This window comes from Leopardus geoffroyi, chromosome D3, assembly GCF_018350155.1.
Source record: "Leopardus geoffroyi isolate Oge1 chromosome D3, O.geoffroyi_Oge1_pat1.0, whole genome shotgun sequence".
Lineage (NCBI taxonomy): Eukaryota > Metazoa > Chordata > Mammalia > Carnivora > Felidae > Leopardus > Leopardus geoffroyi.
The window spans coordinates 17002816-17291173 of NC_059339.1; the positions used below are offsets into that span (position 1 = coordinate 17002816).

Genomic DNA, 288358 nt, shown 5'->3' on the forward strand with positions numbered 1-288358 from the left:
AAGACAGTTACTATGAGAGTTTCAAAGTGCAGTCTCTCTGGAGGTGGAAGAACCTCAGACCAGTGAGGAAGGAAGGGGGACTGTGCTAGAACTTTGTCAACATGCCTTGCCTAATGCAAACAAGACTTCTTAGAAAACACCAGAAGTCAGAGCATCTGAGAAAACAGAAAAAATAAGAGGAAGACAGAAATCTGTATGAGGCAGGGGAGGGGAGAAGATTGTAAGGAGAAATTGAAATAATGTGCTATAACTGTAGCTGCTCCCTGCCCCCCAAGAGTCCTGTTATTTCCAGAACCAGGGGAAATTCTAATGTGTCTTTTGTGGTTGATTTAAAACAAAGGGAATATTTGCAGTTCCTGTGCCAAAGTTTTAAGGGCTTTGAGGACTAGCAGCTGGAATCCAAATTACTTTCAGGAGACCCATGTGGGTACTTTTCCCCCTAAACCTGCACAGGAGCAAGGATGACAAAAAATTGTCCGGATTTCAGGTTTTTCATAAAAAGATAGTTAAATAAAGATAATCACTGCCAGGATACTACCTCTAACCATTACTGGCACTTAGTCACTTTGGAAGAGTTCCCCCACCCCCTGCCTTGTTTAATTAGCATCCTCGAGGGCTGAGGAAGGATACAGCTGATGAGCAGCGAGCACATGAGTGTACCTTTGGTATTCACCAAATCCAGAGGCTGTTATGAGTTCTGTGGGCAACGGAAGCTTCAATTCTTTGACATCTCTAGGACTGAACCAGAGCCACGGGTGACCTTGTCTGGAGACAGGGTCTTCCCATCAGTCTTCTGGAACAGGCACAGCAGGTAGGAGGTGACGGGAGCTCTGTGTGGTACCAACAACCAAAAGTGAAGATGAGGTGACAAAGGCTAGAAAGGAGTCATTTATTAAAAAAACAAAAACAAAAACAACAGAACACAAAAAACAAAACAGCCCTCAGCAGGATTTGAAGACACAACAGAAGAACGCACCATCCTGATCGCTTCCCGCCCTCACGCCCTGCGACGCGCACGGCCTACGAGCTCTGTCCACCATGGCTTCTGGCAACGGGAAGCCCAGCACACCAGTTCATCACACAGGTTGAGGCAGAGGCACGTCACCTGCCAAAGGGAGAAATCAGGACACGTGGGCCCTTCTCCGACCTCTGCTGTCAGGTAGCCAGGATTCTCTCTGCCTGTACCGTGGGCAATTTCTTACCAGGCTGGGGCTGCTGAGACAAAGGCAAGCTGACACGATCACACTTAAATTACTACCAGAATGCCAGCTCTCCAGCAAAGACCACAGCACATGGTCAGATTCTAAGGGGACAGAGCAGCTCGCTCCTTCCACAACTCCTAGAATGTAGGGCCCAGCTCAGAGGGGCATTTGACATTTGTCCCCAACACCCAGTTGCCACCACAGGTAAACCAAGACCATAATCACAACAGCAAGGACAGGATCGTGTTGCTTTTTTCCTTTTTTTTTCTTAAAGGAGTGAGGGCATGGAAAATACAGCACACCAATGAAACAAAATGCCAAAAAAAAAAAAATACAAAAAAAAATAGAAAATAGAAAAATGTATTTACAAGTAGTACATTACTATGATCAGAAAGCACAAAGACACCTGCTGCTATATTACATGCATTGGTTCAAGAAGAAACTACTAAAAACCCTGCAAGGGAGAAGCCTGTAAAAACAAACAAAAAAAGGGCCAAAAAGTTTTAACTTTTCATCCCTAATTTGCTACACTGATCAAAACCAAATGAGAGCCCCCTAAAGTCCATGAGTATATCAGTACAAATACTATACTGGTTTTTAACTGCACGTTCAGTTGTGGAGGGAAAGACAGCAGCTTATCCATATACAAGAAAGCCAGAGTAAACTGCTCTACATGCTAAAAATTACAGCAAGTCCCTGTCTGCTACACAGCATGATCTTAGCAGGTTTTAATTTTTGTTTATTCATATATACCTATGTGCGTGTGTGTGTATGTATAAAAACCGTGCCCTCGTTCACTGCCAACACAACATCTGGGTGGACATGAACTCATTACAACAAATTCTTATGTTTATGTTGTAAGAAGTCACTCAATGTCTGTGGATTTAATAAGTCATTTCACACCACAGAAAATATTTAATAAATCCAAAAAAAGGAAAGAATAGAATGACAGAAGAGCTTCTGTCTCAGTTCTCTGAAACTGAGTCCCCCATAGGAAACTGGTCCCAAAGTTCTTGAGGGTTCACTGAAGAAACTTCGGTTTGCTAATATTTTTCATCCTTTTAGTGTTCAAAAGGTACAGAACGACTCCTTGCCGTTGTCAGTTTTAAACAGTCACATCTCCATCCCCCACGGGTAACAGTCCGGTGCAGATTCATAAAAACGGGGGAGGAAGGAGCGCTGGGGAGGGCCTGTCACTTCAGGAGGGGCTCCGCCTCTACAACGGCAGGAAGAGAAAGAACCAAGCAGGGCTCCAGCACCTCGCTCCTGCAAACAAGCTCCCTGCAAACGCAAAATCCAGTCACACGTCAGTTCCTTAAACAGGTACATCTCTGAGTACCAGGCCAGCTCTAAGAGGAAACAAAACCACGCGTTGACAGAAAAGGACTAAGATGGCCATTCTGGTCACTCTCTGGGATCCATCATACTTCCAGGAATCGGGAGCTGCTGGACTTGGAGTGGAATGGCTCAGACCACATCCGCCGAAGGTCACCCTGGGAAAGAAGGAACTTTACTAAGTTACAGGTTTAAACGTGAGCCACACACATCTACAAGTCCTTCTTGATCTCAGACCACACTGCTTCTGCAGAGAATCAAAGAACATTTCAATTTCATGCACTGAAAGATAACCACCATTCTTTGAAGAACTCACTAGAAGAGCTCTTAGGCCCCTTACGCCAAGAAGGGTGTAAGTTCTCTCATTTCTCAGTGAGATGCTAAAGGCGAGTTAGTTTGCCTCTCTGCCTCCTCCTCTGTAAAATGGGGATAATGCAAATATTATAAGGTAATGCTCCAAGTCTAGCTGTAATCATACATTTCTTATTTCCAAACTTTAAGGCAGAGTACTAAAAAGCTGTTAAGTGACAATAGGGCACTGCTTTTAAGGGAAACAGGAAGTCTCTGCAGCTGAGCTCTAGGGATTTCAGTTAGTCCATCCATGACCAGGTGGCGTGAGTAATCTGACTCACTAGCATTTTCTGCCAATGGCTGCAATAGTCTGGAAGAGGTTGCTAATACCAGGTTAGCAAAAACCCATCAACCCACTGTCAAGACCAAGAGCTCTGGGGCTTAAGGAGAACCACCTCTGGCAAGGAGAATATATGCCAAGTTATTGCTTTCATAGGTTTTTAACTGCTTCTCTCACCTTTAAATAGGCCATCGTGAGGAGTGGCAATAAGGTAAATGGCACCAAATAGAGAAGGGCAGGCTGGGCTGCTCGGTGAATGCGAGATGCCACAGTAGCGGTGAGCAGACCTATAAGGAGAGAAAAACACTCGTGAATAATGCCAAGGGGCCAGCCCCGAGAGAAAAGAACCTGTAATATGGCTGCTGCTTGCCAGGGTCTTCAGACTGGACAGCTCTACTGTGACACATTCTGTCCAATAGGTAGGTTATGAAATGCCCAGCCCTAGCAGTTAAAGAAGCATGAACACTACAGCTTTAAAAATGCTAGCATTGCAAGGACGCGTGAGTGGCTCAAGCCCCTTTCTGTGCTCAGCTTCCTGGTTCAAGCCCTCACTTCCGCACTGAGCGTGCCTGGTCTTCCTCAGTCTTGTGTGGTATGTGATGCCAGACTCGGAGGCAAAAGACCTGGGTCCAAGTTCCAACTCTGCTACTTACAAAAGCTGTGTAACCCTGGCTACGGCACTTCACCTCTCTGAGCCTCAGCCTCCTCTACTGTTCAGTGGGGCTAACACCACTTGCCATACCTGTCTCTGAGTTTTTGTACTGAAATGAACCACTATGCTGTAGCCATTGTAGGTGCAGACAGGTTACCGCTATTCCTAGCCCAATCACACAGGTCTCTTACTGTTGGTCTGTAAGTGAGCTGCCTAGAGAAAAACTAGCCTAGTGAGAGTCTGAGATTAGAGGTGATAAACATATTAGAACAAATGAAGGGAAATACCTGTTTAAAAAAATGGGAAATTAAGCAAGACACGGATTAACTTCAAGCTGAAGATTTAATTAGGCACACAGACTGATCCATGATCACTGTGTGGTAGAACTGACCATACTCTTCTTCCAATGTTCTTCAGAGATTACTGCTGGATCGGGAACGGGCTGACCAGTAAGGACAGCACCTGTCATCTCACAGGCCACTGTTACTTGTCCTTCATGGTTGTCTGTAATAGCAACCACAGTTACTGCACTCCTTCCACCCAGCGTCTGCAGCTAGAAGACCTGATTTAACTCCATGGGTTGGAGGACAGTTAGGGGATCATGTGCCTCTCCCACTGTCTTACCTACAAAGTATCCAATGAGGGTGCAGTGAAAGTAGGAGACCTTCTGCATGCGTCCAGAGATATTGGCGGGTCCAGAGGCACCGCAGGAGTCACCGTTGGCTTGTTTTTTGTAGTTGTCGTAACGAAGGACAAAGCACAACAGAAGTCCAGGCATCACGATGTCCCCAATGCCCAACATAGAGAAGTGACTGCCGGTGGAGCTGGAATGCAGTGGCACAGGTCAGGGATGCCACCCTCAACAATCCCACTTCTCCTCCTGTGCAGAGTCATTTGTCAGCTTTTTTTAAGAAGTTGGACTTACCTGAATGGGAGGCAATCTCTAGCGGTGGAACAGCACTAGTTTGTAAGAGATTAGAGATTACAAGTCAGAAGAGTACTGACGATGAATGTCTTTAACCAGGCTCCCTCACTGCTTTAAGAGAGCACCTCTAAAGTGACTGCTAAAGTCGTCTGTTTAAGTACTGTCTCCTCTAGAAATGTCAAGCAATTCAGTATTTGTCACACATTCACTGCTGTGACTTCAAACAAGCACCTGACTACTACCAGACACGGATATTAAAGCAACACAATTTTTTCCAAGATTGTATTACCAGCCACTGTATAATTTTAGCATTAGGACATATTTTTACAAACATCTTAGAAGAAAAAAGGATCCAGATTCTCCTGTGAATTCCCTTCAGCCAAATCCAAAATATGGTAATAGTAGTAACATATGGTTATTTGAGAACATTAATCAATAATAAAAAGTAGCACCTGTATCATTTAGTGACAAATCTTTGCAAGTCAAATCAATATTCTCTTTCTCATTTGTATAATGGACAGATGACTCACAGCCCTTTTCCAGTCTAGGATAAGAATGCTGATGACAAAGACCAATCAAGGAGCACAGAGGCACAGGGAGAAGACAGTGTATTAACCATCACAAGACGAGGCCCAACATGCTAGTCCTACCTGGGAAAGACCAGTTTTCCAGGCAGAGACAGGCGAGGAACATCACGCCCAACATTGGGCCCCAGGTGGAGCTTCCGGGATAGAACGTCAAGGGGATTGTCAGCCGGTTGTGTGGCCACCTTCACCATGACATTGCTATTGAAGATGTAGGCGGAGAAAAACACCTGCCGAATGGAGAGACGTCTTCAACAGAGGGAGCTAGAAGCAACCTGATCTCAGCATCAGCCCTCCTCGTTCCTAAGAGCAAAGTCTCAGAATATTACATCATCAAGCTTTCTTGACTGCATGTTTTGGAGGTTGAAAGAAAATCTTTGCTCCCAGGGCACAGAACTTTGCCTGCCTGCTCTCCCCCCACCCCAAGAAACACACACGTACTCCAATTAAACACAAAAGTGGCTTCAGGGAAACAGACACTTACCCAAAAGACATCATAGATTAGAAGCCCTGAGAGAAGCAGGCAGGAGACCTTGAGGCTGGGCAGGCGGACAAAGGCGATCATGGCGACACAGAGACCCATGGCCAGGGCTGGGGAGGAGGCCACAGACATTGGTCAGTGTGGAGTAGACTCATCCTCTTTCCACAAGCTATTCTGCTTATAAACCTAACAGTCTCTAAGTCCCCTCAAAAGTCAAGCAGCCCAGTTTAAGCTCCAAGTTAAGACATTTACACCCTACTTGTGCAAAGTGCCCACTTTAGCCCATTCTGATGGGCTGGTTTTCGGGGACATCCCTTTTCTCATGCTCTTGGATAGTGCTCAACTGTGTAAGACCCAGGAGATTGTTTTGAATGATAAAGCTCTGGGGTGCCTGGATGGTTCAGTCAGTCAAGCTTCTAATTCTTTTTTAAAAATTTTTTTAAATGTTTACTTATTTTTGAGAGAGGGAGAGACAGAGCATGAGCAGGGGAGGGGCAGAGAGAAAGGGAGACACAGATCTGAAGCAGGCTCCAGGCTCTGAGCTGTCAGCACAGAGCCCGACGCAGGGCTCGAACTCACGGACCGCAAGATCATGACCTGAGCCGAAGTCGGCCGCTTAACCGACTGAGCCACCCAGGTACCCCAACATTTTATTTATTATTAAGAGACAGAGAGAGACAGAGCATGAGCATGGGAGACGCAGAGAGAGGAGGAGACACAGAACCCGAAGCAGGCTCTAGGCTCTGAGCTGTCAGCACAGAGCCTGACGCAGGGCTCGAACTCACGAACTGTGAGATCACGACCTGGGCCAAAGTCGGTCGCACAACCGACTAAGCCACCCAGGCACCCCGAGTGTCCAACTCTTAATTTCAGCTCAGGTCATGAGCCAAGGGTTGTAGGATATTGCCCCGTGTCGATCTCAGTGCTGACCATGGAGCCTGCTTAAGATTCCCTCCCTCTCTCTCTTCCCCTCCCTCCCTCTGCCACTCACCCATGTGCACGTGCTCTCTTAAAAAAAAATTTTTTTGAATGATAAAGCTCTAAGCCAGGCCCAGTTTAGGACTTCTTAGCTCTGTTTCCTGTCTCCCCCATCCCTGAGGATACTTCCTCCTTGCTCCTGACTTTAGCGTCTGCCCATACCCAAGATTAAGCCCCCTTTTATTTACTCAGCAATTCATTCTTCTATCCTGGCCTTTTTCTCTTGTACCTCTCAAAATCTGACATATGCCGTATGTGTGCGTGTGTATGTACGTATGTATACATACATACGCGCACACACACATATATATACGTACATTCATGTGTATATATATAATTTTTTCATTCTCTCTCAACTAAAATGTCAGGTCCTTGAGGGCATGTTCCCTGCTGTACCACGGGACTCCAGAACAGGTCTGGCAGATGAATGGTCTCTCCCTGTCTTCAGCTCTCCTCCTCCGTTCTTCTCAAACACAGGTCTGATTAGGTCCCGTAGCTGCTTACACAATTCCAGTGGGTCCTCACGGTAGTGGGATGAGAGTCGAACAACGTGGCCAGGCACTGACAGGGATGCACAGGAGGGTGCTTGCTCTCCACTGTGCGGCCCCCCGCCCTCAGTGTGCACCGATCACACCTCTCAACAGCACTGTGTTCCTTCCTGTTCTCCACAGAAGGCCCTGTCTCAAGCTCCTTTACCTAGAAAATCTACCCTCATTCTTTTAATTAAAAAAAAATTTTTTTTAACATTTTATTATTGAGAGACAGAGCATGAGCGGGGGAGGGGCAGAGAGAGGAGACACAGAATCTGAAACAGGCTCCGGGCTTCAAGCTATCAGCACAGAGCCCGACGCGGGGCTCAAACTCATGAACTATGAAATCATGACCTGGGGCGAAGTCAGTCGCCGAACCGACTAAGCCACCCAGGTGCCCCCATCCTCATTCTTAGGTCAGAAAACTCTTTTTCAGGGAGTCTTTCCTGATCTATCAGATTAAGTAGGGTTTTGTTTTTTTTTTTCTTTTTGACACCACAGAACTCTGAAATCTCTCTCAACTTGCTCACCCATTCTGTAACAGTGTGATTATTTATATACAAGCAAATTTATTGCTTAAATTTGATACTCCTGGTTGACCAAAACCATGGCTTATTCTTTCTGTGAAGCCCCAGCACTTACCAGAGTAGATGTTCAATAAATATTTTCAGAATGAATGAAAAATTATGTTCCATCTACTTTAAATTTAAAATTACTCCAAGGAAAGTTAGAAAAGTGAGGCCAGATTACAGATGTGTATCATTTTAATAGAATTGGTGGTAAACTGTCAGGACATGTAGCTAAGTGGGCAAATAGAGCAGTCTGGCAGACCCTGGACATGTCAAATCAACTCATGTTTGGGGAGTTCCTACCATGGGAATGGTGTTGCACAAACAAAAGAGGAGAAAAACCATTCCTAACCCTGGAAGACAGTGCTAACACTGGGAAAAAGAACAAACTATCTTGATTCTTCCTCTGTCATACCGTTATCAAGCACTCGGTGATCTCCACGCTGTGTACTGCAGTATGCATTTTGGAGAGATGTGGTCGAACATAATTTCTGATTTTACGATAATCTAGGATGTGCTTGTTTTACTAGAGTCTCCTTTATTTTTTTATAAATTTCTAAGAACAGAACCAAGGCCCATGATATAATCAACCCATATGCATTTTTTTTAAACAGGGTTTCCCATTATAATGATCTCCAGAAACAAATAGTTGGCTGTGCTGTGAATCGATAAACAGGGCACTGGCAGGGATAAGCTCAGCTGGCCTGAGCAACAACAGTGGTCAGTGGAGGGTGGGAAGCCCCTGGGGCAGAGGAAGGGGTGAGGGCAGTAGGTAGCAAGTGATCTGTTCAGGAACTTACAAGTGCAAACGTGGGGTGCAAAGTGCACCAAGGGAACAAAGGAAGAGATGAAAGCCTAATGGACAGACCAGGGACAAGTGTGTGGCAGTAAAGGTCAGAGGGCTGACTGATGATAACCAAAGGGGCAGGTTCCCAAGGTTAAATGTATATGCCTCTGTGACACATGCAGGTGACTGGTCTGTTCCAGAATTTTTCAATTTACCATACAGTCCCTTAACCCTAAACTGGGAGAAGCCTTTACAGGCCACAGGGTCTAAGCATCCACTCATTGCTTTGTCACTCCTCTTATGCTGATCCTACCCCACCTGAGTCACAACCAAACACGGACAAGACAGAACTGCTCAGGGACATTGTCATTCTATCTCTTTCTTCCATACAAGAAACTCTAGATTCGTTTTCAATTTATCAGTGTTTCATCACGTGCACTCCATCCACGGCCATTCTGTGTACCACACCCTTTGTTGTTACAGCACACCTCGGTCACACTTCCCTAGTTTGATGTGCGTCCTTCTTCACTTTCTCTCTTTCCCACTTACTCTTCACTGCCACTGTAAACAATTCACTTTGCATCATTTCCTGCCTTACAGTCACTAGGCTCCCTACTCTGATGGATCAAGTCTAATTATAAGTCCCACAGCATTGGGCACAACTCACGGGATGGCGTGTCCCCAGAGTCTGTCTTCCTTTGTTCCTATTCCTCTCCAGTTAAGCTGAGCAATACCCTCTTCCCAGTCATGCCAACCAAGCGTCGCCAGCTGTGCTGTGAGTTCCACATTTGAAGCAGAATGCATCCCTTCTGACTGTTTCAGATAACGAGTATCACTCCTACCCCCAAAAGAACACTGCCACATTCTGTCACATCACAGGAACATGCCCTCAAGTATTCTAGTTTGCCTCTCTTTTTCTCCATTCTTTCATTCAAGTAACTCTTCATAATCTTACCTCCTCCTTAGCACTTTTCCAAGCCAAAATTAAGAGAAGTGATAACTTTCCCTCATTCCATGCTGCTTGAGAGACTCAAGACTCTCCCAAATGGCTTTACCAACCATCTTCACTTTGGGTTAATTTACATTTAAAATGAACCAAAAACGTTAAGAGTAGTAAATTATTAATCTTAGCCACTTGTCTAGAATTACTTTCAACTTAGTATCGATATAATCTTTGCGTCGCTTTGTCTTCCACAACCAGTAGGGTCAGGGACAAAGACAATGACACCAAACCAAGCCAAAATGTTCTTGAAAAGCAACATGCAACCTGTAAATTCTTTTTTTTTTTTTTTTAATTTTTTTTTTTTCAACGTTTATTTATTTTTGGGACAGAGAGAGACAGAGCATGAACGGGGGAGGGGCAGAGAGAGAGGGAGACACAGAATTGGAAACAGGCTCCAGGCTCTGAGCCATCAGCCCAGAGCCCGACGCGGGGCTCAAACTCACGGACCGCGAGATCGTGACCTGGCTGAAGTCGGACGCTTAACCGACTGCGCCACCCAGGCGCCCCGCAACCTGTAAATTCTTAAGCAGTGCTCAGTTCTAAGATAAAGGATCTGTAGATAGCTAAGCCCTATGTGGACTAAGTACCAGCGTCTAGCATTTTATTTATTTATTTTTTTTTTTTTAATTTTTTTTTTTTCCAACGTTTATTTATTTTTGGGACAGAGAGAGACAGAGCATGAACAGGGGAGGGGCAGAGAGAGAGGGAGACACAGAATCGGAAACAGGCTCCAGGCTCTGAGCCATCAGCCCAGAGCCCGACGCGGGGCTCGAACTCACGGACCGCGAGATCGTGACCTGGCTGAAGTCGGACGCTTAACCGACTGCGCCACCCAGGCGCCCCGCGTCTAGCATTTTAAAACAAGAAAACAAATCAATTGCTAGATTTTTGGCACTGAACATTTTCTAATCACAGATTAGTAGCAAGTGTATTAGATGAGGGGGCTGAACTAGACATCTGTTCAAGACTCTTCTAGTCCCTGAGCTGGTCAGTGGATCCACACTGTGAACCTGGTTTAACGATCCCTGAACAGTAAATGTGTGTGCACAAGATTCATCAGCTTTTAGCTAATGCATGATACCACCTATTGGTCAAATTCTCTCAAGATTTCCCAAATTTAAAAGGTTAATTTGCCAGATGAAACTGAAAGTAGATAAAACTCTAGATTTAGTTCAAGAACACACTGAAACGTCTTCTTACTATTAACGCTTCTTAGTATATAAAATCCTGAAAACACACTTCATGCCAGGGCACCTGGGTGGCTCAGTCGGTTGAGCGTCTGACTGCGGCTCAGGTCATGATCTCACGGTTCATGGGTTCAAACCCCGCATCGGGCTCTGTGCTGACAGCTCAGAGCCTGGAGCCTGTTTCAGATTCTGTGTCTCCTTCTCTCTTTGCCCCTCCCCCAGCTCACACTCTTGTCTCTCTCTCAAAAATAAACAAAAAAAAAAAATTTTAAAAACCATACTTCATGCCTTGCCCTAAAACAACCACATTTATAATTGTCTTCACTTTAAATTAACTTCAAAGAACAGGCTTTAACTGAGAAACATTCATTCAAAAAAATTCTACTACCAAATTATCACTGCCTACAAGATGATTTCTGATTGTGCAGAGAAGTCTGTAAAGATAATTTCCACGTCAGAGAAGAACCTATTTCAAAACATTAAAGACCATGGCTAGAAAGCTACATTTTCTGTAACAGCAGAAAACAAACATCAAACACTAGAATCTGAGAAACAGTAATTGTAAGAAAAGCTCATCCAACTCTTGGTTTCAGTTCAGGTCATGATCTCACGGTTCGTGGGTTGGAGCCCTGTGGGCTTGGGATTCTCTCTCTCCCAGTCTCTCTGCTCTCACTCGCAGGGGTGAGCACGTGCACCTTCCCTCTCTCTCTCAAAAATATATAAACTGGGGGCGCCTGGGTGGCTCAGTTGGTTAGGCGGTTGATTCTTGATTTTGGCTCCGGTCATGATTTCATGGTTGGTGAGTTTTTTGTCCCTGTGTCGGGCTCTGCTATCAGTGCGGAGCCCACTTCATATCCTGTTTCTCTCTCTCTGCCCCACCCCCGCTCTCTAAAAAATAAATATTAAAAACTATCATCAAAATAAATTTTAAAAAAGCTCAAAAGTTCTTTTTTTGGGGGTGGGGAAAATTCTACTCTTGGTCACGGGAAGTTGAACCAGTGCAAACTGGCAGGGAAAAGAGACTCCTGGGTAAGTAAATATTGGGGAATATCAATCATGACAAAAGGTGATGGAAACGTCTACATGTTAGGGTTGATTAGGGTTTGGGGAACCTCACTGGACACTCAGAATTTTAGCTATCAGGTGAATTTCATGATGGAAATGTATTTCTGATGGGTCACTGGGAAAATAAAGGTGCCTCTTATGGGCAGCTTTCTATCGGCTCCACAGTCTAGAGGAAATGTTGCAGTGAAACGTACTCTGCAGCTATCTTACAGACAACTGCTTACCCCATTCTGCTGTCAGTGAGTCTAGTAAGCCTGGCCCCGGCCCCTGCCCCTGCCTGTAGAGGTACAATGAAGAAAATTCTGCTGACTTGTTCTCAAGTATGTGTTTCAGATGGCTGTGTAAATCAGTGTATCTTGAAAAGAATGTCACTTTCTATCATACCAACTTTTTCTTTTTTAGTGACATACTACTAGAAAATAGGTATTTTTCTCTTCTATGCAATGCCTGGGAAGAGAGTAGACAAGAGAGTATAAAGAACATTGCTTGCTGTTTTGAGAGGTATCCCTTTTTGGGTCAGCAGCTTGGTAAATTTAAAACCCTTAGCAAAACCTATAAATAGTATCATGTGTGTCTGGACACACGAATAAAGGGCTGCACGAAAGCAGAGTCACCAAAAGTTAGTGGGATTACAGAGAACCTCAGATCACAGAGGGGGCTGACAGACTTCAGGTAATTTTTTTTTAATGTTTATTTTTGAGAGAGAGAGAGCGAGCGCGAACGAGCATAAACAGGGGAGGGGCAGACAGAGAGGGAGACACAGAATCTGAAGCAGGCTCCAGGCTCTGTCAGCACAGAGCCCGACGTGGGGATCGAACCCATGGATTGGACCATGAGATCATGACCTGCTGAGATCATGACCTGCTGAAGTCTGACGCTTAACCGACGGAGTCACCCAGGTGCCCCAAGACTTCAAGGTAATTTACATACCATTTGCCATCAGAAGGACTTTGGGTTTGCCAGTGTTGAGATGAATCAATGTGGTGATGATTCAGGTGATGACTGCCCTATATTACTCTAGTTAAAGCAGTGGCACCTGAAGCTTTTATCATCTCATTTCACATAATATTTGTACAGGGAGAATCATTATGCTTGCAGTATTCTTATGGATTGGTGTTGACAGAAGTGGACTCTTTCATTTAAGGACATTAGCATAAAACAGTTTCTCTTCAGAATATATAGCTAAAAGTCATTTTATATGGACTGAAATAATCTGGTTTAGGTACTAACCAGCTAACGAGCATTTCTAAATAGTTTTTTGTTCAAAAGTAGTAGAGGAGAAATGTCTGTGCTGCCTGCTTTCTCATCAGGAAGCACTGGTTTAGGTGAGACTGAAGGATATAATCATAAAAGCAGCTATGGGATTGATGTGGACTAATACTTACTATCTCTACTCCAGTCATTATCATGATTAAGACTCCCTAATTTTCTGTAACAGATTTAAAAAAGAGATTAGGCTCTATGAAAGTCTTTCAAAATCACCTACATGCTTTTCAGGTTAACAAGTCATTCTTCTGCAGAAATCAAGACTTAATCTCAGGAAAAGTCAAACACACACACTTGCTACTTCATCAATACTCTTAATACCTAGTATATAAAAATAGGCATTTACTCTTCTACAATAAGCCGGGCAAGCAATTTATGTGATTTCAGATGTAACTTCTTTTTCTGAACTTATTCTTTATCAACCTCCACAAGCACTGAAGTATCAAACACCAATCCATAAGAATACTGCAAGCACTGATACTAGATTTGGGAAATTTAATAGTTCTGGTAACTACTTAAAAATCCTAAACACTGGGGCGCCTGGGTGGCTCAGTCGGCTAAGCGTCCAACTCTTGATTTTGGCTCAGATCATGATCTCACGGTCGGTCCTGAGATAGAACACACACATGGAACCTGTTTAAGATTCTCCCTCTCCTTCTCTCTCTCTCAAAAACAAACAAACAAACAACCTAAACACTGCACTTCAGGATGCTTATATACATTCCAAAGCAAATGATCACAGAAATGTTTTTTTATAAGGCAATTTAAGATGCTAAAATAAGAGACCAAACCGGTCAGAAATCAGCAAATATGAATTATCACATGGTCAGGCAGATTTTGACACTGTTTTCCATTCTGACTCATTAAAGGCCTCTAAATAAATCTAAGGGGTAGGGTAATGTGGTCTGCAACCTCATGGAACTTTTTTTTAAAGTTCATTTATTTATTTTGAGAGAGAGAGCATGTGCAAGCAGGAGTGGGGGCAGGAGGGGGAGAGGGGAGAGGGGAGTCAGTTTCAAGCAGGCTCTGCACTGTGAGCGCAGAGCCAGATGCAGGGCTCGTTCCACAAACCATGAGATCATGACCTGAACTGAAATCAAGAGTCAGGTGCTTGACCAACTGAGCCATCCAGGTGCTCCAGGAACTACTTTTGAGTCTCAAGAGCTCGGTATATGGTAGGCACTCAATAAAAGTGATGAACAACAACTATGACAACAATTATATACAAACAAATTATGTATTTATAAAGTTATACATATTTTATATAATATTTAAGTATTAAATATTTTATGAATATGTGTAACATTTGAAGATTAACGAACAGTAATATTGATAGTTTTTATTTAGAGATAATTCAGATAATTTCAGTGAATTTCAGTGTAGACTTATATAGCCACCACCACCCTCAGTGTGTAGAATACTTGTATCACCCCAATAAAATCCTTGCGCTATAGTCACACCCTCTCCCCCACACAACCACTTGTCTGTTCTCCATCACCATAATTTTGTCTTATTGTTTTTAAAAATATTTTTTGCTGAAGAAGTATACTGGATATATCATACACAGAGTATATATACAGAGTATCATATACAGAGTATATATCATACTCTGTATGATTTACAATTTAAAAAGCGCTTTCTCTATAATTATCACCTATGATTAAAATCACATGTGCCATTTACCTATAGCTTTACAGAGCTCTCAATCCACTCTATAGCTTGTTTCCTTACAATTCTCAGTTTCTTAGAGTTTTTCACTAGTTAACTTGGCACACATAAATTTCAAATTCTTGAACTGGTACAAGACAAAAAAACCCTTGAAACAAAAGAATAAGATTTTAGTTTTCCTCAAGGTTTAAAATTTCCTCCTTATCAAGATTATATTACTAATTCTGGATCACACGTGCACACAAAGTTTAAAATCCTTTTTGTCAAGTTCTATCTGATTTGACCGTGAGCAGAATATTGCGATACAAGTGTGAGCTACTCCTGAACTTGAGGCATAGACAGTGAGCATCACTCTCACTGGCTCTGTGCTTAGGCAACACTGAATGACAGTTCCACAGTTAAGCCATCCTCAGAGCTGCAGGGACCAGTGCCTTAGTGGAGAGGAGCCTCTCAGGCCTGGCAGTTGCTTCCAAAGAGCTCTGTTTCCAAGGTCTTGATTAGCCTTGTAGTTGCTTGGAATGGATAGTGGGAGTAAGTGCAATCCATACCCATAATCTCTGATTTTTAAATTCCTCCTTTAAAAATTCTTTAGGTAGTACTACAAACAGTATAAAACCATCTTTTGTATTTTAACTTCCTTCCCTTCTGAAACACCAGAGGAAAGGAGAAAGTGAACAGACTTTGTGGGGCAGAGCAATGGTTAAAGTTTCTTGAGATCAGGAAAATGAACTCTGAGAACAGGAGTCAGGACTGAATGAGCAAGGAGATGGAGGTGCTTACATGATCTTTAAGAAAAATGAAAAACGTCTTAGGGGAGAGAAAAGAGTAAGGGGGGATTTTTGGAAATGTCCTTCCAAGATATTTTGAGAAGTATCACGTATACACAGGAGTTCTGTGACTGGGTAAGTGACTTCTCTGAACTTCGTTTCCTTGTCTGTAAAATGGAACAATAACAGTACCTACTTCAAAGACTTTCCAGGATTAAATGAGATAATCCACGCAAGCACCCAGGAAAGCACCCAATGCGTAAGAAGCACTCAATAAATGTTAGCTGAATAATACTGCCATTATTATTTCATCATTATCATCACCAATGAAGGGAAATCCTCACATGCTATGGACAGGAGTATAAGCTGCCACAGCCTTTCTGAAAGGCAGTATAATAACAGATAAAAAAACTTTTTACTACAAAAACCCTTTAATCTAGGAATTTAATATCTAGGAACTCATCCATAGAAAAATAATCTTATTAAGTAATCTGACATGTGTACCATGAGGTGGAACAAGAGTGTTTACCTCAGGATTATTTATAAGAGAAGATTAAAATCAATCTAAGGGCCCAGCAATAAACAACATACAATGGAATACTCTGGAATTATTAAAAAGGATAGGATACATCTTTATGTAATGATACAGACATGTATTTGTATCATTACATAAAAGAGTCTATTGTATGTAATACATATATGACATATATTCCACATATGTATTTTATATTACAGTATTCCATTTATGTAAGAAAATATATAGTCTATAGACAAAAAATTACATATGAATGTTCATACTAGTATTACTCATAATAGCTAAAAAAAAATACTCATAATAGAAAATATATAGTCTATAGACAAAAAATTACATATGAATGTTCATACTAGTATTACTCATTTATGTAAGAAAATATATAGTCTATAGACAAAAAATTACATATGAATGTTCATACTAGTATTACTCATAATAGCTAAAAAAAAAAAGTGGAAACTGATGAATAGATAAATAAAATTGGCATATCTATATAACTGAACAGTGTTTGGCCATAAAAAGAAATGAAATACTGATTCAGGTTACAACATGAATAAGAACCTTGGAAACATCATGCTAAGTGAAAGAAGGCAGACACATAGGTCATATAATGTTATGATTTTACTCTCTGAATATACTAAAAGCCACTTCAAGTAGGTAAAAATGTGGACTATACCTCAAAAAGCTGTATTATTAAAAATATCTTGAGAATGTGGGTAAAAATAATAACTCAACAATATGTAACACCACCATCTTTGGACACCTAATACTCATAGTAATCAGAGGAAATATTACTAAAACACAAAAAGCAGAGGAAGGGAGGACAAATTTAACTATAAACTGTATTAACACTTCAACTTGTCACATGTTACTCACCATCCATGAGAAGCCAATGGCCAGTGAGAACCCAGATAAGGACGAGCATGACAGACAGAGAGAATGACAGTAATTCAGCAGCAGTAAAACGTCCACAGCAACCAAAGGAAATCCTGGAAAACACATGATATTTATTGGACTAACAGCTGATACATTATATTCAATAATCAAACTCTCCCTTGGTTCTTCACGATCAGAGTTCATCAGGGCCAGATTAGAACAGCAGGCAATACCTAGACTCCCAGAAATTGAAAATACCCAAACCTCTTTGGAGTAGGCTACAGGAAATGCAAAGGCATTAATGATCCTTCTGCAGCCCTCTGATATTGTAGTTTTTATCCCGAATTATCAACATGGATGTTTACAATTTAAAGTGACAATACCAATCTTAGGAGAATGAAGTACACTATAGGGTAATTCTGTTTTTATGAGGAAAGCAAAATGAAGAAGGTCAACAGTTCAATCCACTGGGTGATGATGAATACATATTTATAAAATGGTAACAACTCTATCTGGTTATCACGAATTCCTGGGAAAATCAGCTGCTCCTAGTGACTGGTTTCCTTATGTTCATATGGGATCTCTATTAACACAGCACTTGGTGTCCATGAAGCAATGGCTTTAGGAGTTGAGGTGTGAAAGGTGTGCACACTGGGTTTAAACCCAAGTGGTTAGTATATATTCTTGGTCACCAAAGACAAAAGGCAAAGAATGTCTGAGTTGATCACATCCCATTAACTCACTAGTCAAGAGACAAAAGCATTGCTTCAAAATGAAACTGCTCATCTTTCAATAATCTAAGCAGGAAGCATGTTTCAACGACTCCGACTTCCTAAGATTTGTGTATATTTCCTCTCCTATGAAAAGGCGCAAAAGGAAGTACTACCTTCCAGTCTTAAAGATCAAACGTCTCCCTTCCCAGTCTTCTAGCATTTGTGTGCTCTGGTCCATACCAGAAATTTAGACTCCTAACAATGTTATCAAGTGCGACATAAAAACATTTAAAATTTAGAGAAAAATCCCAAGTCCTTACTTGTTCTGAGGTGAACAGGGTCTTGTTAAATACTGGCACATCGGGAGAAGGAGGAAAGCAAAAGCTATTGTGGCAAGAACTAGAGAAAGAAAATACATGGTTAAGTTTTGTTGTTTATTTTCAACACCTATATGAAAAATGGCAGGACTTATGGAAACACTGACCAGAATACTCTTCTCAATAAGTAGATACAATTAATTAACTACAGAAGAAAAATATCTTCCTTTAGCACTGTACAAATAAAGTCTTGAAAAACAAAAAGTACCTGATTTGAAGGAATGGGAAGCATAGACATGTTTTCTCATTCTTTTCTATCTTAACACGGAAAGATAAATGGCGAGCCAGGGGATGATCTAACATGTCTGGCATTTTGTTGATGTTCTATACATTTCCATCATCTCTTGACTTGAAAACTGATCAGAGGGTTGACAGTCAAATTACTCTGATTAGTTACCAATGCGTCTGTCTACAGAAATATTGGTGGGGGTTGCCAATGACCGCTTTGCCACACTGGACCTTCTGGACACTTTGACTCCAGACAAGGAGTCAAAGTGGTCCTGTTCTGGTGTCATAAAGCTCACAAGTTTTCAAACCCCTGGCCTTTTGTTCAGACTGTGCTGACAGTCCTGAACTGATGATACGGGTATCCAATGGTTCAAGGAGAAGATGGGGAAGAAAAGCCAGACTTATGGAAAAAAACTTGCAAGGCAGGTTGTATAGGTCTTAAGTTTTGAATGATGATTAAAAAGAAGTACACAGAAGATCCTGGGTTCGAGTCTCAGTGGAACCTTGGTTCCAGGAAACTTACCTTGGTTTCCTTTCAAAAGAAAAAAAAGACGTGAGAGGTGCCTGGGTGGCTCAGTTGGTTAAATGTCCAACTTGGCTCAGGTCATGATCTCACAATTCTTGAGTTCAAGCCATGTGTTGGGCTCTGTGCTGACAGCTCAGAGCCTGGAGCCTGTTTCGGGTTCTGTGTCTCCCCCTCTCTTTGCCCCTCCCCCACTTGCACTCTGCCTCTTTCTCAAAAATAAATAAACTTAAAAAAAAAAAAAGTGAAAAAATTTCCTTTTAGGTTAATGTTTAAGAATAGAGAAACATGGGACACCCAGGTGGCTCAGCTGATTAAGCATATGACTCTTGATTTCAGCTCAGGTCATGATCTCACGGTTTGTGAGATTGAGCCCCAAGTTGTTGGGCTCTGCACTGATACGGTAGAAAACCTGCTTGGGATTCTCCTCTCCCTCTCTCTCACTGGTGTGTGCATGCTCTCTCTCTCAAAAATAAATAAACTTAAAAGAAAAAAGAACAGAGAAACTTATTTACCTGCTGTACATATTGTAAAAACTACTTGAACTGAGTCAAAGAAGAAGAACATTACTAGGAGAGAGACAGATGCTCCAATTGGAAGGAACAGGGCCTGGGTAGAGTCAATAGTTTGGATACCTGAAAGAGAATAAGGGACATATTAATGACTTATATGATAAGTACTGTGCCCATGTACTCCAGAGACATTAACCCATTAAAATGCAGACAGTCTATGGAGCACCAGAGTGGCTCAGTCGGTTAAGCTTCTGACTCTTGACTTCAGCTCAGGTCATGATCTCACAGTTGGTGAGATCGAGCCCAAGTGGGGCTCTGTGCTGACAGTGCCAAGTCTGCTTGGGATTCTCCCTCTCTCAAAATAAATAAATAAGCTAAAAAAAAAAAAAAAAAGTACAGACAGTTCTAGGAGTTGGTATATAAGATATAGATTATCTAGGACCTCTGATTCTTTCCTTCCCACTGAAATTATGAGGTCCTTGCTCTCCTCATGGTGCATTCGTTATAGCAGGTACTCAAATACGTGTTGAACTGAACTACTACCTCCTGGTGCTAACAATCTGGTTGACAGGCTGAAGGAAGGAAGAAATAGGAAGAAGAGGGGGAGGGAGATGGGGGGGTAGAAAGACGAAAGGAGGGAAAACAAAAACTAAGAACATCAACAGGTAGTAAAAAGATTAGTCAATCTGAGTACATCTGTAATCTCATGTACAGGTTTGGTAAAAGGTAGTTTAAAGCCACTAAAATCCTTTCTCATTATCTACAGATTTACTCATGTTCACTCTTCCCCACTGTTGCTGAGAACTGACTCTCAGTGGAGCAAAGGAGTGGAGGAAACAAGACATCTGAAAATCAAAAATCAGAAAGATTATTCTGTGGGAACATCGTAAGGACCAAACAGGAGATAAATGGGGGAAAACAATTATTGGGATATAGTAGGATTCTTGGTTAATCATTAGAATCATCTGGAGAGCTTTAAAAATTACATGCCCAGGCACAACCCCAGAACAATTAAACTGAAATTTCTGGGTGTTATTAGGCCCAGCTGAGAACTCTCCACAAAATTTTATTTTGCATATAGAGTTGAGGAACACTATTTGGTAGAGAAGAGAAACACAGCACAATCTGGTAACTACTGAATGAAAAGAAAAAAAATTACTAATCTTGTGTGCTACTTCCAAATTAACACTGCTGAGATACAAAATTCTTGAGTGGAGTAAAAAAAAAAAATGTTCATATGAGCTATTATAAAGAAATACTAGGGATGCCTAGGTGGCTCAGTTGGTTAAGTGTCCGACTTCTGCTCAGGTCATGATCTCATGGTTCGTGAGTCTGAGCCCCACGTCAGGCTCTGTGCTGACAGCTCAGTGCTCAGAGTCTGTTTCAGATTCTGTGTGCCCCTCCCCCCACCTCTCTCCGCCCCTTCCCAGATTGCGCGTCTGTCTCTCTCAAGAATAAACATTAAAAAAAAAAGTATTATAAGTAAACATCTCTCTCCATTAAATTAAGGCAATGAATAAAATATAATGTGACCAGGACGAACATAACTAGGCACAAAGGGTTGTAATTATCAACCAATATTTAAAAATGGCTCTTTGATATTTGAATTTACCTGTCCCAAGAAAGCTATTTAGGGATTTTAGTTAAATAAACTATTAAATATTTCTACAAAACACAATTGCTTCCTACTGGCTAGATACATGAGTCAAATAATTCACTTAGGAAAAGGGCATTTCAATTTAGGAGGAGTGGCTATGTGTCAAGACAAATAGAGATGCTCTTCAGAAGACAGCTGGCCAGAAGTGCAGTCAAACTTGTCTTCCTGGCCCCTTGATCGTGTGTGTGTGTGTGTGTGTGTGGGGGGGGGGGTATCTTACTTAAAGTGTCTTATGGACATTTACAAAGTAAAACTCTATGAAATCTCTAACTGAATTTCACCTAGTTTTTTATCTGAGTGCTCTACACTAGTTCAAAGAACTACTAGAGGAAACTACAGATTTCAGGTGCCTTTCACAACAGAAAATAATGGTTTCTCAATGGCTCTGCACTGACAGCATGCAGAAAAATTAAATGGCTGGCGAAAACAAAAACTGTTTAGTAAGTCAGGTATATGAGAAGTATGTGTTTATAATAAATCTAAATTTTATCAGTTTAGTCTGCAATTAAAATGCAAAGCTGAATACAAAGAGCCTTTCTAGAATATTAGATAAGAATGCATAGAATTTTGTTTTTTGAAAGCACAGATTTTAAAGCAAGAGGTATTAAGACACTGCTTCCATTAGTTCTATAGAAGAATGCCTAAGGGAGTATACCAAACAGCAATGTCACAGGTAAAGTGAAGTTCCTTTAGTTGCTGACAATATGCTTCCCAAAAAAATACAAAATTTCAATATTGTACTTCCTAAAGGTCTGGAGATAATGGTCCTGAGGGAGATGGAGCTAATTAATTAGAAATTTCAGTGACTTCAAAACAAAACAAAATTCTCCGTCAGTATTCTAGCTTTATATTAGATCCTTGGTATTTCCTCCCTCTTAGGTGGTGACTTTAATCTGTCCTGTCAGTCACTCCTCATAATTAAGAGGAGTTACTCAAATGCAGTGGGCATTACCTTTAAAGCCAAAATTATCATAAGAAATAGGCATGGTTTTCTCTTCAAGACGGACCCTAGAGATAAGACGCTTTAGGACAAAGGCAAGAAGCTGCTGGAGCACAAAGAGATAGAGGGCAGTCTCAAAACAAAAGAAATAGGCATGGTGACAGAAAAAAATATGTACAGAGAAATTATTTTTAACATTCAGTGAACAAGGCTACAGGCTAAATACATGGTCATGAAATAGATACTGAACAATACACCAATCAATGTATTATTGATAATCATTAAGAAAGCTAATGATTTAGCACCTCCATGAGAGAAGCAGGTTTTGGCTATTTACTGTATTACACAGTAGGTAACACGAGGGACTGAAAAACCTGCACAATCTTCAGATATATTACATGGATAGCCTGGTAAAGGCCTTTAAGATGTCAGATAATGGGGGTGAGGTTGGGAGTTTTCCTTTTCAACCCACCTAACACTGATTCAATGAAGGACTGGTGCGCCAGGGGAAAAAGTATCTACCTAGGTTTCTTGGAGCAGATGTAGGGATGAAACAGGATTTAGAACAAGGTTAGGGAAAATTAGAGAGGCCCTGGAGGGCACTCCCTCCTCCCCACTTTCTAACTCTTTTTATTGCAAAACATAACACACATACAGCAAAGTACATAAAACAAAAATGCAGAGTTCAGTCAATCATCAAATGGCTAATACCACCCAGGTCAAGCTTGCCAAGCCCAGAAGTCTTTCTTGTGCCTCCCAGTCACTACTCTTCCTCCCAGAGGGAACTACTACCCTGGTTTTTATACTTCCTTCTCTGCTCTATTTGATATGTTTTCCACCCAAGCATGCATCCTAAAATACTAATATTTATTTTGCTTGTTTTTGAGCTTATTACATGCCTTGAATTACTAGGATTTTTTTTTTTTTTTGCATCTGGCTTCTTTTGCCCAACATTGTGAGCAACATCCATGCTATTTATGTAGCTGTACATCACTCATTTTCCTGTCTTTTTCAAATTCCTTGATTCTTACTTATTTTGGGAGTAAGCAACCACAACATTTATTTATTTTTAATTCTGCAACCTTTAAAAACCACCTCATCTATCTACACTTTTTCCTTCAATCAGTTCAGAACACTTTTGCCAAAATCTGAACACTAAATTCATACCTTCCTTTCCTGAGAACTTCCCCTTAATTGTTATCATTCAGGACTTCAATCTCTTTGGTGCCTACACAATCTCTTGTATTTCTCTGTTCATCTTTCTGGCTGTTATTTCCTTGAGTTTGATAAATGTACCATGTTTTCCATGCCATCCCTTCAATCTGGAATGATGTCGTGCTCCATGATCAAGTGCTGGCCTTCCCTGCAGCAACAGCCATTTCTTTATGTTTTTTTCTGACTATGTGGAAGTGGAAGGCATTCTCTCCTCATCTATCCCTTTTTGGTATCCATGGCCCAGATGAGGCACTGAGGAAATACATCTGTGAGGATAATTTAGTGTAACACAGGAGACAGATTTAAGACAATGACTATTTAGCCATTTGGCTCCCTGAGCAGCGCCATGGTGGTAGGCAAGAACAAGCGCCTTAAGAAAGGTGGCAAAAAGGGAGCCGAGAGTGGCTGATCCATTTTCAAAGAAAGAGTGGTACGATGTAAAAGCACCAGCAATGTTTAACATAAGAAATATGAGAAAAACACTAGTCATGAGAACTCAAGGAACCAAAATCACATCTGATGGCCTCCAGGGTCCTGTGTCTGAAGTAAGCCTTGTTGATCAGCATGATGAAGTTGCATTTAAGAAATTCAAGCTAATTACTGAAGATGTTCAGGGCAAAAACTGCCTAATTTTCATGGCATGGATCTTACCCGGGACAAAATGTGCTCCATGGTCAAAAAATGGCAGACATGATTGAAGCTCACGTTGATGTCAAGACTACTGATGGGTATTTGCTTCGTCTTTTTTGTGTTGGTTTTACTAAAAAACGCAACGATCAGATTCAGAAGACCTCTTATACTCAGGACCAACAGGTCTGCCAAATTCGGAAAAAGATGATGGAAATCATGACCCTAGAGGTGCAGACAAATGACTTGAAAGAAGTGGGTCAATAAATTGATTCCAGACAGCATCGAAAAGATGTAGAGAAGGCTTGCCAGTCTTTATCCACTCCATGATGTCTTCGTTAGAAAATTAAAAATGCTGAAGAAGCCCAAGTTTGAATTGGGAAAGCTCACGGAGCTTCATGGTGAAGGTTGTAGTCCTGGAAAAGCTACTGGGGATGAGACCGGTGCTAAAGTTGAATGAACTGATGGATATGAGCCACCAGTCCGAGAATCTGTTTAAAATTCAGGCATTTAATGGTGATAAATAAAAAATCTTATTTGTGATGTTTAAAACAAAACAAAACAAAAATGATTATTTAAAGCATTTATTTAAAGCAGGTTATGATCTGACAGTTCATGGGTTCGAGCCCCATGTCGGGCTCTGTGCTGACGGCCCAGAGCCTGGAGCCTCCTTTGGATTCTGTGTCTCCCTCTCTCTCTGCCCCTCCCCTACTTGTGTTCTCTCTTTCTCTCTCAAAAGTAAATAAACATTAAAATACATATATATCTAATAGAATATCTAAAAAATACACATCTAATAAAGCGCATGATAGGAACCCAGCATCAAGCTCTTAACAAATCAAGTCTCTTTATTTATAATTCAGTTCAGATGCTGGTAATGAGAAATAGAAAACTGACATAACCAGATACCCTTTCACTGTATGGACTGAGGATTTATTTATTTGAGGATAAAATTATACTTAGACACACAGTATCAATTTCTCTTAGGTTTCTGTGCTGGAATGTACAATGGATTTATAATCTGATTTAAGTACATCATTTGCATATATGCTATGTAACACAGGATTTATAAAGGAGTTTCAATTGTATAAGGTGATTTGGCTTAAAATGTTGATAGAAGAGAAGTGCTCTGTAATAATTTAACCTGAAAATTAGATATTGACACTGGGTTTTACCTGATTCCTAGTAAGTTGGGGGTATGGTCTTTTACCTCATATAAGGATCTGTGTCCTAAGAAAAGCCTCATTATGTTTCAGTGATTCTACTTACTAGATTTATAATGCCTACTTTACACTGCTAGGGACAACAAACACATTTAACTGGGTGAAAACTGGGCAAGTGTGATTTGGCTGATGCGGTAGTAACTAGAGAAACTGAAAGTGATCTCTTAACAAGTTAACTTCTAAAATTCTCCATCAGCATTCTAGTTTTATATTAGATCCTTAGTATTTCCACCCCCTTAGGTGGTGACTTTAATCTGTCCTGTCAGTCATGCTCATTCTCTCCCCTATGCCTATTACATGCTCTTCCCACCCAGAATGCCTTCTTCTCCAGCAATCCAAGTTCACAGTTTCAAATTTCAAGTCACACTCACCTTGTCTGGGAGGAAGTCCCTTATTAAAAAATTGGCCCTCTGTGGCTCACCCTGACTTGCCTCTTTACTCTCTTTGTACATGGATGTCAAAATCACTTCATCTCTAGTGTGTATTCTGATCTACTGATAGTAGATGCTGATTCAGAAGTATTCTAAGGCTATGGTAAGGGTCTGCGAGAGGAAGTACCTGCTCTAGGGACAGGAAGTGGTATTTGCTATCTCTGTCTCAGTACTTTATTAACACTTGAGAAAGTACTTTGGCCACACTGCCTATGTGACAGCTTGGGTGCGATCTCTTGTACTTCTGCAGCTTTCAAAATATGTAACAGAATATCCAGGGGCACCTCGGTGGCTCAGTTGGTAAAGGATCCAACTTCAGCTCAGGTTATGATCTCACAGTTCATGGGTTCGAGCCCCGCGTCGGGCTCCGTGCTGACAGCCCAGAGCCTGGAGCCTCCTTTGGATTCTGTCTCCCTCTCGCTCTGCTCCTCCCCTACTTGTGTTCTTTCTTTCTCTCTCAAAAGTAAATAAACATTAAAAAGTGTGTGTGTGTGTGTGTGTGTGTGTGTGTATATATATATATATATATATATATATATATATATAAAATAGAATATCTAAAAAATACGCATCTAATAAAGTGCATGATAGGAACCCAGCATCAAGCTCTTAACAAATCAAGTCTCTTTATTTATAATTCAGTTCTCTTTATAATAAACGTCACCAATTTTATATAACTCTACTGAGGCACAACTTATATACATTCATCCATCTTCACTGTACAGTACTTGCCACATAACTACAAATCTACTTTCTGTCTCTCCATATTTGCCTTTTTGGAAATTTCATACACGTGGACTCACACAATACGCAGCCTTTCCTGTACGGCTTCTTTCATAATGTCTTGAAGTGCATCCATGTTGTGGCATCTACCAGCACCTCATTCTTGTTAACGCTCAACAGTATTCCTTCGTGTGGATACTACTTTATTGATCTTTGAGTTGTTTCTACTTTTTGGCCATAATAAACAATGCTGCTAAACATTTGCCATATAGCACACTTCTATTTTTTATAAAGCAGGCTTTATTATCAGGTTGCCACAATACTTAGCTTTACAAGTACTTCAGAAGTAACTATCTTCAAGAACCACTGAGTGAATTTATGATCAACACATACAAAACTATCAACCTCACCAAAGGATTTAAATGAAGTCTTAAGCAGGCGGATACCTATCTTCCTACTTATTTTTAAGAAAATAAATCATCTCAGCAGTAAGCTTTCAGGCATGAGTTAAAAGCAGTACACAAAGTACACAAGAAATCTGTAGTTCAGATTCAGAATGTAAGCATTTTTACAAATTCTACCATACAGATTAGATTTTATTATTACACCAAACAAATCCTTAACCCCAGTAAATTAACTTGGGTTATAGAAACAATCAAATTAAGCCCAGTGCATGTATGAAAGTTAATTGACATAAAAGGCCTTACTATTATTGGTGCTGTTGCCATTGAAAGACCCAGTAGAACTGCTATTGTCTTTCTCCTTATCTTGATTTTCAAAGTCCATATTAAGGGACCTGTGGAAAAATGTATAGGCAAGTTTTAATTTTGCTTAAGAAATGAGGTCAGAAAAGTCTGTTACGAGATAATATTTTAACATGGAAGGCATCAGGGAAGATAGGAAGGTCTCTTTTGAACAACTCTGCAAAACAGTTCTTGTTGGTACATTTTGGAAAAACCATCTACATCCCTTCCAATATGTCAGTTCAAGAGTTCTCCTGACTGAAGATTAAAAGCATTCCACTGTGGCTGATCTTCCAGACACATCTCCGTGCTACAAATAGAAATGTTGGGTCAAAGGGCAAGCACAATTTTGAGACTTTAACATACTACACAACTGCTTCCAACAAAGTTATACCAATTTGCTCTCTGTAGCAGTGTATGAAAGCATCTTCTCTATACCTTGTCACCTTTCATTTAACAACAGCATACACTTGAATTTCTGCTCTATATAGGACTGCTCTAGGCAGTGGAGGGTTGATAAATAGTGCATAAGACAAGTTTTCATGGATTGTACATTCACAGAGGGGGGATGCCAACAATAAACAAGAAAAGTAAGTTAAATGGATATTAACGGTAACAGCTAATGAGAAAATGCAGGAAATGAAAAGACTAGATTTGAAATTTTAAATAGGGTGGGCTGGGGAGTCAACACTGGCACGATTTCCATGTCAAGACATGAAGGAAGTGGTCATTGTCCAGCTGGGGAATGAACAATGCAATCTCTTAAGTTAGCGTTCTTTAACTACTAAACAATTTTGTGTATGTGAGCTCACTCATTTTTTCCTTTTTTGTAAACTATTTAAGTCCTTAGCTCATCTTCAACTACTATGTTACTCTAAGGTGATTGTGCCCTAAAGAACTTCCTGCAATGATGGAAATGTTCTGTATCTGAACTGGGTAGACATTAGCCACATGAGCACTGAATACGTGGGAGAGCAACAGGAACTGAATTCTACATTTAATTTTAAGTAATTTAAATTATTTGGGGGCTAAAACTATAAAATTCTTAGGTGAAACATAAGAATAAATCTTTGTAATCTTGGATTGGGAAGTAGATTCTTACACATGATGCCAAAGATACAAGCAAAAAATTGATAAATTGGACTTCATCAAAATTTAAAACTTGTGCTTCAAAGGACACTATCAAAAAAGTCTCTAACCCAAAGGATGGGAGAAAATATCTGCTCTTATATGTCTGTTAAGGGCCTTGTATTTAGAACATATAAAGAACTCCTACAATTCAATAATAAGAAGACAACCCAATTAAACAATAAACAAAGGATCTGAATAAATACTTCTCCAAAGAAGCTATGCAAATGGCCAATAAGCACATGAAAAGACTTTTCACATCATTAGTCATCAGGGAAATACAAATCAAAGCAAAATGAGATACCACTTCATACCCATGAGGATGGCTATAAGCAGAAAGTCAGATAATAACCAAGTGTCAGCAAAGACATCACTGGTGGGAATGGAAATTGGTGCAGATACTTTGGAAGCCAGTCTGACAATTTTCAATTTCTTTAATAAATATGAGGCTATTCAGGTTATCGATTTCTTCTTAAGTGAGCTTTAGCAGAGTGTGTCTTTCAAAGAATCGGTCCATTTCATTTGTCAGATTTACTGGCATTAAGTTGTTGATAGTAGGCCCTTATTATCTTTGCAATACCTGTAGGTTCTAGTAACATCACTTCTCTCGTTCCTGATACTGGTTTTAGGTTTTCTCTTTTTCCTGATTAGTCTGACTAGGGTTAAAAAAAAATTTTTTTTTTTTAAGTTTATTTATTTTGAGGGAGACAGAAACAGCATGAATAAGGGAGGGGTAGAGAGAGAGAGAGAGAGAGAGAGAGAGAGAGAGAGAGAGAATGCCAAGCAGGCTCCACACCATTAGTGCAGAGCCCAATGCGGGGCTTGAACTCATGAAACTGTGAGGTCATGACCTGAACCAAAACCAAGAGTTAGACGCTTAACCAACTGAGCCACTCAGGTGCCCCATAGCCTGGCTAGAGATTTACCAACTTCTATTGGTCTTTAAAAATTAGCTTTTGGTTTCACTGATTTTTCTCTACCCCTAGAGAAAATGATTCACTTATTTTGGCTTTGATCTTCATTCTTACCTTTTGTCCATTTACTAAATTGGTTTCAATTTGCACTCCCCTCACCCCACCTAGTTTATTAAGTTTAAAGTTTAGATCATTGACACCTTTTTCTTCTAATCCAGGCATTTAGAACTGTAATCCCTCCTCTGAGTACTGCTTTTGCAAAATTCCATAAATTTAGTGTTTTTCACTTTCTTTTCATGCACAATATTTTCCGTTTTTCTACATGACTTCTTTTTTGATGCATGGAAGTGTTATTTTTGTTTTAAAATATCTGGGAATTTTCTAGACATCTTTCTGCTATTGATTTCTAATCTGATTCAACTGTGATCTGTTAGGGAGTGAATGTGTCATTCTCTAACCCCCAAAAGTTCATTTGTTGAAGCCCTAACACCTAGTATGATGGTATTTGGCAACTGGGTCTTTGGGATGTAATTCTGTTGAGGTCATGAGGGTGGGGCCCTCATGACGGAATTAGTATCCTTCTTTGAAGAAATACCAGAGAGCCTGCTGAGTGGGCACACACTGAGGAAACACCATGTGACCACACAGCAAGAAGGGGTCTTTCTGCAAGCCAGGAAGAGTGCTCACCAAAACCCAATCCTGCTGGCACCCTGACCTTGGATTTCCAGCCTCCAGAACTGTAAAAAAAATAATTTTCTGTTGTTTAAGCTACCCAGCCTGTAGTATTTTGTTATGGCAGCCCCCCGCTAATTAACAGAGATCAGAGATCATACTTTGTATGCTTAGTATCCACTTACTGAGACTTACTTTATGTCCCCAGATATGTTCTAAACTGGTAAATGTTCCATGGGCACTTGAGAAGAATGCATATTTTCCGGTTGAAGGGAGTGTTCTATGAATGCCAATCAGGTGAAGTTGGTGGAGAATACTATTCAAGCCACTATATCCTTACTGATTTCCTGACAACTTGTTTTATCGAATACTGAGAGGTACTGAAATCTTCAGCTACACTTGTGGATTTCTTAACATTTATTTTGGGGACAGCACAAGTGGGGGAGGAGCAGACGATCCAAAGTGGGCTCTGCACTGACAGGCTGACAAAACGGCACCCAATGTGGGGGGCTGAATTCACAAACCGCGAGATCACAACCTAAGCCAAAGTCGGACACTCAACCGAGTGAGCCACCCAGGCACCCGTTTTATTTCTCCTTGAAGTTCTATCAATTTTTGCTTCATGTATTTTGAGGATCTTTTATGAGATGCATAAACATTTAGGATTATTACGTCTTGTTGTTTAATTGACCCCTTTATCATTATGAAATAGCCTTGTCTGTAAATATTCCTTGCTCTGAAAGCAGCTTTTGTCTGGTATTAATATAGTTATTCTAGCTTTCTTTTGATGATTATAAGGTATATCCTTCCCCAACCTTTTACTTTAAATCTTTTTCTGGCTTCATATCTGCTTCTTGTAAGCACCATGTAATTGGATCATGCATTTTAATTCAATCTGATAATTGTTGCCTTCTGATTGTAGTGTTTAGGCCAATTTCATTTTACGTGATTATTGTTATGATTAGATTTGAGACTATCATGTTGCTATTTGTATTTTTTGCTGTTCTCCTTTATCTAACTTCTTTTGGATTAATACAGTATTTTTAATGATTCTGTTTTATCGCTTTTGTTGTCTTATTATCTGTACTCGTTCTTTTATTTTAGTGGTTGCTATAACATTTATATTAAACATCTTTAACCAATACAGTGTACCTTCAAGTTATATTATGGTACTTCACGTACAGTATAAAAACCTGACAACAGTTCACATTTGTTACTCAATCTTTGTACTATTACCATGCATTTTACTTTTACATGTTATGCTACAAATTCCACAATATATTGTTAATTTTGTTTATATAGTCAATTATATTCTAAAAAGTTTTAAATAATAAGAAAAAATTATTTTATACTTATCAATGTTGTTACCACTTCTGGTGATCTTTATTCCTTTTGTGTAAATCCAGACTTTCAGCTGGTACAATTTTTAATGTGTTTGAAGTACTTCCTTTCACACTTCTTATAATGGAAAGTGGTTGGTGATAAATGTTTCAGGTTTTGGGTATCCGAAAACAGCTTTATTTTGCCTTAATTTTTGAAAGATACTTTTGCCAACAGAATTTGTCAACACAGAATTTTATGTTGATGGTTTTTCCTTTCTGTACTTTAAAGCTGTTGTTCCACTGTCTTCTCATTTATATTATTCTCAGTGAGAAATCCAGTGTTCACCCTTATTTTTGTTCCTCTCTGTGTAATGTGTTCTTCTTCCCACTCCCACCCCCCCACCCCCCATCCACCTCTGGCTCCTTTGGATTTTCTCTTTTATGACTCTTTTATGACTGGTTTTGAGTGATTTGATTTGAGTGACTGGTTTTGGAGTAGTTTTCTTCATGTTTCCTGTACTATGGGTTTATTAAGCTCCTTAGAGCAGTGGGTTATAGTTTATTTCAAGTTTGGAAAAATTTTGGCCACTAATTCTTCAAGTATTTTTTTTTATGTTTGTTTATTTAACATTTATTTATTTTTGAGACAGAGAGAGACAGAGCATGAATGGGGGAGGGACAGAGAGAGAGGGAGACACAGAATCGGAAGCAGGCTCCAGGCTCCAAGCCATCAGCCCAGAGCCGGACGCGGGGCTGGAACTCACGGACTGCGAGATCGTGACCTGAGCTGAGGTCGGACGCTCAACCGACTGAGCCACCCAGGCACCCCAATGTTTATTTATTTTTGAGAGAGAGAGAGGTAGAGTGTGAGCAGGTGAGGGGGACAGAATATCCGAAGCGGGCTGTGCTGATAGCAGAGAGCCCGATGCGGGGCTAGAACCCACCAACTGTGAGATCATGACCTGAGCCGAAGTCAGATGCTTAGCTGACTTAGTCACTCAGGTGCCCCTTCAAGTATTTTTCTTTCCTTCCCTTTCTTCTCTCTTGTAGAGACCCCAATTACCCATATATTAGCCCACTGGAGGTTCTTCTTTGATGTTCAATGATAGGTCAAAGACACTCTTTCCATTAAAAACAATTTCCCCCTCTTTTCTCTATTTCATTTTGGATATTTTCTGTCACTGTGACTTCAAGTTCATTAATCTTTTCTTCTGTAATGTCTAATTGCTGTTAATCTCATCCAGTGTATTTTTTTCAGGTTTTAAAACTTTTTATTTACACATTAAAAAAACTGTGCATTCTAGTAGTTAAAATAATTTGAACCAAAAAAATAATGCTCTGATGCAACTGCATTTTACAGCCTGTGGGACATCTTGGAAAGCTTGAATTTTACTCTAGATTTCACTGTTGTCCCAGCTAGCTTCTTCCTTCACCAACATGCAAGTTATTTTCCTTTCCTGCCAGCCAGAGAGGCAGATGAGAGGTGTGGCCTTTGTCGTCAGTAGTCCTAGATTCTTTTTTCTTTTTTCTTTTTAACATTTATTTATTATTGAGAGACAGAGAGAGACAGAGCTTGAGCAGGGGAGGAGCAGAGAGAGAGGGAGACAGAATCTGAAGCAGGTTCCAGGCTCTGAGCTGTCAGCACAGAGCCCGACGTGGGGCTCAAACTCACAAACCACAAGATTATGATCTGAGCCGAAGTTGGAGGCTTAACTGACTGAGCCACCCAGGCGCCCCTCTTTTTTTTTTTTTTTTTTAATGTTTACTTATTTTTTGAGACAGAGTGCAAGCAGGGGAGGGGCAGAGAAAGAGGGAGACACAGAATCGGAAGCAGGCTCCAAGCTCTGTGCTTACAGCACAGACACGGGGTTCAAACCTACAGACTGCGAGGTCATGACCCGAGCTGAAGTCAGACACTTAACTGACTGAGCTACCCAGGTGCCCCAGCCATCGATTCTTTGATGTGAAAAGGGGCAGCATTTAAACTTGATCCAAATTCTTTACAATTCACAAAGTTAAAGAGCTAGAAGCAGCAGAATAAGTAGGCAATGCTTGTGGAATGTACAGTGCATATTGTTAGTGCACACTTCACCACATTTTGCCTGCTTGCTTCTTCTGGTTAGCTGTTTCTTTTGAAGGAAGTAGATTTTGCGTTTCTATATTCTTCAGTTTGACTTCTTGAATTTCTCCCTATCAGCCATAGCGGGTTTGTCAGACATGGTTGCAGAGGAAGCAGAGTGAAGTACATGAGCATGCAGAGTCTGGTCTGAGCGGTGGCTGCCACTGAGTGCCCATTCGGTGTATTTTTGGTTTCAGACATCGTTGTTTTCCTCTCCAGAGGCTTGATTTGGGTATTTTAAAACATCTTCCATCTGTATCTATCTAACTTTTTGTACAGATGGAATATAACTTACAGTAACAGGTTTGATGTATTTCTCTGCTAATTCCAACATACATGTGTCAGTTCTGGATTGGTTTTGATTATTTCCATCATTGGTCATGTTCTCCTTTTTCTTTGTTGCCTGGTCATCTTTGTACTCCAGATATTGTGAGTTTTACCCTACCGAATGCCACGTGAGTCATACAGTTTTCCAATCTGGCTGACAGGAGCAGGTACTCTTTTAACCCCTTCACATTATTCCTTCCTTAGCCTTAGGTGATTTCCTCACACGCACGCACTGATTGATACTCTGATGAATGCTCAAGGACTGCACCTGCAGATCTCTGGGACTTTCTCTGTTTGTTGCTCTTGTCTTTCATACTCTGTCCTATTAACTCTGGCTGCCTCAGGCTTTCTAGACTCCCAGCTCTGTCTCCACCAGGCAGGGAATGTTTCTCCTACAAATTGTCTTTAATGTTTTCCCTTTTTCTTAAATTTGATTCTGATTAGTAAAAACTGTACTATTTACTGTACACAACATGATGTTTTGGTGTGTATATACACTATGAAACAATTACCACAATAAAACTCATTAATATACCCACTGCCTCCCATAATTACCTTTTTTTCATGGTCAGAATACCTGAGATCTACTCTCTAAGCAAACTTTAACTATATAAATACATTATTATTAACTATAGTCACCACAATGTACATTAGGTCTCTAGAACTTATTCATCCTATATCTTTCATCAGTCTCTCCTCTTTCCCCCATCTTCCAGCCTCTGGTACTACCACTCAACTCTGTTACTATCAATTCAACTTTTCTGGAGGTGAAGAGGACAGAGAGGACTATCTTAATACAGCTAGAAAAATAGTTTCTCATCTCTCAGGATTTGTCCTTTGTTGTCTGATGAACAGTATCTTAGAAATCATTATTTCAGGTGGGATAGTAAGTCCAGTTCCTGTTACTCCATCTTGGCTGGAAGCAGAAGTGCTTCTAGGTAGTTCTTTTAAATATTCAGGTTCCAAACTGAGCAGATTTTGAAGTGAAGGAGAGGTCCCCTTTTATTCTTATTCATGCTGTTTTTAAGTCCTTGAGGTACTAGAACATTGTTGAGGTACTGGAACCTTGTCTTTTTAGGAAGAATACAGGATGCTGTCTTGGAGAGGTCAGAATTCTTCCTGGAAGGGACTCTTAACCAAACCATGAGGCTCAGGTGGTACTCGAAATGTTCTTCACTTTATAGTTTCCTACGCTTACAACTCAAAATCTGCTAGATACAGGAAATCTGCCTCCTACTGTAATAGTTTGACTTTGCCATTTGGCTTCCTGTTCTATCAACCACTGTCTAAAACTCCCTTATCTGTTACTGGTGCTGAAGAAGCCTCAATTGGTTATGACTTCAGTTAGAATTGGTGACCTGCCTAGAAAAGCCTGTGGAGTATTGACTAGTTAGGTACCTTTCACCCTGGTCCTCTGTAAACTTGGCTAATTAGTTGCTTAGCAAACTGTCCCACTGGAAGGGCAGCCCTAATGGGTGACAAATTCTCCAATAAGACCAAAGGAGACTATATACGTATGTATATAGATGTGATAGACTCCCTAAAATATGGCTAACACTCCTCTTCTGAATACGGTCAGGACTCTGATGTGTTGGCCTTCCTGGGAGTTTTTAATTTAAAAAAAAAAAAAAAAAGGCCCTGTATTTTGGAACATTCATCTTTTCCTATCTAATACTGGGGGCTTCTATTTCTCTGGCAATCAGAGGAAGACACTTTAAGAGAGATTAGCAAGTATATGGGTTGTTCTCACCTCAGTCAGCCCTGGTCATTGCTACAGGACTGGCTCTGGGGACAAACTTTACCCTGTCAATTCTGTTTAGTTCCACAACAAACTGGACATAATGTTTTGCATATATTTCCCCTGCTAAGACACCTGCCCTAGTTTTCAGTATACGGTTTCATTTCTATGGTTTTTAAACTTTAATTCATGTTTCTCATGGAAGTGCTAACGATTTGTGGACAGTTAAACTCTAAGACTGGTGGTGCAAGTCATGAGGGCCTGTGTGGAGCCACGGGGATATGAAGACTGCTTCCTCCTTGTGGGCATGCTTTGGAAAAGACCTGTAATAATTTAAACTGCATTTTTCAGATTCACTTATGAATGGATTGACAACAACATTTACTATGCACAGTCTGGTTCTCAGAATCCTGGAGACAGCATAGTAAATTCACAGAAATTGTTAACCCCCATCTCTACCACTGGGACTGGCTAGCAGGCATAGTTAGCTTCTCCTATGCTTTCTGCTGGCATTATATATTGATGTCTGGACTGGAAAGTTGCCAGTCATCTCTGATTTGACCCTAGGCACAGCTGGTACAGAGCCTCTGTCTTAAGACTGGGTAAATGAAACAGGGTGCTGAGAGTACTGCCAGATAGGCTTAGGGGTAGTATCTAAGTCTAGTTCAATTTTTACTAACTGAGGACTATTTAAGACTCTATCCTGGCTTTTTTTTTTTTTTTTTAAGTGTTTATTTATTTATTTTTGAGAAAGATCGAGAGGGTAAGCACAAGTCGGGGAGAGGCAGAGAGAGAGAGGGAGACACAGAATCCGAAGCAGGCTCCAGGCTCCAGCTGTCAGCACAGAGTCAAGTGCAGGGCTCAAACCCACAAACTGCAAGAACATGACTTGAGCTGCAGTTGGATACTTAACTGACTGAGCCACCTAGGTGCCCCTATCCTGGCTGTTTTAAGACAAGGATTCCTCTTCTTTTCAAACACTGGTAGGCTGTGGTTACCTTAAAACCAGTTTTAACTGTTCCATTTTCGTAGAACCTAATTTAAGAACTGTTGCAAAGGACGTGAAAGCTTTAGACAGACTAATGAGGTACTGGGGTGGTGGTGTGGTGGGGTGCAGAGTCAGCAAGCATGTCATATAATCTGAAGCTTACTCTGAATTTCTTATTGCCTCAAATAAACTTAGCTAAAATCAAGCACTGCCTGATCCTTAGAGGCAGACCGTGGGTGACTACTACACAAAACAGAATGAAGTTGGTTAGATGAAGTGGTGGGGCCCCACACATTTGCTCAAACAGGAGGTTCATGTATTGTAGCTTTACAAAACAAGATCAATGAACCTGGGTTTAACAGATTCCAAGCCACTGTGACTGAAGTCCAATAAGAGTTACCCATACCGTATAGCTAACAACCAACTTAAGCAGTTTAAGTAAAGTCTTTGCTGAAGACTCTGCCTCCTGAGCTATCCAGGGACCATTCTGAATTATGGGCCTTTATCCTGCCTTACTTGGTAATCTCTATTAACTCTACAGACATGAAACTGCTTGGCTGGATCTAGAACAGTTTATTCCATCTTCATAAAAGACTACCCTTCACTCTTCTCCCCTCTCTCCCTACCATCCCAATTTTACTGTTATTACTACACAATAACATACATTAATTCATCATGATGTTATTACTAGATATTCCAGCCAAACTGTATCTGGGCTATTCATTTAACCTAAGTCTGGGTTACTGAAACCAATGTTTAAATACTCACTGAAAGACTAGAGCTATTGCTATTTCATCACAGACAACCATCTACCATCACAGAAAAAGCCATCTAAATTATAGCATATTATTTGCTATTGTTAGTTGCCTTGTCATCAACTACGACTGAACAGGAAATAGTTATGGGTCAAGCTTTAGGAGGCAGACAAATTTCCAGTTATTGATGCTTGCAAAGAAGCTACACCAAGAATCTACTACTAAGAATCCAGGTAGAAGAGATGGTCTTTTGCCTAGGAAACTGAAAACTTCCTGAAGGTTAAAATAATGATAATAGTTCACCTTTACTGAGCTTATACTGTCAGGCTAATTATGTAACTGCTTTATAGGCAAGATTTCTTTTGTTTCACAGAATAACTATAATTAGTAATGTTGACTGTATTTGGAGACAGAGCATTTAAAGAGGTAATTAAATTAAAATGGGGGTAGATAGGGTGGGTGCTAATCCAATATAATTGGTGTCTTTATAAGAGGAGGACATTAGGTGAGAGAGATCGACCAGACACATGCACACACAGAAGGCCAGGGGAAGAGCACCATCTACATATGAAGACAGTAATCTATAAGCTGTTTCAGAATGAAACCAACCCTGCCGACACCTTGATCTTGGACTTTTGGCCTCCAGGAATACATTTCTGTTTTTTAAGTCACCCAGTCCGTGTTACTTTGTTATGGCAGTTGTAGCAAACTAATACAAAGATGCTCTATTACTATCCCTACATGGTTAAGGAAACCAAGGTTCTCACTGTACACCTTGCCTTGGCTATATATTATCTTCCCTTCTAAAACAAATGAACATCTATTTTTTTGGGGTGGGGGGAGAATATATATGATTACCAAAAAGCCTCAAATGATAGAAAAAGGTACAAAATAATGGATTCCCATAATTTCTAGAAATAATCTCTAGAAATAAATGCACTTGGTATAAAATTGCCTTTTTTAAAAATGAGGATTAATATTATTTCACAAATTAAGCTTTCATTCAATAGTACGTCAAGAGCATCCTTTTACATCAATACATACTGCTTTTTCTCATTAAAAAAAAAAATAACTACACAGTATTTCTCCTTGAGTTAATGTGATCCAATATCATTTTTGGATGAACTGCATATATCCTGCCTTGTTACAGAGAAATATTAAGACAAGCAACCTTTTATAAGCAGATGATATGGTTTTATCTTGAATTGGGTGGGGTTCAACTGACAACTGAGCCTGCCAGTTAATTAGGTCAGAAGAACAACAGGGGCGCCTGGGTGGCTCAGCCAGTTGAGCATCCGACTTCGGCTCAGGTCATGATCTCATGGTTTGTGAGTTCGAGCCCCACGTCAGGCTCTGTGCTGACAGCTCAGAGCCTGGAGCCTGCTTCAGATTCTGTGTCTCCCTGTCTCTCTGTTCCTCCCCTGCTCACACTCTCTCTCTCTCAAAGATAAAGATAAAAAAAAGAAAGAAAGAAAGAAAGAAAGAAAGAAAGAAAGAAAGAAAGAAAGAAAGAAAGAAAAAGAAAGAAAGAAAGAAAGAAAGAAAGAAAGAAAGAAAGAAAGAAAGAAAGAAAGAAAGAAAGAAAGAAAGAAAAGAACGAACAACCACCGATCAAGGTTCTTCCAATTTAAATTAGTGTATAAGTATAAATCCTAAGTGTGCCTTTTTGGGGTCACTTTGATGTACAACACAATATATCACAGACACTACATCAGGAAGTGGTTTAATATTCCCTGAGAGCTTTAAAAGATTTTATTTTGGCTAAGGTGGAGATCTGGTCATCGTATTTGCTCTAAATTTTTTGGACTAAAGCTAACTCAGCTATAAGGAACAGAACTTTAGGAAATCAACTACTCATGTCTTTATGTACTGGACTGGATTATACAGGATTTTCTGAGCAAAGTCCTAGGCCTGTGGGAACTTCCCACTGCTTGCCCAGCATAAGGGGAAAGATGGGCTTGTCGTTAGGCCTTTTTAGGTTCCTTGGTTCTGATGAAGATACAAATGTGCTGTGAGCACTGTTACAACAAAGAGGTCTATATTCAGCTGGCAACAGACTACATGTCTAGACTGCTGCCAACACTTATCAAGAGATCAATACTCAGGAGTAATCAGTTGATGAACTAACAACCCATTCATTTCTCTAGATATTCTAAAACATAATATTAGACGAGCGTAAGCTAGCAATCTGGACCACCACTTTCTGCTGCTGGCTGTGTGTTTTTTTTTTTTTTTTTAATGTTTATTCATTTCTGAGACAGAGACAGAGCACGAGTGGGAGAAGGGCAGAGAGAGAGGGAGACACAGAATCAGAAGCAGGCTCCAGGTTCTGAGCTGTCAGCACAGAGCCCGATGTGGGGCTTGAACTCATAAACCAGGAGATCATGACCTGAGCTGGTCAGTCGCTCAACCGACTGAGCCACCCAGGCGCCCCTGTGTGCTTCTAATTTTGGCAAAATTACTGTTGCTGAAATGTATTTTCATGAAATGCCACTAGCTTATATTGAAGGGCACTATAATTCATTCAACAAACATTTGAGTGCTTACTGTGAAATGCTACAAAACTCAAAGCTGCATCCTCTTTTTGAGGACCTTCGGGATAAAGGTCTGTCTGATCTTAAGACCAAGAACAGATGCAACTCACCTGAACTGGGTTCTTTTTATCCAAAGGCACTGTGAAGTTTTTTTTTTTTCTTCTGAAAGTTGGCTGCTAGAAAGCTTACTGTGGTATTTGTGGACAACCAGTAGTAAAGGTGTTGGCCAATATGGTTTGCATTTTTAGAATTATTTCTGGCTGTTTCCACCCATACTTTTTCTTTTCTTTGGCCCCATTTTAATTGACCTTATCTCATCACAACTTGGAAAACAGCGAATGGTCTGAAATCCTTTTGAACAGGGCAGAGCAAAAACAGACAATCGCAGGAAGCAAAACGGAGCCGAGAATGTATTTACTGAGTTACATTTGTTCATTCATTTGAATTCTGATAACAGAGTACACTGTGAATACTGGAGAAGAAAATTGGAACTTTTTATCTTAATATTTTACTTTAAGAATACCACGTTTTTTGATCATCCTAATAGTAGAAGCAGGTGCAATGAAGGAGAGAATGCACTTGGTCAGGGTAAACACTATATGGTTGAACTGGATTTAAGCTAAGTGTGTGTTCCTAAAAAACTCAGTGGTTTTTAGAAATGGAAAAATATACCGCATCCTACCCTACATTTTATGATATTTTTTAAGAGTTGATGAAATTGTTAAATATATCAAGGAACTTGCCCATATACATTACAATGTACACATAACTGTTTCCTACATTACCTGATAAGTCAGATTTCTGTATATGACGTTTTCTTAAAGTAGGACAGGCTCTGAGAAGGCAACGAGCAGCTCAGAAGGTAAAACATCACACACCATTGTGTGATAAACACACATTCTGACACTGTCAAGCATGGTGGGACTTGTTTTTGTTAACCTGGTCTGATTTTACAATTATACAAGTTTAGTTTGAAGGGCAACACAATCATAGAAAGTACATTTCTTATTATCTCTGTAGTCTCATTAACCTGATGACATTGTCTTCCTAGACCAGGTTAGTGTATAAGCAAATAAACTGTTTTGTCATTAAAGAGAGCACAGGTATGGGGCGCCTGGGTGGTTTGGTCAGTTAAGCATCTGACTTCGGCTCAGGTCATGATCTCACAGTCTGTGAGTTCAAGCCCCTGTGCTGACAGCTCAGAGCCTGGAGTCTGCTTCAAGTTCTATTTCTCCCTCGCTCACGCTCTGTCTCTCTCTCTCTCAAAAATAAACATTAAAAAAAAAAAATTTTAAAGGAAGCACAGGTACTTTTTTTTTTTTTTTTTTTAACATTTATTTGTTTTTGAGAGACAGAGACAGGCAGAGCATGAGCAGGGGAGGGGAAGAGAGAGAGAGACACAGAATCTGAAGCAGGCTCCAGGCTTTGAGCTATTAGCACAGAGCCCGACGCGGGGCTCAAACTCACGAACTTCAAGACCATGCCCTGAGCTGAAGTCGGACGCTCAACTGAATGAGCCACTCGGGCGCCCCAAGGTCTTTAAAAGGTAGTAGTTACCCTGCAGTTATAGAAGTTTCATTATTCCTTCATATAGCCAACTTTAGAGATTATAGATAAATACATAATTATTTAGGGAGAGAGGAAATAAAGTATATCTCCCTTTTGATTTTTTAAGGTCTATCTCAAACCTGTTATTTTTCTATGATTCCTGACGGGACAGAAGTCAAGTGTCTTACCAGTAATGAGCTGCAGTTAGAAGTTCGTATTCTCTCTCTGTCTCTCTCCTTCTGTTAATGCTCTTCTATAGTTTGTCAAACTCTTCAGGGACATACTGATTAGATGAGTAATTATGCTATTTTTTTTCTGAGTAGCTGGAAAGACTAAGGAGAGACAGGTGTCAGTTGAAGTAATTTAGGAAATCCAGCAGAGCTCAGCCACGGGATGGCAAACATAAGGATTCCTAAACTGAGGATTTATTTTGGCTTTTAGAATCTGGTGTTTTGCGGTATAGTTTTCCTCTCTGTACTTAAAAATGTGAAAGCCTGATGGGAAGTAACCAGTACAACTGACAAATCTTTTATCCTAAATTTTATGATATTCACCATGTCTTCACAGCTTTTAATAAATAAAATGTGGGGACACCTGGGTGGCTCACTTGGTTGAGCACCCAACTCTTGATTTTGGCTCAGGTCATGATCCCGGGGTTGTGGGATTGAGCCCTGTGTCCATCTCTGCTTAAGATTCTCTCCCTCTCTCCCTCTGCCCTCCTCCTCTGCTCACACACATTCTCTAAAATACAATTTAAAAAATAATAAAATGTAATTTAACTGAGCAAATAACATATTTTTATGGTCTCAGGGGAGATATGAAAATATTTGGTTGAGTAGCTGGGGGCAATACAGACACAGTTCTATTCAAATTCAAGAAACATTTTTTGTGCTTGTCTATGGAGGGTAGCATAAAAGTGAATCATGGAAGCTAAGAGAGGAGAAAATTTCAAGAGTAGGTGGTGGCATACCATCAAGGACAGCTCAAAAATGAAGCCTGGAGGGGAATTTTTTTTTTTTTTTTTTTTTTTTTTTTTTTAGCAAAAGGGAAAAACTCTGAGACATCTGGAGAGTTTCAAATAGACCTGTAAAGGGTAAATAACATATTAATGAATGGACCCTGAAAATGCTATCAGCAATTAAGAACTAATGACTTAGAAAGTCAAGAAAGTTTCCAGAAAGTGTGTTGTGCAGGCCACTTGAATAGGCTTGGGTCCTGGGCCCCCAGGTGAAGCCCAGTGAAGCAATCTTCTCCAGGTGATTTTGATGCACAATAAAGCCTGAAGACCACTGCTAAAGAAGAAAAAAAAATTCACCAAAAAGGGATTTATAAGAAAGCTTCTCATTCCTTCGGGCTTTACTACGAGATCAATGTATTCGGTTCAGAAATGAAATTTTGTTATTGTTCTCAATGGCCAAAAGCAGTAAAGTACTTAAATCCCAGCTCCATCACTTACTACATTACTACTTAACATTTTTGGGACCAGTTTCCTCATTTGTAAAATGGGAATATCAATATCTATCTTGTGGCACCTGCGTGGCTCAGTCGGTTAAGATCCAACTCTTGATTTCAGCTCAGGTCATGATCTCGGGGTTTGTGAGTTCGAGCCCCATGTAGGGCTCTGTGCTGATGCCATGGAGCCTGTTTGGGGTTCTTTCTCTTTCTGCCTCTCTCCCTCTCAGGTGTCTGCTCTCTCTCAAAAATAAATAAACATTAAAAAGAAAAAACCAATATCTATCTTGTTGAATTAACATGAGGATTAAACAAGACTTTATGTAACACATTTAGCCCTGTACCTGTCACATAAATGCTTAGTAAAATATTAGCTATTTTCTTCATCTTCATCAGATTTCTTTAATATAGTCAATGTCAAAGTAAAAATTTATTAACAGCCAACAGAAACCACACATCTCTACCCAACCTGCTCACGCAAGCAAGAGACATCAACTCGCAATAATTAAAAAGCATCTAAGCTGTAGAAAACCCAAATGGTGGAAGTCAGACAGCAAGTGGGCTATGAAGCATCATGCAGAACCCACAGGGTACCCAACTGGCTACGCCTCAATGGAGAAGTCTCTGTAAATATTTTCATCAAGGAATCTATGTTGAAATAAGTCACAGGCCAGTTCTTCAACCAGCTATCCTGCGTTTATGTGAAAGCAAAAATCAAGGAAATTACTTTGCTACTGATTTTACCTCATATTTCAATTCTCACTTCTATTGTCACAAAGAGATGTGTTTGAGAAGAGGCAGAAACACCCTTACGTGACCCTAGGTCAATGAGTAAAAAGAATCTATCAGGTTGAACTACATGAAACTGCTAACATTTGACAAGTTTTGATCTACCAGAGCAATAATTACAGTATTGCTTGTTTATTAAATACTTAGAAACAAAGAGATGTGAAATTTTATTGTAAAAATACGTTTGGTTAAGCACTACTAAAATATACTTACAACTTCCTCTGGAAGCTTAAAGAGAGATAGCATTACAATCAGAGTATAGTTAATATGACACTATTATTGTTATAAGTTATAGTAATACTTGTAATTAATCAACTAACAATCTTCCAGATGGGGTCTGCAGAGGTTAAGTTTAATTTACCCCAAATTAAACAGTTTGGGAAGAGCCACACTAGAACGAACATCAGTCTCTTGACAAATTGTATCTGCTTTGTAGACCAAGTTTCCATGAAAAATCAGCTTCTTTTACAGAGCTTTCCATCTCAGAAACTGCATCATCGTTGGATCCAGTTGTTTAGGCCATACACCTTGGAGGCTTCCTTGCCTCCTCTCACACACATACTATCCATTCTATCAGCAATCATGTCCTAAACCCACTGACATTTCACTCTACCACTATTAACCTAGTTAAAGCCACCATCATTTCTTGGGGCTCGTGGGTGGCTCAGTCAGTTAAGCATCTGACTTCAGCTCAGTTCATGATCTCATGGTTTGTGAGTTTGAGCCCTGCATCGGGCTCTGTGCTGACCGCTCAGAGCTTAGAGCCTGCTTCAAATTCTGTGTCTCTCTTTCTCTCTGTCCCTCCCCCACTTGTTCTCCCTCTCTCTCTCTCAAAAACATTAAAAAACCCAAACAAACAAAACATTAAAGCCATCATCATTTCTTGTCTGTACTAGGGCACTGCTTCCTTTATGTCACTTTCTCCCCTTACCCAACAAGCTATTTCTCATAGAGAATCCAGAACAATCTTTCTAAAACACAAACCAGATTATGGCACTTCCTGCTCCCAACCCTCTGTTGAAGGCTGATTTTTAATTGCACATGGAACATTCTTCAGGACAGATCATATGCTAGGCCATAAAACAAGTCTCAATAAATTTAAACAGACTGAAATCATAAAAAGTATCTCTCTGACCACAATGGAATTGAATTAGGCTCTTAAAATTCCTTTCAAAGAGAGAATTTTGAGATATCCCCCAATAGTAGGAAAGTAACCAACATCCTTATAAAGAACCCCTGGGTCAAAGAAAAAATCACCAGGGAAATTACAAAGTATCTTTAATTGAATGATATGAAAATACAACATAATAAAATGTATGGGATGCAGTTAAAGCAATGCTTAGAGGGAAATTTGCAGCTTTAATTGCCTAACTTAAGAAGAAAGGTTTCAAATCACTAACTTCAGCTTTCACCTTAAGGAACTAGGAAAAGGAGCACAAACTAAACCCAAAGCAAGCAGAAGGAAGAAAATAATAAAAATTAGAGTAGAAATCAATGAAATTAGAAAATAGAAAAAAAAAAAAAAGAAAAATTAATGAAACCAAAAGTTGTTTCTTTGAAAAGATCAAAATTGAGAGCCTTCAGCTAGACTGACCAAGGGGGGGAAAAAAAACCAAGATACAAGTGACTACAATAAAAAAATGAAAGAGGGAACATTACTACCGACCAATAAAAATTAATCATACATGAGCAATGTGAACAAGCTAATGCCAATAAATGAGATCATTTAGAAAAGATGCACAAAACCTAGAAAGACACAAATTACCAAAACTGATTCAAGAAGAAACAGAAAATCCAAGTAGACGTATAAGAAGAAATAAAATTAGTAATTAAAAATCTTCCCACACACAACCATAAGAGAGCTGGAATGGTTATACTAACATCAGACAGTTTAAGACTTTTAAGACAAAAATTATTGCTAAAGAGTGATATTTTATCTCACTCTATCAGGAAAATATAAAAATTGTAAACATACAGAAAGTGAAAAGACAAACCCACAGGCCAAGAGAAACTCTTTGCAAGCATTTATCTGATAAAGGACTTGTACCCACAATATATAAAGAATTCTCAAATCAGTAATAAGAAGACAATGTAATTTTAAAATGGGCAAAAGATTTGAATAGACACTTCGCTACAGAGGACACACATATGGTAAATAAGCATGAAAGGATGTTCAACATCATGAGCCACTAAGGAAATGCAAATCAAAACCACAGCGAAATATACTTCATAGCCACCAAAACAGAATACAGTATCTATAATCAAAACAGATAATAACAGAAATTGGAGCCTTCATACATTGCTGGTAGGAATGTAAAATGATGCAGCTCCTCTGAAAAACAGTGGCAGTTTCTCCAAATGTTAAAAAAAAAAAATAGAATTGCCATATGACCCAGCAATTCCAGTCATAGGTATCTACTCAAGAGAAATGATGACGTATGTCCCCACACAAACTTGTACATGAATATTCATAGCAGCCCAATGTGGAAACATAAATGTCCATCAATTGATGCGTGGATTAGCAAAAGAGAGTATTATCGGGCAATAAAAAGGAATGAAGTACTGACACATGCTACAACGTGAATAAACTTTAAAACATTATGCTAAGTGAAAGAAGCCAGTCACAAAAGGTCACGTACTGCAAGATTCTACTTAAATTGAAATTTCCAGGATAGGCATATCTATATAAAAGACAGAAAACAGATTAGTAGTTGGCTAGAGCAAGAGAGAGAGCAAAGGGTAATGACTACTAATGGGTACAAGGTTTCCTTTGGTATAATAAAATTGCTCTAAAATTGGTGATAATTGCACAACTTTGTAGACATACTAAAACCACTGAATTGTACACTTTACATAGAAGAATTTTACACTATATATATATCTCAATAAAGCTGTTTAAAAAAACCCCACACCTTACCAATACTTAAAAAAGGGGGCGGGGGATGGGGAAGGAATAAACTAGTGAGCCAAGCAGGAAAAAAACAAAACCAAAAAAATTTTCCCACAAAGAAATGCCTAGCTTTAGACAGTTAAACTCTATCAAATACTTGAAGAAACAATACAGTTCTACACAATCTTTTCAAGGAATAGAAGAAGAAACACTTTCCAACTCATTCAATGAGGCCAATATTTTCCAAGTACCAAAGTTATAAGAAGACATAATAAGTACAGACCAATATCCCTCATGAATACAGACACAAATCATATATATAGATATATATCATTGTATATATGATATATGACACATATATCATATATATAATAAAAATATATGACCAGGGGCGCCTGGGTGGCTTAGTTGGTTAAGCCTCTGACTCCTGATTTGATTTTGACTCAGGTCATGATCTCACAGTCGTGAGAATGAGCCTCACATCAGGCTCAGTGCAGAGTGTGGAGCCTGCTTGGAATTCATTCTCTCCCTCTCCATCTGACCCTCCCCTGCTGGCCTGCGTGTGTGCCGTGGCATGTACATGTGCTCTCTCTCTCTCTCGCTCTCAAAAAAAAAAAAAAAAAAAAAAAAGCCATGTGTGTCTTCCAGCTACCTTGGTCCTCATGCTCTTGTGACAAGAATGATATACTAATTCATTCTGTATCTTCTTTAAATATATATACATACATCATATATATGTACATACACACATACACGATATATATATATACATACATATATATGATATATATATGACAAAATCCATTCATGATAAAAACTTTCCACAAACTAGAAACAGGAGGAAATTTCCTCAACCTGATAAAAAGCATTGATGAAAACCTACAGCAAACACTATACTTAATCGTGAACAATTAAATGCTCTCCCCTTAAGATCAGGAACAAGGTAAAGAAGGATGTGTGCTCTTGTCACTTTCTATTCAACACTGTACGGGAGGTTCTATCCTATACAAGAAGGGGGAAAAAAGGAGGAGGAGGAAAAATTAAAGGCATTCAGATATGAAAAGAAGCAAAACCGTCTTTATTTGCAGACCATCTTATCCTGTGTGTAGAAAACCCTAAGGAGTCTGTACACAAAAAAACTACTAGCAGCAACAAATGAGTTCATCAAAGCTACAGGATACCACATCAATATACAAAAAGTCAACTGCACTTCTACATGCTTAGCAATGAAAAATCCAAAAATGAATCCAAGAAGAAAGGAGTACTTAGGAACACTGGAAATATTCAGGAACATCAAAAGAATGAAATACTTAACAAAAGAAGTACAAGCATTGTACACTGAAAATTACAGAGCATTACTAAGTAAAACTAAAGATCTAAATAAATGGAGAGACATTTCAGGTCCTGAACTAGAAGATTCACTATTATGAAGACAGCCATTCTTCTTGGATTGATCTGTAGATCCACAATACCTGCAAACCTCCAGCAGAATGTTTTTTTGGTAGAAATTGACCAGTTAAATATAAATTTTTATGGAAATCCAAAAGACCTAGAGTATTTGGAATTTTGAAAAAGAACTAAGTTGTAAGACTTACACTACTGGAGTTCAACACTTACTATAAAAGCTACAGCAATCAAGACCTGTGGTACTGGCCTAAGAAAAGACCTCTAGACCAAAGCACAGAAATGGGAATCCAGCGATGAATCCTTCCATTTATGGTCAACTGTGTTTTCACAGTGGTGCCAAGGCAATTCGATGAGGTGAAGGACAGCCTTTTCAACAAATGGTGCTGGCACAACTGGACAGCCATGTTCATAAGATGAATTTAGATTTATTTGTACTTCATGCCACACAGAAAAATTAACTCACATGAATTATGGACTTAAATGTAAGCAGTAAAACTAGAAAACTTCTTAAAGAAAATACGAGAAACTCTTTGTGTCCGTGGATTAGGAAAAGACTTTTTTGCTACAATACCAAAAAACATGATCCATCAAACAAAAAACTGGTAGGGTTCACTTTATCAGAATCAAAGATGTTCACACTTTGATTTTTTAAATGTTTATTTTTGAGAGAGACAGCGCAAGTGAGGGAGAGGTAGAAAGAGAGGGAGACACCGAACCTGAAGCAGGTTCCAGGCTCTGAGTTATCAGCACTCACAGAGCCTGATGCGGGGCTCAAACCCATGAGCCATGAGATCGTGACCTGAGCCGAAGTCAGATGCTTAACCAACTGGGCCACCCAGGTGCCCCAAGACATTCATACTTTGAATTTTTTTTTTTTCAACATTTATTTATTTTTGGGACAGAGAGAGACAGAGCATGAATGGGGGAGGTGCAGAGAGAGAGGGAGACACAGAATCGGAAACAGGCTCCAGGCTCTGAGCCATCAGCCCAGAGCCTGACGCGGGGCTCGAACTCACGGACCGCAAGATCGTGACCTGGCTGAAGTCGGACGCCCAACCGACTGCGCCACCCAGGCGCCCCTAGACATTCATACTTTGAAAGACAGTATGAAGAAAATGAAAAGGCAAACCAGAGACCGGGAGGAAACATTTGCAAATCCTACGACTGACAGAGAACTTGTATCCAGAATATTTAAAGAATGTTACAATTCAGTATAACAAAAATAACCCAATTTAAAAATGGCCAAAGATCTGAATAGACATTTCACCAAAGAAGAAAAGTACGTGGCCAATAAGCACAAGAAAAGATGCCCAACATCTTTTCAACATTTTAATTGGAATTATTGGGGAAATGCAATCAAAGCCACAATGAGGTATTTCACACCCAAGTATTAAAACAGTCATAATAAAAGTAAAATAATGGACAGCTCCAGGTCATGATCTCACTGTTGGTGTGTTCGTGCCCTGCGCTGGGCTCTGTGCTAACAATTCAGAGCCTGGAGTCTGCTTCGGATTCTGTGTGTCTCTCTCTCTCAAAAAAAAATCAACATAAAAAAATAATAAAAAATAAAAGTACAATAATGGGTATTAAAAAACCCTCAAATCTGCTACTGAACTGTATACTTCAAAATGGTTAAGACAGTAAATTGTTATGTATATTTTATCACAATGAAAAAAATTTTTAAGCCTTTACCAATACTTAAAAAAAAAGTAGTGAACAAAGTAGGAAAAAAACAGAAAATCTTTTCCCACAAAGAAAAGCCCAACTTTAGATGGCTTTACTGGTGAGTTCTATCAAATACACAAAGAAGAAATAACAAAATTTTGCACAATCTTTTCCAGGAAACAGAAGAAAACACTTTCAAACTTATTCAGTGAGGTCAATTTATTTATTTTTATTTTTGAGGTCAATTTAAATGTGTAATTAAAGGCATCATGATTTACTTTTTGCAGAAATGCATTGAAGTACAAAAGACATAAGGTATTGGACCAGAAGCATCAGGAGCTGGGTTCCAATCCAGAGTCTGTTACCAACTAGTTGTGTAATCTTTGTCAAGTTACTTCATCTTGTTGGGCTTCAGTTTCCCTATTTGTAAAATACGAAGGTTGACTGGCGAAATCCTTTCCATCTATATGATCTAATTCCATGGTATACTTATTACATAGAATTTTGTTTAAAATTTGTCCAATTGTATAACTGCTATAACCTTTCTGGAAAACAATATGGCGATATGTATGTAGTAATAGCCAGCTCATACTCTCTGGCAAAGTATTTCAACTTTCAGATATCTGACTTAAGGATATAATTCAACCAGCCACAGAACACATAAAAATAAAAAGATGGTCACTTTAACCATCTACATGTCCAACAATAGTAGAATAAGAGTAGTAACACAAAGAAATATCAAATTACTAAAAATTAGTATGAAGAAGATCAAGGAAAATATTTTTTGTTATGTAAAAATAATCAGAATATAAATGAGTTAAATTACGAAAATGTACACCATATATAAATACACGCCAAACAAAAAGTCATTTCTACTGATGAAAGTAAGTATTTGAATTTTGAGTCTAAAAGATTTTGGTTTTAATCACAAAGTTTTCTGAAATATTGATACATGATATACTCAAAGAGAAAAAATCAGAAACTCATCCAAAGGACAGATAACAAAATATCAAGATTATGTTGATAAGGTTCTAAATTGCTCTGGCTTGATTAAGGCCTTCTCAGAGTGGTTATGAACCTAGGGCTCTCGGCAGAAATCTCAATGATTAAAACTTTCATCAGCTGATACTGGAATTATCAATGTATTTTACTTGTTCTACCCAGTATTGGGATAAAGCCTGGAGGTCTCATTTTACCAAGTACTCATTCAAATCCAGATATAATACTGGACAGCTCAAAATTCTTATGCCTGATTATTTATCAGTCACCCCCTTCCAAGTTCTCAATTTAAAAATTATCATACAGCCTCCATTTGTAAATATATAAGCCACAAGACATCTGTGTTATATAACCACTAAAGCTCCTCCCTCAAGTAAGGAGTGTGAAAAGAAGGGAGTATCTAGCTTCCTGACTTTCCTTTGTATTCCTATGGTTGCCTGCTTAGGACAGGAATTTCAAGAGGATCCAGTCTCAGCATTTCCAAGGTCAGTAGACAGAATACTTGGGGAATGATACTGGCCACGATCCTAACAATAGTAGGCTGAACCATATGAAATCATTGGCAGTTGCTCAATGTGGCTCAACCTAAGTCAATGCCTTTGTATTAAGAAAAACTTGCTGTTCCCTTTGAGACTGTAGAATTGTTGTCAAGGCTTCTCTCCTTGATCTTTTCAATGAGTACACTTATGGGAGTCATTACTTTCAGAACCAGAATTTAAGCAATTTTAAATTTTGATTTTCAAGCAATATTTACATGTTTGCATTAAAATGAAGTGTTTTACCGGCAGCCAACCAAAGAATAAATTTCAGAATTATCCCACTCTAACTCGATTCTTGTCAAAGTCATGTTTCCCTTCACACAGCAGCAAGTTTTCATACTTCCCGCACAATGCTGCTTCCACCTCCAACTGAAATTTGTCCCATCCTGAGAGCATCTTACCTGAAACTACCATAGACTATAAGTAGAATGGAAATCAGAAATGTAGACACTTGACTGGAATCCACCAGGGAATAGGCCCTAGAGAAATGAGAAAAAAAAAAAGTTAAATCACATGGCAGCAAGTCCTCATGGAGTTTACAGTATGGTGGAGTTCGATCTCACTAAGTTTCATTATTGTCTTTAAGTTAAAAAAAAAAAGGCGTAAATTAGCATTAACAAAATAACATAACTGAGACCTGCTAGTTTAACATAAAGAATACATGTGTAGGTTCACAGCTATTATTAGTTAACACTCATAGGATGTTAAATGACATCAATGTAAAAATCCCATCTCCGTATACCACATGATGCTTACAACATCCACTCCCAATTTAAGATATGCCAAGATATCTACCATTACCGTACCAAAGATAAAGTCTCAGTGATTATCATATGGTACCAAAATCAAAACTATATATACCAAAAGGTATACAACCAGGAAGTCTTACTCCCATCTAGTTCCCCCCAGGTCCTCTTTAGATAACCACTTTTACTGGTTTCTTGTATAGCGTTCTAGAACATATAGTATCAACACATATTATTTCTCACCATTTCTCACACAAAAGATTAACACTCTGTACTCCTCCCACCCTCCTTTTACAACATAACCTAGAGATCTTCCTATATCAGTATGTGCAGAGTTTCTCTTCTTTATTTTTATTTTCTTTAAACATCTACATAGATTTCTATTGTGTGGACACACTGAAAAACAGTTTTGTTTTTTAAAAAAATCCCTTTTAGATGGACACTGTGGTTGTTTCCAAAAATTCTGTTACCCACAATTGTGTAATAAAGAGCCTTGTAAATTATACCTGCAACGCACACATGAAATGACACGTCTGTGCAGAACAAAGGTCCTAAAAGTGAGACTGCTGGATCACAGAGGAAATGTACTTGCAATTTGGATAGATGTTGCCAAACTGCCCTCCAGAGAAGTTCTATCATTTTGCATTCTCACCAGTAACAGACTAGGGTTCCTCTTTTCCAAAGCCTTGTCAACAGTGAATGTTGTATAATTTTTGACTTTTTACCAATCTGAAACATGAAAATTGGTATCTCGATATGGTCTTCATTTGCATTAATTTTCTGACGTAATTAAAATTTTAAATTGATTAAAAGTGAGCTTAAGCAGCTTTTCACATGATTAAAGGCTAGTATAAGCATTTTTAAAAGAATTTAAACATTTTTCCAACTCCAGAGCTATAAAAAAACAAAGGGAGCTTTTTTTTTTTTTCCTTTTAAGAAACCTTTCTTTTGCTGGTGTATTACTTGGATGACTTGGCTTTTTCGTATCCTGTGTATTCTGAAGCACATTGTCATTACCTAAAGGTAGATTAGAGTCTAAACTTCCCAAACTCAGTGTCTTAAGATCTCATACTACTGTATATTCCTTTTGCTACATCTCTCACATCAATGGAGGCCCTCCAGAGACTCATCACTGAAGACTTCTAGAAGTCTGGGGTTCAACTGTTATTAAACCAGCTCTTGTCTTCCATACATCCTCTGGGCTGTGTTCTTGTCTGTGTGGCTGACCATCTTGTAGTCACTGACTTTCTTCAGTCTTTTTCAAGGCAAGGGTTTGACCATATGCAAAATACCTTCTGAAGAGGCTGAGCAGGTCGACCAGCCAATAAGCCTGCTACCCACCGTAGAACGAAACACGGCGTTTCAGGAAATGAACAGTTTTATTTTTCAAATCTATACAAGAAAATCTGGTAAAAGCTGACTCCAAATCTAGTCCACAATTTATAATAAAACTTTTTTTGTTTATTTTATTGGGGGGGGCAGGAGGGGCAGAGAGAGGGAGTGAGAGTCCCAAGCAGGTTTCACGTTGTCAGTGCGGAGCCCGATATGGGGCTCTACCCCACCAACCATGAGATCATGACCTGAGCCGAAATCAAGAATCAGACACTGAACCTACTGAGCCACCCAGGCACCCCTATAATAAAACTTTTTGAAATGTCACATATTTTCAACTCAAATTATCATTATGGAAGTTTTACAAAAAGCTTTTTTTTAAAAAAAAATTATTTATTTTTGAGAGAAAAAGAGTGTGCGTGCATGCAAGCAGGGTAGGGGCAGAGAGAAAGGGGTACACGGTATCTGAAGTGCGCTCTGTGCTATCAGTGGGGCTGACATGCGGGGCTCAAACTCACGACCGTAAGGTGATGCCCCGAGCTGAAGTCAACCCTTAACCGACTAAGCCCCTCAAGCGCCCTGGAAGTTTTACAAAAAGCTTTTTAACACAAAGAATTTATTATGCAGAATATGGTTTAAAATTAATTTTAGCCAATTTTAGCATTTTAAAAATAGTATCAATTTTATTTTTTAAAAATTACAAAAATAATTCATGTTCATTGTAAAAATCCAAATAACAGGTAAGAAGCAAAAGGACAAGTGCTTTGCCCCTCCCCCTTGTCCACATGTCCATTCCCTAGGAGCAGACGCTGTTTACAAGTTGGTATGTGTATCCTTCCACATAAAGTGTGCATGCAGAATGTATACACACCATAAAAACGGATACACACTTCGTGTCCTTCTGTAATTTGCTCTTTTTTCAAACTCAACTATGTAACAGGGGCTATTCTTTTCTACTGCCTTAATTTATTGGCCTTTTGCTATAAAATTAAGACATGGAAAACCTGATAATTTAAACTGTACTCTTTCTTTTTTTAAGAGAAATCACCTAGGTTCAATAAACACAACTTTTAACCATATACACATTGTCTAAAAATTCTCATTTCTGAGTTATTAACCACAGCATACCACACTTTTTCACCTCACTTGACCTCCTGAATTAGGAGGGTAGCTTGTTGTTTCTAACCTCAACAGAAACACATGGGGATGCCTCCGCCTATGCTGTTCTTTTTCGTCAATTTAAGATTTAGTGAAGACAGGAATGTTTCCATTGCCCTTTTTTCAAAGGCAACCATGGAATCCCACAGGTAAAGATAACATCCACATCATGATACTGAACAGTCAAATATCCTGTGAAAAATATTAGGAAGAGCTGCATCTTGTACTCTCGCCGATGCACCCTAACTCCTGTCTTGGGGCGCCTGGATGGCTCAGTCCGTTAAGCCTCTGACTTCAGCTCAGGTCATGATCTCGCAGTTCATGAGTTCGAGCCCCACGTCTGGCTCTGTGCTGATAGCGTAGAGCCTGGAGCCTGCTTCGGATTCTGTGTCTCCCCCTCTCTCTCTCTGCCCCTCCTCCCCGCACCCCCCCCCCCAACACTCTGTCGGTCTCTCTCGCAAAAATAAAACATTAAAAATTTAAAAACAATTCTTGTCTAGCCTAGAGCCTATCAAAAACATTGATATTATACATACTATTACATTTAAAATGTGTATGGAAATCATTTTTGCAAAATAACATCTGCTTAAGAAATGTGAACATGCTAGCACATTTTGTCACTAACAGTGAACATGTTAGAACATCCTGCTATCCTAAGACAACTTGACAATGAAGTTTTTCTTTTTCCACACTTACCAGAAAACCTTCTGCTACTTACAGTCTCTGAGTTTAGGGACTTCTTGGCATAGATACATTATGCGTTACGCATCATTTAAGTTTATTTCATTAGAGGTTGCCCGTGTCAAGATTACGTTGAAACATGTACATTTTACTATTAAGTCTTTAAAAAGCCCTGAAGACAGAAGCACCTATTTAGCTGATGATAAGCCCAGGATGGACATAGAAACATAAGTTCTCCCTCTCATACCAGCTGTGTTAGCCAATAAATAATCTGCTGGATCATGTAACTTAATCAATACAAAGAGATAATAAGATAATTACAAAAATAGCAAAGTAAAGAATAAACGGAACGGGAACTCAAATACAGAACTGCACTGTCCAATATAGCAGCCACTAGCACTAAAATGGCCACTTAGCCACCAGCCACACGTGGCAATTTAAATTTAAATGAAATTAAAAATTTGGTTCATTGGTTACACTAGTTGAATTTCAAGTATCCAATAGTTGATGACTACTCTACTGAATGGCCAGATAAAGAACATTTCCATCAATGTAGAAAGTTCTAATGACTGCACTGATGTATACTTGTATAGGAAGACGCCCCTGTTATAGTTCAAAATTGGGCTTCTGGGATTTTCTTGGTGGTAAGAGCAACATCTAACGTTTTACTGAGCGCTTAATTTTCACAACCATTCTATGACATTAAGTCCTACATGTATACAACCCCTTATTCAAAAAAATACCTTGAGGATAGATGTGTTGCAGAAAACCCCCTCACTGGGGTCTAGAGCAGCAAGTACCCTGTAATCAAATATTAATATTTCTGTAGTGAAACATGAATAACCACACTAAATAAGATAGATAAAGATTAGAAACTGCTTCATCAGCTTGGGTCAGGTTTTGCTTCCATGTGAATTACAGAAAAACTCTGGGTTTTCAGAATTTGAGGTTTGGAAACTGTGGACCTGTGTGACTGTCACCATTGAGCTGAGGAGCCGGGTGCAGTTCTGGACATAGGCAGACTTACTCCATCATCTCTCAAACTGACTTGATCATCTGATGACAAACTTGGGAGTCAGGAAGCTCCAGTTTCTATCTTTAATTATTCTATAACTAGCCATTTGATCTTCCGTAGGCAAGCTTTTTACATTTTCCTGGTCTCTATAAAATCCTCTTTTGGCCTAGACAAACTTGAAGGCCCAGCTAATTTTTATTTTCAAGACTCTAGGTTTTTATACTGTGTTTTTCCTCCAAAAATGATAAATATTACCATATAAATGTGTTTGGCCGATCACTGGCATGTTTATAGGCAAATGAGCTGACAAAGGCAGCACTGTTTCCAGACTACTGAAAACTGTTATTAAATTTTTTTACATTGGACTACAGTTGACACACAAGATTACGTTAGTTTCAGGTGTACCACATAGGGATTCCCCAAGTTTATACATTATGCTGTGTTCACCACAAGCGTAGCTACCATCTGTTACCATACAACTATTATAATATCCTTGATAATATTCCTTAAGCTGTGCCTTTTATTCCCGTGACTTAACTCATTCCATAACTGGTTGGTTTAATCAACCAAGGGAAAATTCTTCTCTTGAGTCATTTTTTTACAAAACCTGGCCAGCTCTAGGGTCTAACCCACAGCTCTTTTGTTTCATTATCAAACAGATTGTTTAATAAAGGTTTTAACTGCTGATAGCGATAGGGAGAAGAGGGCCTCATCCATACCTCTGTTATTCTCTTTGCCCGCAAAGAGAAGTAAAGAATCAGAAACACTTCACAAGTATGCGAAGACCCAAGAATTTTACTGCAGAGACTGGGGTCTGGGCTTCTGGGGTACGACCAGAGTAGGGCAGGCAGAGGGAAAGGTATTCCAGGGAAAAAGTGTAGGTAGTCTGGCCAATTCTAGGAAAGCAAAGCCCACAATCTTATTTCACAGCCTCTTCCTATCCCACACTTCAGGCTCTCCCACGGCCAAAAGCAGATGTGTATATCTCTCAGGACCTTCTCCTAGTGAGGTGTCTTTTCCCGAGACTCAATGCACATTAAAGACAGGAACTTACTCTACAGATTGAAACAAAGGAACTACTACTGAAATGCAAAAAGAAACTAAATACATGCCTTTCAGATAGGCCAAAATCAGGTTGGCCAAATGGACTGAAGAAAGACTCGGGAGACTTTGCCAAGTGATGTATTAGTACAGGTTGGCTGTTGAGATATTTTACATGGTCACTACAAAACCCCCTAATTCTTTTACCATATTCCCCCAAACCTTAATAGAGACAGAAAGCTACCAGAAAGTTCTCTCATATACAGTAAGATTATATTCTACACCCTAAGATTTTTAGAACCATGCTGGATTTTATTTAGTAATTGCTCTACAGTCAAACATCTATTTCTAGCTGCTTTACCAGCAAGTGCTTATAACACATATCCTGCTAAAAATCATGCCAAACTGAGACACAGAGAGTACTGTTCTATAATGTGTTCTATGTGTCAGCCTTCCAGCTATACAATGAAAGCATTCTTGTCCACCCAACAAACCAAGCAACTAATATTCCAACCTAGCACTGTCTGGTGCCCTAGACTGGCACTTTGCAAACTTTTTGGTCTTGAAACTATTTACACAAGGAAGACCCCTTAGAGCTTTTGTTCTTATGGGCAACAGCTGCTGGAAATTAAAACTGAGAAAAAATGAAAACGTTTACTAACTCATTTAAATGTAACAAAACCATTACACATGAGCATAATTTTTTTTTTAAAGGAAAAAGAACTATTTTCCAAAACAAAAAAGAATTCAGTGAGAGAAGGGGCATTCTCTTACATTTCTACACACCTCTTTAATGTCTGGCTTAAATGGAAGACAACCAGATTCTCATATCTGCTTCTGCATTCAGTCTGTTGCCATATGTTGCTTTAGTTGAACACTATGAAGGCTATGGAGAAGGAAATCTGGCCTGACGCATATGGGTAGCTGGAAAAGGGAGGGGTATTATAATAACATTTTTAGGCAATTGAGGAGACTCTTCTTTAATGCTACACTGCACTTCAACAAGTGGTAATTTCTTAAAGGTTATTTTCAATGTGATATCTGAAACCGTATCAGTAAAGTTTTTTAAAAAATATATTATGTTAAAATCCAAAGGATTATGCTATACTTTGAATGGATCCTTTACCCATGAATGATTCTGTAACAGCATACACTGGTCACCTGGAAAATATTGGTTCACTGAGTTATGCAGCTTTTCCAGATGTGGTCACATTTCATTACACGGTATCTGAAAAACCACATTTGTTAACATCATTCCTGAGACTAATGATAACAGATACAGTTTTCCAAAATTCTAATTTTCACTTAAAAGTTCAAATTGTATCACTGGTAAACAGTGTGGAGGTTCCTCAAAAAAATTAAAAATAGATCGACCCTATGACCCAGCAATAGCACAGCTAGGAATTTACCCAAGGGATACAGGAGTGCTGATGCATAGGGGCACTTGTACCCCAATGTTTATAGCAGCACTTTCAACAATAGCCAAATTATGGAAAGAGCCTAAATGTCCATCGACTGATAAATGGATAAAGAAATTGTGGTTTATATACACAATGGAGTACTACGTGGCAATGAGAAAGAATGAAATATGGCCTTTTGTAGCAACGTGGATGGAACTGGAGAGTGTTCTGCTAAGTGAAATAAGTCATAAAGACAGATACCATATGTTTTCACTCTTATGTGGATCCTGAGAAACTTAACAGAAGACCATGGGGGGGAAAGGGGGGGGGGAAGGGAAAAAAAAAAAAAGAGGTTAGAGAGGGAGGGAGCCAAAACATAAGAGACTCTTAAAAACTGAGAACTGAGGGTTGATGGTATTGAGGAGGGCACCTGTTGGGATGAGTACTGGGTGTTGTATGGAAACCAATTTGACAATAAATTTCATACTTAAAAAATAAATAAATAAATAAATAAACAATCTCTAATCACTGAGAACTAATACTCTAAAAACAAACAAACCAAAAAACCCAAATGGTATTACTGGCAAAACGACTGTTTATTTTTTTTTTTTAAAGTTTATTTATTTTTGGGACAGAGAGAGACAGAGCATGAACGGGGGAGGGGCAGAGAGAGAGGGAGACACAGAATCGGAAACAGGCTCCAGGCTCTGAGCCATCAGCCCAGAGCCTGACGCGGGGCTCGAACTCACGGACCGTGAGATCGTGACCTGGCTGAAGTCGGACGCTTAACCGACTGCGCCACCCAGGCGCCCCATATTTTTTTTAAATGACAGGCTCACTTCATTAATTTTTGAGAAATTGCCAAACATCAAAGCGTGAATAACTCTAGTTTGTCCACTAGTCATTCTTCAAGTAAAAACAGTGTTCCAAGAAAAAAGTAGCTAGTTCAGCTACCATCTCAAATGACTGCACAAGTATTTTTTCAAGAAAACCAATGGTACCTTAGTATACAGCATACATGCTTGAGAACTTTCTATTTTATTATTTAAAAATGTGTTCTTAAGGATTGAGATTTAATAAAAGTAATTTTCACTGCTTCACCCTAAGGGAAAGTTTTGTTTTTTTTTTTTTTTTTGTTTTTAAACAAACACAAAACAAAACAGTGTAGTGTGCGAGGGGCACGTGGGTGGCTCAGTCGGTTGAGCATCCAACTTCGGCTTGGGTCATGATCTCACAGCCTGTGAGTTCAAGCTCCACATTGAGCTGGCTGCTGTCAGTGCAAAGCCTGCTTCAGATCTTCTGTCCCCCTGTCTCTGTCCCTCCCCAACTTGCACTTTCTCAAAAATAAACATTTAAAAAATTATTTATTTATTTATTTAATTTATTTATTTATTTATTTATTTATTTATTTGTTTTGAGAGAGAGACAGAGTAAGAGCAGGGGAGGGGCAGAGAGAGAGAGGGAGAGAGAGCAGGCTCCACACCATCGGTATGGAGCCCCGATGCGGGGCTTGAACCCACAAACCACGAGATCATGACCTGAGCTGAAACCAAGAATCAGAGGTTTAACCGACTGAGTCACCCAGGTGTCCCCCAAAATGAAAATAAATAAATGAACGGTGTGTGCACAGTGGTGAAGAACATTATGATTACTAGTACAGTTTGGTGCCACTGCCTTGATTCATGTCGCACAGCAGAGTTTTTTGGTTTTTTTACCCACCACTGCTTTTCACCATAAAGAAAAAATGTCAAAATGAAAAAGACAAGGAAAAAATATCAAAGTGAAAAAGACAAATAACTTTAATGGTAGCCCCCCTAAAAGGGTCTGAGGAACCCTGAGGGATTCGTGGGCCACACTTTGAGAACAGCTGCCTTATACACTCACCCACAGGTCCTGGCTATACAAATTCCTAGCATTTTCTCATATGAACTTCTAAAATCACAAAACACCAAGAAGTAGTTAAAATTATTTTGCTATGCAAGATTTTTGGCTTTAAATAGGATATGCACAACATGACTTACATTCCAGGCCTCAGCAATACTAGCTTTCCCTTTAAGGTAGAGTATGTTCAAAGAGGATTTCATTTGTATTTTTATCTAAAATATCTAACATTATAGTATCCACAATTCCCTTCCACATTTTTCCATTATTTTAAGGGAAAAAACCAAATATGTATCCTACGTTTAATAATGGAATAGATAATCTTATTACATAAAATTTTAATAAGTTAAATTTAATCTTCATGTCCAAGACACAAAGTAAAACAGTCACTTAAGAAAGTGACGATCTAGTAAGAAAGACACATCATACAAGGTGACAGAACGTAATATTCTAATAGAGAAATAAAGTGCTATGGGAGGTGCTATGGGTTGCCACGTACTGGAGGGGGCAAACTATGGCCTACTGCTATTCCAGTAAACACAGCCAAGCTCATTCATTCAGGTATCGTTTATGGCTGCTCTGGTGCTTCACTGGCGGAGCAGTAGAGTTGTGACAGTCTCCACATGGCTCACATAAGCCCCAAATATTTACTAACTGGTCCTATATGGAAAAAGCTTGCTCATCCTTATTGTATATTGTTGTTACTGAATAAGGCCACCCAGCTAAGAGGGCCAACGAATGTTGAAATACATCCTACCCTTCCCTCCCGGAGGATGCAGCAGGACTTTGGGCACAAAGCTTGATGAGCAGAACCTGGAGTCCTACAGTATGGATGCAGCCACCTGGTGGGAGGGACACCTTTTCTTTTCACAAAGGTGACAATTTTTGAGCCAAGCCCATCTGGTCAGGGAGGCACTATTTCCTGTTTTCCACAAAGAGGGGTGTGCGTGTGTGTGTGTGTGTGTGTGTGTGTGTGTGTAGTCTAGCAAGAGTCACGAACATCTCTGAGTCATACCATGAATATGGGTGGATTTCCAATATCAAAATATTTTTGGATTAGAAATGAAGAATTTTCATTCTTCCTATCTCTTCATTAGCACCAAATACTTTATGGAAAAAAACATATATGAGATGCACCATATGTTACTATTTTATTTTATCCAGCTAGCACGGTGAAAAATTATTTCCATCAGAGATGCAAAATCTGAGGACTGAGCATATTCCTATGAAAGAAAGGTATTAGTCTCTAAGGCAGTAAAGATGATCTGTAGTCATTTTGTTTTCAGACACATTTTATTGCCTACAATAGGTAAGAGAGGGTTTACAGGGTTCCAGTGAAACAGAAAGAAGACCCCACGCTGAAGGATTCCATGGTAAGATGCTTCCATTCTTTCCTATGAATTACTCTTTTAGACAGATCCTCATATTACAATTTCAAAAGCATGTGCATTTTTGGTGATTTGAGCACACACCCAGCAACATAATTGTGACTCCTGTGTTAAAACACCAGCAGCCAGAAATAGCCCTGTACTGGCTGTAACATACATTTTTAAGGCAAGGGAAAAACCTAGGCAACTGGTTTTCTCAAAGTAGACAGAAACAAGCTGGAATAAAGTGGTTTATGCATTTTCATTTGACCAAGGGACTCATTTTCAAAAAAGAAAATTATAATGCAGCTTTTGAAGACATTTTTGTATCACTAGCCAAGCCAAGATTGCTTTAGAACTTGAACTAAATAAATTTCCTTAAAAACCTACAAAAATTTGTGTTAACATGCTGGTCAAGATTAGTATTTCATAAAGAAACTGCTCCTGAATGTCTAAATACTTTCTCAGGATATGTGTCCACAAAACTTAGTAAGGCCTATGTATATACCCCAAACAACTGAAAGCAGGGACTTGAGAGATACTTGTACACATGTTCACAGCAACACAATTCACAACAGCCTAAAGGTGGAAGCAACCAAAGTGTCCATCAATGAATGAATGGATACACAAAATGTGGTGTATGCATACAACTGAGTATTACTCAGCCTTAAAAAAGGAAGGAAATGCTGATATGTGCTACAACACAGATGAACTCTGGAAACATTACGTTAAGTGAAGTAAGTCCAACAGAAAAGGACAAATAGTGTTTGGTTCCACTCATATGAGGGCCCTAGAACAGGTAAATTCATAGAGAAAGTCAAATAGAGGTTACCAGGACTAGAAGGAGGTGAAATGGGGAATTCTTATTTAATGGGTACAGAATTCTGTTTGGGATGATGAAAAGGTCCAGAAACGGACAGAGGTGATGGTTGCCCAACCTATGTAAGTGGACTTAATGCCACTGAACTGTACTCTTACAAATGGTTAAACTGGGGGCACCTGGGTGGCTCCGTTGTTAAGTGTCTGACTCTTGATTTCATTCAGGTCATCTCATGGTTCTTGAGCCTGAACCCCATGTCGGGCTCTGCGCTGACAGCCTGGCATTCTTTCTCTCCCACTGTCTCTACCCCTCCCCTGCTCATGCTTGCTCTCTCAAAATAAATAAACTTTTAAAAAGTTAGCAGTTTAGCTTTTATGTTTACATTTATTTTACAGTAAAATTAAAAAAAAAAAAAGAAGGGGATTTTTTTTTAACACTGTTCTTAAAAACATTCAGCAAATTGATTTTCACTTCATGAGTCTCATTAAAAGATTATTCTTTGCCATTTAATGCTGACAATATAATAGCTTTATGTATAATTCTGTAAACAAAGTATTGAAAGCATTCACACAATTCCAAAATTTGGACTTTAAGAAGATTTTCCAATGACTTATAAAACTGGATGCTACAGGTTGACATTTAGTCATTTCCTGGTAGCTAACCTCTCCTCATGACAGATCTACTTCTGTGGACAAGCAAAAAGAAGCCTGACGACCTAAGTCACAGTGCCTCCTTTACTTCTATCAAGATAAACTAGAGAAGTTCAAAAGGAATGTCCCAGAACAAGGGGATTTCTAAGACAGACCGAATTTCAGTAAGAACTCTCCAATGCCCATGGGGGTACTTGCATCACCTCAAATTCAACACATCAAAAACCAAACAAATCTCCCCATTATCTTGCAAAATGTAACGTCTGTTACAGGCTCTAACGGTAATAACTGCTTCTGTCACTGCTCCATCCTATCTTACGCATCACTGCATGCAGGACTATTTAAATTAGTACTCTCATAAGTGCGGCACTCCGAGATAAAGACCCAGCCCCATATCACCCATTGAGAACTGTCTGATGAGGAACAGAAAAGTAAAAAGGTTATCAAATTAAGCCATACTATGGATCAGTGTAGAAGCTCAGCGTGGAGGCCTGTGTGAGAGTACGGTCTACTGAGAGATGACCAACAGTCCAGTAGCTCAGCTAGGCTAGAAAGAGAGGTGAGGGAGCACGCATGGGTGGGAGAGAGAGAGCAAGAGCTACAATGCACTCCCACAAGAGTATCTGCTGGGGTGGGGGGTGGTGTGGGGGGACTGGTACGAAGTAGTGAAAAGAAAAAAGACCAGAAAGGTGAAACAGGCCAGGTCAAACTTTCTAGGGACTCAGGGGTGGATTGCTGTCTCTGCTAGGGTTTTTGTTTTTTGTTTTTGTTTTTTTGGTTTATTTATGTAGAGAGAGAGAGAGAGAGAGCACGAGCAGGGGAGGGAGAGATAGGGAGAGAGAGAACGAGAAGAGGGGCAGAGAGAGAATCCCAGGCAGGCTCTGTGCTCAGAGACTGACACGGGGCTCAAACCTGCAAACCTCGAGAACGTGACCTGAGCCAAAACCAAGAGTCAGACGCTTAACCAACTGAACTACCCAGGTGCCCCTCTGCTAGTGTCTTCTTGACACAATCTGGCTTCTGCCCTCAGTACTCCATGGAACATGCTCTCCCTCTCCCCAAGATCAGCAACAATCTTGTTGTTTTATCCAATAAACTTTAGTCAGTATCTTACTTGACATGCTCTCTCTGGCTCCTTGCAGGATCTGAAAACAGCGATCGCTTTCTTTCTTAAAACAATTTTGTCCCAGCATCCACAATTTTCTTCTGGACTTCCTCCTATCCCTCTGGCTCCTAAAACTTCTTAGTCTCCTTCTCCTCTGCTCATCATGGCTTCTGTCATCAGTGCCCCCTCACTTCTTACTCCACGCATTGTCTTTGTGTGACACTGTCTACTGTCATGTGTTCAGTTACCATCTCTATAGGCTGATGGCTCCCTCCTCCTCGAAACAATAACAATCTTCTGTTGAGTAGTGTGTCAAGTAGTGCATAAAATGCTTTTGCAGATGAAGTAACTGAAACACAGTGAGGTTAATCAACCTTTTTCCTTTTGCTATAGTCATTGTATTTTGTATACTTCACTCCACTATGAAGAAATTTTAAAAGAATAGCATGGAAAAACCGTTACAGGAGGAAGCAGGCTAAAGACCAATATATCACATAATACCACTTTTATTTAAAATGGGACTATTTCACATTTTTGCATTTATGTGAATTTTTAAAATGACACTAACATTTTTTTTAAATTTTTTAATGTTTATTTATTTTTGAGAGAGAGACAGAGCACGAGTGGGGGAGGAGAAGATAGAGAGGGAGACACAGAATCTGAAGCAGGCTCCAGGCTCTGTGCTGACAGCTCAGAGCCTGACACGGGGCTCGAACCAACAAGCTGTGATCATGACCTGAGCCAAAGTCAGATGCTTAACCAACTGAGCCACCCAGGCGCCCCATGACGCTAACATTTTAAAAAATTGTATTTAGGGGTGCCTGGGTGGCTCAGTTGGTTAAGTGTCCAACCGCTGACTTCGGCTCAGGTCATGATCTCGGTTTGTGAGATCGAGCCGTGTGTCAGGCTCTGTGCTGACAGTGCAGTGGAAGCCTGCCTGGGATTCCCTTTCTCCTCTCTCTGCCCCTCCCCCCACTCCTACACGCAAGCTCTCTCAAAATAAATAAACAAACATTAAAAAAAATAAAAAATAGGGGCGCCTGGGTGGCGCAGTCGGTTAAGCGTCCGACTTCAGCCAGGTCACGATCTCGCGGTCCGTGAGTTCGAGCCCCGCGTCGGGCTCTGGGCTGATGGCTCAGAGCCTGGAGCCTGCTTCCGATTCTGTGTCTCCCTCTCTCTCTGCCCCTCCCCCGTTCATGCTCTGTCTCTCTCTGTCCCAAAAATAAATAAACGTTGAAAAAAAAAAAAAAAATTAAAAAAATAAAAAATAAAAACTGCGTTTAGGATCTTAGGAGGATATGCTAAGAAAAGAAAGTGCTTGTGATTTCTGAATAGGCTACATTTTTTCATTTATTTTTAACCATATGCTAAAAGCTTATATCCTTCAGTTAAACGTAACATCCCATCTATGGTAGAATTTATTTTCAAAAAGCCAAATTTAAAGACAAAGGTTTTCTTAAACTTTTAAAAGCACCAACATCATGAGGCTCCCGGGTGGCCTGGTTGAGTGTCTGATTCTTTTTTTTTTTTTTTTTTTTTAACGTTTATTTATTTTTGAGACAGAGAGAGAGACAGAGCATGAATGGGGGAGGGTCAGAGAGAGGGAGACACAGAATCTGAAACAGGCTTCAGGCTCTGAGCTGTCAGCACAGAGCCTGACACGGGGCTCGAACTCACGGACCGTGAGATCATGACCTGAGCCGAAGTCGGACACTTAACCGACTGAGCCACCCAGGTGCCCCTGATTCTTGATTTTGACTCAGGTCGTGATCCCAGGGTTGTGAGACTGAGCCCCAAGTTGGTCTCCATGCTGAGCTTGGAGCCTGCTTGAAATTCTCTCCCTCTCTCTCTCTCTCCCTCTGCCCCTCTCCCCAGCTTGCACACACTCACGCTCTTTCTGACATACATACATACATACATACATACATAAATTTAAAATTAAAGCACCAACGTTACAATTACATATATATTTTAAGTCTTATTTAGTCATGTAATCACATCAGTTGAGATCTTGATTCAGCACTAAATGCTACTAGATGTTATTTTTCTGTTTATTGACCCCTTTTCACACTGGAAATGGCAGCAAACTCTCATTAATTCATTTGAAAAGAACTTAAAAATTTTTAAGTAGCTACTGTAATAGATTTTTAACATAGACAGTTTATTTGTAGATGGGGCTGAACAAACATTAAAGAGTAAACAGACCCCCAGTCCCTTTCCCATAGTATGTCCTCCTATATGATACTACCTTAAATCTATCGGGCAGTCAAGGGGCATGGAGGTAGCTCAGTTGGTTAAACATCTGACTCGGTTAAACATCTGACTCTCAGTTTCAGCTCAGGTCATATCTCATGGCTCACCGGACGGAACCCCACTTTGGGGTGTGTGCTGACACCAAGGAGCCGGCTTGAGATTCTCTCTCCCAGTCTCTGTCCCTCCTTTACTTTTGTGTGCCCATGTGTGTGCACTCTCTCTCAAAATAAACAATCAAACAAACCTTAAATCTATTGTACAGTCATTATATTTAGTAACACAAAAGGAACATCCCTGTTACTAAAGTCAAACTCTGGGAAGAGGACATAGGTACACAGGGAGAATAGTATCATTAGAAGCAAGTATCTTCTCTCACAGAAGAGTGAAATTCCAAAGAGATTAACTGGAAGATGAGTTTCTATCTAGTGATTAGGTTAAAATATGGTATACTTAGATTCTAGGTTTGTCAGTAGAATTTTATCTGCTGAAATTTTAATCTCATCTAGAAATACTACCATTATCAATGAAGTAAAATCACAAAAATGACACAATAATATTTCTGGAAAATCAACTAGACAGAAATATCCAGTGTAGATGGAAGGGGCAGAAGAGATGAGACTGGAATGAAGGAGACGAACTAAAACTCTTACAAGAATCTAGGCCTAGGGGCACCTGGGTGGCTCCGTTGGTTAAGCATCTGACTTCGGCTCAGGTCATGATCTCATGGTTCGTGGGTTCAAGCCCCTGCATTGGGCTCTGTGCTAACAGCTCAGAGCCTGGAGCCTGCTTCGGATTGTGTTTCCCTCTCTCTCTGCCCTTCCACTGCTCATGCTCAGTCTCTCAAAAATTAATAAATGTTAAAAAAAATTTTTTTTAAAGAAAAAAAAAAAAAAAAGAATCCAGGCCTATAGCCCAGATTAATAAGAAGTAGAAATGGAGGAAGTAAACAGTTAAACTATATTTTGAAAGAAATACCAAGGAGATCTGGTGACACACTGGGCAAAGGGAATGAAGAAGAGACAAGAGTGAAAATTTCTATAATATGACAGTGACCTGACCACTTAGCCTGACAGTGGAGACACCTGACTGGGCACCAAAATCCAGGTCCAGGTACCTCACATATCAGTACCAGAGGCAGAAGTCACAAACCAAGGCAGAAGAACCTCGACACAGACCGTCTCCTGGCCCCATGCCTACCTCATTCATCAACAAGCCCCAGCAACCTATAATACCTAGACACTCCAATTTCTAACATGGTACTCTACTATCTTTTGTCTTCAAAAGCCCCAATCCATTTCCTCTACTTCAAATCTCATCTCCTAGAGCCTAGACTCTGTACTGGACTGGGTTCACTTTTTTTGATGGCAAAACGTTTTCACTCAGTATTTAATCTTTGGTTTCAAGTATCCTGAACAGTGCACAATGGAAATTAGGAATTACTACGGGGAGAACTTAGAGCGGAGGGAAAAAAGATCACATTAAAGGCTGAGCATATGTACTGAGCAAACTGGGGCTGTGAGACAGATGCTAAGGAATTTGCCCCAAGTCCTACAGAAAGTTTCAGGGGGCGCCTAGGTGGCTCAGTCAGTTAAGGGTCCGACTTTGGCTCAGGTCATGATCTCGTGGTTCACGAGTTCAAGCCCTGTGCACTGACAGTTCAGAGCCTACGGCCTGCTTCAGATTCTGTCTCCCTCTCTCTTTGTCCCTCTCCCACTCACGTTTTGTCTCTCTCTCTCTCAAAACTAAACATAAAAAAAAAAAAAAAAAACTGGCAGAAACAGGATGTGGATACAGTATGGCTCCAAAGGTCCACAGTTCTAACCATTACCCCTGTTGTTACCTCTCATAAAAGCAGATGAGGATGAAGGCTGATTTAGGAGAGATTACAGGTGATTTTCTAGAGTTAGTTATTCAGTATGAAGTGAAGTACAACAGGTTCAAAGAAAAGAGTAGGCTTGGAAGTATCTTAAGCAGAAATTTCCTTAAATTCAAATTAATCATGTACTTTTATAAAATTCATGTTAGAAACTCGTCATACTCAATTAATATATAAAAAGGGACACTTGAATTCCCTTCAAAGAATAATGAGTATCTAAGTGCTGTGGAAATCAGTCAGGTAAAGATGCCAAAGAAAGATATCAAGAGTTGGGTGAGGTGAACTGGGGAAGGATTCTTAAAAGACTAGTTGAAAAATGGAGGTATTTTAAGCAGAAAAGATGAAATATAAAATGGTAAGAAGATGGAAATGCAGAAATTGAGGAGGATAAACACCTAATAAAGTTATGAGAGCTGGGTCAATGAAACATGGAGTGTACAGAGAAGTGCACTGTGAGATTGTTACAGTTAAGACAAAAGGCTCTGTAGTCAGATGTCCTGGGTTCAAATCCTGACCCTGTCCTTTACCAACTGCAACCTTGGGCAAGTTACTTAACCTCTCTACTCTTCAATGTTGTCATCTGTAAAATGAGGGTGATAATAATACCATCTATCTCATAGAGTTAAGCTCTCAATGAAGTGATCTGGTAGATGGAATGTTAATAACATAAGTTTACTGTTCAATGGGAATCACATATTCTTCAGCTAAGAGATGATGAAAAGGGAAAAGTAAGAAAATTTATTTTAACAATTCTACAGGGGATAAGAGCTAACATTTACCAAAGATTTGGCTCATTCTGAGTAATAGTTATTTAATCCTCATTACCACCCTAGGAAATAGTTAATTTTTATTATCTCTAATTTACATATAAGGAATCTAAGGAATATAGAAATGAAATATCTTGCTTAGGTTACAAAGTATCAAGTGACAGAGTCCAGATTCAAATCCAGACAGTTTGGGTACAGAAGCTCTAAAGTACTCTGTTTACTCTGAATAGCTGCCATTTTGGATTTCCCAAGAAAAGGCTTCCCTCTATTAGTGAAAATATTCAAGGACTGACCGTAGATACAATTACTTGTCATCTTCTAGCAGACAAATCAAGATCAGCCCTAGGGCCCAATTTTTTCCACACAGACCCATATACTTATATGTATACCTTTTGGCTACTTAGTCCCTCAATCCTTTTTCACTTCTAGCTGTACTATCACATTTCCAGGTGCTAATGTTCTATTTCAACTTGAACCCACCCAATTTATTCAACTGGATTTTTACCTGCATCAGCTAGCTATTACTACAGAGTATGAGGAAAAGGCATACCTACATTTAATGTACCAGACGCCAGGACTGGCCATGGATGAAGGTCCACAATAGGAAAACATCGTTAATTTGTCTGACAACTAAACTGGAGGTAATTCATTAATTTGCCTCCAATTCAGTCGTAAAGGGTAAGGTTTCCAAATAATAGATTTCAAAGTAAAAGCTTATAGTGTTCTGAAAGTTTTAACATTACTTTTACTCTATTTCCAATAGATTTTATAAGGAATCTAAGACCAACGGTGCTGAGACTTCAGAATCTAAACAATGTTCTAGTTACAACAGCATGTTAAAAATGGCCAACATTTATCAACTCAACGTAAAAGGCGATTCATTGTGCCACATTCATGTAATACACAAGTCTTCCAACTCTGATAAAAACAGCTTTGCTGCTGGGGCATCTGGGTGGCTCAGTCAGTTGAGCATCCGACTTTGGCTCAGGTCATGATTTCACGGTTTGTGAGTTCGAGCCCCATGTCGAGCTCTGTGCTGACAGCTCAGAACCTGGAGCCTGCTTCTGACTCTGTGTCTCCTCTCTCTGCTCCTCCCATGCTCATGCACTCTCTCTCTCTCTCAAAAATAAACAAACATTTAAAAAAAAAAAAAGAGCTTTGTTGCTGTTTTCCCAATATTATAAACATATGTTTATTGTAAGGTCATACTTGAATTCCAAGTTCCCCTCAGCCTCATCCCACCCTCATTTGGACAGGAGCCCAACTTCTACTCCTGAGCTTGCACAGCATAGCCCCTTGTAGAAAGAGAAATGCAGTTGTCTACTTCACCACTGCCTTGATTATACGAGGATTTAGTGATTCAGAAGGAACAGGAATGGTAAGCCAGAACCTTAATAAAATTGGTCACAGCTGAGCTAATGTCATAAGACAAATATAAGGGTGATAATAGGAAAATATCTGGCAAACTTCAGTATTAGGAACAACACCAAACCTCTTAAATAGTGTTTCCCAGATTCTATGGGACATAAGTTTCTTAGGCAATTTAAACTGATGTGCATGACTAAAAGTAGTAATGGACAAGTAGGTTTGTTAAATGCTGAGCTAAACGAAATAAACTTGACTACTGTTTTGTTTTTTAAATAGAGAACTTCCTGAAGCTCATTATATATTTCTGGCAAAACTTATAACACTTCTCCCCTTTTTTTCTGGAGCAGCTTTTGTGTCCCACAGCACACTCTTGGAGAAGTTCCGCTCTAAAAGAAGGAATCTTTTTTCCAACACAAGCCTGGTAAAAACCTGGTCTCTAACTCTTGATTCAGAAACTAAACACAAATAATAACCGCAATAATAATAGAAAATGATAACTGTTAAGCATTTACTGTGTGCCAAGTATCATTATTCGGTACTTTAATTTCATGACTTAATTTTCATTACCACCCTATGAGACAGGTAACTTTTATTATCCCCAGATTAAAAGGATGAAACTGCTGAACAGAAAAGTGTTCAAGAACTTGTTCAATGGTACAAAATCAGCAGGTGACAGAGTCTGGATTCAAATCTAGACTATTTGAGCCAGGAGCTCTAAAATAATCTGTGCTAAATAACTCCAAAAACTCATGGTCTAAAGAGGACTCTTCTGTCCTCAGTAATAATATTTAATTCCCTGTTTGTTTGTTTGTTTTCAGAGATACATGCAAAGAATCAGTGACTGAGGTCTTTAGCTGGAATTAATCCACTTCTGCTCCTCTAAAAAGATTCAGATCAAATAACTACTGTCCAGGAGTCTGGGGGTGGGGGTGGGGGAACAATACAAATATACTATTAGAAACAGAAACAAGAACAAGAAGCCATGGGTTAATTCAGTTATGAATTTTCTGATTAATCTTGACAAAAAGTGAGACATTCATAAGATGAATGTCAATATTTAAAAGTCACACAAAGAAAGACTATTTTTAGTTAGTAGTTATAATGGGTACTGGACTCTTTTATAATTGGAGATTTCTGCTACTTGTAAGAATATTTTCAGAGGAAACTGTTAAGAGTCAAATTCTTGTTTAGAGTTTAAATTACAGTGTTTTAAAAGCTTGGGTTATATAGATTTCCCAAACTTTCCATTTTCCTCAACACACACATGACACAAACCCTCAAATAAGTGTTATTTGGCTTCTCATAAATAATAAATATGAGAAAAACCTTTAAGAGGGGAGTAATTCTTTACAAAGTATCCAGGCAACCAAACAAGGCCCTATCTGACAGGTCTGTGAGACCAAGAAATTACACTGCTGTCATACAATAACAGTAACAATAACAGCAGCAAATATTTTGGGGGCTCTTACTATGTGTTAGACATTGTACTAGCTGTTTACATCCAACTCATTTTACGTTCATAACATCCATTTGAGGAAGGCACTATGATTATCAGCTCTAGAGATGAAAAGATGGAAGCACAGAGAGACAAACTAATTTTAATTTGCCTAAGGAGGAAGCAGAGCTAAGCAAGCCAATCCAGGCAGTATGCCTCCAGATCCAGAGGTCATGCTCTAAACCATTTCACGATCCTCAACTCTGCTTGTCCCCCAACCTCAGCCCTGATCATTAAGTTGTACGATGGATCAAAATGCATGTTCTGAGTGCTAACAAGAAACAAAGCACACACGGACCATTTTCCTGGATAGGCTACGTGCTAAGCCATAAAAGCAATTTAAAAGAACTGAAATCCTATAAAATATATTCTCCAACCACAATGGGATTAAATTAGAAGAAATCACCCACAGAAAATCTGTGACATTTCCAATATTTGGAAATTAGGGGTGCCTGGGTGGCTGAGTTGGTTATGTGTCTGACTATGGCTCAGGTCATGATCACATGGCTGAGTTCAAGCCCCATGTCAGGCTCTGTGCTAACAGCTCAGAGCCTGGAGCCTCCTTTGGATTCTGTGTCTTCCTCTCTCTCTGCCTCTCCCCCACTCACGTTCTATCTCTCTCTCTCAAAAATAAACATAAAAAAATAAAAAAATAAACAACACACTTCTAAATAATCCATAGGTCAAAATGAGAGATCACATAGGATATTAGAAAGTATCTTGAACTGAATGAAGATGAAAACAAAAAATACTAAAATATGCAAAATGCAGCCAAAGCAGTGTATAGAGGGAAATCTACAGCATTAAATTATTATATCAGAAAAGAAAAAGGTTTAAAAATCAATGACCTAAGCTTCCACCTTCAGAAACTAGGAAAAAAAAGAGAAAATGAAATGCAAAGCAAGTAGAAGGAAGGAAAAAATACAGAGCAGAAATCAATAAAACTTATAATTAGAAAATTTCTATAGGTATCAACAAGCCAACCCTAACTTTTTATGGAAGCAAAGGAACTACAATAGCCAAAACAATTTTGAGAAGAAAAGTTGGAAGATTCACATGAACTGATTTCAAGACTTACTCTAAAACTACATTATTCACTGTGTGATACTGATGAAGAATATACATACTGTTCTACAGAACAAAGAGATTCCAGAAATTGAAAAGTTATGATCAACTGATATTTAGACACAAATACCACGTGGAAAGGAACAGTCTTTTTCAACAAAGTGTTCTGGACATCCAAATGCAAACCAACAAAAACCTCATACTGGATATAAAAAGTAACTCAAAATGAGCCATAAACTTAAATGTAAAACTGAAATCCACAAAGCTTCTAGAAGAAAAGAGAGGAGAAAAACCTTCATGGACACTGGGTTAGGTAAAGGTTTCTTAAGACACAAAACACAGAAATCATAAAAGAGAATTTGGTAAATCAGACTTCATCAAAATAAAAACTGCTCTTCGAAAGACACTGTCAAGAAAATAGAAAGTCAGGCAATGGACTGGGAGAAAATTCTGCAAAATACATATAAGATAAAGGACATTAAGGTAAGATTAACCACAATATATAAATGACTCTCTCAATTCAGTAAGAAAACAGATAACCCAATATAAAAAATTGAGCAAAAGATCAGAAGAGACACTTCACCAAGAGATACAGATGGCAAATAAATAAAGAGATGCTCAACCACCACTAGTCATTAAGGAAGTGAAAATTAAAACTGGGGGCACCTGGATGGCTTAGTTATGTATCTGACTCTTGATTTGGGCTCCGATCATGATTTTGGTTCATGGGACTGAACCCCACGACAGGCTCTGCACTGACAGCACAGAATTTGCTTGGGGTTCTCTCTCTCCCTGTCTCTCTCTCTCTGCCCCTCCCTCCCCTGCTCGTTCTCTCTCTCTCTCAAAATTGAATAAAAAGAAACATTAAAAAAAGAAAATTAAAACTTCTATCAAGATACAACTATACATCTTTTGCAATAGTTCATATTAAAAACAAGTTGATTACAACTTGTTATTGTTCGTAACAAGTGCTCTGAGGAAGCTGAGCTACTACCAGAAGCTGCAAACACTGCCAGTGGGAATGCAAAATGGTACTCACTTTAGCAACAGTTTGGCAGTTTCATATAAAAGTTACCATATGACCCAAGAGAAATAAAAATATACAGCCACACAAAATCCTGAATGTGAATACTTACAGCAGCTTTGTCCAGAACTGTTGAAACTGGGAGACAATCTAAATGTCCATCCACTAGTGAATGGATAAACAAATTATGGAACCTTTACACAGTGGAGTAGACTCAGCAATAAAGAAATACAAACTACTAACACATGAAATGTTGATGGATCTATATATGCTAAGTCAAGAAAGCCAGACTAAAAAGTCTACAAACCTGATTTCATTTATAAGACATTCCAGAAACCATAAAACTAAAGAGAGAGGAAAGAAACCTGTTGCCAAGGACCAGGGATCAGATGAAGGGACTGATTACAAAATGATTACAAAAGAGCATGAAGGAACTTTTAGGGGGCAACTGAAGTGTTCTCTCCCTCCCTCTATCTTCCTGCAAACAGCCATTTATTTGGGCAATTAGAAATTTAGGAGACACACTGGGGTGCCTGGGTGGCTCAGTCGGTTGAGTGTCCGACTTCGGCTCAGGTCATGATTTTGCAGGTTCATGAGTTCAAGCCCTACGTCGGGCTCTGCGCAGGTAGCTCGGAGCCTGGATCCTGCTTCAGATTCTGGCTCCCTCTCTCTCTCTGCCCCTCCCCACTCAGACTCTGTCTCTCTCTCTCAAGAATAAAAATAAACAAAAAAAAATTTTAAAACAAAACAAAACAGAAAGTTAGGAGGCAACAACTGAGGTAGAAACCTGACTCATGTTCCCTCTATTTCTTGATTATGGTGGTCGGTACAAGACTACGTGTTGTCAAAATTCATAAAACTCTATGCTTAAAAAGTGAATTTTATTGTTTGTAAATTATACTTTAAGAAATCTGACTTTCTAAAAAGTGGAGGAAAAAGGGGATGACTGGCTGACATACTGAGAACAGATTACAGGGGGTATGGCAAAAGCAGAGAAAATAGACTACTGTAGTAGCTAGCCCTGGCAAACGACAATATATGGTGGTTGTTACCAAGTGAAAGTCATGGTAGTGGTGAGAAATAATCAGATTTCTAGTTGTATTCTGAAGATAAAGTCTACAGGATTTCCTGATACGCATGAAAGAAACAGAAGCTAAGGATGACTACTACGGTTTGGCCTGAGTAACTGGAAAAATGAAGCATCCAACAACTGACATTGGAAGGCTACATGGGGAAGATGGTGGGGTGGAGGTGGGGACAGGAGGGGAACTGGATGTTGATTAGGAGTAGACTTCTAAGCTCCAGTCTGCTATCAAAGAAAAATAATGTCATTACTGATCCCAAGGTTGTGTGTGTGTGTGTGTGTGTGTGTGTGTGTGTAAACATCACTGTATTCCTCCATTTTAGCTAGAAATCCCATCATGTAGACTCTGTTGTGACCCTAGAAGGAAGCCTAGCCACATACAGCTCTGCTTGATGGTTTGACCAGCTCTCACCCCCAAGTTAAGCATACTCTTCTTCTAAGAAAGGCAAAATGTGTTCACTGTCCATGGCTCCTACTTAATTAGGTCCTACTCACACCCCTCTAGCAGAAATTCCTCCACGTCACTATTTCTGTATTTCACTTATTATGCCCACTGTATATGCCCCACTGTTTATGCAAGGGAGAGAGAGGCTGGATACTTTGGGAATCCATGTTGGATCACCTGTACCTCTGATTCAGTATTCCTTTCCTATTATGGAGTTTACTATTTCCACCAGTGTTTGCTTAATACACAAAAACAAAACAAAAAAAGCTTCTCGTTTCTCCCATCTCTTCAAGCAGTCATTTCCTCTGAAGTTCTGTAGTTCCTGATCATTTTTACAGAGGCTCCCTATTCTCTTTTACACTAACATTTTATTTATTTTTTTAAAATGTTTATTTATTTTGAGAGAGAGCACAAGCATGCACATGTGCAGGCGGAGGAGGGGCAGAAAGAGAGGGAGAGAGAAACCCAAGCTGTCAGTGCAGAGCTAGATGTGGGGCTCAATCTCATGAATGGGGAGATCATGACCTGAGCAGAAATCAAGATGCTTAACCGACTGAGCTACCCATTTTTTATTTTTATTTTTTACCCATTTTTTATTACTAATTTTTAAAAAATGTTTATTTTTAAATGTTTATTTGAGAGAGAGAGAGAGAGAGAGAGAGAGAGAGAGTGGGGAGGGGCAGAGAGAGAGAGAGAGAGACAGAATCTGAAGCAGGCTCCAGGCTCAGAGCTGTCAGCACAGCACCCAACTCAGGGCTCTAACTCACGGATGGAGAGATCATGACCTGAGCCGAAGTTGGACGCTTAACCGACTGAACCACCTAGGCGCCCCTAAATGTTTATTTTTGAGAGAGAGAAATGGAGCATGAGCACAGGTGGGGCAGAGACAGAGAGGGAGACACAGAACCCAAAACAACCTCCAGGCTCTGAGCTGGTCAGCACAGAGCCCGACGCAGGGGTTGAACTCAGGAACCGTGAGATCATGACGTGAGCCGAAGTCGGAGGCCCAACCGACTGAGCCACCCAGGCGCCCCCTGAGCCACCCATTTTAATCTCACTATCATTTTAATCTGAGAGTTGGGAAGGAAGAATCAAAAAAAAAAAAAAAAAAAAAAAAGCTACTATGGATTCCCACTGAAAGCTTTTTTTCTCTGAAGGGAGAGCCAGTCCTTTTTCCTCCAGCAGTACTGTCACTTAGAAACCAAAATTCTCAGCTGACATAACATTTCAGGGCTAATTTAATTGCCAGGAAACTACTCTGCACAGTTCAAAACATAAAAACCAGCAGCAGCACTTGCCTTTACCCCAACAACAATCTAAAATCTCAAATTATAAATTCCTGATAGTAATTATAGTTGCTTAGTTTTACTGATCATTTAGTATGTGTGGGGTGCTGTGCAAAGTGCTTTAAATAAATTTGCCAATTTAATACTCGAAATAACCCTGTGACAAAGTTATATCATTATTCCTATTTTATTCATGTAAAGTTAGCATTTAAGGTAACATTTATAAAAACAGGAGATATGCCAACCTTAAAAATAAGCAAGCACCAACTATCTAAAATTTGGTTTTAATGACCAATATTTTGGCAGTATACTAAGGAGTATGACATTTGATTAATTCCCAAAGGATTAGAGAAAGTGGTTTTTGCCTTATGCTGTTATTTTCTGGCTCTAACATAAAAAAAAAAAAAAAAGAAGAAGAGGAGGAGGAGGAGGTGGTGGAGGAAGAAAAATACCGGTGTGACTGCTCTTAAAGAAAACAAGTTACTTGGAAACATCACATTTATGGAAATAAAAACAAAAATTTATTTTACTTGGAAATCCTTACAATCAAAGGGAGAACTCAAGGTTGCCCTCACAGCAATTGAGAGCTCACTATACTACACAGTGGGCAGCTTGTTTCCACATTGCAATTTAATATCAGAGATCTAACTGCACAGGAAGACTTTTAAAGCACTGCACCGAACAGATGTTTTACTGAACCCTTCCAAAGTATAAGGGATTACTTTAGGCACCACATCAGCACTATGGGAATATGGTGATAACTCACAGCTCCTGACCTCAAGATTACAATCTAAGTGGGGAGATAAAAATGTACATACATAACTCTAAATGAGGCAGAGAGAATTATATTTCAATAAAAGGAACAGACAGGTACAGGAGAGGAGAAAAAGACTACTTCCAATTGCAGAGGTCAAATTAGCCTCTTCTGCAGAGGTAATACTTGAAACGTTCTCAAAGGATAAGCGGGACCTGGATATCTGGAATCCAGCAAGGAGAAGAACATTCAGAAGCAAAGCGTACAACAGGAATGATGGCACAGGACAAGGAAGTGTGGGGTGTTGGTAAGTACTTGGAGCTCATGTAGACCACAGGGCCCTGAGAGGAAATACAGGAAAACAAGGTTGGCCAGATAAGTGAAGTTGGCCCATAACAGGCCTTAAAAAAGGGAGAGAGCATAGAGGAGGAGCTATTAGAATACACTAGGCAAATACCTGAATGAAGGCTGATACCAAGGACATAGTAAGAGGCAGAACAGACACGGTCTGGCAGCTGACTTGGTGTGGTGGAGCAAGAGAGAAATAGGAATGAAGCTGGGTAAATGACAGGATGGTAATATGCAGCAAAGGAGGAGAAGACGATGCATGTGAGTTGGGATGGGGAAAGGAGTGCTGCTTTGCATATACTGAGCTTCAAGTGATAGACACTGCAGTGGTGAGATCCACTTTTATTTTGTATAACTACAGTGGACTGCAAATGTGGGGCTAACGCTCAGGACTGAGATTTCACCTTAACATATACATAAAGAAAGTGCCGTTAAATCTGCATAGTACTGATCTTTGAAGACTCACAATACACGTGTCAAGGATTAAACGCTTTCACTTATAGTTGCCTTTAATCCTAACAGATAGCATTTATCTCATATGATTATCACTGTTTCCCGAAATTGTAATATTCGGTCTATAAATTCTTCCTAGCTAATGACTTCACAGTTAGGACTAGTTTTACGTTAACCACAATCTGGAATGCAGAAACAAAGGAAATCTCACTGAAGAGTTTCAAAAGTCTTCTGCTCCTAACAGGCAACCAGGCTAGTATGAGAATCTTTCAATTCATTTTTACTCCTTGTGTAGCTCCCTGATGTCTACAGCACAATCATGTATGCTAAGCAGTTTGAAGCTGACTGTGCCGTGATTAACAGGGAGCTGTAACAGCGTGGCTGGTGAGAGGGCTCAGGGGTCCGTGAAGGCTCCATGGTTCTCTCCAACAGGGGTTGAGGTGGGTGGTGAGCAGGAGAGGGTGGCAGGGATTCTGCCCTCTGAAGCACTCTTTGAGAGACTGCTGGGAAGACAGACAGACGGACCATGAACAGCTTCCATGTGAACAACTAACATTCAGGAGGTAGAAAGCAAAAGAGGACTGGACCATGGGTGTTGCCAAAGAAGAAGTTAGCAATGTCTACTAAAACAAAGGAAGACACTTCTTGTCCACTATCTAGGCAATACTGCCTTCTCCAATTTTAAATTCATTCTCCTTTTCTATCAACGTGAACAGGAATCAGCTGTGCTATTCTCACCCCTAGTATCTGAGAAGCACTACAGAAAGTCTTGAACTACTCTAGTTTAACCAAAAATAAAACCTTTTTGTTTCCCTTTCTGTATTTCATTAACAAATGTAATTCTGTGTTTCACTAACTCATGTTGAACTTCTACGTTATCACCTTGGTATTATATATCAGCTATTCATGTGCATCTTATTTGCCCTGTTGACCACAACCTCCTGAAAAATAGGTACCCTGTTCTAACCTTCTTTTAATGATGTCTAACGAAGTGTCTCAACATACAGTATACAGTAAATGTCTGTGAACTCAGTTATCACTCAAAAGGAAACCAGGAAGGAAAATCGCAAACAAATAACATACTATTCTACAACTCAGAGTGAAAAATTGATATCCATATTTAAAACCACAAGTCTACATATTCTCATGATTCACTAAAGGTTCTCTAAGCATGTGACTCTCACTGGGCAACGTTCTTTTAGTTACCTGTCATTCCAGAAATTCTATGAACGCTTATTCCTTACAGTGTAACAGACAAACAAGAATTCTTCCCCAAAAAGCCCAGGACCTAACCCTTGACCCACTCTACTGCTGCTCTCACAACAAAACAAAGGCTTGCACAGTAACATTTCACAGTCCAAAAAAAAAAAAAAAAAAAAAAAAAATCTCAAGAGAAAATGCTCTTCTGGTTTCAAATTCTTCTCCTACAACTTTATTCCCTATTAAAAGATCTTTTCTATGAAGTCAAACTATCTTAAAAAACAATACCCTTATGCCTTAACTAAAAAGTTTAATACAAAGAAGAAAATCTGTATAGTCTTTCAAAGTCCGCATTATAGAACTCCGAAATATGTATACAAGCCCTTGCTATTTTATGATCACAAGAAAACAGCTAGCCTGGGAAAATAAAAGAGAGGTGAACCATTACTAACATCTTAACAGCCACTTCAAGCAACCACTTGTTCTGTAAATACCACAGGCCCCTTGAGAATCCTTAGATTTGGTCGGTAACTTCAACTCTGGCAACTTGCCCTGCAATGTTCTACTTGAAATAGGCATTAACAGCCGAAAACTATGAATCTTACATTCTATGTACTTTTTATGGAATTCAAACTAATTCACATTTCAAAATGAAGTAAGGTAACACTTACAACAGATCCAAGCACACACATGTGCCATCAATCCTATACCCTGACTATCTTGTTTGGAGCATGCGGACTGTCTGCAAAGCTGACCACCAACAATGCCTCGCTTATTCCTGCACACACCTGCTGCTCCTCCCACTATGAGGTGGCATCTATTCCGCCCCTCCCCCCCCCCCCAACCTTGAATCTGGGCTACCCTTGTGATTGCGCCAACCGAGGCTGCTTACAGAAGTGAGGTTCTGTCAGTTCCAGACTTAGGTTGAGAGAGACCTGGCACCTTCCAATTTTTGCTTTCTTAGAGCCCTGAGCTTACATGTAAGGAAGTCCCAGCTCTTCTGCTAGAAACAAAGGGCCATGTGGAAATAGAGGCCCCATGGAAGAGGACACTGTATGAGAGAGGTTATGAGGAGGAGCACTTACACACTAACTGAAAGCTAGTACCAAGGCCGCAGGCACGTGAAGGAGACCATTTGGGATTCTCCAGTGCGACTAGAGTCCAGCAAAGACAAACCATCCCAACTGAGCCCTGCTCCAAAGGCAGATCCACAGAACCATGAGCAAGTATTTCTGAAAAGACAAAATTTAGAAATGACAGACAGTGGTTGCATAGGGTTAGGGATGGGAGGGAGAGTGGAATATCAGCACTGAGAGGTGGGTATGGGGTACGGTTACAAAAGAGCAGTATGAAGGGTACTTTTAGTGTTAGTCCTGTTGACTATGGTGGTGGATATACAAAGCACAGGTGATAAAACTGTCCAGACCTTACACTGTATGTTAACTTGGATTTAAATACAATTAAAAAAATTATTCAGACCTAACACAAACACACATACACACCCAAGTACAAGTAAACTGATGAAATCTGAGTAAGATCAGTGGATTGTGTCAATGCCAATATCCTGGCTGTGATATTACACTATAGTTTTGCAAAATTTACCACAGAGAGAAAATGGGCAAAAGATATGTGAGATTTCTCTGCATTACTTTTTTTACAACTGCATGTGAATCCACAATTATCTCAATAAAAATGTCAATCAAAAATGGTTACTTTAAGCTACTGGGTTTTGAAGTAGCTTGTTACATAGCAATAGATAACTGATACAGAGTAGCACATTTTAATTGAACTAATTAGCTTAGCTTTCTAAGAAAACACTAACTGGGTATATAACTGATGCTGGGGTGCCTGGCTGGCTCAGTCGTTAGAGCATGGAGCTCTCAATCTCAGGGTTGTGAGTGCAAGTTCCATATTGTACATGGAGCCTACTTAAAAAAAATTAAAAAAAACTCTGATGCTAACCCTGATGTACTACGGTACATTATTTTTGCCTTTTTTATTTGCATCTGTTCAAACATTTCTCAATTACATACAATAATTATTCCTTCAACTGGCTAGAGAGAAATGGGAGGAGGCAAAAACCAGTTATGAGAAAGATTAATACTATCAAAGACACACTTTTCCCATGTTTTAACATCTCTAAAATTGGAATGTATTTTACAATTGACAGCATTTTTTTTTTTTTCCTTAGTCGTTATGGTCCATTTTAAATAAATAGTCTTAGGGGCGCCTGGGTGGCGCAGTCGGTTAAGCGTCCGACTTCAGCCAGGTCACGATCTCGCGGTCCGTGAGTTCGAGCCCCGCGTCAGGCTCTGGGCTGATGGCTCAGAGCCTGGAGCCTGTTTCCGATTCTGTGTCTCCCTCTCTCTCTGCCCCTCCCCCGTTCATGCTCCGTTCATGCTCTGTCTCTCTCTCTGTCCCAAAAATAAATAAAAAACGTTGAAAAAAAAATTTAAATAAAGTCTTAGATTAGCCAAAACACATTATATTAAAATCTGAGCTCTTTTTTTTTAAGTCCAAATATATATTTAGCTTCATTTTAATTTTTTTTATATTTATTTTTCAGAGAGAGGGAGGGAGGGAGGGAGGGAGAGGGACAGAGAAGGGGGGAGGCAAAGAGAGGGGGAGACACTGAATCTGAAGTAGGCTCTAGTCTCAGAGCTGTCAGCACAGAGCCTGATGCAAGGCTTGAACTCATGAACCATGAGATCATGACCAGAGCCAAAGTCTGATGCTTAACTGACTGAGCCACTCTTTAAAACACCAAAGATTTTTGTTTTCTATAGTTCTTTCCCATATATATGCCACTACTGTCTTGAGGGTTTTTTTTCTTTTTTTAATGTCTATTTATTCATTGGGGGTGGGGTGGGGACACAAGCTGGGGAGGGGCAAAGAAGGAGAGAATCCCAAGCAGGGTCCATGTTGTTAGCACACAGCCCAATGCAGGGCTCGAACTCATGAACCACAAGATCATGACCTGAGCAGAAATCAAGAGTTGGATGCTTAACTGACTGAGCCACCTAGGTGCTCCGGTCTTGAGTTTTTTATCATATATAGTTAAACCTAATCCTAACTAATTAAATCCAGCCTACAACAATGTTATCCAAAATATATCCCCATGGAATCTTAGGAAAGATTCCACAGAAAATATCCTTTTCTTGTGGAAGAGTTGCATATTTGAGTAGGAAAACACTGTCCTACCCATTAAAACCTAAGATTCTTCAAAGTCTACAAAATCATTTTTCTACCAGCACTGGAAACTTTCTAAAGGGCAAAAACAAACCTACAATTCTTTCTATTGGAATGCATACAATGTTCCTGAGATGTTCCTAGATGACCTAGATGTTTCTAAATGTAATTTTAGATGCCTCACCTTTTCACCAATTCTATATTCTAGCTGTTAATGAAATCCATGTAACAGCTGATGTATAAATTGACTAATTAGTATTTGCTAAATTCTAGAGAAATAATAGGAATAAGAGTTGGTTAACAATTTGAGACTGACCATGAACAAGGATTTCAGCCCTTTTTACAATTTACCCAAGAGACCAGTATTAAGAATCACTAAAGCAATTTAGGGAATGTCTTCAGACACTGAGAGGAGGAGTTGAACACAGTACCATCGTTGCTTTCTCAGAGGAAGCAGTAAATAAAATATCATTAATTTAGTTTTAACACTTGTGGTTTTAATCAGATTATTAAAATGTACCCAATTATGCTCTTATATAATCCTAATTTACTCACTCTAAGAAGAAGTCTGCTTTGGTCATGACAGTTTCATGCATCTTTATTCCTAGGATAATACCTATGTCTCAGCAGATTAGCATTCCCCAACTGAGTAAAACTCAATCCCTCATTAGACTTATACACCCATGGGGCTCCTAGGTGGTTCAGTCAGTTGAGTGGTCGACTTTGGCTCAGGTCATGAACTCATGGTTTGTGAGTTTGAGCCCTGCGTTAGGCTCTGTTGGAGCCTGGACTTGCTTCAGATACTGTGTCTCCCTCTCTCTCTGCTCCTCCCCTGTTCACACTCTGTCTCTCAAAAAATGAATAAACGTTTAAAAAAAAAAAAGGTATTATACTCCCATGTTCACTGCTGTGTGACTTTATAATGCCTCCCACTGTGGGAGCAGTGTATTTCCTGGTCCCATTAGTTTTGGGCGTGGCCATATAATTTACTTTGGCTAATAAAACTGGGAGGAAGTATCAGTGTGCCAATTCCCAGATAAAGCTTTAAGAGACACTGCACGTTTCCAATCACCCTTCTCATACTCCTATGATCCTATATGAGAAGAACATGTAGCCACATGCCCAGGTAGCCACTGCCGCTCAGCTCAAGTCCCAGAATAAAAACTTACAAAATAGACCGGACCTTGGCCAGAGATTTGAAGTTCAGCCTGGCCTAGATGAGCAAAGCCCAGATGAGTAGAGGAACTGAACCAACTCAAAACCCATAGGAACAAAAATAAATGTTGCTGGTTGTAGTTCACTGAGGCTTCAAGGTTATGCAGCAGGCCCCCACCACCACCACCCCCCAAAAAAAGGAAGGGAAAAGAAGACTAACAACATCTACGCAAGGAAAGTTATTAAACTGGATAAAATTCATATGATGCTCAGAATGCTTATTTGCATTCTTCTCACTGATGCCCAGAAGAGAATGTTTAAGCCACCCTATTTACTGCCTTGACCTGTACTTATTAGAATAAGCTGGAAAAGTCATATAGGGATGCTGCTTCACATAAAATTCAAGTTGGGCTCAGGGCGCCTGGGTGGCTTAGTTGGTTAGGCATTGAACTTCGGCTCAGGTCATGATCTAGTGTGTTGTGAGTTTGAGCCCCGTGTCCGGCTCTGCGCTGACAGTTCAGAGCCTGGAGCCTGCTTCAGATTCTGGGTGTCTGTCTCTCTCTCTCTCTCTCTCTCTCTCTCTCTCTCTCTCCCCCTCCCCCACTTGCGCTCTGTCACTATCTCTCAAAAATGAATAAACATTAAAAAAAAAAATTTTTTTTTAATTCAAGTTGGACTGGTCACTAAAAACCCAATCCCTGTATCGAGCAAGACTATCACTAAACAAAAATAAAACATTTTTCACTGCTGACAGATGTTACTTTAGTATTAAATCTCAGACACAATGATTTATGAATATAGCTCACACTTATCACTTAAAACAAAGGAACCATTTTTGTTTAACAAAGTTATACAACACTTTACCAAAACAAAACTTAAGAATAAAGAGGCAGAGGGGCACCTGGGTGGCTCAGTTAGTTAAGCATCTGACTCCTGATTTCAGTTCAGGTCATGATCTCACAGTTTGTGAGATCAAGCCCCATGATAGGCTCTGCGCTGGACATACGCCTGCCTGAGATTCTCTCTCCCCCTTTCTCTCCACTCCTCCCCTTCACTCACTCTCTGTCTCCCTCCACCCCCCCCCCAAAATAATAATAAAGAGGCACAGATATCACAGATTGGCCACAAAGGCTAGAAAAAGAAAAGGGTTGGTCTCTTGAGGAAAGATGGGCTTCTTGAATTCAGTACGTTATCGGGTACAGGCTCAAGTGCAAGTGCAGTTGGATATGAATTTATTTTTTTCCTTATCAGCTCTACAGAAAGAGATGTGTGACTCTGCAGTGGACTCTTTCTTATTGGATACATCTCAAGCATACATTCTCCCTTCTTCCCCTAAAAGAACCCTAACTTGGACTATACCCACTCCCAGCTCTAGCTTATCCCAAATCCTGACCAAACAAGAGCACACAACCCAAGGCAGATCAATCAGGGCCGTAAGATTCAACTGGGACTTCTGTTTAAGCCATCAGGGAACTCTATCTTAGAGTGGAAGAACAAGTCTTGCCTGAAGCCAGTACCACCTGGACTTTTCAGTCATTGTACTAGAGAAGCCTCATTACTACTTAAGCCATTGGGCTTTCTGTTTTATTATTTGTATCCAAACATTCAACTGATAAAATGTTCAGGGTAATCAAGGAGCAAATGTGAAATCAGAATTAGAGGTATTACCAAAGTACATAGCCATCATCCTAAGAAAGTAGGCAAATTCAAAAAACCCAATGAGCTTTCCTCAACTCATCTTAAATTTAGGAGCCTTTCTCTTTAAATAACCAAAGGTGGAAAACAGCAGGCATAATAATATCCCTAGCTCTGTGGCTAAATTGCTTCTCAGTATGTAAATACATTTAACACATTCCATTCACTGGACTAGTCAACAATGATATTATTTATGAAACAATAAGACAGACTTTAAAATAGAGCAATTCTGGGGCACCTGGGTGGCTTAGTCGGTTAAGTGTCCAACTTGGACTCAGGTCATGATCTCGTGGTTTGCGAGTTCCAGCACCATATTGGGCTCAGTGCTGACAGCTCAGAGCCTGGAGCCTGCTTTGGACTCTGTGCCCCCCCTCTCTCTGCCCCTTCCCCATTCTCATGCTCTCATGTGCTCTCTCAAAAATAAACAAACATTAAAAAAATGTTTTTAATTGAACAATTCCATTCTTTGGTACATATTTAAAAGACGTGAAAACACATGTTCACACACACAAACATATACACAGATGCTCATATATCAGCAGTATTCATGCTAATTCAAAAGTGGAAACAATCCAATGTTCACCACTTAAGAATGGATAAACAAATTGTGGCATAAACCATGCAAAGGACTATCTGGGGCCACAAAAAGGAATGAAGCACTGATACGTGCTACAACATGGATGAACCTTGCAAACATTATGCTAAGTGGAAAAAGTCAGACACACAGGCCACATATTGTAGGGGTCCAATTATGACACGTCAGAAGAGGTGAATCAACAGAAAAGAGATTAAGGCTGCTTCAGGCTGGGGTAGGGGATAAGGGAATGGAGACTGACAGCCTGGTAGGCATGGGTCCCCATGGTGGGGGGGATGGAAATGAGATAATGGAAACCAATTTCACAATAAATTATATATCTTAAAAAAATGAGATAATGATGAGGGTTGCACAACTAAAAGCAGAACTGCGTATTAGGAGAGAATAATTTTAAGGTATATAAGTTATCTCTCAATAAAGCTGGTATTAAAAAAAAAGAAACAATAAAAGCTTTGAACTGTTCAAATCTTTATTAGTCACTGACTTTCTTTGCCATGCCCTTTTAAGTGAAAAGAACAGATTACTTATATGCTGGGATGTCTCCTTCCTCCAACTTTGTTTTTCATTATTACAGATTCCTGAGACCTTCATGCTGTAAGAGGATGAGAAAGAGCCAAGTTACGTATTTTCCTTAAAAGAGTAAAAAGAGACGCTCCCTCAGTTCGCTCTTTGGTGTGAATTAGGTTAATTTACTTGACTGTATCAATCAGAAGTTCTGGAATATGAAACAAAATGTGTTAATTGGGCAAGTCCCAGTCTGTGCTTTATACAATCAGCCCAATGTTATAAAACAAGTACCCCTTGTTGTCCAAATCTATTCAGTTTCTGAGTTTGAAAAGTGAAAGGTCAGACAGAGAGTGATAACTATTTTCTTTTAGTTACAGAGTCTCAGCAATACAACTTCTTTCTTCAAAGCAAAATAAACATCAACACAACAGACTTTTCTGCTTTTACTACTAATCAATAGCCTGAATCACAGAACTATTGGTTTGTACTTTTAAACATGCACCAGTACTACTAGGCATGTAAGGCAAAATATGATACTTTATTATGTCTTAAACTTCTATCACGCCCCAAGTCTTAAACTTCTATCATGCCCCAATACTATCTTACCATCTAAAACAGTAAGTCTAAGGATCTACAGGTTGAATTAATTCTGATCACCAACACAGACTGTCTAGGTCTCTTCTGCTGGACTATCACAGTACAGACAGAAAAAGCACAGCTACAAACTGTGATAGCAAAAAGAACAGAAAGGCTCAACTTTGAAATGATGGGTCTGACTCACACACATCAAGTTGATACTTTTTAGGGAGAGTAAAAAAAAAAAAGTAGTCCTAAAAGACCCCTGATGGTCTACTTGGTTGATGCTAACAGGCACCACAAAGTTAAAGATGGGTACATCAGAAACTCTTGTTCATCAACCTTAGATAGTGGCAGAACATTATAAAACACACCAAGAAGGGGCAAGAAGGGGAATCTTACCAAGAACTTATAAAAATGTTCCTCTAAAAATGTTCCTGAACAAATTATTTTTCAAAAATAATGAAAGGGGAAAATATAGTGTTGAAGATAAAACTCTAGCAAACATTCAGTAAATGGAAAAAAACACCAAGAAGGTTTTTTGGTTTTGGTTTTTTAAATGCAGAAGGACCTGCTAATCAAGGATTTGTAACCTGCAGGAGGCAACACACACACACACACACACACACACACACACACACACACACTCCTTCAACTACACATTTTGTACTATTTCTAATTTGAAATATACTGAATTACAGCCTCAAACTGGTACAGTAAGGTTCTCAATACAGCCTATGCCACATTCAACAGCATTCACACAGTGATGGATCATAGATCTACTAATACATGTCTTGGGTCCACAGGTGGGAGGTACACATACATAAACTATATAGGGGTATTTCTATAGATCTGCACTGGGAACAAAGTACGTTTGTTATCCCAGTTCTCTCTTACAAAACATAATTACCTGTGGTATCTATTCGGGACATCATCCTTCCTGATATAAGAGTTGTCTGTAACTGTCCCTTTCCTCACTTCTGTTCTCTCTGTGACCATTCATTCATATCAACTCCACTGAGAATGCTCTCATTAAGATCATGAATAGCTCTCAAAGCCAACATTACTGTAGTTCTTATTTAACTTGCCCTCCCAGGAGTGTTTGTCAGTTTCTATCCTTCCTTTTTGAAACTTTCAACTTTTGGTTTCTGATGCCACTATCACTGGTTTCCTCTCACCTCAGTGGTTGTTCCTCCTCAGTTTACCTTTGCTGGCTCTCTTCCTGGGGTCCCCAGGGTACCAGCTCTCCTCCTTTTCTCAATCTGCACAATTTCCTCAGTGATCTTATAAGTCCAGTGGTTTTAATTTTTTTTTTTTACGTTTATTTATTTTTGAGAGACAGAGTGTGAGCGGGGGAGGGGCACAGAGAGAGGGAGACACAGAATCCAAAGCAGACTCCAGACTCTGAGCTGTCAGCATAGAGCCCGATGCAGGGCTTGAACTCATGAACCGTCAGATCGTGATCTGAGCTGAAGTCGTACGCTTAACTGACTGAGCCACCCAGGCACCCCTCAAGTCCAGTGGTTTTAAATACACACTCTCTACTGCTTAATACCTGTCAGTCTGGGCTTTTCTCTGGAACTCTGGGGTCATTTGGTAATCTGGTATTTCCAGTTCACTATCTAACAACAGGTATCTTAAAATGGACAAAACAGAAACTCTTGGTTTTTCTCAAAAAGCTTCTCTTTCCCAGTTTTTAGATCAGTAAAGGTACTACCCACCCAGGTACTTAAGTCAAAATCTACAACACGAGTAAATCAAGCATGCCCTCAAAATATATCCCCAGTCCTTCCACTTCTATCTGCATTATAGGCATCCTGATACAACTCAACACCATCTCTATCCTAAACCACTGCAACAGCCTCCTAACTGGTCTTACTTCCATTCTCCTTCCTCCAACACACACACAACCAATTCTTTATGTCTAAACAGCACTGCTGTGCCTGTTTAAAATCCTCCAATGGCATCCCATCAAAAGGATAACATCCAACCTCCTGTCTACCTATCTGACCTCAATCTTACTCTTATTTCCTACATGACCCCTCCCTAGCACCCCACACCTCATCCCTTAGCTACACAAACACTATGATTCAGCCTCACTGGCCACCTTTCTGTTTTTGAATATTCAAACTCATTTCCACTTTGGGACTATTCCTTCTGTTTAGGATATATATCCTCTGATCTTTGCATGGCTGGCTCTTGCTATTCAGACACCAGCTTAAATGTCACCTGCTCAGCCATTTCCTGCCTGTCCAATTTCAGTCATCCCAATCACCGTATCATTCTATATTAACATTAATTATATTAATTCTCTGCTTACAACTCATTATTGATATTTTCCTTATTTGTTTACTGTTCCCTAGAAGGTATGCCGCACTAGAGCAGGGATTTGACACCTTGTTCACTACTGTACCCCCAGCACCTAGAACAGTGCCTGACATAAATACAACACAGTAAATATTTCAAATGACTGAAGAACTGAGAAGGAGGGACACTCTAAGAGAATTGATAAAATAATTTACTAATTTCACAAATTCATTTCAAACACATGCACAGTATGGCACCGTTGTTTAGTGTGTCACTTGACTTTACCAAAGATGGACGGTGGGCTCTTCAAATAGATTTTTAATTACATTGAAGGTAATGAAATTTTACTGTTTTAAATTGATGAAACAACAGTCTCTGGTTTACTTACATAGCTGCGATTTCAATTTACAATAGTTGTCTTAGAATTTTAAAGCCTGAACATGTTTTATCCTATAAGGGCTCTGGAGAGTAAAATAGTGAGCCAAGGATGTTTTTTGCTTATTTAGTGTATGTTACTTAAGGCTAGAAAGAGAAACAACTCTTAAAATTGGGAGTTTTTAAAACTTGGCAGCAAATTAAGTACAACGTCTTAAGAATACAATCACAAAGTTTTCAAACAATTAAAGAATGGCCTGGAGAAAGCTGGCAAAATGGAATAGAAGTCATAGAGTTTTGGGCATTTGGTTGAGACATATAAAGTTTCTAAACCAGTTCCACAGAAGCTGTTGGAATGGAGTCCATATTTTTGTTTGTCAGACAGAGGGCAGGAATAGAAAAATAGAAAACCCCAGGGAGTTCACGAGGGTGGAAGTGTGGAGGCTTCCTTCAGGCCCTGTCTGGGTGTTTATATTGTGACAGCAAACTCTGTGGTTAAGGCTGTGCAGTAATTAAGTAGTGTGTTTAAAACTTAAATCTCAATGGATTTTTCTAAGATTCCCCTCAGGCTCAGGAAGAAGTGAAACAGGATTCTGACTTATAAACACAAATAAATCAAGTTTTATGTTACTGAACGCCTGCACCAACAGCCTCAAGCTTCACTATGCACAGAACCAAACATAAAAAAAAGGAAAAAAGGAAATTCAGCAAACAAAATAAACCAAAAGAAAAGAAGATGTAACAGTGATTTCAATGCTAACTAGAAAGAAAGGAAAAAAAAAGAGAGAGAGAGAGAAAAAGACAAGTTTAGTTAGTCTCTTAAGGAAAGCTAGAAATATGGATCAGGTTGATTTTTTAAGGTAGCCATTTGCAATGGCTTTCAATCTAATAAAAAGATAGTGCTGATATTCATAATTCATGTTTTATAGCAGAGCACTGGTCTTCCTGTTCTCCTGTAACTACATACCATAATCACTTTGTGTGTGTGCCCTCACTTTTAAATTGCCACAGTGAATACGAACTGTGTTCATTTTAACTGACGAGATAAAAGGAATAATCTCTGGTTCGGTAGAGTGTTTGCTTATTTTTTTTTAAGTAGGCCCCATGCCCAGCAGGGAGCCTAACTTGGGGCTTGAACTCACAACCCTAAGCTCAACACCAGAGGTGAGAACAAGAGTCGGATGCTTAGCCTAATGAGCGACCCAGGTGCCCCAAGGAGTGATTTTTTTTTCAATATATGAAATTTATTGTCAAGTTGGTTTCCATACAACACCCAGTACTCATCCCAAACGGTGCCCTCCTCAATACCCATCACCCACCCTCCCCTCACTCCCACCCCCCATCAACCCTCAGTTTGTTCTCAGTTTTTAAGAGTCTCTTATGCTTTGGCTCTCTCCCACTCTAACCTCTTTTTTTTTTTTTTCTTTTTTCCTTCCCCTCCCCCATGGGTTTCTGTTAAGTTTCTCAGGATCCACATAAGAGTGAAAACATATGGTATCTGTCTTTCTCTGTATGGCTTATTTCACTTAGCATCACACTCTCCAGTTCCATCCACGTTGCTACAAAGGGCCATATTTCATTCTTTCTCATTGCCACGTAGTACTCCATTGTGTATATAAACCACAATTTCTTTATCCATTCATCAGTTGATGGACATTTAGGCTCTTTCCACAATTTGGCTATTGTTGACAGTGCTGCTATAAACATTGGGGTACAAGTGCCCCTATGCATCAGTAGGAGTGATTTTTATAATCAACTGAATGTCTGGTGACAGAAAGGAGAAGACATTATGCAAACAAACAAAAAACAAAAACAAAAACAAAAAAACAAAACAAAAACAAAATCCACAAAAACCCCTCAAAACTAGCCTGATCCATGAACACTGGCGTGGGATGAGAGGGTTTACATGTCCCTGACCTAGTTTCTGACCTAGATTATATACCACCTCTTGATGAAAAGAGTGGCCAGAATCTGTTAAAAGAACATTACTAGCACTGCCTTGACAGAGAAGCTCAAGGCTGCCTTAACTTGTCACTGTAAACAAAGCTGTACTTGGCAGCTTCTAACCTCACTTTCTCCACAGGATATAAATCTCAAGGAAAGGGTCTGAGAACACAGGTCAAACCATTCCTAAAGCCCTGGAATGAAGCTGAGGACTACATGGAAGTGTACAGGTCTCCAATTATTCTCATACTCACAGAACTGAGCCCTCAAGTTAAAGTCCTCCAACACGGGAAGACCCAAGGGAGGTGGCACACGAGCACTGCTATTCTTGTCTGGTCTGAATGACTGAGAACAGTGGTACCATTAAGAGAATGGTAAGAGTTTATTTTAACTACTTTACTAGCTCCCCCTTGAACCAAGTAAACTAGCTTAACAAGTATTATATTAGAATTGCTATATTACTTTAATCACCTAACATATTTTACATGGACTTGTGGAATTAATCTATATACTTAAGATTAAAGGAAGCCAAATTGATAGTTTTCATAACTACTTTCTGATTGTTTCATTTCCAAAGTCACAAAAATCCAGAAGGTTACAAAATGAAAAGCTAGGTTTCTTACAGGTACTTTATTGTTCTTTTAGCATACCTCATTATATCTAAAGTATAAGGAAATAGTAAAGCAAGTAAGCAAACAATAAGGAAAAAATTTAAACAAATTTGTGCAGAAACTACTCTTTATCATCTCTACATGATAAATTACACTGATAACTAAAAAATGAGCAAGCTAGAGAGGATTTGTATGACATCCCATTTTTTTTAAACTATCTTTTGGGGCCCAGGACAAAACACTAACTTGGTTACTGTGTGAATGTTTTTACATCAATAAAGTAAAACTAAAGCTAAACATACCTCTGATATTCTCCTCCCTCTAACAAAGCTACCAGAGATGGAATCATCAACTCTAAAAAGCTGTACTGTGTATCAAACCATCTAAGTCAGTCTTCTAAAGGTAAAAAAAATAATAATAATAATAATTTCATGTAATTAGTACCCACTTCTACAAAGGTGTAGTCAACTGGAGGATGGTTTCCTAAGCTATTGTTTAGGTAGCTATTAATGGATTAACGAGCCACCACAGAGACAGTTGAAATGGGTGATCTGTTTATACCAGCAACTGCTTAAGAGATTTGGGGCAGTTAGATTAACAATATATAAAAAAAAATCCAAATTGCTCAAAACCAGAGACTAACATATTTTGTATGATTTTTCCATATGGTACTGAGACTATGTCCAAGAAAATGTCTGGCTTGTACTAGGCATTCCAGTTAGGCTGTGAACTGGTTTGACTAGTGAATAATACATATGGTCTATACCTTTGGGGACTAGGAAAATCCTAATAAGCAGAGATTCCTGAAAACAACTCTGGATTACAGGCTCTAAATTATCTCACACATACCATCCCCCTCTAAAGTTTTCATATCCTCAAGCCTTATCACTTCTTTGACAGCTGCTGCTTCATACATCTCTAAGTCTAGTGTGAAAAAAAATTTTTTTTAATGTTTATTTACTTTTTTTTTTTTTTAATTTTTTTTTCAACGTTTATTTATTTTTGGGACAGAGAGAGACAGAGCATGAACGGGGGAGGGGCAGAGAGAGAGGGAGACACAGAATCAGAAACAGGCTCCAGGCTCCGAGCCATCAGCCCAGAGCCCGACGCGGGGCTCGAACTCACAGACCGCGAGATCGTGACCTGGCTGAAGTCGGACGCTTAACCGACTGCGCCACCCAGGCGCCCCAATGTTTATTTACTTTTGAGAGAGAGGGAGACAGAGTATGACCAGAGGAGGGGTAGAGAGAGGGAGACACAGAATCCGAAGCAGACTCCAGGCTGTCAGCACAGAACTCGACGTGGGACTCGAACCCACAAACCGTGAGATCATGACCTGAGCTGAAGTCAGACGCTTAACCGACTGAGCCACCCAGGTGCCCCTAGTGTGAAAAAACTTTTCTCTAATATCTGAGATTGAAAAGATGTTGACAAAGACTCAGTAAAAAATAACCATTCTTAACAGTATATGAGATACACACAAGCAGATACCGATCAGATGCTTCCCTCAGCTGAATCACTAGTCCATGGAAAACCCCAACTTTGCATTTCAGAGAGGCTCTGAAACACTACCCTCTGGTGTGCAAACTTAAAATACATTAGGCCTGGAGAAACCGTTCTAAAGTAACTTGCATCAAACACATCATGATGGATGGTGGGTAAAGGACAGATCCAGAGCTGCCAAGAAAACTCCCTGGAACCCTTTCCACTGCATTAAGCCTCCTACAGAAACTCTTATTTGAGATGTTCCAGAGGTTTAGGAATCCTCCCTACTATCCCTATCCAATCTAATTTCTTTTTTTTTTTTTTAATTTTTTTTTCAACGTTTTTATTTATTTTTGGTACAGAGAGAGACAGAGCATGAACGGGGGAGGGGCAGAGAGAGAGGGAGACACAGAATCGGAAACAGGCTCCAGGCTCTGAGCCATCAGCCCAGAGCCCGACGCGGGGCTCGAACTCACGGACCGCGAGATCGTGACCTGGCTGAAGTCGGACGCTCAACCGACTGCGCCACCCAGGCGCCCCAGCCCAATCTAATTTCTTAAGTCTCTAGAGCCATCTGAGTGTTAAGGCCAAAGGAAATCTTCTCAACACGTACATACCATAGAAGTTTATGCCACAGTGTAGAGAACTCGAAAAAGCCAACTGCTGCTATTCCAGACTCCACGTTATAAAGAAAGAATGAGGAGTCTTCTGACCCTGGACTACTGGTTTCTTAAAGAAACTGTCCCCTTTTCAACTTAAGTAACACCCTGTCTGTATTCATTTTCTCTTGCTCCTGTAACAAATTACCACAAACTTAGTGACTTGCCACAAATTTATTCTTTTGTCATTCTGGAGATCATAAATCTACAATGAGCCGTTTGGGGCTAAAAATTAAGGTGATGGCAGGGCTGGTTCCTTCCGGGGACTCTGAGGGGAAAACTGGTTTCCTTACTTTTTTTTTTTTTTTTTTTTTCTTTTTTTTAGCTTCTAGGGCCCTCCTCTACTCTGGCTCAGGTCCCCTTCACCACACCACTCACTCCCACCTCTTGCTTCCATCATCAACTCTCCTACTACTCACTCGGATCTCTCGCCTCCTTCTAAGGACCTACCTGGATAATCCAGGATAATGTCCCCGCCTCAAGATCCTTAACTTAATTACATTTACAAAGTCTCTTTTACCATACTTATGGTAACAGAAATTAGAATGTGGACATCTTTGAGTAGCCACTATTCACTTTACCACAAACCTATCTAGAGATTTTAAATTCTATAAAGCATACTTACCTAGAATATTTCATTTAAACCTTATGAGGTGTTATTCCTATTTTATAAATGCTAAGGCAGGTCTAGAACAGTTAATTTCTCAGCCATAGTCATATAGTTAGCCGAAGAACCAGGACTTAAAACCGGAGAATATGGCCCTAAGGAACCAGAGAATACACACCATCATCACATATTGCCTTCTCCCCAGCCGTGCTGTTTACAATTCCCCTGCCTTTCTCCTCCCATTTTCTTGTACGACTTTTTACCATACCTAAAGTCCAAACTGCAATTTATCAAAAAAGTTTAACCCATGGCACAGGTCCTTACACTTTTTCAGGTCACTGTTCCCTTATAATCTTGGTCATTTTCTCATGGTATTCCCTGGGCCAAAAGAAATGCCAAAATATTCTGTTAGCTCCAACCACACTAAGTATTTATGTCCTAACAACTTAGCACCTTTTGGGTACTCCACAACTTCTCAACTTCTGATTCTTAGCATCAGGTTAGACACCGCCACCCTTACTTCCTATTTCACATTGACTTTCATACTACAGTACTTCCTTAGTTATAGCAATGGTCAAAATTCCAGCTTCGCAAAAATATGACAAAATATCAAAAGGAATGCAGTGATTTAATGCTGAATTGTAAACTACGTTAAACTAGCAGTTTGTGTCATGTCTGACAGATGTCACTGTGTTTCCCAGAAAATTAAAAGTATCTTGTGATGCCCATGTGAATTTGCTGGGGCACCCCTCAGTGTCTGGGCAAACTATTTGGACCTGTGGGCCTATGTATTTGGTATGCAAATAATAGCTGCATCTCTGAATAATGGGCTAAGACACACAATACAGGGAACTCCCAGTCTGTTTCCATACATATTGACATGCCAATTTGACATTTTCTATTAAAGACACATTCTCTATTACCACATGTGCTCATCATACTCTCCTGAGAAAAGCGACCAGATCAAGAAAAATATCTGTACATAGTAAGGATTTTTATTTATGTCTCTAGGAGCATGTTACATCTGAAAGAGAACTGTGTGAGACAAATAAAATACACTGACATTTTCATCTGCCCAAATGAAAGGTACTTACTCATTAAGACGTCACAAGAACACCTGACACCAAACACCAAAAAAATATTTAAGAACCTTAAAAATGTATGCAATACTAGCAAAGTAAAAAACTGTTAACATAAACTGTCTTATTTCCTGATTCTTTGGTATCATTTTAAGACTAATGTTAGGGGGCACCTTGGGTGACTCGGTAGGTTAAGCATCTGACTCTTGATTTTGGCTCAGGTCATGATCTCATGATTATGAGATCAAGCCCATGTCGGGCTTGCACTGAGCACGGAGCCTGCTTAAGATTCTCTCTCCCTCTGCTCTTTCCTCGCTCACTCTTACTTGCGCACGTGCTCTCTCTCTCTCTCTCAAAAAAACCTAATGTTAGGAAGGAAGGTATGATGTAAATCAAAGCACATGTAGAGAAAGTTTCAGAGTTGGTCCCACATGATACAAATTCAGGGATCTTCTAAGTGAGTATTCTCAAACTTGAGGGTACACTAAAATCACCCTGAAAGATTTAAACACAGGCTGCTGGGCCTTACCCCCAAGTTTCTGGTTCAGTAGATCTGGGGCATTTCTAAATAGTTGCCAGGTGGGGCGGCAGGGTGGCTCAGTCGATTAAGTGGCCGACTTCGGCTCAGGTCATGATCTCACGGTTCATGGGTTCGAGCCCCACATCGGGCTCTGTGCTGACAGCTAAGAGCCTGGAGCCTGCTTCAGTCAGATTCTGTGTCTTCCCCTCTCTCTGCCCCCTCCCTCTCTCTCTCTCTCTCTCTCAAAAATAAACATTAAAAAAAAAAGTTCCCAGGCAATGCAGATGCTGCTAGTACAGGGACCACACTTTAAAAAAAAAAAACACTGTTTCAGGTGAAACTCACATTTTCATGGCAATTCGAAAAGCTACTAAATGCATTATGAAAGCTGGCGAGGAAACGAAACTGCAAAACAATACAAACCCACCACAAACAACGAAAAACACCCAGAAAAAAGAAAACACACTGACAGTCAATACTTTCCCAAATAAGAAAACTTAGCTAACTCAAACTGAGCTCCTCAATGGTTTGTGCAAGTTCTCAATTTACCCTTCACTGACTGCTCTGCAAGGATTAAATGAGACAACACATACATGTAACAGCCCTCTGTAATGTGGCCAGAGGAAACCAAAGTTCAGAAAAGCCAAGAGTTCACCATTAAGCACCAGAATAATTTTCAACATCTAGTGAGAGGGCATTAAATTTGTAAACAGAACCTGTCCATCCCTAAACTGCTTCAGAATGAAGAAACAAATAAGTTTTGCTGGTGTTTGCCAAATTACACTCTAATAGTCAGATGTAAATAAATTACACTCTAGTAGTTAAATGTAAGTAAATTTAGTCCCGCTGACATAAAATGGAGATGTACGCAAGCAGGCAGCACTTTTTAATCAGGGGGAGATGCGCTGTGTTGGTCACTACTCTCTTACAGAATCTATATCTAAAATTGTGAAACCACGGGAATGCAAGCTGGTGCAGCCACTCTGGAAAACAGTATGGAAGTTCCTCAAAAAACTAAAAATAGAACTACCCTACGACCCAGCAACTGCACTACTAGGCATTTATCCACAGGATACAGGTGTGCTGTTTCAAAGGGACACATGCACCCCAATGTTTACAGCAGCACTATCAACAATAGCTGAAGTATGGAAGGAGCCCAAGTGTCCATCAACGGATGAATGGATAAAGAAGATGTGGTATATATGTACAATGGAGTATTACTTGGCAATCAAAAAGAATGAAATCTTGCCATTTGCAACTACGTGGATGGAACTGGAGGGTATTATGCTAAGTGAAATTAGAGAAAGACAAATATCACATGACTTCACTCACAGGAAGACTTTAAGAGACAAAACAGATGAACATAAGGGAAGGGAAACAAAAATAATATAAAAACAGGGAGGGGGACAAAACAGAAGAGACTCATAAATATGGAGAACAAACAGACAGTTACTGGAGGGGTTGTGGGAAAGGGGGATGGGCTAAATGGGTAAGGGGCACTAAGGAACCTACTCCTGAAATCATTGTTGCACTATGTGCTAACTAATTTGGATGTAAATTTTGAAAAATAAAAAATAAAATATATGGGGCGCCTGGGTGGCTCAGTCGGTTGAGTGGCCGACTTCAGCTCAGGTCATGATCTAATAATGGTTTGTGAGTTCGAGCCTCGTGTCGGGCTCTGTCCTGACAGCTCAGAGCCTGGAGCCTGCTTCGGATTCTGTGTCTCCCTCTCTCCCTCTCTCTCTCTGCCCCTCCCCCACTCATGCTCTGTCTCTGTCTCAGAAATAAACATTTTTAAAAAAATTTTTTAATAAATAAAAAATAAAACCAAGTTAATAAAAAAATAATAAAATCAGTGAAATCATAAACAATGGGCAAGTGTATGAAGTGCTATCAAATCCTTAATCAATTAAATGCTAAATTGCATTAGTATGTTTTATTAAGCAAGAAAGCATCTTAATGATACTAAAAAACCTCAAACAAAATTAGCTGTTACCTGAGTCAATCTAAAATTAGCCTAAATGCCCCAAAGCCTAAGTACCATTAAGTTACAGAACTTTACAAAGTTTATCAACAATGAAAAACTCAATCTCCTGATAGTCCTACTCCTTTTATTTATTTAATTTTTAAAATGTTTATTCACATTTTGAGAGAGAGAGAGAGCGTGAGCAGGGGAGGGGCAGAGAGAGAGGGAGACACAGAACCCAAAGCAGGCTCCAGCTTCGAGCTGTCAGCACAGAGCCTGACGTGGGGATCAAACTCATGAACTGCAAGATCATGACCTGAGTGGAAGTCACGTTCAACCAACTGAGCCACCCAGGCACCCCAGTCCTATTCCTTCTAAATAACCACCACTGGCAAGTGGTTCCAAAGTGAGCATGTCTTTGGTACAATCAAAACTGGTTCCACTGAGAAAAACAGTGCAATAATGAGAACGTCCTTATATTTATATATATATTTTTTTTATTTGAGAGAGAAAGAGAAGTGAGAGAGCACATGAGCAGGGGAGAAGGCAATGGAAGAGAGAGAGAATCTTTTTATTAAAGTTTTTATTCTTTTTTAAATAAATTTTTAAAAAATGTTTATTTATTTTTTAATTTTTTTTTTCAACGTTTATTTATTTTTTTTGCGACAGAGAGAGACAGAGCATGAATGGGGGAGGGGCAGAGAGAGAGGGAGACACAGAATCGGAAACAGGCTCCAGGCTCTGAGCCATCAGCCCAGAGCCCGACGCGGGGCTCGAACTCCCGGACCGCGAGATCGTGACCTGGCTGAAGTCGGACGCCTAACCGACTGCGCCACCCAGGCGCCCCAAATGTTTATTTATTTTTGAGAGAGAATGAGAAAGAGAGAGCATGAGCAGGGGAGGGGCAGAGAACCCAATGCAGGGCTTGAACTCATGAACCATGAAATCATGACCTGAGCCGAAGTCAGCCTAACCAACTGGGCCACCCAGGTGCCCCCAAGAGAGACAGAATCTTAAATTTTTTTTTAAATATTTATTTATTTTTGAGAGGCGAGGGGAAGAGAAAGAGGGAGACACAGGATCTGAAGCAGGCTCCAGGCTCTGAACTGTCAGCACAGTGATGAACCGCGAGATCATGACCCGAGCCAAGGTTGTATGCTTAACCAACTGAGCCACCCAGGCAACCCCCCAAGAGAGAATCTTAAGCAGGGTCCCTGCTCAGCAGGGAGCCTGACATGGGGCTCGATCCCACGACCCTGAGATCATGACCTGAGCCTAAATCAAGAGTTGGATGCTCAACCGAATGAGCCACCCAGGCGCCCCTCTTCTTATATTTATGATATTTATGCTACTTACATGGACCTAACAGCAAATCAGGATTTTCAGCGCATGCGAGTAACTAGTGGTGGCACTCCACAGGGGAAGGAAAGAGAGAAAGAAGAAGCTTGCCTGATCCTACCTCTACTATTCAGGGAAGAGGAGAGGGAAATCAGTATCCTTCCAGCCACTCTTTCTTCTCTTTATATAGAATGGTCACAAGACCCCAGAGAGTGCTAGAATTAGACCAGAGAGGTACGGAAGACTATCAATGACTACATCCTTTTTCTGCCACCATGATGAGCAACAGAGTAAAGAAATAATACTTAGGTGATGGAAAGCACCAGAACAGGGTAACCCACATCCACGTCCACAGTTCTAATAATTTATGAAGTAGATCCCCTGGTATAAGACCTTCTGGAGAGCACAATAAAGGAAGAGAAATAACACAGTATAACGTCATTTTTCAACTACTCAATTAGAAACTGACAAACGTATATAAACCAGTTTTTCATCAAGTAAATCACAGGTCTCTGCTACTTAGCATTATGACTCCAAAGCTTTATTTTCAAATAAAGTTATTGGTCTCACGTAAAACAATACTTGCTTCAGAAATGTGTGCGGTCTTCTTTCAGGCGGTAAAAATCTTACTCTTCTTCATACACAGAGGAAATATATCACCCTGCAAAGGAGCAGAGGTGTACCTACAGCCCAAGAGTCACACCAGGGTGGGATCACTGTTAGATACTGTGTCTATTCACTATGCAGATGTCCCTAGAAGGCTGGAAGGCAGTGGACAGAATTCCAGTCTCAAGGGTGAGTGTAATTCTGAAAAGCCCAGAGGATAAATCATGTTAACGTAAGCCAGTGCTTATGCTAATGTAAGCTAGAACTTTCTGTGATGATGAAAACATTTCTGTATCTGCAGTGTCCAATAAGTGAAATGTGATGAGTGCCATTTGAGGGCCACTAAGGAACTGAATCTGTAATTCTATTCAATTTTAATGACTTTAAACAGCCACATGTGGTTAAAGGCTACCTTACTGGATAGCACAGATGCAAGCAAATTCTGGAGATTCCAGTGCCCTCGACAGTGATCTAGAATAATTCTGGCCAATGAGATAGGAGGAAAAGATTTTCCTTGATCTAGAACAAACAAACAAAACAACACACATACACATACACAAAGAAGAAAAGATTCTTTTTTTTGCCTCTAGATGTGGTCTTGAGGAAGTGATGTCTAGGAAATGTTGCAGTCATCTTACAAACAGTAGGGTAGCAAGCCTACCTATGAGACAGATATGCTGAAAAGAGCAGAGCAGAAGAATGGAAAGAATATGGGCCCCTGATATGATCACTGAGCTGCCCAACCAGTACTATGGAGATATTTTCATTTACTCATTCAGATATCTTATATATTTTCATTTATTCAGGTCCTAAGCACTGACAAGATCCTACAATGAGCACAAGAGATAAAAATTCCCGACAATATGAATTCAATAAGGTCTTATTATATCAGTCAAATCAGGACTGCTGTTAATTGTAGCTGAAGATATAGCAATTCATAAGATAAGCAAAATAAAAGTGGATGAAATAAACTGTTTTCCTTGGTACAGGAGTGAAACAAACCCTATGTATTTAAAGATCAGACACTGATGTCAATTCCAAATTTGTACCTCAAAACAAATATATCCTAAATAACGGGTTATAAGTACTTTGCTAAAAATAATTTTGTCAGCATGTATTAAGGCCAGACTACTAAGAAACATAAATAGATATGGTTGATAGTAAACCAACCACCTGTACACTACCATCCAATGACACGTGAAAAAATGCTCAACATCACTCATCATCAGGGAAATACAAATCAAAACCACAGTGAGATACACCACCTCACACCTGTCAGAATGGCTAATGTTAACAACTCTGGCAACAGCAGATGCTGGTGAGGATGCAGAGAAAGAGGATGTCTTTTGCATTGTTGGTGGGAATGCAAACTGGTGCAGCCACTCTGGAAAACAGTATGGAGGTTCCTCAAAAAACTAAAAATAGAACTACCCTATGACCCAGCAATTGCACTAGTAGGCATTTATCCACAGGATATAGGTGTGCTGTTTCGAAGGGGACCATGCACCCCAATGTTCACAGCAGCACTATCGACAAGAGCCAAAGTAGGGAAAGAGCCCAAATGTCCACTGATGGATGAATGGATAAAGAAGATGTGGTGTATATATACAATGGAGTATTATTTGGCAATCAGAACAAAATCTTGCTATTTGCAACTATGTGAATGGAACTGGAGGATATTATAATAAGCGAAATTAGAGGAAGACAAATATTGTATGACTTCACTCAAATGAGGAATTTCAGATACAAAACAGATGAACATAAGGGAAGGGAAGCAAAAAGAATATAAAAATAGGGAGGGAGATAAAACATAAGAGACTCTCAAATATAGAGAACAAAGGGGTTATGGGAGGGGGGAAGGGCTAAATGGGTAAGGGGCACTAAGGAATCTACTTCTGAAATCACTGTTGCACTATATGCTCACTTGGATGTAAATTAAAAAATAAATTATTAAAAAATACTAAAAAACATAATTTAAGAAAAATTTGATGAAACAGAAGATTGAAACTGTATATTGAATCAATCCCTAATGACCAATTCTAAGACACAGTTTAGTAAAATTACTAGATTTTGAAAACAGCAAAAATCATGGCATCCAGGAAAAAAGACCAAATCACTTGTAAACAACTATCAGAATATCTTTAGTCTTTGACAGTGACACAACATGGCAGAAGACAACAGAGAAAAACAAATGTGAGCCAAGAATTTATCGGCAGCCATGCCTAGTAGGAGTGAAACTGCAGGGTCATATGGTAAATTTGTTTAACTTTTTAAGAACCAGTTTCTTTTTATCGTCTATTAGTGTTTCCTTATTTAGTCACTCTATTTAGGGTCCTTAATATAAGTAGTTATGCTTTCATTTTTTTATTCTGTCTCATCATGTTTCCTGGAGGCACACTAAAAATTTTTTCCAATGGGGAGATTTTATCTATAAAGAAAACTTATATTGTGTCACAAGCAAAATATAAAAATAAGTGCTCACATATCTTCCTAAATAAGGTAAGGATTACTGAATCCAAATGTTTTCAAGCAATAACTGAGGTTAAAAATGTGATAATATATACATCATATATAGTAGTATGTCTGTGTATATATGTTTTATTTTGACCCCCCAAAAAAGTACCTGAAACAAAAATCCTATAGAAACCACTAATTTAAATGCAACAGTTTTTAATAATAGATTGACTACTAGGGCTATTCAAAGTGTGACTCAGCACTGGTGTTGGTTCAGAAACTATTGGCAAGTGACCCACTTCAAGTTAAGCACAAGAACAGAGTAAACTGATTTTGAAACCTTTACAGTAGTAGTTTGGTAATTTTAGGTCTGTTGCCTCTAATAACAAAATTTTAGGGCATACATTTATAAGCTCTTGTTTCCTTTTTTTCTGGTAATTTACTTTAATGTGTTTTACCAAAAAAATCTGTTTGTGACAAACTGGGGGCAGGGACAGAGGAGGAACTGGTACTTTACCAGAAATAGCATGAGAAGCAGAAGCCAACAAATTTTCTGTAAAGGGCTAGACAGTAAATATTTTAGGCTTTGCAAACCATAGGGTCTCTGCTCCAACTATTAACCTCTGCCATTACAGCATGAAAGTAGCCATAGATAGTATGTAAACAAATGGGCATGGTTGTTACAATAAAACTTTATTTATAAAAATAGCTGGTGGGTCAGGTTTGGCCTGCAGGCCAAATTCACTGATCCCTGTACTATAACATTCAAGAAAAATAGAATGAGGAAGGAGACAAAGCATAAAATTATCCAAAAGGACAAAAGGTTTTGGCAACGGAAAGGAAGGGGAAAAGAATAAGAATTTTGGAATCCAATCCTTAAGAGGTTGTTATCAATGCAGTCTAGATTTTGTTTAGCTATGCCAGCAGTCACATTTCTAGTCATATGTTAACCAGGCTGTGATGGATCCTTGCTTTATTACACTAAACTACAGTGCCTTGTGGTGATACTACATAAGCGAGATGACTTCATTTATATGCATCAGAGCAAAGGACTGAACCCTGGTTTATCTGGCAGGGGAGAACACCATCTGCTATTACCCTTAGCATACAATCAAATTTCTAGTAGATTAAAAAAAAAATCACATTCTAGGGGCGCCTGGGTGGCGCAGTCGGTTGAGCGTCCGACTTCAGCCAGGTCACGATCTCGCGGTCCGTGAGTTCGAGCCCCGCATCGGGCTCTGGGCTGATGGCTCAGAGCCTGGAGCCTGTTTCCGATTCTGTGTCTCCCTCTCTCTCTGCCCCTCCCCCGTTCATGCTCTGTCTCTCTCTGTCCCAAAAATAAATAAACGTTGAAAAAAAAAAATCACATTCTTGAAATCATAACTTATAAAAAACAATCCAATCTCTAACAGGTTAGTCCTATCCCTCATTATTTGTTTTTTGAAACAGTTCCTGTACCTAATAGGTACAAAAGTCTGCTCGTGGTATCCACTATTAAGGATGTAAAAATAAGGTTTGCCTTCAAAACAGTTATATTCTAATAATTAAAATAAGAGACACCTAGGAGCACCTGGGTGGCTCCATCGGTTCAGTGTCTGACTTAGCCACTTTCGGCTCAGGTCATGATCTCATGATTGTGAAGTTGAGCCCTGAGTTGGGCTCCATGCTGAGCATGGAGACTGCTTAAGATCCTCTCCTTCTCTGTCTCTCTCTCTCTCTCTCAAAACAAAAACAAAAACAAAAAAACTATAAATAACCCAAATGCAAGGCAAAAATGACAATACTTCTCCTACTATACCCTATGTTACTTGACAGCAGGATTCATGCCTGATTCTTCTTTGCATCTTCTCTACCAAACACATTTAAAAAAAAAAATCAACTATTTACTGAGTAAGATGTGAGTAAGGGTGGGTAATGAGTATCTGCCTTTCACAGATAAGGAAACCAAGGGTACGAAAAATTTCATCTGGTTAAAAGTGGATTCAAGACCACAACCCAGGTTTCCTAATCTCTATTATTCAGGTTTTCCAACCAGACCATGATTTCCTCAGTACATACAAAGAACAAAATCCCATCAGCACTCAGACTTCCAACCATCTGAAATAAAACCATAAAACCTTAAAGGTATCTGTAATACCTCTCAAGAACAATCTCCCAAACTGAGGGCCAATAACTATATCACAGTAATCTAGCATATTACAACAAGCATAACAGAGGTGGTACGGAAGGAGGGAAGAGCAGAAAGTACCCTCCAAAGTAGGCTCTTGAGTCCCGAAATCTAAAAGTTTTGAGACCCCAAAACGAAGATAAGGAGACTCAGGGGTAAGAGAGAACTGTCAACATGGCTCTGGGTGGTAGTTCTTGAACATTTTCATTTTTTCCACATGGTTTCAATTCTAGAATTTTGAGCAACATACTTGAAGGGATTAGGCCTTTAAAACAACAGTAAATAAGCCAACAATAATTCTAATACAACCCGTACTACTGCAAAATAATACCCACAGTGTCTAGAGAAGCTGTAAACTTTTTGGTTTCAGAACTCCTACTGGGGGCCCAAAAGGCTCCTGTTTATGTACATTATATCTACTGATATGTATCATTAGAATCAGAACTGAGAACATTGAAAATATTTATTTTATTTATTTTTTTCTTTTTTTTTTTCAACGTTTATTTATTTTTTTGGGGACAGAGAGAGACAGAGCATGAATGGGGGAGGGGCAGAGAGAGAGGGAGACACAGAATCGGAAACAGGCTCCAGGCTCTGAGCCATCAGCCCAGAGCCCGACGTGGGGCTCGAACTCACGGACCGCGAGATCGTGACCTGGCTGAAGTCGGACGCTTAACCGACTGCGCCACCCAGGCGCCCCTAAAAATATTTATTTTAAAAGAATATACCGATGGGGCACCTCAGTGGCTCAGTTGGTTAAATGTCTGACTTCAACTCAGGTTATGATCTCACGTCGGGCTCTCTGCTGACAGCTCAGAGCCTGAAGCCTGCTTCGGATTCTGTGTCCCTCTCTTGCTCTGCCCTTCCCCGCTCATGCTCGCTCCCTCTCTCTCTCTAAGAATAAACAAACATTAAAAAAGTTTTTTTAATAAAAAACAAAATAAAAGACACATTACATACTCACATAAATCACATGCTTTAATTAAAACATAAGTTTTCTTTTAAAGAAAGTTAAAATTGTGGCACTGTTTCACATTTTTACAAATATCTTTAATGTCTGGTTTAACAGAAGTCAGCTGCAACCTCCTATCTACTTCAGCATTTAATCTGTTCCGATAATTTGCTCTGGCTGAAGTATATAAAGAAAATACAGCCTCACACAAATCTGTAGTTTAAAAGGGAGTTTAATAGTCTTTAAGAAAATTGTCAACATTCTTCTTCAACACTGCCACAAAACTTAACAGATGGTAGTTTTCTTAAAGGTTACATACAATACAGAATCTGAAACCACATCAATGAACTTTTTGTACACCGTTACCTTAAAATCCATTGGTCTATCTTGTACTAGGCATCTTTACTCAGCCAATATTACTTCACTGAGTTATACAGCTCTTCAAAACACTGATATACTTCCTTATTCAATATCAAAAATTCCTATTTCTTAACATTGCCACTGATCTCTTCAGAGAAGCCTTTAAATACTGGGAAGCTGTCAAGTCCAAATTTTATCACTGTCAACAGTTCTTTCATTTTTTTTTCCAAGTTTCAGACATTTATTTATCAGTGTAAATCCCCACACAATACACCAACATGATTTCATGCATTTAGAGGAAAGATATTTCCTAGATAAGTGGAAAATTGTGCGGACAGCTTCTGGAACACCTTCATTCTAAGCAGCTTTATGGTGAAACATTTCATTTAGAAGTCTGGACCTCTTTTATCAGTTTGCTGTAATCTGCATTCACTGAGTGGAACTTGTATTGATCACGGAGATCGTTTGTTCCAGGGTTCTGAGTTATTCTTCCTACCCAAACTGACATCTGGATTGAACAATGCCAGGCACAAGACAGACAGCGTTGCTCCAGTACCTCCCGCTCCAATAAATACGAAGAGGGGGATCAAGCTCAGATGCCTGAGGATCCAACATAACACGGCTGCAGCAGAGGCCTCAGGTCTACAGGGAGAAAAGATCAAATCTGCAAGGCCCAGCACTAAGCAGTCCCTACACCAAGGATGAACAGACATCCAAAGTCACCCAGAACCTCCTATTTCTCAGTTCTTTCATTTTGTGAGAAAATGTCTGCTAATTACCCAAATCAGAATAACCATAGTTTTTCTGTCAATTATTCTTTCAAGTAAAAATGATGTTCCATGAAAAATTCTGCTAGGTCAGCATGCAACTCCAAACCTCCAAGTGCTTTTTCCTTAAAATAACCACAGTACTTCAATATGCAGAAGCTCCATATATGTATTTCTCATCATATCATATAGACTAATAAAGGGACATGTTCTCTTTTACTCTATTTTTTACTTCAATAAAGGCATTCTTAAATAAAACTGGCTTTTTTTTTTTTTAACTGCAGAGTGTATGGCAGTGAAGAGTATAATGGCTTCCAGGACAATCTGGTTCCAGGGCACTGGAAATGCTCAGGCACCAACACTTTACCCACCGATGCAGCTATATCAGCAGTACAAATATTAGCACACATAAAAAGTCACAATTTCTCGGTAATGTTATAAAAACAGTTTGACCTTGAGGACCCCTTGAAAGAGTTCCAGGGCTTCCAGGAGAATAGAGGCCTCACCGAGAACTGCTAATCTACAGAAGCATTAACAGTTATCTAATTGATCCCTATGTGGCCCTTTAGAACTGGTTATTGTTTTCTGCTCTGACTCTAACTCTCTCATATAGTTAGGAGGCCACACTCTGTTGGGCATTCAACCTTACGTTCTACCACGTCTCTCACTTCATACACACGGTAAATTGTACACTACTCTACAATGTACTGCACAACCAGCTTAGCTCAGCATTTGCCCTGCAATAGCCAATACTGTGTGACTAAGAGCACAGGCTCTAAGTCAGTTTGCCTGGGTTCCAATCCTAAGTCTACCACTTACTAGGTAACCTTATATAAATTACTTAGCCTCATCTGCAAAATGAGAATAACAGTACTCATTATCTCCAAGAGTTTGAGGATTCAACCCATGCAGTGTTTGGCATGGGGCCTGATACAAAGGAAGTACTTGCAAGATACCAGCAATATTCAAAATATCACTGTACTAGAACATATGTATCCTAAATTATAGCAAAGAAATTTTGTATAGCAGTCAAAATTAGGCAGCACCCCCAGGAACAAGCCCAGTATCTAGAGCAGTACTTGCCAACTATCCTGGAAGAATCACTTAGGGTGCCTACAAATCTAGATTCCTGGCCTCTACCCTAGACTTAGTATATCAGAAACTTCAAGGAAAGAGCCTAGGAATCCTGCATAACACATTACGGAATTCTTATTGTCATGCGAGGGTGGGAAACATACCACTGGAGGAAATACTGTAATTGAAGGATTTAGATCATGGCTATCATCACACAACTTACACATTTTATTTTGTGGATAGTGTGAAATTCATTACAAACACGACTATTAAAAGGTTGATATAGGAGTGCCTGGATGGCTCAGTTTGTTAAGTGTCTCTTGAACTGAGCTCAGGTCCTGATCTCAGGATCGTGAATTCAAGCCCCACATTGGGCTCCACACTAGGCATGGAGCCTACTGAAAAGAAAAAAAAAAAGAAAAGAAAAGAAAAGAAAACAAAAGAAAAGAAAAGAAAAGAAACAGAAAAGAAGAAAAGTTTGATACATAAAGTCACTTTTTGAATAAACTGAAATGGTAAGGCATAATCTATCCTGAAGAAGGCATGTTTGAAAGAAGGAAACATTTAAAAGGGAGAAATAACTCATTTCTTCCATTCTAAGATGCTATCTTTAGAATTTCTCAAAGTAATTACATACCACTTTCCTCTTCAAATTCTGATCCAAGTTTGGATTGAAACTATCTTCAAATTCAGAGTTTAACAATTTTTCTGAACTTCTGGCCATCAGCAACCATGCATAATATCAGATTAACACATCACTTTTCAAAAACCATAACTCTGTTCTCTTTGACATCTTTAGAACTGACAGCACAATTTTGAGGCGTATAGAGGAATATCTGGGAATCCTCTAATTTTTACATGTAGTTATCCTCTGTTTCATTTTTAACTAGATAGTAACAGAAGTTGAGCAATTTCGTTAAGAATCAGAAGGATTTTTAAAGATGTTAGTACTTGAATTATAATCCATCACAAGTCATGAATCAGTCACACTCAACTCCCTTATCTCTCAAACTCTCAAGATGTGTTCCAATGAGTTAGTGATTTCTGTCACTTTTAATTGTATCATGTCTTGGTACACAGGCTGTTTCTTGCACATAAAATAATCTTTGTATCTTCTTCCTTTTGAAGAAATATAAAACAAATTCTTTATCTACATTTAACTTAAAATTCAGCCATGTGTAATGTTGTCAGTGCAAATAACTGAGGTGGCAAGTGGGTGAAAAGACAACTCTACACGTGGCTAAATTGACATATAAGCAGGCAATAACATCTGTAATACAAAGTAATCTGCCAGTACATCACAAATTTTGTTTGCCATTAAGGACTGCAAAGGCACATCAATTTAAATTTAAAACAATTTAAAACAACACAAATGTTTTAAACATTTTTTAAGCAGGCACCCACCCAGTGTGGAGCCCAGCGTGGGGTCTGAACTCACAACCCTGAGATTGAGACCTGAACTGAGATCAAGAGTAAGACGCTTAACCAAATGAGTCACCCAGGTGCCACATCACATCGAAAACATTTAAAAGCACTGAAAAGGTTCATTCTACAGTTGGGCAATTATGGTATTAGATAATTTATGTATAAGAAAATTACAGTGATAAATATAAGGATCAGATTTCTTTATAAAAAGTTACAGCAGGGGCACCTGGGTGGCGCAGTCGGTTAAGCGTCCGACTTCAGCCAGGTCACGATCTCGCGGTCCGCGAGTTCGAGCCCCGCGTCAGGCTCTGGGCTGATGGCTCAGAGCCTGGAGCCTGTTTCCGATTCTGTGTCTCCCTCTCTCTCTGCCCCTCCCCCATTCATGCTCTGTCTCTCTCTGTCCCAAAAATAATTAAACGTTGAAAAAAAAAAAAATTAAAAAAAAAAAAAGTTACAGCAGAATGAACTGAAACCCAAATTCAATTACAAACTGTTCACAAAAGATAGACTAAAAGGTAGAGTTTAAGTTTTTTTTTTTTTAACGTTTATTCATTTTTGAGAGACAGACCATAAATGGGGGAGGGGCAAAGAGAGAGGAAGACACAGAATCCGAAGCAGGTTCCAGGCCCTGATCTGTCAGCACAGAACCCAATGCAGGGCTGGAACCCATGAACCACAAGATCATGACCTGAGCCAAAGTCAGACACTTAACTGACTAAGCCACCCAGGCACCTGAAGGGTAGAGTTTAAAAAGCATCTTGGGTGACTCAGTCTGTTAAGCATCCGACTCTGGATTTTGGCTCTGGTTATGATCTCATGGTTTGTGAGTTCGAGCCTGCTTGGGACTCATGCTCAATCTCTCTCTCTCTCTCTCTCTCTCTGCCCCTACCCTCCCTACTCTTGCTTTCGTTCTCTCTCAAAAATAAACATTTTAGGGGCACCTGGGTGGCGCAGTCGGTTGAGCGTCCGACTTCAGCCAGGTCACGATCTCGCGGTCTGTGAGTTCGAGCCCCGCGTCGGGCTCTGGGCTGATGGCTCAGAGCCTGGAGCCTGTTTCTGATTCTGTGTCTCCCTCTCTCTCTGCCCCTCCCCCGTTCATGCTCTGTCTCTCTCTGTCCCCAAAAAAATAAATAAACGTTGAAAAAAAAAATTTTTTTTTTAATAAATAAAAATAAACATTTTAAAACAAAATAAAACTAAACTAAACTAATCTTGGAGTACACCTGAAACCACTACGTTGTATGTCAGTTTATCTTAATTAATTTAAGATAAAATTTAGGGGCTCTTAGGTGGCTCAGTCGGTTGACTTCGGCTCAGGTCATGATCTCACAGTTTGTGGGTTCAAGCCCCACGATGGGCTCACTGCTGTCAGTGCACAGCCTGTTTCAGATCCTCTGTCCCTCTCTCTCTGCCCCTCCTCCACTTGCACTCTCTCAAAAATAAAAATTAAAAAATAATTTTTTTAAGTAAAATAAAATAAAAAAAATAAAATAAAATAAAATTTAAAACAAAACAGGGGAGCCTTGGTGGCTCAGCTGGTTAAGTGTCTGACTCTTGATGTTGGCTCAGGTCATGATCTCAGGTCATAGAGCCCCTCATCAGGCTCCCTGCTGAGGGTGGAGCCTGCTTAAGATTCTCTCTATTCCAGGGCGCCTGGGTGGCTTGGTTGGTTGGGCAGTCTATTCTTGGTATCACATCAGGTCATGATCTCACAGTCGTGGGATCAAGCGCCACATCAGGCTCTGCACTGAGCATGGAGGCTGCTTCAGATTCTCTCTCCCTCTTTCTCTACCCCTCCCCCACTCACATGCGTGTGCTCGCGTGCATGCTCTCTCTCTCTCTCTCTTTCTCCATCTCTCTCTCAAAATAATAAACTTAAAAAAAAGAAAAGATTCCCTTTCTTCCTCTACCCCTCCCCGCTCCTCACTCTCATGTTCTCTCTCTCTAAAACAACAATCAACAAACAAAAAGAGTTTTGCAATAAAAACTATATAGAGAGTTTAGAACAAAAACGGTAATTGAGAAAAGTAAGGTCAATGTACAAAAGCAAGACAAGATATACAGCAATGCCTCTCAAAGTACTATCGGTATTGCCCAGTCATTCATGAGACAGTGTGGTAATTTCCAAAGAATATTGATAAAAGAATATTTTCATACATATCTGAAATGTAGTATTAGTGGTAACTTCACAGAAATACTAAAGCAATCTTAAAGGCTGTGTATGTGTCACAGGGACTATGGAGTTCAGTTGTTTCTGCTATTTAATCAGTTCAGCGGCTCCAACCTTACCAAACTCAAAAGCTATTTATAAAAAACGTTTTAACAGTCCCTTTATTACCCTGAAATTATATTAAGTGATACTTACCTATCCATTCAACTTTAAAATATCATTACAATGCCCCAACTACAAATACGAAAAAGATAAAGCACTAAGATGTAAAAACTTGAGCATCACTACACTAGAAGATACATAAGATATATAAGATGTTTGCACCAATACGAAGAATCACAATGAAAATGACAGCTACAACCGCCAACTGAATCAGGTATGTGAAAGTGACTAACATACTCTGAGGGGTACCACTGTGATGCATTTTTCCAAAACGGCAAATGCATTTTTCCAAAACGGTAAACAACTCTTGGTAAAGCTCTACATGAAAGGACATTACTCACTCCTTGACATACATACTAGTTGCATTTATAGACTAGATTATATATTAACATCATGTAAAAAAATGCCTTGTGTATACAGGTAGAATATTTTAGACTGAGGTAATTACATGAAATGAGACAAAACAGTTATTCCTTGTACAGCACTGTCCTGAACAATGTAAGGCATCTAGAAACTTAGCCCCTTGCTCACTAAATGCCTGTGACAACCTTCAGTGTGGTGACAACCAAAAATGCCCCCCTCTCCCAAACAGCAAGCACTACCCTAGCTGAGAACTACTGAGCTCAGTAACTAGGCTATTTAAAAATCACTGGCATGCTACTATTTCTATTTCTTAAATTAGCATTTTGCTACTACACAGTATTATTCTGTAGCTATAATTCACTATAACGGATCAACATAAAAGTAGTTATAAAAACAGAAACAAATACTACATCTAAGCATATCACAAATATATGTAATCAAACACGATTTAAATACAAACCAGAATGGAAATATGTATCTTCTGGAACAAAAGAATTTCGAATGTAGTTGATTTCAAATATACAGCTGAGAATCCAAAAATAGGAATATTTAAAAACTGGATTTTACTGGATCAGCAATCTACTCAGTACTAGGAACTACTCCTGAATGTCTCAATGTTCTCTCAGGATATGTGTCCATAAAACTTAGTAAGGCCAAGGTATATACTCAAAACGATTGAAAGCAGGGACTCCAACAGGTATTTGTAAAGCCATGTTCATAGCAGCATTATTCACAATAGCCAAAAGGCAGAAATAACCCATGCCCACAAACAGACAAATGGATATGCAAAATATGGTATACCCATACAACGGTCAGTCTTAAAAAGGAAGAAAATTCTGACACATACTACAACATGGATGAATCTTGATGACATTATGCTAAGAAAATAAGACAGTCACAAAAGCAGAAATATTATATGATTCCATTTGTATGAGGTATTTAAGAGTAGTCTAATTCATAGATACACAAAGTAGAATGGTGGTTGCCAAAGCTTAGGGAGAGGATGGAATAGTGATACGTGTTTAATGGGTACTCAGTTTCAGTTTGAGAAGATGAAAAAGTTCTGGAGATGAACAATGGTGGTGGTTGTACAACAATGTGGATATACTTAATGCCATGAAACTGTACGCTTACAAATGATAACTTTTTATTTTTATATTATATAAATATATATTAAAATATATTTATATTTTCTTACTTATTTATATTTTATATATTTAAAACAAAAAATTAAATGGGGGGAAAAGCTGGAAAATCAGAAAGTAGAAATGACATACACTTTGTTGGCAAATGAAACTCTTAAATCATTGAAAGTATTAATACAATTTAAACAGGAAGATTTTGGGGCGCCTGGGTGGCGCAGTCGGTTAAGCGTCCAACTTCAGCCAGGTCACGATCTCGCGGTCCGTGAGTTCGAGCCCCACGTCGGGCTCTGGGCTGATGGCTCAGAGCCTGGAGCCTGTTTCCGATTCTGTGTCTCCCTCTCTCTCTGCCCCTCCCCCGTTCATGCTCTGTCTCTCTCTGTCCCAAAAATAAATAAACGTTGAAAAAAAAAATTAAAAAAATTAAAAAAATAAAAAAAATAAACAGGAAGATTTGAAATCCTGAACACAAAGTTCTAATTGCTACAGGAATTGCCCTGTTCTTGTAAACAACTAGAAAACCTGACAAAACACATGAAATAGCAGTTTTTAGACATTGGGCAAACAGCAGCAGACACTGTGATCCTCAAGAGAAAGGAAACAAAGAAAGTAAATTCCATGACTGACCAAACTTTATGGCCTGGAGGCAATTTCCAGACTTCACTGCAGGGACAGAAATTTGACACAGGATTCCTGGCTCTGACTGCACTGAGGAGACAAGAGTCGGGGAAGCTGAAGCACCTGGAATTTGCAGCTAGAATTTGCGGGACAAAGTACTGAAGAGCAAGGAGCTGCATGCATGTGGAGATCTGATGATCTGTATAAGGATTCTCTTCAATCTCGGTAACCTTCTCAAGAGCAGGGAGCAAACCACCAAAAAGCAATCAGCCCAACAATCTCCAGAGCTCACACAGGGCTGGGACTAGTTTGTGATCCTACTGGTCAGAATGTAGAAACCTCAGAATCACTAGAAGGACCACGCTTCTGTAGTGGGGCTAAATTAGTCTAAGGAAAAAGACTGCTGTGACCAACCATAAAAACCTTAAAAGCAAGCTTCCCAAGGATCAAACTGACCAAAAAATTATTTAATAACTGTATGACAATAAAGTCTGACATTCTTTAAAGGAATATAGCAAAATTCAGTGCCCAGAAATGTAAAATGTAGGGATGCCTGGGTGGCTCAATCGGTTAAGTGTCCAACTTCGGCTCAGGTCATCATCTCATGGTTCGTGGGTTTGAGCCCCGTGCCGGGCTCTGTGCTGACAGCTCAGAGCCTGGAGCCTGCTTCGGATTCTGTGTCTTCCTCTCTCTCTGCCCCTCCCCAACTCACGCTCTGTCTCTCTCTTTCAAAAATAAACATTAAAAAAAAATCAAGGGGTGCCTGGGTGGCTCAGTTGGTTAAGCATCTGACTTCAGCTCAGGTCATGATCTCACGGTTCGTGGGTTCAAGCCCTGCATTGGGTTCTGTGCTGACAGCTCAGAGCCTGGAGCCTGCTTCAGATTCTGTGTCTCCCTCTCTCTCTGCCTCTCTCCGGCTCACGCTGTCTCTCTCTCTCTCTCAAAAATAAATAAACATAAAAATTTTTTTAAATAAATTCAAAAAAGATGGAAAATGTAAAATTCACAATGTTCAGCCATACAAAGGAAAGAGGAAAAGATCCACATCCAGAAGAAAAGTGAATCAACTGAAACAGAACCATAAATGATATAAACATGATGGACTTAGAAGACAAAGATGTTACAACAGATACTATAAATCTGGTTCACATAAATGTGACGTGGAAAAAAGAGAAATAGATGAAAAAAGACCCAATGGAACTTGCAGAGTTTTAAGAAGTATAGTAGGTAAAATGAAAAATACACTGAATGGGAAAAAGAGATGAGACACTGCAGAAGAAAATAACAGTGAACTTGAAGATACAGAATATAGAAACTATCCACAGAAAGAAAGATTGGGGGGCGGGGGGGGGAGGAAAGAGCCTCAGTAACCTGTGGGACACTGTCAAGTGGTCAAACACACATGACTAGAGTCCAGAAAAAATGAAGGGAGAGCAGAAAAAACAACAACAACAAAGAAATAATGGCTGAAAATCTGACACATTGATGAAAATTATGAGAAACCCAAGAAACTCAAGTCCCAGAAGAAACACAAAGGGAAAAACACCAAAGCACACAACACTGCTTAAAAAACAAAAAACAAAAAACAAAAAAACTGATAAAAAGAAAAACTTTGAGTATCCAGGGAAAAAGGCCATACTATTCAAACAGATACACAGATAAAAATGAAAGTAGACTTCTCATTAGAGATCATGTAGGATTAAAAAAAAAGAAAGAAATCACACAGGACAAAAACAAGTAAGATTCTAAAGTTCTGAAAAAAAAAAAAACTTAGCCAACATAAAATTCTATATCCAGTGAAGTATTTTTAAACACAAAGACAAAATAAGGGCTTTTTTAGACCAATAAAAGCTGACAGAATTCATCACAAGCAGACCCCTGCTATAACAAACATTAAAAAATTTTTTTTTCAACGTTTATTTATTTTTGGGACAGAGAGAGACAGAGCACGAACGGGGGGGGGGGGCAGAGAGAGAGGGAGACACAGAATCGGAAACAGGCTCCAGGCTCTGAGCCATCAGCCCAGAGCCTGACGCGGGGTTCGAACTCACGGACCGCGAGATCGTGACCTGGCTGAAGTCGGACGCTTAACCGACTGCGCCACCCAGGCGCCCCTATAACAAACATTAAAGGAAGGTCCTCACACAGAAGAATATCAGATGGAAATCTGGATCTACAAAAAGGAATAAAGAGTGAAAGAAATGGTAAATAGGTGGGCAAAAGCAAAAGACATGTTTAAAATAAAACGTACTGTGGTGTTTACAACATACAAAAAATTACATGGAATGATAATAGAGGCACAGAGATACAGGAGAGTGTAACAGACTGCATTTTCCAAAGGTTGCTTCCTGTTGCAATCCACATGCTCTGCTTCCAATGAGACACTAATATTCCTCCACTAAGATGGGTGAGGGGTGCTGGGGGGGGAGTCTATATTCCCTCTCCCTGAATCTGGGCAAATCGTTATAACTGCCTCCACCTACAGAATACAGCAGGAGAAACACTGCCTGACTCAAGATCAAAGTTAGGTCATAAAAGGCAAAAAAAAAAATTTCTATTTGTCTGTTTCTTGTTAGGATACGTGCCTTTGGAACCCAGGCAGCTGAAAAATTAAACTGTACCATCGTAAACCCTGTAAGTTATAGGTGACCTGGTGTAACATTATTTTAACACAGATGGTAGGAAATTAAAGATGTATACTGTAAGCCCTGTATCAACCACGAAAAATATAAAACAAAGACATAAACCAAGTAAACCAAGAAAGATAAAATGAAACCATAAAAATTCTCAACAAATGTTTTAATAAAAAGAAGACAGAAGGAAAAATGAGAAACGAGAAAGAACAGATGGAACAAATAGAAAACAAATAGCAAGAAAGAAAATACAGGGGGTGCCTAGCTGGCTCAGCCAGAAAGCATGCGCCTCTTGATCTCCAGGTCATGAGTTCAAGCCCCATGTTGCACATGGTGCTTACTTAAAAAAGAAAAAAAAAAAAAAAAAAAAAAAGAAGGAAAATATGTGTAATACTAGCATATTAAATTACATATAATTACAGAAAATTTAAACAGTCTACTCCAATTAAAAGACAAAGGTTGTCAAACTGGATAAAAAAGCAAGCCCTAACCATATGCTATCCACAAGAAACAGAGTTTAAATATAAAAACACAGACAGATTAAAAGTAAAAGGATGGGAGAATACAAATGAAGGCAAACACAAAGATGAAGCGGTATAAATACCAGCAAAGTAGATTTTGGAACAATGACTATTAGGAGGGATATAAATAATGATAGAGAGATCGATTCATTAAAAGGACTTAAATAACAATCCTAAATATGCATGTATCTAATAATGAAGCTTCAATAGTCACAGAACTGAAAGCAGAAATACACAAAGCAACTAAAGTCGGCAACTTTCAACACACGTTTCTTGGTAATGGATAGAATTTTAAAAATCAGCAAGGATTTGAACACTATAAACCAACTTGACCTAATAGATATGCATACACTATTTCACCCAATAGCAGCAGGATACATATTCTTTTCAAGTGTACCTGAAACATTCAACAACATGAACATATTCTGGACCACTTAAAAAAAATAAACTACTCTGGGGCGCCTGGGTGGCTCAGCTGGATAAGTATCTGACTTCAGCTCAGGTCATGATTTTATGGTTCGTGAGTTCAAGTCCCATGTTGGGCTCTGCACTGACAGCACAGAACCTGCTTGGGATTCTCTCTCTTTCTCTCTGTCCCTTCCCCATTGTCTCTCTCTCAAAAATAAACATTTAAAAAAAAGAAATTTTAAAATTTAGGTTCAACAGATATGCTATTAAAATATTCGATACCAAAATTGATACAAAAAGACATGGCTAAACAAATCTGTAACAGAAGACACTGACCAAGATAACAAATTACCCAACCACCTCTTCTTTATCCCTACAAGAGCACTAAAACCCCAAACCTAGCTTTACACAGAAATTTTTAAATTTCTTACAAAAATGTGGCATACTGACCTCAAAGTACTGTGAAGTAAACATTATCCTGGTCTTAAAACCGTTAAGATAAAATTAAAAAAGAAAATTACAGGACAGTCTTATTTATGAATAATGATGTGAGAAATCTTAAATAAAATTTAAGCAATTAAAGCAGTACCTCAAGAGATTTATTTAAAAGAACTACTATATAGCTTTTGTTAGAAGAATGCAAGGGTTTTAAACAAGTAAAACTATTGATAGCACATGAAAGATTCGAGCAAAATGTCATGATAGCAATAGACTCTACATTTTATAAAATTCAATCAATCCCACTCCTTTCTATAAAAAGCAATAAAAAACTTTTGATTTCTTTTTTAATGTGATTAAAACAATCCACATTACAAATCTGATGGCTGAACATTAGCGGTCTTCCACTTAACAGACCAAAAGGTACCTGATTTAGCTGTTCATAATAACATATTACATATTCTTTACTCCAGAGTAATTTTTAAGGGACAATTAAACAGAGAATTACAAAAACTACTGAAATATACAGATCACTACCTGAGTCTGTATAGAAGCTAAGCAAAGAATCATTAGAATAATTTGTCTACTATACTTGTTGGATATAAAAAGCAAGTCTGCAAAAACCAATGGTAATGCTGTACATCAGTAGTAACCAGCTAGAAAAAGAATGCGGAAGTATCTCCGTTAAAACAGCAACAAAAAGAAAAAAACATTTGTCAATTGGTGTAGTGAATGTATAAAAAAACCTAGGGGCGCCTGGGTGGCGCAGTCGGTTAAGCGTCCGACTTCAGCCAGGTCACGATCTCGCAGTCCGTGAGTTCCGAGCCCCGCGTCGGGCTCTGGGCTGATGGCTCAGAGCCTGGAGCCTGTTTCCGATTCTGTGTCTCCCTCTCTCTCTGCCCCTCCCCCGTTCATGCTCTGTCTCTCTGTCCCAAAAAAAATAAATAAACGTTGAAAAAAAATTTTTTTTAATAAATAAATAAATAAATAAACCTAAACTTTAATGCGGAAAAACTTGGTTAGTTACAGAAAAGGAATATGCCACAGTATCATGAAGCAGACAATTTTCTCCAAGTTAAAAAATAAACGTGATGTACTTCCAATTAAAACACTAATGGGGCGCCTGGGTGGCTCAGTCGCTTAAGCGTCGGACTTTGGCTCAGGTCGTGATCTCACAGTTTGTGGGTTCGAGCCCCGCATTGGGCTCTGTGCAGACAGCTCAGAGCCCAGAGCCTGTTTCAGATTCTGTCTCCCTCTCTTCATGCCCCTCCCTGACTCGCGTGCTGTCTCCCTGTCTCAAAAATAAATAAACATTAAAAAAAATTTTTTTTAAACACTAACAAGATATGTTACACAACTTGAGAACTTGGAAAAATAAATGGGGGAAAATCAAAGAACATTCTGTAAAATCATAAAGATAGGATTAGGCCTATGGAATACTAAAAGCAATGTCTAAGCAAGGGATTGGGTCTCAAACTGAAAAATGGCTTTCTCTTGCAAAATAAATGCAAATAAGCTGCTGATTCATTCATTTGCTGACCATCTCTGACACTAGTTTCTGTTCAATGTTTAAATGGCACACTCATAATAGAGACAATCTTTCATTTCCTAAATCATAGCTTATATCATCTGTGGTACAGCTAAAATGCACAATTCATGACCAAGATAGAATCCTTAACTGAAAGCTCACATGTAAGAAGAACTGCAGGTCAAAGTGTTATTTTTTTCTTAAATATTTCCAAATGAACCTCTTAAATTCTTCTATTGTATTGTAATTTCACCATATCATACACAATGAAATAAAGCTAGAACTTATGATTTACTTGTGGACAAGGGAAGTTGTAGTCACATGCAATTCACCTCTGGAAAAGCAGCTGGCTGCCCATTTGAGTTACCTTACAGATTTTGGGAAATAAGCTCCAAAATGCTGCATGCCTGCTCTGTTTTAGGTAATTCTACAGATTGTTTCTTCACCAGGTTAGGATTTAATTTCCTGTCCTTAGCCTTTCTTGAAATTTGATACAACAAAGAAAACACAAGTATGAGTGGAACTTCCCAAAATAGTGTTAACGGGGAATTGTTCTAGGTACTGTTAAGATGCCAAACTCTTCCCCTGAGCAAGTGTCTTTTAACATTTAAAACAAAATCAAACTGATTTCTTTTTTACCACCTGACTTACCAGAGCTCATGATATGCTAATTCAGACTATGAATTTCCAAGAGAAGAATTTAATATGCAGCCTTTCTCAGGCTTACTTGATTAAAGGTTCCCTTTATTCTCACAGAACCATTAATGGCAAAGAGCCTAGGCTTTGGAGTTAAAAATATCTGTGTTCAAATTCTAGCTCTGCCATTCATTAACTATATAATCTTGGGTGAGTAATCAGTTTTTCAATCGTAAAATGGCCGGGGGAAGGGAGCAATACCTACACTTCAGAGGACTGATTTAAGGATAAATTATATACACACAGTGTGTTAAGAATATATAAACCTGATAAACTTTCAACAAAATTGCATTTGTCCTCCTGAAAGCAAAAGTTAATGATCTTTTCCCTTATATTCCCTCTTTCTCCCTTCCTTGCTTTTGCCTTTTCTTTTCAGTTTTCATTCCTGGGTTTAACATTCCTATGTGATTTTCTTTTAATTTAACTGTTCGTTAAGGTAGCCAGCCATACTCAAAAAGCTCTCCTACATACTGACTTACACTGTTCAACTGAATGCTGGATAGAACAAAAAAGAAACAAGTTAGTGGGGCTGAGATACATTACTAAGTGAAAAAAGCAAGACATAGCATGACAGTGTGTAGAACACACTATCACTTCATCAAAAAGGGATTACACAAAAGAATGAAGTTGAATGTTTACCATAAAAAAAAAAAAAAAAGGATCCCAAATAGATCAAAGTCCTAAGCATAAAAGGCAATGCAAGAAAACTCGTAGAAGAAAACACAAGGAAAAAGCCTTACCTTGGATTTGGCCATGATTTCTTGGATAGGACACCAAAAGCAAAAATAAACAGGCAACAAGAAAAAAAAATCAACATCAAAATTAAAAATTTTGTGCACCAGAGTAAACTATTAACAATGTGCAAACGCAATCTGTGGAATGGGAAAAAAATATTTGTGGATCGTATGACTGATAAGAGATTGATATCCAGAATATATAAACAACTACAACTCAACAACAAAATCAAGCAACCTGAGTAAGAAATGGGCAAAGGACTTAGAGACATTTCTTCAAATATATATAAATAGTCAATAAGCACATGAAAAGACACTCAACACCATCAATCATTAGGAACATGGAAATCAAAACCACAAGGATACCCTTCACACCCATTAGGATGGCAATGATCAAAAAACAGAATACGACACGTGTTGGAGAGGATGTGGAAAAACTGCAACCCTATGCACCACTGCAGAGAATGTAAAATGATGCAGCTGCCATACAAAATAATATGACAGTTCCTCAAAAAATTAAACTAAGAATTACCACACAATCTGCAATCTCACTTCTGAGTATATATTCAAAGGATTTGAAAGCAGGGATTTGAACAGATATCTGTACAATCATGTTCATGGCAGCATTATTCAATAATATAAAGCCAACAGAAGGATAATGGATTAGAAGACTGTGGCATATACACAGAATTGAGTACTATTTAGCCTTAAAAGGAAGGAAATTCTGACACATGCGACAACATGGGTGAAACTTGAAGATCTTATGCTAAACGAAATAAGCTGGACACAAAAGGGGAAATAGTGTATGTCCCCATTTAGACGGGATACTTACAGTAGTCAAATTCACTGAGACAGTGAAGGGGAAGGGAAGGGAGGAGGGTAGAATGAGGAATTAGTGTTTAGTGTTTAATGGGTATGGAGTTTCCATTCTGTAAGATGAAAATGCTATGGAGATGGGTGGTGGTGACACCACGGTTGCACAATTTGAATGCACTCATTAATGCCACTGAACTAACTGCACATTTAAAAATGGTTAAAATGGAAAATTTTATATTTTGTATATTTTACCACAATAAAAATGGAGGATTACATAGGATTATACTTATACATGTGCTTTCAAGCATACATTTCTAGAAGAATGGAGAGAAAGCTGGCTATATTTTCCTGGAGAGGGAGACTGGAGGATCAGGAATGAATAAGACATAATAAAGAAGGGCTGAATATAGTGGTCTATTATGTACACACTAAAAACTAACCTATATTTAATGGTTTGAAAAGATGTTCAAGGTATTTTAAATAGAAAAAAAAGGGCAGATAACAAAAACTATTTGCTGTTTAGTAACAAAATACTATTTACCATCTAACATTACTTAAACACACCAAAAAGAGTCTCAGAGGTAACATCGGAGATCAGTGAGAAAAGAAGGGACTATCAATAAATGTAGCTGTGACAACTGGATTCCTATTATCCTCTACTAACAGGATATAATAATATAATTAATAATCTTATAGTCCTATTACCCTATGGTTAAATAAAACAATTCCAGATGTCTTAGTCTTAACTAAATCCATCTTAATTGAGACAAAATTCTAAATTTAATCTAGATTTTAGATTAAAAATTTGTACATGAAAGGCAAAGTATTAACACTAACTCCAATTTAGAAAAAAATACAGGAGAATACCTTTAAAACCTCAGGCCAGAGAGGGATTTCTTACGACACAAAAGCACTCACCTAGGAGAGATGGTTAGATTCTAGCCATAGGGATAAATCCTCGGAAAACTCTCAAACGTGAACACCAGGCATGATCTCACAGTTTGTGAGATTGAGCCCCGCGTCAGGCTCTGCACTGACAGTGTGGATCCTGCTTAGGATTCTCTCTCTTCCTCTCCCCATGCTCGTGCTTGCATGCTCGCTCTCTCTCTCTCGAAATAAATAAACATTAAAAAAAAAAAAAGAACACCAAGAATATATATAAGAATGTTCACAGCAGAAATCTTTGAAACGGTTCCAAACTGAAAACCTACATATCCGTCAACAGGAAAATAGATAAATAAATTATGATATAATTCACAGGCTGGAATATTATACATTAGTGGAAAATGAGTACAAAAAGTGGGACACATCTTGGAAATAATATTGATTTTAAAAAAGCAAATTATAAAAGACACCATATATATCTTTACAATACTCAACTGTAAAAAATTAAAGTAAAAATAAACATTATGTCATACAGTAAAACATAGTAAAACTAGTTTTTTAAAAAGCAAGGGAATGTTAAACATCACATTCGTGACAGGGGGAGGAGGGTAGGTAGGAGGAGGGATCAAGGAGTACACACACAGGTGCTTCAAGAAAGTACTCGTAATCCTGCAGTTCTTTAGGTGGTTGGTGAAGCTCATGAGTGTTTATTATGTCTCATAACTAACATACACAGAACATTTATTCTTCTGTAGATATTAAATTTGACACAAGAAGGAAAATACAGTATGAATCTATCCTTATTTTTGTGTAAAAAATAATCTATACTTCCTATAATGCCCAGAAGGGTACCATGAAATGTTACCACGAATTTTCTAGGTAAGTTAAATTTTAGGTAACGATAATTTTTTTTATTACTACTTATTCAAGATTTCTGATTTTTTTATGAACTAGTGTGTAATTAAACAACAACAGTCACAAGCATATGCATTTTTTAAAAGACCTGAAAGATACACAGCAAATTTAATGAAGGATGGGGGGGGGGTAGGTAGAAGTGTTTTTCTTTTCTTTTTCTGTTTATCTACATCTTCTAAAACTGCACCAATAAAATGTGTAGTACTAGAGTTCCATAATTCCTCATCTGATACTCTTGCAGCCAGGGAAGTTTCAGAATCCTGATTTTTAAATCTATTTTTGTTTTTATTTTGTGAGAGAGAGTGCAGGGGAGGAGCAGAGGAGAAGGAGAGAAAGAATCCTAAGCAGGCTACATGCTCAGGGCAGAGCCCAATGTGGGGCTCAATCTCACAACTGTGAGATCATGGCCGGAGCCGAAATCAAGAGTTGGATGCCTAATTGTCTGAGCCACCCAGGCACCCCTTTTTGGCTTTTAGAAAGGCAACACACACACACACCCACAAAAAAGAAAACACAGAACCTGTACTAGGCTTACCCTAGCACGGTTTCAGGCAGTACCCCATAACCAAACACAAATATTTCTGCAGCAAAGCAAAGAGTCACCCTAAAAGGGATAAACAGGTAATATAAAGAACTTCATGTCAGTTAGGGCTTGTTTTTTTTTGCCATCAGAAGAAGTCTAAACCAGGTTTTACCACCGGAAGAGTGGAATTATTTAGTGCCTAAGACCAGAGAAGAAGTAAGGCTTCCAATTCTATCCCCACTGATGATCCAACCAACTTGGAGCTTAGTCACTGCAGTCTGCACTCAGTTGAGAACAGGTAAAACAACTGTTAAATGAATATTTTATAATACCAATAAATCAAAGCATTTCAAATTCTAAACTAAAAAGCATTATTTCTCTCTTTCAAGCACATTTCAAAAATGAAGTTAATGAACAAGTGTCAAACTAAACTTGGAAATTATCAAAATCATAATGTGTATCAAAAACTCAAGGGGCGCCTAGGTGGCTCAGCTGGTTAAGTGTCCAACTCTTAATTTTCAGCTCAGGTCATGATCTCACAGTTTGTGAGTTCAAGCCCCACATCGGGCTCTGTGATGACAGTGCAGAGCCTGCCTGGGATTCTCTCTCTCTCTCTCTCTCTCTCTCTCTCTCTCTGCCCCTCCCCTGCTCTTATCATTTGCTCTCTCATGCTCTTATCTCTCTCAAAATAAATGAACTTTAAAAAAAATAGAAAGGGAATTTGGCATCTGGTATCTGGACACTGGTGGGAGGTCTCAGCACTAATGGAGAGGGTGAGACTTGCCCGGGGCCATGCCCTAGTCAGCAGTGGGGCCAGAGAGAAAGAAGAAGCTGATGGAACATTTATTAGAACATTAAGACATCCAATAGTCAGCAAAACTTAATACAGTGGTCAAGTATGGAGTATTTGTGTCTCACGATGGAAGTACTCATAAGATAAAGTCTTTTTTTATCCACTGTCACTGGGGCACTGATCAGCTATTTCCTTATCCCTAACCCACCCTTGTGGCAATGACCTAGAACTGATCATAGACATCAGGAGGGGGTCAACACTCAACTGCCTGCAGGGGCTAGGTAAACGACATAAACCAGTAATACACAGATTCTGTGTGAGGCAATAGAAAGTGGTGAGGGCTGAGGCAAACTACAAAATATAAGCTATGAGTAATGACACTCAAATATTAAGACATTTGACCAAATTCAGTCCCTCTAGTAATCAAATGATTGACTGGGACACACCATCCATACAATGGCCCATTCTGAAATCTCTTCTCTTGAAGTGGTCTTAATTACATCTGCTGGCAAAATGCCAGCAGTCTCTATCAACAGTGTAAACTCACGGAAGAGACAATCCTGTTTATTCTGCGTTAGTTACTATAGTGAAGCCCCAGCAGGCAAAGGGTCAGTCATTAATTACAGAGATCAAACCCACAGCCTTATTTTGTCTAACCAAGAGAGAACTATGTGGTCAAACAGTACAAGTGGTATATAACTGATACACAACAGGCCAAATGAGACCCTCAATGTACAAGAACAATTAGAATAAGAACCAAATGGTAGCAGTTCTTTCACTTGCCAAGAACTACAGAACCTGGTACACACCCTTAATGATGAGGGAGACCAAAGTTCTTCTTTCTCCTGTTAACTAATCTCTACTCACAGCCAAGAATCTGAGCTGTAAGGAGCTGGTCTCTCTGTACCCCTCTGAAGAATTCTCTTCCACATTTAAAAAAAGAAAAGGCAGTAACAACATAAAACTGAGAAACTAGAAATACAGGCTGATCAAGCACTCATCTGTTTTTCCTAATGATACAGATCATCATACATGTGAGCAGAAATCCAGATCGTAAGCTCTTAGACCTCCAGAATGGTGTTTGTTGTTCAATATGGCAGCTGCCAGCCACTTGTAGATGTTAAGTTTTTAAAATGTTGCTACTCTGAACTGAAAAGACTATGTACTAAAAAAAATGTAAAACATCTTAATTTTTGTTTTGATTACATATAATCAATGATATAAATATTTTTATATACTAGATTAAATAAACTACATTATTAAAATTAATTTCATGAGTTTGTTTTTACTTTTAATGCAGCTACTAGAAAATTTTCAATTACATGTGTACCTCATTATATTTCTATTGAACAGTGCTGCCCCAAAAAAGGTCATATTTTACAACTAACTCCTCTAGTGATTACCTTGCTGGCAAAGAACAGATACAGAGGACTCCCTCCATGCAACCCCCGCCCCCCCCCCCAAAAAAAAAACCAACGACTTCAGTCATTAAACCAGTCACAGTCCCAAGACTACTGATGACACAGCAGGCTGCCTGAGTAATCTGGGCATTCACTTACTCAAAGATAAAGAACTAGTTTAACAATCACCTGATGTTAATCTCTTGTTAAATGATTCTAGCATGTAAAATAAGGAGTAGCCTGAAGAAAAATCTGAGTCAAAATATATTTTTTTCCTCTCAATTTACCTTTTTTTAGGTAATTAAAACTGAGGTGGCAACTCTGGTACTACCCTGTTAAGTGCAAACAGATCTAACATTTTAAACCACTGCTTTTATCCTCTATAAACCCTTAAATATAAGCACTACACAAGTAAGAACCACTTCACACTCACTAGGACGGCTATAATAAAAAAACATGGCCAATGACAAGTGCTGGTGAGGAGGTGAAGATATCAGAACCCTCAAACATTGTGGGTAGGAATGTAAAATGTACAGCTGTCTTGGAAAACAATTTAGCAGTTCCTCAAAATGTTAAACACAGAGAAACAAAATGAGCCAGCAATTCCACTCCCAGGTATTTACCTAAGAGAAACGTAAATTTATATACATCTGTACTGTTCATAGTAGCATTTATTCATCATAGCCAAAAAATGAAAACAATCATCACCTGATGAACAGATAAGCAGAATATGGTATATGCATAAAATGGAATATTATTTGGTAATAAAAAGGAACGAAGCACCAATACATGCCACAACATGGATGAGTCCTGAACACAGCATGCTAAGAGAAGTCAAAAGACCACATATTGTATTATTCCATTTATACGAAATGGGCAAATCCATAAAAACCAAAAGTACATTAGTGGCTTCCAGGAGCTAGGGAGAAGGGGGAAAAGGGAGTAATTTCTAATGACACGGTTTCTTTGGAGGTGGAAAAAAAAAATGTTCTAAAATTGATTGTGGCAATGGCTCCACAACTCTGTGAATGTACTAAAAACCACTGGATGTACACTTATTTTTATTTTTTGATATTTCATTTATTTTTGAGAGAGACAGAGAGAGAGTGAGAGCAGGGGAGGGGCAGAGAAAGAGGGAGACACAGAATCCGAAACAGCTCCAGGCTCTGAGCTGTCAGGACAGAGCCTGATGAGGGGCTGAAATTCACAAACTGTGAGATCACAACCTGAGCTCAGTAGGACGTTTAACCAACTGAGACACCCAGGGACCACCAGACGTACACTTTAAATGAATGAATTATATGGTATGTGAATTATACCTCAAAAATGCCATTTTAAAAATATAAAAGATTAGAATGAAAACCTGAATGCTAGAGAAAGAGACCTACATGAAATCTATGATATGCTTCATTTTAGAACAAAATGAAAAAGTGACACCTAGTCACATGAAAGGGAAGTGGGAACTTCCAACTGTGGTTGACTGCTTTTACTGGCACTAATTCCTCGCCTCTCCCAGAATCTACTCTGTAGCCATGTGATTTTGCAGCTCCTCCCACAAACGGGGAAGATTTAGTTTTGTGGCTCCTTGTCTTTGGTTTCCACCAAAGACTTGCTTCGGTTGAAAGAATGAAGCAGAAATAACAGTATGCCAGTTTTGAGCCTGAGCCTCAAGAAGTCTTGTAGGTTTCCACCTGCCCTCCTATGATTCTGCCACTGTCATGAGAAGAACTCCCCCCCCACACACCCATGCAGATGCTGCTGCCCATTCAGTCTAGACCCCAAATTAAACACACATGCAGCAGAGCCGCCCAACTGACTTACAGATCTGAAGCAAGAAGCGAAGGTGCCCAGCCAACCTGCAGACTGCTACTTTAAGCCACCGGGTGTGGGGGTAATTTGTTATGCAGTATTACTGCAGCAACAGCTAACCAACACAGTGACCAATTCTCCCACTGTATTTTGAAGAGGTTCCATAAAGTAGTTATAACCAAGGTAGGTCCAGCCTAACATCTTCAACAATAATATTTTCAATTACTTAGTGTAAAAGACTGACCTATAGACCCAAATGATATTTGATGCTTGTCCCTTCAAGCTCTTAAACTGAAAGTTGAAAGCAACAGAAGATATCACATGACCTTCCATCTTACTAATTTGACTTTTAAGGTTATTTTAAAAAATAAAATACAGAATATTTATTTTTTTAATGTTTACTTATTTTTGAGAGAGACAGATTACGAGCAGGGGAGGGGCAGAGAGAGAGGCAGACACAGAATCTGAAGCAAGCTCCAGGCTCTGGGCTCTCAGCACTGAGCCCGAACCGGGGCTCAAACCCACAAGCCATGAGATCACAACATGAACCAAAGTCAGACACTTAACCAACTGAGCCATCCAGGTGCCCCTAGAATAACACTTAACTAAACTATGTGCCAAGCCACTGAGGATAAAGACACAAAATATAATCAGGCCCTCAATACTTTACAAGGAAACAAATAAGGAAACAAACAACAATTGAAAAAGGTAAGTACGGGGGGCGCCTGGGTGGCTCAGTCGGTTGAGTGGCCGACTGCGGCTCAGGTCACGATCTCGCGGTCCGTGAGTTCGAGCCCCGCGTCGGGCTCTGCTGATGGCTCAGAGCCTGGAGCCTGTTTCTGATTCTGTGTCTCCCTCTCTCTGACCCTCCCCCGTTCATGCTCTGTCTCTGTCTCAAAAATAAATAAACGTTAAAAAAAATTAAAAAAAAAAAAAAAAGAAAAAGGTAAGTACGATGTACTAAGGGAACACAAATAAGGGTCATCTAGGGACAACGATGGGAATGAAGAGGAGACAAATTGTTTCTAAAATTGAAGAAAACACACACACACACACACACACACACACACACACACACACATATAAAATGAACAGGACTTACTGACTTGTTTGATGGGGATTAAGAATGTCTCCAAGGTCTCTAGCTGTGATGCCCCACCAGAAGCTCTTGATAGCTATGGGACAGGCTAAGACTGCCTCATCACCAAATGTTGACTCATTATCAACTTGGTAAGCCTAAACTGAAGCACAAAGCTGGATTTGCAGAGATGTATGGGGCTATTTGCACCTTTGCCACATGATGACTCTGGCTGAGTTTCCTATTCTAGTAGCTGGCTATCTTTTCCATTTGGTCTCACTACTTGAGTTTCCTGATGCGTGAGTCTCGTAACCTTTGCCTTGCTTCTACTGTCCAATCACATCTGCTATTCACTGTTCTCTCTCACTTCTACTTGTTAGTCCCTTTTGTTCTAAATTGGTTGGTCACCTTTAGCATTAGGTCTTGGAACCTTTGCTATCCGTGAATACCAGCCTAATATATCATCCTTAGGTCTGTCAGTTATTTTCACCATTGCACAGCATACAAAGGTGCAAAACAAAAACAAATTTCTAATCCCCCAAACTCCTGGTTTATCCCTATCCAGACGACTAGGTTATTGAACTCCAAACTAAGATTGAGGCACTGCTGTATCTATGCAATTTAAAATATGCACTCACTAGGCCGAGATTTTTTTTAATTGCCCTTTCTGAATTACAATTATTAAACAAGAGAAAAGAAATGAGTTAAAAGAGAAAACAGTCTCTTAAAAACAGGGAAAAGATGAAGGCGAAATAAGTTTCTATTTAAAAAAAAAAATTAGCACCATTTTTTTCCAGAAAAAAATTGTATTTTTAATCTAAAGATTAGACTACATTGGAGGTTCATTCTTTATAACATAAGGAACAATTTGTAAATTAAAACAAATAATATTATTGTGAGACATATATACTTTCTTGATAGTAAAAGCAACAAAAATATGAAGGAACTGAATATTTTCAGACAAAATGTAAAGAAAATTAAGGAAAAAATATGATAAAATCCTCTTAAGATAAATCATTAGAAATATATCTTTTAGATCCTTACTTATAAAATCTATTACTTTCCAAAAACAATTTCTCTCATAAACTTCTGATATCCAACCCCTTACAGATATCTCCTATACCACCACCAAATTGTACCTGAACACTGCAATGCAATTTTAAAAAGACACTCATGTGAATGCAACCAATAATATAAACATTTCTCTTGTAACTCAGAGGTACTGATCATGCTATCAGCTCTTTAAACAAAAGCTTAAATACGAGGAATATGAAACTCTGAAATAGAAGCAAGAGAGAAAATGTTAAATTGCTCAGAAGCTGGTTTCCACATAACTTATTGCTCCTCATACCTCAAAGGAAGTTTCCTGCAAAATATTTTCATTTGAGCATGTGACTGAAACTCGTCCCCTGCTAATTACCAAAAAAAAAAAAAAAAAAAAAAAAAAAAAAGCAGAGCTTCTCCACTTAAAAAAAATAGTATTGTATCACAAAGTGCCTGTTTGGGAGATCAAGTATAAATAAATTGGTAGCAGTTGGTCTGCAGTCAAGTTGAAGAAGACTGAGATAAACGAAGACGCTGACTCTAAAGAGCCTGTGGTCCTCTGTAAACGCCTCCCATAGGTGTTTGGTTCAGGGGCTGAGCCACTTTCCTTCTCAAGGTGCTATACAGATATTAGAAAGTTAGGCAAATCTGGCCACAGCATTTGATCCAACTTAATAACAATTTTACTTTTGTATTTTCTTCAAAGAGCTGTGAGATGTTAGGTAAGTATTCTCTCCTCTCTTCTATGTGCCCTTTCATTATATTTTTAAGGAAACATTATATTCTAAAATCCAGCACCTGGCAAATGTCACCTCTAAAACATTCATTCTTTAAAAAAAAGAAAACCTCAGCCTCTACCCAGAGTTCACGGTCAAGGTAGGAAGATAGCCACATAAATATATTCAATGCAAGGTCAGAAAATCATCAAAGTGCTGCCACATGGCAGGATCAGATAACGAACTACAAGCATCAGAAGAATATTTCTTCTAGACAAATCAAAAAGATTCTGTAACAAGAGGAAAGCATTTCGGCTGGACCTTCAAAGATGCATAGGACTTACATATTTAGAGACTTGGGAGAAAGGCTAACCAGGTATAAGAGCTTGAATAAAAGGGGAAACAGTGAGTAATCCAGTTTGGCAGAAATAACAAGTATTTTAAAGAAAATACAGGGAAGTAGGATTACAAGGCAACAATGTTTCAAATGACCAAAGAGGTTGGACACAATTAACTAACACACACACACACACACACACACACACACACACACACACACACACACACAAAGAAAACAAGACATCCAAATGAAATACAATCCGAAATAGTACTAATGTAAAGATCCAAAGAATCAAAGACTAAATGTCACATCCCCATTAAGTGTTGTTCATTTCCCATTAAGTTCCCTTCACAACTCCTAACTGAAATCCATGACTGCAATAAATAAATAAAAATCTCTAAATTTAAACTACAGTAAAATAATAATAATCTCTTTCCAAGATCAATTTCTCTTTCTCCCTGGCTTCAAATATACAATTCTCTACCTTATCAATAAAAACAGAAGACCCTATGGCCCTGTCTATACCAAGCATACTCTTTCCTTACATCTTTCCCATCTTATTTGGCAAACAAATGGCCAGTACCCAAAGGATGCCTTTATTTCTTCATTACCCTTCCCTAATTTGCCTTTCACCCTCACTACTCTGATCTTTATTAGTGCACTTTCACTAATGACTTCCTTTGCAAATTCAATAGCCTGTTTTTTCTTCATTCTCTTTGAACCTTGTAGCTTTTTACACTTTTGCCCCCCCAAATTCTCTGTGCCTTTTCTTTCACTGCCATGGAGCTTTGCTAATTACCCTACTTCTGATGGAACTTCTTTTGATTCCTCTTCTTCCTCCCATTCTCAGTTGTGAGTTTCCCAAGCCTCAACTTCCGGTCTTCCATTCTGCCCTCTCTATTCTCTCCCTCCTAATTAACTGATCTTATCTCAAATCTTTCACTCTCGCTAGCCTTGCAGCAGTATCAGGTGGCATTTCTGTAACAAGACTAGACTTAGCCCCTCTGAAAGCTATGTTTGAAAATTTTTTTTTTTACGTTTATTTATTGTTGATAGAGAGAGACAGAGCACAAGTGGGGGAGGGGCAGAGAGAGAAGTTGACACAGAATCGGAAGCAGGCTCCAGGCTCGGGGTTCCAGGCTCCGGGCTGTCAGCCCAGAGCCCGACGCGGGGCACGAACCCACAAACCATGAGATCATGAACCGAGCCGAAGTCGGATGCTTAACCGCCTGAGCCACCCAGGCGCCCCAATGTTTGAAAATATTTTTAAGGTATTGGTGCTTGCACTAATCAGTGCATAGATAAAAGAATTCACTCTCTAAAACTAACTTTTACTTCTAATAGTAGTATTTTTCCAAGCATTTTGGAGAAATGAACGTAAATTTCTGGGGGTTTATAAAGCATACAGTCCAATGTTTAAAAGTTAAGGCTGTCAGGCAAAGCCTGAAGATTTACAGATTTGGAGAGTAAAGCTAGACAACTCAAGCAAAACTTAAGGAAACAACAAAGTCAAGTACTGTACTTAAGTCAAAACGTCTGTATAACTAAGTTGAAGAAACAATTAAAACTTTCCTGCACATGTCCTATTTAGGTCAAGAGTGAAGCCAAAATCTGAGGCCTCCAGATGAGGGGAAATGGGTGTGCCTGGCAGACCTGGTACGGAGTAGGGAAACAGATAAGAAACTGCTAACAGCCCCTCCTCACACATTTTAGGGTCCAAGTGTCCTGGCCATTCCAGAGAAAACCAGGAAAAGACTAGGTTTATCCATACCACTGCTCTCTTCCCCTCACGTGAATACATTATGAAGGAAACTGCCTTCAAGCGATCAAAATAAAACTATTTTATGAAAAAACTTAGCTTTTATTCATGGTTTTTCTTGTTTGTTGGACTTCAAAACAGGACTAGAAGATGACCTTACAGCACATTTCAAAGGCAACAATACAAATCAATGACAATTTGCAAACTATTCTCATTCTTTTTATAAAACATTATTTGAACATCTCAAAGTTAAATGCTAGTTATTTCGTGAAATGAGAAAAATCATTTCTGTAGTGAGGAACCTGTATCTGGAACCTGTCTGGATCTTACAATGTAGAGAACAAATACCTTGCTTTTTATATTTCACTTAGCAATTACAAAGCATTTGCACTTACATTATCTCATTGAATCCTTGCAACAATTCTATGGAGGACAGGCATAACCACTGTACAGAATATAATACTGGGACCAAGACAAGACTAGCTCACAGTTCATCAGAGATGGAAATCACCCCCCAACAAATGTTTCCCAATTCAAAAAAAAAAAAACCAGAACAGAAGTAGATCCTTGTATTTTAGAATTTCAAACAAAAATTTAGTGAATGGCGTCGGCAGAATCAAATACTTTCTGAGCCATCACTTACGTTCAATACAATTTACATAAAAAAACAACTGGGGCACACCTCTACTTTAGTGCACTTTTGTTTTTTATCCCTTAATAGTTCTTCACTATCAATACCAGAAGTCCAAAATAGAGATTATTGAGTTTTCTTACCAAGCTAGGGTGCAACCTACAAACCAAGAAATGGGATTTTCTACTAGGTCTCTATTAGGCGACTGCATATTCATCAGTCTAATATCTTAAAAATACTTTCAAATCTTTTCACAGGTCCTCAATCTAGTCTAATCACAGCTAATGAGTAGGTCTGTTTTATGTTAAGCTGTGGACCTAGTGAGACCAACTAATAAAATCTGAGAGGTAAGAATTCATTGTGAGGATCATCGGGACTAACTGTAGATTTTCCCTGTAAAATTGAATTTGGTCACCTGAAGCCCCTCTAGACACCTCAGAGACTAAAATTACGGAAGAGGAGAACTCTACCTCTCACTTTTTAAGTGAAGATTGGAAAATGTGTTACAGAAACTTGTTGCAAAGTTGCAAAAATTTCTTGATTTAAACATACAACGAATAAAACCAATACTTCCCTTTAACTCTCAAGAAACAACCATTAAACGCCAGAAAATATATTATAGAATTTAATAAATCAAGTCATTCTTATGGCTCTATTGCCAGGGACAGCAACCACATGAAGTTCAGATGCCAGACGTAGCCAACTAAAACAGCACTTGGTTAGACACACTCTCTCCTCTTAGAACACCCCTGGATTTTCCCTGAGATAGTTTGATGAAACGTGAGAATGATAAAAATGAAGTTATTATGTTGAAGTAAAATACAACTATACAGAACTACATAACACCTCAATTCAGTGGCATTTGTCATCTCTAAACTAAGTGGTCACGTAGAAATCTGTTTTGAGAAATCCACAGACATTAGGCATTTTAATTCGTAATACTACTTGCTAAATTATAGGCTGATATGGCTACAAACTCTCCAGCTTCCCCCTTCCCCCTCCCCAGGCTTCATAAGAAACATTGAGGAAAATGATTTTGGTACAAATTCTTGGTTTTAGTTTTGGTTAATTTTCAGCTTGAATCATGCATCACCAAACCATTATTACAGCACCTTAACTCTAAGCAAAACATGTTTTTAAAATGAGCAAATCTTGGGGCGCCTGGGTGGCTCAGCTGGTTGAGTGGCCAACTTCGGCTCGGGTCATGATCTCATGGCTCGTGAGTTCGAGCCCCGCGTTGGGCTCTGTGCTGACTGACGGCTTCGGAGCCTGGAGCCTGCTTCGGATTCTGTGTCTCTCTCTCTGCCCCTAACCCACTCACATTCTGTCTCTGTCTCTCTCAAAAATAAATAAGCATTAAAAAAAATTTTTTAAATGAGCAAATCTAAAGTTTATAATACTAGAGACATATTTTCAACTGAGTATTTTCTCTCTGAAAAACTTGTATTAGATGCGATGACCACAAGATACAACAATCACATATGATCACTAGAGATAAAATGACACACAACAGTAACTGCAAAGTAGAAGTGACTTCCGTGAGTTCCAGAGATCTGTGTTATTTCTCACTCTCAGGTTTAGCACTATTTGTAAATACCTCACAGGATAAAGTCCATTATCATAACACTATATCACCTCAACATAATGCAATCCTTAGAGCAGATCTTAAACGTAGGCCAGAGGGAAGCATTCTCATTCATTTGTTCAGTAAATATTTACGACCTACCCATTACGTGCCAGGCCCTGGAGAGAGTATCAAAATAGATTCCTACCCTTGTGTAACTTTTAGTTTGTTTATGGTCTGTCATCCCTCAGAGACACACACAAGATGAGACTATGAAGAGTCTACTAAGGAACTTAAATTTTATTCTAAGTGTGGCCATCAAAGGGTTTTAAAAGCAGAGGACTGACAGGATCTGAGTCAAGGAGTTAGAAAGCCACTCAGAAGGGCCATCGTGTGGAGAATGGGGGGAACCCAGTGAGGAGGCTAACAAGGAACTCACTCAAAAGATGGGTTGGCTTGAGTGGTGACTGTGGAAATGAAAGTAGATTCAGTGACAGAATCTTCGTGTCAGTCTGGACTTTGAGCCCTTTTACCATTTACATGTTATCTGGCAAGTTACTTAAACTCTTTGAGCCTCAGTTTCCTTACTTAGCAATGCGTGTAAAGCCCTAGCATGGAGAAAACACAATAAATTATTATGATACTATTTTGGTAACAAAATTCATCCCAATGAGGTTCACATGTACTTATTTCCTTTTCCCCCTACACCAACATTAACCCTAACATAAGTAACTTTTACCACCAAGATTCAAGTGCACTTATAAATAAGAACTGCATTGACTCCATCAAGAGACAAGCCTAAAAAAAAAAATTAAAAAGTAAAAATAAGAGAGACAAGTTCCCCTTTCCCACAGAACTTAAGCTAAAACAATTGCTCAAAAATATTTATCAAGCAAGGCATTTTTCTCAAATTAATAAAAGTCTAGTTTGCACCTTCTATTTGTGTTTTCACATGCATTCCTTTACTTCCTCACTTTACAAGTAAAAAGGATACAAGCAGAATCTTGTGGTTTAATCATGATAAAGACTTGGTGTTACTACCAATAACTTTAATTTCATATGTCAATAGCTTTTATTTAAAACTTTATTAAGGATGGCATTACTCATTCTTATAGCAAGTGATACCAGGAAACTAAGTTACCAAAAGCTCTCTTCTATAAGTATATGGATTATAATAAACACTCATCTAACTGTAGCTTCCCTTTACACTTAAAATATTCTTTCAACAAGGGTGCCTGGGTGGCTCAGTCAGTTGAGCGTCCGACTTTGGCTCAGGTCATGATCTCACGGCTCGTGAGTTCGAGCCCCACGTCGGGCTCTGTGCTGACAACTCAGAGCATGAAGCCTGCTTTGGATTCTGTGTCTCCTTCTCTCTCCCTCCCCTGCTTGCACTCTTGTCACTCTCTCTCTCTCTCTTTCAAAAATAAATAAACATTAAAAAATTAAAAAAAAAATCCTTTCAACAAAGGATGAAACACCCTGAAAATCATGTTCACTCACTCAATCAGCTCCTAAGCAGGAGCTATGGGCAAGACAAAGGTTAGTGTTAATAGTGTCCTTACCCTCAAGGAGTTTACAATCTAATGAAGAGGCTTAGGTATTCACACACGTAAAGGGAGGAATGATGCAGACTACAAGTATCAACAATAAAGAGATCACTTTCAGTTGGGGTGTTCAGAAAATGCTTCACAGCTCAGTGGAATTGGCAGTGAACCCTTGGGTGACAGGATTTTGATAGAATTTGCTAGGAAGAAAGTGTGATGAGGAAAACAACTGTTGAGAACAAGAACTTTGTTTTTCTGAGTTGCTACCTAGCCATTTTTTAGTATGATATCCATAATCACACCCAGAGTCTGGACATTCAGATAAGGACTCAAGTTTGGGATACTCACCACAAGTCCCTGCTTTGCTTTTCCCTGGGCACCTTTTAAAAATAACCACTAGCATTAAGCCCCCCAAATTATTGACCTCCACACCAATCACAGGTGCTTGCTACCCGGCTATGTATCTCCTGCTCATGACCTGGGACACAGGTCTACCCTCTCCCTGGCTCATGGGGCCCCACGATTTCAGTTACCAGGGTCAACCACAGTCCAGAAGCAGATAATCCTCCTCCTCACGTACTGTCAGAAGGTCAATAATAGCCTAATGCTACATCACAATGCCTATGTTCATGCACCTAACTTCATCTCATCACATAAGCATCTTATCATCTCCTATCATCTCAACAAGGGTGAGTACAGTATAGTAAGATATTCTGAGAGACCATACATGACTTTTATTATAGTATGCCATCATAATTATTTTATTTTTTGTTGTTAATCTGTTACTAGGCCCAATTTATCATTTAAACTTTATCATAAGTATGTATGGATAGAGAAAACATAGGATATATTAGGGTTCAGTACTATCCTTGGTTTCAGGCATCCACTGGAGTCCTAGCATGTAAACCCCACAGACAAGGGGAACTCTGTACTTCTGTTGTATGGGTGTACTGAAACTGCACCTTCAACCAGAGCAACCCCATGGATTTCATGTGCCCAAAGTGGAAGCTCACATGCTCAGGGAGCTACGTGCCCACTACCTGGGTGGCTCGTGCCCCCTCATTCATCAGGTGATAACCTACATATTCTTAATACACCTACTCACAGAAAGCTTCTCAACACAGAAAGCAAGCACAAGAAATCAGAAAACAGCATGAACAGCATGTGTAGAGTTTTTAAATTAACTTTTTATTATGAAAAATGTAAATATGTCCAGGTATACAGAAGAAAATAATAAACCCCCATGTACTCATCACTAAGCTTCAACAATTACCACCTCATGGCCAATCTTGCTTTATGATTTACATTATCTTATTATATGAAAACCCTAAAGAAACCTATTTTCATTCTTCTGACTTCTACATTCTTCGCTGAGTCCATCCTCAGACAAATCTATATTGCCACAGTGGTCTCCAAGAGGTTGATTTTCCTCAAGGCCACATACAAATAAAGCATAAGTCTATTAAAAAAAAAAATCAACTCTTATTTGCCTGAACCTAAGGAATGGTGACAAAGATACTGCAAATGAGAGATATTCCAAAACTCAGTTTACATGTACTTTTGGAATACCTTTTCCATACTTACATTTCAAGGAGAATGAATAAAATGATGGGAGAATTCATGTCCAACAAAATAAAGCATCACAGATGAAGTATCTTAGACAAATCACTTGTCCTCCTGAGCCTACATTTCCTCCTCTTTGAAACAGGGAGTGATCACCGACCTCAGGGCCTTGGGAGAATTAAACAAGTAAGTACCTTACTGCCACATGGATCATTACCTCTGGTAACTATCAGAACCTAGAAAGCTGCCTGGTTTTCCAATCCTCTCACCTCAGACAACTCCCTCTCTCAAGATGATGTAAAAAGTTTCTCCATCTCAAAACATACCAAAGATGACAGGCTAAGCATTCTGATTTCAAGGAGCTTCTCTGCCTGTAAAGCCAAAGGGAGCTGAGATTGAAGTATTTCAGTAGGATGAATATTGTAAACTATCAAACTTCACAAAATAGTCCCTACTGAACGAGCAGAGCTGTCCAACATCACACAGAGATAGTGTGTGGCCAACCTACCTAGTGAAACACTCTCATTTCCCCCACTTCTTGGCCAGTGTATTTCCTCCAACCATCCGCGGCCTGTATACAGCACAAAGCAGGGTAGCCATCAGGACTCTCAGCTGAGCCAGAGTGTTAAGAGCTTGAGATGAGTTAGCTACCACAAGGCGAACTCACTCTGTCCATAAGAAAGCTCCAGCCGCAATCCTGTGTTCCTTATTACCTGCTAGGGAGAGGCAGCTCACTGTTGCTCAAAACTATCCAATTAAACAGCTTTTAAAAATACATATGCGGTCACAACTGTTTACCAACGTTTTAATTCTTCTTTTAGTGTTACTTTATTTCGGTCTTTCCGTTATCTTCTTTTTGAGCTTATATACACATCATTGAGGTTCCCTTTTGAATGATCATCTTCAACCATCAACCCTCTTTCCCTCTGTGAAGACAGAATGAGTTCCTGACTTATCCTAACGCCAACCACCACAAAGCATCCACTCAATTAAAGCCCTCCACCTAAAACCATTCTTTGTTTTCACTTATTACCCATTCTCTGTTTCCCTAACTATAATGTAGTAAAATGTAACACTTTACAGCTTGCCATGTGCTTTGTAAAGTTATTCATTTAATCTTTACAACCCAAGAAAAAGGCAATTCTCCTATCTAGTAGTAAGGGAAAAGAAATGGAGAACTTACTATCCTGCCCAGTTATAAAGCAACTTAGTGGTGAACCGGACCTCCAAACCAAGTCTTCCAACTCCAAATGCCCTGCCCTTCCTACTCTATTGTGCTCTTTTCTAACAAGGGAAAGCACACAATTCTGTCCCAAGTCAAATTTGCTCCAAACCAAAGGCAAACCATCTTCAATCTCTCTAGATTGCAACCGGATTCCCCATCCCCACACCATCATCCCATTTCTTGCCTCCTCACCCTCCCGTTACTACCTCCTCCGCACTATCCAATTTCCACTCTTCAAGGAAACTATCATCATTCCCTCAACCCCTCCTGCAAATATTCCACCTCCACATGCTACAGGGAGGCCTCTCATCCCCTTCTCCCCAAACACCGCACTCCCTTCTCAAGACAGGTATGTTCTCACTCTATAAACTACATAGTAACGCTTCTCAGTCCTTAATAAGCCATTTAATAACTTTAAAAGTCCTATAAAAATGGGCAGATCTTGCAGACCTTCCATCTCCACACTTGACCCAGGGCACCAGGCCACTTTAAATTCTGAAGAACAGAGTACCGACCCTTACAAAGATTCTACTCATGCCCCACTGCCACCAACGACCTCCCTTTCAGAATGTGGTTGTCCAAACAGGCTCCCCTTCCAAACTCTTCACAAGGGACTTCCCTCCATGGCTCCCAAGACGCTCCTTCCGCCGTTAACCCTTCCGTCATGCCCGGGCCTCTGCCCACCTTACTAACTCTCCCTTCACTCGCCCTCCAGGTGCTGAGCAGCGGTCCCAGTTAGACGGCTCCTCCTCTCTCACAACTTCCAACTTCGTCCTCTTTTATCACCTGTTTTTTCCCACCAGCTTCCTCGCAACCCAGGGGCTCACCCTTGCCCCGGCCCGCCTCTGCCCACCCTTTCAATTCCTCCTACCCGGGAGCCACCCCCTCAAGTCAGTTCCGGGGTGCCCAGGGGATTCAACTTCCCATCCGCGGGCTTCCCACCTTTGGGGTCATGCTCCCCTTCTCCATCACCTGCTCCGCCCATGACCAGATGACATCCGCCGCGGCCGCTGCCGCCGCCGCCGCCTCCATCCCCCTTCTCGGGCGCCGGGTCCCCGGCCGCTGACCGCCTTCCTCCAGCGCCAGCCGCCCCCTCTGGTGGGGACGAGGGGGGCGTGCACCCCCAACCCATGCCCTCCCCCCCGCAACGCGCACCTGTTCCTCCTCCTCCTCCTCCTCTTGCCCCCAGCCGGCCGCGCCGGCGCCCCGACCCCCACTTGCGCCGCGCCCCGGCCTCCCGAGCCCCGCACTCACCACGAGTAGGTCTGCTCCGCCATGGCGCTGACTCTCGTGGGCTCCGCTGCAGGCTCTGGCCGGGCCCGGCGGCGGCGGCGGCGGCGGCGGCGGCGGCGGCGGAACGAACGGGCGGGCGGCGGACTCGCTCGGGCCGGGAGCGGAAGGCGCGGCCGCGGCCCGGCGCTCGCTCGCTGGCTCGCACGGCGGGCGGGCCGGGAAGGCGGCTGGCGGGGAGAAGCCGGGCTCCAAGGCGGCCCCGCTCCCTGGGCCCCGGGGCGGGGCGGGCTCCGCTCTCGGCCTCCCTCACCGGCGGCGGCGGCGGCGGCTCCGCTGCGGCTCTAAACCCAACATGGCGGCGGCGGCGGCGGCGCGGAGAACAAGGGGGCCCCGGGGCGGGCGAGCGGCGAGAGGGCCCCGCGCTCACTGCGCGCTGGGCCGCGGGAGCGCCGCGCTCGAGCGGCGGCGGCGGCGGCCGGGGGACATGGCCGGCGGGCGGAGGCGGAGACGGCGGCGGCGGCGGCGGCGGCTGAGGGGGGCGCTAGGCGTTGAGGCGAGGCCGCTCGGCTCACACCCGCCGAGGGGAGGAGAAGAGGGGGCGGGGGCCAGCCTTGGACCCGCGCGGGTCACGTGCCCAAAACACGCTCACGTGACGCGCGCGCCCCGCCCCTCGCGCCAGGCCTTTGCGCGGGGACGTCGGTTCGCTGGTTCGAGGCGACTGTTGCTCGCAAGGCATCTGGCGGATGGGCCGCCTCCCGCCGCCTGGTGCCGCCTCCTCCCCACGCGGAGCCGTCGCCTCGGGCCCCCTCCCATTTCCCTTTAAGGGGGCTGCAGCAGCCAGCCAATCAGGAGCCCCGAAGCGTCCGTTGGCTGCCAGTCAGCTGTCAGCCGTCAATCAACAGTGTGCTGGCCGGGGGTCCCCCAACTGTCAGTCAACCTGTCAGTCCGCAGGCCGAGCGCCGCATCCCTTCGTTCGTTGGTTCATTCATTCGTTTAGCAAATGTTCCGTGCTGCCAGCCTCTATTGCGCCAGGCTCTGTGCCAGGTCCTGGGGTGCCAACTCGAATACCCCACACTTGCCTTCACTTAATCCATCATCAGATATTTATTGGGAACCAAACGATAAATCCACCGATTCTGCTGGATCTCTGCCCTCTAAGAGCTTACATTCTAGAGGAAGAGACATAGTCCAAGCCGACAAATAGGTGAAGATGATGTCAGGTGCTGTTTCATGAAGATGATAACTCAAGGGAATGGGACAGAGTGTGTACGGGTGGAGCCTACCCTTAGATAGGGTGGTCGAGGAAGGCTTAGCTGAGCAGATGACATTTGAGTTGACACCTGAAGGATGAGAAGGAGCTGGTCCTGCAAGAGCAAAAAGCTCAGGGAACTGCCCACGGGGATGACAGGAGGCAGGCACAAAGTAAAATAAAACAGCGCTAGACCAGAGACCAACAGAGTGAATCTGGGGCGTAGGAGGAGAGAGGAGAGATGGATTGAGCTTCTAGGCATCAGGGGATGCCTCTCCAGGAGTGGCTTATGAGGAGAAAAGGCATTCTATGAAGAGAGAATGGCATGAGGCAAGGCCCAAAGATGTGAAGGCTTGGAGTGAGCTTGGATCCAGGAGTGGGAGTGAATAGTTTGTGCTGGGGAGTGTTGAGAGAAGGGACCGATAAGGTGCATTGAGGCCAGACTCTGAAGGGCCAAGATAAGCCAGTTACTATGTTCATGAATGAAAATGATCAGTGCAGCTCCAGGTTTGAGAAGCATGCTTGGGCAGCAGACACACGAGTGCCCCCTGGACCCCAGTCTCCAGAGGGAGCAGACCTTGCACACCTGAAACCAGCATATTCAAGCTCCTCTGCAGCTTGGCCAATTTCAGGCCGGGATCTAGCTCTGCTCCAGTTTCCCAGGGCCTTCCCGGGCTTACAGGGAACACCACACCCCGAATCTATCTCCAAATGGATCAGTTGGCCACTGCCCATACATCTGCTACTTGCCTGTTCCCCAAAGGGAACCCATTAATGAGAAAGCCAAGTACACTTTTCCTTCAGAGGCATTCTCTCCTTCTTCCTCCTTGCCCCACTGCCAGATGCCAAGATCAGTCAGGTTCGACATGTTTCCTGAAGCTCCACCACAGAGCCCTGGGAAAGGGCCAGCTGATAAGATCAAAGTCCCAAAGAGGGTTTGAGATAGGGCCCCAAGAAAATGCCAGACCACCAAGTGCCCTTCCTCTGACCATTGGCAGAAAGATACCAGCCTGCAAATATCTTCCCAGCTGTAAATAGCACTGGATGTAGGGATATCATGGGGAGATAGGAAGGCAGAGAGCCTACATTTTGATGTTCACTTAGCTCTTACAGCTTTGCCAGGTGCTTTTACAAAATGCCAAATATTCCCTTGAATGTGACATACAGTCATTCTGAGTCTCAGAGGAGCACGAGTTGAGGTTTCAGACCCCATGGGAAAGACCAGAAGCCATTGGTACAAGTGGCTTTGAGAGGTGCAGAAGCTTCTTGCCTGGAAAGCTAAGAACAAAACAGACCAGACGTGTTGCTAATGAAACAAAAAGATGGAGAGCCTCTGGGAAATTCACTTGGTTTTTAGTTCCCAGTGAGTCATTAAAGGCAAAGCCAAGTGAAAAGTTGGTATCTGCTGGATGGGACAGGAGGTGCTGAGGAAAGAAAGTCAGGGCTTTCCCAGAAGCAATGGGACCATTCATTGCACTGAGAAAAATCTGGTGGAAGAAAGGAAGGAGAAGAGGTTTGGGTAAAGGTATGGGGTCAGAAATGAAAAGAAAGGTTTTTGTATGTTTTCACTCTTACGTGGATCCTGAGAAACTTAACAGAAGACCATGGGGGAGGGGAAGGAAAAAAGAAATTACAGAGGGAGGGAGCCAAACCATAAGAGACTCTTAAAAACTGAGAATAAACTGAGGGTGGATGGGGGGTGGGAGGGAGGAGAGGGTGGGTGATGGGCATTGAGAAGGGCACCTGTTGGGATGAGCACTGGGTGTTGTATGGAAACCAATTTGACAATCAATTTCATAAAAAACAAACAAACAAACAAACAAACAAACAGCATTTGACAAGACTAAGAGAGTGTCTAGGCCACAGAAACCCTGTGTATGTGGTCCAAGGAGGATGGACTGTGAGCCCAGGCTAGTGGCTTGAGCATCTGGAGCTAAGGTCGCCGAGATGTAGAAAGCACCTCCAGGTCCTGGGCAGGATCTCTGGGGAGTGACTTTCAGTCACTCTGCCAGTAGCACTCAGCTCCAACCTGGAGCAGTCCCAGGTGTATCTATGGCACCTCTGGGCCTCAGCCCGGTAGTCAGGTGTGCTTGGCGCTTGGCAGGAGGAGATAGATGCAGGTGTTCGCTTCCCCCACGGGGGATGCCTGGCTTCCTCCCCCCGCACTGCCCCCCCCCACCCCGTCCCCGAAGATAAGAGGGCCACATTTTATGCAATGTTTGTTGAAAGAAGCAATGGGAGTTCCTCTAATTATCACCACGGTAATTATAGGATCACGTCTTCTATCAACTGTGTTCAAAAGAGACTTGGTGAGTCTCCCCAGGACCTGTCATCTGCCTTAGGCACAGACTCCTGGGAGCAGGCTTTGCAGGTCTGGTTGGGCTGAGTAGGCACTAGTGAGAGGGTAAAAGGCTTGGGTCCGACCGTCCCCCTTGCCTCTCCGACCCATTTTCACCTCTATCGTCCACTCCCCACCCCCACACACATGCTCTCTATTTACATTCCACAGTGAGTGGATGGCACTTCCTATTGGCTCTGTTCTTTTTTGTTTCTAGATCTCTGACCAAGCCCGGGAGGCATTTCCATTGCTTCTTCACTGCTGCTCATAATTTTGAGGTTTGCTTCTATGTCACCCAGGAGGGAAGTCTCACTTGACCAAACGTAAGCTCGGTTAGATACTCCTCCCCAGGCCTCCCCCAGGCCCCTGAATCTACATGTATGGTAGCACTTAGCACACTGAACTGTCACTGCTTGTTTACTTGTCATTCTCTCCCTCTGGATCGTGAATGCCTTGTGGGAAGGGACTGTGGCTTGCTGCCAGTTACACCTTCAGTTCCCAGTGCAGAACTTAGCTCAGAGAAGCTTGAATATTGTGGAATGAATGCTTGAGTGAGCAAGAGGCTAACCAGGTTTTGAACCAGAACAACTGGTTTCGCCTGATGTTCCCATGATTCTCTCCATGACCTTGTTCGTATTCAGCATCCCCTCCTGTCCTCCAAAACCCCCTCCCTGACTGAGAAAGAGAATCCTTCAAGGCAGATAAATCTCGGTTAGAAATATTATGGGAAGGCAAAAGATTGGAAGGAAGGTATATGGTAAGCTTAGGTATCAGGTCACCTACAATCTTTGGACATGGGTCTTTCAAAAAAAACCTTAATTTTTTGTAGAATGGTTTTAAGTTTATAGAAAAGTTGATGGGAAAGTACCAAGGGTTCCCGCATACTCCCCTGCCCCCAACACATAGTTTCCCTTATTATTTATACCTTGTGTGGTACATTTGTTACATTTGGTGGGCCAATAATGGTATACATTATGATTAACCAAAGTCCATAGTTTACATTGTGTTTCACTTTTTAAAGTCTTTTTTTTTAAAGAATAATCTCCACACCCAACGTGTGGCTCAAACTCACGACCCTGAGATCAAGAGTAGCATGCTCCCCCGTCTGAGCCTAGCCAGGAGCCCCTAGGTTTCACTTTTTGTGTTGTACAGTTCTGTGGGTTTTGACAAAAGTATAAGGATATGTCTCCACCAATACAGTATGGTACAGAATAGTTTCCCTGCCCTGAAAATCTCCTGTGCTTCACTTACTCATCATCCCTCCTTCCCTCCAAACCCCTAGCAACTACCTATCTTTTTACTGTCTCTGTAAGCTTACCTTTTGCAGAATGTCATATAGTTAGAATCATACAGACTTTCTGGATTGGCTTTTTTTTCTCTTTGCAATATGCTTTTAAGGTTCTCCATGTCTTTTTTGTGGCTTCAAAGTTCTTTTTATTGCAGAATAATATTTCACTGTATGAATGTACCAGTGTCTGTTTATCCATTCACCTACTGAAGGACATCTTGGATGCTTCCAGATCTCGGCAAGTGTGAACAAAGCAGCTAAGAATATTCATGTGCAGGTTTTTGTGTGGACATACGTTTTCAACTTAATTCAGAATGTCATGGGTTTTTTAGAGGTGTGTTGTTTAATTTCCCAATATTTGGGGTTTTGCCTGATATCTTATTGCCATTTATTTCTAATTAATCCTGCTGTGGTCAAAGAATATATTCTATAAGATTTTAACCTTCTGAAATTTGCTAAAACTTGTTTATGGTCCAGGATATTTTTTTTCTTTTTTAATCTTTATTTTTGAGAGAGAGAGAGAGAGACAGAGCACGAGCAGGGGAGGAGCACAGAGAGAGAGGGAGACACAGAATGTGAAGCAGACTCAGGTTCTGAGCCATCAGCACAGAGCCTGACGCAGGGCTCAAACTCACAGACTGTGAGATCATGACCTGAGCCAAAGTCCGACACTCAACTGACTGAACCACCCAGGTGCCCCAGGATATGGCTTATTTTGATGAATAGTCCATATGCACTTAAAAAGAATTTGTATTATTTGAGGTGTAATGTTCTATAAATGTCAATTAAGTCAGGATAGTTGATAAGGGTCAGATATTCTACATCCTCACTAATTTTTTTGTCTAGTAATTGATTCTTTGTATCAATTATTGAGAAGTATTAAAATTTTTCATTATAATTGTGAGTTTGTCTACTTCTCCCTATAATCCTATCCATTTTTGTTTTATACATTTGAAGCTCTGTGATTAGGTTAATATACATTTAAAGGTGTTATATCTTCCTGGTGAAGTGCCTCTTCTATCATTGTGAAATATCTGTTACAGTCTGCTTTGAAGTCTACTTTATCTGGTATTGATATAGTCACTCCAGCTTTCTTATGATTTGTGGTTTTATTTTGTATCTTTTTCCACTCTTTTGCTTTCAACCTATGTGTAGTTTGTGTTTAAATAATGTGTCTTGTAGATAGCATATACATGGATCTTGCTTCTCCGCTGTCTCTGGCAATTTGTGTTTTTTGTCCGTTTACATTTATTGTAATTATTGATGTATTTAGGTTTAGTTCTACCATTTGCTATTTCCTTTCTGCTGTCCCATCTTTTTGTTGTTGTTGTTGTTCCTCTGATTCTCCTCTCCTTCCTTCCTTTGGTTTATTTGAATAACATTTTGTATTCATTTTAAATCCTCTATTGGCCTTTTTAGCTACACCTTCCGTGAATTGTATTTGTGGTGGTTGCTGTAGTGATTATAACACAAATCCTTAACTTATCACAATCTACTTAAAATTAATATTGTAGTACTCGGGGCGCCTGGGTGGCTCAGTCGGTTAAGCGGCCGACTTCGGCTCAGGTCACGATCTCACGGTTCGTGAGTTCGAGCCCCACGTCGGGCTCTGTGCTGACTGCTCAGAGCCTGGATCTTGTTTCGGATTCTGTGTCTCCCTCTCTCTCTGACCCTCCCCCGTTCATGCTCTGTCTCTCTCTGTCTCAAAAATAAATAAATGTTAAAAAAAAAAATTAAAAAAAATTAATATTGTAGTACTTCACATAAAATATAGGAACTTCACAACAATATATACAGGAATATATATACAGTGCCAGAATATGGTTCTTAGCCTGTATGCTGTCGTTACTACATAAATTACATCTGTTATAAACTCTATAATATAATGTCATAATTTTAGCTTTCAAACAGTTATGTCTTTTAAAGAAATCAAGAAATGAAAAAATAGAATTTTTTAAAAATTATTTACTCACATATTTACCATTCAAGTGTTTTTCATTCCTTCCTTTAGATCTGAGTGTTTATCTGATGTCATCTCCCTTCTTCCAGACAAACTTCCTTTGGCATCTCTTATTATACAGGTTTGCTGGTGACAAACACAGTTTTTGTTTGTCTGCAAATGTGTCTATTTTGCCTTCATGTTTGAAGTATATCTTCACTGGATATAGATATCTGGTTCAAGAAGGGATTTGCTATGTTTTGTTTTGTTTTCCAGCATTTTAAAGATGTCGATCTGTTAGGTTCCAGCTTCTCATTTGCAATGAGAAGTCAGCTGTCATTTATATCATAGATCCCCTGTTTATAATGTGTCATTTTTCTGTGGCTGTTTTCAAGATTTTTCTCATTCTCTTTGGATTTTGGTTGTGTGACTATGCTATGCTGGGTATGGCTTTCTTTGTATTTTTCTTGTGTGGGCTCCGCTGAGCTTTTTGAATGTGCAAATTTATCTTTAATTACATTTGAGAAATCATCAGCAAATATTTCTTCAAATATTCTTATGCCCCGGGGCGCCTGGGTGGCTCAGTCGGTTAAGCGTCCGACGTCAGCTCAGGTCATGATCTCACGGTCCGTGAGTTCGAGCCCCGCGTCGGGCTCTGTGCTGACCGCTCAGAGCCTGGAGCCTGTTTCAGATTCTGTGTCTCCCTCTCTCTCTGACCCTCCCCCATTCATGCTCTCTGTCTCAAAAATAAATAAACGTTAAAAAAACTTTAAAAAAATATTCTTATGCCCCATTCTCCCTCTTTTTTCTAAAAATGCAATTACGTGTGGTATATAGATCTTTTAATGTTTTTCCACAGGTCCATGAAGCTCTGTTTAATTTTTTTCAATTTTCTTTTTCTCTCTGGTATTCAGAATGGGTAATTTCTTTCTTTCTTTCTTTCTTTCTTTCTTTCTTTCTTTCTTTCTTTTCTGAAGATTGTTCACGCTTCTTTTTTAAATGTTTATTGATTTATTCTAAGAGAGAGAGAGTATATGCATGAGAGAGCATGAGCAGGGGAGATACAGAAAGAGGGAGAGAGAGAATCCCAAGCAGGCTCCACACTCAGCATGGAGCCCAATGAGGGGGCTCAATCTCACAGCCCTGGGATCATGAACTGAGCCGAAGTCAAGAGTCAGATGCTTAACTGACTGAGCCATCCAGGCACCCCCAGAATGGGGTTCTATTGATCCTCAAATTCACAGAGTCTTTGGTCATCTTCATACTGCTATTGAACCTATCAAGTTAATTTTTCATTTCATTTGTTGCACATTTTAGTTCTTGGATTTTCATTTGGTTCTTTTTTGTAGTTTCAATTTCTCTGCTCAGGTTCTCCATCTGTTTCTTCACTGTGACCATATTTTCCTTTAAGGCCTTGAAAATATTTATGAGTTGCTTTCAAATCCTCGATATTTAATTCCAACATTTGGATCATCGCTTTTCTCCTTGAAAATGAGTCTTGAGTATAAGTCACTTTTCTGTTTCTTCACAGGTCTACTACAACTTACTTGGTTTTTGTATCCTGGACATTGTCAATGATCCATTGTAGACACCCTGGATTATGTTATGTTCCTCTCAAGAGCGTTTAGTTTGGTTTTAGCAGGCAACTAACTTGGCTGGACTCAAAACTCCCAACTGTGCCCCCTTGTAGAGGGCGACCCCTGAAATTTCCACTCAGTTCTTTGAGCTTCCAGGTGCTGATTTCACTGGGATCTCTGGAGCCTCCTGTGCATGTGTGTAGGTCAGTGGACAGCTAAGGATTTGGACAGAGTTTGTATACAGATTTGGGGACCCATCTCTTCTACAGCTCATGTCTTTCTGGGATTCCCCACCACCACCACGCCTTAAGTTTCCAGCAATTTGCATGGAATTCTGTATCCTTGACACCTCAAACTAGTAAGACCACAGCTCTCTACACATTCCCTACCTCCCACACAGAGTAGAGAGTGCCTCAGGCAAGAGGCCACAACAATACAGATTTCACCCAATGTAGCTCCTGTCTCTCAAGTATCAACTCCCCTCACATTTCTGCCTCCTGTTGGGTGCTCTACAGTGCCATCAAATAATTGGAGGTTTTCGGTCTATATTTTGTTCAGATTTTATCATTGTTATCTCATGGAGGGTTATTCTGCCCAATCTAATCTCCTATTACCACCCCTTTTCCCTTACACTCTTTAACTTTTTTATTCTTCAGAGCACCGCCTCAAGGTCAGTATAATCAGTCCTATTTTTAAGCTAAGGAAACCAAGAATTTGAAAAGAAGCATTTTGCCCAAGGTCACACAGCTAGTTCATGGCACAACCAGGATTTGAAACAAGCCAGATGACATAACCCTATCCTTGCTGTAATTCCCAGTACTTCCTATATGTCTTTAAGGTGGTTCGGATTCCACCCTAGAGCCCACTGGAAAATATTCAAGGATGGGAAGAGGTGAGATCCCTGAAAACCCCTATTCAGGCTAGGGCAGTAGTTTTCAACCCACAGTCTCAGAATCATTTGAGAAACTATGAAAAATAGAGATGCTAGGCCCCATTTCCTGGAGAGGTATCTCTAGTGGGAGAGACTTGAAACCTACATTTTATACTGTTTTTTAATGATTCTAATGCCCAGGCAGGGTTACAAACCTATCTGGTAAAGGCAAAGTAACTGCCACCAGGATTCTTCTGTCTCTTGTAGCTCAGGATTCTTATTTTTCCATCATGCTTCACCAAGATACTAACACTGGTGTTGACACTGGTTAAGGCTGTGGGCCCTGGAGTCACTCCACTTAGAGTCACATCCCAGCTCTGTCACTTGTCAGCTGTGTGGCCTTGGGCAGGTGGCCCCACCTCTCTGAGCCTCCTGCTTTCTCTTATCTTAAATGCGGATCACAAGAGCACCACCTTCACAGGGCTATTGTAAGGACTACATGAGATAATTCAGCTGAACCATTTCACAGAGTGCCTGACTCCTGGTAAGCCCTCAGTTGATAGTAACTATTATTATGAAAACCCCCTCCCTTAGCTTTTCTGCTTGCATAAACTGTGTTTTATCACTTATCTAAACCCAGCTTCTAGAGTTAAACTACACCCGTGTTTTCTAAGGTACTTCAAAATCCCCCTCTCCCAAAAGTTAACACAATCTCTGACCTTGCAACCGATCCATTCCCATCCTGAGCAGGAGGCGTTAAAAAAAAATTTTTTTTAATGTTTATTTATTTTTGAGGGACAGAGCGACAGAGAACGAGCAGGGGAGAGGCAGAGAGAAGAAGACACAGAATCCGAAGCAGGCTCCAGACTCTGAGCTGTCAGCTCAGAGCCTGACGCGGCTCGCACTCAGGAACTGTGAGATCAGGACCTGAGCTGGAGTCGGACACTTAACTGACTGAGCCACCCAGGCACCTGCAGCAGGAGGCATTTTAAATTGAGCCCAGAAGGGCACCTGGGTGGCTCAGTCGCTTAAGCGTCTGACTTCCGCTCAGGTCATGATCTTGCGGTTCCTGAGTTTGAGCCCCACGTTGGGCTCTATGCTGACAGCTCAGAGCCTGGAGCCTGCTTCAGATTCTGTGTCTCCCTCTCTCTCTCTCTCTCTGCCCCTCCCCTGCTCTCTCGCTCCCTCTCTCTGTCTCTGTCTCTCAAAAATAAATAAATATTAAAAATAATTTATAAATCGAGCCCAGAACTTGAAAGAACTTCTTAGCAGTGACTCAGTAGCCCTTAGCGTCAGGCTGTGCCCCTTCTTGCCTGTGCGTTGGACCTTACAGGCCACACCTTCTGTGAAGCCCTGAGTGGCAGCTTTGAATACCAGAATGGGGCGTTACAATGGCAAAACCAGATTTACATTGTTGAAACTAACTACCTCTGTTCCCGAGTCAGGCCTGAGTCAGAGTGTCCTAAGGGGAATCCAGGCCTGGCCAAGAAGATCCAAGGAAGGCAAGCTTCTCACACCCTGTTCCTGGACACTGGCTGAACAGCTGGGGGTATGAGAGGACTCACCCGCCACCCTTGAAGCTTGCCCCATCTCGTAGACTTCACTACAGGACTCCTGGCCAGGGAAGCCTTTCCAATGTGGCACATGCCCGCCAGAGCATTCCCTCTGCTTCCATCATATGTCAGGTCTGTAGGTTTCAGGAAACACCGAGGACCGGAAGGGTTCCCACGGCTGGTTCCTGGGAAGGAAGGGAAAAGGATCCCCCGTTTTACTCGGGACCCTCTATGTGCCAGATGCTGCACATTCTGTATCGTACTCCATCTGTACTGTGAGGTGTCTGTTTTCTTCAGCACTGAATCCCCAATGCCCAGCAGAATAGACACTAGGTAAATACTTAATCGTGATAAGAGTAAAATAGGTACCATTTAGTGAGTGGTGATTATATGCCAAGTACTGTTCAAAGGGCTTTATATGTCTTAACTCATGCTGTATTTGCCGAATGAAAAATACGACAACACTATGAGGCTAGACTCTTGATTCCTATTTTACATAAGAGGAAGCTGAAACAAAGAGAAGTGGGTGTGGGGGGAGGGGAGTCAAAGGGCAGACAGGTAATAAATGAATAGTGGGGCCAGGCTTTGAATCCAGGGAAATGTGGCATCCCAGGAAGTAGAAGGGAGGGTCTGGGTTGAGTGAATGAGATAAAGGTGCAAAGGGAAAAAACCTAGTGGGTTTTGAAGGAGGCATCTCTGAGGAGGAAGGGGCAAAGACCAGCGAATGTTGGTGGGGGCCGATGCCAGCTGGCCACCTCTTAGAGCATATGTTTCACATGCAGCACTACAAACCCAGGCCAGTCCCCTAAGAAATGCTGACATCGTGGGGGCACCCGGGTGGCTCAGTCGCTTAAACCTCTGACTCTTGATTTCGACTCAGGTCATGATCTCACGGTTCGTGGGGTTTGAGTCCAGCATCGGGCTCCAAGCTGACAGGGCAGTATCTGCTTGGGATTCTCTCTCTCCCTCTCTCTGCCCTCCCCCCTCCCCCCCCCCCCTGCTTATGCATTCTCTCTCTGTCTCTCTTAAAATAAATAAATAAACTTTAAAAAAAAAAAAAAAGAAGAATGCTGACATCCTGTCCTCAAGGACCACACCCCCTTCCTACAGGAAGAGGGTAGAAATGAACCTTGAATTTCATCATGGCCACAGGGCGCAGAGGGCTATGGCTCCTGCCCCAGTGATCACAAGCCCCTGTTTCTGTGCCTCTGGTCAGATCCTCTCCCAGTGTCCTAGAGTCAGGGTAGTGTGGGGAGGTGGGGAGTAGCAGGCAGCTTCCCAGCTCCGCCTGAGATGAGTCAAAGGTGACGCCCCTGCCCTGGAGTCTGGGCGTACCTGGGCAGGTAGGAGCACATCGAAAACCCCATCAGTGGTTCAGAGGACACCCACCCACTTGGCCTCATTCTTAGGTGAGACCCCTGGGGTCGTCTTGGTGAGGGGGCTACAGAGCTGGCCTGCCTTCCTGGGCAAGCATTCGGTGGACCTGACTTCTCAGATGGGACAGAGGCCCCAACAGGGCAAGGGCTGGGATAACACCCAAGAAAAGGAAAAAGCTGTGACCCTTCTGCCCCTAGCTCATCCCCTGGTGACACAAATGACCAAGTCCACTCTGGTCACTCAGCCCCACCCACCTCAGCTGCTCCAGTGTATCACATCATTTTCTTCACAACACATTTCACCACAGGATTGACCTTGACCCATCTGATGCACTTGCTTGGTATCTCCCTGCTGCTTTGAAGCTCCTGCTCCCTGTTCACTGTAGGTGTGGAACGGAACTGGGCACAGAGCACGTGCTGAATAGCTGTGGATGAGCCATGAGTATGACAGGACCACGCCTCCACCTACGGTCTTGGTGTCCCAACTGCCCCCCACCAGCACCACCACAGCTGGGCCAGCAGGAAGTCCTGACCCGGACATGGGTCCCCATCACCAAGGATTCCAGCCATGCTCTGGGTTCTGGTAGGGGCTGTGGCTCCCTCCGAGGTCCGGGAAGGGAGGAGACGCCTCAGATGCGGCCAGAGCTGCTCCTTGCTGGCTCGAGGCCCCTCTGTCCACTGTCGGTGGGGCTCAGGCGCTGCCCCACTGCTGACTTCCCTTCGGGGCCTGCCTACCTGGGAGGCTGTATGCTCACTCCTCTCTGTGGCCAGTCCCCTGTAGTGTCTCCTGTTGAGCTCCGTCAGAGAGGGGGATCCCTTAGCAGAGTGTTTTGGGCCCCACGTGAACCCCTCCTTGCCTTCACCCCACAGCCTTCTCATCCCAGAACAAATGAGGGCTATGTGGGGACAAAGAAGGCAAACGCATCCTCAGACTGTTCCCTGAACACCTGTTCCTAACAATCTCTCAGCCTAATCCTCTGTCAGGCCCTCTCCGCCTGGTGTCTTCCTCCTGGGATTTTCTCTCTCAGGGGCCTTTCCTCCCTGCATGTAGTTATGTCTATCCCTGCTGATGCTGTTGGGTTGGTGTGACCTTGTCTGAACCCTAGGTTCAGATACCTGGACAGGGTATCAGCTCTTTTCCTTGAGGCCCATGGGTCCCATGCAGATCAGAGGGTGTGTCCAGCCATATTGCAGGAGGTACCATGCCCCCCGCCTCCCACCTAATGTTCCACAGCCATTTGGGAACCAGTCTATTTCTAGCCCACGGGCCCCTCTGGAGGGTACTGTGGCCGGATTGCTCTGCTTTCGCTGAGCCAAAACAGTCCTACCCAAGAACCCAGCAATCAAGAGGCTGGGGGGAGAGAAGGTATATTTTCTAAGCACCCACCATGAGCCAAGCATCCTGCTGGGCCCTTCCAAACGGAAGGTCTCAGAATCCCCTAACTGTTGAATAAACTTTTGGTGGACACCTACTCTGTGTCACGCTTCATGGACCTCATCTTTTTTTTACAACATTCTTGGGAAGGATTTTCATCTCAGAGTTGAGGAGACCGAGGGTCCAAGAGGTGAAGGGGCCTTCCTAGGCTTACAGCTGGTACCTGACTCCTGAGTCCATGCTTGTCTCAGCCTGCCACATCCTATCCCCAGTTGTGGCCTTAAGAGACACACTCAAGGGGGCACCTGGGTGGCTTAGTCAGTTAAGTGTCTAACTTTGGCTCAGGTCACGATCCCATGGTTCATGAGTTTGAGCCCCATATCGGGCTCTGTGCTAACAGTACGGAGCCTGCGTGGGATTCTCTCTCTCCCTCTCTCTGCCCTTCCCCCACTTGCACACACGCACACACGCACACACACGCACCTGCACACATGCTCTCTCTTACTCTCAAAATAAATAAACTTTCCGCTCAAGGAAAACAAGGCATGAATCACAACACTCTACTCACCTAAACAAGGGGTACAAACCCAAGAGCCTCCGGGGCCCAAACAGATCATTTAAATAAGCGAAGCAGTCCAGGCCAACAGGGATGAGTGGAGACCATGGAAAACTGGAGGAGGTCACACCCCATTGAAAGGCAACAGGTGCTACTCATCTTCTACCAAATGTTAGCTCATGGGACCGTGTGTCAGTGTGGCCAGATCTTCTGATTTTTCAAGAAAATCTGGAAATCTGAAACTTTTATGTGAAATTTACAAACAAAGCATTTCTGGGGCACCTGGGTAGCTCAATCGGTGAACCATCCGACTCTTGGTTTGGTTTCAGCTCAGTCATGATCTCACGGTTTCATGGGTTCGGGCCCCACATCGGGCTCTGCGCTGACGGTGTGGAACCTGCTTGGGATTCTCTCCGTTTCTCTCTCTCTCTCTCTCTCTCTGCCCCTCCCCTGCTCCCACTGTCTCTGTCTCTCTCAAAATAAATAACATTAGGGGTGCCTGGGTGCCTCAGTCGGTTGAGCGTCCGATGTCGGCTCAGATCATGATCTCACAGTTTGTGAGTTCAAGGCCTGCGTCGAGCTCTGTGCCGATAGCTCAGAGCCTGGAGCCTGCTTCGGATTCTGTGTCTCCCTCTCTCTCTGCCCCTAACCCACTTGCATTCTGTCTCTGTCTCTCTCAAAAATAAATAAACATTAAAAATAGTAACATTAAAAAATAATAAACAAATAAAAGCCATTTGTTGAAAACAAACAAACAAACAAAGCATTTTTACTTCTGGCTGTATCAGGCTGACAATTTGGCCCTCTGAACTAGAAGAGGCCCTCTCCACAATCTTGGAAAGGATCCCATGTCTATGAATCTGCTGTTTCCAGTTTTGCACTGTGTTTGGGCCCTCAAGATACCCCTCCTTCGGGGGAGGGAAGGTTAGAGATGGGAAGACATAAGACACGCACACCCAAAAGGCATGCCACTCTTGAAGAAAAGACACAGTTAAAAAAAAGACAAAGAAAAAGACACGTGGTTGTAACACAGGACTACTTGAAGGTCTGAGCTCATTAGCTGCCGACAACAGAATCCATTTCTAGGTAACTCAGGCAGAAAGGAATTTGTTAGAAGGGTATCTGGAAGCTTAGAGAACCGGTGAGAGAAATAGAAGCAGAAAATTGGCAGAAACCCAGGGGAGGGAGATGGATGGAATGACGCCTAAGGATTTTGCCACAAATAGCCTGTGGCCATCGCTGAGCATCAGAGGCCCCATGAAGCCTAAATCATCTCTCCTCGTAGGTAGCCCTCACCCTGTGCTTCCAGAAGTTCCAGCCAAATGATCCAGCTTGGTGAGAATGAATATCTGATACTTTTATTTCATAGAAAATCTGACGTTTGATCCAGAAGGTGGACCCCTCCCAAACACAGGTAGGAGGTTCAGATGCTGGGAAGCCACACGTACACACGCCTACCGTCCAACCCATAGTCTAAGCCGGAAGGGGTCTTGAAGAGCCTCTTGTCTTCCATTTTCAGAATGGGGAAACTGAGGCACCAAGCAGGCCAATGGCTTGCTCAAAGCCACACATAGAGCTTGTGGTCAAGCCACACGTTGACGTCCTGACTCGGGCTTTCTAACTGAGCTGTAAAAGGCTTCAGAAGTCACGGGAAAGGAGAGAAATGTGGGGTGTGGCAGGCAAGAAGGCATCGTGGTGGAGGGGAGAGAGGAAGGTGAAGGAACATCCTAAGGAGGCTTAAGCGGGGTTTGGCCATAAGGGAGAACGAGAGATAATTAATACGAAAGCCATAGCTTTGTTGTTGGAAATGCAGAGCGTCGGGCCTGGCCTGCATTTTTCACCAGATCCCCAGGTGATCGCGATGCATGTGCAAGCTTGAGACGCAGTGCTTTATTCAGCGGGGGGAGAGCCGAGCTACCAAAACAAAACAAAAACCCGAGCTTCGGGAGTGATAATATTCTAGCTCATAAATCAGGGGTTGGGTTCCCAGATAATGTTTATTTTGTGATTAGGCTTTATAACATATTTCAGGGTTTTGCTCAAGAGTTTCCTCCTCAATGAAGCTTTTTATAGTCGCACGCTGTGCTCCTTCGCCTCTCTCCTGCTTTATTTTTATTATTATTTTTTCTGGAAAGCTTATTACCATCTGAAAGACGAAAAGTGTCCGTGTTTTTGTTTGTGGATTCTCTCTGTGCGAGGTGCAGAAGCAGCAGTTGGGTCCGTTTTCATCCCTGCCGTATCCCCAGCATCCACAGCAGGGCTGGTACCCCATAGGTCCTCGATAAGTGTTTTTGGAATGAAGAGGTTACATGGTATACATCAAATATTATACAATAAAATGGCTTTTAAAATGTAAAAACCATACCTAACAATTAGTGGGCATTGCCACGGGCCAAGTCCTGGGTTGAACACTTCAGGCACCATTAAGATCTCACTGAATCCTCATGATGCAGACGAAGGAACGGAGGCTCAGGGCAGCACGACATTCGCCCAAGGTCATACAGCTAGGACGTGGCAGCAGCAGAATTCGAACTTGGCAGAGACAGGAGGCCGGAGTGATTCTGGAGGTGAACTGGGGACAGGGTTGGGCTCCAGAAGCAGTGGCACTGAGGTGAGGTCACGGAGGGAAAACGCTCCTCTGAAGCCGGGCTGTGCTGTTTAAGAGCGGGGGTTGGCTGGGCGCGGTCGGGTTTGTACCTGGGGACTCTGAAACCACGCTGAGAAGGCCGCATGTGGACTCTGGCAGGTGTCAGTGCTGCCTGGAGCCTGTAATGATGCACTCAGATTACAAGGTGCTGAGGAATGCTGGGAAGGCGGCTCAGAGCCTCATAGACTCACCCCTCCAGTCCCTCCAGAGGCCCAGGAGGGCAAGCTATTTGTAGAATGACAGGCAGCCAAGAAGCCGGCGAGGGGACTCTGAGTCTTTCTGGGGTTACTGGGTGGCTCAGTCGGTTGAGCGTCTAGCTCTTGATGTCAGCGCAGGTCGTGATCCCAGGGTCGTGGGATCCAGCTCCACGCTGAGTATGGAGCCTGCTTAAGATTCTCTGTCTCTCCTGCCTCTCTTCCCTGCTCACGCTCTTGCGCTCTCTCTTAAAAAGAAAAAAAAAAAAATCAGACTTTCTGAATCCCAGAGCTGCATGGTCTCTATTCTCTGAGCAGCTCAGACTGTGGAGCCGGGGACTCCCTGCTACGGGCTCTCTGCTTGCGGCCGCTTCTGCTCCCCTGCCTGTATTACGTTTGAGGGAAGCAGGGACTCCTACAGAGCCACCCTCTGCCCCACTCTGTCCCCTGAAGTAACCCATCTTCAAAATACGTCCCAGATCCAGCCACTTTCCTCCACTGGGTCCGAGTCTCCCTTCCCCTTCTCCCCTCCCCTTCCTTCTGGTTGGGATATAGTTCACATATACATCAGCCGAGGTTCTCTAGAGAAACAACACCGATAGGGGTAGGGATAAAGACAGCGATGGGGTAGGTATCGGTATAGATACACGTAAGAGGAGATGTATGAGGTGCCCGGCTGGCTCAGTCAGAAGAGCGTGTGACTCTTGATCTCAGGGTCGTGAGTTTGAGCCATATTAGGTGTAGAGATTACTTAAGTAAGCAAATAAACTTTTTTTTAAAAAGGAGATCCATTCTAGGAACTAACTCACATGGTTAGAGAGGCTGAGAAGTCCCATGATCTGCTATCTGCAGGAAAGTCCGTGGTATAATTCAATCTGAGTCTGAGAACCAGGGGTGTAGATGGTCTAGTTCCGATCTGAGTCCAAAAGGCCCAGAACCAGGGGCACCAGGGTCTGAGGGCAGGAGAAGATAGCCGTCCCGGCTCAAGCAGAGAAAGTAAATTCTCCCTTCCTTCAGCTTTCTGTGCTATTCAGGCCCTCAGCGGGTTGGGTGATGCCCACCCACATTGAGGAAAGCTACTTGCTTTATTCAGCTCATTAATTTCAATACTAATCTCTTCCAGAAAAACCCTCACAAGACAAATCCAGAAGTAACGTTTCACTGGCTATCTGGGCATCGCTTAGCCGAGTTGGCATAACACATAAGATCAACCATCCCAACGTACTAAAAACTTCACCTTTTAAAATTCAGTGAATTTTAGTATAGTCACCAACTTGGGCCATATCATCACCATCTAACTTCCAAATTATTTTCATCACCCCCAAAAGAACCCCCCTCATCTGCTAGCAATCGCACCCTCCCATTGTCTCTCCCCCTAGCCCTGGTTAACCTCTTGTCTAAATTCTGCCTCTAGGATTCGCCTACTCTGGACATTTCATATAAATGGAATCACAGAATACATGGTCTTTTTGTTTCTGGCTTCTTTCACTTAGCGTAAGGTTTTCAAGTTTCATTCACATCGTATCACACGTCAGTACGTCCTCGTTTTTTTTTTTTTTTTTTTATGGCCAAATATTCCATCGTATGGTTAGACCACATTCTGTGTATCAATTCGCCAGTGGACATTCGTGTTATTTCCAGTTCGGGGGCGTTATGAACAAGGCTACGATGAACACGTGTACAGTTTTTGTGTGGACACCATTACTTTTGCCTGAACCAGACCATTAACACCCACGCTGGAGTCCAAGCTCCTGCCCTTGGCCCCCAAGGGTCTGTTCTCACAGCAGCCAGAGGGGTCCTTTGAACATGGAAGTCAGGTCACGTCATTCCTTTGTTGTAAACCTCCAGTGGCTCCCCATTACCCTGAGGATAAAGTTGAAGACCCGGCACAATCTGTACCCCACTTCCAGCCCCGCGGTCACCCGAGGGTGTCTGTCCTTCTGCTTCCCTGGCTGGGTCTCAGTTCCTCAAACGAGCTATGATCCTTCCCACCTCCAGGCTTCTGCGAGTGCTGGCTTTTGGTTGGGAGCATTCTTCCTGCTCCTTCCTCTCTTCGGTCTGCAAACTCCTCATCACCCCTTAGGTCCCCTGGGAAAAATCACTCATATTTGCAGACAAGCCTTCTGTGACCTTGAAGGTGGGGCAATCAGGTTCAGCAGGGCAAGGCTGAGGGGTTTGCCTTGAGGCTGCATTTTGGCAGCTGTAGAAGATGCTGTTGGTATTCTCTTCGGGTCCCTCTTCCCAACATCCATTGTCCAGACATTAGGAGCATTGCTGCTTCTTTTTCCAGAGAATTGCCTTCATCTTAAGGGGTCCTGCCTCACCTAGGAGGTTTCAGCACCTCCTACTGCTCCCCCTCCCAGCAGCCTGCAGGCAACGACTGATACAGCGACGCAAAAGACTGGACGTCATGCCTCAGTGTGGGACAAATCTATGGTGTAGTTTAGACTCCAGGGCACCTCGTCCTCTGCCCCAGCTGTGGTAATTCAGGCCAAGGCTAGACTTTCTCTAGCCCCTCTCCCACCCCATCCTGCTTCCCTCACTCCTTCACTGGATCTCAGGCACCTGCCTCAGACTCAGCCTAAGATAATCACATTTTACGTGAGACTGAAAAATTGTCCATGTCAATATCAAATACATCCCCTCCCGGCTTCTGCTGATAGAAATGATGGGGAGGAAGGCTATGCCCTTCCCCAAGTCCCCTTTGGCACTGACCCTGTGACTGGGCACCCCATCGGTACTCCCGAGGCGTCATGCACTTCCCTTTGTGCCCCTACATATTTCACTGGCTTGTTGACTGTCAATTGTCTCTTCCTCACTTGACCTTAAGTTCTCCAAGGGCACAAACCACATCTGTGTCATTTTCTACCTTATCCTCATTATCCACCGGGCACCTTGGGGGAGCTTAACCAATATTTGGTGAAGGGTGTTCCTTGCTTCAGCGCTCAGGATACCAAGAGGTGGGAAACAACCTAAACGTCCGTGAAAGGGGAATACCTATCTGTGGTACTTGTACAAGAAGCCCTGGCCAGCTGGCTTGCTTACCTAGCAGGTAATTGATTTCATTAGGTTCACACGCAGCCAGAAGCTCTGGACTCCAGCTTTCTTGATGCCTTACATGGAGGCCACAGAAGTCAGAGAAATCTCAAGGACCCTCCCAATCATCAGCCACCCACTTAGGAGCCAGCACAGGGCAGAGGAACCGGTGTGGGACTTATTCGGCTATATACATTCCACAGCCACCCCCTCCCATAAAAGTACGCAAACACTTTGACCTAGAAATTCCGTCACTAAGAATGCATCCTAAAGGAAAATCGAGGATTATGCACGAAGGTTTAGCCGGAAGTATATTCACTGAAGGATCACTTCGACGGTGGAGGGAAAGCGGGAACAACCGTCACCGGGCTGGGGGTGGGGGGGACTCTTGCTGTACTCTTTCTGAACAGCGTGGCCTTAATTTACTCAACTTCCCTGGACCTCTGTTTCCTCATCTATAAAACGAGGACACCCGCAGACGCCCTGTGTTAATCAAGATTGGCTCGCTGCTGAAACAAACAACTACGAAGTCTCACTGGCTTAACCCGACCGCAGTTCATTTCTCTCTTGTGCCAAGTCCGATGCAGATGTTCCTGGCTAGGTAGACAAGCCTTCTGCCAAGTGGTAGACTCAGGGATGGGGTTGCTTTCCATCATAAGGGTCCACCATCTTAAACTCCTTTGTTCCCTTCCATGTGGCCGGGAGAGAGAACATGAGAGGTGGGGCGGGATGTTTCAGGGCCAGGCAGGGTGGAGTGGACATCCTTTCCAGCCGCCCTCTACTGGCAGCACAAAGCACACAGCCCTCCCTAGATGCAAGGGCGCTTGGAAACGTGGTCTAGCCAGGGCCCAGGAAGGGAAGGGGGTGCGGTGAACCCTCGGCTTTGTTTCTGATCCACGCCTCATGGTGGGGGGCTCCTCTGAATGAATGAATGAGCTTAAATGAAGTAGCACATAGTAGGTACTCAGGCTTTTGCTCGTTCCCTTTCCTTTGTGATTGATTCTAGGTGTGACTGCCCTGACTTTTCAAACACTGGTGTCCTCCAGATAAGTTTTGTGTAAACTGAGTCAAGATGTTTATGCTGGGTGGGGGGAGAGGGGATGGTAAACTGGAGGTCAGGGTGTCCATTTAAAGGAGCCCTAGAGAAGAGGTCCTCCCATCCGCCACTCCACCCTCAACCCACCTAGATGACTCTCTCCCCAAAATTTATATCCTGGGGCACCTGGATGGCTCAGTCGGTGAAGCGTCCGACTTCAGCTCACATCACAGTCTCGTGGTTCGTGGGTTCAAGCCCTGTGTCGGGCTCTGTGCTGACAGCTCAGAGCCTGGAGCTTGTTTTGGGTTCTGTGTCTCCCTCTCTCTCTGCCTCTCCCCCATTCATGCTCTGTCCCGATCTCTGTCTCTGTCTCTGTCTTTCTCTCAAAAATAAACATTGGGGCGCCTGGGTGGCTCAGTCGGTTGAGCGTCCGACTTTGGCTCAGGTCATGATCTCACGGTTCGTGGGTTCAAGCCCCGCGTCAGGCTCTGTGCTGACAGCTCAGAGCCTGGAGCCTGTTTCAGATTCTGTGTCTCCCTCTCTCCCTGCCCCCCCCCCCCACTCGCGTTCTGTCTCCCTCTGTCTCAAAAATAAACATTAAAAAATTTTTTTAAATAAAAAATAAACATTAAAAATAAATAAATAAATAAATAACTCTTACCCTCATTAAAAACAAAACAAAACTGTAAATGCCATGATGTTTCTCTTCTTCTTAAAGCCTTCAGTGGCTCCCCATTGCTTTAAGGGCCAATCTAAACCCTCTCCCTGCTCGTGGGGTCTGGCCCCAGCTCACTTCTCCAGCCTCCTCGCCCTTCGTGGCTTTCTTCATCCTGTCCACACTTCCTTAATTTCTAGAATGTGCCTTGTTCCACACAGCCTTTCCACGCTATGGAGAGGCCCACCCAGCACTTCCTCAGGAAAATCTCTCTCTCTGACTCCCCATTCTAGACGCAGTTCCACGGGCCCTACCCTCATGGACTCTCTCTGCTTTTTCTCCATGGTGACGAGCTAATTTTGTGATTTAATACTGGTCTCTCCCACCAGGCTGTAAACTCAAGAGGGTGGGATTAGCGTTCATTTATTTACCACTGTAAGTACCCAGTCCTTTATCTTCCTCGCCTGTAAAATGGGGATGATAACTGCTAACGACCGAATGTTTGCCTCCCCTCACTTAAATTCACAGATTCACAAGTCGAAGCCCTAATCCGCAGTGAATGGTATTTGAAGATAAGGTCTTTACAGAAGTAATTAAGGTCAAATGAGGTCATAAGGATGGGGCTCTGATCCAATGGGATTAGTGGCCTTCTAAGAGACACCAGAGAGCTCATTCTCTCCCGCAAAAAGGACAGGTGAACACATGGTGAGGAAGCAGCCACCTGCAAGTCTGGAAAAGAGCCCTCAGAATGAAACCTACCTTGGAGCGTCTGGCTGACTCAGTCAGTGGAGTGTACGACTCTTGATCTCGGGGCCGTGAGTTCAAGTCCCACACTGGGTGTAGAGATTGCTTAAAAATAAAATCCTAAAAAAAAAAAAAAAAAAGAATGAAACATACCTTTCTGGCACCTTGATCTTGGACTTCCAGCCTCCAGAACTGGGAGAAATAACATTTCTGTTGCTTAAGCCACCCAGTTTGTTATGGCAGCTTGAATGGGCCAGGTATAACAGAATCCACCTAAATCATTTTTTTCCGGAACTAATTGTTAATACCTATAAAACACTTAGCACTGTGCCTGGCATCTAGTTACACTGTTAAACTGCTTAACACCAGATGTAAATATTTGTGGAATGAATAAATCCTTTTCTGCAAGTTTGAGCTCTTATGCGACGGTTTCCTTAAAGTGAACCTACCTGCATTACCATCCCAGAATATTCAGACACAGATGAACTCCTTTAAAAAGGACCTTACTGGGGGGCCTGAGTGGCCCCGCTGGTCGAGCATCTGACTCTCGGTTTTGGCCCAGGTCATGATTTCAGGGTTCGTGGGTTTGAGCCCCACATGGGGTTCTATACTGGCAGTATGGAGCCTGCTTGAGATTCTCTCTTTTTCTCCCTGCCCCTCCCCTGCTCTCTCTCTCAAAAATAAATAAATAAACATAAAAGAAAGGAATTTATCAACAAAAATACAGTCTTAAGAGTCTGTGTGTCAACTCTTGTTTTTTTGTTTTTTTTGTTTTTTTTTAGAATGCCCACCAGAGGGCTCCCTGAGGTCTTTCTCCTTCCAGATCATGATTGGCCCCCGGGAAAGGACCACTACGGGAAGGAAGAGAAGCTGTGTTCTCATCGGGCTTACCCCACGGGAGTAAACAAATATATAAACGAAATTGTTCCGTATGTGCTCGGTGTTGCCTGACTTCTCTCGCTCAGCATAATAACTTTGAGATTCATTCACGTAGTTGTGCCTGAACGAGTCGTTCGCGAGTCATACTCGATTGCATGGAGAGAACGCACTTTATCTGTCCACTGGTTGATGGTCTCTTGGTCCACCTCTCATTTTTGGCTACTACGAACATTTGTGGCACACGTTTACACGTGGGCAGGTGTTTTCATTTGCCATGGGTAAATACCTAGAAGTGGAGTGGGTAGATCAGAGGGTAGTTACGTATTGAACTTTTAAAGAAACTACAAGCTACTTTCCAAAGTGGTTGTACCCCCTTACGTTTCTAACAGCAGTGCACCAGGGCTCCAGAAGCTCCGTGTCCCTGCCAGCACTTGTTACGGTCAGTCTTTTTAATTGAAGCCATTCAAATAGGTGAGATTTTGGAGTAAGCACTTTTTTTTTTTTTAACGTTTATTTTTGAGACAGAGAGAGACAGAGCATGAACGGGGGGGGGGGGGGGAGGGCCAGAGAGAGAGAGGGAGACGCAGAATCTGAAACAGGCTCCAGGCTCCGAGCTGTCAGCCCAGAGCCCGACGCGGGGCTCGAACTCGCAGACCGTGAGATCGTGACCTGAGCCGAAGTCGGACGCTCAACCGACTGAGCCACCCAGGCGCCCCAGTAAGCACTTTTTCTATGCAGAGCAAGGCTTCTTTAAAACACAGTTTCTTGGGGCACCTGCGTGGCTCAGTCAGAGGAGCATGTGACTCTTGATCTCGGGGTTGGGAGTTCAAGTCCCACGTTGGGTATAGAGATGACGAAAAAGAAATAAACAAAAAAAAGATGAGGAGGGAAAGACTATGAATAATCATACCTAGGTAATAATATATTAGCTCATCTCACCCTCATATAAACCCCAAGGGATTATAAAGATCTGTAACCAAATTGCAGGGAGGAAGAAACAGGCTCGGAGAGAAAATGTCTTGCCCCAGGTCACACAGCCAGATCCAGGATTTGAATCCAGACCCACCTGGTTCAAAAGTTTGTGTTTGCTCCTCTCCTACAGACGCCACTGTTTTGGATGCCATGATCTTAGAAGATCCCCACCTCCCTCCAGAGGTAACAAAAGCGGGGAGGGGAGGGGAGGGGAGGGGCGGGGAGGGGCAGGGCAGGGCGGGGCGGGGGGAAGTGGGGGGAGGGAAATTAGGGCCTTTTAGCCCGGAAGAGAAAACTAGCAGTGGTGTGAAAATAGTCTTCAGACATTTGAGGGACTGTATTTGACCCAGAACACATCATTTTTTTTTTTAACTCTCCCTTCCTCTAGATGATAAAAATGTTTTCGATTAATCGTGTGATAATCGACAAAGATCATCATTTCTCGATTCATTCTTTCATTTTAAAACAGTCAACAGTTAGGAAGTAGGAATCCATTTCAATTTTATTTTCTTTTTTTTTCTTTTTTTTTTTTAACGTTTTTTTTTTTATTTATTTTTGGGACAGAGAGAGACAGAGCATGAACGGGGGAGGGGCAGAGAGAGAGGGAGACACAGAATCGGAAACAGGCTCCAGGCTCCGAGCCATCAGCCCAGAGCCCGACGCGGGGCTCGAACTCACAGACCGCGGGATCGTGACCTGGCTGAAGTCGGACGCTTAACCGACTGCGCCACCCAGGCGCCCCAATCCATTTCAATTTTAAAGACACTGTTGAATTGAGTGAAAACACCATGCATGAACTAAAATCAGCACTGACCACCAAGAGCGTTCCATCTTGCTGTTCACACGGTGCTTCGCGGTGTTAAATGTTGGAAACAAAAATTCCCAGTGGCCATGTAAAATGACCGAATTCGAGGTAGGCTGAGTTCTGTTTCTTCATCTGTATAGTCACTGTATTCTGCTTTTTTTTTTTTTTAACCCAATGACTTTATATTATTACAAACTTGCTCTTGAAACCAAGATAGCTGAGACCAGCCATGCCACCAGCTGTATAACTGGAATTGTCCGAATTAACTTCCCTATGAGTACTCTACGATATTTATTTAAAAAAAAAAAAAAAGGTAAGTTATTTCAAAGTGCTAGTTTTACATTTATATTACTTGTGTTCTATTTTTAAAAAGTTTTTTTTAACGTTAATGTATTATTGAGAGACAGAGACAGGGCAGAGAGAAGAGGAGACAGAATCCGAAGCAGGCTGCAGGCTCCGAGCTGTCAGCACAGAGCCCGACGCGGGGCTCGAACTCACAAATCTCGAGATCATGACCTGAGCCCAAGTCGCGCTTAATGGACTGAGCCACCCAGGCGCCCCTACTTGTGTTCTATTTTAATTTATAGTGTGCACTTGTTATATAATCGTTTATATTATTAAAACCCAGCAGTAATTAAAGCAATTGTTTATTTTATTTTTTAAAGATTTTATGTAGAAATTTTTTTAATGTTTACTTATTTTTTTAAATTTTTAAAATTCCTTTTTTTAATGTTTATTTCTTTTTGAGAGAGACAGAGACAGAGCTTGAGCGGGGGAGGGGCAGAGAGAGAGGGAGACACAGAATCTGAAGCAGGCTCCGAGCTGTCAGCACAGAGCCCCACGCGGGGCTCGAACCCACTGACCATGAGATCATGGCCTGAGCCGAAGTCGGACGCCCAACCGACTGAGCCACCCAGGAGCCCCTTTAAAGATTTTATTTTTAAGTAATCCCTGCATTACTTATCTCGAGCTCACAACCCCGAGGTCAAGGGTCGCATGCTCCACCTTGACTGAGCCAGCCGGAAGCCCCAGCAGCAATTGTTTTCAGAACAATTAAACCAACTCAGAGGGGAAAGTATTTTATCACTCACATTGGTGAGAACTTCTGCTGCATTTTGGTAATAAAAAACTTCTACTGCACTTTGATAAAAACTAACTTTTAGCTGGTTTCCCATTATGTTAAAATTCTCTACAGGAAATGTTCCCCTTTGTTGATAGCTGTTCCCATTGCCCCGCCAGTGGTACATGACCGGTCACATGGACGAGAGACTGGCCATCTCAGGTGGCATAGAGGGTAGGACCCAGGTGGGTGGCTGTGTATAGCTGTGCAACCTTGACTTTCCTGAACCTCAGTTTCATCATGGCTATAATGAGCATTTCATAACATCTCTTTTAAAGGACAGCTGTGAGGGGCACTTGGGTGGCTCAGTCTGTTAAGCGTTCTCCTTCGGCTCAGGGCATGATCTCGCGGTTCGTGGGTTCGAACCCCACATCAGCGCAGAGCTGTTTGGGATTCTCTGTCTCTCCCTCTCTCTCTCTCTCTCTGCCCCTCCCCCACTTGCTCGTGCAAGCTCTCTCTCTCTCTCTCTCTCAAAATAAATAAACTCAGGGACGCCTGGGTGACTCAGTTAAGCGTCCGACTTCAGCTCAGGTCATGATCTCACGGTTTGTGGGTTCGAGCCCCGCATCAGACTCTGTGCTGCCAGCTCGGAGCCTGGAGCCTGCTTCAGATTCTGTCTCTGTCTCTCTCTCTCTGCTACTCCCCTGCTCCTGCTCTGTCTCTCTCTCCCTCAAAAATAAATGACAAACATTTTTAAAAATTAAAAAGAAAATTTTTAAGAAAAAACCAAAATTTTTTCTTTAATTTATATATATATTTTTTTAACGTTTATTTTTATTTTTGGGACAGAGAGAGACAGAGCATGAACGGGAGAGGGGCAGAGAGAGAGGGAGACACAGAATCGGAAACAGGCTCCAGGCTCTGAGCCATCAGCCCAGAGCCTGATGCGGGGCTCGAACTCACGGACCGTGAGATCGTGACCTGGCTGAAGTCGGACGCTTAACCGACTGCGCCACCCAGGCGCCCCTCTTTAATTTATAAATAAATAAATAAATAAAGGCCAGCTGTGAGATCCAATGGCCTAATGCACGTGTAGATGCTTGCTCTGTCCATTGGGTTGATCCCTTTCCTTTGGGGGTCATAACAGAAGAGACTCCGGTCTTACTGATCTTTACCGCAGATGGGGACTCCTGAGTCCACATTGTCCTTGTCATCTTATTACCCACAGCGTGACTTGCAGTCCCACTGACGAGGGCTTTCTTTCCCTCTCCCCGACCTCATGCCGCCTCACCTACCTTCCGCCGAAGCCACCCACACGCCTGGACCTTGAGTATGGTGGCGAAGACCTTTCCTTAAGGCAGTGGTTCTCCAGTTTGAGCCTGCTTCAGAATCCCCTGCAGGGCTTAGGAAACGCTGGCTCCCTGGGTGGGCTGGAAGATTTGCATTTCTAACAGGTTCCCAGGTGAGGCGGATGCCGCAGGTCCTTACCTGCATTTTGTGAACCACTGGCCTAAGTCAATTGTGGTCATTCTTTCTCCTTTCGCCCTCGATCGATTCAGAGCTGGCCGAACCAAAACGGTGTAAGCAGCTCCTCCCTCTGCTTCTTCCCCCGCTAGGCCAACATGCCTCAGTGAGTGGTGGCAGCCACTTGGTGACCATGAGGGGAATCGCCAATCAGGGAGGCTCGTGCTATGGACGGCTGAGAAGGAACACGGCGAGAACCTGAGGTCCTAATGATGCCATGGAGTTGTCCTTAGCTGCCCTGGGGAAGGCTGTGGATGGATAAGTTTTCTGGGGAGAAGATGGAGAATTGATTTGATTTGATTTGATTTGAGGTTTGTTTGTTTGTTTAATTTATTTATAATCCCAAGCAGGTTCCACGCTCCACACGGAGCCAGACTTGGGGTTTGATCTCACGATCAAGAGATCATGGACCTGAGATCATGACCTGAGCTGAAATCAAGAGCCAGACGCTTAACTTGACTGAGCCACCCAGGCGCCCTGGAGAATTTTAATCCAGGCTAAAAATCATCCTTTATAGCTTTAACTTTGCTTCCCTTGTTTCCAGAACTACACTTTTGATCAAACTTGGCCTTTTCATTTTTTTTTCCACTTCCCCGTTCGTTCCTGAAATATAAAAAGGGCAAAAGTGAGGGTGGCCTGGGGACCCCCCAAACTTGCAGCCGGTGTGAGATGAGGGTGGTCTTGTGGAAGATTGTGTCCCTCTCCTTGAGTTTTGCCAACTCATTGCAGAAGGGTCTGGCCATCCACCTAAAATAACACCTCCTTTCCTTGCAATTTGGGGCAGGTATGAATTTCCACCACAGATGCTAGGGAACAACACTTTATTTTTCTGAAAGTTTCCAATTATTCCTGACCCAAGACTTGTCTGTGTTCAGAGGACGGCGTTTCACGCTGGGTCATAACTCGGCTTCCTCTTTTCAGTCTGGTACAAAGGTTGTGGGATTTTTGGTTGAGGGGGGCCTTCTGGCCTTTGGTCTACACTGGTTACACTAATATGCCCTCTGTTCAAGCCTGTGGAACCCCCCCCCCCTCCAAGGCTGGCAAGACCCTGTGCCAAGCTTTGGTTCAGACCGGCCGCTCCCTACCCAGGATCAAGCCTCCTGGGGTTTTGCCTCCATCGCCGATCCTCAGGCACCCCAAATCTTGGGATAGCTTCCACTCCCCAGAGGATGGGCTCTGTGTCAGCCATCATCTCTCCCAGCTCCTTCTCCCGCCAACCTACCTGGAGGGTCCCGCGTAATCTCCTTTCAACGGGCCTTTAGAACCGGCGCTGGCCTCTCTTCTCTGTGGGGGGCGTGACCCTGGAGTTGTGCAAAATGGCAGCCCTGTGATGTTCCCTTCCTCCCCGCCCGCCTACTTCTGTCTCCTACCTTTGCACAGCTCCCGCCCTCCCCTCCTCCTGCCACTCTGGCCATCACCCATTTCTGTAAAGGTGTCAGAGTCCCCACCGAAGCCCCTTTTTGTAAATTGCTAAGTGCGCAGTTCTGGGAGTCTGCTGACTATCAAAAGCCTTTCTTCTCGGAGTTTCTGCTGACTCGCAGAGGGGAACAGAGGGACTTTGGTCTCACCATCTGTTGACTCCTCTGGGGGCAGGAGCGCGGGGAGGATGGGGTCGGCTGGAGCGACGGGGGTTTCCATGCCAGAGAGGGGCGGCCAGTCTTCTCTCAGTGTATTTACAATCAAACCTATCTCAAACCACAGAGATTAATTTCCTTCTGAAAACATCCCCCCCCCCCAGTCTTCTGCTTGGAAATTAATATTTCCCCAAGTCACAGCATTTTGATTCCATTTCAGGAGAACCAGTAACCCTGACCTTATTATGCTAAGGGAACATTCCCCCTCCCTGCTTGGGGTCACATTACAAAGACTTCTCACATCAGCTGCTCACAGTTAAGGGGCCATGCCCAAATGGCTCCTCTGTGCGTGTGTGTGTGTGTGTGTGTGTGTGTGTGTGTGTGTGTTTCCCTGGCTACGGAAGGGGCAGAGGTCAATCTGGTTTGACCAGGCCACACTGGTGCACTGTGTCTGGCACATAGTAAGTCCGGAATAAATGGAGGTGTTATTGTTATCATTTGTAGCTAGTTACGCATCCAATATGCTTTGTTTCCATTTTTCCTTAGTAACAGGATCCTGATCTTGTCTAAAGGCCTATCCCTGCTTCTCTTACATCTAGGTGTGGCCACGTGACTGCATTTTGTTCAGTGAACTGTAGGTAGATGTACTGTGTGAGACTCTAGGAGTCTCAGCCTTTAATTCGGTTCTGACGCTAACTACCCAGGGTTGGCGCAGAGCCCATAGACTAAGGGCTCAGTCCCGCGATACTGCCCCCACCTCGGACGCCAGTCACAGGTACTGGGTTCCCAGGGTACCCACGCTTCTGTCGGGCTTGGCCTCAAATCAGAAGCTCCCAGGACCCTGTCCTTAGGCTCAGTATTCTGTTGTAACAGCTCATAGGATTCAGGGAAACATTTTACTCACTATCACTGGTTTATTGGAAAGGATATTATAAACGATGCAGGTAAGCAGCCGGAGGAAGAGGGACATAGGGCGGGATTTGAAATGGTCCCAAGTACAGAAGCTTCTGTCCCCATGGAGTTGGGGGGCACCACCCTTGTGGTGCATGGATATGTTCACCAACCCGCCAAGCTCTCCCAACGCTCTCTCTCGTTTAGGGTTTTAATGGAGGTTTCGTTATGTAGGTATGGGTGGCTGAATCATTGGCCTTTGAGGACTAGCTCAGTGGGCAGCCCCTCGTCCCTCCTCAGAGGTCCGGGGTGGGGGTGAGGAAGCTGGGGCTGAAATTTCCAATCCTCTAATCCTGAGTTGGTCTTTCTGGTGCTGAGCCCCCATAGTGCCCCTCCTCCCCCTCCACTCCCCCCACCCCCGCTCCCCCCCAGCCATCAGTCATCTCCTTAACATACAAAAAGACAGTTTTGTCTCTCTGGAGATTCCAAAGATCTTGGAAGGTCTGAAGTCTGGAACCCGGGACTAAGGTCAAAGATTGTAACAGAAGATATTCCTATCACCCCATCACTCCGTTTTACAAGGATTTAGGGGCTCTGTGCCAGAATCCAGGGACGAGGATCAAATATATTTTTCTTACATCATCAAAATCACAGTCACCTCGGGGCGCCTGGGTGGCTCAGTCGGTTAGACGTCCGACTTCAGCCCAGGTCACGATCTCGCGGTCCGTGAGTTCGAGCCCTGCGTCGGGCTCTGGGCTGACAGCTCAGAGCCTGGAGCCTGCTTCCGATTCTGTGTCTCCCTCTCTCTCTGCTCCTACCCAGCTCGTGCTCTGTCTCTCTCTCTCTCAAAAATAAATAAACATTAAAAAAAATGTTTTTAAATCACAGTCACCTCCATTGTGTGGTGGTCTGGTCTGCCCTGCAGCGGTGATCTCTGGTCTCCACTTTACTCTGTGTCCCGGGGAGTCTTCCTGTCCCTGGTGGTTGCATGGGGCAGGTGGGGAGACCCTGGGGCAGGTGGGGAGACCACACTGGAGTGGAGGTGGAGGTATTTACTCCCCTCCCACCTCCTGGCTTAGAGTCACCTGGTTCCGGCCTCTCAGGACAGCCCTTTCCAAAGCACTGAAGGCCATTCCCACCCCTCACGTGTCCAGGCTGCCGACCAGCCCCAGCCCCAGCCCCCACCCAGATACTCCGTCCCTCGGGTTTTTCTACATCTCCCACTTTGGTAAAGAGCCCCTTTACGGAAAGTCTCATCATCTAACTTGAGAATGCCAGCTGGACCCTGCCAAGGGGCCGTAAAAATGAAACAGGACAAAAGAGAAGACTTCATCCCACCTTGTCCTCCAGTCCTTGGGTTCCCCCCCCCCACCGCCCCCAGAAACAACCAGTGTTCCCAGGCTCCTTTGTCTCCATCCACCCAGAAACAGAATCACAGGCTTTTGGTTTATTTGTCCTGGATCATCAATGACTCGCGAAGCGTGAGGCCCACCGAGGCATGTGAATGGATGTGACTCCAATGCCAGACCCCGGGGACACCTGCTTGCGTTTGATGAAGCAGTTCTTCATGTCCCTTCTCCTCACAGGGGCTCCGTTTTCAGTGGGTGGAGTCCAGAAGCTACGGCTTTCTGGAATTGCCCATGTCCTGTATTGAGGCTGTGACTAATTGACATTTGTCCATAAGCGATGCCAGGGCATCGGCACTTCCTGGTCCCCCGAATTCAGGTGCATGGGGGCCAATCTGGGAAAACTTGTAGGGCGAGGACTCTTGCCTGCACCTGCTTTCCACCCCTCAGCTGCTTTTTGGACTTGCTCAGCTGATTGGTCGACTCTTCTCCAAAGAAGCCAAGGGCCAATGTTCGTGACTCCCGAAGGACAGGGTAGTTTCGTCACCCTGAGGTCATTTCATCCTGGGGCCCAGAGCCAGGCTTCCTGGACTCCAATTTCAGCTGTCACTTCTAGCTGGGAGACCTTGGGCAAGTTGCTTAACCTCTCTGGGCCTGTCTCCTCATCTGTGAAAGGCGGAGAGTAATACAACCTATTTCACAGGGTTATTGTGAGGGTTGAAGGAGCTGATAACGTGAGGCTTGGCACATGGTACATATTAGCTATTTTTGCTGGGACGAAAACCAACATGTGGTCAATGCCTGCTTGTCGTATAGATTAGTTCACTGAATTTATCTTATTGAATTATCCCACCCACCCTGGGAGGCCCACATCATGCCTACTTTGCAGGTAAGGAAACTGAGGCTCGACCTGCTTGTGGGACTTGTTCAGCCACGCAGCTGGTACATAGAAGAGCTTTGCAACAGTTTACTCTGCGGCCAGCACCGTTGCCTCGCCCTGGGGCGGCCGAGCCGAAGTCCTGGCTAATGTATTCATTTGCTTACTCTGATTCCTGTCTTTGTATTCTAGTAAGTGTCCCTGGGCTTCGGTTTTGCTCCTAAGGGGGGCAGAAGCCACATCTGAGACACCCGGGCAGCTGTGTGAGGCAGTTTCTTCTCCAACTTGCTTGATCCTGAGAAAATGGCCCAAGGTCTTGTTCAGAGAAGAGATTCTCTGTCATTTCTGCCACAGTCCGATTCAGGAACAATGCGGGCGGGGCCTTGGAATCCGGAACTCTTTTACTCTGGGACTGGGGAGTTCACAGAATTTTTTTTTGGTAATTTTTGCTGCGTGGAAGTAGAGCGCCCTCTGCTGTCAATGATGAGGATGACATCGAAACAGACGAAGGCGCTCTGAGCAGGGCCCCCCCACACTCCCTCTTCCACTGGTGTTTTTCGGCCTCACGTCTTTGTTCTACCTTGAAGGGTCCTTATGTGCCCATATCAGAACCCGGCAGGGGCAAGGGGGGTAAAAGGGTCAGGGTTCTCCTGCTTTCGCAGAGCTTACAATCTAACTTCACTGACAAGATACCTTCAGAAAATTCTAGGAAACGGGTTCAGAAATCGTACTGGACTCCATCCCACGGGTACTACCTGGGCATGTGCTGTGTATAGACCCCAGGAGTGTAGAATCAGAATGTATGAGCTCTGGGTGCCCAGTTGTAGACATACCGTGGGCTTTGCCACCAGGTGGGGATCCAGAGCCGAACACCTGAGATGGGGAACAAAACCCTGGGTGCCACCATAGCCTGGGGAGCCTGGCTCTTTGGCGGGTGGGGTGGGGGGGTGGGGGGGGTGGGGGGGTAGGTAGGAGTTACCAATCAAATAAAAATAACTTTATATTAGGGCGTCTGGTTGGCTCAGTTGGTAGAACATGCAACTCTTGATCTCAGGAGGTCCTGAGTTCAAGCCACATGTTGGGCGTAGATATTACTTTTAAAAATTTTTATTATTTTGGGGCACCTGGGTGGCTCAGTCGGTTAAGCGTCCGACTTCAGCTCCGGTCATGATCTCGAGGTCCTTGAGTTCGAGCCCCGCGTCGGGCTCTGTGCTGACAGCTCGGAGCCTGGAAACTGCTTCAGATTCTGTGTCTCCCTCTCTCTCTGCCCCTCCCCCACTCATGCTCTGTCTCTCAAAAAAAAAAAAAAAAATGAATAAACATTAAAAGAAATTTTAAAACATTTATTATTTTAAAAATGTTTATTTGTTTTTGAGAGAGAGAGAGAGCAGGGGAGGGGCAGTGAGAGAGGGAGACAGAATCCCAAGCAGGCTCCGTGCTGTCAGTGCAGAGCCTGACGTGGGGCTTGAACTCACGAACCATGAGATCATGACCTGAGCTGAAACCAAGAGTTGGACGCTTAACCGACGGAGCCACCCAGGCACCCCTCCAAAAACATTCTTTTTGATATAAAAAGTAAACATTCATGTTAAACTATTCAAATCATACAGAAAAGAATAAGCAAGAGAGTAAACATTACCTGAAATCCCACTATCTAGAGATAACTGCAGATACATCTTTGGAGGCCATCTTCCCATAACCGCTCACCGTGGTTTATACCGACACACGTACACACACCAAATCACTTCGTTTTACATGTGGTGTGTTTTTTTTTTTTTTTTTAAAGTTTATTTATTTATTTAAGGGCTTACGTAGGTGGGCCACACTCCAGATCTACTAAAAATCAAACCCTTTGAATGTGCGGTCAGGAACCTGTGTTTCTAACCCTCAGTCCGGGGTATCCTGGTCCTGCTCCAGGGAGGTAGGGAAGGCTGGCTAGTGAAGGCTTCTGTTGCTAATGGCAATAGAAGGGGCCAGAAGGAGGCCTGGGAGGATCTTCAGGACAGGTTAACAGGTGGAGGTGTCCAGGTAGAGGAAATAGCTTGTGCACGAGCGGAGATGTGAGAGTTGCAGATGTGCTCCGGAAGTGGCCGATAGTGTGGCTGGTTAGAGGGTGGAGTTGAGGTAAGGATGGCCTTGAATGCCAGAATCAGGGCTTAGCAGTCAAAGGGGATGGGCGACAGGGCCTCTTATGGGAAGAACTTCTGCAAAAGAAGAGAAAGCCTGGCCAAGGGGAGGGGGGCACTCGTGTTCATAACCATGTGACAACACTCTTCCGGTGGGGGGTGTGCTTACAACGTGCCCGTCACAGTGCCTCCCGTGTATTATCTCATTAATCTTCCTGCCAACTCACAGGGCAGATAGTATTTTCACCTCCACGTCAGCGAGGAGGAAACCGAGGCACAGAGATGTTAAGCAAGTGGCCCAAGGTCACACAGCTGGTAAGTGGCAGAGCCAGGCTCAAACCCAGGCAGCCACGAGTGGAGTCCGTGCTCTTGACCACTGTTTTATTCCTTGGCACCTCAGTCTCTCCATCTGCAAAACCAGCTCGAAAGTGTCAGGGCCGAGAGGCAGAATCGCCCAGAACCACCACCACCACCAAAGTAACAGTAACAGGGGTTTGGTGAGAGCAAACTGCCTCAAAAAAAAAGAGAGAGCGGAGCACCTGGGTGGCTTGGTCGGTTGAGTGTCTGACTTCGGCTCAGGTCATGATCTCAGGGTTCGTGAGCTCGAGCCCCTCATTGGGCTCACCGCTGCCAGCATGGAGCCTGCTTTGGATCCTCTGTCCCCTTCTCTCTCTGCTCCTCCCCCGGCTCATGCTCTCGTGAGTGCACATGCTCTCTTTTTCTCTCTCTCTCTCTCAAAAAAAAAAAAAAAAAAAAAAAGGTAGCATGGAATAGTGGTTAGAGCTTGGACTCTGGCATCCGGGGGACTTGGATTCAAATCCTGGCTCTGCTATGCACCAGCTGGACAGGTTACATATCTTCCCAGAGCCCTGGTTTCCTCAGCTGTAAAATGGGACAGACGTCCCTACCTCCTGAGGCTGTTGAGGTGTTAAAGGAGAAAGCGGACGAACATTGCATACGCCAGCCACTGTTCAATGAGGGCTAAAGGGTAGAGGGGCTGGGAGGAAGAAGAGTCTGAGTCTGAATAGAGGGGGACCCTGAGATGGGGGTGGTAACCGATTTCCAAGAGAGCGCGGAGATTGGCTGAAAGGGCACCCCTCTTGTGCTGTCTCTGATGGCCAAGGGGGAAGCCTTATGCCTTCCCTGAACTCTGGCCTTGCAAATCGCTGCTCGCCGAGTGGGGCAGAATGGCGATAAAGCTCACAGCTACTGAGCTGAGTGTACTGAGTACCTACCGTGTCCACGTCGCTCAGTTATTAGGTGGGCAGGTCTCGGACTGCGCGCAGGTGCCCCAGGGGACCGCAGACCATTTCAGAAGCTTTTTGAGAGGTCCACAGCGACACCTGCCGGACACCTTGAAAACTGCTAGCTCTAGGTCGCATTTTCAATGTCGGAGCTTCATTCCTTCGGATGATGTTGCAACTCGGTAGAGCTGGGTTGATGGCAGTTTTGATAAAAAAACAAGTATAATGCGAAAATTACTGTGGAGCAGGAAATTAGGATGGTAATGACCAATCTAATTCCAAGGGTTGAGTTGTTGAGAGTCCAGCAAGCTGTCATTCCATTAGGGTGTACTTAGGATTATTCAGGAAGGAACTAAAATATTACTCTTTCTTTCAGCTTTTGTGTATTTTGCAAGTGGCTACTAAGTTGTTAGAACATGCAGATTTAAGACTTGTTTTGACCTTAGGGGCGCCTGGGTGGCTCAGTCAGTCAGGCGTCCTACTTGGGCTCAGGTCATGATCTCATGGTTGGTGGGTTCGAGCCCCACATCAGGCTCTGTGCTGACAGCCCAGAGCCTGGAGCAGCTTCAGATTCGGTGTCTCTCTCTTTCTCTGCCCCTCCCCTGCTTCTGCTCTGCCTCTCTCTCTCCACAATAAATAAACATTAAACAAAAATTTTAAAAAAGGGTTGCTTTGACCTAATACTTACTAAACATAACGGCTAGGTTTGATTTTGGTTTTGATGTTTTGTTTTGTTTCGCACGGGTGGGAGTAGGAGGTGCCCTGAAAAAATTTCTGAGACCCCGGGGGTGCCTCAAACCAAGAAAGTTTGGCATCTCTGCATTGCGCGCTTTACGAAAAGTCATCTTCAGCAACCCTAGGAGACCCATATCTCGTCAAGAAAGGCTAAGGTGGCCTGAGGCCAGCCAGGGGTGGGGGTCAGAGTGCGGTCAGTGACAAAGTAGGTCCTGTGTCATTCTCTAGAAGGCGAACAGCTCCTCAATTTAGCTTTATCTCCCGATTGTGGGGAAGGGCAGCCCTTTCTGCTCGTTCCTTCGTCCCTGTGGAAAAGCAGGGTCAGGTTCCTGCCGTTTCCCTTCTTATTCACACCAGGGAGCCCTACTCAGGGGACCCAGGACAGCAGCCTCTGTGGGTACTGGGACCGGAAGCTCCCTGGAGGCTCTGCCATCCCATGCCCCCCCCCCCCCCCCCCCAAACCCACCTTCAGTCCAGAGTCCCAGGCTCAGCCGCCAGGCTGCGCAGGACACAGCAGTTAGAATTCAAAAGTGGTTCGAAGAATCCAGACCCCGCCCTCCCGGTCCCTCCTGGGTGAAAGGTCGCCACGGGGAGCTGCAGGCGGCCTCCCGGCAGGGGATAGCGACCAGGAAAACCATGAAGGGGCAGCACACAGCATCCTGTCCTTCAGCTTGGACTTGAGAATCCGGCCCCGCCCCCACAGCGAGCTGCCCGCTCCCCAGAACAACCTGCATCGGAGGAGAAGCCCTGGAGGAAAAAATGCATTATTAAAGCCTCTGCTTAGCGCAGAGCTAAGTATGCATGGTCCTTGCGCAGTGAAATTTAGCTAGCGATTCACTCTCAACAAATATTTATTGAGCACCTACTGTGTGTATGTACATTCTAAGCACTGGGAATACAGCAGGGCACAAGCCAGGCAAAAAACGCCTTGCCCTCAGGGGGCGTACGTCCTAGCAGAGCGAGACCGACCATTAATAACAAACAGAATGGGTAAGTCAATTATAGAGCAGCTCCGTCCAATAGAAATATAGCGTGAACCATGTATGAAATCAAAATTTTTCCAGAAGTACCATTACAAATGTAAAAATAAACAGGTGAAATTCATTTTTCTAATGTTTAATTAAAAAAAATTTTAGGGGCGCCTGGGTGGCTCAGTCGGGTAAGCGTCCGACTCCGGCTCAGATCATGATCTCATGGTTCATGGGTTCGAGCCCCTGTGTCGGGTTCTGTGCTGACAGCTCCGAGCCTGGAGCCTGCTCCGGATTCTGTCTCCCTCTCTCGCTGCCCCTCCCCTGTTCGTGCTCTCTGTCTCTCAAAAATAGACTAAAAGAAAAATTAAAAAAAAGAAATTAAAAAAAATTTAAATTGTGTTTAAAAAAAATTGAAATCTCACCCAATATATCCAAAATATTATCATTTCCACCAGAGGCACTAGCCACATTTCCAGGACTCGGTAGCCACGGGTTACGAAGGGTGTTAAAAGATGACTGGAAAGATGAAGACATAGTTCAGGGCAAGGGGGACAGGAGTCCCAGGCAAGGGGGCAGATGACGGACAGAGAAGGTGAATTCCCGTGGGCAGAGAGCTCTGTTTCAGTGGTTAACCAGCTCCCTTTCCTCTGTGCTGGCCTGGCCTGGCCCCCAGGAGGGTTTTCTGGCCAATGACATGTCCTCCTCTCCGCTGCCCCCAAGCATGACCCTAGTTCTGCAGAGCCCTGAAAGATGCAGCACCCTGCTCATTCCAGGAAATGGCGTGCACCCCTTTTTCTGGGAGCTTGGGGCCACCCCAGGGGGACAAACTGCAGGAATTTTGTCAAGGATCTTGACGGGAACTGGGAAGAGGTTGGGGGTGGTGTGGTGTGTGAGGGACGAGTTCTTGCCCAGGGCTGGGATTAGGGGGAGGCCAGTGGGGACTGCAGCCCGTCTTTATTTAAGATTGTGATATTTCAGGGGAGGCCGAGTGGCTAAGTCGGTTAAGCCTCGGACTCCTGATTTCGGTTCAGGTCACGAATCTCGCGGTTTGCGAGTTCGAGCCCTGCATTGGGCTCTACGCTGACAGTGTGGAGCCTGCTTAGGATTCTCTCTCTCTCCCCCCCTGCCCCTCCCCTGCTCATGCGCGCGCGCGCGCTCTCTCTCTCTCTCAAAATAAATAAAACTTAAAAATAAATAAAATATGATAGTTTGCTCATCACAGATACTTTTGCCTGAATTAAAAAAACATACCTTATTGACTCTTGTATCACAAATTCATGCTTTTAAAGTGCTCAGTTCAGGGGGTGCCTGGGTGGCTCAGTCAGTTAAGCAACCGACTCTCAAGTCGTGACCTCACAGTTTGTGGGTTCGGGCCCTGCGTTGGGCTCGGCACTGACAGTGCGGAGCCTGCTTGGAATTCCCTCTCTCCCTCTCTCTGCCCCTCTCCTGCGCTCTCTCTTTCTCTCTCTCTCAAAATAAATACATAAACGTAAAAAAAACCAAACAAACCAGGGCTCAATTCAGGGGCACCTGGCTGGCTCACTTGGTAGAGCGAGTGACTCTTGATCTCAGAGTTGTGAGCTCGAGCCCCGCGTTGGGTGTAGAGATTACTTAAATGAATAAATTTGAAACACTTAAAAAATAAAGTGCTCCATTCCGTGGTTTTTAGTATTTTCACAGTTGTGTGACACTGCCTAATCAATTTTAGAACATTTTCATCATACCCCAAGACACCCCGGCACCCATTAAGCAGTCACTCTCCCCCCCCGCCCAGTCCCCCATCCCCAACCCCTGGCAACCACTAATCTACTTTCCGAAGGCATGGATTTGCCTGTTCTGGATGTTTCCTATCAGTGGAATCCTATGCAACCTCTTGTGACCGGCTTTCTTCATGTAGCGTAACACCTTCAAGTCTCAGAATGTCACTCACTCCTTTTGATGGCCGAATAATACACCATTGCATGGATACACCACATTTTACCTGTCCATTTGTCCATCAATCGATGTTTCTGTTTCTTCCCCTTTTTGGTTATTGTGAACCATGAACTATGAACATTCACAGGCAAGTTTTTGTGTGGACACGTTTTGAATCCTTTGGGGGCCTGCATTACTTTTTATTTTTAATACATTGCATATTTTTGTGTACTTTGGTACACTGAATATTTTTGCATATGATTACTGGAGTTTTTGATGCCCCCTTAAAATGTATACTTGAGTCAAGTGCCTGACTGGCCTCCCCTTGCTCCCACCTTGCAAGTCCTGTCCCTTGCTAGCTGTGTGACTTTGGGCAAGTTGTTTAACCTCTCGGTGCCTTGGTTTCCTCGTCTGTAAAATGGGGATGATCCCTGTACCTATTGACAACGATTAGGGGGATACAATGAGGCAATATACACAGGGGGGCCTGGTGTTGGGCCTGCACGGGTGGGTCTCAAAATGGATGTGACCTAGCCTTGACCTTCAGGAGAGCCGACCCGCCTGCCTAGAACCCCTTGCTGCTTCAGTTCCCAAGGGAAACCCGCTATTTTCCCCTCTCTTGCCTCGGCCTGAACCCCCTACAAAGTCCTCGGGGCGGGACCGAAGCTGTTCGCCAGAAGGCCTCGGTGGCCCCCAGCCCCTTCCGTCCCAGCTGCCCTGCCCCCTGCCACGGCCTCCCCCACCCTCCCCGCTGCCCATTCCCGTTGAAGGCCTCGGCTCCCCCGTCCCTCTGCGCTGCCGTGAGGCCTGCACTTTGCAGGGCTGAAGTCCAAAGTTCAGTCCCTTCGCTAAGCACACGGATAAATATGAACCTTGGAGAATTTCCCCAGCTCCAATGTAAACAGAGCGGGCAGGGGCCCTGATTCACTGGCCGCTGGGGCCAGAGTTGGGGGTTGGGGGTGCCCACAGGGCTTGGTTAGTGGGGTTTGGGGGGACAGTAGGCGCAAAGAGCCTGGTTCGTGACTGCCTGCCGATCGGCCAGCCAGTAGACAGCCCACTCGGTGGGGGAGGCGGCCGGTGTGGTGGCCCCAGGCCGCGTGGCCCGGTGGTGGTGGTGGAGCCATGGTGTCTAAACTGAGCCAGCTGCAGACGGAGCTTCTGACGGCCCTGCTCGAGTCAGGCCTGAGCAAAGAGGCGCTGATCCAGGCCTTGGGGGAGCCGGGGCCCTACCTGCTGGCCGGAGATGGCCCCCCGGACAAGGGGGAGTCCCGCGGCGGTGGCGGTCGGGCGGAGCTGGCCGAGCTGCCCAATGGGCTGGGGGAGGCAAGGGGCTCCGAGGACGAGACGGACGACGATGGGGAAGACTTCACGCCGCCCATCCTCAAAGAGCTGGAGAACCTCAGCCCCGAGGAGGCGGCCCACCAGAAGGCCGTGGTGGAGACCCTGCTGCAGTAAGGACCCCTTGCCCGTCCCCGGCGTTCAAAGAGCCCAGGGAGGCCCACCCTCGGCTCTCAACTAGCCCTTCGTCTGGGAGCTATGGCTCTTAGCCTGGCTGTGAGGAAGGGGGACAGGGCCCCCGAGAGCTCAGGGCGTCCTCGCTCAGAGGCTGGAGCCTCCCAGCCCCTGAGCTGGCCCTCGGCAAGGTCCCCAGTTCCCGTGGGCCAGGGCTTTCCACCCAGTGCTTGAGAAGGAAGGGCATGCTCCAGGGGAGCTCTGAGCCGGGGTGGGGGTGGGGGGTGGAAAGCAGGAAAGCTCATAATTCAAGTGCCTGGAGAACCAGAGGGTGGTGGGAATTTTTAGCCACCAGGGCCATTTCTACTTCCCAAACCCTAACTTCCTGCTACGCACTCAGATCGCAGGCTCCAGGCTCAGGAAGCATGGTTAGCGAGAGGGGGTGCCGAGGTTAGGGGCTCCCTTAGCCACCCAGGGACTCAAGCATTAAGCCAGGAAAGCCCAGGTCTTACCTGAGTGCGATGGAACCTCGGAGCAGGACCTGGTTCCCCTTTCCTGCACAGTGTTAGTTAGGCCCCCACAACTCACCAGCAGGCACCATTAGAGGCCTCCCTGTGTACCCCCATCCACTGGCCGGCTCCCCATCTCCCAGAGAACTGGGTGGGTCTGAGCCCGATGCCTCCCCTCTCCTCAGCAGTGCTGACCTGGTTACTAATTACCCACGAGCTTTATTATTTCTCTTTTGTTTTATAAATTTATAAACGGTAAAAGGCTCTGATAAGGCCTGTGATCATTAACTTGTAAAGATGGCCTGGGGAGACCTGGGCCAACCAACCTCCCACCAAGCAGGGGTGGGGGGAGGGGGCCCAGGGGCTACAGGGACTGCCTCCCCAAAGGCTCCTAAGCTCTAATCCTAACAGCCAGGCACTGTACTGCAGTTTTACACGCAGATGTTCAGATAATGTTGAGACGAACCCTGGAAGGAAGCTAGGCAGAACTCTGCTTCACAGCTGAGGAAACCGAGGCCCAGAGAGGGAAGGTAGCTTGACTAAGGCCACCCAGCTGAGACTCCACAGCCACTCTCTTTGGTGCTTTCAATTGCCAGGACGAGGCAGCCAGAGGGAGAGTCCCAGAGACGCTCTCTAGGGGACCATCTCTTTTTCTGTCCAAGGTCCTGATCCCAGCTTGGGGTGGGGGAGCCCTCAGGGTCTGCCTGGCCTTGTGAGGGCCTGGGCAGGGGGCAGGGAGCAGCTTGGGCCCCCTGACTTGGCAGGGAGAAGAGGGCAAAGGGCCCTGCTGAGCTGCAGGGGAGGGGCAAAGAGTCAGGCATTGCCAGACCCAGGGCGAGGGCCACCGGGACAGGGTGGGGCTGGGCCAGACCTGCTCAGGGCCCCAGATGGGACTGGGGGCTTTGGGGTGGGAGTGGGGACAGGAGGTGCCAAGGGCCTTTCTTACCTGGCTGGGTGGGGCCTGTTGATCAGCAGCCCCTTTAGTGGAATGGTGGGTGGGGGGGAGGCTCGATCCACAGCACTTGAGGGGGGAGCAGAGGTCAAAGTGCTCCCTGGGGACCAGCAGAGATCCTGGAAGCTGCGAGAGAGAGAGAAGAGCCACTGAGGAAGACAGAGGGCATGGGGGAGGGGGGGGTGGTGAGATGCAGAGGCCTGGAGAAGCACAGGATAGCGGAGGAGCCAGGAGGGCAGAGGGGCTCACACCCAGCTGGGAGAAGGGGCTGGGGAGAGAGCGAGATGCCCCAAGCTGAGAGGAGGCTGGAGTGCTTCCCCGCCTGCCCCGATTGGGTTTTCTTTAATGCTAACAGCATGCTATTTACTTTCCATTTAAATTTGAGATGTTGCTATAAATTATCAACCAGCTCCTTGTTCCTGCGGAGTTTATAACTAACTACCTGGGTTACTTATTGTTCAGGTAACAAAAGGGATCTGAAAACGCCCCGAGGGGAAAAAGTGGGGCCTCTACCCTCAGGGCACAGGAGGGAGTGGGGTGGGCACCCGTGAGGAAGGCCTGGACAGTGGGGGTGGGGGAGGTTAAGGCTGGAAGGGATGGGGCACAGGCCAGGTTTCCAGGGGAAGCCATGTCTTTGGAGAAGACAGTGTGTGGAAACAGGCAGGGTGGGTCCTAGGTGAGCAAGTGGTGATCGGGAACCTGAGCTCTTCCCTCAGACCTCCACCCTTAGTTCACCGCGTGACCTTGGGCAAGTCTCTTCTCCTGCCTCAGTTTCCCTAGCTGGCCAATGAATAAAATTCAAATTCTCTGTCCTGGTTCCCTGACCTCTTCTTGAGGGAACCTTCTCTCCCTCCCTCCCTTTCCTCCAGTTATGTTGAATGCGCTGATTCCTACCTCAGGGCCTTTGCATGTACACTTCCTTCTGCGGACACTTCTTTCTAGATCTTCCCATGACCGATTCCCTCTTCTCCTTTTGTTCAAATGTCACCTCCTCAGGGAGGCCCTCCTTGACTCCCTATCTAAAGGCAGGACCCACTACAATCATGCTGTCTTCCACCACCTTCTGTTACTAGCCTTTGTCCCTTAACTTTATTTATGATGATCTATTTTTGTGTGTTCTCTATCTCCTGTCATGAAAATAGAAACTTTTCAAAGCTTCTGTGTGGCCTGGTTTACCACCCTGATATCTAGCCCAGTGGCTAACACAGAGCAAGAATGAATGGGTGGCTAGGGTTCCCTGCAGCCCTGGGGACATCTGTTAAGGTCAAGGGAGGAACCTGTACCCAGGGCTCCTTCCCGGGTCTCCTCCCGGGTCCTCCCTGTTCCTGAGCAGCTCAAACCACAACCTGAGGGTCTCTGATCCTCTCCATCAGGCAGCACCAGGGCATTGAGACCCAGGAAGACAGCGGTTAGGGTGGGACAGTCTGACATCTCTGACTGAGGCCAACCTGCGTGGGTTCAAATCCCAAATCAACCCCACCCTAACCTGGGCAGGTGATTTCATGCCTCTGAGCCCTAGTACGTCTGCAAGGCAGAGATGACAATAACACTTACCCACGGGGCAGTAAACGGTTACTATGAGTAATAGTCCCATTTTACAGATGAGCAAACTTAAGGCTCGGAGTGGCAAAACGACTTGCCCAAGGTAATTTACAAAGTACTAAGGCTGGGACTGGGACCCCAGGTCCTCCTAACCCCTGTGCTCTGCACAGCACCCTTGAGGCTGTATGCCCTTCCTTGATAAGCTTATTTCCTTTTTATCCTCCCGAGTTCTTGCTCTCAACCTCCCATCCACTCACTTCCACGCAGGGCTCTAGAGGTCACGGTGGCTTACAAATCGTGGAACTCATTTTCTCCTCCTGGCAACCTATGAAATACTATTAACCCAGTATCACAGCTGGGGAAATTGAGGCACACTGAGGTTAAGCCATTTCCTAAGGCCACCTGGAGAGCGAGTGACAGAGTTGAGATTCAACCTGAGATGGGAACCCTCCCCCCTCCACCAGCCACATGCACTGAGAACTCAGCTCCCCTTCCAGCTGGTCTCCAAGCTCCACGGCCTTGGACCCTCTGAAACCCCCGGGGCCAGCGAGCCAAAAGCCCAAAGTCTTGAACCTCTGATTGAGGCCATAATGTGTAGCAGGTGGGAGGAGGAGACGTGCGCAGATCTTCACCTCTCCTGGGTCCTCTGCCCTCTGCTCTGGGGCTGGGGGTCCCAGGGCCACATCATCATGATGACGACGATGATGATGATGATGATGATGGTGACAAATTGTACTTCCTGAGCATCACGGGCCAGGCGCCGCTCTACGCGGTTCGCTCCTGTTTGAAACTCACTCATTTGTCCCAAGGGCACTGGGAGGCAGACGTGGGCTTCCTGCCACGGTACAGATGAGGCGTGGGGCACGCGCACATCGTGCTAGGGCGCCGTGGTGGGATGTGAACCCGGGTTGGCTTGACCCTTAAACCCATTAGAATAAGATCAGGAGATATCTGGAGAGGTGGCCTCTTCGTGCTGGGTTGGGAGAACTGCCCTGAAAAGGGTCGGGTCCTCTGAGACTGATGTGAGCAAGAGACAGAGCAAACAACAGAGACACAGACAGGAGAGACAGAGAGAGAGAGAGAGAGAGAGAGAGAGAGGCAGAGAGAAGCTAAGACAGATACAGAGAGAGACACGGTGAATCAAATGGACAGTGACAGATAGTAAATCTTTAGTGTGAGCCAGGGAGGCCCCCCCTGAGAGAAAGACTTAGCTCATTCTCTCCTGAGAAGAGAGAAGGGAGGGAGGGAGGGTTGCTCAGGAGGGTGATGCCTACAGCGGGTGGGGGGGGAGGAGGGAGGCCAACAGGCAGCCTGGCTCCAGAATCAGATAAACATGTTTGCCTCGAAGCACAACACCGGACTTTGTACCTCGTTTCCCTCCTGGCTCTGACTGGCATCCAGGGAGCAGGGGAGGGGTTGACAAGGAGGATCCTAAATGCAGGGAGGAGGAAAAGCTCCAGGAGAGCTCTGGTTGGGGTGGGGGGAGGTGTCTGGAAAAAAGAGAAATATTCTGGAGTCCCAGCTAGGTCGCTTTGCACAAGCACTCCCTTTCTGAGGTTCTGTTTTCCCATCTGTGAAATGGGCACATAAGTAGCACCTGGTTCCCAGGGTTACATGGTAAAATGTAAATGACCAGCCTTTAGCGCAGTGCCTGGTTCACGGCAAGTAAGAAACACGAATTCTCACGTCGGTCATTCTTCTACACCTGGGACTTTGCCGTACCGACTGCCGGCCAACTTAAATTGAGTGGCCCCTGCCTCCCTTCCCTCCCTACGCGTATGGGAACTGCTGATAAAAAGGAGAAAGTCACGGGACCCAAGCTGCTGAAAGGCTCTGTGCCTATCACACCTGAGAAGGGCATCATCAAGGGGGCAAGGCCAGGCTGGTTCTTTGGGGAGGAGGGAAGGAGGGAAGGGGAGAAGGCAGTATGAGGTGGGCCTCAAAGTGCTGGGGGGTTTATTTGCTTTTTGTTCTTTTACAATTTAGTTTTAAGTGTTATACATGCACGAATAGCACATGGTACAACGATATATTACATTATTTTAAAAGTGCAGAAAAGCAACAGAGGACACCGTCCTCTCCCCCTGGCCCCGGCACTCCATTTCTATCTCAAGACCACTGGTGTCAAAAGTGTCTTCTGTGTTCTTCCGGTATTTCATGCAAACACAAGCAAATATGTGGAAATCTGTCAGGCCATTTCACATTTTACACAAATCGCACAGCAGACCTACCAGAGGGGCTCTGTTCCATCAGGGCGCAGGGAGAGCTTTCTCACTGGGTTTTTACGGCCGCATCTGCTGGAGGTACCGCGATTGGTACCCTTTCGCTGGCACTTAGGTGGTTTCCCATATTTTGCTGTGCCAAACATGGCGATGAACTGCCTCCCACACCTGCTATTTGTCACACGTGCGAATACCGGGAGGCTCAAATTCTAGAAGCGAACGGCTCAGCTGAGGAGGCGAGAGCCTCAGGCTTTGGAGCCACACAGAGCTGGGTTCAAACCCCGCCCCCCGCCGTTGCTCTCCTGTGTCAGCACTGTTGTGTGGAGCTCTTTTCATCAGACATACTTGTCCTACAAGCTCAGGGGAGGACGGGGCAAAGAGAGGAGGGCTGAGACAGAACAGGAGAGGGAGAGAGAGCATTTGTGTAGTACAGGCACTCAGAGCCCCCCATTCTCCACAGTGAGCAGGAGATAAGAACAAGAATCGTGGATGGCTGTCTCTCCAGTGAGAGAGTCTCAGCCCACAGAGTGGGATTCAGGTGCACACACACACACACACACACACACACACACACACAGCTGTATACCAGCTGACAACCTTTTCACCTGGACCTGTCTGCCCCTGTGCTCTGGGAAACTGGCCAGGCCACAGCCTAGGGGTTAGTACAGATTTTCAGGGGGTGTTTTGATCCTATGTGATTTGTACCTGATAGGTTGACTTAGAACTGAACCCCTTCATATGGGATGGGACTCTGCTGGGCTGTCCCTGTGACCTTGGCCAAAAGATGCTATGCCAGCACTCTTAGCATCAGTGACCCTGCCTGTAAAATGAGAGAATTGCTTTTCTCTCCTTGTTTTCAGAACCACCCCCCGCCAAGTAGGTTCTCCCTCATCCATCCATCCATCTGCTCACACCCCTATTCACTTATCCATCTATCCTCCCATCCATTCATCAAACTACCCATCCATCCATCCACCACCCACCATCCCATCTACCCAGCCATCTACCTGTCCACCCATCTACATATTCCCCTATCTACCTATCCATCTCCCTTCCTATCCATTCATCCAACCATCCATCCACCCATCATCACATTTACTCACCCATTTCTCCATCCCTCTATCCACCTACCCTCCCATCCATTCATTCATCCACCCATCCACCATCCCATCCATCCACCCACTCACCCATCCATTCATTCATTCATGCATTCACCATGGGCATGCAGGCCTATTCTGGGTGCTGAGAACCAGAGAGTTCCTGCCCTCCAAGTGTTTACGGTCTCTCACAGTGGATAAGACACAGCCACAAACAACATTTTGAGGTAGGATGAGGTGGGGGGGAGGGCCTTCAAAGGAGGCACAAAGGTGAGGATCTTCCCCAAGTGACTTGTATAGCTTCTGGTGGGAGTCAGTTCATGTCTTCATGTCAGTCCATATGTCTGTGCATTCATGTTTCTAAACTTTTCACTGTGCCCGCGTCTGGGTGGCACTGTTTGAGGCCTGTGTCCACACGTGTGTGTCTATAAGTCTCTGTTCCCATGTTCGTGTGTCTGCGTTCCTGTGTCCTGGCACGAGTGCCCCTCCCTTGCTGTCCCTGAGTCTAAGTGTAGGTCCCAGGCTCCACGCCTCTCACCCCCAACCCCCATTCTCAGGGCTGACGGGACCCCCGACCCTGCCTGCACCCCCATGCCGAGCAGGCTCTGTCCTGGCCCCTCCTCCTAGGGAGGACCCGTGGCGCGTGGCCAAGATGGTCAAGTCCTACCTGCAGCAGCACAACATCCCACAGAGGGAGGTAGTCGACACCACCGGCCTCAACCAGTCGCACCTGTCCCAGCACCTCAACAAGGGCACCCCCATGAAGACCCAGAAGCGAGCGGCCCTGTACACCTGGTACGTCCGCAAGCAGCGAGAGGTGGCCCAGCGTAAGTAAAGACCGCAGCCCGTCCTCCCTGGCAGCTCTGGGGTGGGGGCCGGAAGCTCCTCCACCGCACGACGGGGATAGGCCGTCTGAGCGGAAGTCCATGCGAGTCAACGGGCGCTTAGTACCTGTTCCGCGCAAGGCACTCTGGGGGAGGGGAGTAGGTTGGTCCTGGGCATCCGCGGATGGGTGAATGGAGTCCTTGCCTTCTAAGTGTTCTGTGTAGATGGGAAGCAGAAAAGATCATCATGATACAGCGAGACATGTATTATAATGTGATAAAAACAACAGTAACGGCTAGTGTTTATGGAGCATTCACCGTGTGCCAGGCCCAGGGCAGAGTAGGACTACATGAAGTATCTCAAAATGTTGAACTGGCAGAGGACCAGAGAGTAATCTATTGTCAGCGGGGAGGCAGGGGCATCAGGAGGGACCACACCAGAGGCAGAACTTTCAGACGAGGTCTTAAAGTCAGAACGGAATTTTGGCCCATGGAGGCGGCAGGGAATGGTGTTTGGGCCAAAGGAGCAGCCTGAGTAAAGGCTCAGAGGCAAGGTGTAGGCTCAGGGAATCCTCCATTGCAAACTCCAGGAGATGTGGCCACGCTCTCTTCAGAGAATTCTGGGTTTCCTTACTCCGACCTCACACCCCACAAAATCCCAAGTGCACTTTCACACTACTGAGCCTATGTGTAGACATTAAAAAAAAAAAACAACGTTTATTTTATGATTTATCCAAGTTTTTTAAAAAGGCAATACATACTTAATTTAAAAAAATAGGAGGGGGCACCTGGGTGGCTCAGTCGGTTAAGAGGCCGACTTCAGCACCGGTCATGGATCTCAGTCTGTGGGTTCGAGCCCTGCGTCCAGCTCTGTGCTGACAGCTCAGAGCTTGGAGCCTGCTTCGGACTCTGTGTCTCCCTCTCTCGCCCCCCCCCCCCCACTCATGCTCTGTCTCTCTCTCAGAAATAAACATTAAAAAATGTTTTTAATTAAAAAAATAGGAGAAAATAGAGTTTACAATAAAAATTAGGTGTTCTTCTCCTAAAGGACATCCCCAGTTTTATGTATACCTCCAGAGATATTTAATGCATATACTAGCAATATATATGTATTTTCCTCTGCTTTTTTTTTGTTTTTTAATTTTAAGCGAGATTTTAAAATTTTAAGTGCACATGGGTGGGGGAGGGACAGAGACAGAGAGGGTGAGAGAAAGAATCCCAAGCAGGCTCCGTGCTGTCAGCACAGCACCCAGTGCGGGGCTCGAACCCGCACACCGTGAGATCATGACCTGAGCTGAAATCAAGAGTCAGATGCTTAGCTGACTGAGCCACCCAGATGCCCCTCCTCTGCTTTGCTGCTAGCTCTTCTGTTATTTGGATGTACCGTTATTTGTTTAATTGGCTCCCTACTAAAGGACTTTTATTAGAGTTTTTCCAATGTGCTGTTAGAACCAATTGCTTCAAAGAACATCCTTTTTTGTATCTATTTGTGCTCACATGAGAGTGTCTGTAGAATAATTTATAGAAGTGAAATTCTAGGTCAGAGTGTAGGTACTTGAAAATTTTTGATAGATACTCCCATAGTTTCTTATGAAGACATAGCGACAATCTGCATGTTTGGTAATTAAAAAAATAAACTTTCCTCACCATGCTTCCTAAACGTTTATTAAAACGTTAAAGTCCTAAATTTCACATATCGATTTGCTGTTTGTTTATTTACTTATACAAGCTGGAAATTTTTTAGAATGTTTATTTATTTAAAAAAAATTTTTAATGTTTATTCATTTTTTGAGAGACAGAGACAGAGTGTGAGCAGGGGAGGGGCAGAGAGAGAGGGAGACACAGAAGCAGAAGCAGGCTCCAGGCTCTGAGCTGTCAGCACACAACCTGACATGGGGCTCGAACTCACAATTTGTGAGATCATGACCTGAGTGAAGTCGGTCACCCAACTGACTGAGCCACCCAGGCGCCCCTATGTTTACTTATGAGAGAGAGAGAGAGAGAGAGAGAAAGAATGTGAGTGGGGGAGGGGCAGAGAGAGAGGGAGACACAGAATCCGAAGCAGGCTCCAGGCTCTGAGCTGTCAGCACAGAGCCCGATGCGGGGCTTGAATTCACAAACTGTGAGATCATGACCTGAGCTGAAATCGAGAGTTAGATGCTTAACCAACTGGGCCACCCAGGTGCCCTTAAAAAAACAACTTTTAAAAGCTGCGAAAAACTATGATATTGGCATTATCAACAGGCTGATTAAGACATTAAGTGAACTAACATTTACCGAGCAACCACTATGGGAAAGCATTAATATTTTCTTACAAAGATGATCACTGATTGCTTATTCGTGCAGAAATAGCAACACCTCCTGATGCCCGAGGGGCCAGTGAGTGTCTGCGCCACCTGTGTCTGCCGGGAGCATACTCTTGGGTCTCAAGGGGCTGGGACTGTAGATGACGTACTTTGAAGGCACTAAGTGCTTTTGGAAAATTAGCATGGCTTTAATTTACGCCTCCTTAGCAGATAAAACTGAAATAGCACATAATAGACTCTTAATTTTAGAAGAAGTGTTGATTTTCAGAACTTCTGGGCAGATGGTAGAGAGACTCCCAGTTTACCCCAGACCCAGCTTTCCCTAGTATGGGACATTTTTTTTAAAGATTTATTTATTTATTTATAGAGAACACAAGCTGGGGAGGGGCAGAGAGAGAGAGAGAGAGAGAGAGAGGAAGAGAGAATCTCCAGCAGGCTCAGCACCGTCAGCGCAGAGCCTGATGCGGGGGGGGGGGGGGGGGGCTCCAAACCACGAACCATGAGATCATGACCCGAGCCTCAATCAAGAGTTGACGTTTAACTGCTTAACCGACCAAGCCACCCAGCCACCCCTAGTATGGGACATTTGTCATGATTAACAAACCAACACTGACACAGGATTATTAAGTTCGTACTTCATTATTCAGATTTCTTCCGTTTTTCCCTAACGTTAATGTCCTTTTTCTGGTCCAGGATTGTATCCAGTTGTGGAGACATTGTATATAGTTGCCATGTCGCCTTGGGTTGCTCTGGCTTGTGACAGTTTCTCAGATTTTCCTTGTTTTTGATGGACTTGCCAGGATAGTTTTTAATGTTTATTTATTTTGAGAAAGAGACACAGCGTGAGCAGGGGAGGGGCAGAGAGAGCAGACACAGAATCAGAAGCAGGCTCTAGGCTCTGAGCTGTCAACACAGAGCCCAACGTGGAGCTCGAACTCATGAACCGCTAGATCATGACCTGAACTGAAATCAGATGTTTAACAGATTGAGCTACCCAGGCGCCCCGACAGAATAGTTTTTTTTTAAGCTGAAATATCTTAGTTTTCTGGGCCAAGTCATGTCTGGTACTCCAGATCTTGGTCCAGCCCGCTGCCAGGAGAGATGGCCAACGAAGTCACTTGGAATCTGAGTCAAGCGGGCTTCTAGTGGCTTCTGGGTGGGTCTAATCCCACCTGTCCCCAGAGCACTGGTGCTGGCTTCTGCCTCTTGAAACTCAGATGATGAAGGCACTCCTGCACTATCCCCGACTCGATCTTCCTGCCTCCCCTCTCATAAAAATGGCTTGGCATTTATCTGTTCTATTCTCTTGGAGGCTTGCTCAGGGATAATCCAACAGTTTCTATTAATGTAGAACCAGCTGACAAGGGCTGGCTGGGTCTCTCCTCTCTTGGCCAACACTTGCATTTTAAGTGTGCTTTACAGGTCTGAAAAGTTTGAAATAGCTCTGAACCTACTCAAGAAATGTGGTTCAAGTTTCTGTTCTACTGTGCATCCCTGGAAAGATATTTAGCCTCTCTGAGCCTCAGCTTCTTCATCTGTAAAATGAGATAGCAAATGTGTTAGATCTGAACAAATGCCAATGCTTACCTGGAGCCCTGTAATGGGAAAGATTGCGAGCTTATGTCTTGGCTCAGTAGAAAACTGTGCAGGTTTTTTTTTTTTTTTTTTAATTTTTTTCTTAGCAAATTTAAGATTTATTTTTATGGTTTTCTTTATGTATTTTATTGTCAAGTTGGCTAACATACAGTGTATACAGCGTGCTCTTGGTTTCGGAGGTAGCCTCCCATGATTGTTTACATACCACACCCAGTGCTCATCCCAACAAGTGCCCCCTCAGTGCCCTCACCCATTTTCTCCTCTCTCCCTGCCCCATCAATCCTCAGTTTTTTTCTCTGTATTTAAGAGTCCCTTATGAGGTTGCCTCCCTGCCTCTTTGTTTGAAACTATTTTTCCCCTTCCCTTCCCCCACGGTCTTCTGTCAAGTTTCTCAAGTTCCACATGTGAGTGAAAACATGGTATCTTTCTCCGACTGACTTATTTCACTTAGCATAACATGCTCCAGTTCCATCCATGTTGTTGCAAATGGCAGGACTTCATTCTTTCTCATTGCCAAGTAGTATTCCATTGTATGTATAAACCACATGTTCTTCATCCATTCATCAGTGGATGGACATTTGGGTGCAGGGGTTGATTAGTAATGTCTGCCTTGGACACAGGTTAAGACAGTGGTGGTATGTGTGCTGTGTGACTGTCATCACTGGATTAGATGATTTCTAAAAACATTTTTTTCTAATGTTTATTTATTTTTGAGAGAGAGAGAGACAGAGCACGAGTGGGGGAGGGGCAGAGAAAGAGGGAGACACAGAATCCAAAGCAGGCTCCAGGCTCCGAGCTTGTCAGCACAGAGCCCGACGCGGGGCTCTAACCCACAAACCATGAGATCATGACCTAAGCTGAAGTTAGACGTCTAACCGACTGAGCCACCCAGGCACCCCTAAACAAATTTTTTTTAATGTTTATTTATTTTTGAGAGATTGAAAGAGACAGAGCATGAGCAGGGGGGACAGACAGAGAAGGAGACACAGAATCCAAAGCAGGCCCCAGGCTCTGAGCTGTCAGCACAGAGCCCGACGTGGGGCTCGAACCCATGAACCGCGAGATCGTGACCTGAGCTCTTCGAAGCGGGACGCTTAAGCGACTGAGCCACCCGGGCGTCCCTGGGTTAGATGATTTATAAGTTCTAGCTGTAAACTCATTTGGCTCAGCGCCCTGGGAAGGAGAAAGAACCGGGAGCGTGGTCAGAAGCGGGAAGGCGGGAGTGACCAGGGCCCTGCTGATGGCTCTCTGTGCCTACAGAGTTCACCCACGCAGGGCAGGGTGGGCTGATTGAAGAGCCCACAGGTGATGAGTTGCCGACCAAGAAGGGGCGGAGGAACCGTTTCAAGTGGGGCCCAGCCTCCCAGCAGATCCTGTTCCAGGCCTACGAGAGGCAGAAGAACCCCAGCAAGGAGGAGCGAGAGGCACTGGTGGAGGAGTGCAATAGGTAGAAGGGCTGGTGGGTTAGCGGGGCTGGTTTGGTCTGGGCTGGGGCAAGGTTGGGTGGCTCTGGGTTCTGAGGGAGGCTCGCCAGTCCTTGAGAGCTCCTCCTGCTGGCCCTGGGGCACTCAGCTTCCGCGCGGTGTCTGCAACCTAGCTCCACTCCTAGCACCCACTCCCCACCCACCCGAGCAACCCTTGCGTGGCTGCTCATCTCATTCGCCCTCATCTAGCCTCATGGCTATTTTGCTCACTTTATAAATGGAGAGACTAAGAGAGGCTAAGACACTTGCTCAAGGCCACACAGCAGAACTGGGATTGGAACCCAGATCTGCCAGTTTTAAACCCTAAGGTAGAACCCTACCGCTCAGAACTCTCTTCGCCACCTCCAGCCCCAGGAGAGGGTTCCTCTGAGCCTGGCCTGGAGGCTCATGAGTGGCCATTTCTGCAGGGCGGAGTGCATCCAGAGGGGGGTGTCACCATCGCAGGCACAGGGGCTGGGCTCCAACCTCGTCACGGAGGTGCGCGTCTACAATTGGTTTGCCAATCGGCGCAAGGAAGAAGCTTTTCGGCACAAGCTGGCCATGGACACATACAGCGGGCCGCCACCGGGGCCAGGCCCGGGCCCTGCGCTGCCAGCCCACAGCTCCCCGGGACTGCCCCCGCCCGCCCTCTCCCCCAGTAAAGTCCACGGTGAGTGATATGTGGGCAGGGGGGTTGAAATGTAGAGGGTAGAGGGGACGCGAGTGTCGGCTGGGGAGCTGCGGAGCACCACCTCAGTGGCGGTAGCCACCCAAACCTCTCAGCACTTCAGCTTGGATCCTTATCACTCCACTCCACTCATTACAGTCTCTATCCAGTCCTCTCCTGTCCATCCCACTGACCACGCCCCTCCATTCTCCACTCCAGCCTAACTTGACTTGGGTTACTTCCATTCAGTTCATTCATTCAAGATCAATTGACTTCAGTTCAATTCAATTCACTTCAATTCAATTCTGTTCAACTCCATATGATCCAATTTAGTTCCTTTAAATTACACTCCGTCTAATTAAATATAATTGGAAGAAATGAAATTAATTTCGTACAGCTCAGTTCAATTCAATCCAATTCTCTTTGATCCGATTCAGTTCAACTCCACGCGCTCAATCTAGCTCAGTGCATTTCAGGCTCAATTCAGCTGGATTCCATCTCATTGAACTAATTCCAGTTCCTTCTATTCAACTTGGCTCACTGCAATTTCATCAGCATCAGCTCATGTTGATTCAAATGCCTTTCACTGCACACCTACTGCCTATCACATGTAGTGCAAGGCAGTGGGGGCCATGGAGCTAATAAAACTCAGGTCTTGCCTTCAAGGAGTTGGAGGCAGCCAGCCCAGGAGCTGGCAGGAGGATGCTCAGGTGAAGTTTGCCGCTGGCACACAGAAACACGGGGCAAGTGGCCTAAGCACACCAGTGCGGTTTGGGGTGATGAGGGCCAAGGAGGGCAGGGAAGTGAGGTGCTGAGGCTGGACGCTGCTCCCATTCCAGGCGTGCGCTATGGACAGCCGACAACCAGCGAGGGGGCAGAAGTGCCCTCAAGCAGCGGTGGTCCCTTGGTGACGGTGTCTGCACCCCTACACCAAGTGTCCCCCACGGGCCTGGAGCCCAGTCACAGCCTGCTGAGCACCGAAGCCAAGCTGGTGAGTGTCCTCATACCCCCCGGGGGGAGAAGCGCCTTCCAACCCCATCTTCCATCCTCCCTTGGCCGGGAGATTCTGGAGTCATCCCCAGGGAGACAGTGTGGGGCTCCACCCTCACTCAGCTTGGTTTCCCCTCCAAGGTCTCAGCAACCGGAGGCCCTCTCCCCCCTGTCAGCACCCTGACAGCTCTGCACAGCTTGGAGCAGACATCTCCAGGCCTCAACCAACAGCCCCAGAATCTCATCATGGCCTCACTTCCTGGGGTCATGGCCATTGGGCCCGGTGAGCCCGCCTCCCTGGGGCCCACCTTCACCAACACAGGTGCCTCCACCCTGGTCATTGGTAAGTTGGTGGGCATGGGGGGGGGGGAGCACCCAGGTGGGAGGGTTCGTGGGGCTGCCACAGAATCCAGAACCTGGAAGGGCCACTGGGACTCATTCATTATTCACATACTTATTCAGAGCCTGCGCTGTGCCAGGTACTATGCTACATCAGTGATACATAGGTGAACCAAACAGACTGAAATCTCAATGACTCCAGTGGGGAGGCAGACAGCAAACATAATGCAGACGTCACACAGTGTCTTGGAAGGCAAAATGTCTATGGGAAAAGTAAGCGGGGAAAGGGGGATCAAAGTTTTGTAGGTTTTGGGTTGCGTGTGTTTTTTTTAAGATGTCTTATTTATTTTTGAGAGAGAGAGAGAGAGAGAGAGAGAGAGAGACAGCAAGGGAGGCGCAGAGAGAGGGAGACAGAGGATCCAAAGCGGGCTCTGTGCTGACAGCACAGAGCCTGAAGTAGGGCTCAAACTTAGGAACCGTGAGATCGTGACCTGAGCTGAAGTCGGACACTTAACCAACTGAGCCACCCGGCGCCCCTGTTTTTTTTAAGCCCAGAAAGACTTTATGTGTAGGAACCAGGATGCAGGGGCTCAATCTAGAAGACAGAGAGACAGCTGCCGGGAGAGGGGAACAGAGTTAAGCTGTAGGGCCTTTGCACTGCTGTGGAACCAACCTAGTTGGACAAAGCCCCTACCCCTATAATGAATTAAAGGCTCAGATGGGGCGCCTGGGTGGTGCAGTCGGTTAAGCGTCCGACTTCAGCCAGGTCACGATCTCGCGGTCCGTGAGTTCGAGCCCCGCGTCGGGCTCTGGGCTGATGGCTCAGAGCCTGGAGCCTGTTTCCGATTCTGTGTCTCCCTCTCTCTCTGCCCCTCCCCCGTTCATGCTCTGTCTCTCTCTGTCCCAAAAATAAATAAACGTTGAAAAAAAAATTAAAAAAAAAAAAATAAAGGCTCAGAGAGGGGGAGTGCCTTGCCTAGATCAAGTAAGTTAGTGACAGCTCCTAGGGCAAAGGTGTTTCCTGGTCGCCTCTTCCCTTCCCCCAACCCTTTGGCTCTGGGAGGGAGGGACAGTGCCCCCAGGGGTCGGTGCGGGGCCAGGGGAGGCAGTGAAGGGGGTAGGAAGCCTGGCTGACTCCCGTTCCTCCCGCTCCAGGCCTGGCCTCCACTCAGGCACAGAGCGTGCCGGTCATCAACAGCATGGGCAGCAGCCTGACCACCCTGCAGCCAGTCCAGTTCTCCCAGCCACTGCACCCTTCCTACCAGCAGCCACTCATGCCCCCCATGCAGAGCCACGTGGCCCAGAGTCCCTTCATGGCCACCATGGCCCAGCTGCAGAGCCCCCACGGTGAGTACCCCTAGCCCCACGCTGTCCACGAGCACGGGGTGGGCGGGTGGAGGTATAGGGTGGCTTAGCAGCTGTTGTGGTGTGTGTGTGTGAGCGCTTCTGTGATGAGGTGGTCTGCAGGCCAGAATATGACTCAGTGTGTAAATATGCGTGGTGTTTCTGTGAGTGGGAAGGCACGTGGGCGTTCACGGGTGTTTGCAGGGGCACACCCACGTGAGAGGACACCACACGTCCTTTCTCTGCAACCCACGGGGCCACGTGTATTTCAGAATTCGCTACTTCTCAGACTTCACATATGGTGGATCCGCCGTATGTTTTATCACACTCCCAGCAGGGCTCGGGCAGTGTCTCGTCATCAAAGCCCTGGGATGTCTGCAGCAGGAGGTAGAAGGCCACGAAGGAGGTTAATAAAGACGGGGCACAACCTCACAGCGGGCTCGGGTGGGAGTTTGCCACCAAAAGCGCTCTAGTGCCGACCTTATGAAAATCTGTGGGTTTTTCAGACCTTTTTGGAGTTCGGAACTGGGCCTGAGGGACTGTGCACCTGTGTATCTGTGTGGATTTGGTTCAGTGCACGTATTTATGTGCGTGTATGGTTTCATCCGCGTCGATGTGAGAATGTGTGCTCATGTGCTTTTCTGCTGGTGTCTGTGTGCGTTCTTGTGGGGCCGGGCTGTAGGTGAAACTTTGGGTGACATTTTGGAGAGGTGTCCTGGAGGCGGAGCTACACGGCCCTCTGTCCCGCTCAACCCCCTAACGGGAGCTGCCAGCCTTTCCCTCCGTGGCCCGTACTTAGCACAGTAGCACCTGTGCCTCCCGCTGCCGGTCACACCCGTCGTCCTCAGGCGGTGGGTGTGGGTTCCTGTCCTCCCCCAGCCTTCCCCCCATGGAGCCAGCCTGAGCAGGGTCCTGTAGTTGGGGAGAGGGTCTAACCCCTCTATCTGGAGCTCCCAGCTTGGGATATCTGTCCTGAGTCCCCAACCACTGCTCCATCGGGCCACTTACCAGGCCTCGTGCCTCACCTCCCCCACAGCGCCCAGCTTTGAGGCCCTCTCGGGAGGGGCCCAGCCTGGCCCAGGGTGTCTGGTCTTTACCCCCCTCTCTCCTCCCTCCCGGCCAGCCCTCTACAGCCACAAGCCTGAGGTGGCCCAGTACACCCACACGGGCCTGCTTCCGCAGACCATGCTCATCACTGACACCACCAACCTGAGTGCTCTGGCCAGCCTCACGCCCACCAAGCAGGTAAGGCCCAGGCCTGCCTGGCCCCTCGCTCGGGCCCCACCCCACAGCGCACCCACGGGGGGCTCAGGAGGCCGCTCTGTTCCCCCAGGTCTTCGCCTCAGACACGGAGGCCTCCAGTGAATCCGGGCTGCATACGCCGGCATCTCAGACCACCACCATCCACATCCCCAGCCAGGACCCCGCCGGCATCCAGCCCCTGCAGCCCACCCACCGGCTCAGCGCCAGCCCCACCGGTGAGCCGCCTTTCCCTGCTCCCACAGGCGGGGAGGAAGGTGTGTGCGGCAAACGGGAGGGTGCCCTGTGCTCCCCCGACGGGAGCCAAGAGGGGCGTGAAACCACAGGGAAGTGGGCCTGTCTTACAGGAATATCTCACTGACTTGGACGGGGAAAAGATGAATTGCGAGAGACGGGGAGGGTGACGGTGAGGAGCGATCTGATCTGGCCTTGCTTTGGGCCAGAGGTGGCTCGCAAGCGTGTTGGGTGGCTCAGGGTTTAGCATGGAGTTCGTTGCCCACGTTTAAAGATGAGCTTTCACAAAGGAATCGTGATTTCTGGCTTTTCCTGGAGAATTGGAGACCCGTGTTCCCACGCAGCAACAACAGCGTGTGGGCTCTCTAGGTCAGCTACATCGCACTTGACCCATTCATTTCCATCCCCCGGTGCCCCGAGCCCGCAATCTACGATGTCGATGAAGGGCGGGCACCGGGGAGTCAGGCTGCTGGGCTCTGAGGCCGGGGGTGGCCACTCGCTAAGTGCGGGACGTGGGCAGCCGCTTCATCCCGTGAGCCTCAGGTTTCTCCGTCCAGCCCTGGTGGCTGCAGCGACAGGAACTGAGGGCTCCCTGCTCTACCCACGGGGCACGCGTCATCATCCCCATTTTACAAATGGGAAAGCAGATGCCAAGGAGGTGAGGGACTTGGTCTTGTCTCCGACAGCTACTACTAGGTGGCAGGGCCAGGACTTGAACCCAGGTCCAAACTCAAAGCCCATTCTCTTAGCTGTTGGAATCAGTCACGGTTCTCGTAAGACACAGAACCAACAGGAATACAGTAGATCCCTGAACAACATGGTGTTTGAACTGCACGGGTCCACTTACATGTGGATTTATTTCATTGTTTTTTTAACTTACTTTTTAAAAAATTTATTTATTTTGAGAGAGAGAGAGAGAGGGAGAGAGAACGAGTGGGATTGGGGCAGAGATTGGGGGACAGAGGATCCAAAGTAGGCTCCTCGCGGACAGGAGAAAGCCCGATGTGGGGCTTGAACTCACACATTGTGAGATCGTGACCTGAGCAAAAGTCGGAAGCTTAACCGATTGAGCTACCCAGGCGCCCCCACGTGGATTTTTTCCGACACAGCACAGGACTGTAAATGTATTTTCTTTTCCTTAGGATGTTTTTTTTTTAATATTTATTTATTTTTGAGAGAGGGACGGGGGGCGGGGGGAGAGAGAGAGAGAGAGAGAGAAGGAGGGAGAGAGAGAGGGAAAGAGAGAGAGAGATGGGTTAAGAGAGAAGAAGAGGGAGAGAATCCCAAGCAGGTTCCCAGCTGTGTGCGCAGAGCCCGACACGGGGCTTGAACTCACGAACCACAAGATCGTGACCTGAGCTGAAATCAAGAGTCGGATACTTAACCGACTGAGCCACCCAGGCTCCCCTTCCTTATGACATTCGTGATACTTTTTTCCCTCTAGTTTACCTTTTGTAAGAATACAGTGCCTAAAACCTCTAACATACAAGATATGTGTCAATTGACTTGTTTATATTATTGGTCAACAGTAGGCTATTAGTAGCTAAGTTTTGGGGGAGTCAAAATTTACCTGCAGATTTGTGACTACGCAGGGGTCAGCACCCCTGACCCTCGCACTGTTTAAGGGTCAATGGTATAGATATATATTCAAGGAACTGGCTCACACGCCTGTGGGGCCGACCAGTCTGGCAGCAAAGGCAGGATGTGATCCTGTAATCTTGAGGTAGGATTCCTTCTTCTCGAGGAAGCCTCAGCTTTTGCTCTTAAGGCCTTTGACTGATTAGATGAGACCCACCCGTGTCAGCCAGAGAAATCTCCTTTACTTGAAGTCAACTGATCAGCGGTGTTAACCGCGCCTACTCAATACCCCCACTGCAACACTTCAGTGTTTGGTTTCATGACTGGGCCGCAGCCTAGCAACGCCGAAGCCTGAAAGTAACCACACCGCCCCACCAGGGCTCCTCCGACGTTCCTACTAAAACATCCTGAGGTGGCCACCCCCCGAGGGGGTTAATAAGACCCAAGGGTAGAGGCGTGGCTTTGGGGGTCTGGTTATCTGCTGTAATTCAGGAGGTGGCGAGGCCCTGTGTGGCCTGTCCCAAGGGCCCCCAGGGATGGGTGGGCGAGGTGGGGTTGGGAAGGGCTTGGCAGACAGCCAGCTGTCTCACTTGCCCCTGCAGTGTCCTCCAGCAGCCTGGTGTTGTACCAGAGCTCCGACTCCAACGACGGCCACAGCCACCTGCTGCCATCCAACCACAGTGTCATCGAGACCTTCATTTCCACACAGATGGCTTCATCTTCCCAGTAACCACGGCAACCGCCCCCCAGGGGCTGGGCCCTGCCTGGAGCGTGCCTGGCGTACTTGGGGGGTGACTGGGACATGTGAGCCTGTGAAACTTCCACTGCCACAAGAGAGCGGCCTTCCCTGGAAAACTGCCACCCTGCTCTGTCAGCAACGGAAAGGAGGGTTTCAAGGCGCCCCGACCTCAGGAGGGCTGTTTCAGTGCACGAGAGGGGACTGTGGAGAGCTGGGAAGCAGAGCAAGACGCGGACGAGAGGGACTGTCCCTGCTGCTCAGGGTGAATCTTGCCACTTGGAACAGAAGGGGACAGCCTTTGGACTTTGGTACCTCCAGCCTGTGCCTGTGGAGACCCCTGGGAACCCCCAAGGGAACCCTTGTAGCCGCACTCCTGGGGACACAAGCCTGCGTAGCTGTGACTCACGGAGCTCAGTGAGAGGCCCAAGATCAACATGGCCCCGTCCTGTCACCTGTGCCCTGACCAGGCCCCTCCGCCCTGCCCCAGTTCCAGCTATTGACCCCTGCTCCCCACTCACATAAGCATTCTCCGAGTGGCTACCCAGTGCCCGGGCTGGGGCTCAGATGCCCACGCCCCAGGAGGGCTCAGGCTAGCAGCCGAGGCATGCAGGGCTCTCCAGCTTCTCTCGTCCTCAGCCACCCCTCCCCTGGCCTCCAAGATGGCTGGTTCTCTCGGCCATTCATCCCCCCCACCCCGGGCACCACACCTTCTCACGCCAGCCCGGCGTCTCGCCTCAGTGGGAAAGCCCCCCTCGGGACTAGGAAGTCCGTCTTGCCCCACGGGAGCCTTGTGACTCTGTGCCTGGTGCTGCTGTTGAGATTCTGGTAACAGCTCCTCTGGCCCGTGGGGCCCTGCAGCCCCTCCCTGGTCTGGGGGACAAGCTGCTGGGGTCAGAAGGCAGCAAGGCCTGAGCAGATGACAGAGCTGAGGTGCCCAGAGGGTGAGGGGAGAGACGGGACCGGCGGAGAGGAGCTCCCCGTGGGGACGGGGCTGATGCCTGGAAGCTTGGGAGCTCGGCCGGCTGAGGGATGTGGAGGCCAGGTGGTCACAGCCACACCCAGGAGCCTGAGGTCCTGAGTGCCACCAGGAGGAACACTATCAGCCCGGGGCTCTATGACCTCCTCTCCAGGAAGGGGCTGCTGCAGATAACTTGGCCTTGAAGGCTGCTCCCACCCTGGACGGAGGAAAGGGCTGGGGCAGAACCAGCACCCCCGAGTCTTGCAGCCAGCCAAGAGCCCACCTGTACATTTATTTAACTTGTAGTAAAGGAAATGAGGAACGGAGTAGTGGAAATGCATACTGGAAACTTCTTGCTTGTCCACACGTTGCCCAGATGGGGCTGGGCAGGCAGAGGGAGGTGGTGGTGGGTCACACTCTCACGTCTTTCTCGCTCTGCCAAACCTCAGAGTCAAGGCCACAAAGCCAGAATTCCACTTTAACGTTGAGCTTCTGCTCTTCCCCTGCAGAATGCTCCAGATGTCTGAAAACCGGTCCACAAGTGCTGTGGTGCTCCTCGAAGTCTTGAGGCTGGGGTGCAGGAACACAGCTTGGGGTGTAGACAGGACCCCACCTACGTGATGTGTACTTAGCATGTCTCATCAAGATTCGGCACGGACAGGGAAGGAGCACCCAGATCACTTTGTTATGTCTGGGGTCATTTATTTTCAACAATCTGGTTGGCTCAGAGACACGATCATGTGTGGCACATTCACAAATGTGGAGAAAGAAAATTCTGGCAGCCTGGGGGGGGGGGGAACCTCTCTCCTTCTTTTTATCAAGTCTGTGCAACCTGGAGGGAGAAGTACGAAACTCTTTCTTGGCCTTATCATCTCAGGGGCCCCTTCTCTCGTTAAGGTTGTCTCCCACACCAGGTTGGGAAGGTGGAGGGGAAGGAAAAACTCTCCTGTCACTTACTCTCCTCAGACGGTGCTGGGAAGATGGAAGCTTTACCAAGTGGCCTTCGGTCTTGAGCAACTGGAAGGCTCCTTTTTCCTGAGGCCATGGAATGTTCTGGCATCACAGGTCTGCCCCAGTTCCCAACGGGAGCACAGATTGGCAGGCCTTGATTAGGCTTCTCACCCTACAACCCTGTCTTTGTCCCAACCCTTGGGCGAGCCCCAATCATGGGCAGAGTCTGGACCTCTGTCCAGCCAAGTCCTTGAACTTGAAGAGGGAGGAGGGGCTTGGAAATGCCTCGTCCTCGGGATAGTTGGGCCCCGTGCCTGTGGGGCTCCGATCAGTTGGCAGGCACGGCCACTGCCCTCTTTATCGGTGGGGATGGGGAAGCCTCGCCGGCCTTTGCTTTTTTCCTCCTTCTCTTCTTTTTGGTCCCAAGTGATGCCTGGTCTCCATTGAGCCTGGGTGAATGCTTTTCCTGCTTCCCTATGGGGGCCCCGCTTGTGGTGGTGGTGGCGGCCGGGGTGACCGAGTCGGCACCGGCCTCCTTCTTGGCTTTCTTTTTCAACTTCTTTTTCTTCTTCTTTGCCTCTTTCTCCACTTTGACAGGGCCGTGGATGGCAGATTCCTGGAGGATGTCGGAGGCTGACACGGCCGCCTCCCGGCACCGCTGCCACTCCTCGTCGCTGTCCTCGCTGCTACAAGGGGAGGGCACAGAGTGGGGACAGGGCCCCAGAGCTAGCAGGAAGAGGTCACGGCGGGGGCGGGGGGGGGGGAGGGCAGTGCTAGGAAGCTCCAGCTTGGGAATGAGGCCGGCCTGGGTTCCAACATTGGCTTCTCCGCTTCCCAGCTGTGTGATCTCATTAAGTGACTTAACCTCTCTGACCCTCAGTGTCTCCATCTATGAAATGGGTGCGTGGGTCTCACAGGGATGCCCCAGGAGTGAGGTGTCTGGCACAAGATGATGCTCAAAACGCAGTAAAGATCCAAAGCCAACTCCCAACAGAACCCTCTTCCCTCTCCCACTGAGGGTACTACTTCTCGGGCTCCCTGACACGGCTCCTTCTTGGCCTGGATCTGACCAGATTCTGCATGGCTATTCTGGGGGGCTGGCAAACACAGACGACGGGCAAAAAGGAGGGAACGTGAGGAGGGGGTGTGATCCCTCACCTGGAGCCGGAAGGGAAGGGCTTCCGGCTGGGCTGGGGAGCAGCTTTCCTGTCGGAGTCTCCGGGGATGGATGTGAAGAAAAGGCGGAAGCCTAAAATCCAAAGGGGTCAATCGAGTCAGCACTGCCAGGGGCCAGCCCCTCCTCCCAGGTGCCAAGGCTGCCCCGCCTCTGCCCTCGAGGAGACCCAACAGATGTATGTTGAGAGGCACCGGGTGCCTCCCGGAGCCAGGGCCCGAGGTGCCAGAGGGGACGCGAGCTGCGCATTCAGAGCAGCAAGCCCTCAGAGGCTTCTGGAAGCCAGCAGTTGAGCCTTCTGCCTAAGGCAGCTTCCAAAGTGGCAGGTGGGTTGGGCGCGGGACAGACACTCAGCAGGGAGAGGCTGTGAAGTGCCGTGGTTAAGATGCCCCTGCTTGGGGTTAGACAGACAAAGGTGCTTCAGGCAAGTGACTTCGCTTCTCAGAGCCTCAGCTCCCATGACACCCTGCCCTACAGATAGGGGTATCATCATCATACCCGCCTCAGAGATCCCAGAACGTACCACAATGTATTTCCCAGCTCCAGATACACATGAGTTGGGAGACAAGAGCTGGCCTTAATAGTAAAACCACTCACCATCATCCTCCGGGGGGACTTTCTGTATTTCAGTCTTTTTCGGCTCCTTCACTATTTCTGAGATGGTAATTGAGCTACGGAAGGAGGAAATGGTTGCTTAAGGATGAGATTTTGGGTAACAAAAAAATTTTTTTAACTGGAGGGGACGGGGGCATGTGATGTTCAATGCAATGGCAGCAAGCACGCCGGCCTGATAAGAACGGTTAACGCCTACAGCCATAACATGCTGATCAGCCCCCGACAGCTGAAACTGCAGTGCCTCATTTGTTTGAACCCCACTTTATTCCAGGAAGTACTGAAGAAGTTTTAAAGATATACACAGTACCACAGAATGAATGCAATTTTGAATAGAGCAAAGAAAATAGGCCAGGAGGGACAGAAAGTGCTGGAGAGCAGGCACATGTTTTGCTTTGAGCATCCTGGCAGCAAGCATGAAAAGGGAAATAGGACTGACCGATCTAGAGAACTGGTTCAAGGTCAGCTGTCAGCTCGGACACAGTGTTTTTTTTGTTTTGTTTTGTTTTGTTTTTTGTTTTTGTTTTTTTTTAAAGACAGATTTATTTTTTAATTTTTTTCATGTTTATTTATTTTTGAGAGAGAGACAAAGCACAAACAGGAGAGGGGCAGAGAGAGAGGGAGACACAGAATCTGAAGCAGGCTCCAGGCTCCTAGCTGTCAGCACAGAGCCGGACACAGGGCTTGAACTCATGAACCATGAGATCATGACCTGAGCCTAAGTTGGACACTCAACCGACTGAGCCACCCAGGCGCCCCTCTAACACAGTGGTTTAATGTAGGTCTGCAGGGCACATTAAGCAATGTCTGGACACATTTTTGGTTGTCACAACTGGTGGTGGTGGCGGGGGGGGGGGGTGGTGAGGGGAATGCTATTAGGATCTGGTAGGTAGAGGCCAGGGATGCTGCTCCCCATTCTATAGTGAAACAGGAAGAGCCAGTCTAAAAGGTTAGTGGTGCCAAGGCCAAGAAGCCCTGATCTAACACAAGAGACCAACTAGAGCACCATTTAAGTCTCCTTGCAGAGAAACACAAAAACGCTGCAGGGAATGTGCTGACTGCGGTTGACACGCATCCGGCTGGATTTCCACCTGCGGAAAAGTCTGATGTGGATCATTGCAGTGCTGGGTGGGCCTTGTTCACCCCGAAGCCGAAGAGTCATGAAGAAAAACTGCACCCGTGTGTTGAAATGCCAACAGACCCTCCTACGTGTTTACCACATTCTCGAGCTGGGGCACTGGTACTGAGACCGCGGTGGTTCAGGCTGCTAAGGTCTGGCCCACCAGTCTATCTCAGAGCAGCTGGTTTACACTGCGATAGGACATGTTTGTCTTTTTCATGTTTCGGGACTCAGACCTGAACATCCTCATTTCCCTTTCAAAATCTGGTAGGGCTCAGTCAATCAGGGATGGATCTAGGCCAGCGTCTCTTGAAATGTGTTCCTTGCTACACCGATCGGCCTTCCGTGAAGCAAAGCCACTGTGGCCAGATGAGTTTGGAAACTGCTGGGCCAAGCAAAGTCACACATGTCCCTTTACCGCAGATTCTCAGAGCCTTGACTACACGATTAGGAATCCAAATCTCCGGGGGCACCTGGGTGGCTCAGCTGGTTAAGTGTCTGACACTTGATCTCGGCTCAGGTCATGATCTCATGGTTTGTGAGTTCGAGCCCTGCGTAGGGCTCTGTGCTGAGAGAGTGGAGCCTGCCTGGGATTCTCTCTCTCCCCTTCTCTCTGCCCCTCCCCAACTTGTGCTCTCTCTCAAAATAAATAAATAAAGGTAAAAAAATATCAGCTCTGCTCCCTCCTCCCTACGGCTTCGAGCAAACGCTCCTTCTCCCAGAGACCCTGTTTCCTCACCGGCAGACGAGGACAACGACAGGACCTACGTGGCAGATTGTGCATGCCGTGAGGTGACACAGCATGTGCTCCCCACAGCGCCTGCTTGCACACCCCGAGCTCCCCACCGACGTGGGCCGCTACTGTTCGTATTAATGGAAGCAGGGGAAGAGAAGGAACATTTTTGGTTACCTGTCCAGCAGGGCTCCCAGTTTCTTGGCTACGTGGGCTCGGAATTCAGGGGTGGTCTGAAGCTCATTGCCATCTTGTTCATGTTCGTCCGCTTTCCGCCTGCAACGCACACGAAAGGACCTCACTTCCCGCCAGTTCAGAGGCTGCTCCCTACCCCCCACCCACGAGGGCAGGGACGACATGTGTCTCATTCACCCCGATAGGCCAGGGTCTATCCTTGCATCTGGCACACAGTAGGGGATAAATATTTGTTTAGAGAATGGATTAAACTTGGACCCAAAGCACACAGTACCTGAGGCTTGGCTGGCTGGCTGGCAACTGATTATTTGCGGCATCTGTGGAAATAACGAAAATTGAGGCATTTATAGAGGAAATGACAGGAACAGTATCTGTTGTGCGTCAGAGGTGATTTTAAGTGATTTACACGTATAACTCATTGAATGTTGCCAACAACCCTGTTAAGGGAGTTATTATTCCCATTTTGCAGAAGAGGAAACTGAGACGAGGAGATAACTTGGCCAGAGTCACACGGCTAATAACCGAGAGGGTTGGGGCCAGACCCAAGTCATCTGGCTCCAGAGCCCCCTCTTAACCACCGTGCTGAACAAGAAAGTGTATTTGATTCCAGTATTTATTGAGCACCTACTATGTGCCTGGCTCTGTGCTAAGTGCTGTGGGGGACAGAGAATCCATTACGTAGATCACATTTTTTCAAGCTGAGACTGGAAATGGCTGGCCTGGTGATCATTCACTCAACTGAATACTGAAGCTCTAACATTACCCAGGTGGTGTTCTAGGTGCTGAACAATTTAGACATAGATGCCAGTCCTCACGGAGCTTACATGCTGGTTGGTGGATACGGAGGGCTAAAACACACAATTAAAATATAAAATTAGATCATGATAAATACAGAGGGGAAATAAACACAGCAGGAGAGAGAAGTGGTGAGGGCTAGGCGGGGGATCATTTTATAAAGGCAGGTAGGGAGGACTTCACGTATAGGTGACAGGTGAATGGATTTCAGAGAGGCAAGGGAGTGAGTCAAGTGGACATCTGGGGAAGAGTCTTCCAGGAAGAGGGAAGAGCACCTACAGAGGCCCCAAGGCAGAAGCCTGCCTGGTGCATCTGAGAACCAGCAAGGAAGCCGGGGTGGCTGCGGCCCAGTGAGTTAGGGGAGCAGCAGAAATGGGGACCTCATGGGGGGCCAGATCATGAAGGGACTGGTGGGCCAGTGTGACGACCTGGGCCCTGAGGGAGGTGAGGAGCCACTGGAGTCTGCACAGAAGAGGGACACGAATGGACTTGGGATTTTACAGCACATCTCTGGCTGCAGTGTGGACATAGACCCTGGTAGGGCAAGGGCAGAAGGAGGGGGACCATGGCAATCATGGAGGCGATGAGAAGGGGCAGGACTCTGGATGTATTCTGAAGGAATCAACAGGATTTTGCTGACAGATTCGATGGATGGTGTGAGAGATGTGTGAAAGATGTTCTGAGGTTCTTGACTTGAGTAATGGGACAAAATGTTCTTGTGACTTTAAGGAGCCAACTGGTCAAATTGATCACTTGGTAACGCTGGGCCCACAACAGGGCCATGTGGTGTTAAAACAACCGCGGGGCACACAGTTCACATTGTGATCCATGTCACAAGTGCTGTGGAGCATAACACGGAATGCAAAGTGCCCGATGTCCCTGGAGTCGGAGAATGCAGATGGCCGGGATAGACCCAGAGTCCTTCCTTCTGAGCATGCCATCACAAGGAGGAGAAGGATTTCCTCTGTCATGACTACGGAGCGAGGGCTGTGATATAATGTCATGGAACAGAAACAGCATTAGACCCCAGGCCTCAGAAGACGGGTTTCAGTTAAGTTCTGGTTCTTCCACTGTGACTCCGGACAAGTCCCTTTACCTCCCCGAGCCTTTGTTTTGGCATCTAGAAAGTGGGGATAAGACCTCCAACTTCCCAGAGTCACTGTGAGGATACAGCGAAATTTGACATGGGTTTGGACACTTTGTTTGCACCTCTGTCTCCCCCTGGATTTGAAAGCTGCTGGACACATGGTCTGCGTCTTGCTTTCTGTACGGCTCCAGCTCTTGGCATAGTGCCTTGGTGTGAAAGAAACATTGCATAAAGTAATCACGGCGTACGTTGCCTTAAAATGTAAGTGGTTTGAGGTGTGGGTGACCAGTGCTTCATTACTGGATTAAAGAGCTGTATCAGGGGTTACAGTAATAATATAGTAACCTACAGGGGCGCCTCGGTGGCTCAGTCAGCTAAGAGTCTGACTCTTGATTTCGGCTCACGGCATGATCCCAGGGTTGCTGGAATTGAGCCTCAAGTGGGGCTCTGCGCTGGGCATGGAGCCTGCTTAGGATTCTCTCTCTGCCCCACCTGCACGCTTGCGTTCTCATGCTCTCTCTCTCTCTCAAAACAAAACAAAACAAAACAAAATATATATATATAGTGACCTACATTTCCACATGGTTATGGACCAAAGGGTCAGAGTTTTGCCCACAATGGGCAACTGTCCGTGGCAGGGAGGGGCAGAGGGCAGTTAACAGTATGGGCTTGGAGGCATAAAGACCTAGATGGATGTCTGGCTCTGCTACTTACAAGCTGGAGGACCTTTCTGAGCATCAGCTCTCGCATCTGTATAATGGGGCTAATAGTTGCTGGAATGGTATTGTTGGAAAAATTAAAGACACCAAATGCAAAGTGTTTAGAGCAGGGCACACAGTAACAGCTCCACCCGTGGCGGCAATTTTTATTATCACACGGCCCAAGAATGCGTGTCACATGTTCAGGATCTTGCCTGGCACACAGTAGGTGCTCAATAGGTAACAAGACTTATCATCAGCAGTCACATCTACTTTGATCGGCAGAAGCTTCAGGAATGCACAAAAGGGTAGGCTGTAAAGCTGGTATCTTGGATGCCACCCACTCCTCACACGTGCATTGCTTCACATGTTGGCCAGAGCTGTTCACGAAGGAGACTCACCACAACCCTAAGACCCAGGCGTTTTACGGATGAGAAAACTGTGGCTTTCAGAAATGATTTTCCTTGTCTAGGACCAGCTTCAGAGCTGGCACTTCCTATCAAGTGCTCCCTCCGCTGCCACAGAGAAATCCATCCTGCCAAGGCAGAAGCAACTGGCCCGGAAATCTAGTTGGAGTCTCACCCCCCCCCCCCCCCCCCCCCCCCCCCCCCCCCCCCCGCCTCATCAGAGAAGTGCCTTTCTGGCCAGGTCATTCATTCAAGAACTATTTTCCTGAACGCTGATCATGACCTATGCCAGGCCCCGGGGGAGGGGATACCATGGTGAAGGGACAGGCCAGATCCCAGCCTTCATTAAGTTCCCGTCACGTAACCTCTCCCTTGCCATATTTGTGGAGCAAGTCAGGCCAGGGGCAGCTCAGGTCATGATCTCGCGGTTCTTGAGTTCGAGCCCCACGTCGGGCTCTGCGCTGACAGCTCGGAGCCTGGAGCCTGCTTCGGATTCTGCGTCTCCCTCTCTCTCTGCCCCTCTCCTGCTCGTGCTCTGTTTCTGTCTCTCAGAAGTAAATAAACCTTAAAAAATTTTTTAATATGTGCCAAGCATTGCAGATGTATCATCTGGGTTACTTCTCAACCTTGGGGGCAGGTGTACCCACCATTATCCCTACTTGACGGGTACCTTGCCCCAATGCTCATTGCTAGTGAGCGATGGAGATGGAGAGGCAGACCTGTAGATACAGCTTGAATGAGAAAAGTCCCGAGTTTTGGTGTCCAGAGATGGGAGGATATAGTACTGTTTGGAGTCTACCTATGGGACATACAATGTGGCAGGACAGCAAGAAGGGAGAGGCAGGGGGGAATGAATTACCAAAAGACTTGTAAGTCCTTTCATTTATTTTCTTTTTCTTTATTATTATTTTTCAACATTTATTTATTTTTGAGAGACAGAGAGAGACAGAGCATGAACAGGGGAGGGGCAGAGAGAGAGGGAGACACAGAATCCAAAGCAGTCCAGGCTATCAGCACAGCGACTGATGTGGGGCTCGAACCCACAAACCTTGAGATCATGACCTGAGCCTAAGAAGGACGCTTAACCGACTGAGCCACCCAGGCGCCCCGACTTGTAAGTCCTTTTAAACAAAAGCAGGGGTTCTTAACCTTGCTTTGCTATGGCCTGCTCCGGCAATGTGGGAAAGCTTGGATCCTTTTTCAGAATACTGTTTTAAATGCATAAAACACAACACATTACAAAGAAAGCCAAAGATACAGAAATTCAGTTATCATTAATAGTTAAAAACAAACAAACAAACAAACCCAAATTTGGCACATTAATAATATATGTGCTTCTTTATTAATGCATTAAATCTTTATGAATGCATTACGATCTACTAGTGGGCCCAAAAATGCCTGTAATTTCTTAAATGGATTAACTAATTGATTTTTGAGAGAGAGAGAGGGAGAGAGGGCACAAGCAGGGGAGGGACAGAGAGAGAGGGGGACAGAGGATCCGAAGCGGGCTCTGCGCTGACAGCAGCAAGCCCGATGTGGGGCTCGAACTCAGGAACTCGAGATCATGACCTGAATGGAAGTCCCATACTCAACGGACCGAGCCACCCCAGCGCCCCCCAAAACGACTGTACTTTTAAAGCAGGGATGAGTGTCAATTATTTTTTCCCAACATTTTACCGTGACTAAAATGATCTTTTGATATACATGCAGACGGTAACGGGATATGGAAATCTGTGATTTTGTTAGGACCAAGTAACAGGTACTGCCCAAACTACTGTAGCACTAGATTGTCACCGTCAGACACGTGGAGGACCCAGCTCGCTGACGGCCCCAGGGTCTGAGAAGGTGCTGGAGGCGGGGAAAGGCTGGATGCCAGCATCCGGGAAGGGGGGCTGTCCCAGCCATCTCGGAGAGGTGGCGGGCTGCCAGCGTGCGGCAGTGAGGAAGGACCGAAGGAAGCAGAGTCAAGAGGCATTCAGGTGCCTCAGTTTCCCCGACCGGGGTAATGGAAGTACCCTCCCTGTTGCACCTGCCCGCTCTCTGAATCTGAGTCCCGCGCAGTCCCCGAAGCTTTCTCAGGGAAAGAAGTCGCGTGCCGGTCACCCCCTCCTCACCACCCATCCTCTCAGACCCCAGGGGAAGATCCCACGCCTTTCGGCCAGACTCCCTGCATAGCCTCCTACCGGCTCTTGGCTTCTCCGGCCCCCTCGAGGGATGCTCCAAGCCCCAGGCCGGCATCGCTGCCTCGCGGCACCGTGCCAGCTCCTCCTCATCGCTGCTGCTGCTGCTGCTGCTGCTGCTGCTGCTGCTCTCCAAAGCGCTCAGGAGGCCACTGGGCGCAGCCATCTTGGGCCACCGCGAAGGATTGTGGGGAGCGTTCCACTAGCAACCCTTCTCCACCACGGCACTGGGGCGGAGACGCGCAGGGCATTGTGGGGATTGTAGTTCTCAGGCTCAGTCCGCCCTCGGTCCCCCGGACTGCCCTGAGGGTTTCCTCAAATATGAGAGCTGGAAGGGCCTAAGAGGTGAACTCCATCCTTTTCTTGATGAGGCAAATGAGACCTACAGAGGAAAAGGAATTGCCTAGGTCATACCAGAACCTTGACTCCAGCCCAGACCTACTGAATCGGAACTTGCTTTTAACCGTGATTGCCTGGTGATTGGTGTGCACATTAAAATTCAAGAGGCACAGTCCCGGGTGATTCTGATGCACAGTTTGGTTTTGAAAACATTCTCCAATTTTTTACCTCAGGACTTCTCCACTCAGCCTGCACATTGGAAACACTTGGGGAGCTTTTACATACTGACTCCTAGGACCCACCCAGGACCGACACATTAGAATCTCTGCAGTTAAGATACTCTGCTATGTAGGAAGAACAAAGTGACTTTTGTCTTTGGGATGCTTCTCTTCATGTTTTACCTTTGAGGCTGCGTGTCAGAAATTGTATTAAAATAAACTCTCGGGGTGGGGGGGTGGGGCCTGGCTGGTTCAGTCGGTAGAGCATGTGACTTGATCTCAGGATTCTAAGTTCAAGCCCCACCCTGGGGCAGAAATTACTTAAAGGAAAAATAAAATCTTAAAAACAAAACCTCTTTGGCCTTGGGCTTTTCTATTATGAAAGAGACGAAGGTGACTTATTCATTCCTTTTTTCTTTTTTAACAAGAATTTTCCCGTTACAACGTGGGTACTGGGGGCCCTACCAAGAATAAAAGCCGGGGGTGGACTAGCCTGTCTACCCTATGGAAAGGAGGCAGTTGTTCTGTCCCTTAAGGCAAAAGAGGGCGGGGAATAGGTTACTATTGGTAAATTGCCCAGAGGCTGCTGAGAACCAATTATAAAGTACATTTTATATTCTATAGTAAGGGAGTAGTTCATCAGAAACCAGGGCAAAGGGGAGGAGTAAAAAGGAAACTTTTTACTGGTTGATGGGAGTAAACCTGATCACATGATATCCTCTGATGATAAAGATACTGTTCTTTTCCTCAAGTCCTTGGACCATTATATACTGTTTGTGTGTGTGCATCAGGAGTTGAAGGGATCGTTTTACACTTCATCGTCCTCGCTGTCCTGGGCTTCGTCTCTGTCTGTCTCAGTTTCCCTGCAGTCCTCGCCTCCCAGAGTTAGGAGGCTCAAATGAGTAAGCAAGAACCACCAGGACGGCATCGGCACCCGTAGAAAGAGATGAGGACCACCCAAAGGAGAATAAACAAAGGTTATTTATTTCCAACTTGCTATTGCAAGGGAGTCAGCCAGCATCCCTCGTAAACTGGCAGAGATTCCAAGACAGGGAAGACTTTATAGTGGAAAAAAAGGGAAGGCTTCAGGTATATGCTGATTGAAGCTGTTGGCATGGGGAAGCAGTAGGCAGCTAATTAGAAGCAGGGCCTCCTCTGTGATTGGTTAGGGAGCCTATCTGGATTTTTCTGGTTGGTTCTAAGTTGGAAGTGAGGTCGAATTAGGGAAGCTGGCAGTGATCAACCAAGTCCTGATGATTTGGGGGTGCTTGCTACAGAGGTGACAGTTTGGCTTCCTGGCCTAGGGGACTGCAGAGGCTGTGGGTCAGAATTCTATTGTCATGTATGGTCTGGCCATTGTCCATCGTATAGCAAGTGTCCCACATCCCTCCTGGTGGGGCTACGCTCACTATTTACAAAGCTGGTGAAGACATGGGACCTCTCCCAGGCGAGAGCTGGAGGAAGTGGTTGATATGCCGAGTCCCGGATTAGTTGGGCAGAAAAGGAAACTTCCCAGCTTTCTTCTCGGAGAGGATGAGGGTATCACTATCCCGGATACCATAGCTCCACAAAGACACCCCATCCTGCAGGACTTGGCCTTGGAACTCCAGCTGCTGCTGACTTGTGGGCAGCCCCTGCTTGTCTTCAATCTGCTGCTTCAGGCCCAGGATGAAGCTTTTGGGGTCAATGGTGTAGGCGTGGCTCCCACCATTGGGATGATTCACAAAGACCTGGATCTTGGGGGAGATGGTCTCCACCAGACAGATGCGCATGTTGGAGAAGACTCCGTAATGGGCCAAGGAGCACTGGCTATTGAGGGGCTGTCGCTTGCCACCAGGCTCCTGGAAGGACAGATGCTGTAGGCCCACACAGCCCCGGCTCTGCCAGATCTTCTCTTTAACTTTCTCTATGGGTTCATAAGGGTTCACCCTGAGGATCAGATCTGAGTAACCCCACTGTTCCACGGTCACTTGGATGTCTCGTGCCCGCTGGAAGGGAGAGAAGAGGGAGAGGGTTAATTCCACCCTCCTCTGACATGCAAAATTTCCCTTTACCCATCCTCGTGTTTCCAACAGCAGTAAACATTTGGGTTGTGCCAACCACCTTCCAGGCTCTGGGCTGGGCACCTGTCACACTCTTCTTCTTCTTTTTTTTTTTTTTCAACGTTTATTTATTTTTGGGACAGAGAGAGACAGAGCATGAACGGGGGAGGGGCAGAGAGAGAGGGAGACACAGAATCGGAAACAGGCTCCAGGCTCTGAGCCATCAGCCCAGAGCCTGACGCGGGGCTCGAACTCACGGACCGCGAGATCGTGACCTGGCTGAAGTCGGACGCTTAACCGATTGCGCCACCCAGGCGCCCCTGTCACACTCTTCTGAATGCATTTTATTGTCACAGCAGCCCTACGACCTTGGTTCCTATTATCCCATTGTACAGATGAGGAAATTGTGGTCGAGCGTGGTTAAATAACTTACTGACCATCACAAAGGTGGTGAGGAGCACCATGGGTATTTGACCCAAGGTCGGTCAGATTTCAAAGTCTGTTCTGAACCACCATCAGCGGCCACGCTCGAGGGCCTGGGAGTCCCTGGAGGCTGAAGAACACCACCTGGAAGGTGCTGGGGAGGGTTGGACACCAGCTGATCTTTTCAAGAAGGAACACAAGCCCGGAATCCCCAAGTCTTCTGATTTTACAAGATAAAAGTCTTTGCACAACGGTTTTTAGATTCAGGAAAAACCAAGAGGCATATACTTTTCAGTCTACCTGTGGGCCTCAGTTGGCTGGTGGGCCCCACAAAGACCTGGGTGCAAATTCTGGCTCTGCTGCCCCTTTGCAGTGTGATCTTGGTTAATTAACTGAACCTGCCTGAGCCTCAGTTTCTTCATCCATTGAGGGTAGGGGTTAAGTCTTATTTCTGCACTACTGTTGTTCCATTGCCCCTCCCCACAGCAACCCCAAATGCTGGCACAAGAGAGCTGTTAAACTGACTCGTCTGGGCTCAGCTCATGCAAAGAATGATCGAGAGCATGACTGATTCTCCAGGGGGTTGTGGGAAAGAGAAAGACAAGGAGAACACGAGTTTGTAAGGAAGGCTGAGGCTCAGAGGGTTGAAAAAATGTCCCCGAGTTCACAGAGCTGGTGGGTGCCCCAGCCAGGCTTCCAACTTCCTGACTCCATCGACACAGAAGTAAGTGTATGCTATGCAGTTACCCGCTTCCGAGCTTCAAGCCCTTGACAACCCCGAGAGGAGCCATTACCTTCACGGTCCACCTGGGGACTGGATTCTCCTTGTTGTCATAGCAACAGTTCTGTTTCAGGCACTGGGAGGCCCTCTGAGCGACGATGTCCCATCTGTACCCTTCTGCCACATTGTGGGTGGGGTCAACTGGATCCAGGATGACAGGCCTGCAACACAGGGAGAGGGTTCCCAGACTCTCTTCCGTCTGGAGGCCAGCAAGCCAGAAAGAATCCTGCTCAAGCGATCATCTGTTCCAACCACTGAGCACGTGCTGTGTCTGGAGCCCTGGGTGGGCTGTCAGGCCGAGAGGACCCAAGAACATTGGTGGAGAAGAAGCGAGTGGGGATGATTATATTTCCAAGAATTCCTTTTGGGGAGAGGTGCGTGCAAGGTGTTTGGGGGGGTGTGGAGTGTTGAGATGCCCCAAGGGCGTGGGTAGCAATAACAGGTACCCGCTTAAGCAGGTGGGCAGAGCTTTTGTTTTGCTGAGGCTCCATAGGTCAGTTGAAGGCTAGGGCTGCTGAAGTGCCTTGGATGATAGAAACACCACCACCACCACCCACTACTGATATTTATTGAGGCGCTGGGCCACACCCTGTGTGAATTCACCTATTTTAATCCTCCTAACAATTCTGAAAGGCAGCGACTATTGTTGCTGTTGTTGCTGTTGTCCCCATTTCACAGATGAGGGAACTGAGGCACAGACTTCTTTCTGTGAGTTCTCGCAGCCAGCAAATGGGTGTTCTCACCCATGGGCTCTGCCTCAGTAGAGCAGGGGTTAGGCTGCCACCAAACGTCTCTCTTCTGTATAAATGGTGAATGACTTTTTAAAGAAGATTGGCTTGAAGGAGGTCTAATCGCTTCCTTAAGTGGTGTGGCGTGGCCATACGTGTTGGATGCCAAGCCCATGATTAAGACCTGGCCCTTATACTCCAGGAGCTTTGGGCGTAGAAGGGAGCTGTGACTTTATCCGTGACAGAATGCAACATCCCTGCATCCCTGAAATAATCCTGCCTGAAAAAGGGGGAGGTGCCAGGCTGTCCTAGAGGGTGAGATCACCTGACCCAAAGTGACCCACCAGGTGACCTGACACATAGCGCCTGTGCCCAATGGGTAGACTAGTTCCCTCTGGGGATTGGACCAGGGATGGTGCAGGTTCTTCATCAAACGGAAGTAAGAGAGGAACAGGGCAGGTGTGGGGAGAGCAGCAGAGGTCATGGGAAGAAAGAGGGCGTGGGGACCACGAGAGAGACAGAGAAAGAGGGTGTCTGCAGGTTTGCCTTGGGTCCCAGTGGCTTTCTAACCTCACATTCCTGGGCATCCTTATAATAAAAATCCCCTTCTCATCAGGAGATTGGGGTTTTCTTCCTTGTAAAGAAATAAAAAGACCCAATACTCATATAAGGGAACGATAAATATTGCTTGCAGCTACCTAGAGCTAATGTAAAGACTTGTTTCAGCTGGATGTCCCCAGAAGTAGGTGCCAAGAGCAGGATCTGAGTGCTAGGGGTTTATTTGGAAGGACATGTGGGGAAGCACCACATGTGGGGAAGGATATGTGGGCCACTGGCGGTCACTTCCACTGCAGGGCCTCTGGGAAACAGTGTAGCACACGTGATCCAGACAGAGTCCTCCCATCTGAGACAGGAGGGAGCTGGGGTATTTATCCCCCAGCTTCCACCAGTCATTAGGGGAGGCTGAAAACCCTCAGGCAAAGAGACCCAAGTGCTGACGCTTCAGGTTGAGCCAGCTTTCACTGAAATGGTTGATGGCCCAGGGCTTGGGGGCGGGCGCTGGTGCTTTTCCTAGAGCTACATATGCTCCAACGGCGTGAGCTACAATAACGAACATTTCCCCGGCATCTGCCATAGACTGCACCCCGTAGGCCCCTCACACTCTGACCCTTACAACAGCCTGCACAGTGGGTGACAGTTTCTCCTGTTTTCCAGATGAGGAGCTGAGGCTCACAGAAGTGAGACAAAAAGGCAGGACTGGGATGACCAACCTGGGTCTCCGTGATTCTTTCCATTTTTCCATGCTGTCGCTAAAACGCACCGAAATGGGCTTTTGGAAGCCAGAGAGGAAAGCAGGGTGAGGTTCCTTGAGGGACAGGGAAACGCCCCTCAACCCCTCAGGGCCCCTGCGAGTTTGAAAGGTGGCCAACTTTTTTTTTTTTTTTTTTTAGTTTGGATACCATTAATTTATTATAAAAGAGAGACATGAAAATTATTTACACGATGAAAGATTTCGCAACTTCACTGGAACAGGCAGCTTCACTTCACGCCATTTCAATAATGATTTGTTTCAGTCTACATACTTTCCGTCTCTAAATAAGAGATAATCCGTCTCTAAATAAGAGATGCCACCATCTCTAAATAAGAGATAATCCTTGACGAGGCACCTGGGTGGCTCAGTGGGTTGAGCATCCCACTTCGGCTCAGGTCATGATCTCACGGTTCATGAGTTCAAGCCCCACATCCGGCTCTGTGCAGACAGCTCAGAGCCTGGAGCCAGCTTCGGATTCTGTGTCTCCCTCCCTCTCTGCCCCTCTCTCGCTCATGCTCTGTCTCTCTCTCGCTCTCTCCAAAATAAATGAACATTAAAAAAATTTTTTTAGGGGCGCCTGGGTGGCTCAGTTGGTTAAGCATCCGACTTCGCTCAGGTCATGATCTCACAGTTCGTGAGTTCGAGCCCCACGTCGGGCTCTGTGCTGACAGCTTGGAGCCTGGAGCCTGCTTCAGATTCTGTGTCTCCCTCTCTCTGCCCCTCACCCGCTCACACTCTGTCTCTCTCTGTCTCTCAAACATAAATAAATATTAAAAAAAATTTTTTAATGTTTTTTTTTTTTTTTTAAAGAAATAATCCTTGTCATCTAGAACTACTTTGGTGCCTCCATATTCTGGAAGAAGAACTTTATCTCCAACTTTCACATTGACTGGTTGAATCTCTCCATCCTTTCCTTTAGATCCCCATCCACCGGCCACCACTGTTGCTTGCAATCCTTCTCCTTGAGATTTTTCTGGAAGCACAATGCCTCCGTGGATTACAATTTCGGCGGGACCCCTTTCAACTAAAACTCGGTCCAAGAGGGGAAGAAAACTTTCTAAACGCCTGTTCTGCCATCACTCCGGCCGCCCCAGTTGGTACTCCGAAAGACGGCCACCTGGAGGTGTGCCCCGAGTCACTGTGAGATTCCGGTTCAGTTTTACTACTTGATAAAGCCCAGCCATTCAGTGCGACACCGCTTTTGCCTCCCTTCTCTCTCCGGTCTCCGTGGGATGTGGCGAGCAAGCAGGGGCCCAGTACCTGTCTCTTTTGAACTGTTTTCTGACAAAGCGCTTGATGAGTGGGTTCTGGAATGTGTAGTACTTGGTCCAGTAGATGCAGAGGAACTCATACTCCTGGAGCAGCTCCATCACAGTGGCAAAGCCCTCGTCCAGCCTGAAGCTCTCGTCCTCCTGGGCACCTACTTCCCAGGCGTAGATAGTCAGCAGCTCAAGGGCATAGACAGGGGGCAGCGCCGCCCTTGGGCACTTGGCTTTCACGTACTGTAGAGAGAGACCCGGGAGAGAGAGACCCCAAGACTGTGTGTCAGGATCCGCTCTGGACGGACCACAAACTGGAAAACCCAACTTCCTGTGTCAGCTCTGCCACCTACCGGCTGTGTGATCCTGGCCAGTCACTTTCCCTTTCGGGCCCTACATGATTTTCCTGGTTTTAGACTTAAGGGGCTTGCTCAGTTGGCCCAGTGGGTTTCAAAGTATGCTTTTTTTTAAGGTTTTATTTAAATAATTTTTAAAATATTTATTTTCAAAGACAGAGACAGAGACAGAGAGAGCAGGGGAGGGGCAGAGAGAGAGAGAAAGAGAAAGACACACACACACACACACACACACACACACACACACACATAGAATCCCAAGCAGGCTTTGTGCTGTCAGCCCTGAGCCTGATGTGGGGCTCGCGAACCCTGAGATCATGACCTGAGACTAAATCAAGTCACTTTAACGAACTGAGCCACCCAGGCGCCCCTTAAAAGATTTTATTTTTAAGCAATCTCTACACCCTACACATGGGGCTTGAACCCACAACCCCGAGATCAAGAGTTGCATCCCTCAAACTAGGCTTCACATAACCCCTGGTGTGGACTTACAGAGAGATGTCCCACGGAGTGAGGGGTGGGACTCTGCTACTAGATCCCAGCCTAAGCAGCTCAATTTCTATCTCTCTTAGTGTACTGGGCTTCTGAAAGTTTTCCTTCAAAGAAAAGTCTTCTTAGCTGATAGAAAAAAAAAAAGGGAGGAGTGGGAGGTATCTATAGAATTTGTCAATAGCTGAGATTCTGTGGGGAACGCAGAATGCTCTAGCAGGCATCTCTTTCTTCTCCATTGTATAGCGGTGATGCTGGTTGGAGGATGGGATTAGCATCCCCCTCAACTCCAGGGTAGGTCCTGACTGGACAGGGTCATCAGCATAAATCTATTCCCCTTGCTGAGTGATTGGTTCAAGAGAAGCTTGTGATGTGAGCTGGCAATGTGAGTGAAGCCCAGGGGGGTTGAAAGGACAGAAATCTTCTCCCATGTGTGGATGTGAGGGCAGAAATAGCTGTGGCCATTTTGCCATCCTGAGGTTAAATCAGCCTGAAATCTGAGTTGGGAGAGAGAGAGAGAGAGACAGAGACAGAGACAGAGACAGAAAGAGAGAACTTGAGGCAATTCTAGAGAAAACAGACCTGGAGAACCCCCCCCCCCCCAACAGTGCCTGAAACCCCATCCCCACTGTTACAGGTTTTCACACATGAGCTGATAATTCTCCTTGGTGTTTAAGTCAGTCTGAGTTGGTTTTTCTCTTACTTGCAAAAGAAAGCATCTTAACTTAAGCATCTTAAAGAAAAGCATCTTTTCTTAAAAAGAAAGCATACCAGTCACTTCTTGTCTAAACAATTTTTCTAGTATTCAGTTAGAAAATGAAAATTCTGTCAAACATCCAGCTATTTGGTTCGTGGATGTGAAATTGACATCTTGCCCTGTGGCCACTAACACCCCATAGTCAAAGGGGGAAAAAAAACCCTACTTCGACCTTGAAACAAACAAAAACAGGTCGTCTAAAGGATAACAACTTTATTCTCAACTTTTAGAAGCATTTTTCATTGAATTAAAATTTATTTACAAATTAATGAATTTGTTTTCATAACATTTTTTGAATTCACACTTAAGAATTCAAACTCATAGCAATACAATTTATTTTCTCCAGTATTAGGGAGATTTTACTAGTGGGATTCTTTTTTTAAAAGCTTATTTATTTATTTATTTTGAGAGAGAGAGAGCTGGGGAGGGGCAGAGAAAGAGGGAGAGGGAGAATCCCAAGCAGGCTCCACATTGACAGAGCAGAGCTGGACGTGGGGCTCAAGCCCATGGACCGAGAGATCATGGCCTGAGCTGGAGTCTGATGCTTAATCACCTGATCCATCCAGGTGCCCCTACTAGTGGGATTCTTAAAATTTAGATGATAAATATAATGCAGAATGCCTGTAATCGTAAGATGTAAGCCTTAGGGAACATGAGCCCCTTCATTCTCTTAGGAGCTTCAACAGACTATTTAATGGTACAAAGAAAAACAACAAAACAAAACAAAACAAAACAACCCAGAAGAAAACATCTGTGTTCCCTTCCAGGGCTGATCTTCAGAGATACTTTGCTTTCTCCATGTTCAGAATGTTTCTGACTCTTGCAATGGAGCCGTCTGAGATATGTCATGACCTTTCTAGATATGATAAATGTGAGAACATTGCCATTTTTCCATGACCAGACAAACTCTAAACCTAGTCTTGATAATTGTTGTTTCTTTAAACACCTATTATAGGGGCGCCTGGGTGGCGCAGTCGGTTAAGCGTCCGACTTCAGCCAGGTCACTATCTCGCGGTCTGTGAGTTCGAGCCCCGCGTCGGGCTCTGGGCTGATGGCTCGGAGCCTGGAGCCTGTTTCCGATTCTGTGTCTCCCTCTCTCTCTGCCCCTCCCCTGTTCATGCTCTGTCTCTCTCTGTCCCAAAAATAAATAAACATTGGAAAAAAAAATTAAAAAAAAAAAAAATAAATAAACACCTATTATATTTTCCACTGGCTTAAGCCTTTTCTTCTGCAGTCTGATTCCCTGGCAAACTAGCCTGCAAGTTCTTATTTAATAAGTGACTTTTGTCTGTTAGTTTCTTTTTGCAGCAGGAGGTCTGTCTCACTGAGATTGTCCAGGAGGATTGATTTCCCAAACGACCTGAACTGTGTTGCCTGAGAAATGTACCCCATGGGCTTTGACATTTGGACACGCCCCTTTTCCAGCTCCCAGGGTGGACCTTGTGTGGCAACAGCTTTACCCTTGCTGATGTTTCTTTCCACCTTCCCCAATCCGACTGTTTGTACGTCTGATCCTAATTAAGTCTGATTCTTGGCCAAATCCGATTCTGGTTCGTGTTCTTACTTATTTGTACAGGGCCGTTTATGTCCCTTTTGGTGACAATGACCTGTGCATCTAGTTTTATGGTTTGACCATTTGGTCTCTATGGGGAGACAGATGATAGGACTTTATTCTCTGCTGGGTGGCAGTTGTTGGGACTTTGCTTGTATTTTGCGTCTTTCTCTGTTTCTCTTTTGGTCTGTTTTTTTTCTTGAGGATTCTGGGATCTCCCAGGAGGCTCACTGTTGTTGTCTTACGGGTTTTTAAATTACTCAAAAAGTTGTCTGCATGTGTGAATATGTGTGCATGTGTGTGCACATGTATACGTGACTCGTGGAAAACAGCCCTATGACATGAGGAGCTGACTGATGGCTGGATTTCACCCTGTGTTTATTTTTGACCATAATTAAAGTAGTAAAACCAAAAGTGGTAGTTCTTTTTGTTTTTGTATATAAAAGAAGAAAACATTTTACAAAAGAATGATCTGATTACAATATAATCTATCGGTAGGTAGATTTCTTTCTTCCCACTCGGAGATTGGAAATTTATGGAGCATAATTGGGAATAAATTCATATTCCCAAAAGGGGACTGAGGCAGAAGTTCACCAGATTCTTTTATTCCAGAAGCGGATGACTTCATAAAAGCAGATTGCTTAACCAAAGATCAACAAAATGAGAATTAATTACCCAGATTAATGTTCTATTTTTGATGGATATGTGACGAAAAAAAAAAAAAAAAAGACCCATTCTTTCTTCTTAATCTAATTTTTTTCCTCAATCTATGGCTATACTTGGGCAAGCTAAGTTTAAACGTTCTTTAAATGACATATTATTCCAACACCTCAGGATAAAAAATGCCTATAAAAATTCCTACCATCGATTATAATCTAACAAATCCTCAGAAAAACAAAGATAATGATGCTGTGAAAGCATAGCATATATAAATTGGCCCTGTTTACAAAACTATTCAGAATGATGGTTAAACATTTACAGAGTGATTTTATTAACTTCTTTTTCTTTATTTATTTATTTGTTTATTTTTTATTTTTTTTTTTAATTTTTTTTTCAACGTTTATTTATTTTTGGGACAGAGAGAGACAGAGCATGAACGGGGGAGGGTCAGATAGAGAGAGGGAGACACAGAATTGGAAACAGGCTCCAGGCTCTGAGCCATCAGCCCAGAGCCTGACGCGGGGCTCGAACTCACGGACCGTGAGATCGTGACCTGGCTGAAGTCGGACGCTTAACCGACTGCGCCACCCAGGTGCCCCATTAACTTCTTTTTCATGAATACGTAGCATTTACATAAGTTCAATACAAATTTATCCTTCTTCCTACGAGGATAGGTTTAGATAAGGCAATGTGTCAATTAACCGATAACCAATAATAAATCAAGTTTATAAATAAAATTGTTTTCATGCAAGAAATCTCATTTCATTAGGTGTGAAAATTCCACTATTAAGAATCAAAGACAGGGGTGCCTGGGTGGCTCAGGTAGTTGAGCGCCCAACTCTTGATTTTGGCTCAGGTCATGATCCCAGGTCATGGGATCGAGCCCCACATTAGGCTCTGTGCTGGGCATGGAGCCTGCTTAAGATTCTCTCTCTCTCTCTCTCTCTCTCTCTCTCTCTCTCAGCCCCCTCCCCACCTCTCTCTCTCTCACACAAATAAATAAAATTAAATTAAAATTAAGAAAAAGAATCAAGGACAGGGGCACCTGGGTCGCTTGGTCACTTAAGTGTTTGACTCTTGATTTTCAGCTCAGGTCATGATCTCATGGTGGTGAGATCCAGCCCACGTTGGGCTCTGTGCTGGGCATGCAGCCTGCTTAAGATGCTCTCTCTCTCCCCTCTCTCTCTCTCTCTGCCCCCTCTCCCTCAAAAGAATCAAGGACAAAATAAAACAGACCAGAAAGACAGATAATGTATGATTCCATTTAAATGAGGGACCCAGAGAATAGGCCAATTCACAGAGACAGAAAGTCGAATGGTGGTTGCCAATGCCTGGGGAGGAGGAGGATCGGGAGTTACTGTTTACTGGGTGCAGAGTTTCTGCCTGTGAGGATGAAAATGATCTGGGAACAGACAGTGGTGAGGTTTACACAGCATTGTCAATGTAATTAATGTTGCTGAACTGTATACTTAAAATGGCAAAAAAACAAAAAAACAAAAAAACCCAAATGAACAAAAAACCTTGTGTGAAAAGCACAACTAAAACACTGGGAAAAGTCCCATCTTGTTCCCAGAACTGTCCTGAACTAAATACTTCCAAATATAAGAAACAAACGTCATTTTGTCCGTAAAAGAAAAACAAAACAAAACAAAACAAAAACAACAACAAAAAAAGCAAGAATAACCCCCTCCTCTTCACACATGGAAATGATGCTTATAAAATCCCTGCCAGAAACTGATCTGATACTGTTGTAAGGATGATAGAAGCCCAGCATTATATAGATGGCAAAAATAACACTTTGGGGATAGGCTACGAGCACGAACACACTTAGACGTCTCCAAGATCGGTGATAACCTTACAGTCAATTTGAAAGATGAAACCCCCGAGGAGCTAAGTTGCGTGCTCCCTGGTTTCCGACCCCCTGGTTGATGGACTGAAAAGAAGAATGAAATACTTCTGAGCCATGAAAGCACATGACAACTCCTGGGACTTTACAAAGCCTCCAAACAAACAAACAAACAAACAAACTTCAATCTTTTAACCACAATGAGACTCTAGTTGTGTTTACCAAATGACATGAGCTCTTTATGTCCTTCTATACTGACCAACACATCTTGCAACACTCAGCTAAACAAAACTAGTTGAACCAAAGATATCATCAAATCAGTAACACTGAACCAAAAAACTGTTTTAAGAAACCACACGTGATCAAATCCCTGTTTTAAGGGAGAAGGCTTGAACAAAAACAGAAGGGAGGATTGTAGAAGTAAAGCTGATATGTTGTCCCGTGGATATTACAAAAAAAATGTGTATATCATATGCAGGAAGAAAACATTCAGCGCTCAAGCAAACAGACAAAGCAAGCAAATGAATCATTCTTTTGGGTTCAAATTCTTCAAGTCCACAAAACCTTGCATCATTTCCTGTAAGTAATTGACTCACCAACAAAACCAATTTTATTCTTGGCTTTGGCGATGCTGGTGTGTGAAGATACATCACAACCTTGGTTGACGTGATCATCATGTAAGAAAATGGCTATTTTTCCACCAAGTAACTGCAAACTTCCTAACCTTGGAAAGTTTTTAAGTTCTTAATGTTTATTTATTTTTGAGAGAGACAGACACACACACACACACACACACACACACACACACACACAGTGTGAGCGGGCGAGAGACAGAGAGAGAGAGGGAGATACAGAATCTGAAACAGGCTCCAGGCTCTGAGCTGTCAGTACAGAGCCCGACCCGGGCCTCGAACCCACGAACTGTGAGATCATGTCCTGAGCCAAACTCGGATGCTCAACCAACTGAGCCACCCAGGAGCCCCTTGATTTAAAAAAAAATACTTTTTTCTTAAAAAAAAAACAACAACTTCCTTTTTAAAAATGAACAAATCTTTCTAAAATATGACTTTCTGACCATTTATTTATTTATTAAAATTTTTTTCCCTTACCATTTTTTAAAATAAGAAAGCAGCTCCCCCCCACCCTGCCCTTTTCCATTTTTGAGTTTGTTTCTGAATTTTCCTTTTGTAATTTTAGAAGACTTGTTCATTTGGATATTTTGGAATATCCTTGGTACCTTGCAAACTATCACGTGTGAAATCTAAAAAGTAGCTATTAGTGGATATATTTAGTCAATAGTGGTTGTGATAGGAACCCGACCGTTTGTGGGGGGAAATTGGTGTGGGTGCAATTAAACAAAACTTTCCTCTGGTTAGTCCTTAACCAGCTGAGATTAATTAATGTCTAGAGAACTCAGTGAAGTTGACATTAGCCAACATAGACCATAACTGGGGTGTTACAAACATTTGTTTACTGAAATACTGTGTGTTCCTTATTTTCCTCCTTCCTTCTCTGTTCCTCTTTCTCCTCCTCCTTTCCCACCTTTCTCCACTGTTTCACTTTACAGTTTAAAAGATTAGCAGTTTCTTCCCCCTCCCCCAGTTTCCTGGAATGACAAATCACCCCCCCCCGCCCCCCCCCCCCCCGCTGCTTCTGCCAGCGACCCCTTCTGCCCCCATCCTGGCAGCCCCCTCACCTGCAGGTACCAGTGTTTTACCAGCCGCAGGAGGCTTTTCAGCTTGGTTGGCCGATGTTTCACAAAGTTCCTCTGCAGCTCGCTGAAGGATGGGGAGAAATTTCCAGGGTAACCGTGGGCTTCGATCAGACTCACATAGACCTCAGGATGTGGCTGAGAGTTGGAAACAGAAGGCCCTGAGTGGGAGGAGACAGAGGTAGAGAGTGGGGATTTAGGAAGCCCCAGGTTGATAAGAGGTCTATGGAGCTAGCCTGCTCATGCATTGGGGTGTCTCTCCAGGGAAACCTGAGACCTCACAGTCTAAGGGAATCAAGATTTGCCTTGCTTGTTTGTACTTCTGGAGAACCAAAAGTGGGCTTTCCATTCCTCGGGTCTCAGAAGACTGTGGTCTTCTCTCCACATCCCAATACCCCAGGTTTCCTTAATGTCTGCTTTGAATTTCTTTCTCGGGGATTTATTCCAAACTCCTGACCCCAGAAGCAGAGAACCAGTTCCAGATAAGAAAGCTGGGCTCCTCAAGCAGTGTGCTGCTGAACGCTGTGCTTTCGTGGCATGCATCACTAATGCATCTGGGCACTCTCTTTCTTGCTCATGTAAGATCCCACTTCTGACACCTTCTCTACAAAGCGACTCCTGGCAACCACTCTAGTTAACAGGAGCTGGCACAAGAGGAAACATGATCATCTGAGGTTGTAGCTGATACTGTTTACTTCAAACATCGAGGACTCTTTGCCTGAGGACAAACCAGAAGTGCTGGGGAGTTAATGGTCCTGGGAAGCAGCCGTCAGCCAAGGGTGACTGCGAAGTTGGGGAATAAACGCCAACATCCCACTTGGGATTCAGTTGAGGGGTACTGTACATGGTGACTTAGAGTTCTCCAGGAGCACAAAGCCCTGTGGTTCATAATGGTGACCTTACGATGCTTCTTTCCTCCCCTGTCCCTCTCCCATACTTCCCTATCAGCATCTCCTGGGACTGCTTGTCCTCAAACCCTTGTCTCAGGGTCTGCTTCTGGAAAAGCACAAACACTACACCTGTGATAATTGCTACAGAAGCACCCCAGATTATGCTTCTAACACACTCCCCTCTGTGGGTCTCGTCTCCTCTTGCAATCATATATTTATCCACATGATTATTTGGTAAGCGTTTCCCGAGTTGGGTGACACAGTGGCCCAAGTTGGGCCAGTCCTGGGCCCTGTGGTCGCTGAGCCCCCAGCTCAGAACATGGGTCGAATGGATGAATGCAGGTGTCTGCATGTGGTCATGAACGGGAGGTGAGGGAATTTGGGTCTCCCGGGGAGGGCAAGTGTGTGAATCAGATCAGCTTCCCCTCCCCTTACCCAGGGCCCTGTAGGCAGGCACGACGGTGACAGTGACGAGCTCTGCGGTCTTCCTGGTCTGGATGGTAAAGACGAGGGCGTCGGGGACTCCTTGGACTATTTCCACGTTCTCGAGCCCAAGGGCCAGTAGGTCCCGGCAACACCACAGCTTTTTCCACATCAGACTCAGAACGGCTTGGTGGTACCTGGCCTCCTCCTGGAAGCTGTGGAAACAGCTCAGGAACACCACCAGTTCCACCTCCGAGGTTCTCCTGAGCACCGTGCCGTTCCCAAAGGAGCCTACCTGCGGAACACAGAGCCCCGTCACCCTGAGCCACTGCCCCTGCCAGGCAGTCCCTGAGGCTCCTTATAGGAATTATCCCACGTAATGTCCACCGCAGCCCAGAGGTACGGGTGGGGGGTACCGCCATCCCCCTCTTTCCAGGTGAGAAAACTGGACTTTCAAGAGACTAAGCCACTCACCCAGTGCACAGAAGGGTCTGGGTCTGAACCCAGGCAGCCGGACCCCAGAGCCCACACTTCTTATTAATGACAACGCATTGCTTCTGAGACGGGGTATTCTCAACCTGCGGAGTGACGCCTCCTCCAAGAAACCTAGTGGCGCCCTCTGTACAGCGCATTCTGAGCCTCCTGGGTGTCTGAGTAATTTCATGACAGTAAAAAGCGGGGCGCAGGACTGCCTGGTGGATAAGAACCGTAGGGCAGCCTGCGGGATGGGGCAGCCTGACTTTGACCCCGATTCTTGCCCTTGTTTCTCAGCTGTGTGATCATCGTGAACCCTCGTTTCTCATCTGTGAAATGAGAAGAGTAATGGCACTTGAGTCACTGGGAGGAGTGGATGATACATAAGGCGTGGCAAGGGCTTACCACGTGCCCGGAATGCAGGAGGTCAGCAATATATTTCTCATGCTCTTCTTTGTCTAGTGGACTGAGATCATCCCTTCTCTGCCTGGGTTTCTGTTTCCCCATCTGGATGGAAGGGGCCTGAGCTGGACAAGTTGGAAGTGGTCTATTCGATGTTCTGAGAGTCTAGACCTGCTCTCCCGCCCCTCCTGCCTCTGTTATACAAAGCCCCACAACGCTCCAGCCTCAGGTTGGGCGGTAGATTTGCTAGTGATGCCCCAGACCTCAAGTTGGCTACCGCTTCTGGGGGGCGGAGTCACCAAGGGTTGATTATAATCCAGCTGTCATGGGGTGAACACTCACTATATCACTGAAGGCCCTTTACACATACAGTATCTTTTAATCCTAACACCCGTCGATTGAGGTGGGTACAGGTATGATTGTCCCCAGTGCACAGATAAGAAAACTGAGGCAGTGAGGATGAATCAACTTGCCTTGGACTCAGAGCCAGGAGTCATAGTCAGTCAGATAAAGGGGCAGAAGACAAGGGTGGTTCTTCTCCCTTTCTTTCCTGCGACCCAAGTCTCTGAGGAAGGCCCTGGTTCTGAGGAGAAGACTGCCATCTTTTCTTGCCCGCCCTTTTGCATTCTCTTCCTTCACTGAGACCCAGCATTTCTGCCCCATTTGGCAGGGCTGGGGATGGAACCCTGTGTGTGAATGAAGGGCTCATCCCCCTGAAAGCTATAGGCTTCCTGCCGTTTTCAGTGGTAAGACCCAGGCAGAGAAGAAAGAATATTCTAGAATCATCTTCATGACTTGCTTCAGCCCGAATCTGTTTAAACCCAACTTGTTCAAGGACAAGCCCAGTAAGTCAGGTTTTTGGGAGTGGGTGGTGGGGGGGGGCGTGGGAAGAGGGTTTAGAGTCTGAATAAAGCAATATCTCTCATTGACCATTGCTTTTGGGCCATCTCTTTTATTTTGTGGTTTCAGGGAGGAGGCAAGGGCTATAGTCTTCAGGCAGAGTTTGAGGGCTGGGTAAATACCACTTCCTGCCATCAAAACTCATCCTCTTTGTAGCATCCTATAGTCTCCGGACCTCCCCATTTCATCTACTCCATTCTCTGGATTGTTAGAGGTGGGGTAGGCTGGGAGGCTCTGCCTGACTCAGAGCAAGAATTTATAACAACGCTTTTGTTTTTGAGCATGTACCAGGTGCTAATTTTTTTTTTAAGGTTTGTTTATTTTTGAGAGACAGGGCATGAGTGGGGGAGGGGCAGAGAGAGGGGGAGACCCAGAATCCGAAGCAGGCTCCAGGCTCTGAGCTGTCAGTACGGAACCCAATGCGGGGCTCGAACCCATGAACCATAAGATCATGGCCTGAGCTGAAGTCGGATGCTTAACCGACTGAGCCACCCAGGCGCCCCCAGGTGCTAATCTTTTAGCTTTTAGCTTTTGCTGGACAAGGAGGAAATGGTGATGAGGAGACAGAAGCTTGAGAGAGAAGAGGAGTTAAGATCACGCAGCTGGTAAAGAAAACATGCCAAGAGTCAAACCCTTGTCTGTGGAAATCATACGGCCTCAGGCTCTAGGCGCTAGGGGTGGGTGTAAGGAAGGGCTAGGGACCTGAGATTTCTAAATCCTTCCCTGAGGTGGCTGCTCCTGGAGACAGAACTAGACCACTGGGCTGGAAGTCAGGTGCCCTAATTCTAGTCTTGCTTTTGCCACTAGCTCTCTGGGTGAACTTGGGACATCTATCACCCTCTCTGTGCTTCAGTTTCCTTCATTTTTTTTTTCTTTTTTTTTTTTAAATTTTTTTTTCAACGTTTATTTATTTTTGGGACAGAGAGAGACAGAGCATGAACGGGGGAGGGGCAGAGAGAGAGGGAGACAGAATGGGAAACAGGCTCCAGGCTCTGAGCCATCAGCCCAGAGCCTGACGCGGGGCTCGAACTCACGGACCGCGAGATCGTGACCTGGCTGAAGTCGGACGCTTAACCGACTGCGCCACCCAGGCGCCCCCTCCTTCATTTTTAAACAAAGGTGTGGCTGAGACTGTCTGATTCTCCAGGGCCTTTCTCGCTTTGACCTTCTTGAATTTTGACTCTAGCCAGGTCAAGAAGCAGCTGAAGGAAGGGCTTGGGGGGAAATCTCAGTGAGGGCAGCCTGGAGCCCCGGCTGTGGAATCAGATAGATCCTGGTTCAAATCCCGGCCCCACCACTACACCACTAGCTGTGTGACCTTGGGTAAGTCACCTCGCCTCTCTGAGCTTCCGTTAAAGAAAACTTCTTTTTTTTTTTTTTTAAGGTTATTTTCTTTCTTTTGAAGGCTTCATTTAATTTTTTTTTTTTTAATTTACATCCAAATTAGTTAGCATATAGTGCAACAATGATTTCAGGAGTAGATTCCTTAGTGCCCTTTACCCATTTAGCCCATCCTCCCCTCCCACACCCCCCCCCCCCAGTAACCCTCAGTCTGTTCTCCATACTTATGAGTCGCTTCTGTTTTGTCCCCCTCACTGGTTTTACATTATTTTTGTTTCCCTTCCCTTCTGTTCCTCCAAGAAAACGTTTTTCATCCAAAACTTAAAACGCAGAAAAATAGAAAGAGAACACAACGAGCACTCATAGATCCAGCCAGTGAGATTCAACAGGTTTACACTTCTCGCCACATTTGCATCATCAAAAACGCTTTAAAGCAGATTACAGATACTTTTCCCCTGAACACTTTAGGGAGCACATTTCCTCCCATAACCGCCAAACTGTTAACACCTAATAAAGTCAACAATGGCTGCCTTAGATTACCTAATAACCAGGCTGTATTAAAATGTCCTTAGTTGTCCCCACACTGTTATTTTCCAGATGGTCTACTTCACACCTGGATCCAATCAGAGACCTCGCATTGCATTTGGTCACTAGGAACCTTAAGCCTCCATTGTGCTCATCTGTAAAATGGGCCAAGGACAGTGCATACCTCACAGGGCGCATGGATTAGAGACAGGGTATGTTAAGGGTTTGGGCTAGTGAACTACAATCACTAGTTTCCTTATCAGGCTTGTTCGGCTCAAGGCAGACAGTACGTACGTACGTACTGCAGCGTGCACGCAGCTAGCTGGGGTGTCCTGACGTGTCAGCAGCGCGGGCTGAGGATAACGAGGCAAGACGTCCCCAAGCATCCTCTGACGCGAGGACCCTCATGCTGCCTTTGCCGGGCCCTGGCCTGTGGATGGGAGCGACCAGTCTCACCTTGACCACCTTCAGCACCCGTGCTTCCTGGTCCAGCCCATGCTCCTCCTCAAAGCGCTCTTCCCTCAGGAATTTTTGCACCGTCCGCACGGCCTCCAGGACCTCTTCTTTCCAGTCCCGGCTGGGCTGCAGCCACTGAGTCACGAAGGAGTCCAGCCGGGAGGCAGGGGTGTCATAGAGCTCTGGGGTCCGCGCCATCTCTGAATGAAGAGAGTACCACTGGGGCACAGATTTATAGCCAGGCACCTACCCAGCTCCCTGCACACACCCACTTCTTTAAGGGGGCTCCCCCTTGGCTGACTGCCAGCGTCCTGTGGGATAAAGGGACCAGAGAGGAGACGGAACCAGGGGTGTCTGGGCTGACCTGGGTTCCTCTTCTTGGAGACCCCTGGCCGCGGCGAGGACACTGAGGGACAGCGAGCCAAGCTGGGAGATCTGGGGCCACCTTAAAATGCTTGGCTTCCAGTCCACCTTTTTGCTGTTGGTTTCGATTCTCAGCTTTTAGAGTTTCTAGAGTTTCCCTTTCATGACGTTTGGAAACTGAAATTGGCTTGGGTTTGGCCCCAGAGGAGGCAACTCTCCCAGTAGGTCAGCGTGGGATGGCATCCATCGGCCCGGCCACCCCCTCTTGTCACACAAAAATGAGGCTCAGAAAGACAAGGGACTTGCTCACGGTCGGTTGGTGGTCGGTCAGGGTGAGCCAGGGGAACCCCAGAGTCCGGCAGAATAGACTGCCCGCCACACTCTTAACTTCTGTGACCCTCGCATAATTCATCTGTAAAAAATAATGCTAACCCACCCCCTAGGAGGTTGTGCAGATGAAGCACTGAGCATTGAGCACAGAAAGCACCCGGTAAATGCAACTATTATGATTCAGTCACTAAACACCTATTGAATGCCTGCTAGGTGCCAGATGCTGTGTTAAAAAGACAATGAGATGTAGTTCCTGTCCCAGGGGCTCCCAGAGCAGTAGGGGAGCCGGACAAGGGACTCTGAGAGTCCAGTGTGAGCCTTAAAAGACCGGGGAGGAGAGGGATGGGCCTGGACAGTTGGGCAGGAGTCGAATCTTGGCCATTCATTCGTTTATTCAACAAATATTGATTAGCTACTACGTGCCAGGCAGGTGCTGGGGATACAGCAGTGAAGAGACAAAAATCCCTGCCTGCAGAGGGCTTGCATTCTGATGGTGGGGACAGACAATAAACAGGATAACTATGTCAAATTTTATAGTAAATAAGACGGTGAGAAATGCTAAGGAGAAAAACCGAGCAAAGCAAGAGGTTAAGAGGTACCCGGTGTGTGTGCGTGTATGACTGTTTAGATGTTCAGTCTTAAATGACGTGGTTGGAAAGGCCTGAAAAGGAGATATTTGAGCAAAGACATGAAGGAGGCGAACAGTGAGCCACATATATGCTAGAGGGAAGAGGCTCATTCGTGGCAGAAGGAGCAGCAGGTGCAAAGGTCCTGTGGTATCAATGTGCCTGGTGGGTTTGAGGAATAACAGCATGACTGGAAGGGAATGACCAAAGGGGGAGAGTGGGAGGGGATGAGGTTTAAGTGGCAAAGGGTGGGGAGTAAATGCTATGGGATCTTCATGACCACTGGGCCTGACTTTTACTCTGAATGAAATGGGGAGCCCCTGGAGAGTTTCAAGCAGAGGAGTGACATGGTCTGACTTTTTTTTTTAAGTTTATTTATTCTGAGAGAGGCAGAGACAGCGCGAATGGGGTTGGGACACAGAGAGAGGGAGAGAGAGAGAATCCCAAGCAGGCTTCGTGCTGTGGTCACAGAGTCGGATGCGGGGCTCCCACTCACGAAACCGCGAGATTCTGACCTGAGCCGAAGTCGGACGCTTCACTGTCTGAGCTGCCCAGGCGCCCCTCTCCTGTGTTATTTAAATGTGAATCCTAGACATGACATCATTTCCCTGCGTGTATTTTGAATATAAACAAGTCTTGCTAATGGATAGAATATGATGTGAGACAAAGACTGGACTCAAGGACCACTTGGAAGCTTGGGGTTTAACAACCGGAAGGATGGAATTGTCCTTAACTGAGTCGGGAAAGACTGGGAAGGGCGTGTTGTGGAATGCCTCTAACCCTCAGGATTCTCACCTGTAAAACGGGAGAGAAGGTGTTAATCCTACTCCTCCATCGGACTTCCCGGGTTGGGGTGGGGGATAGGGATCCAATGACATCATGGTGGTAGAGAATCTTAGTGTCAATGCCATGTCAACACATGGAACTATGAATTTAGTGAGGAACAAAGAAATAGAATTTTACTGAGCTGCAGAAGCAGATCTTAGTCAAGGCTTTGGGGCACACCTGATCCGCTGTGATCTGCTCAATTTAGACTGATGAAAGGTGGGGGGGGGGATTTGATGTTTTTTTTTAATGTTTATTTATTTTTGAGACAGAGAGAGACAGAGTGCAAGTGGGGGAGGGGCAGAGAGAGAGGAGGACACAGAATCTGAAACAGGCTCCAGGCTCTGAGCTGTCAGCACAGAGCCCGACGCGGGACTCGAACCCACGAACTGTGAGATCATGACCTGAGCCGAAGTCGGACGCTCAACTGACTGAGCCACCCAGGCGCCCGATTTTTTTAAAAGGGCAGGTCTAACAGCCCCCGCCCCGCAGTGTCTCTCCCTGGGGCTGTGTAAGGGCTTTGGATTCTCTCTTGCTATGCGTGGCTCCAGTGCTCCATTGTCTGCGTGGAGGGGTGTCTTTTTACTCACCTGTAGACTTGAGCTGAGGCTGATCTGCTCTGATTGCATTTCTGCTTAGATGTTCACCCTTATTTAACTATACTGGGAACTGGTCCCACCCACCAGGACTCAAAATCTGATAGGCGAAGTAAAGCCAATAGATGGATTCTATGCTGGGTCAGCTGATTCCTTTGGGTGGTTAGGTTTGGACAGATGAGTGAAGCTATTGGGTAGGAGCATGGAATGGTCTACGACTCCAGCACCGGGCTTGTATGGGGGAGAATGGGTAATCTCAAAGAATGAGACGTAGCTGGGGGACGGGTGGGGGAGCAGTCCAAACCATGTGCTCTCCAAAACAGAACTGGCTTGAGACTGTCAGGAAGATAATAGGGAAGAATTCAAAGTCATTCTTTGGTTCGTTTGTTTGTTCAGCAAGTACGTGCTGAACATGTACATCAGGCCAGCAGCATTCTAGACCACGGGGACACAGGAATAAGGCTCTTGTCAAGTCTCTTTAAATCAGGGAGACTTATGATCCCCACACGGGAACACAATGAGGGTCCCAAGTGCTTTCACGGAAGGTCTGACCTGGGCGTAGGGGCAGAAAATGACTTGGAAGGCTTGTTGAGACACAGATGGCTGAGTCCCACCACCAAGAACTGACTCGGGTGAATCTGACATAGTTGTTGAGAAATCTCATTTCTAAGATGCTCCCAGGGGACATGCCAATTCTGCTGGTCTGGGGTCCATACTTGGAGATTGACTTAGAGATGTGCGTGTTGAAAGACGAAAGCATGGGGAAAGGAAGAGTTGATTCACAGTCATGGAGGTATGATCCGGCATTCAGTGCTCTGGATGCAACGGTTCGGGCACATCTGGTGTGTTTTGAGCGTGGTGAGGCGAGATTAAGAGGTAAGCAAGGGCTACATTGTCAAGGATCTTGAATGCCAAGCAAAAGAACTTGAACTTTATTACATAGGTAATAGGGCCATTGGAGGACTTCACGCAGGGGAAGGGTCTATTCATATTTATGCTTCAGAAAATCACAGTGGCCTGGGTAGAAGGGGGTGGGTGGGGGAAGAGGGCCATAGAAGTCTATATCATGTACAACCCGACCGTGGGCACTCCTAGGGGCCTGTGGCTTCTCCTAATGAGCATGATGGTGTCACAGTCTTTGATCTGCAGGTCTGAGAGGCTGCAGTGATTCCTCAGTTTCCGATTCTGGAACTTTAGTAACTGATCCTCCACGTAAGGCCCTCCAGCCTCCTCAATCTTCTCTTTCAAGGCGTAGATAGAGTCGTCAGGGTGGATGGCATAAGGCTTGCTCTGGCCGCTAGAGTTCTTCACAAAGACCTGGATCTCGGGAGGGAAGGTCTCCAGCACCCGGATGCTAACCTTAGAGAAGATCCCGTAATGGGCTAACGTCCGCTGGCTACTGAGCAGCTGCCGTTCCCCTCCCGGCTCCTGGAAGGAGAGACGCTGTTGCCCTCTGAGGCCAAACGTCCTCTTGATCTCCGTTTTCATCTTCCAGATGGGACTGTAGGGGTCCACCGACAATGTCCAGGCCTCCTCTCCTGTCTTTTTCACCATCACCTGGACCTCTCTTGCTGGCTGGAAGGGAAGGAGGAGCAGACAAGGATACGTGATGGTCGTGGCTGTTGCCTCCAAATCCTCCTCTTCTTGTCTACCGATGATATGATGTATCGCCTACCAAGACACTTGGAGTAGAAAAAGGGGCTATCGATGATTATCGCAGCCAACGGGTATAAACCAGGACTGTCCCAGGCAAAACAGAACATTCGGTCGCCCTAGGCTTACAGGACCACTGGGTCACCCTCTGTCCTGTGACTCACCCTGATCAGAGTAACAAGTGGCAACCGTTCTCCAAAGAGCCACTCTTCCTGTGTGGCGTTATTCAGAGTCCCCACCTGTCACACGGGGATGACATTTGCGCCTACCCCACAGGTGCATCAGAGGGTTGTTCTAGGTTAAATACCCTAACAGATGTCAGGCACTGGGCCATATGTTCAAGGATATTCACTGTGATGGCAAAAGTCTGGGAGCAGCCTAAAGAATCTTTCAGTAGGGTGGGTAGTGGTCATAAAAACTACGGTACTTTCATTCATTGCATCATGCATGACACAGCTGTTGATCCAGGGTGACCCGATGTTCCTGTTGGTCTAGGGCAGTCCAGGTGTATGTGCCTTGTCTTGGCATAATTAGCCTCACCCCATCTCATGCTCAAAAATATCCTGGTTTGGACTTCATGTTATATGGTTACGCAGATCTGCCTTTGAGGCCAGCCTCAGAATTTTCCCACGGGATGTGACATGCGGGAGGGACAACAAGATTGCTCTGGGAGTGGCAGGTGGGGGAGATCAGCTCTCAGATGAGCTAATAGTCCGGGTCTTTGAAGCCTGGATTCCTATGTAGTGTTCAGACCCAAGACTGCTATGATGGTGCAGGAAAAGCTGTGCCCAGGGGCCTTCACCACTGGTATTGTTGTCTGTGGTCAAATCCTGTGTTCCTCACCGACTGTTTCGGTTGCGTCTATTAAGTCTCTTTCTCTTTCTTTTTTTTTTTTTTTTACATTTTTTCTTTTTTATTAATGTTAAAAAAATTGTTAAACGTATTAACTTATTTGGAGAGAGATAGAGACAGTGAGTGGGGGAGGGACAGAGAGAGGGAGAGAGAGAATCCCTAGCGGGCTCTGCATTGTCAGCACGGAGCCCGATGTGGGGCTTGAACTCATGAACGGTGACATCGTGACTTGAGCTGAAACCAAGAGTTGGACGCTTAACCGACTAAGCCACCCAGGTGCCCTGATCCCTCTCTCTCTCTCTCTTTTAAATGCTTATTTGTTTTTGAGAGAGAGACAGAGACGGAGTGCAAGCAGGGGAGGGGCAGACAGAGAAGGAGACGCAGAATCAGAAGCAGGCTCCAGGCTCTGTGCTGACAGCTCAGAGGGGCTCAAACCCATGAACCACAAGATCATGACCTGAGCCACCCAGGTGCCCCTTGAGGGGATTCTTGGGGGAGTTGACATGCAGTCATCACTGAATCATGACTGGGGGTTGGGGACAGTGACTGTACCTGGACATGCCAGCCCTGGCTGGGGTCTTCATTCCTACAGCAGGCCTGCCTCAGGCAGTGAGCAGCCTCTCTGGCCACCAGGTCCCATCTCTTTTCCTTTCCCAGGTTGTTGGTAGGGTCAGCTGGGTCCAGGATCACTGGCCTGGGAGAGAGAAAGGGAGTGGATCTCCATCACACTTAGGATCCTGGCCTCTGTCACTCAAGTCTATGGGATCGTACACGCTTGTGTGAAGGGAAGCCTTCCTGCAAGCTCAAGTTCTCGGTTCACGACTGGATTAGGTTACAAACTGTAACCCCATCAGAGTGAGCCTCGGGGATTCTGCTTAGAATCCTAGGACAAAGGTGTACTCCCTCTTGCAGTGGAAGGGAGGAGTTCAGATGAGAAGACTAGAAAAGATGGAAGTCATGAAGAGATGAGCCTGAATTCCAAGGTAAACCCCCCCCCCGCCCCCCGCCGGGAAGGGCAGATTTCACAGAATGGGACCCTGAGGACATAGTGAACATCTGGATCACATCACACCTGAAGCTGCATTCATCTTTGGACTTCTCAGTTACAAAAGCCAGTAACTTCCCCTCATTTTGACACTTGCATGAGTTGGGCTTTCTATTCCTTGCAGCTGACAGTAATACTCACCTGCATTCCTTCAACTGTTGTTTGATGTAGATTCTGACAGTCTCATTTTGGAAATCATAGTACTTGGTCCAATAGACGCAGATGTCTTCATAATCTATGAGGAGTTCCATCACGGCTCTAAACCCTTCATCCAGGTTGAAGTTCTCACTTTCATCTGTACCTATTTCCCAGGCGTAGATGGTCAGTAGCTCCAGCGCGTATTTTGCGGGCAATGCTTTGTTTCGATATTTAGGTTTCAAGTACTGCGGGGTTGAGGGGTGGGGAGAGGGAAAGAGAGAGGGAGGGAGGGAGGAAGGGAGGGAGACAGAGAGAATGGATATGAGATTGCTACCCTGGCAACTGGGAGTTTCCAGTTCTGTTTCCAGGTCCCAGTAATATTCTGTCAACTTCAGGGGTGCCTGGCTGGGTCAGCCAGGGGAGCATTGACTCTTGATCTTAGGGTTGTGAGTTCAAGCCCCATGTTGGGTATAGAGCTTGCATAAAAATAAAATAACTATTTTGTCAACTCCATTTTACATCTGGATTATGTAGCACATCCATGAAATCTGAAATGAGCCCAGCAGCTTGGGCTCTAGATGGATTATGTTCTGGGGCCATCAAAATTTCAATGAAAGAGGAAACCGAGGCCTCTCATGGACCTTCTGGGCCAGTGAGTCGGAATGGGGGAGGCAATATAATATAGTGTATATGGAAGCTAATTAAAAACAAAAACACATCGACACACTGAAAACATAAAACAAAATCGGAACAAACTGAAAGATGGAGAAGGTGTAATCATGGGAAATTTTCAATGCCTCAAAAATTAATTTAGAAATTTATTGTAATTACAATTAGCATCCCACTGGTGTTTTTTAGTGGGAGAAAAATGATCTTAAGATTCAAATACAGGAAGGGGCGCCTGGGTGGCGCAGTCGGCTAAGCGTCCGACTTCAGCCAGGTCACGATCTCGCGGTCCGTGAGTTCGAGCCCCGCGTCGGGCTCTGGGCTGATGGCTCAGAGCCTGGAGCCTGTTTCCGATTCTGTGTCTCCCTCTCTCTCTGCCCCTCCCCCGTTCATGCTCTGTCTCTCTCTGTCCCAAAAATAAATAAACGTTGAAAAAATAAAAAAAAAAAAGATTCAAATACAGGAATAAATGCTTAGGAGACCCAAGAAAATTATGAAAAAGAAAAACAGAGAGGTTGGTATTTGTTTTCTCAGATATGACTTAGAAAGCAGTTGTCCCCCAAATGGTGTGTTTTTGGTGTCAGTATAAACCGTAGCCAAGTGTAACACAACAGAGTGCCCAGTGGATACAGAAATTTAACAACCGGTAAGGGTGATGAACAATGGGAAAAAAAATGCATAATCCAACAAATGATGCTGGCGCAACTTGTCAGCCAATTTGGAAGAAAATAAAGATGATCCCACTGTCACACCAAATACCAAAATAGATTGCAAATGGAGTAAAAATATATATGAGACACATTAGAAGAAAATTAAAAGACCACCTACACACTGCTGGCAAGATAGAAAAACTACAACCCAGAAAAGTCAGCCCTGTTTGTGTAGTTTAAAAATTAGAAATAATTGTATTGTCAAAGATACGATAACTTTCGTATCCATAGAGGAGCGGTCGATTGGTAAAAATATTTGCAACACATGAGAAATAATGGTAAATATTTACAAAAAGGTCTTTCCATTGATAAGAAAATGTCCCAATGGGAGAAGATGCAAAATACATGAACAGGTTAAGTCCCCAAAGTTCAACTCCAAAGGTCCGTAAGCAAGTGCGTTTTTGTAAAGAGTGTACCATAAAAAGAGTACACGTGATAGGATTCCACTTAAGTAAGCTCCAGGCATGAGCTGTGTGAACACAGATACAAAGAGGGGCGTAAGGCATAGTCTCCAAAAATGTTATTAGTATCATCTCACACATCTCATGTAAATTTAACAGATTTTTTTTTAATGTTTATATATTTTTGAGACAGAGACAGAGCATGAGTGGGGGAGGGGCAAAGAGAAACACACAGAATCTGAAGCAGGCTCAAGGCTTTGAGCTGACAGCACAGAGCCCAATGTGGGGCTCAAACTCAGGAACTGTGAGACCATGACCTGAGCCGAGGTCGGACACTCAACCGTCTGAGCCATCTAAGCACCCCGCATTTCATGTAAATTTTGCCTTCTCTCTTATGCTTTTTTTCATCACTTGAATTTTTCATGAGCCCAATGTAACATACAAATAATCAGAAAAAATAATTGTTATTATGAAAATTATGATTACGAAAAAATTATTATTATTATTATTTTAAATGTTTTTAATTTATTTTGAAAGAGAGAGAGAGAGTGAGAGAGCGGGGGAAGAGCAGAGAGAGAGGGAGAGAGAATCCTAAGCACCCCCTACACTGCCAGTGCAGAGCCTGATGCGAGGCTCAAACCCATGAACCATGAGATCATGACCTGAGCAGAGATCAAGAGTTGGACACTTGACCGACTGAGCCACCCAGGAGCCCCATGAAATAAATTATTATTGTAAAAAGCCAGGTGGCATTGTTGATTAAGAGCACACAGGCAGGCACCTTTATGTTCAAATCTCAGCCCAACTTTAGCCCTTGAGCCTTGGCTTTTTCATCCCCGAAATGGGGCTGATGAAAAATACATACATTACAGTGCTGTTGGAAAGACTGAGAAAAAAATATGCAGAGCACTCAGCATAGACCACGGCAGACAATTAACGGTTGATACATAGCGGGGCGCCTAGGTGGCTCAGTCGGTGAAGCGTCTGACTTTGGCTCAGGTCATGATCTCACGGTTTGTGGGTTTGAGCCCCGCGTCGGGCTCTGTGCTGACAGCTCAGAGCCTGGAGCCTGCTTCGGATTCTGTGTCTCCCTCTCTCTCCGCCCCTCCCCTGCGCACACTCTGTCTCTCTCTGTCTCTCAAAAAATGAATAAACGTTAAAAAAAAATTAAAAAAAAAAAAGGTTGATACGTGGTAGCTTTCTTCTTACTGTTGTATGAAATGCCTGAGGTCTGAAGCCTGTGGAAAATCACATTTGTGCATGTCAGGAACCATTTAATTGTCCTTTAGAAACCAAGAGGCTGTGACCAAGGCACGGTGCGTTAGAAGTTAAGAGAATATCTGCACAGAGAAGGCAACAATCAGCAAAACTAAAAGGCAACTGACGCAATGGGAGAAGATAATTGCAAACGACATATCAGATAAAGGGTTAGTATCCAAAATCTATAAAGAACTTATCAAACTCAAAACCCAAAAAAACAAATAACCCAGTGAAGAAATGGGCAAAAGACATGAATAGACACTTCTCCAAAGAAGACATCCAGATGGCTAACAGATACATGAAAAGATGCTCAACGTCACTCATCATCAGGGAAACGCAAATCAAAACCACAATGAGATACCACCTTACACCTGTCAGAATGGCTAACATTACCAACTCTGGCAACAACAGATGTTGGCGGGGATGCAGAGAAAGAGGATCTCTTTTGCATTGTTGGTGGGAAGGCAAACTGGTGCAGCCACTCTGGAAAACAGTATGGAGGTTCTTCAAAAAATGAAAAATAGAACTACTCTACGACCCAGCAACTGCACTACTAGGCATTTATCCACAGGATACAGGTGTGCTGTTTCAAAGGGACACATGCACCCCAATGTTTATAGCAGCTCTATTGACCATAGCCAAAGTATGGAAAGAGCCCAAATGTCCATCGATGGATGAGTGGATAAAGAAGATGTGGTATATATGTACAATGGGGTATTAGTCGGCAATCAAAAAGAATGAAATCTTGCCATTTGCAACTACGTGGATGGAACGGGAGGGTATTATGCTAAGTGAAATTAGTCAGACAAAGACTAAAATCATATGACTTCACTCATATGAGGACTTTAAGAGACAAAACAGATGAACATAAGGGAAGGGAAACAAAAATAATATAAAAACAGTGAAGGGGACAAAACAGAAGCGACTCTTAAATATGGAGAACAAACAGAGGGTTATGGGAGGGATTGTGGGAGGGGGATGGGCTAAATGGGTAAGAGGCATTAAGGAATCTACTCCTGGAATCATTGTTGCACTATATGCTAACTAACTTGGATGTTAAAAAAAAAAAAAAGTTAACAGAATAGAGCAACAACAAAGAACAGCCACAATAATGCAAAATGCTGTCCAAATCCCAACAATTCAGTTTCCAATTACATCACCTGCCTACACTATTTAGCTCTATTCTTTTTTTTTAAATTTTTTAGAAGTATTTATTTGTTTTTTGCGAGACAGAGGCGGGGAGGGGCAGAGAGAGAGGGAGACACAGAATCCGAAGCAGGCTCCAGGCTCTGAGCTGCGGGCACAGAGCCCAATGTGGGGCTCAAACTCACGAACTACAAGATGGTGACCTGAGGCGAAGTCGGATGCTTAATCGACTGAGTCACCCAGGCGTCCCTATTTAGCTCTATTCGGAGATGGCTTGTTTCCATTTTTTTCTCTTAAAAAAAAAAAAAAATGTTAGCGTGCACCTGCCCTCCTTGTTGTCCCTGCACCTCCCAGCCCGGTAGCCCAGCCCCACACCTGCAGGTACCAATGTTTCATCAGTCGCAGAAGGTTCTTCAGCTTGACAGGGCGACTTTTCACAAAGTGCCTCTGCAACTCTGTGAAGCTTGGCGAGAACTCCCCAGGGTGGCCGCCACTGGTTATCAAATCTTCATAGATTTCCGGAGATGGTTTCGAGTCCGGGCAAAAATTTCCTGGGAGACAAAAGAACCTGTGTGAGAAAATCCACTCTTTGAGGAGAGGAAGATGGGAAATAAAACCACGAGGTATCCAGTGGACATGAATTGTCTCCTGCATGAACAGCATTATGTTTCCCATTTTCCAACAGAAGCTTAGAGGGTTTGGTGGCCCCCTCAAAAGTCACATAGATTTTAAAGAACTCCCATTGACCAAAGACTTAGCATGAGTCAGACACTGGGTTAAGCTCACGGAATCTTTAGAACAGCTCCATGCAGCAGGTAAAATTAAGTGGACCCATAGGGAGTGCCCTTTTTGAGGCCCAAGCGTGGTCAAATGTTGCCAATTTCCTATGGTTCAACCTGACATTATGCCATTTGGCAGGCTGGTATATTGAGTCTTGGAGGTGTTAGATAGCTTGCTCAAGGTCGTATAGTTAGTAAGTCTTAGTGCCAAAATTTGAAGACATTAAGAGCCCTGGTTTGTTTGTTTTTTTAAGTTTATTTATTTTGAGAGAGGGAGAGCACACACTCGCGAGTGTGTGGACAGAGAGAGAGGTAGAGAGAGAATCCTAAGCAGGCTCCACACTGTCAGCACAGAGTCTGACTTGGGGCTCGATCTCACAAACCGTGAGATCATGACCTGAGCCAAAATCAAGAGTTGGCCGCTTAACCCACTGAGCCACCCAGATGCCCCAAGAGCCCTGTCTTTAAGAATGATTCCGACCTAGGGGCACCTGGGTGGCTCGGTTGGTTGAGAGACTGGCTTTGGCTCAGGTCATGATCTCATGGTTCGTGAGTTCGAACCCCGTGTCGGGCTTCTACTATCAGTGCAGAGCCCTCTTGGGATCTTCTGTCCCCCCCTCTCTCTGCCCCTCCCCTGCTCATGCTCTCTCTGTCAAAAATAAACATGAAAAAAAAAGATTCCAAGCTAACTCCACAGACCCTGAAGTGCCTATTTGCCCTGGTGTTTCCCAGAAGGTCAGAGAAGAGTCTCCTCCCTGGGTTGGGTGGGAATCCAGAAGTTCCCTAACTCCCCGGCAGCGGGACATGGAAACACATGAGTTTATAGAAGGAATTAATCTTCAAGGTATAGCTCCAGTCTCAGCCCTTCAGGAAAAAAAAGGCAAACTCCACTCTCCCCGCTCTGGCTTCCACTTTCCCAAACCTCCCCCAAGGCCAGGTTGGTGGAGGGCCCCTGCCTAGTTTCTCTGGCCCCGCCCCATTGTTGTCTTTACTTAGAGCGTCGTAGGCTGGGAGCACATCCACTCCAATGGCTTCACTGTTCTTCCTGGCCTGGACGTGGAAGGACAGGGAGCGGGGGACCCTGGTCGTCTCTCTCTGCGGGACCATGGTGATGCTGTAGGCCAGGCTCCTGCCATACTGAGTCAGTCTCTTCTCGATGAAACTGATGACAGATGCACGGTGTTCTGCCTGGTCTTGGAAGCTGGGGAAGCAGCTCAGGAACAAGACCAAGTCCACGTCGGAGCTGTAGTTCAGCGTCGTTCCCTTCCCGGAGGATCCACCCTGGGGAGGACAGTAATGTTGGAGCTTCACCTCCCCTGGGGACTGAAGCTTTGAGGCTGGGGTGAAGCCAGGGGCCTCATGTTAGGCTGTTTACACAGGTACCAAAAGGAGCTCCTGGTTTCCTCCATACATGGTGGCCTTTGCCGACCACATCTTTTCATTCATTTAGAAAAATTAAGTACATGATAAACAGTTCAAAGAATATAAATGAAACGTAAAACCCTCCTGTACCTCAGGCCCTAAGCTCCTTCTGCAGAGGCCCCCACAGTTACCAGCTTCTTCTAGCTCATTCCAGAGATGTTCGATGCCTAACTGCGTGCCGTCCAACATGGTAGCCAAGAGCCACATGTGGCTACTTAAATTTAATGTATGTTTATTTTTGAGAGACAGAGTATGAGTGGGGGAGGGGCAGAGAGAGAGAGAGAGGGAGACACAGAATCCGAAGCAGGCTCCAGGCTCTGAGCTCTCAGCACAGAGCCCGATGATGTGGGGCTCAAACCCACCAACTGTGAGATCATGACCTGAGCCGAAGTCAGACACTCAACCAACTGAGCCACCTGGGTGCCCCTGTGGCTACTTAAATTTAAATGAAATGAAATTTATAAATTCAGTTTCATAGTCACACCAGCCTCACTTCAAGTGCTCAACAGCCGCCCACAGAGAGTGATGATTACATTGGAGGGCACATGTATAGAACATTTCCATCACTGGGAAAGTTCTATTGGACAGCTCTGGCCTAGACAACCATACTTGTACATATGTATTTTGTACACATGTTTTGTGTGCGTATGCACAAATACATTTTTTGGACTTTGTGTGTGCGGATGTGTGGGTATGCAGGGATGCTGGAAATTCCAGTGTGTAGGTAACATATGTGTTCATAGAACAAGGCACAGCGGTAGCCTTGAAAGATGCATCGCAAATCTCTCCTTCTGGGGGCGCCTCACGATGTCGCCGTTTGTTAGTTCGAGCCCCGCGTCAGACTCTACTGACAGCTCAGAGCCTGAAGCCCGCTTCAGATTCTGCGTCTCCCCCCACCTCTCTCTCTGCCTCTCCCCCACTCACGCTCTGTTTGTCAGTCTGTCTCTCTCAAAATTAAATAAACATTAAAAAAAATTTTTTTTTAAATAAACTTTCCTGGAAAAGAAAGAAGCAGGGAAAAGGAATTTGGATGTCATGGACAAGCATCGAAATCCCGGTACAAAGTGAGGATGGGGTCCCCCTACTGGAGGGGGACTGAGGATGGAAAGTCCTGCCTGCCCTTAGTTCACCTGCAAATGATCTTCCTCCTGCCTTGTCCTTTCCCCCTACTTAGTGCCGATGCAGTTGCAGGGAATGAACTAGAAAACTACATGTTCTTAATATTTAGTCAAAAGAAACCTCAACAAGCGAAGGAGAAAATGTGTCCTCTTCCGCCAAAGTGTGGAAAGGCGGCCACTGTCCTATGGAATGTTATATATGTTGTTAAGTTTATATATATATATATATATATATATATATATATATACACACACACTTATGTATATATATACTTATGTATGTGTGTATATATATATATATATATATATATACACATACACACATATGTATAAATATATATATATATATTTAAATAAAGTTTATTTATTTGTTCCCCTGTCCTGGGGAATGTTATTTTTAAAGACTCAAATTTCGGGGAGCTTGGGTGGCTCAGTCGGTTAAGCGTCTGACTCTTGGTTTCGGCTCAGGTCATGATCTCACGGTTTGTGGGTTTGAGCCACACGTCGAGCTCTGTCCTGACCGCGTGGAGCCTGCTTGGGATTCTGTCAGCCTCTCTGCTCCTCCTCTACTCACCCTCTATCGCTCTCCCAAAAATAAATACATAAACATTAAAAGAAAAATAAATACTCCCAAATTCCGGGGGTTGTTGCTACGTCTGAGGGGCTGTCTCTGCTCCTTGGCTGGGTAAACAGCGCTGAAATGAACATGTCCTCTGAGGAAGGGGGATCTGGGGGTCTCCTTCAGTAGGCAGGGAAGGGGGCTGGCCCTTCTCCCCCCCGCACAATAAATTGATTTTTATTTTGAAATAACTACAGGTATGCAGGAAAATAGTTTAGACAGGTCTGCAGTTTCCTCCCAACGATCACACCTTATCTAAATATAGCCAGGAAATCAACATCGACGCAAGGCATATAGTTCTAAGACATTTTATGCATGTGTAGATTCCTACAATCACCACTGAAATCAGGATACAGAACTATCTCATTGTATTTCCTCCTTCTGCTCTTTTAGAGGCCTAACCACCTGCCCCCCCCCCCATCTCTAAACCCTAGAAACCACTAATTTGTTTTCCATTTCCATAATGCTGTCATTTCAAGAAGGACACAAAGGCAATTGTACTGTATGGGACTTTTTAGAAGCTGGCTTTTTGTTTTCACTGAGCACAGTGCTTTTGACATCCATCCATGTTGTTCCAGGTACTGCTAGTTTGCTCCACTATAACCACCTTTGTTATAGGTTGTTATTTGAGTTTTGACTTCGGTCCCAAATCTGCCTAACGTTGTTTACTTTTCAGAGTTCTTAAACACTTGTTTTTTGATGTCTGCCCAGAGTTTTAGCTATAATTTGTGTGAGAGTTTGTAAGAGCCTTACTTCATCTGGGTTGGTGCCAGAAATTACTTGTATAATTTTTAAAAATCATGGGGCACCTGGGTGGCTCAGTCGGTTAAGCATCTGACCTCAGCTCAGGTCATGATCTCGCGGTTCGTGGGTTCGAGCCCCACATCAGGCTCTGTGCTGACAGTTCAGAGCCTGGAGCCTGCTTCAGATTCTGTGTCGCCCTTTCTCTGCCCCTCCCCTGTTCAAGCTCTGTCTCAAAAATAAATAAATGTGAAAAAAAAATTTTTTTTTAATTATGAGGTAATTTTGATCTCAGGTTCCCATATAGCCTTGATTTTGGCATCGGGTTCCTTGACCTGAGGAAACAGAATAGTAAAAGGAAGAATATAGATGTCAAAGGATGGCCGTGATCAAGCACTGCAGGGGGTATCTTTGCAAAAGTTACTGCTGGTCCCAGAAGACTCTCTAGGTCACTCATGGTAGGAAACCCAATGGTATCGGTACATTTAACTCAAGAAAGTCACAGTACTCTCACCACCATATGGATAGACGGAATCATGACAACTAGATGCAACTTAGAAAGTCTAGTGCTTACCAAGGTCCAGAAAGGCAGAGAGAAGGAAGTGTTGAATTGGTGCAATGTAACCTCTTCCTTCCTCCTCACATAGAAACAGAAACATTCATTACCAACGTGTGTCCTTTTTGCAGTTGCTGGTTTACCAGTGTTTATCCAAACAGGGTGTTTAACTCCATAAACATTCGTTCTAGGCATTTCTTTTTTTTTTTTTTTTAATTTTTTTTTTCAACGTTTATTTATTTTTGGGACAGAGGGAGACAGAGCATGAACAGGGGAGGGGCAGAGAGAGAGGGAGACACAGAATCGGAAACAGGCTCCAGGCTCTGAGCCATCAGCCCAGAGCCCGACGCGGGGCTCGAACTCACGGATCGCGAGATCGTGACCTGGTTGAAGTCGGACGCTTAACCGACTGCGCCACCCAGGCGCCCCTCTAGGCATTTCTGATACAGCTCAAAATACTTGGGACATAGTTATTCCAGGAGTATTGAAACTTCTGGAAATAAAGATCATTGAGAGAACAAGAGGGAAAGGGAAAGTGATTTTTTCCTTCTTCTTCTTCAAATAGTCTCCACTTGACACATACCCCTGAAAGTGAGAATGGGAACTTCAAGGCAGGGGTATTCGAAGTAACATAAATGGCATGTAGAAAATGCAACGTGCATCTCCAATGGAAACACAGCACTTTCAAATTCATGGAAGAGCTCTTTTTGCGACATATGTTAAAATACTTGAACACTTTCAAACCCACCCTTCAGACCTTCAGAGAATATGTGTCCCATTTCTGGTTCTTTTTTTTTTTGTTTTCGGTCCTGAAAGCATACATTACAGTCCCTCCAGGAAATTCAGCTATGTGGAACAGGCTGAGTCCGGCGGTGCAAAGTTTGTATCTTTTTAACTAGAGAGTTTGTAATTCTTGATTTCCATTTTGGAAGCTCATGCTATGCTGGTGACACCCCTGACTCTTTGGTTTCCACCCTTTATTTAAAGATTCTTAAAAAAAAAAAAAAATTCCTTAAAGCCGCGGGTCCTTCCTTTGGCAGCCATACCACCCCCAAGGCAAAGCCTGATTTACTTAAGTAAATTTTAGATATATGAAAATTAAGGGAGACCTCACAAAATGGGGTCTGAGGCCAGAGGGGGAGGCCAGCAGGAGGAGCGGTACCACTCAATATCAATTGCAGGAATTGTCAATTACAGACCCCAACAGAATTGTAAACAGACACATCAATTGCAGTGCCCCGCCCCCCCCCCCCCAAAAAAGATGCACGTTGCATTTTCTGCAAGGAACCGACTACCCCTGCAACTCAGCCAATGAGAAAGTCTCATTACTCTGACCAGCTTTTCCTTCAGAACAATCCCTCCCACCTTCCTCTTCTTTCCGGTAAGTTCCTCCTCTACTTTGCGGTGGGACTTGCTTATTATGGTTTTGCCCAAGCTGGCCTGTGTTGAGTTGCCATTCTTTGTTTTTCCTGAATAAACTTATTTTGTTGGTAAGGTAATTGGCTACTTTATTATTATTTTTTAGGTTCATAGATATCTTTCATCTAGCGAAATTAGCAAAACCTAGCCTGATTGATGGTCAAGGCACTTTTGACATAGGGTGGTATGTTAAAAGTTGTATTACAATTTAGTACTTTCCAGGAAAAACCATGATATAAGGGAGTGTTGAATTACATGGTCAGTCCGTTTAATCTATTAAGTACTCCTAATTGCTAGGTAGATTTTTTAAAAAAATATTTATTTATTTTGAGAGAGACAGCAAGCTTAGCCATATTTTTCCTGCCACCCTGGCAACCAGCTTGATCTCAAATAATCATCATCATCCCTTACCATCCTTCAGATTTATAGGATGATTTACTGTTTAAAAGCACTTGTCCACGCGGTAGGGTCCCCTCCCTACGGGGGGAAAAAACACCTCAAGGTAACCTGGCTATAGGCATATATGACAACATCCCTCACAACCTTGTAACATGAAACCACTCAACCAGACTACACGTTTGTGTGTTACCATATATGGGAGACAAAGAAGTAAAAAATATATGAAAAACCACGCCACGTGGCATTGGGGGCTCACTTCTTCCGGTAGGAACCCAACTGATCAGTGATAGCACGAATAAAGTTGCTTCCTGTAAAGAAAAGCCTGGGTGTCACGACTCTCTCTGCGAGCATCCTGCTACACCCACGCTTTAACTCATTTATTCCTTATAACAAATCTAGGTTAAAGACGGGGTGGGGGGTGGGGGTAATGAGGCTTCCAGAGATGAAATGACCTCTCCCGCAAGGTCACATGGTTTCCAAGCGCAGGGCTTGGGAGTCAAGTCCCCCACTCAAGTTCCCCCTGGCTCACCTTCACCACCTTTAACACCCTGACTTCCTGGTCTAGAACCAGCTCATCATGGAAGCATCGATCCCTGAAGAAACGTTCGATCCTCTGCCAGGCATCCTTCACTTCCTCCTTCCAGTCCCCCTCGGGCTGAAGGCTCCGCTCCACAAAGGCGGACAGCATGTCTGCGGGGGTCTCATACAGGTTCTGGAAGAGCTCCATCTCCACAGGGCCAGGCTGCCCCTTGGGGTGAATTCTCTGGGCTTCTGCCTTGCCCTGTAAGGGGTCTAGCCTTTCTCCGGAAGGCTAAAGGACGGGGGGAACACATTCCATTCCTCCTCTCCTCCTCGGGTGGCCTCAGGCCCAGAGGCGGTTCTTTCCCAGGCCTCGCTCACTGGGTTTGGAAACCAAAAGTGAATTTGCTCAGCTGTAATTTTCTTTCTGTTTTTACGTGATCAGGAAAAAAAAAAGGGCTGAGTGTGGGGCCGAGCGCCCTCTGGAGATCACTCACTAACTCTCAGTTTGAGCGTTTCCCAGTGTGCTGGCCTTCCCTGCCCCCCGCCAAGCAGCTGCTGCCTTCTTGAGGGTCCTTTCTCTCTCCCTGCCTCTGTTAATCCTTTCCCTACTCAGGGCCAGGCCCAGGATGAACTGAGCTCTTTCTTTTCTAAGAGCCAAGGTAAACATACCCTTCATTTGCCGTTTTGTTCCTCACATCCAGGCCAATGTCTCCCTTTTCCCCAGGGTGTGCAAAAACTTGCCGGGGTCGGTGTTATGAAGTCAAAGCCGCCCTCATCCAAACTCCTTCCACAAAATGCCAACAAAATGCCAGGAGGATTTTTCTTCTCTTTTTTTTTTGTTAATGGCAAGGATAAGATTTGGCCATTCATTGAGATCGTAGGTATGGGGCACGTCTGGGGAAGCCATGGCTAGGAGGAGGAGACTGGGTTTTGGAAATACGGATGCTAAGGTGTGGTGAGGGACCAGGAGAAGCTGACTTCTGGCTGCACGGGCCACTCCGGGTTTTGTGAGAGGGAGAAAATCATGCAAAGTGCCAAGCCCAGAGTCGGCAACACAGGGTCTGATGTGTCCACGGTACTGTGGATCTTTTTTCTTTCTTTCTTTCTCTCTCTTTTTTTTTTTTTTTTTGCCATTCTTATTCCCTCTTGTCCACGGAAAGTATTTTTCCATTCTTACACATTTTAATTAAAAAAAATAAGGCATCCCATCTGTAGCAGGATCAACCATTTACTACTTTTCCAGCCTCCTAGTTTTCCAGCAAGAGGCAGTGCAGTGCAATGAGAATCAAGATTTACAAACGTGGGATTAATTTTAATATTCCCTGAACTTTGTCCTCTTCTATTATTCAATCTGCCCACTCAGATTACTCTAAGGGGTTCGAGTCCACTATTATTTTCTTCTTACTTACTACTTCTTAAGGAAGAATTCACTGAGTGGAGAGAATTTCAGGTGATTATGCATATAAAGTACTCAGCCTAGTGCCTGGCATTACATTAATAAGCAATACATTAATGTTAGTAATCATTTGATCCATAAGAGTAAGCCAGCTTGGTGCCCAGTTCAATCTCAAAGCACTTTTATTTACCCTGACTTTTCCCCTAAGCCGCTTAGAACCCCTGGCCATCAACGCCAATGTTTAATTAATTAGGGATAAGAAACATTACAATAGCCAACAGTTTTAGCGCATCCCCCAGTGTCTAAGCACTTCAGCTTCTTTAATACTTTTGTTTTTTTAAAGTTTATTTATTTGTTTTGAGGAGGGGGGAGGGAGAGGCAGAGAGAGAATCCCAAGTAGGCCCCATGCTGTCAGCACAGAGCCAGATGTGGGTCTTGAACGCACAACTGTGAGATCATACAAGAGTTGGGTGCTCAACCTACTGAGCCACTCAGGCTCCCCGCAGCTTCTTTAATATCTTTCTTTCTTTCTTTCTTTCTTTCTTTCTTTCTTTCTTTCTTCTTTCTTTCTTCCTTCCTTTCTTTCTAGACAGAGCATGAGTGGGAGAGGGGCAGAGAGAGAAGGAAACACAGAATCCGAAGCAGGCTCCAGGCTCGAAGCTGTCAGCACAGAGCCCGATGCGGGGCTCGAACTCACAAACCGCGAGATCATGACCTGACCTGAAGTCACAGGCTTAACCAACTGGGCCACCCCTCTTTAATCCTTTTAAACGAAGCTAGTGACACTCTTTGTGGAAAGGGTTCAGGGTTCCTGCCAAGGAACAGCCTTCCTCTCGCAACACCTGCATCCCTCCTCGAGACCAGAGGGGGCGCGGGAGGAGCGGGTCAGCATCCCTCCGGGAGGCGGGCGGCTCCGGTTGGACGCCCTGCTGAAGGTGAGCACATTTTGGATGTGCGTTTTCATTTCTCTTGAGTGGATACTGGGTCACACCGTAACACTGTTTCACTATTTGACCGCCCACCTGCCAGACTGTTTTCCAAAGCGGCTGCACCATTTCCTGGACGATCGCTCGTTGTGGGCTGTGATTGCTCGCCATCCTCTCCAACACTTGACGCTCATCTGTTCTTTCCATGGTAAGTCACCCTCTGGTGGTTGTGAGGTGATACCTCACTGTGGTTCTGATTTGTCTTTTTCTGATGGCTAACGATGTTGGACATCTTTTCATATGATTGATGTCAATTTCTGTACCTTCTTTGAGGAGATTGTTCAGTTCATTTGTCTTTTTTTTTTCTTTTACAAAGATGCCTTTTATAGTATAGGGTTCCTGCCACTTCCTTCTTTCTCCTCCTAAATCCACTTATCCATTCTTTTATATTCCATGTTGTATCATCCTGGGTCTGAACGTGAAATTCCTTTTTTATTTACAGGTCACTTTGTTATCATAATCCTTTACTAGCTTGGATTGCGATTTAAAAAAAATCGAAGTCTTTTTATAATTGAATCATAGTAGTTCTTTATTCTAGATACAGGTTTCTTATCAGATTCATGATTTTCAAATTTTTCTCTATATTGTGGCTTGTTTTTTTCACTTTTTAAATCATGTCCTTTAAACCGCAAGAGTATTAAATTTTGCTAATGTCCAATTTATGCATAATGGAGTCTTGCTAGTTAGAAATTATATAGACCTTAAGTCACATCCTCATCAATATTTTGGTTCTGTAAATTAAAAGCCAACTGTGAAAGGATCAGGGAAAGATTTAGATTAGTTCTAGATCAGAAAAAGTTCATCGGGGGTGCCTGGCTGGCTCAGTCAGTAGAGCACAGGACTCTTGATCTCAGGGTTGTGAGTTTGAGACCCAAGTTGGGTGTAGAGCTTAGTTGGAAATGAAGGGTTAAAAAAAAAAAAAAAGCTCATCAGGAACATGTCAGTCCCCTGCAGAAATCCTCCGGTGGCTTCCTGCCTCCTCGTCTGTGGTTAAAGTTCAGGCTTCTTCGTGGGGTTGTGGATCGAGGTGTCTCCGATTTCAGCCTGCCTCGTCTCTCATTACTCTCCTACCTATGTTTTCATCGTTGCTGCCACTTCCCCAAACATCCCAGCCTTCGGATCTTCTCGCGATGAGCTCATTACTGCGCACCCCCCATTCCTTCCATCTGCTGAGTCCCACTTGTCCTTTGGGAGCCTCCTTCCTCATCCCTGCAGGCAGACATTGTCCTTGTCTTCGTGCATCCTCCATCCATGACTACTGTCTGCTGCTACAAGGAGCTGGACCTGAACTCGAGCTTCCTGTCTGAGAGGCGCCTTCCATAGAAGGCAGGATGTGAGAGAGAAGTTCACTTGCAAGGCAGACCGGGTTCCCTTGCTCACCGCTTGGTCTCGAGCGCCTGTTGGGTTGTTTGCTGAATGAAGGGTGATTGAAGTTAACTGGAAAGATCTTGAGGTCAGCGCACGTCTCGGATTGTTATACACGTCTTTGTGGCCTGGGCTGAAGTAACGCGAAGTGATTCCCCTCTGCCTTTCTGGCACCCAAGTCCTGCTGTTGCCAAAAACTTGCTCAGACGTAAAACCAAGCGTTTGAAGCATTTGTCCAAGGGCAGAACATCCTCGCAGGTTCTCTCCCCTTGGTGACCAGCGGTGACTGGTGCACAGACTTCTCAGTAGGACAGATGGCCAGGGAACATTTTTAGTTTGGTAGGATTTACCACGCCAAATGGAGGCCAGCCCTGCTGGTGTGGAGTCGGTCAGTACTGGAACTACCTCTGTGTATGCCTGATAACGGGTGTAAACTGGGTTTTCAGGGCACACGCTTTCTTGCTTTTCATTCTTTTTTCCCCTGCTTAAGCGTCCGACTTCAGCCAGGTCACAATCTCGCGGTCCGTGAGTTCGAGCCCCGCATCAGGCTCTGGGCTGATGGCTCAGAGCCTGGAGCCTGTTTCCGATTCTGTGTCTCCCTCTCTCTCTGCCCCTCCCCCGTTCATGCTCTGTCTCTCTCTGTCCCAAAAATAAATAAACGTTGAAAAAAAATTAAAAAAAAAAAGATCCTGTCTACAAAAAAACAAATTAATTAATTAATTAATTAATAGACTTAAAAACATTTTTTAAATGTTTATTTATTTTGGAGAGAGAGATAGACAAGGTCGAGGGGCAGAGGGGCAGAGAGAGAGGGAGACAAGGAATCCGAAGCAGGCTCCAGGCTCCATGCTGTCGGCACAGAGCCCGATGTGGGGCTCGAACCCACGAACCCCGAGATCACGACCTGAGCTGAAGTCGGACACTTAACTGACTGAGCCACCCAGGTGCCCCCATAGACTATTTTTAAGAGCAGTATAAGCCTATGGAAAAATTGTTAAATAAACAGAGTTCCCATTTACCTTCTCTTTCTCAACCCCTCCCTCCCCCCCCCGCCCCAGTTACACCTTTAATTAATATCTTCCATTCGTGTGGTGCATTTGTTATCATTGATGAATCAGTATTGATACATTATTATTACCTAAAGTATGTAGTTTACATTAGGGTTTATCTATGGGTTTTGAGGAATGCAGTTTGACACATATCCACCATTAACGCTATTATACAGGAAAGTGTCTCTGCCTTAAAAATCTCTGGGGCCCCTCGTGGCTCAGTCAGTGAAGCGTCTGAGTCTTGGTTTTGGCTCAGGTTATGATCTCACGGTTTGTGAGTTCAAAGCCTGTTTTGGGCTCTGTGCTGACAGTGTGGAGCCTGCTTGGGATTCTCTCTCACCCTCTCTCTCCACCCCTCCCATGTGTGATTCTCTCTCAAAATAAATAAATACACTTACACTTTAAAAAAAAAAAAGCCAACAAAGTGTACAATTTTTAATTCCCACCAGGATACGATGTTGAGCCTCTTTTCATAAGCTTTTTTGCCATCTGTATATTTTCTTTGGGACTGTCTTTAGGTCTTTCTTCTCCTCCTTTTCCTTCCTCTTCTTCCTCTCCTTTGCCTCCTCCTTCTTCTCCTCCTCCTTCTCTTCTCCCTCCTACTCCTCCCCCTCCTTCTCCTTCTCCTCTTCCTTCTTTCTCTTCTCCTTCTCCTCCTCCTCCTTCTGGCTTTATTAAAGTATGACTGACATATAACAGTGCCTAAGTTTAAGGTGTATGAAGCGATGATTTGATATACCTATTTATTGTGAAATGATTGCCATAGTAAGGTTAGTTAATGCCTCCATAGTAGGGTTAGTTAACATATCTATCATCCCATGGTTATATTTTCTCGAGTATGGTGAGAGCTTGTAAGATCCACTCTTTCAGCAACTTTCAAGTATACAATACAGTAGACCTTGAACAATGCAGAGGTTGGGGCGCCGACCTACCCACACAGTTGAAAATCTGGATATACCTTTTTTCTTTAAAAAAAGTTATTTATTTTGAGAGGGAGGGAGGAAGAGAGAGGGAGAGAGAGAGACAGCAAGCATGCGCATGAGGGGGGCGGGTGGGCAGAGAAAGAGGGAGAGAGAGAATCCTAAGCAGGCTCTGTGCTATCCGCGTGGGGCTGGACATGGGGCTCGAACTCATGAACCATGAGATCATGACCTGAGCCGAAACCAAAAGTCAGATGCTTAACTCACTGAGCCACCCAGGTGCTCCTGTGTATAACTTTTGACCGTCTGAAAACCACTAATAACCTCCTGTTGACCAGAAGCCTTACCGATAACAAACTGCCAACCACATACATATCTTGTATGTTATATGCATTAGATATTGTATTCTTACAATAAAGCTATCTAGAGAAAAGAAAATGTTAAGAAAATCATAAAGAAGAGAAAATACACTTTATGGTATTGTACTTTATTTGTCAAAAAAAAAAAATCTGCATGTAAGTGGACCCTCGCAGGCCAGGCCCATGTTGTTCGAGGGTCAGCTGAATTGTTAACTGTAGTCATCATGCTGTAGATTAGATTCCCAGGATTCATTCCTCTTACGACGATGAAGTTTGTACTCTTTGACTACCTTCGCGCATTCCCCCTCACCCCACTCCCACTGCCCCAATCTACTCTCTGTTTCTGTGAGTTCTTTTGTTTGTTTGTTTCATTTATTTATGATTCCACATATAAATGAAATCATACAGAATTTATCTTTCTCGGACTTATTTCATGTAGGATAATGCCTTTGAACTTTATCTGTGTTGTCGCAAATGGATTTCCTTTTTTCATGTGGCTGAATAATATTCCATTTTAGTTTATTATGTTTTTTTTTTTTAAGTTTATTTTTGAGACCGAGAGAGACAGAGCATGAACAGGGGTGGGGCAGAGAGAGGGAGACACAGAATCGGAAGCAGGCTCCAGGCTCTGAGCCATCAGCCCAGAGCCCGACGCGGGGCTCGAACTCACGGACCGCGAGATCGTGACCTGAGCTGAAGTTGGACGCTTAACCGACTGAGCCACCCAGGCGCCCCTAGTTTATTATGTTTTAATGTTTATTTATTTTGAAAGAGAGAGAGAGGCAGAAAGAGAGAGAGAGAATCCCAAACAAGTTCCGCACTGTCAGCGCAGAGCCTGACGTGGGGCTCGATCTCACGACTGCAAGATCGTAACCTGAGCTGAAATCAAGAGTCAGACGCTTAACAGACTGAGCCACCCAGGCACCCCAATATTTCACTTAACATATCACATTTTCTTTATCTGTTCCCGGATCCCCACTCATTGTAGATTCCAGATTGAGGGACCACATCTGTCTCACGGCTGGGTCCCCAGTCCCAACACCGTCATGGCCATAAACAGATGCTCTCAAGAAAGATTCTTTACTTTTATTTTTTTTCAAATGAACTGTTTTGAAATAGTTTTAAAATTGCAGGGAAGTTGCAGAGGCAGTACAGATAGTTCCTGTATCCCCCCTACCTGGGTTCTTCCATTGTTATCACCTCCCGTTACCATGGTACATTTGTCACAGTGAAGACAATGCTGTTGTTTATTTCCATTAGATAAACTCCATACTTGATTTTGCCAATTTCTGCCTTAATGTCCGTTCCCTGTGCAGGATCCAACCCAGGGCACCACGCTGCGTTTAGTTGTCATGCTTACCCAGTGTCCTCTGGTCCGGGACAGTTTCTCCGTCTTGTTTTTCACGACCGTGACAGTTTTGAAGGGTACTGGTCAGCTCTTTTGGAGTATGAGCCTTCATTTGGGTTTGTCTGATGTTCTTGACATGAGTTGGCTGGGAGTATGGGTTTTTGGAAGGAATACCACAGAGGTGAAGTGCCTCTGTGCCTTCTCGTCCCTTAGCAGGGTGGGGGGTGCCTGAGATTCACAGGACATTGCTGCTGACTTCTGTCATTCAGTTAAGGTTGTGTGTGCCAGGCTGCTCCGCTAAATCACTGTTTCCCTGTCAATACTCTGTTATTTGGAAGCATGTTCTAAATCCAGCCCTCCTTTGCTTGAGGTGGGAGATGGGGAGGATTCAACTTCATCTCCTGAAGTGGGGAGTCTATTATTTGGAATTCTTTTAAAGGAAAATTTGCCTCTTCTCCCCCATTTGTTTGTTTGTTCATTTGTTTATATCAATATGAACTCATGTACATTTATTTCATGCTTTGGTTATAATCCAATGCTGTGTTACTAAGAAGTATTTTTGAATGACAAAAAAAAAAAAAGAATGAATTTAAGCATCTCAGCAACTCTCTGAGATCGGTACCATTATTATGCCCACTTTATGGATGAGGAAACCGAGTCCTAATGTCAAAATGGCAGAGGCGAGATTTGAATCCGTCTGGGTCAAGCAAAAATTGTCCCACCTCCTTGGGGGAATGGCTCTCTGTTGGATGACAGACAAACACTTTCCTCTCTCCAGAGTTCAGAAGATTCCAGAGCATCCAGGCCTCCCTTTCTCAATTATCTTCTTTCCTATCCCTTACCCCAATTATGTTCTGTTAATTCATTTGGTCTTTTATAAAGCCTCTCTCACCAGAATGTAGAACAAAAATCACATCTACCAGTCCCCCACGGCAGTTACTTCTATCTTATAAGTTCCCTCCCTGTCTTAACCCCTTGACACTCATTGTTTTATACTCTGTTAGCTCATGTGGGTACAAGATTTTACAGTTTATAAAGCGTTTTCACACGTCATCTGAGCCTCATGATGACCTTGTGAGGTAAGTGTTACAACCAATGTGTTTCCCATTCTATACATGAGATAGTTGGGGTCAATGAGCCCGAGAAACTTGCACAGGACCTACTGCTGGGAAGTGGCAGACCCTGTAAGGCAGAAGGAACAACACGTGAAATGACTCAAAGGCGACAACCAGTATGGGACATTTGGGCCAGTGTCTGCTGTTCATTGTAGAGTATTGATGTGTAGCACGTTGTGGCTATTCATATTTTCTACTCCTTTTGATTCATTCTCGGTAGGTTGTATGCTTCTAGAAATGTATCCATTTCCTGTAGGTTATCCCATCTGTTGGCATATAGTTGTTTATCGCTGTCTCTTCCAATCCCGTGCATTTCTATAGTGTCAGTTGTGATGTCTCATCTTTCATTTCTTTTTAAAAACTATTTGATGCCTCCAGTGCGTTGATTCATGACTGAAGGAGCTCCATGAGGAAGGTTTGCTGTGCCCATTCTGTCTGTGGTCACTCAGAAGGAAAAGATCAAGACAAATGGTCAGCTGGGAAAGCTGGCGTCCAAGATCAAGAACCTGGAGCCACCGTTGAGAACTACTCGACAGCTTAACTCAAGGATGCTGAAGGTCCAAGGTGAGGCACCTGTCCTGTCTCGGGTCCTGTGACTCACATCCGGGGACAGGAGGTAGGAATTGGCCCCGGCTAAGTAAGATGTTGAAACACAAGGTCCAATCAAATGTAGGTGACCCTTATAGACCAGACACTTTCCGGTGGGCAAGGAACACTTTACCACTGTCCCAGGGGAAGGCAGGTGAGCTCCTGTCTATGCAAAGCTCCAGTTGGGGAACCTAATGTAAGGAATTACAGGAGGAAAAGACCAAGGCCCACCTGTGAGGAGCAGGTGTGCTAGTGACACAATGTGAGAGTGGTGACCCTGCCCACCACCCCGATAGGCAATAGAGCCCGTCCTGACACCTGTACAGTCACAATGTACAGAGACCCGAAACTCCCCCCTCCTTTTCCTCACTTATAATCCTTCTTAACACCCCGCCAAACTTTGCACACGGCTTTCAATGAAAAACAATCGTTATGCTTCATATTAATTGTATGGCTCTAGTGTATTCTGGCAAGGTAAGGTCACAGAAGACACTGCTTTTTAAAATATAATGCAATTGATATTTATTTACAAAATTGGAAAGAGGAGTATGGAAACCAATTTGCCAATAAACTTCATATGTTGAAAAAAAAATTGGAAAGAGGAATGTAAGTAACTTGTAACCCTAACTCCTTAACCTATCCCAAGTTTCCCCTGCATTGAGATTCCTTCAATTTTTTTCTGTTCTGTTTGGTTTTTACATATATGTGCAAAATCTATAGAATCCCAGCCTCAGAAACGGTGCCATGAGGTGACCAGGTCGTCCACAGGGCTCCTCAGAGGCTGAGGGGCCCCCAGGGCTTGGGCAACTCCCAGCCCGGACTGGAGGCTGTGGTGTCCCCTCCTTGATGCTGGGCTGCTATGTGTCCACGGGGTTGCAGAGCTGGGCCAGGGGAGCCTCCCTCCACCATGGCAGGGAGCTCCGGGGACTCTGTCCTCCTCACCCCTTCCCCAGGAGCCTGAACTGGGAGACTTGGAGCCCACCTCCGCACTATCTCACCGTATTGATTGGCTGAAGTGCTCCCTGTTTACCTTGAGAGGGTTGGGCGGGATAGGGTCCTGCAGAACTGGGTTCTTGAACCCTCCAGGGACACTTCTCACAAAGAACACGATGTGACCTGCTCCTCCTGCAGTCCGGCATATGGTGGCCCATGTGCTGTGGCTCCAGCCCTGGGCTGGTGCCTCCAGCCCTGTCTCCCAAATTCAGCAGCCAGTGGAGGCCTCGGCCCAGCAAATGTAGGGTGTCCACTCCCTGGGAAATGTTGTCAGTACATTCACTTGTGGCAGTGGCCAGGACCTTCATGTCCTCCCGAGAGGTCATGTGCATTTACAGCCACCCCAGCGTGCTCCTGGAGGTTGAGGTTCCCTGAAGGGCACTTGCTTGCCTTCTGCCCCCCCCTCCTGCCTCTCTGCACTCCATTTCCTCCTCCTGTTCCACTCCATGCCCCTTCTTTCTTGATTCATTCTCTTGAGTCCAGGACAGGAGGATTTCTGGAATCAGATTCCTGATGGAATAATTCTTTTTTTTAAAATTGTGTGACCTTGGTAGCTGTAAGGTAGAAGACAGTCGTGTGATTCCAGAGGCCCCCACCCCCCTCTCTGGGGCAGGAGAGCACCAAGAGGGGGTCTGCCAGGGCAGACCCAGGCTTCCAGGGGGGACCTCCAGCGGTGTGGGCCCAGCCCTCCTCATTCCAGCCCTGCTCTTGGCCCACCACTCAAGGCTGCTCAGCAGGATTCAGTTATGCAGAGCTCAGGTCTGGAGCCAGGGTGCTGCTGAGAAAGTGGGTGAGGGGGTGGCGGGGAGATTGTATAGACACTGGAGATGCGAGGACCTCCTGTGCCTGGATGGGACTGGGTCCTTCAGGATGAGAATCGTCCAAAGAGAGAGCAGGGAAGAGTCACACAGGAGATTTATGGGCAGGAAATAAATAGAAAAGAGCCGGAAGTGGGAAGTAAATTATATGCAGATGGCTGGGGTCTGCATCCTAATCCTCGGGATCTGTAAAGCAGACTTCTGCGCACACAAGGGCAGCGACAGTGATGGGGTGGCCTTGGGGAAGGGAGGGTGAGGTCAGGGTGAGGTGAGAACTCAGGCCGCTGCCCCCGGGATTTGCCCCAACCCCAGATGGCAATTCTGTCCTCAGGGCTGCAGTCCCCCTGGAGCCCTGATCCGATCCTTTCTCCAATGTGATGAGGAGCAGGTCCAGGGTCTCTAGGTCCTTCCCAGCCCTCAGATTCCATACCTGGGACCAGGAAGCAGCACCTGAGCCACCCCGTCCCTCCGAGTGGCAGTCACTGTCCCCAGGACTTTGTGTGCAAGACACTGCCCGCCTCCCAATTTCCCTCCCCCGGTGACCACCTGGCCTCCTTCCTGCCTCCTGATTCCTGTCCATTTCCTGTCTCCTGGTCAGCCTCCACCTTAGTTTTCTATTCTTATTAGTTTTCTCCAATATGGGGACAGTGGAACCACAACCATGGGTATACTGCAACCTTCCCTAACCAGTCAATCCATCAACTAATCGATCCAGCCAAATCCAGGGGACCTTCATGGTTGTGCTGAGCCCGTGGAGAGTGACCACCAATTCCCCATATCATGTGACCTGTGCCTGCTCCGACCTTAGGTACTTGGGAGACACTGGACGTTCACACAACCTTGTCCTCCACATGGGTCCCCGAGCCCCTTAGGGAGGGTGACCATGACATTAGAGGTAATGCAATTTATCCAAAGTGGCCCAGTCTATAGGCGAAGCAAAGGGAAAACACCCACCGGTGCAGCCACAGAAACACCTGTGCCTGCCAGCCTTTGCCCTGAGCACTGGGAGGAGTAGGGGAGGGTCCGGGCTGGCACAAGAAAGATCACAGTGTGGGCTATAAGTGTGGTGTGGGGAGCAGGCCCATTGCTGTGTGGTTGGAGCAGTGGGATGTGACAGGGGCAGGAACCCCAGCCCCACTGCCAAGAGCCTCTGTCCTGGGCCTGTTCAGTCCTAGGAGACAGCTCAGCGGGGCTGTGAGAGCCAGTGTGTGCGGCCGGCCCGGAAGCCTTCACACAGGCCTCTAGAATTCCTGCCAACGAGGGAGGGCCTCGGGACAGCCGCACAGAGGTCTCTCTCACAGGGAGGCAAGCACGGGATTTATTCTGGTCCAGGGACCCGGGATTTGGGTGAGGAGAGGAGGAGAGAACTGTGCTCCAGGGAGCACCTCTCACCTCGCTTCTGCAGAAGGTCCCGGGAGCACGCGCAGGAAGGAGGCCGAGAGGGAACGTTCTCTGTGATGCCCACCCCGGGAGCGCCCTTTCACCCACGGGCAAAGCTGAGGGTGGCCCATGGAGGTGCTGCTCCGTGACCTGAAGGTGCAGAGGGAGAGGGTCCCCGGGTCCCCAGCGCCCGGCTCACACGGAAGCACTTTGTCTCCAGTTCAAGTGTGCGTGACAGAGTGCCTCATCGGACCGCCTCTGTCACAGGTCGCACCAAACCCGACCCGGTAACTGCCCCTGCTCGATTCCCAAGACGTGCGAGCCTAACATCGCCGAGGCTTTGATGCTTGGCAGAGGCAGAGCAGAAAAGAGCCGGTCTTGGGGGAAAGAGAAACTTTAAATAACAAAGCAAGAAAAGATGATTCAAAACAGTACACCCTAAGCCAACAGACACGACAGCTCTTATTCCTACATCATTAAAATACGAGAAGGACACACATTTCCTTTTCTCTCTGATTTCACACCCCGCTTCCCCAGTCTCCAAAGCTGCAGGTATAACCTGACTGCTCCCGGGAACCGTTTCCTGATACACCTGAGGGCTGTTCCCTCCCGGCGGGTTCCTCGTCCTCACTGCTCGAATCATGTCTTCTGTGGACGATCCAATCGGTAGTGACACAAGCATGAGCAAGCAGGTTATTAGAGAGAGGGGCTCCCCCGTTCCTGCTGCTCCCGCTGAGGCCACGCTGGCTCACCCGGCCTCCCCTGCCCTTTCTCCGGGTCCTCAGACCTTCCCTGGGCTCGGGGGAGTCAGAGCCCTTCAACAAGACATTGGCCGCAGTTGTAAACCTTTAATGAGAGAGCATCCCCCTTCACCTGGCACTTCCCCAGCCGCACGGGATCATGGCTCTCACCTGCCACGGACCAGACTGACCTTCCTGTGATGGACACACGTTGGGTTAGGTGGGTTCCACGAGCAGACCCTGGGCCAGGCTCAGAGCAGCTGCCCAGGAGAGACGTCTGTGAGGATGGAAATGTTGATGGAATGTTTAACTTCCTTTCCTTTAAGTAATTTAAACGTGAGCTGGCACGTCTGGCTAGTAGCTGCCCGCACCCCCCACCCCCCGGCCCAATAGCGCAGCTCTAGCATCTAAACATGAGCAAGACGGGACCTTCCTGCCCTGGGGGGGGGGGTTCCTGCAGAGGAATTTGCTGGCCTGATCTGATCTTTCATTCGTAGGTTCTTCCAGGGCTCATGCACATGTGCCAGGCACTACGTGAGGCCCTGGGGACACTCAGGATGGTCACCACCAAGTCCTAGAGGAATCCCAGCAGGGGCCCACTTGTCAGAGTGAAGAGTATACCCGCTCCCCCCACCGCCCCGCTTGTGAGGGATGTAATCAGAGCAGTGGGGAGGGGTGGGAGGGACACCTCACCGTCCTCAGGAACCTACCCTTCTCTCTCTGATCCAGACTAGAGCCGGGACAGACACCTAGCTTAGTGTGAGGCCCAACAGGCCTCACTGTGGGGGAGCACTGTGGGGGACAGGAATGAGGGAGAGGCTGTCGGTGTCCTTGTAGTGACCACCCAGGGCTAGGGCTCCTGTGCCCATGAGTGGAAGGAAGGACACAGATAGGGTTTGGAGCTGAGAATTCCAATACCTTTCAGACAAACTCTCCAACTGATGTCCTCGGGGCCAGGAAAAGGTGCAGCAAGGATCACCTTAACCCTGGGATCACCCCCACCACTTTGCTGAGCTCCCTGGGCACCGGAGCCTGAGCCCCTCTCACCTCCTCTGCAACTAGAATGTTCTACAGCTGCCCCGGTCACATGGGGTGAGATGCCTTTCGTATGGATGTGTTTCCAGCCAAACAACTCTTGGCTAACCGTGTGTAGACAAGGACTGGTTGTCAGGTGACCCCCAGAAGCAGGTGAAAAGTACAAACTGGTCCCTCCTGGCCCAGGTGGATCAGGCCTGGGAACCTCCTTGTGTCTGGCCTGGCTCTGGTTCCATCTTTGCTAATGTGTCCCGGGTGGGAGAAAGGAGACCTGACTCCATTGTCTGCCCCTCCCCAGTGTCGATGAAGGAAAGAGTCGGATAGATGGAGAAGAGGCTGGGACGGGAAGGACGCCCCTCTCCCCAGGCTTTTAGGAAGATGTCGATGCCGTGCTCTCACCAGCCATGCCGGCTCGTCCTGCCCCATCCCTGCTCATAAGTGGTTCCCAGGCAGTGGAGGCGTGAGAGACAGTACGTGGGGCTTAGGGCCAAGGGCCTCGTCTCAGTGCCTGGCTCCCCATCCACACAGGCTGTGCTATTCCCCCGTAATCCATCACCCTCTCTGGTCTCCCTTTTCCCAGGGGCCAATTAGATACCATTAGGGCTCCTTCTCTTTAATCAGAACTGATCCACCTGCCCTGGGGATAAGGAAACAGCGTGCTCAGAGGCGAGGTCTATCATTAAACGAAGTGGTTCTTGACCCATTAAGGGTGATTCTCAAACAGTTTTGTCTGCTTAGAATGCTGTGAACCCTTCCTAGCTGGCCACGGGATTTCCCCCCAAGTGTATTAGCATACACTCAAAGTGCAGAATTTGATCAAGTTTGAAATACATATAATTGCATGAAACAATGGTGATAGGAATTTTCACTTAGAAGCTGATGTTGTCAACTGTGTTTTTGGAGGGGACACCAGTCTAGGGAGACACACACACACACACACACACACACACACACACACACATATACTCAGAGCCATACCACCTAGATTCACACAGGGAAGAGCCCACCGCCATGCCCGCAAACCCTCACCACCCAAAGGGAACAAAAGTGCTTGTTAAGAAATGGCCACGGTTGGGGCACCTGGGTGGCGCAGTCGGTTAAGCGTCCGACTTCAGCCAGGTCACGATCTCGCGGTCCGTGAGTTCGAGCCCCGCGTCAGGCTCTGGGCTGATGGCTCAGAGCCTGGAGCCTGTTTCCGATTCTGTGTCTCCCTCTCTCTCTGCCCCTTCCCCGTTCATGCTCTGTCTCTCTCTGTCCCAAAAATAAATAAACGTTGAAAAAAAAAAAAAAAAATTAAAAAAAAAAAAAAAAAAGAAATGGCCACGGTTGGTTCGAGCCCCGCGTCGGGCTCTGGGCTGATGGCTCAGAGCCTGGAGCCTGTTTCCGATTCTGTGTCTCCCTCTCTCTCTGCCCCTCCCCCGTTCATGCTCTGTCTCTCTCTGTCCCAAAAATAAATAAACGTTGAAAAAAAAAATTTTTTTAAAGAAAAAAAAAAAAAAAGAGGGGCGCCTGGGTGGCACAGTCGGTTAAGCGTCCGACTTCAGCCAGGTCACGATCTCGCGGTCCGTGGGTTCGAGCCCCGCGTCGGGCTCTGGGCTGATGGCTCAGAGCCTGGAGCCTGTTTCCGATTCTGTGTCTCCCTCTCTCTCTGCCCCTCCCCCGTTCATGCTCTGTCTCTCTCTGTCCCAAAAATAAATAAACGTTGAAAAAAAAATTTTTTTTTTAAAGAAATGGCCACGGTTCTTTCCCTGTAGGGTCAGCCTCGTTCCCCACATCCCCAGCTCCCGTTCCCAGCAGGCACCCAGAATCGGGGTGGCGTTCCCGATGAAAGCCAGCAGGAAAGCCCCGCGTCTCTTACCACCTGGATCTTTCCCCAGCAAGTGCGGGACTCCGCAGAACTTACTATTTTCACTTTCTCCCGAGACCACCTGCAATGACAGAAAAGCACGAGGATCAGATCGCTCCCATGTGTCCTCTGGGGGACTTTAGAGACCTAGCTGAGAGACCTTCCCGTCGAAGCCCCCAAGGCCAGCATAGGGGACGCTGCTGAAAATTCCCGGATCACGTCCTCTCAAGTTCATGTCGGTTGCCAATCGTGAAATTCTCGATCCGATGAGGGGGGGTTTCTGCTAAGGAAAGTCCTGCCCCCACACAGTCTACGAGCTGCTGTGGCCCTTCGCAAACAGCCATGTGAACCAGGTGTCACTGGCGGGACTCGACACCCATCCCCAACAAGGAACTGATAAATATCGTCTCTGATGAGCATGCCCACATTTTCACACATGAATTCAACTGAAAGAAAGAAACCTAGAAAGCAGGGTTTGTGTCTCAGACAAAGGCAGGTCAGCTCACCGTGGCATTGGACGGGGCCTTTGCCTCGGCCCTGTCCCAGGATGCTCCTCCACCAGGCCCTTGGGGGGCAGCTAGGAGGACACAGGGTAACCGTCAGTCACTGGCGGTGCTGCTGGGCTCACGCGGGGGGGGTTCTGCTTGACGTGACACAGGCCCAGCCTGCCTGGCAGCAACGGGTTAACAAGCAAGAACTGAGCTGTTCCGGGTCACCCGTCTTGGTGAAGGAAGGAGGCAAAGGAGAGGGGCGGGAAGGGAGAGAGAGGCAGAGTCCGGGCTGATCACGAAGCGCATATTGAGTTCCTGTTTGTCACTGTCCCCGGCCACTAGGTTTACACAACCCAACGCTTCCAGGGCTTGTGGTGATCCTCTTATTAAATGCCCTAAAGTATCTCCCCGAGTCTTACCTGCTTTGGGCCAGAGGCTGAGGAGTGACCCCAGCACTGACAGGTGTTGACCTACATTGTCCGAGGTGGCCTCACACTTCTCAGAAACTGTGGGCCGACCGGGAGCACAGGGCTTCCTCCGTGCATTTCGCACTAATGACCGTGCCGAAGTCGGCTGAAGGCACTTGTGGCTGCGGGGGGCTGCGTGACCGATGAGGCCACCTTGTAAGGCTGGCAGGATCGGGGACCTGGGTAGACTCTGGCGCTCCAGGCATGTTCCCAGATGCCGTAACGCCCTCGCCCCACGTCGAGTGCGAGTGAGGAGTGCAGGTCAGAGTTCAGAGCTGCGGCCACGGGCCTGGGGGCCGCATGGTAGCTCCTGAGCTTGGGCCCTTCGTCTCTGCACCTCAGCCCCTCTCTCCGAGGGGCGGGGAGAGAAAGCCAACGCCAGCACAGCTGTGGCGAGGGGTGAACAAGACAATGTATGCAAAGCGTGCGGGGTGATGGGGTTCTCTCTGAGAAAAGGGACCCGGCGTTGTGACGTGTACGTGAGGCCTGTCTCCTGGGGAAACACGTGCTCTTACCCACAGGCACTGCCCACACCACACGTTCACACCACACAGACGCACACAGAGACCCCCGCCCCTAAAGCCCATACACACAGACCCACACCGCATAAGGGAGCGTGGCTGTTCCCAGGGACTGTAGGGCTGGCCATGGTTCTTTATCTGGAAAATCGGTCCTTACAGAGACGTCCCCTTTCCTCATTCCCAACAGGAAGCTGGAAATGGGATAACCTTCCAGACTAAAACCAGCCAGAAAGCCCCACCTTTCCTTTCTTGAGGATTTTTCCTCCATAGGTAAATGATTCTAAAACACATACCATTTTCACGGGCCCTTGAGTCCCCCTGCGATCATAGAAAGGAAAAGTGAGAGTCAGGTCATACTGTATTCTGCTTGCACGAGGGTTTTGTTCTCTTGGTGAGTCTAGAAAACCAGATGGGAAAAAGCAGTTGACTCAAGGGGACCCAAAGGCAAGAGTACGGCAAATGTACTTATGCCGAAAGGCACCGACTTTTCCTGGAGAATAGGTCTCAGGTCCATTTTGATTGGCAATTATAAAATTCTTTTCCAAGGAAGAGAAATTCCAAGATGCTCACTACTGTCCAGTTTGGAATGGATGCTGTCATTTTTGAGTGCCCTCTTGACTCAGGTATCTGTGGTTGAGAGACTCCCAACTGACACTTTCCCCACCGTGGAAGTTGCATATGCCATCTATAATATACGTTGTCAGATCGTCCCGTGTGAAATCAATCAAACGTGAAATAAACCGCCAAAGCAACATATCAATCTCAAACATAGACAGGAGACCTCACCTTGGCATTAGATGGAGCCTCTTCGTCTGCCGTGTCATGAGGAATTTCCTCGATAGGCCCTCCGGGGGATCTAGAAAGATACACCAGTCATGAGTGGTGCTAGCCGAGACTTAGGTAGGTTTGGTTGACTGGGCAAGGAAGGGGGGGCTTACAGAGCCGGTTAGTTAATAACCATGACTAGGGTTTTCCTTGGTGGAAAAGGAGGCAATGGGGAGAAGCAGAAGAGAAATGAGAAACAGAGCCTTTTGACTTTCCAGTAAGGGCCATCTAAGTCACCGTGAAGTATTCATGATTGCAACCGTATTACATTTTGGAAAGGGCAGATCTGGAGAGACACTAAAAAGACCAGGGGTTTCAAGGAAAGAGGGAGGGGTGAACAGGTGAAACCAGGGGATTATTACAGCAGTGAGATTATTCTGGTTGGTTGATAGCAGATATTATATATTAAAAAAAAAAAAACAGAAATGGGGGCATCTGTGTGGCTTCGTTGATTAATAAGCATCCGACTCTTGATTTCGGCTCAGGTCATGATCTCACAGTTCGTGGGTTCGAGCCCCGTGTCAGGCTCTGTGCCGACAGCTCAGAGCCTGGAGCCTGCTTCAGATTCTGTGTCTCTCTTTCTCTGCCCTCCCTGCTTGCCCTCTGTCTCTTTCTGTCTCTCTCTCTCTCTCAAAAATAAGTAAACATAAAAAAAAAAAAAAACCCATGCAGCAGACAGACTGTGAAAAATACCTTTACCTTAAATGAGGCACTATAGAAAGCGCATCGTGACTGAGAGCATGGGGTCGGTGCCCGATGGCCTGGGTTCGAATCCCACTAGAGACCACATGAAGCCGGGAAGGTTAGGCCATCCCTGTGTGCCTCAGTTTCTCTGCACTGTCCTATGAAGACTTCAGTGGAACCTACTGTTTCATATTACGGTATGAAGCTAAAAAAAAAAAAAAAAAGATTAAATACAGGTAAAGCCTTCAGACGATGACTGTTACTTCCCTACACGCTCTGTATGTGTTCAAGTGGTGACTGCCTCCAGAGAGGGGAGTTGCATGGCTACAGAACCGGGGGGTGGAGGTTTCCTTTCCATCCTTTCCATGGGAAGGATCTTTACAGCTCCTAAAGGATATCTGTAGTCATCTCCTGCGATCTCCACGTCAGCCCTGTGGGGTGGGCCGAGCAGGGCCTGGGGACCCCTATCTTATAGTTCCCGGCATGGAACCTTAGGGACCTTCAGAGATTCACAACACCGATGAGTGATGGATCTGGGACAGGAATGCAACGGGTTCCGGGGGACAGAGATCCCTGAACCCCCAAGCAAGTCCTTTGGATCATGCCCTTGACTCCTAAACCAAGGGCTTCCCTCCCTTCAATCCTCAACTCCTCCCGCCCCAACGTTCCTCCTGGAGGAGGCGTCTGAGCCAAAAGAGCGGCCTGAATCGCAGCTCGGCCTCTTCTCTGTGTCTACCAATCCCTGACCCAAGCCCCACTGGAGGAGCAGGGGAAGCCCAGCCGTGCACATCCTGCCCCCACACCTTCACACCATCAGCCGCCTCGTGTGGAGCCTTCCCCAGTGGCCAGCTGAGCACCGTCAGTGGCCAGGCATCTGCTCGGCTCCCAAGCTGACTCAGAAGCCAGGCCGTCCCAAACCAACCATCACACGGCGGCTCTACCAAGAATTAGGTTCCCTGCAACTGGCCAACCCTGGCTGAGCAGCTAATGTGAACCAACTGGGAACGTGGCCCATTGGGCTGGTGCTTTGGTGGTTTATTGAATGAAGTCTGGGACTCTCAGTGTTTCACTGAGTGTCGGTCTGAGTAACCGTCCAAGCAGTCTGGGCTAAGGCCCGCCTGACAGCAGGGAGGGGTTGTACTGGCTCTGAGGGGTCACCTTCCCTGCTCCTTCCTTCCTCCCCCAAATCTAGGACTCCTCATCCATTCCTAGACCCTGCAGTGGCAGGGGACAGAATCCCATCTCCTCTTAGATGGTCCACTCCTTACCTGCAGCCTGTGACCGGCCCCAAGATTTTCCTGAGGATCCCCAGACCCTCACGACCTCTGCTACCAAATGTTTATTTCACCACCCTGATAGCACTGGCCCTTCTCACCACTCTCCCAGGCAAAACACAGGGGAGAACACTGGTTTGCTCTGGATGCTTTTGGCAGAAGGAGGAGGGGGGAGGGCTGTGGGCAGGGGCGCGAGGGGGGCGGGGGGGTGGGGGAAGGGGAAGGGACAGCGTGGTGACCATCCCTGCAGAGACCAGCAGAGCCAGAAACCCAAGGAAAGACCTGGTGTCAGAGGGACGCAGGCCCAGCTGCTGACCAGGGGCCCAGAGCCGTGGAGATGCCTCAGCTGCGCCCTGCACAGACCCCTCTCCTGCCCGGGCATCCTGAGCGCTGGGGACTTGGGGGCAGCGGAGGCAGCGCCCTTAGCTGGACACAGTACAGATAGAGCAGAACAGGGAAGATAGGCCTCTGAGCCCACAGACCTGGAGACCCGGAGACCCGGCACCTGGGGGGACCAGGAGGGAGGGAGGCAGGGAGAAGGCTGCTCCCGCACTGGCCCTGAGTCCTGGGTCCTGTTAAGGGGACCTTGTCTGACCTCCTGTGCTAAGGCTGCCAGCTCATGCGGGTCACATTCCTGGCTTCTGCGCCAACCTCTGTCCCAGCCTCTGAAACTTTCTCTTCCAAATGTCCTTGTGACACCCCCTTTTCCTTCCCTTCCACTAGATGCTGCTCTACCGTCCCTTACAACACCCCCATTTCTGATTCCTAGGTCCTTGTGTGCACGAGGCACGGAGGTGATCTGGGGAGTCCTCCCCATTCCCCAGAAGGCGAGTGGAGATCCGCGCGTTTACCTGGGCTCCTTGACATTATGGTGACAATATTCACTCTGAGAGCTAGAGCTGGACAGGCACTCAGCATGTTTTTTTTTTCTTTAATGTTTATTTATTTTTGACACAGAGAGAGAGAGACAGGCAGAGCACGAGTGGGGGAGGGGCAGAGAGAGGGAGACACAGAATCCGAGGCAGGCTCCAGGCTCTGAGCTGTCAGCACAGAGCCCGAGGCGGGGCTTGAACCCACAAACCACGAGATCATGACCTGAGCCGAAATTGGATGCTTAACCGACTGAGCCACGCGGGCAGCCCCCAAATGGCTACTTTAAAAGGAAGAACGTCTTCTCATCTATAGACACCATAAAATGATAAACCACAGAGTGGAAATGCTTTCTGCATACATATGTCCAATAAAGAACTTGTGTCTGCAGAGAGAGAGAGACAGAGAAAATAGACAAAGATGTGAATACACACTTCACAAAAGAGAATATCCATTGATAAAACTCAAATGAAAATATGCTCAATCTCATCAGTTTCCGGTGAAATGCAATTTGACCCCTCCATGTGAGGCTGGCACACAGGCACCAGGAAGTCTAAGTGAAAATTGTCAATATCTAGGGCTGCTGGGGATTTGCAGGATCTGGAACTCCCTTCGGTGCCGACGGCTGCGTAAGTTGATTCGACATTCTGAAAGACTATGTGTATCTCCTGAAACTACATTCATGCCCTGCGTGCCACGATTCCCCTCTGTATGGTCCCAACACAGACGTGTACTTATGCTCACAAATGCAGACAAACTGGAAGGTTCTGTGAGCACCACTATTCGTAAGTGCCCCGGACATGCACCTATCCAAATGCCCACCTACACCGCAGGATAAAGCACGGTAGTCACACAGCGGGGATGCCATACGGCGTGGAGAATGAAAAAAGGCCCAGTGCAGGCAACCATGTGGATGAGTCTCACAACCACAGAGCCGAGGAAATCAGACCCCAGTGTATCTACTGTTTGCCAGGTAACGGGGTAGGCAAGTGACGCACGTTGTCTCATTCAGCCCTAACCTCGAGACTTTGACCGGCTGCAATTATCCCATTGTGCAAACAAGGAGACCGCGGATCTGAGCGTTTAGGTGTCTTGTCTACATTCAGAGCTCGTATGTAACAGACCATACAGCGCCCATCACACCAAGAGCTGGAAACAGTGCCCGGCCCCTTCCCACGGATGTCCTAGGACAAGGCTGGTACAGGCTGGTCAGACCCTCGCAAATGGGAGAGCACTTACCTACCAGCTCCCCTGACACTGCACGCTAAGAACGGATTCTTTTCCGTTCCGGGTGATGTTCCTGTTGTTCAGGACCCTGAATAATTCGACCCTTGGTTCAAATGGTTCCAGTCCGTGTGACTGGTGGCCACCATCCAGTGGGCTCCTCATCTGTCTCCCCCCACCCACCGCAGCCCCTCTGGCCTCTTACCCCCACGACAGCCACAGGGGGACCTTTAAAATGCAAATATGGGGGCGCCTGGGTGGCTTGGTCGGTTGAGCATCCGACTTAGGCTCAGGTCATGATCTCACGGTCCGTGGGTTCGAGCCCCGCATCGGGCTCTGGGCTGATGGCTCAGAGCCTGGAGCCTGCTTCCGATTCTGTGTCTCCCTCTCTCTCTGCCCCTCCCCCGTTCATGCTCTGTCTCTCTCTGTCTCAAAAATAAACGTTAAAAAAAAAATTTTTTTTAATAAAATGCAAATATGATGTCAAGACCGCTTCCTCCAGTGCCAGGGGCTGAAGAAAACCCTTCACCGATTCCCCTGGGTTCCATTTGTGGGTCCACTGGGAAGGGCTATGGTATTATTTTTTTCACGTTATGTCCTTCTGTTCTTCATGTGTTAGGATGGTCTTCCTTTTTTGAAATGATACAGATACGTACCTGTTGTTGCTTTTCTAGTCCCGAATAACCAAAATAGAAAATATATATATATATATATATATATATATATATATATATATATATATATATATATATATATTTGCTGTCGGGGGGACACAGTTGGTCTTTTCTGCCATTGGTTTATGGATTGGAGTCTTGTCTCCATTACCTCTTGGCTGTGTGACCTTGGGTAAGCAATCTGGCTTCTCTGCGCCTCGCTGCCTCCTCCCCGGGGCCTTTGGGAGGGTTAAGCGATCGAACCTGTGGAAAGCCCTCCTCCTTCAGCCCGCTGCTTGAGCCACAGCGGGCGGCAGGGATCATGGTCCTTATTCCCGGGGCAACGGCGCCACCTAGTGGCTCTTTATCCCTGCCGCACCGGGTGCCGCTTCTGCCTGGCAATAATGATCCTTGTACATCCGCCAAGGCTGAGTCAGAAGCAGGGAGAAAAGCCATAAATATTCATGGCCCCGTATAAAGCACAGGCCTGTCCATCTCCCTGAGAATAAAGTTTGTGCTCTGTCCAAGCTGTCAGCTCTAGAAGAGGAAAGAAAATGAAATCTCTCTCCCTGGCCCCCGGGGGTGGGGGTGGGGGGCGTGGGTTGCTCTCTGGGGAGGGGGGAAAGCTGTGTCTTCACCCTGGCTGACAGGGCAGTGGAGCCTTGGTCTTGTCACCCACTGGGGCCCGGGCTGGGTGTCAGGTCGCGGCCAGCCACAGGTTCTCCTTGCCTCTTGCTTTCCTGCGAGGTCTGAAGAATGCAAAAGAACAGTCAGCTGAAGCAGGAGCCCTTTTGGGGACAGTCACCAAAGAGGGACAAATGTAAGCTCCGTGCTCCCTCCGGGAAGGGTCTTGTGGCCGACAGAGCCACTAGCCATTGGAAACAGCCCTCTGTCCTCAGAAAAGTTGCTGCAGGAGAGTCTGTGAGACCCAGAAGCCACAAGAGCACCCTCTCGTTTTACATTCCTGCCTGCGTGTGAGAGACTGACATTGACTTTCCTGTCTGTGCTCGGAGGCTTTGGTTTAGCCTGTGAGCCTGGGAAAGGAGGCTCGGCAGGGGGCCAAGAAGGCTGGCCTCTGGGAAGAAGCAGGCTTGCAATCAAATCCCCGTTCTGACACTTGCTGTGTGGCCTTGGGCAAGTCGCTGTCTCCTTGACCTTGTTTCTGCATCTGTAAACTGGGGGGTGACCATAGTATACCCCTCAGGGATTCGATGCGGGATTTGAGTGTGCTAATCTATCTCACCACCTCAGGTGTCTGCAGAGGCCAGGCAGGCCTTGGAAATGAGGGAGATGAGCCAGGAGCAGGGCAGCAGGACCTGGGGACAGACAACTAAAATCCCAAGATTTGGGTGTCGTATGTTTGGTTTTGCACGAGAGTCCGTGGGTCGCCTTTGGCACCGTGGGGCTTCGCTGACCTGACGGGATAGATTTGGTTAGCAGGGGAGTGTGGTAGAAAGAAACGTGGCCCCAGGGCTGCCAGTTTTTTCTCAAACGTTCGAGAGAAACAGGAAATCAGCTGCATTTTTCAATGCTGGCCATTAAACGACATTTTATAAACAATGCACCGGGACGCAGACAAAATCCTGCGTCAGCTGTGTGACCTCGAGAAAGTGTCTTAACGACTCTGAGCTTCTGTGCCTTCCGCGAATAATGACGGTAAGAATACACCCAGCTCCTGATCTTAGCCATTTACAGAGATTACTCTGTTCAAACGTTCCCTCCCTGTGATGAGCCACGGATTGCGTTTAACCCTCAGTTTACGGGTGAGGAAACGGGGGCACAGGGAAGCCAAGGAGCTTGCCCAGAATCCCACAACCAGACAGGACTGTTGTGAGGCTTCAGAATGAAATAGTGCATGTAAACAGTTAGTGGCTATTAGCTGCATTTATTTGCATTGTCAGTATCACTACTGTTATTGATAACAGAAATGGCTCACGGTCAGGTCTCCCGTTTAATTGGATGACCGAAGCAAGCCGCTAGACTTCAATCTGCCAGGCAAAGACAGAGGCCAGCTCTAAATTATGCAGTATATATATTTGCAGGCTGCTCTTGACGATCTTAACGTGGTTTTGTTTTGTTTTGTTTTGTTTTTTGGGGTTTTTTGTTTGTTTTTTTTACACACAGGCACCAGGCTACCCTGCCAATGGGTTTCCTGGGACGATAATTAGATTTAGACCCCTGGTTCAGTGGATAGATTTTAATCTCAGGGTGACCAAGCCAATCCTGACCTGTAATTTACAGCTTGAGTTGTTCTGAAATCAATATGGATTTGCTCTTCGCCGAGTGGGCCGTAAAACATGGGTGACGGGCGGCCCCGAAAAGCAGTTGACATGGGAGCAGAGAGCTTGCTGGGGCCTGGAGAGCGAGGCCAGGCTACTTGAAAGGCAAGGCGGAGGGGGCGAGACACCGACCTCGGTCCCAACGGGCTGGGGTCAGAGCCGCCCAGCCTTCCCGCTGGGGTCCGCACGGGGCCCGGTCTTGCTGAGAAAGTAGATCGGATTGGCAGCGAGGTGTGGTAGGAGGAGAACCAGTTTTGGAGTTGGATAGAACTGGGTTTGTGAGCCAACCGTGCCGTTTTTCTGCCTGTGGTACGCCGGGGGGATTGGGCTCCATTCCCCGACACTCAGTTTTCTCATCTGTAAAATGGGCAACTACGTGAGCCTATTGCAGGGATAAAGACGAGATGAGCCAGAGGTAGCAAGGCCCGTGCTTTACCGCCCCGTGAGTCTATCAAGCACAAGAGTCTGTGGAGTCAGGAGGACCTGGGGGTGGAATCCTGCCCTTTTCCCCTTTACTCCCAACAGCCTCAGGTAAGTCCCTCCACCACCCTGAGCCCCATTTTCCCTATTCGGGCCCCAGAATTACTCATTATATGCCAGGGCTTGTGATGGGGGCCTGGGACACATGTGACCAAGACATGGTTCCTCTTCCTAAGAATGTCTAGATCCGGAGCGCCTGGGTGGCCCGGTCAGTTAAGCGTCTGACTTCGGCTCAGGTCATGATCTCACGGTCTGTGAGTTCGAGCCCCGCGTCGGGCTCTGTGCTGTCAGTTCAGAGCCTGGAGCCTGTTTCAGATTCTGTGTCTCCCTCTCTCTCTGCCCCTCCCCTGTTCACACTTTGTCTCTCTCTCTCTCAAAAATAAATAAACGTTAAAAAAAAAAAAAAAAAGAATGTCTAGATCTAGTGGGCAAGATATAGACTCTTAAATTTAAAAAGATACAATAAACCTCAACCCGTTTTTTTTTTTTTTTAGAGATAACCAATTTATTTATTTTTTATTTATTTATTTTGAGAGAGAGAGAGAGAGACAGAGCGTGCACAAGTTGCAGGGGTAGGGGGGCAGAGAGAAGGGAGACAGAATCCCAAGCAGGCCCCATGCCATCAACACAGATCCCAATGCGGGGCTCGAACTCGTGAACTGTGAGATCATGGCCTGAAGCAAGATCAAGAGGTGGATGCCTTGGGGCGCCTGGGTGGCTCAGTCGGTTGAGCATCCGACTTCGGCTCAGGTCACGATCTCACGGTCCGTGAGTTCGAGCCCCGCGTTGGGCTCTGTGCTGACAGCTCGGAGCCTGGAGCCTGTTTCAGATTCTGTGTCTCCCTCTCTCTCTGACCCTCCCCCGTTCATGCTCTGTCATTCTCTGTCTCAAAAATAAATAAACGTTAAAAAAAAAAAAAAGAGGTGGACGCCTAAGGGACGGTGCCATAGGGTGCCCCAAAACTCAACCAGTTTTTTAATAAGATATGACAAACAGGAAGTAACATCCTGTGCTGGTTATGCACGTAGGCTTTGAAGCCATCTCAACATGGCCTTGATAGGGGCCCTTGCCCGTGCTAGGCGAAGGTCCCTGTGCCAATCACAGCACCATGCCAAACCTCAGTTTCCGCATCTGCTAACTGGGAATGATGGTTGCATGTATTTCAGGGGATCACGGTGAACACTCAACACGGTAATGTAAGTAAGTCAACGTGCTGTGAGGGGGCCGCGTGGCAAGGAACTCGGATGCCCTCCAGGAACTGAGAGTGGCCCCAGCTGACAACCAGCAAGACAATGGGAACAAAGAACTGATCCTGCCAACGGCCGCCCGTGTGGACTTGGAAAGGGACCCTGAACACCAGCAAAGGGCTCGCTGACACCTTAGATGCAGCGGCTGGGGCTTTGAAGCTGTGCCTGGACCAGCGACTCATGGAAACCACAAGATGTTAATCGTGTGTTATTTTAAGCTGCTAAATTTGAAGTCGTTCGTTTTGATCACGAAGACATTGCATAACACCAAGGCGCTAAGACGTGATGGTCGCTAAGACATTAGGTAACTTGCCCAGGTCTACACAGCTCCTCAGGGATAAGAGCCGAGATTCAGAACAAGAGGGAACCACCACACTGATTGAAACCCCACCAGCCAGAGGGGTTAAAATGCAAAAGATTTTCTGATTAGCACTCGGCTGACTGGAAAATTCAATTCATCAGAATCTCTAATTCCTGGGCCTTGTGATGAGTCGGGGATTTTCTGGATTAGAAATCGAGTTTTCTGGGGCGCCTGGGTGGCGCAGTCGGTTAAGCGTCCGACTTCAGCCAGGTCACGATCTCGCGGTCCGTGAGTTCGAGCCCCGCGTCAGGCTCTGGGCTGATGGCTCGGAGCCTGGAGCCTGTTTCCGATTCTGTGTCTCCCTCTCTCTCTGCCCCTCCCCCGTTCATGCTCTCTCGCTGTCCCAAAAATAAATAAAAACGTTGAAAAAAAAAATTAAAAAAGAAATCGAGTTTTCTGGGACGCCCGGGTGGCTCATTTGGTTGAGCGGCAGCCTCTTGATTCCTGGTCAGGTCATGATCTCAGGGTGGTGAGATCGAGCCCCGCACTGGCCTCTGCGCTCAGCACAGAGCTTGCTTGGGAGTCTCTCTCCCTCTCTCTCTGCCCCTTCCCCACTCATGCTCTCTCTCTCTCTCTCAAAATAAATAAATACACTTAAAAAAAAAAGAAATCAAATTTTCCATGGCGATCGGGACCAATACCGCGGATGCCCAGCAGAAGGGCAGCGACCCCAGAGCCGGGAGAAGGAGGTTCCACGTCACGCGTTACACAGAGGTCTCATTCAGAATAGCTACCTGTTTCCGTTTTGAAAATGCAGTGGGGTTGCTAACCTAGCCGCAGCCACCTGACCCTGTGCCTCTTCTGTGCCCCTCCCCACTGGGCCCCAGGGGCTGAAAAAGTGATGTCTTGGGATGTAGGACTTCTTCCTTTTGCAGACAGAGCACGACTCCAACGAGAGGAGATGAATGTCCACCAACCAAACAGCCACCCCCACTCCCAGTGTAACACTAGCGGCTCCCAGTCATCCAGCCCAGAGCCCGACGCGGGGCTCAAACCCACGGACCGCGAGATCATGACCTGAGCCGAAGTCGGACGCCTCACGGACCGAGCCCCCCCAGGTGCCCCGCGAGACAAACCGATCGTCCTAGGCTCAGCCAGCCATTCAATGGCAGAGCTTGGACATTAAATGTGATGCGGACTGTCCCCGAAGTCTGTGCTTTGGCTCATTCTGTTGGACGCTCTGAAGTAGGATCCAGCATACCGTGGGTGCACACGTGCTGTTGTTGAGGGCTGACTGTACCCGGGCTGAGCCCCCGCCGCAGGTGACAGACTCGCCGTGAGTCTGAGGAACCTCGGCTTCGGCACCCCTCCGGTGTGGTCCAGACTCACGTGTTTCCACAGTTCCGGCTCTATCCACTCCTTAGTTGAGATTCACAATGACAAACACCCAGTGGGGAAGCAGACAAAGTCCCTGCTCTCGGGGAACTTGAATTCTAACATAAAGGTAATCCTGATAAACAAGAAAAGCCGGAAATCAAGTAGTTTTTAAAGATACATGTCGGGGCGCCTGGGTGGCTCAGTCGGTTGAGCCTCCGACTTCAGCGCAGGTCACGATCTCGCGGTCCGTGAGTTCGAGCCCTGCGTCGGGCTCTGTGCTGACGGCTCGGAGCCTGGAGCCTGCTTCAGATTCTGTGTCTCCCTCTCTCTGTTCCTCCCCCGCTTGCACTCTGTCTCTCTCTCTCTCTCTCTCTCAAAAATAAATAAAGATTAAAAAAAAATTGAAGAAAAGAAAAGATACTGAGATATGAAGGAGCCACATCTTCATAGGGAAGGATCTTCATAGGGAAACCAGAGAAGACCTAGCTCAGGAGCAGAGCTGAGACGAGAATGGAGAGAGGGAGGGAGCCAGGCTGGGACTTGGAGGAAGAGTGCTCCAGGCCCATGAAAGAGCAGGCGCAAAGGCCCTGGGGTGGGAATGAGCGAGGCCCACACAAGGAAGAGAACGGATGCAGTTAGGAGGCTGACACACAGTACACACGGTGAAACACAGGGGGCGCTGGTGTGGCATGAGGTCAGAGAAGGTCATCAGGGGTTTTAGGATAAAAGGAACTTGGACTTCGTCCCGCGGCCACAGAGAGCCAGGAAGAGGAGAAGCAGGATCCAAGTTGCACAGACATTCCAATGTCCCTGACTGCCATGGGGAGGTTGGAAGAGACAGCTCGAAGAATGGGGGCAGGGAGAACAGGTTGGAGGCCCAGCAGTGGTCCTAGTCCGGCCACCCTGAGGGACTTCTTGCTTTGTCCCATCCATAGGCGCTGGGATCCTGACCCTCAATTCACTAAGCTCTTTCTTGCCTCCAGCTTTCTCACAAGGCACTCCCTCACCTCACTCAAAAATGAAAGAGACGGGGCGCCTGGGTGGCGCAGTCGGTTAAGCGTCCGACTTCAGCCAGGTCACGATCTCGCGGTCCGGGAGTTCGAGCCCCGCGTCGGGCTCGGGGCTGATGGCTCAGAGCCTGGAGCCTGTTTCCGATTCTGTGTCTCCCTCTCTCTCTGCCCCTCCCCCGTTCATGCTCTGTCTCTCTCTGTCCCAAAAATAAATAAATAAACGTTGAAAAAAAAATTAAAAAAAAAAAAAAAATGAAAGAGACCATCCCCGTCAGCTCCTTTCTCTAACCACCTCCCCAGCTCTTTCTTTACACCGGCTTCCCTCCCCTCACGTCTGTTCACCTGGGAAGCGTTCTCTGACCCCACGTCCAAGTAAACGCCCGTGGCATCTAGCTCTTTCCGTTGGAGCTACAGCTTGCTCGGAGCTAGTGAAGGCTACTCACCCCTTCCCCTCCGAGAGCCTATGAAGGCAGGAAATACATCATTGTGCCCCCCACAGGAAGCACGTAGAAGGCCTTCAGCAAAGTTGGGGCGCCTGGGTGGCTCAGCAGGTTGAGCGACCGACTCTTGGTTTCGCCTCAGGTCATGATCTCACAGTTCCAGCTCCGTGTTGGGCTCTATGCTGACAGGGCGGAGCCTGCTTGGGATTCTCTCTCTCCCTCTCTCTCTCTGCCCCTCCCCCACTTGCGCTCTCTCTCTCTCTCAAAATAAATAAGCTTAAAAAAAATCTCAGCAAAAATTTAGTTGACGTAGTCATATTGTGTTGAAGCTAGTGGCAATTTGAGATTTATGCTGCTGACCCCAAATGCTTTTTAAACAATTAAGTAGGGTCAGTCTTTCAAACGAATGTGTTTGCAGAGCAATAACCATGATTGGTAGCATGCCTCGTATGTGCTGGGGACAGCGCTAAGCGCGTGAACTCCACTCACTCACCTAATTATCTCCATAACCATAGGAAGTGGGAGCGCTCACCCCCACTTCTCAGATGGGAAACTGAGGATGGAAATGGTTAAGAAACTAGCCCAAGAACACCTTGTGACTGGGTAATGGAGTCCAGTGGCTATGCGATTTGAGTCCACGTCCGTTTCGGTACAGAGCTCATCATCTTTTGACCGCTGATTCCTGGAAATAGGTACACTCATTCCTTCAGCAAGTATTTACCAAGTAGCAGCTTTGCAGGTGGAGGAGGGTGTGCTGTGTATTAGCCAGGGCTCCTGCCTTCTAGGAGATTAGCATCTAGTAGGAGAGATGAGACCCGGAGGGACGGGTCAGGGCAGCGCTGATAACCTGGGATCCACATGGACCAGTTCCGAGAAGCACTGAGATCAAAAGAACAACTTAACAACCCCAGGAATACCAGCAAAATGACTCACATTCACTTATTGTAATTCTCTAACGCTGTGAACTCATAGTGCACCGCAAAATGTCTTAAAACTCCTTTTCCAGCCCAGCGTCACCCCAAACTACCTTCTACACCCTTGACTGATACACTTTTTTTCCTTCTGCCTTAAGATTCCTTATCACCAAAGCTACAAACAGCAGACAAAACCCGAACCCGCGCCTTTGACAGGCTGGGAAGGCCGTCTTCTCCCAGAGACACGTTTCAGTGCAGACGCATGCATGCACAGGCACACACACGCACAGGCACACACGCACACACACACTGGTTTCACTGGTTTGCCTATCATTTCACAGGGTCCGCAGACCTCCGGAATCTTACCCGCTGTTTCTGAATGAGGATCCCCACCGCTGGTCACCTGAAAAGGCTTCAGCGCCTTAGCATTCACCAAAGGAAAAGAGCCTCTGCTCCTTCCGAGCGCATGAGAAAACTTCAGAAATGTGTGTAAAAACAGGTGCACTCCCAACCAAATAACCCGCCCCTTGCTGCTTCAGAAGCTTGTCTTTCTCCACAGTCTCCAGCCTGAAGTGGCTTTTGTTCCCGGGGAGCAGGAAACTCTGTGATTAGGAGAGGAGATGACAATGGCCTTAGCTGCCCTCCAGAGCTGGAGCTAACTCTCTCCTTTTTGGTCTGAGTTTGGGTTCTCCATACCCAGGGTGGTTTTAATGCAACTGCATATTATGGTTCCGGAGACCAGCAATTCTCGGCCGCTGCACCTCCTCGCCGCTGGATGGCCATCATCGCCAGGGATGTTGGAAAACAACCTGAACTCTTGGTGAAATATCACAGTTGGGAAATGATTGGCTTCGAAAATAAATTGGAGAACACTCAGGTTTCTCTCTAGCATGATGCTGCTGTCAATGCCCTCTTTTCAGATGTGTTTTCCTGAAAACACGTGGTGGGGGATGGGTGGGAATGGGCAGTGAGTGCCGTCTGGGGGAATTCTGAATAACCCTAGGATACCCGCACAACTCAGTCTTACCCTTCATGATTCCTGATTTTTTTTTTTTTTTTTTTTTTTTTATGTTTAGAAAGGCCTTCGTTAACCCCAAGGGGTTTTTTTGGTCACTATTTTCACTCCTTCCAGAATAATGCTTCCAAACCCCAGTTATTTGAATGTCACTTTCAAGATTTTTGTCCTATCCCTTATTATTTTTTTATCTAATATTTATTCCAATAGGCAACCTTCTGTAGTCTTACGATAATAATCATAAAATCATGGGGTTAATGTGTTTGTTATTTCCCCTCAAGACGCATTAAAATGAGGGCACAATTGGGGCGCCTGGGTGGCTCAGTCGGTTGAGCCTCCGACTTCAACTCAGGTCATGATCTCACGGTTCGTGAGTTCGAGCCCCGCGTCGGGCTCTGTGCTGACAGCTCAGAGCCTGGAACCTGCTTCAGATTCTGTGTCTCCCTCTCTCTCTGCCCCTTCCCTGCTCATACTCTGTCTCTCTCTGTCTCAAAAATAAATAAACATTAAAAAAAATTAAAAAAAAATAAAATGAGGGCACAACTTTAAAAGTAAAAATCACTTGGGGCGCCTGAGTGGCTCAGTCAGTTAAGCGGCTGACTTCAGCTCAGGTCACGATATCACCGTTGGGGAGTTTGAGGCCCGTATGGGGCTTTGTGCTGACAGCTCAGAGCCGGGAGCTTGCTTCGGATTCTGTGTCTCCCTCTCTCTCTGCTTCTCCCTTCTCGTTCTCTGTCTTTCTCTCTCTCTCAAAATAAATAAACATTAAACAGATTTTTAAAATAAAAATAAAAATCACTATCCAGGTACAATGAAAAATCATTCCCTATATTCCCCTCACCCAGTGGTACGGTTACCACATTTTTTAATGTTTATTTTACTTTTGAGAGAGAGAGAGAGAGATACCATGCACGGGGGAGGGGCAGGGAGAGAGGGAGACAGAGGATCTAAAGCAGGCTGTGCACGGACAGCACAGAGCCCGATGTGGGGCTCGAACCCATGAACCATGAGATCAGGACCTGAGCTGCAGTCGGATGGTTAGCCACCTGAGCCCTCCAGGTGCCCCTGTTTGCCACATTTTGAGGACACACTGTTCTAATAAGTAAGTGCCTTCAGGAGTTGAAAGAAATTACCTTTGATCCATTGATTCGTTTGTGAATTGCATTTCATCTTTTAAAATCATCTGTTACAAAAGAATCTGTAAGTTTCTCACTACGTAGCAGGCACTGACCTGAGCACGTGCACACTCATGGTGGTTTCCATTGCTGTTCCCATTTCACAGATGGAGAAAAAGAGGCTCAGAGAGGTCTGAGGGTCTTGCCCGGTCACACAGCCTGTGCCTTCCAGGGTGGACAGAACCAGGTTCCTGTCTTCCTGTCTAACAGTCCCCCTCTAAACAGCCAAACCACAGCGCGGACATTTGTTTGTGAAATACGTCGCTGTGTTCCGGCAGTCTAGAATATTTCCAAGAGTTTCTCAAAATCCAGCAGAATAAATATCAGATTTTTTATTGCCCACCACATAATAGGAATAGGACTTATTACTGTCGGAGCGCCAGACTTTCGGAAGCCTCCATAAATCTGGCGCTCCAATTGACTCCATATGCATTTCAGCAAAACCCGGCCCGCGCAGGGGAGCAGTGGATGTAATTGTAATATGGAGTGGGGCTTTTGGATTAATCACATTCTGAATATTAACTGTGCATTATGCTGATTTCCTTGTAAATATATTCAGAAGCCCCAGCGTGTGTACCTGACTCAGGCTTATACAAGCAGAATAGCAAATGTCCTGAATGTGGGGCTGGAAACAGTCCCATCTGCAGTGCGTGAAGCTGAGTTTCATTTCCCCCGAGAGAAAGAATATTTCCGCCCTCTCCAGGAGGCCTCAAAACACAATGTATGGTTTTCCGACACCAGGGAAGGAGCCGTGTTTGTTTTCAACTGCCTGGTTCAGAATGGATTTTGCCAAAAACAAGAACACATTTTTTTTCCCCCAGCGAATTCTTGGAGGATATTTCTGGCCCTAGAACTTCTTTACGAATAAGCCCTTCTGTATGAGTGTCTTTACTAGGTGGGTGGTGGGGGCAGAAGGTGGCGGAGGAGAGAATAGGATGGGGAACAGTGTGACAAAGGACTGAGGTTTAGAAGGAAAGTCCTGGGGGCACCCGGGTGGCTCAGTCGGTTAAGCCTCAGATCAGGACCTCGGATCAGGTCACGTTCTCATGGTTTGTGAGTTCGAGTACCGCATCGGGCTCTGTGCTGACGGTGCGGAGCCTGGAGCCTGCTTTGGATTCTGTGTCTCCGGCTCTTTCTGCCCCTCCCCCACTCACATTCTATCTGTCTGTCTCTCAAAAGTAAAAAAAAAAAAAGTATTAAAAAAATTAAAAAGAAAAAAGGAAAATCCTGGATCACAGTTCTGCTAAGCACACTGCTGGGGTAAACTTGAGGTATGAGAACAGACAGCACCCGCTGGAAGTCACACAATTCATCATTCACAAAGAAAGGCGTGTTGGGGCGCCCGGGTGGCGCAGTCGGTTAAGCGTCCGACTTCAGCCAGGTCACGATCTCGCGGTCCGTGAGTTCGAGCCCCGCGTCGGGCTCTGGGCTGATGGCTCAGAGCCTGGAGCCTGTTTCAGATTCTGTGTCTCCCTCTCTCTCTGCACCTCCCCCGTTCATGCTCTGTCTCTCTCTGTCCCAAAAATAAATAAACGTTGAAAAAAAAATTAAAAAAAAAAAAAAAAAAAGAAAGGCATGTTACTTGTACAATTTCATTCTGCACTCACGGCAATTGTGAGAGGTAGGTGTTATGATTCCCACTTTGCAGATGTAAAAACAGAGATCTGAACAGTCTTGCTTTGAGGAAATGTGAGTAAACCAGCTGTGGGCGAGGCGCCTGGAGATGGGCACAAAGCTAAAGGGGCACCGAAAAACTCAGCGATCAAGAACAATAATATTTTAATGCCGTAATTTATAATTACTGCAAAAAAGCTACAATGAGCAAAATATCAACATTTTAAATAAAGACAGGATTAGTAACAGTGCTTTGCTGAGCCTTCTGGAGCCTGAGACAAAAGGATATATCAGTAATACTGACTCATCTTTAGCTCGATTAACTGAGTTGGGGTTTTTTTTTTTGGTGTGTGTGTGTGTGTGTGTGTTTTCTTTTTGTTTGTTTATTTGTTTGTTTTTGGCCTCTCCTCGAATTTTGTGGCTCACTGGCCTCAACCTAGTTCCAACCCATCATGGGAGCCAGAATTATCTCCCTAAATCACACACGTGCCCATGTCAGGCCTCTCTGATCCCATCCTTCGGAGGAGGGCTCCATATTACCTACTGGAAAGAATCCAGATGGCCAAGCCTGCCTTGGAGAAGCTTCTGGGATAGAGGGAGCACTGTGGCTCTGGGATTTACATGCATCAAATGATTAATGACCTTTGGGATAACAACACAGTTTCTGGACTTCGGTGGCCCGTGTTGGGATCCTTTCTATCATTTACTGGTAGTGTGACCTTAGATGATGAACTAAAAGTCCCAGGATCGTGGTTTTCTCTCCTAAAAATAGGGAGGGCGGCCATGCCTGTCTCACAGAGTTGTTAAGAAAATGCAAAAGTGGGGCGCCTGGGTGGCGCAGTCGGTTAAGCGTCCGACTTCAGCCAGGTCACGATCTCGCGGTTCGTGAGTTCGAGCCCCGCGTCGGGTTCTGGGCTGATGGCTCAGAGCCTGGAGCCTGTTTCCGATTCTGTGTCTCCCTCTCTCTCTGCCCCTCCCCCGTTCATGCTCTGTCTCTCTCTGTCCCAAAAATAAATAAACGTTGAAAAAAAAAAATTTAAAAAAAAAAAAAAAAAAAAAAAAAAAAAAAAGAAAATGCAAAAGTAAGAAACAAGAATCATTTAAAAATAGCATCATTTATCGAGTACCAATTTCCCCAGCATCTGGCAAATATGGTAAGTGCTCCATCAATTCATTCAGCTAATATTTAGTAAGCATCTACTATGTGCCAGGTACATAGTGCTAGATCTTTCGAGCCTCAGTAAGTGCTAGTTATTGCTCTTGCTGTTCTACCAACAGCCCACGAGGCAGGTACCACTGTTTTCATGCTCCTTCTATAGGCAAGGAAACCGAGGCTCAGAGAGATGAAATTATACCCCCGAGATGAGCCACCGGTTAAATTGAAGAGCCAGGATTGGACCCATTTAGGTCTGGCTCCAAAGCCCGCTGAGTTCTCAGTGAAGTCCGTCAGAGGCGTTTCTGAGTGTGTTTGTCTCTGCCTTGGGACTGGGAGCTTCCAGAAGGTCTGTCCTGTGGGCAAAGGCCCAGCCTCTTGTGTCTGCAAGGCCCAGCAAAGGGCTTTGTTTACAGCCAGTGCTCAACAAATGGCCCACAAAGTAAACTGAGTCTTGTCTTGCAGCCTTCTCGAGTATGCTTTGTGGTTTGTGCCCTAGGATTTACCCCCATGATGGAGAATGTATGTGCTTCTTCTCTGAACTCCTGGTTCTTTGCAAGAAAAGAGAAGCCGGCCGGGATGGTGGCAGTGGTGGTGTCCACAATGAAACTTGTCTTTTGCCCCCACGTGCCTGCTCCTTCTCGAGGCTCCTGTCTCAGTGGACGTAGCACAGTCCTTGGTTCACACGAGACAGCGGGCATCGCTCTTTCCTTCCTCCTCCTCTCTTGTCCCCTGGCGGTCACTCAGCTGCCACGTGCTGGGGATCCCACCCCTTACGTCTTTTCCCATCGGCCACTTCTCTCCTTTCCTCCACCACCTCAGGCCAAGCTGCCTCCAGTTTTTGCTTGGATGCCTGAAACCACCTCGTCCCTGCTCTGTACGTGCTTCCAGCCTGGCCCCCATTCCATTCCACTCTCCACTGGGCAATCAGAACTGCTTTTTCGATCACAGATCTGACCCAGTCTCTCCTCTGCCTCAAACCCTGCAAAGACTCAGTTTACCATAAGCTGGTCTCTGAAGCGGGGCATCCGCAAGCTGGGGGCGATGGAGGCTGATCCTCCCGGCCAAGGGAAGAAGGTATAAGAACCACTTTTGTTTTGCATAAGAAGGTATAAGAACTCCTACTGTTTATTTTCTACTGTATCTGTTTGGAAGCTCTATTTTGAGTCACGTTTCATGATGTAACAATTTCTTAGTTCAATTTCCCTGGAAGCAGAGCTTGAGGCAAGGATTTGGATGCATGGGACTTCTCCAGGGAGTGCACTTAGGAGGAACCTATGAGAAAGTAAGGGAAGTTAGATGGAGTCGAAGGAAAACGCTACCCAAAGGTGTGGTCTCAGCTCTGGAGTCTAGCTTCAGCTTGATCCAACTGGGAGCTCTAGAAGGTGAATTGCACCACAGGGTGTTGACCTTCTGTATACCTCTATCAGCCGCCTGACCCTACAGTGATGGGCAATGTCCACTTCCAAACGAGGCAGCTGCTGTTGGCCAAGGACAACCTTTTAGAGGAGAGAGCAGCTCTTCTGTGATGGGCATTCCCCATGGAAAAGGGAGGGGATCAGGCACCGAGAGTGTTGACTGTATGTACAGGGTGTGGTAAGAAGGTATTAGACTCTCTGTTAGTACCTACCTTCCACCTCTTTCTTTTACATTTTCTCCATATTTTATAATAGACACCTCACCACCGTATATGTAACGTATTAGTACAAGACCATGGGTGCCGTTTAACAACAACTAGATCAGTGATTAGGATAAAAGCTCATCTGTTTTTTGTTTTTTGTTTTTTTGTTTTTTTTTTGACTCCCTAGGGTTTATAGATGAACTTGAATCTATGTCTGATTCCCGAGCCTCATGGGTAGAATCAAGTCATACAGAGAAGCCAGGGCCCAGATAGGCAAGAATGCACCACAAGCAGCGGGAATGTGGACATTAGAGGGCTCCAGGCT

At 44.7% G+C, this 288358-nt stretch overlaps 5 protein-coding genes, 1 long non-coding RNA gene and 2 pseudogenes across 16 annotated transcripts; 2 read left to right on the top strand and 6 right to left on the bottom strand.

Moving 5' to 3' along the window:
* Positions 1-875: 875 nt before the first annotated feature.
* On the bottom strand, positions 876-141612 carry SPPL3 (signal peptide peptidase like 3). 3 transcript variants are annotated; one of them, XM_045458203.1, is made up of 11 exons: positions 141036-141612; positions 51138-51215; positions 26915-27003; positions 19395-19514; positions 18072-18150; positions 17039-17151; positions 5814-5920; positions 5396-5559; positions 4445-4644; positions 3346-3455; positions 876-2695 (listed from the first exon to the last, which is right to left on the bottom strand). In XM_045458203.1, the coding sequence occupies exons 1-11, from the start codon at positions 141056-141058 to the stop codon at positions 2624-2626; spliced, it is 1155 nt and encodes a 384-aa protein (XP_045314159.1). In that variant the 5' UTR covers positions 141059-141612; the 3' UTR covers positions 876-2623. The 3 variants fall into 3 exon arrangements, with proteins under 3 accessions (XP_045314159.1, XP_045314160.1, XP_045314162.1); XM_045458204.1 differs by lacking the exon at positions 141036-141612 and adding an exon at positions 41184-41327 and having other exon boundaries at positions 51138-51214; XM_045458206.1 differs by lacking the exons at positions 26915-27003; positions 51138-51215; positions 141036-141612 and adding an exon at positions 23156-23607.
* On the top strand, positions 23550-24382 carry LOC123588016 (annotated as a pseudogene).
* Positions 32854-36745, bottom strand: LOC123588017 (annotated as a pseudogene).
* Positions 141613-175159: 33547 nt separating the features above from the next.
* CD3H12orf43 (chromosome D3 C12orf43 homolog) lies at positions 175160-212588 on the bottom strand. Of its 9 annotated transcripts, none has more exons than XR_006707651.1 (10): positions 212394-212587; positions 207498-207540; positions 207206-207304; positions 205161-205234; positions 204548-204638; positions 189092-189181; positions 183274-183405; positions 177618-177786; positions 176738-176917; positions 175160-175911 (listed from the first exon to the last, which is right to left on the bottom strand). XR_006707651.1 is itself a non-coding variant. In XM_045458214.1 (10 exons), exons 1-9 carry the CDS (start codon positions 212554-212556, stop codon positions 177969-177971), a joined length of 747 nt encoding a protein of 248 aa, XP_045314170.1. In that variant the 5' UTR covers positions 212557-212588; the 3' UTR covers positions 177664-177786; positions 177948-177968. The 9 variants fall into 9 exon arrangements, 5 of the variants coding, with proteins under 5 accessions (XP_045314170.1, XP_045314171.1, XP_045314169.1 ...); XM_045458214.1 differs by lacking the exons at positions 175160-175911; positions 176738-176917 and adding exons at positions 177948-177980; positions 182331-182373 and having other exon boundaries at positions 177664-177786; positions 212394-212588; XM_045458215.1 differs by lacking the exons at positions 175160-175911; positions 176738-176917 and adding an exon at positions 177948-177980 and having other exon boundaries at positions 177664-177786; positions 212394-212588.
* HNF1A (HNF1 homeobox A) lies at positions 181391-202764 on the top strand. The gene is made up of 10 exons (XM_045458208.1): positions 181391-181817; positions 188768-188967; positions 194127-194313; positions 194758-194999; positions 195836-195987; positions 196128-196329; positions 197481-197672; positions 198793-198914; positions 199003-199147; positions 201344-202764. The coding sequence occupies exons 1-10, from the start codon at positions 181489-181491 to the stop codon at positions 201469-201471; spliced, it is 1899 nt and encodes a 632-aa protein (XP_045314164.1). The 5' UTR covers positions 181391-181488; the 3' UTR covers positions 201472-202764.
* Positions 212589-213910: 1322 nt separating the features above from the next.
* On the bottom strand, positions 213911-232497 carry OASL (2'-5'-oligoadenylate synthetase like). The gene is made up of 6 exons (XM_045458210.1): positions 232275-232497; positions 228189-228471; positions 226849-227024; positions 219494-219735; positions 216207-216354; positions 213911-214935 (listed from the first exon to the last, which is right to left on the bottom strand). The coding sequence occupies exons 1-6, from the start codon at positions 232470-232472 to the stop codon at positions 214435-214437; spliced, it is 1548 nt and encodes a 515-aa protein (XP_045314166.1). The 5' UTR covers positions 232473-232497; the 3' UTR covers positions 213911-214434.
* On the bottom strand, positions 221293-223721 carry LOC123588022. Its single transcript, XR_006707655.1, has 2 exons — positions 222289-223721; positions 221293-222040 (listed from the first exon to the last, which is right to left on the bottom strand). It is a non-coding gene; the product is annotated as an uncharacterized LOC123588022 (long non-coding RNA).
* Positions 232498-235923: 3426 nt separating the features above from the next.
* Positions 235924-250881, bottom strand: LOC123588019 (2'-5'-oligoadenylate synthase-like protein 2). Its single transcript, XM_045458209.1, has 6 exons — positions 250468-250881; positions 244657-244945; positions 243261-243436; positions 238706-238947; positions 238072-238213; positions 235924-236589 (listed from the first exon to the last, which is right to left on the bottom strand). Exons 1-6 carry the CDS (start codon positions 250663-250665, stop codon positions 236074-236076), a joined length of 1563 nt encoding a protein of 520 aa, XP_045314165.1. The 5' UTR covers positions 250666-250881; the 3' UTR covers positions 235924-236073.
* Positions 250882-288358: the final 37477 nt, after the last annotated feature.

Bases quoted from the DNA above. Each gene is read 5' to 3' on its own strand.
- SPPL3 (XM_045458203.1), bottom strand. From the start codon at position 141,058: ATGGCGGAGCAGACCTACTCGTG. The intron at 19,515-26,914 runs GTAAGGCCTTTT...ATTCTCTTTCAG, and splicing joins TGGCAACAGCACCAATAATA to GTATCCAAACTATTGACTCT. The intron at 4,645-5,395 runs GTAGGACTAGCA...ACTGCATTCCAG, and splicing joins GGAAAACTGGTCTTTCCCAG to CTCCACCGGCAGTCACTTCT.
- HNF1A (XM_045458208.1), top strand. From the start codon at position 181,489: ATGGTGTCTAAACTGAGCCAGCTGCAGACGGAGCTTCTGACGGCCCTG. The intron at 195,988-196,127 runs GTGAGTGTCCTC...TTCCCCTCCAAG, and splicing joins TGAGCACCGAAGCCAAGCTG to GTCTCAGCAACCGGAGGCCC. The intron at 197,673-198,792 runs GTGAGTACCCCT...CCTCCCGGCCAG, and splicing joins CCAGCTGCAGAGCCCCCACG to CCCTCTACAGCCACAAGCCT.
- CD3H12orf43 (XM_045458211.1), bottom strand. From the start codon at position 212,556: ATGGCTGCGCCCAGTGGCCTCCTGAGCGCTTTGGAGAGCAGCAGCAGC. The intron at 207,305-207,497 runs GTACTGTGTGCT...TGTGCGTTGCAG, and splicing joins GCCAGCCAGCCAAGCCTCAG to GCGGAAAGCGGACGAACATG. The intron at 204,076-204,547 runs GTGAGGGATCAC...CTCCCCTTGTAG, and splicing joins CCCTTCCCTTCCGGCTCCAG to CAGCGAGGACAGCGACGAGG.
- OASL (XM_045458210.1), bottom strand. From the start codon at position 232,472: ATGGCGCGGACCCCAGAGCTCTATGACACCCCTGCCTCCCGGCTGGAC. The intron at 227,025-228,188 runs GTAAGGGGAGGG...CCTCCCACTCAG, and splicing joins GCCTGCCTACAGGGCCCTGG to GGCCTTCTGTTTCCAACTCT. The intron at 219,736-226,848 runs GTGAGGGGGCTG...CTCTCTCTACAG, and splicing joins TAAAACACTGGTACCTGCAG to TACGTGAAAGCCAAGTGCCC.
- LOC123588019 (XM_045458209.1), bottom strand. From the start codon at position 250,665: ATGGAGCTCTTCCAGAACCTGTATGAGACCCCCGCAGACATGCTGTCC. The intron at 238,948-243,260 runs GTGTGGGGCTGG...TCAACCCCGCAG, and splicing joins TGAAACATTGGTACCTGCAG to TACTTGAAACCTAAATATCG. The intron at 236,590-238,071 runs GTACAGTCACTG...CTTCCCTTCCAG, and splicing joins GCCAGGGCTGGCATGTCCAG to CCAGCAAGAGAGGTCCAGGT.